This window comes from Aquarana catesbeiana, linkage group LG09 (assembly GCF_042186555.1).
Source record: "Aquarana catesbeiana isolate 2022-GZ linkage group LG09, ASM4218655v1, whole genome shotgun sequence".
NCBI classification, from domain to species: Eukaryota; Metazoa; Chordata; class Amphibia; order Anura; family Ranidae; genus Aquarana; species Aquarana catesbeiana.
Window position 1 is genome coordinate 293749112 of NC_133332.1, and position 270634 is coordinate 294019745.

At 44.5% G+C, this 270634-nt stretch overlaps 1 protein-coding gene across 4 annotated transcripts; it reads right to left on the reverse strand.

The window, feature by feature from the left end:
* Positions 1-55109: 55109 nt before the first annotated feature.
* Positions 55110-231115, reverse strand: AK1 (adenylate kinase 1). 4 transcript variants are annotated; one of them, XM_073600458.1, is made up of 14 exons: positions 230963-231115; positions 219845-220022; positions 208700-208858; positions 203928-204100; positions 190233-190346; positions 178667-178858; positions 175255-175345; positions 175099-175175; positions 101775-101814; positions 77461-77496; positions 74608-74771; positions 67664-67780; positions 64672-64863; positions 55110-55487 (listed from the first exon to the last, which is right to left on the reverse strand). In XM_073600458.1, exons 1-14 carry the CDS (start codon positions 231020-231022, stop codon positions 55419-55421), a joined length of 1662 nt encoding a protein of 553 aa, XP_073456559.1. In that variant the 5' UTR covers positions 231023-231115; the 3' UTR covers positions 55110-55418. The 4 variants fall into 4 exon arrangements, with proteins under 4 accessions (XP_073456559.1, XP_073456561.1, XP_073456562.1 ...); XM_073600460.1 differs by lacking the exons at positions 175099-175175; positions 175255-175345; positions 178667-178858; ... (3 more) ...; positions 219845-220022; positions 230963-231115 and adding an exon at positions 150691-150877; XM_073600461.1 differs by lacking the exons at positions 175099-175175; positions 175255-175345; positions 178667-178858; ... (3 more) ...; positions 219845-220022; positions 230963-231115 and adding an exon at positions 108709-108801.
* Between the last annotated feature and the right edge of the window lie 39519 nt (positions 231116-270634).

The window sequence follows — 270634 nt, forward strand, 5'->3', positions numbered from 1 at the left end:
CTATTTTCTTCAGTTAACTAAAAAGTTTTCTACTAATAAAGCTGAAAGTTTGCAGTAAAGTGGCACTCTAGCTAAAGCATGTTTTACATAGCTCCCGACTGTCCCTCATTCGGAGAGTCTGTCCTTCTGTTAGAACCATATCCCTTTGTGCATCTCTTCTCCTCATTTGTCCCTCTTTTTGGTCTGAGGTAATTTTTTTATTTTATTCAAATATAAAATTTTCCTAGACTGTGTAACTTGGGGTGTGGCAGAAGTGTTTCCTCCACCTACATAATTTGTGCCCCACTTTCTCATCTCAAAAGGTTGGAAGGTATACGTTTTAGGCTGGGTTCACACTGAAGCACGGAGTGGCTCACAGCAGGGGTCTGATGCATCCCCATTCACCGTTTCAGGTCCGATTTCAGCCTGAATTTTGGGCTGAATTCAGTCTTGCAATGGACCAGAAGACACACAGGCTTCCTGTGCAATTCACACTGGAGCTGCTCCGGAGATGTGTGAACCGGCTCCATAGAGAGTCGGTTACAATCTCCTGACATGTCAACTGGATGCAGGGAAACCCACATCCAATTCACACTAGTGGAAACTCAGCCTCATGCCTACCACCAAATAACCCAAAATAAATTCTCCTGCTCCTGACGATCACAGTGATACCACATATGTGCATGTTAGTTGTTTGTACCTGCAGTATAGGACAGTATTTTCTGTCCTATCTAAAACACACTGACACTGACTGATAATTAAAAACAAAAAAATTCTGTCCAAAATATTCTGACTCTGACCCTTATTTGACCCAAACACTAATCCTGACACTGACCTAGATCAAGCCTTGATCTAGGTATTTTCTCTTTATTTTTTATTTATTTTTACAAACACTTGAGAGCATATAAAAGAAAAAGTCGGGGAGTTGGAAAGAGACTTTGCTCAGAAAGGAGCTGTGACCTGGACCAGAGCTGTGTCAGGCCTGGACTGGACCAGGTTGGGCCAGAAAGTGCATAGTAGCTGTAGAAGCAGGACTGAAGAGACTGTTAAGCCAAACACCATGTGCAGATCGCTGCCTTGAGGAGACCTTACAGTTGCAGGAGTGTGTGAGTTGCATGCACCACTGCCAAATCTTCAGTTAAAGGGGGCCCTCCATCACAGAGCTTCTGTCACTCTCCTGAGTTATCGCAGAAGGACTGGTGAGAGGGTCGCTCACCCACACATTATTACTATTGTTTAAGTTTCACCCTTGTTGCCAACTGGACCTGCGGCATTCCTTTAACAGTGGACCCTTATCAGAGGCAAATATAAAACTACCCCCTTATTGCTTAAACTGCCATTTCTTGATTGTCACTGTGGTTACTGCAAGCAGGTCACCACCCTCTGCTCCCTTCTAGGAAAAACTTTGTCTCTGTTGCTGCATCTGTTTCTGTTCAAGCCATTTAAAGAGGAAGTTTTGCCACTTAAGTTCAATTTCATCCTTTCTCACGCCTACCACCCCCCCCCCCCCCCCTCTGAAAATGACCACTACCTACAATTCAACTACTAAAGTGACTCTTGACTACAATTTAATATCTTAAAGTGACCCATCCCACCAACTTCACATATTAGGGAGAACTGTGTCAACCACTTTGTCTCTTAAGAAATCCTCCTATTTCTCTACATCTTAAAGGCCCCAACTAAGCCAGCAGAAGAATAAACCTTCTAGATTGTTTTACTCAGGGCTATCTTTCTTAGAAGCACTGGTGTGCAGGAGGTACGTCAGAATTTCTTGGGCTTAGACTCTCCTGACTGAGGGCCTACAAGTGAGCTAGCCAGCCAAATTCCTTGTTATTCATACTTGTCTCACTTGGGGAGTGATCTCCCAGTCAGAGAGCCATTGTTTATATCCTCAGTCCTGCAGGACAGGTGGCCACACTTTAAAGGGCATAGTTTTTCTTACTGCATTGTTTGTGTTGATTCATTCAGCCTACTGTTTAGCCTCTCTGAACTGTTCAATTGTCTTACCAGTTTTGTTTATTACTTTCAATACAACCTGGTTTATTTTATCAGTGTATGTGTATTTTTCTTGTGTGACTTCATGGAGACCCCCCGGCCAGAAGACCCCCTGGCCAAGCTAATGTGGTGGTGTCAGCAGGAGTGGGGCCCCGTTTAGGGCCAAGTGAAGAACAGAGGACCCAAATATACCAGCAGCTTCTTCAGGGGTAGTGCTACAATCATATAGATTAGGGGGTCACACCACACCTCCAAAAGTTCTGCTGCCCATCACCGTTATTGGCACAGTGAGAACCTTAATAATACAATAATCTTCAGGCCTCAAGGAACTCCTGATAAAAATGGCTCTCTACAGCTCGCAATACATTTAGCTTCATCGATAGGTTGTAGAAAGTTTTAAATGAAAGAATGAAGAAAGTGGCATACCTAGAATATTTGACACCCAGAGAAGATTATTTCACAATACCCCTCTGAAGTATAAGACAATAATAATTCTAACATACAATGAATAATAATAATAATAATCCTAAAGGAAACACAGACTTTGAAAATTGTTGTGTCCATTGGTGGACAGTAGAAAAGTGCCTCCTTTATATTGTTATTGAAAATTTGCATTTGTGGTCACTGTAGACGGGAGAAAAATCTAATCTACCATTGCTCAAGGAACAGATAGCAACCTCTGTAGGAACCCCAGTGATCCATGTAACTCTAGTTGAGAAATGCTGGCCAAAGATGGATCAAAATTTGTTCTGTTCAGCAGGGCAAAGATTGCTGGAAACACCCTGGAATTGTGGGGGATGTGCTCCCTAGAGACAGTTCTCTATCGAGCCATGGACTGGATGGAACTACAAGTCCCAGGAGGACAGGGTGATGAGTAGGATGATAAAGAGAGGCCAGGGGCTCGGGGCAGTCGCATGGGGAACAGTGAGAGGTCAACCATCAAAGTTGGCTGCTACAGTATATTGTGGAGCTGCCTGCTGGAGTGTTCACTTGGAAGTCACAGCTGTGAGAGGTTGCCACTACCAGATAATAGGCCAACACTTGCATCATTGCTTCTGTGTGTAAGCTGGTTAAAATAGCAGTTAGACACTGACCCGGCCAGTAGGGTAGGAGTTAATGCTTTGGTCTTTTTGCACGTTCTTCTCTCGGTCCACCAATCTTGTCATCTATAAATTTAGGACAGTGTTCCAGTAGGATAGGTTTGCCCCCGAGAGCTGGAGCTCAGAAATGTGGAGCCCAAAGCTCTGGAGGAAGCCAGCTAAGTTCATTTCAGGTTCTAGTTATCTCCAACAGCATATTCCCGACCAAGGCCTAGTAGAGAACTAAGACTGTGCTCCTAAGGGAGAGAGATGGTGAATGACACCCACGAGGAGCAGGAGGATGTTGCTCTTCACTGTCAGGATGGAAAAGTCATCAGAACCTGGGGTTCGCACCAAAGATACCAGCCCTGAAGGAATGCCTTTTGATGGACTTTGTGTTTCATGATCATGAACTTTGTAGGTATGCCGGGGCAGCGGACAGCCTGTAGTTAGTTAGGGAATTAAGGAAGAATTATACATTTGCACTTTTCTAGAGTAAAGCATTTGAAATGTCCCTGCCTGGTCTGAAGTTAATAAAGATATGTAACGCAAGTAACCGGCAGACACACAGTCTACCGAAAAGGTCTTATACACATTGGGTAGGAAGACATCTGAGTGGCGTAGTGTGAAGACACAAGTGGTTAGCTAGGGTAACTGAAGTTTTACAGCAGCCTGTCGATGGCGTGCACCTGTTATAAGTGGAATGGCCTTTGGCAGTAAGGGAGATGTTGTCGGCACTCATTCCACCAGTGGTCTGTCTCCCAGAAGTAACAGGAGTGGGTTCGTACGTCAGAGGTTCCCATCCTGTACAGAGGTATGGACGTTCAAGAGTTAAGTACACCTGTAAAGCTTGCACAGGGTGCATGGTGGGGCCCGCTTTGCTACTGAGGAATGGTAATGTAAAACGCTGGACAGATGGATGTGGGCAAGGCTCAGCATGTCCCTCATAAATGCAGGCTACAGAGAAGGAAGGTGTACATAGTCGCGGGGACCTGAGATTTTACTGGTGAACAGTTGCAGTGCAAGTGTACATGGTGTACGTTCATCTCTAAAAGTGGAGACCCTCCTTAAGGTTGAGTACTCCCCTATGGCAGCCTCAGCATTGTCCCAGGGCATTTATGAAAATGGCACAAAGCAAAGATGCCCCATGTGTAGTAATTAAAGTGACCGTGTACAAAGCGCCTAGCATAGCCCAGAAGAACCCACCCTGGGTTAGGCCTCTTGTGTCACCCTTGCTTGGTGCCCAACAAGGAGGGAAACATGAAGGATGTGAAAAACTACCACCTACCCCCTTACATGTGAGAGAGCATCATTTCCGGGTCCTAAGTCACAGCTGACATCACCGGTTCCATGAGAGATGGTCATTGCCAGGTCCAGAGTCACCACCGTCACCAGTTCTAGACGCTAGAGAGTGTAAGGAGGCATAATCACAGATCTATTGGTGGTGAGAAGCTGTTGGCCACAACTTCCTTGCCTAATTGTAAAAGCAACGGAGTCACTTTATTTTAGGATACCATTTGGGTACTTTATGCCCAGTACAGGGGGATTCACCCAAATCTGAGTGCTCCACTGCTGGAAGTTTGGAGAGACTGACAGACCTTTAGCTTCCAGTACCACCCCTTAGGACCGCCCTAGTGTAGGGGTACAAGACAATGCAGAGACATTTGGTCCCCCTGTTTGTGGTGTCATACAAAGTTAGTGTCTGTTGTTTACTGTTATTTTAAACACAGAAAAAATTGTGCGCTTAGTGCAAAAACCTATAATCCAAACACAAGGAAATACAAAAATAATTAATCTAAAAGATGCGTGTAGCACCCTCCTAGGTAGGTGCTAGAAGAGAGTATAGTTTTTGGATCTTTCTGCTTACCAGGAAGGCTGCTAGGTAAATTTAGATGCTCTCTGCCTACTGTGAAGAAAGTCCCTGTCCAAATGTCAACTTAACTTCTTTCCCAGTAATTATTCTTGCAATTATTTCTCCCTTTTCTGTCAAAACAACTTATCAATTTGAAATATTTTGGGTTATGATGACCCCTAAAAGTTAGGCTTTCTAGTCAAATCGTTAGCCAAGCCTGTGTTGAAATACTAAGTGAAATGCGCACTTGTGACGTGTAACTGTGGGCTTTGTGCCCTTCATAGGATGTAATGTAACCACTGTCTATAAATATTGTACCTGTATTATTGTATGGCACTCTGACTCCGAATGTTGAGGAGAAAGGGTCCTTCATATGAAGTCTATTCTTAAGTAAACACACCTGAGAGGATTGGCTGGCGTTGATGTCTTTCATTCAAAAGCTATACCTGACACTACCAGGGAGCAAGGGGGAACTGATCCATTGATAGGGTATGCTCATGGTGCTCGGATGCTGCTCATGTTGTCTGAATGTTTCACACTGGTCCAATAGGATGGGGCATATTGGACAGTGGGATTAAATATGACAAGTGAGAGCATAGGCATAGGCATAGTTCCAGCCCTGGCCATTGGCAGAGGAAAGTGCCTCAATGCATGTTGGGTGACTGTATATATGCCAAGGGCACATGTGCATGGGTGGAGAGCGGGGTGCCTGAGGAAGGGGGTGGCTGCCCCTCCTCTGCACAGGCTGCCATGCAGCTTAAGGTGGTCGACCTGAGGGCCTGAATCAGTAAAGTTGCAACCAAGATGTCCTGCAGAGCTGACTGGAAGGGAGAGACACCAAAAAGGATCTGTTTCTGCCTACTGTGAGTACAGATCTGAGTCATGGGGCCTGTCCTGTGAGGGCCATCCCTTCAGCTAGTAGAGTCAGTGGACGGGTGTCAGCCAAAGGGAATGCATTGTATACAATGTAATACAATGTATTGTATTGATCAGTACAGAGATATTGGTTTTGCACACCTTTTAGATTAGTTGTTTACTGTTACTGCCCTTTTCAGGGTTAGCTTTGGTGCATTTGGAGTGTGTGGTGTTACCCAAAGAGTCAATGGCACTGGGTACAGGGGGCACCCTAGCAACAGAGGCTCTTTCCTGTAAACGCAACAAAAAACTGCATGTCTGATATTTGGTTCATTGTGGTGAGTTGGCAATGTTTTTCTGTTTTCAGTGAATGGCACCGCAGGGCACTGGTGTGAAATGGCCATTAGTCTTTAAACTGCACAGCTACCATTTGTTCCTCATTTTCAAGGATTGCACAAGACTTTGCTGATTTGTGTTTGGAAAGAGCCTTATATGTGCTCAAGGTTCAATGGTATTTTCAGCAAAAACATTTTTTTCTAGGGTTGGGTTAGAAACTTTCATGTTTTCATATTGATGTCTGTGTCTCCAGTGAAGAGATCTACCCTCTCTATTTGTCACGTTTTCCCCAAAACAGAAAGTAAAAGGAAATAATAAAAAAAAATAGGTTTTTATCACCAATAGGGACAACCTGTTCTAATAAAAAAACTGTCTATGAAGTCAAGTCCCCTCACTTTGAGAAGATTTCCTCTAATTTTCTGTTATGACAGAGAGGAAAACTCAGTAGGGGTTCTAACCCTTTCACATTCTTTACAAAATGTAGAAACACATTATGGCTAGAGACACACTTTAATAGCCCAGGTAAAGCCCAACTCTGGGCAAAAAAAAGGTTTCACATGCAACGCAAGACTACTGAAATGCAGGGGTGCCGCACCGGTCTTCTGCTGGGAGGATTGGGTAAGTAAATCTCCTTTCTGCTCTCCCCTAGAAAAAAATGAGCAGTTAACAGCTGCATGGGAAAACTTTTTTTGTTGCTCAGAGATGGGCTTTAAAGGGAAGCGGGGGCAGGTGGGAAGGGGTTATGCCGCGTACACACGGTCGGATTTTCCGACGGGAAATGGATGTGAGCTTGTTGTCGGAAAGTCCGACAGTGTGTATGCTCCATTGAACATTTGCTGTCGAATATTTGCTAGCAGGTTCTCAAATTTTCCGCCAACAAAACTTTGTTGTTGGAAAGTCCAATCGAGTTCGACGCACAAAAGTTCACGCATGCTCGGAATCAAGCAGAAGGAGCCGCATTGGCTATTGAACTTCCTTTTTCTAGGCTCCTCGTACGTCTTGTACATCACCACATTCCCAGGTTCGTAATTGTTGGCCAACATTTGTGTGACCGTGTGTATGCAAGACAAGTTGGAACCAAGAACCTTCGAACAAAAATCCATGGTTTTGTTGTCAGAATGTCCAATCGCATGTACAGGGCATTAGGGACCAGTGTCTTATTGCTAAACCTTTTAAAAACTGGCAACACATTTTGGGGGTTGTAAAAATCCCCCCCAAGGCAAATTTTTGACTGCTCTCTAAAATGCCCCACTTCTCGTATGAGTGTCACAAGACCAGTAAGTGGGGGGGAAAAGCTTCCCAATTCGGTCATAAACCAAACTGGAAAACTGACGCTCTGTAGCTCTTCCTCACTCAATCCAAAACTAAAAACACCCGTGTCTGGAATTTGGCTTTAAACTTTTGCTCTATGCACTTTTTTATTCAATAAGCTGGATAAAATAGTTTACAGACCAGCCGGTTTCCGAGCGCCAATATCGGCAAAGGCAGAAAAATGATGTCATCCTTTAGACGCCGCAATGGTCTATCAGATGAAAGCTTCTGCTATACAAAAACCTAAATTTCCATGCAATGTAAACATTATAAAACAGTACTCTAAACAATATCACACATTGAAAACAATGGCAGGTGACACGCAATGTGCGCCGTACAAGTGGGACAGGGAGGGAACTCAAAATAGCCAAAGATGTAGAGATCGGAGACACACAAATACACAAAAATATATAAATACTTGATGAATGACTTCACAACACGAAAGTATCAGGCCTCGTGCTCCGTCCCTGGGACTAGATGGCGTAAGTCGCAGGCCCTAAGTCTTTTTGAGTGGCTTGGGAGACATTGCTGGTCTGCAAACGTCCCCTACAGGAAATGGAGAGACAGATATATTTTGGGATATAATTGTGCAAGCTTCTTACAATAGGAATAAATGGCAGGGGGCACTTCCCGTCTGTCACCCAGTATATGACTGGCGACAGTTAAGGGTCAGGAAATGCCCTGTCTGCGGCTCATACAACTTGTGCGCTGTGTAATTCTCGTCCTATCCAAATAAGTTAAGAGACATGGTGTCAGAGTGCTGGAGGGGGAAAGGCAGCGTCGTGGGGCCGTGCTGGATATGAGAAAAACATGGAAGACAGGAAGTACGTCACGTACTGGCATGAGACAGCTGACTAATCCTCAGCGTTCCCCTCTACATTGTCAGTAACAATCCACTGTTTGCTTTCTTTTTCTCTCTCATTTGTTTTGAGAAGTTTTCCCTTCTATTTCATTGTTTAACCCTTTAATGGCATTGCCAGCCTTTGCCCTTGTAACAAGATACAGTGTACTTTCAATCGGAATACATTTTGCATTATCCATAAAATATATTGCTGAAACAATTTTCTTTTACATTTACATTATTTTTATATTTACATTTTAGCATCTCATATAAAGATTTGTAGGTGGCCGTTTGTATATTGGGCAGCCCTGTGGCTTTGTCAGGAAAACCCAGTTCATGCCCATGCTCAAAGAAGTGTGCATGCAGAATGGTCCACAAGACTGCACAGAATCATGGGCATGTGCGCATCTACATGTGTTCATTAGCATGCACATGAACGTGAGCATGCACTTTTAAATAGGCTTTGGCGCCCTATTTAAAGCACTGCAAGACTCAAGACCATAGCTGAGTGGTTGTTCGCTCCTGTGACCCGTGACCAGACCCTGCTTATTCCCCAGTGCTCCTTCTGACGATGCCCGATCTCGTACCACTCGGATACCTGACCTATGGCTTGTTTCTTGGCTCTACACAATTTTCTTATCCTTTCATCTTCTTCCAATGTGCTACTGACCTCGGTTTGGCTCCTATTTACGCTCTCATCCTCCGAGTCTGTGCCTCTGCTGCCCGCCTGTTACCAACTTCTACCTGTCTGACCACGTTCCTGCCTCCTGCTGTTGCAAACCCAGTGACAACATCCGGTACGAATTCCTGTTCTTCAACTTCTACTCCATTGCAAGATTTAGTTCTTCTGCTGGTCAGGACTTACTACAGGTGCTTGTGTCACACTGTGTTCTGTTTTACCCAATTATCAATCCTGGGGGACAAACAGAACAGGAGGTGTAAGGGAGAGCTCTCTTATGAGTTCAGCCTGTACCATGTACATGACAGGCATATTGGTTTGCAGTGAGGTCCATGGCGAGAACGTTGGCCAGGATGCTAATTGCATGGAGTTTGCACATTCTGCCTCTGTTTGCGTGGGTTTCCTCCAGGTACTCCAGCTTTCCCCCACACTCCAAAAACATGCTGGGAGGTTAACTGGACCTAGTATGTGTGTAAAAACTGCCTACGCGCATGTGTTATCACATTCTGCATGGCCATCCCAAGCCTGAGTAAATAGGGTTGATTAAGGAAAGACCTGTCTACCTAGTAAAAAAAAAATTTGCAAGGAAATTATTTGGAAAAGATATGTATCGGACGTGGTGCCCAGAGAGCTGGCCAACAGAATTGCTGAGAGTCACATACTGAACACTGTACAAATATACATATATTTGCCATCTGCCAATTGCATAAGTATTTTTGTGGACCCATTTGATCAGTGTTTCTCAACCAGGATGCCACGAGCATGGAACCCAGTTTGCCTTGGATCAGAGTCATCAGTTGCCATGGTGAAGGTGGGCAAGCCACCAGCACCATGGCAACCAGTGGCTCTTGAGGGCGGTATGCACAGCGTTATTTGTTGCTATGGTGTTAGTGGTAAGCCCATCCACACCATGGCAACTCAGGAAGCTGATCCAGATTTTTCAGCAAACACTTTCTCAATGTCAGTTGTGCTGTATCAATATTCTCAGATGACCATGTTTTTCAAACTGACAACCTACACATTACTGAATAAAATGAACTCAAGATTTGTAGATATCAAAAATTATATTAATTTCATGACTATTCTTCTCGGGAGATGTGTGTTTGCCACCTTGCAATATAGGAGTGTTTGGTTTCTAACTGGTTTCCTATACATTTGGGAAGATGAATGTGTAATCACATGTAGAGTTTCAGAGCTGGGAATTTGAGAGAAAGCAATTTCAGGTCAAGTAGAACTAGAGTTCAAATGTGTATTGCTTCTAAATTTTATGACAGCCAATTATGAGTCTTTTGCTAAGTAGAAGTTTACGACTGCCATTAGCCATGGACTGCCATATGGCTCTGGCTTGCTAGACCTGTATACTGGTTATGCATTCCCACAAGCTGGTTGTTTTCAAGTGTGGGGTTATTTAGTATTGTTTATGGCTTTTAAAAGTTGTCATCCCTTGCAGCGTAAAAATCTAATTTAAATGAATTGTCACAGACTTGGAGATTTTGGAGAAATTAGGGTAGCACTGTGCTTAGTACGAATCCTTATTCTCCTCACTCAGTTTGGGGTTCATCAGACCTCATCAATGTCACAATGGTCATCAGGGGAAGCCAGAGTGGAGATTAGGTAAATTCTGTTCATCATTTTCTAGCCTTTGTCCATGTCAGAAACCATGAATCAGACTGAGACAGAAGTACAGTTAAATCACACTAGTTTAATAAGAATAAAAAAAGGTAAACAGAGTAAACATAGTCAAAACATAGCCTGAGTTCAGGAACCATAACGGATAGTCAGACAAGCCAAAACGTCAGGGAGCCAGAGATGAGTGTAGTAGAACAGCAAGCAGGATCTGGAGCCAGAAGGAATGTCAGCCAAGCAAGTCTTTAACATGGACACAGGAGAGCGTCTCTAGAGATGTGACCAAGGTGAAGGCAGAGATCGACTGGATGGCTTAAGTAGGCAGGACTGACGAGCAGCATATCAACAGGTGAGTCACTGTGGAGAGATAGGAGCTTGCAATTAGCCGACAGCTGAGCAGCCAGCTTTGAGAAGGAAGGGCTGAACCCAGCCCTGACATTACCCCCTCCTCAATGGAAATCACGGAGGAGGACAGGGGCATGTATGTCCGAGGATGAGACCCGAGAGCGTTCCTCTGGACCGTACCCTTTCCAATGCACCAGGTACTGTATGTGCCTACGGGAGTCAAAAATGGACTGTACTTCATACTCCTCATGGTTCTCAACCTGTACAGGGTGAGGATGAAGCACCAAGGTGGTAAAGCGGTTGCAGACCAAAGGTTTAATAAGGAGACATGTAATACATTCAAGATATGCATATTAGAAGGAAGGTCTAATGCATAAGCTACTGGGTTAATCCTGCAAAGAATACGGGAAGGCCCAATAAACCGAGGTGCGAACTTCAGAGAGGGAACACAAAGTCGGAGTTTGCGAGATGACAGCCAGACCCTGTCCCCAACCTGGTAGGAAGGTGCGGGCAGGAATCTGCGGTCAGCATGGAGTCTGTACCTATCATTAGCATGTCGCAAAACCTCCTGAACTTGTGCCCAAGTGGAACGAAGACCACTGAGATGCTCCTCTAACGCAGATATTCTCTGCGGAACAAATGAGTCAGGCAAAATGGAAGGTTGAAAACCATAGTTCGCCATAAATGGGGACAATCTGGAAGCGGAATTCAAGGCACCATTGTGAGAAAACTCCGCCCACGTTAAGAGGTCTGACCAGTTGTTATGGTCAGAAATATAGCAAAGTAGGAATTGCTCCAAGGGCTGATTGGCTTGTTCTGCGCCTGCGGCCCCTTTAGACTGCAGGTGATACGCAGAGGAGAAAGCAACCTGAATTCCCAACTGTGCACAAAAGGCTCGCCAGAAAGGGGACACAAACTGACTACCTCTGTCTGAGACAATCACCTTGGGTAGCCCATGTAAGAAAAAGATCTCCCGATCAAAAATGGAAGCCAGTTCCTTAGAAGTGGGCAACTTCTTAAGTGGAATGGGACATTTTCGAGAATCGGTCAAACACCATAAGGATAACTGTGTTGCCCTGGGAGTTAGGTAACTCCACAATGAAATCCATAGACAAGTGGGTCCATGGCCTCTCTCCATTGGGTATGGGTTGTAGGAGGCCCACTGGAAGGTGTCGTGGAGTCTTACTCTGAGCACACACGTAACAGGCAGCTACCAAGGCGGTTACATCAGCACGTAGACTGGGCCACCAGAATTGTTGGGAAATGGCCCAAAAGAGTTCCCAGGGTGACCAGCAGCCTTGGGAGAATGGTAAATCTGGAGCATGGCAGTACGGAGACTCTCTGGGACAAAGCAGCAGTCACAAGGTTTCTCAGGAGGAGCATGGACCTGAGCAGTAAGAATTTTGTCACCCAAAGGAGAAGTGAGACTGGTGTGAACCGTAGCCAGAATATGATCAGGAGGAATCACAGGAACCGGAATCGACTCCATCTTGTAAGTGGAAGAAAATTGACGTGACAGTGTCAGACCTTACATTTTTAGTACTGGTAAGAATGAGACAATGTAATTGAAACTAGACATGAAAAGAGCCCATCGCACCCTTCTGGGAGAGAGGCGTTTAGCCTCAGACAAGAATGTGGTCAGTAAGAATGAGAACCGGCACAGTGGTACCTTTTGAGGAGAATGTATCCATTCTTTCAGGGCTAAAATGATCGCTAACAGCTCTGTCACCAATCTCATAATTGCACTTCGCAGGTGACAGTTTCTTGGCAAAGTGGCCACAAGGATGTATAGTGCTCTGAGGTAGGACGTTGAGACAAAAGGGCACCAACTCCAGTCTCAGAAGCATCAACCTCAAGGATAAAAGGTAACGTAGGTTTAGGATGTGCCAACACAGGAGCAGTAACAAAGGCAGCCTTGAGACTCTCAAAGGCCTTAATGGACTCCGGAGACCAACTCTGTGGGTTATCGTTCTTTCTGGTCATATCAGTCAGGGGCTTGACCAGAGATGAGAAATTACAAATAAACTTCCAATAATAGTTGGCAAAGCCAAGAAAACACTGCAGAGGACTTAAATCCACGGGTCGGGGGGCCACTGTAGGACTGCTGAAAGTTTCTCTGGGTCCATCAAAAAACCAGCAGTGGAAATGACATAACCCAGGAATTTAACCTGTTCACTATGAAATTTGCACTTCTCCAATTTACCATAAAAATTGTTCTCTCTTAGTTTCTGAAGCACACGACAGACATCTGTGTGGTGGCTCTCCACGGACTTGGAAAATATGAGGATATCATCGAGATAAACCACCACACATAACTGCAACAAATCTCGGAGGACATCATTAAGAAATTCCTGGAAAACTGCCAGGGCTTTACAAAGGCCAAAAGGCATTATGAGCTACTCATAATGGCCTGTTCTGGTATTTAAACACAGTTTTCCACTTGTCGCCCTCCTTAATTCTCTCGAGATTGTATGCCCCTCTCAAACCAAGCTTCGTCAAAAAAACGTTGCTTCCTTGAGGCGGTCAAATAACTCTGTAATCAACAGAATCGGATAGGCATTCTTAATCGTGAAATGATTGAGACCCCTATAATCAATACAAGATCTCACTTCACCACTCTTCTTCTTCACAAAGAAGAAACCAGCACCAGCAGGAGACAAGGATTTGTGGATGAAACCTTGAGAAAGTGCGTCTGCAACATACTTCTCCATGGTCTTATCCTTCAAGACCGACAAAGGGTAAACCCAGCCGCGAGGCAGTATGGCACCAGGTTGAAGGTCAATTGCGCGATCATACGACCGGTGTGGAGGCAAACTACTGGCTTGACCTTTGTCAAAGACATCGCTAAAATTGCAGTACTCCTCCAGCAGGGAGGAGAGTGAAGAGGTGCACAGGACCTTGGCTACCTTCTGGAAGCATGTCTTACTGTATTGTGGCGACCAGGAGAGAACCTCAGCACGGAGCCAATCAAAAGAGGGGTTGTGCCTCTGTAACCAAGGATAACCAATAACCAGCGGAAACTTAGGTGAGGAAATAACTTGGAATTGGATTATCTCATGGCAAAGAGCCCCTACAGCCATGGACAACGGAACAGTCTCATGAGTCACATGGGCAGGCTGTAGAGGTGTCCCATCAAGAGCCTCAATGGCAAGTGGAGTGTCACGCAGCTGCAGTGGAATCAAGTGCTTTGATACAAAAGCAGCATCAATGAACAGGCCTGCAACCCCAGAGTCGATTAGAGCCTGTATCTTGACTGACTTCTCAGCCCAAGAAAGGGCAACCGAACCCAGGGGCTTATCCTTCTGGATAACTGGGGACGAAACAAGTACGTGACAGGACCTCAAGGTTCCGGCGTTCCCTGGACGGGTAGGACAAGACTGCAAAAAGTGACCTGCCTGGCCACAATAAAGGCACAATCTCTCCCTCCTCCTAAGGGTTCTCTCATCCGCAGAGAGACGCGTGAAGCCCAAGTGCATGGGCTCATCTTCACAGACCGACTTGGTACCAGGAGGCATGGGAGTTGAGGGAGGCAAGGGTGGGACTGCAAAGCTTGGAGACAAATATACAGGAGGCTTCCGTAAGCGCTCCTTAAAAGGGAGTCTTTCTCTGCGTCTGGAGTCAATGAGGATAGCAAATGTGATCAACCTCTCCAGCTCAGTGGGTATATCTTGGGCTGCTATCTCATCCTTGATGGTATCGGAGATCATGAGAAAGAGCAGCCACGAGGGGCTCATTGTTCCAAGCAACCTCTGCTGCCAGAGTACGGAATTCAATGGTGTAATTGGCAACAGTTCTCGTACTCTGATGGACATGAGGCACTTAGCAGCCGAAGCGGAGCATGCGGGAACGTCAAATACCCTTTTAAAAGAAGCCACAAACTCAGGGTAACTCAAGACAACAGGTTTTTGCGTATCCCATAGAGGGTTAGCCCAGGCCAAGGCTCTCTCAGAAAGCAAAGATATCACAAAACCTACTTTGCTTCTGTCCATGGGAAACGCCTGGGGCAGCATCTCAAAGTATATCTCAACCTGGTTGAGAAACCCTCTGCATTGGCCTGGATTGCCCCCAAATCACTGGGGAAGCAGAACAGAACCAGACATACCTCTTTATACTCAAGGCTGGTGATTGCACAGAGACTGCAGCAGAAGCAGGGACTGCCTGCAACACAGGTTGTACCGGAGCAGCCGCAGTGGGAAATTCCAGGTGAGCCGTGTGAGTTAGGAGCATTTGTGATACTGCTCATTCAATCTGGAAAAAATATTACCAACAAGTTTATTGACTGCATCTTCTGAATTCATGGCCTTTGCTTACTGTCAGAGACCATAAATCAGACTGAGACAGAAGTACAGTTAAATCACACTAGTTTAATAATAACAAAAAAAGGTAAACAGAGTAAACATAGTCAAAACATAGCCAGAGTTCAGGAACCGGAACGGATAGTCAGACAAGCCAAAACGTCAGGAAACCCGACATGAGCGTAGTAGAACAAGCAGGATCTGGAGCCAGAAGGTATGTCAGCCAAGCAAGTCTTTAACAGAAACACAAGAGAGCGTCTCTAGAGATGTAACCAAGGCTAAGGCAGAGATCATCTGGACTGGATGGCTTAAGTAGGCAGGACTGATGAGCAGGATATCATCAACAGGTGAGTCACTGTGGAGAGATATGAGCTGGCAATTAGCCTGACAGCTGAGCGGCCAGCTTTGAGAAGGAAGGGCTGAGCCCAGCCCTGACAGTCCAGATAGGATGAATTGTGTTTTAGTAGCATCTAGTTTTCTAGAAAGGGGGCAGTTTCTGAGTTCTGGATTTGTGTGAAGGGAATAAGAAGCTGATTTTAGAACCGTGTAATCTGCGCAGGAGCAAAGACCAAACAGAAGTATTTTAAAGTAGATATGGCACAGACAGTCTTCATGGTCTGTAACTTGGTTGGAACTTGGTAGAACTTTGGGAGTCACAGAGCTAAAGGCTCCACAACATTCCTTTAGAGCAGGCATGCAAAATAGGGTGGGGTTCAGGGGCATACTATGCACAAAGTGCAGAGTTCAGGGGTGCCCTGTGTACAGAGTGCAGGGCTGAGGAGTGCGCTACATACAGATTGCAGAGTTTAAAAGAGTATTATGCATAGTGTGCAGGGTTCAGCTCTCTTTCACAGTCTGTCCACATTTTACTTCCCCCCCTCTTTGGCTACAACCTCTGCACCACTCTCCGCCACCCCCCACCTCTGCACACATCTCCCACAGCCCTCATCTCTTCTCCCACCCCCAAAAGCTTCCTCGCATCTCACCTACCCGGCCAGGCTCTAGTACTTCCCGGCAGCAAAAGTGGCTCTGCCTCTTTCTTTCACTTGCAATAAGATCGTTGGTTGGCATCTGTGCACCAGGGCACAGATAGGGATCACAGTGCAGCGTACCATGTGATGCCCCATCCCACACTGCACCTGCATCTCCCTTGCCCCCACCATGAGCGCAGGGCAGGCGGGGATTTGCAAAAGTCAAAGAGAGGAAAGCGGTCCTTGTAAACACAGAAGGCGTCTTTGTTTACAAGTGACAATGGGGAGCGGAGGGCAAGAGCTGGCCGTTCCACCATGTTCCAGCTGAAAAAAGCCCTGCATGTGAGGGCCACATTAAAATGACCTGGTGGGCCGTATTCGGCCTGTGGGCCTTGTGTTTGACACGTGCTATAGACCAGCGGTTCTCAACCCAGTCCTCAAGTACCCCCAACAAGTCATGTTTTGGGAATTTCTCTTAGATAAAATAGCTGTCCAAAATACCAAGCCATTGACTCAGATTTAAAACACCTGTGCAAGGTCAGGAAAACCTGCAAACATGGCCTGTTGGGGGTACTTGAGGACAGGGTTGAGAACCACTGCTATAGACTATCCACCACTGGGATGAATAATAGGTGGTCTCTCCATGGGAATGAATGGAGATTTCCATCAGGAGCCAAGGAACTGAGGGTGAAGATCCAGAAGGTCTCTCTTCTACATTGCCTTCGGAATCTTCTCCCTCCATCAGAGTCTTTATTAATGGCTTCTATGCCGAACACTTGCATGCCCGTTGGGTGTCCATTATGGCAATCCTTAAAGTGACGTGGTACTAAGTAGTTGTGTCTCCTCTTGTTTTTCATGTTGGGATTGTTCACATGGCCATTAATGATGTTGCGCTTTTTATTTTTTTATAATCTTTATTTAACAAAACATTTTTACAATTATTATACAACATGTATAAATCCATAGTTTATCTGTAGTGTATTTGGGCTACCCTCTGCTTTCATATTCAGATCATTGATCAAGTCTTATACCCCTACTAACCTCTTATTTCTATAACCGAATATGTTCTCTTATACATACCACTACTTTTGACTAGAACTCCTTAGCGCTCATTCATAATTAACATTACACCAAATCTCCCCAATACAGTTGACTCTTTCACCACTCACACCCATACCAAACCAAAAAAACACCCTATATCTCCCTCAATAACGTCGATGAGGCCCTAAACTCTCCCCAGATTTTATCTGTTTTTTTTAGGCCTTTTTCAAGCACCATCCTCTCTTCCAGAGATCGCATCTTGCCCATCTCACACTCCCATTCATCTATTGGAAGACTCTATCCTACTTTTCCACTTTCTAGCTATAATAGTGCGTGCTGCTGTTAGAAAATGTTTTAAAAAACCCTTTTTTATGTTTTTCACCGATCCTGGGATCATTGATAGTACTGATATAAGTATATCTGGCTGTAGGTTAATTCCTTTCACAGCCATATATACTCTAAATATTTTTCGCCAGAATGTCTGGACCCCCGGGCAAAAGTACCAGATATGTGACATTGTGCCTTTTGCCCCATGACACCTCCAGCAAATATCTTAATTATCTGGATGTATTTTGTGCGTATCTACTGGACATCTGTACCATCTTGCTAATATCTTATGGTTTCTCTCTTGATGTCTATTAGAGATCGATATTTTATGTGTTGTTATAATTGCTTTTTCCCATTTTGCTTTGGGGATAGTTATCCCCAGCTCTTCCTCCCATCTTTTTATATAAGTTACCTCCTGTTCCTTATTTTTAGAGATTAAATATTTATATACATTGGATAGGATATGTGTTGGTTTTTGCTCCTGTAGAAATAATTTTTCCAGTTCCGTCAATGGTCTGTCCAATAAAACCTCTTTCGTCAGAGAGAGGATGTATTTCTGGAGCTATTGCATGCATTTCATTTTATATTCCATACCTAGAGCCTCTAACGGAAGGAGTCTGTTCCCCTCCATTGTCTCTACTATCTTAGTGTCCTCATTTCTCTGCCATTTGAGGAAAGTTCTGGCTTCTAGTGCTGGTGGAAATTCCGGATTACTGAAGAGAGGGGTCATCAACCCGTCCCACATCTTCAGTGTTGGAGCAACCAGGAAGGGCATATCACTCTCGGAGGGTCGATTTTTCCCTTATTATCCATGGTAATGACTTCAGTTTTATAGCTGCGACTTCTTCCTCAAGCTTCACCCATTGCTTACAATCTGCATTGTGAAACCAATCCACAATCCTAGCCATAAATACTGATTTAAGATATACCGATAAATCTGGGAGAGCCAAACCTCCATCCTTTTTTAGTCTAAAACTTCTCTGCTGATTCTGGCGGGTTTACCTGCCCAAATGAAGCTCCCTATGGCCTTGTGTAGTTGATTCAGAATATTTGTTGAGGGGAATATTGGAATGGTCTGAAATATATAGAATATCTTAGGCAATATGTCAATTTTTATAATGTTTATCCTACCCATCCAAGAAAATATTCCCTTATCATATTGCTGAAGTGTCTTTATTATTTTTTGTGTTATCAGAAGGTAATTATATTCCTGGATCTTTTCCAAGTCCCTAGGGATGAAAGTTCCAAGGCACTTAAGCGCATTTGCCTGCCATTTAAAAGAAACATTTCTTTTAAGTAGTTCCACGGTATTACTTGATAATGTGATACTCAGAGCTTCTAATTTGTTAAAATTTACTTTAAAGTTACTCAACTCACCAAAGCGCTTGAATTCCTGTATTAAATTTGGTAACGTCGCTAATGGGTTTGTAATATATAATAGCAGATCATCTTTATACCGACATTTTATACTCGTCATCCCCTATTTTTATTCCCTGTATGTCGCTATTATTCCATATAGCTATCGTTAGATGCTCCATAGCTAATACATACAGCAATGGGGAAGGCGGACATCCCTGTCAGGTTCCGTTAGCTATAGTAACTATATCAGATACATCTCCATTTGCACGTATTCTAGCGGTTGGACTGTGATAGAGAACCATTATTTTTTCCAGAAGCACTGGGCCCATTACTTTAATGTCTCCTCGAAAAAAACACCATCCCACCCTGTCAAGCGCCTTCTCGGCATCTATTGCCAGCAGGTAGGATGGGATGGTGTGTGTCCGGGAATATGCCACCACTGACAGTCTTCAGTGTATTGTCTCTCGCCTCTAGTCCCTTTATAAATCCCACTTGATCTAAGTGTATATATGTTGGTATTATCGGGGTAAGTCTGTGAGCAATAATTTTCGAGTATAATCTAAGCTCAATATTATAGGTCGGTAATTACCGCATATAGTGTGATCCTTCTCGGGTTTAGGTATAAGCGAAATGTATGCCTGCATACCCTGTGGGACAAAGGGCTGAGAGGCAGATACCAAATTAAAGGTCCGTTTCATGATTGGAATTAACGAGTCTCTGAAGATTTTGTAGAATCGCGGGGTGAAGCCATCTGGGCCAGGACTCTTGCCTAGTACAAGCAAGTCAATTACTTTCTGTATTTCGACCACTAGAACAGGAATCTTCAGCTGCTCTACTTCTGTTATCGTTAATGTTGGTATAGCAGTTATCCTTTATATATTGATGTATACTCTGCTGCAATATTTCCGGATCACTTTCTGCTAGTTGGTTTGGAATATTATATAGCCCAGTGTAAAAAGTATGGAATGTTTTCAGGATCCCTTTTGGGTCATATATCATATCACCTGTTTCAGTTTTAACCTTCACGATAGATGTTGTATTTACTCATTGGCGTAATGCCCTAGCTAAAAGTTTACCTGTTTTATTCCCTTGTTGGTAATACAGAGTACGTTTTTTGTCCCTAACCCGTAATGTTTGTTCATTTAACAAGGATCGCAGATCTGATCTCTTTTCTGTTAGTTCTACTAGTTTTTCCGGTAATGGAATTTGCTTGTGTTGCGTTTCCAGTTTAGCTATTTCCTCTAAAAGCTGAGCTATTCTGTTCCCTTTTGCTTTTTTTAACCTAGCTTTATGTTTTATAAATAGGCCCCGTACTATACATTTCAGTGTTTCCCACTGAATAGATAGGGAAGTAGTATCTCGTACATGGTCCTTTGTAAAATTCGTTATTGCTGATCCAATCTCTGATCCACAGGCCTCATCAAATAATAAGTTATCATTTAATTTCCAAGTACCTCTTGTACTATTCCCGTTAGACACAGCCATCACCAAAAATATCGGCATGTGATCCGACCATAACGCGCTACCTATGTCAAAGGAAGAAGTCGCAGCCACCCCCAACTGATTAGTCAGTAAATAATAAAGTCTATGGTATGTGCCATGGATTTTTGAGTGGAATGTATAGTCCCGCTCTAAAGGATGAAAGGCCCTCCATATATCGACCAATTGATGCTTCTCCATCATATTTTTAACGAGTTTTTCTCTTTCTTTTTATCACTGCTCTTTTGTGACATTGAGGATGCCGTGGTGTCCATATCCCGGTCAAGAACAAAATTGAGGTCTCCGCCTATTATTGTTACTATTGTTATTATTGTACCCCCTCTGCTCTTTCCATAAGGTCCATTAGCAGTTTGTTTCTACTTTTGATCTGTTCTTGATAGGGTAAGTATACATTAATAAAAGTGTACTTTTTACCATATATGGCAAGTTTTAGTAGTATTGCTCTTCCATCTCTATTCCTCCAGCTTTCCAATACCTGATGCGGTATTGACTTATGAATTGCTATGGAAACTCCCCTAGATTTTAAGTATGCAACCTGGTACCAGGTTGTGTAGTATCTATTTTGTATGTTAGGTGTATGGTCTGCGCGAAAATGCGTCCCCTGAAAGAAGGCGATGCTGACTTTTTGTTTGTAGAGAGTGTATAGGATCTGTGATCTTTTTATTGCTGAGTTTAAACCTCTAACATTGTAAGAGCATATTATTATCATACCCATAGGGTAACAAAAAAAAAAAACACCCCACCCGCCTAATAACACACACTCAAACACACAACCACCCCACTATCAACCCAATCTCACTAACCTATTTACTCACTACCTACTTGACTCCTTAGAGTCCAAGTTCCCTAATTTGGGGGATAAAAAGGGACCTCCCCTAGAATGGACGTGCCTAGTCCAGGCATAATAATTCATTAAAAACATTAGTTCCCAGGGGGCGTGGCCTGAAGCGGCATGGAATAGGACGCTGAGACGCTGAGCTCCGCCGGACACATATCCTTTCCAGCATATCCTGCCGGCATTACCGCATCCAGACGCTCCAAAATCAACACCCCACATGGGGCAAGCATAAGCAATATGTCGCCACCAAAAAAAACGGCCACCACGACAGCCAAGCTGGATCAGTACCGCCATCAGGAGCGGAGCTCCCCAGGCCAAGATGGCGGCGCCGCGAGGAGAGAGGAGACGGCGGTGAATGCAGACACTAATAAGGTACTAGAAGCAATAACTGTTTGTCAGGAAGCTATCGCTGCATGCCAATCCTCCCTCACAGCCAGAATAGAGGAGGTTAAAGTGGACATCTCCTTAGTGAGACAGGATTTCCAGAAGCTCAGGGAGAGGGTCACAGAAACGGAAACTAGGATTAGCATGATGGAGGACTCCCTCCCCCCTCTTCAGCATTCTAGTGAGGCCATGCAGGCACAAGTGAACCAGCTCCTACAGAAACAAGATGACCTTGAGAATAGAATCAGAAGGTGCAACCTCAGATTCATAGGCCTCCCAGAGGGGGTAGAGGGAAGGGACCCCCCGGAGTTCTTGGAAACTTTATTATGTGACACCTACGGCAGAGCAGCATTTTCCTCTACATTTACCGTCGAACGTGCACACCGCATGTCAGGCAGACCTCCACCAGTGGGCGCTCCACCTCGCACCTTTATTGCCAAATTCCTGAACTACAGGGACAGAGATAGTATACTACGTCTCAGTCGCGAAAAAGGCAATATTCCATATGGCAATAAAACAATAGCTGTCTTCCCAGATTTTTCTGCAGAAGTACAAAGAAAACGTAAGACCTTCATGGAAGTGAAGCGCCGCCTGCGTATTAAAAACATCAAATATGCAATGCTCTTTCCAGCCCGCCTGCGAGTGGAAGGAGAAAACAGAGCCCATTTCTTTGAGGATCCTGAGGAAGCCATTGCCTGGCTAGAACGAAGAGATGCATAGAGGCTCGTTAGTAGGATGACCCGGCTTAATTAATGCCAGCAAGATGGGGCAATAGACTGCATGTGGACATTGCTCTCTGTTACACCTGCCCCGAAACGACAAAAACCTCACACACGGTTCATCAACACTTGATTTCGGTAAGGCCCTCTGTGTATGCGTGCCGCTTGGATGATTCTTGGCGCAACAGAGGCCAGTTAAGTATACATTTTATTCCCCTCCTTGTGAAGATATACCTGGACAAAAAGCTCCCAGAGAGTCAGGATGCACAAACGACATGTCTGGAGTGTTATCCTAATCCCCCTACTTTTTTTTTTTTTTTATATATATAAAATTTTTATTTTCATTTTATTTTATACTTTTTAAGCCATACCTCTCCGGCGGAGGAAGGCAACTGGCTAATGGGCTCACTGCAGTAAGTGGGCCCAGTTCTACGGTATGCTCTGTTATGCAGCGCAGTTTCGCCCTATCATACCCAACCTAAGATGGTTTGCAACATGTGACGTCATACAGTGTGCATTAGCTGCCATTGCGGAGATGAGGATTACTCTCTCTGCCCTGGCAACATTAGCAATCTTTCTTACTCTTTTTACTCACCATACTTTTTCTGCAGGTTGGACGATGTTTATGCCATGTTGGCAGTTAATGGGGAAAGCCCGCACCAGTTGGGGAATGTGTTGGGCAGGGAGGGGGGTTTGCAATATATATCATAATGTAAGACGAAATCCCTACATTTGGCTCGTTATACTTGTATTATGCTTGCTACCAGACGCTAAAAATACAAAACTATACCTCATTTTATATTTGCCCATGTTAATTCTCAAACAATATGTAGTGGTGGACGGAAGTCGTGGAGCTCAATATTTACAATATCTTATCATATGGCTACCCTAACATTTCTCACATGGAATGTACGTGGGGTGAGAGATCCAATTAAAAGATCTGCGGTATTCACTTTACTCAAACAGCAACGAGCCGATGTAATGGTTTTGGTAGAGACACATGCTGAGGGCTCTGTTCAAAGAGCGCTCAAACGCCCTTGGCTGGGATGGATATACCATTCCGTGCACACCTCACACTCTAGAGGAGTCTCCATTCTTATTGCCAAACACACCCAGTTTGAGCTCCACGGCTTGGTGTCGGATCCACAAGGTCGATATGTCTTTTTAAAAGCCAAGTTATATGGTGAAATGATCTTATTAATGGCATTCTATATACCTCCACCATTTCAGACCTCCATTCTTGTAGAAGGGTTTAATTTTATGGCCTTACACCCTAATATACCAACGATGTGGTTGGGGGATTTCAATAATGTTTTGGACCCTACACTAGATAGAATGACTAACTCCTCTATACCTAACGCCCCTCAACATTTAACAAGATTTGCAAGATTATTGCAGGATTTTGGTTTGGTGGACGCGTGGAGATGCAGGAACCCCTCATCCCGGATGTATTCGTGCTTCTCCGCGTCTCACCGCACTATGTCTCCTATTGACTTAATACTGATTTCTAGAACGCTCCTTCCCAAATTGATAGACGCAGGTTTTTCTCCTAGATCATTATCTGACCACTGCCCATGTTGGGTTAAACTCTCCTTTCACCATAACAGACCACCATTCTCTTGGAGACTAAACCCTTTTTGGCTAACTCTTTTTACAGCAGATGATGATCTCTCCTCACACTGGTCACAGTTTTTTGAGACCAATGTAGGCTCAGCATCCCCCCAGATAGTCTGGGAAGCTTTCAAAAAGCACGCTCGCATGACACTTACTACTCACATTAACAAAATAAAGCGCTCCTCTGGGGCAGTTATTACTGCGGCCACAGAGAATCTGCTTTCAGCCGAAAAGGCATTTACAGAAGACCCCACTCCAGATAAGGCAAATAACCTCAAGCTTTGCTCTAGGGTCACTGACCAACTCTTGTACGAAAAATCTAAAAGAAAACTTTTTTTCCAAAAACAAAAGCTATTTGAGCAAGGGGAAAGAGCAGGCAAACTACTAGCCTATCTTGTACACCACGAAGACAGACCCCCAGTCGTAATATCACTTTACTCCCCTGACGGCACTCTTATGACAGAACCGCACCAAGTCACAACAAGGTTTCGAGACTTCTTTACTACACTCTATACTTCCAAGGCCCCTACGGATAATACCTTAATGGAAGCTTTTTTAGATGATATAAGTATCCCCCACCTAACGGAAGCTCAAATAGAGATTTTAGAGGCCCCATTGACAGCAGAAGAAATTACCAAAGCCATTAAGGAATTCCCCAAAGCTAAGGCTCCTGGCTCCGATGGATTACCAGTAGAATTCTACTCCTCTCATTTAGAAATACTTGTTCCCCGACTACTACAACTTTATAACTCTATCTTTAATAGCTCCGACTTGCCAGCGTCTATGCGGGAGGCTATAATAGTACTAATTCCCAAACCCGGCAAGGATCCGCACCTCCCGGAGTCTTACCGCCCTATTTCCCTGCTACAGGTGGATGTAAAAATAATAGCAAAAATACTAGCCATACGCCTAAACACAGTTATATTGTCCCTAATACATGAAGACCAGGCTGGTTTTATGCCAGGGCGAAATACATCTTTTAACCTCCGTAGATTGTTTATCAATTTACAAGCAACACATGACAATCCAGGGTCCAGAGTGGTTGTGGCTCTGGATACAGCCAAAGCATTCGACTCCGTCGAGTGGAACTACCTTTGGACCTGCCTAGCTCGTTTTGGATTCGGCCCCAGATTTATAAAATGGATCCAACTCCTTTACCAAAACCCAGTCGCAAGAGTAGTGGCAAATGGCTGGCCATCTGATCAATTCTCCCTATTTAGAGGCACCCGACAGGGATGTCCTCTGTCACCATTGTTATATGCCCTAGCGGCGGAACCATTGGCAGTTGCGATACGGGCACATCCGGGTATAGTGGGACTCCGGAGGGGTGAGGTAGTGGAAAAAATCAGCACATATGCGGATGATACTCTGCTGTACCTGGATGACTCACAGGAATCTCTCCCAATAGCCTTAGACCTGATAAAATGCTTTGGAATGTTCTCTGGACTAAGGATTAATTGGGATAAATCCCAGATACTCCCTCTAGATAGCTTCCCACTAAGCCGAGACAGGACCACACTTGCTTTACAGACAGTAGACAAAATAAAATACCTAGGAATACAAACAACCCGGGATCCATCAGACTACATCTCCCTTAACATAACGCCACTGATCGATATGATCAAACAGAAAACACAAATATGGCCACGCCTCCCACTTGGAGTGACGGGTCGAATTAACCTAATAAAAATGATCCTACTACCAAAAATCCTGTACATGATTTGGCATTCACCTGTATACCTCATACTCAGACACTTTAAAGTAATGGAAACTCTACTCAAGCCGTTCGTCTGGGGTAATTCTAGGCACAAACTACCCTGGCAAAAGTTAAAGAACCCTACTGACCTAGCTGGACTGGCACTCCCTGACTTCAATATGTACTACCTCGCATCTCAGCTTTCACAAATTTTCCACATCGACAAAATAGACCGAAACAGATTTTTATTTCTTTTATGCCCAAAATGGATACAACAGACTCTAGACCCATTATTATCAATGATGGAGGGGAGAGCTGGTGAGGGCTTGGGAACGGACCGCAGATCTTTACTATACCAATATAAGAAAATCTGGGACATAGCATCAAAAAAACTTTCTATTGAATCACCGAACACTTATACTCCCATATGGCACAATGAGTCCCTCCCAGAGTTTAGACGCATGCAGGACACCGAGATATGGAGCGCTAGAGGAATAATATACCTGACACACATAATAAATAATGGGAGATTGAAAACATTTGAAACTCTAAAGTCGGAATTTGCATTACCCAACTCCATGTTTTTTAGATACATACAATTAAGACACGCCTTTCATACACAATACCCCACAGACGAACTTACCCTAAATGATAATCCATTAATGGCCGCCATAAAATTCCCAGATCCCAAAAAAATGATCTCTCAATTCTACGCCATGTTAACTACTCCACAGGCAACTGTCCAAGCATATGCTCTGAAAACTAAATGGGAAGATGAAATAGGTATTATTGAGGATGATGAGTGGAGCGATGCCCTAGATACATGCAAATTAGTATCCCCTAAAATAGCAGACCGGCTCACTCAGATATTCATCACACACAAATCTTACCTCACGCCACTTAGGATCTCAAGATATAAGAGGAACCAATCCACTAACTGTCCAATGTGTAACCATGCCGCAGGCACCTTCTTTCACCTAATATGGCATTGTCCTAAGATCCAACAGTTTTGGTCTCAGATTATAAAATTCCTACATGATACCATGGGCTCGCCCATCACCCTACAACCAAAACCGTGTTTATTGGGAATTTTTCCTGACCCGGAAATTAACAAATTTACTAAAATATTCTTACAAGAATCTCTCTTCTCAGCTCGTAAGGTAATAGCCAGAGTATGGATGAGACCCACACCACCAGAATTTTCACAATGGATGCTAGAAATAAATAATTCTCTGCCATACAAGAAAATAATTTACTCCCATAGAGGATGCCCTACCAAATATGAAAAAGTGTGGGAGAGGTGGCTCAGCTCCCCAGATACCTGCACCGAAAGGATCTAAGCTACCCTAGTCCACGAGCCTTACATTTACAGTGCTCCTGTTTTCGATCGAGGTCCCTACACCACAATGTATTGCAAAATGAGGTCATGTTAGATAAATGAAGTCAAAATAACATAACAGAATGTATACACTATCAACTTGAATGTCTTACTCATTATGATACTCACATGGGGGAAAAGTTGTTTTGGGGGTTTTTTTCTTTGTATTTAGTGATAATACATTAAGCTATATATACTGAATGTAATCCATGTCAAGATTTCATGTTGTATGTAATCTCCTGTACTTGTTCAATAAACAGAATTTTACAAAGGAAAAAAAAAAAACATTAGTTCCCAAATAGTACAAAGAGAGAGAGGGAAAGGCAAGACGGGAAGAAAGGTTGAGAGAGGAAAAAAAATGTTTTAATTTTATTTTATATCCGCCCCCCCACCACCTCCCTCCCAATCCCCACCTATAGATGACCTGTTGATACTGCAACTAAATTACATTACATTCTTTGTACAACAGATCCTCCTATTATCTCCTCAGTTTAAATTGTTCTATAAAAAAAAGAAAGAATAATTTACAACATTATTGCATACAGTTAGGATTACATCCCTATCTACTTGTAACTTATTTACCTATATTGAAACCATTCTTATTAACAGCCTATATTAAAAAAAAAAAAAGAAAAAAAGAAAAAAGCACATACAGATCCAACTACTTTTAGCTGATTTAGCACTGTTGTTATGGCAACGGCCGAAGCCGGACATAGCGGGGCATGGCTAGGACGTCACACATCATAAACTCAGCCTCACCGTGCCCATAATCGCAGCCTCACCGTGCCCATAATCGCAGCCTCACCGTGCCCATAATCGCAGCCTCACCGTGCCCATAATCGCAGCCTCACCGTGCCCATAATCGCAGCCTCACTGTGCCCATAATCGCAGCCTCACTGTGCCCATAATCGCAGAGAAAAAAAAATTGCAACAGCCACACATTACCATGTCCTTCTACAGGACCCGGTTTTCTCTTAGGTTTATTGTTGTCCCTCTAAGATCACTTCAGATCTATACAGTACCTGGTTGAGCAGTAAAGAGACCTGACGGTCCCTGTGACATTCACTGGGGCTCAGATCCACTCCCGCACACAGCGTCCTCTGCTACATACAGGATACGTTTCTCAGGGCTTAGTTTGAGGAAAACTTTTTACCCCTTTTTCAAGAACTTATTTTTTTAGTACAGACCCTTGTTTCTCGTAATCGCTCATTCTAGTGCAGGTTCTCCTTAACCTACAGAATTGCCCGTATGGGATGTTGTAAATCCATTTTGGGTGATGGTGGCTTTTGGCATGGAGGTAGGAGTTACCTGCACTAGGTTTGAAGTGAGTTTTGGAGAAGATGTTGCCCTCTTTGTCTACCTGTAGTTCAAGTTCTAGAAACACAAGTCACGTTGATCTACAACATGGGTAAAAGATATACCGAAGGGGTTGGAGTTGCAAAAGACAAGGAAGATGTTCAACTCCATCTCTGATGCGTTCCAAATGATCAAGATGTCATCTATGTATCTTGCATATAGGGCAAGCTGCGCCTTAAAGGGATTGTTTGCCCAGATAGAAAGATCCTCCTAAAAACCTTTTGAACAGATTTGCGTAACTGGGAGCAAATCTGGCCCCCATAGCTGTCCCTCTGATTTGTCTGTAAAAAATCTCCCACATAGGAGAAATAATTATGAGTCAGACAGAACTCAATAGAGTCAATGAGGAACCTAGTTTGTAGGGGGTGCAGATTGCTCTTAGATAATGTTCGACTGCCCTGATGCCATATTTGTGCTAAATGGAAGTCTAGTTACATAGTTAGTAAGGTTGAATAAAGACACTAGTCCATCCAGTTCAACCTGAGTGAGTGTCTACAATTGTCCCTATCCCTGAAGTATAAAGTGATGATACATCCGACAGCCACTTGTATTTAGGGCACCAGGAAAAAGTTGAAAGGATCTCAAGCATATGTCCTGAGTCTTTGACATAACATGGAAGTTGTGTTACCTGATCTTGTAAGAAGTGGTCTATATGCCTCCCCAAATTACTTGGCTGTCTATCCCAGCGTTAATGGGTCTACCGAGTGGATTTGTCAGATCTTTGTGAATCTTAGGGATATGGTAAAAATGAGGTGTTAGTGGATGTAGTTTATTTAAAAATAGATGTTCGCTTTTGGTGACAACTCCATTCTCTCTGGCTCAATTGAGTCAATGTTCTAGAGCAGTGATGGTGAACCTTGGCACCCCAGATGTTTTGGAACTACATTTCCCATGATGCTCAACTACATTACAGAATGCATGAGCATCATGGGAAACGTAGTTCCAAAACATCTGGGGTGCCAAGGTTTGCCATCACTGTTCTAGAGTGTTCATATAGCCTGGTAATGGATCAGATGGGAGCTTCTCATATGTGTCCTTATCACCCAGGAGTCTCAAAACCTCCGCCACATAACTCTCTGTCTTGGATGACCAGGCCTCTTGATAATTTCCGTTGGTACCTCACAGTAGTTGCCCAGAGTGTGTTCAGGCTGAGGAGAGCCTGTATTTAGAAGGGGCCTGTGAGGACCTTACTATGGAAACAGAACTTGCTGACCTCATGGAGAAACAAATCATACACACAGACTTCAAGCCAAAGTCCTCCTTCCATCCCCACTGGGCAAAAGGAAAATTCATTCCAATCTTCTATGAAGTAGTGATGGATGAGATATAAAAGATATGCCAGAATGCATGCGTGGTGTGATCCTTCTCGGGTTTAGGTATAAGCGAAATGTATGCCTGTATACCCTGTGGGACGAAGGGCTGAGAGGCAGATACCAAATTAAAGGTCCGTTCCATGATTGGAATTAACGAGTCTTTGAAGATTTTGTAGAATCGCGGGGTGAAGCAATCTGGGCCAGGAGTCTTGCCTAGTACAAGCGAGTCAATTACTTTCTGTATTTCGACCTTTGAAGATTCCTGCCAGAATGCATGCGTGGTTCCCTCCGGGCCCAGTCTATGTCTGGATAATTAAAATCCCCCATTATAATAACACTTCCCATCCTTGCTGCTAATCCAAATTGTGATGGGAGGTCCGTCTCCCCCTCCTTCCTCAGGTTAGGGGGCCTATAGTATACTCCCAGTAATATTTTCCCTTTAGCTTCATCCCTTTGGAGCTCTACCCATAAGGATTCCACCTCCTCCCTAGCTCCCTTATTGATGTAATCTCTCACATTCACTTGTGCATTATTCTTGATATACAGGCATACCCCTCCTCCTTTTTTACCCTCTCTATGCCTGCGATAAAGGGAATACCCTTGAATGGTTGCCAGCCAATCATGAGAGCTGTTGAACCAGGTCTCTGAAATTCCCACAAAATAAAAATCCTCCTCGTTCAAAAGTGTATCTAGTTCACCCTTCTTGTCTGCCAGGCTCCTGGCATTGGTGAACATGTAAAAGAACATGAAAAAAGAGGAAGGAGAAGGCCTTCCAAGGAAGTCACAGTAACTGGACACTACGGTTAATTTCATGTCTGATTGTATGGATGTATGCGCAGCTGCGATCCCCCCCTCTTTTTAATGACATAACGTTGTCTTTTTTTATTATCGTGGAAGGTATTACTCCAATCTTTATTATTTTTGCTATATTTGGTATTATGGTGTGTTTTTTCTATAATAAAATGTAATATTAACCGTAGTGTCCAGTTATTGTGACCTCCTTGGAAGGCCATCTCCTTCCTCTTTTTTCATATGCGTTTTTTGTGGTTGGCATGGACTGTGCCATGCAGTTGATACTGCATGGTGAAAGGTTGAATTAATTACTTTACATTTATTAATCAAGTTAGTTGTATACTAACAGAGCAGTAGATCCGGGCACCACAATACTTTTTCATTGGTGAACATGTAGCTTCAGGTCTTTGTCACAGATTGCACTCTCTGTCCTTCTAAGAATTGAGTCCCCTACCATCAGAATCTTTATATCCTTTCCCTCCCCCCCTCACTGGAGGAGTTCTTCCCCTGGAAGTTAGGAGAGTCCCTCAGCTCCAGCAGTGCTGGTCCCTGACCAGATTCACCAATGTCACTCAATCGAGCGTACTTATTGGGATGCTCCAGCCCAGGATTGGCCTCCCTGCCACTTCCTCCTCTATCCTTCCTGACTGTCACCCATCTACTCGTTTTCTAGTGCCTGCACCTCTTTGTCTCCACCAACCTCTGTGCTGGCCCCTGCCGGCACCTGCCCTGAATGTTCCTGGCTCTCCTTTGGTATGGAGGGTCTTCTCAGTGCTGACAGTTGATTCCCTAGATTCAGAACCTGGGCTTCCAGGGAAACAATGTGCTTACATTTTGCACAACAGTATTTGCCCTTGATCAGATGATCAAGGAACGCATACATGGCGCAAGATGTACACCGAGTCGCATCTCCACACCCGCCGTGCATCATACCTACTAATTTAATGAGGATTGGGGATTATACTCTGTCCAAATTAACTAACAACTAGCCTCCTGACACTAATACTCAATACAATACACTACACAGGTACTCAACAATACACAGGTACTCGCAGACCACGTGCACACGCAATCTACATGCACTTGCAGACCACGTGCACTTGCAGACCACGTGCACTTGCAGACCACGTGCACTTGCAGACCACGTGCACTTGCAGACCACGTGCACTTGCAGACCACGTGCACTTGCAGACCACGTGCACTTGCAGTCCACGTGCACTTGCAGTCCACATACACTCGCAATCCATGTGCACTCGCAGCCTACGTGCACTCGATGCACGTAATGATGCTTACATTTTTTGAAAGAGTTTGAAACCCATGGGCCAGCTATGTTCATATCGATATTTAAGGTTGGTTAATATGCTCAGGTCTCTCCTCCCATTTTATTGTGTCTAGTGAACCTTCCTCCAGAATCCTTCTACTCCCTTTTCTGCTTCTTTCTGTCTTGTTCTTACTTTTCTCTCTCTCTCTTTTTCTTTGTTGCACATTCCTTTTTTTGATGCTCCAGAGGAGCCTTTGCTAAGGTTTATTCTGTAAGAATAAAGTGTGCTGTTTGGCTTCTACGAGGTAATTTTTCCTATTGCATGACGTTAGGCTAGAATGGATGTTCCTCTCTTACTGCTGGATTTCCCTTGTATTATTGTTATGGCTACCCATTGATGCTGAGATTTTGGTGCCTGATCCCAATATGGTAATTTATGTCCTGATCTCATGTCATGATATATCATTTTTATACTTTGCTATGGCTTTTGCCCTTTTTATTTTTGTATGTACTCTTGTACTTGGTTACAACCATAATAGTAAAAATATTGAAAGAGAACTATTTTAAGATAAACACTACAGTGATAACTCTGAACATTCCCACTCTGAAAACACATGATTTTCATCTTAAATAGAAATATAACAGTTTAGGGCAGTGGTTCTCAACCTTACTAGTGCCGTGACCCCTTGATAAAATTTCCCAAGTTGTGGGGACCCCTAACAGTAAAATTATTTTCGTAGCATGGGTTGTCAGCTCCCAAGGCAAGACAAGTAATTTGCGCCCCTAACCCACGGACATTTAGCGCTCCCTGAGTCTCTTCCACTTGTACAGTATTAAAAACCCCTTATGGTACATTTTAAGATGTACCACTCTTTCTCTTTGTTCTCCTTTCTTTCCCTTTTATCCCTCTCTACCCTAATTTCTTGCCCCCCCATCCCTCTCTCTAGTTGTCTTTCTTGTTCTTTCTCTTATTCCTTTCTCTCCCTTTTTCTTTGTTCCTCCCCCTCTTTTCCTCTCCCTTCCATGTATTCTCTATTTTTATTCCTTCTCTTACTCCTTGGTGGGGGAATGGGATGAGTGGCAGTGCTGGGGGGTCTTAATCAAGGTCATCTGCTGATCTGAGAACTGTAGTGGGGACTTTTAATGGCAACTCTAATCACAGGTAGTGTTACTCACTGTGTCTCCGGCTTCACTGTGCCTCCGACTTTGTGGTGTCTCACAGCAGTGACACCTATGCCGAAATCAGGAGATAGGGTCTCCTCCAGCCCCACTCACTTCATTCCTCACCAGTCAGCTGACCTCTAGTCTCTGCCCCCCAGCCATGCTTTGTGAACTGAATGGGCGGCTGCAAAGAGGTTAGTGGAGGGCCGCAGGCTCCAGGAACAGCCCTGCTGGGTGGCCGCGAAAATGCTGGGAGAGCAGCGCGGGCTTCAGGAACAGCCCAGGATTTGGTGACCCCCAGCAAATTGTCATTTGACCCCCGAGGGGGTCCCGACCCCCAGGTTGAGAACCACTGGTTTAGGGTCTTATGCATTGATAATGGTATGAAGAGGACAAGTGTGATAAAGCGATAATTATGAAGAGTTGATAAATAATGTTTGTGGGAACTCGTCAGATTTTGGCTAGAGACTTCAGATAATCGGTTTCATTACTGGCAGTTTCTGGACCACACAAAGTTCTTACCTGCTCATGAGTTTGGCTCATCTACTGGTTTGCTAGCCATTGTAGTGACATCAATGGCACTACTCCAATTACCCAGAGGACAGGAAGGAGAGAGATGGGAGAAGGTTCTCCTCTCTCTGACCACTAAGGATATGTCTTGCTGGAGGGTGCTGAAGACCTCAACCTACTGCTTAGGCCTAGAGTAAAAATGGGAAGGTGTCTGCCTGTAAAGAAAAAATATGAGAAGGTGGAAAGAGCAGACTGAGCTTTCCCAATATTAGTCATAACTGATCAATAACATTGTCCAAATTTGTCCATGTTGCCATATTAGGTTGATGATCCCTGCCCCTTTGTTACGTTTACGTGCGGCTGTGGGGCATGGAATGCCTTGGCTGCAGCTGATTGAGACAACAGCCTGCTGTCGTGTGACAGTTTCCCGTGGGTTTGGGTGACCTCAGTTTAAGTGAAGGGTTAGTGTGTGGGTGTGGTGCTGTCCTAATTCATAGAAATAGTTGGTAAATCGTGTGTAGCCAAATCCCATATGTAAAATCGCATATAAAGTATAGACCAAAATTGTAAATAAAAAATTCAAAGAAAATAAAACCAAACATAAAACAGCAAAGTGACCCCCTTTGGAGTGTGTAGGTGTAACGTTGTCCTAGTTTAAAAAATACTTTGTAAATCGTGTATAGCCAAATCCCACATGTAAAGTCGCATGTAAATTATAAACAAAATATAAACAAAATCGCAAATAGCAAATTTAACGGCTAGGTTGGCCCCCTTTGAATTGGGGGAGGGGGAAGGGGAACAGGGGATGAAATCAAAAAATGACTTTAGCCAAAACTATTCCATCCGCATAAAAACCCCATATAGTGATTGATTCAAAAGTCTTTGACAAACATAACATTGCTGAATAATTTAATAGGTTAAATCGTGACTAGTGCTCAGTGCAACTTAAGTGAAAAATTTGACATCTTTGTAAAACAAGGCAGGTATTTGTATTAATCTTGGTGACCAGGTGCTCGTGTCTTGTGATCATGCGGACACTCACCAGCTTCTTTAACCCCTGCGGGGGTAATGCGCAGTCACAGTGTATGCCTCTGTGCGGCAATCCACAGGCTGTCTCTGGGTCACGGTGACGTTTTAGGCATAAGAGAAGAAAGAGGAGATTCCATAGCGTAAAACCATAAAACACTCTTTATTGAATGCAGATGACAGAATGGTACTCACATTTAAGCAGTTTATAATAGGCATCCAAATGTCATCAAAACAGGAGAGCGACAGATTTAAGTTGGTGATCCTCTGGGAGATGATGCAAAAGCGTCAAAATAGGCCACGCCCTACGCTTTTCGTCATAGGGACGTCAACTGGAGCGTCCTCAGTTTAGCCTGAACCTTAGCTCATCCCTAATCATCACCATAATTCACTGTTCTTGTCATTGCTCGTGTACAGCAATGATGGTCTATTTGTTGCCCATGTATTGAAATGATTGCCCATTTGTTGCCCACATATTGAAATGGTTGCCCATGTATGGTCACAATTTGACCATTGGTTGTTTGCATATTGTAACTGTTGTCTATTTGTTTTGTAATGATTGTTTGTTTTCTTGTCTATGTATTGGCAGGATTGCCAGTACTTGCCTGCATATTGTCAAGGCAGCTGTTTAAGAGGGCCATATTAACATAATCTTTTCTCCTGTCACTATCAAACCACGCCCCTAGTAATTTTTTGGCCCTGCCAATTTCCCCTTACTAATTACTTATTATCTATTCTCCCCCTTTTTTTAGAGTTATTTAGTACATGCCCACCGGATCTAAATTCCTCTTATACCTTAGACGCCCTCCACCCCATGCTCTGAATTTATTAATTTTAAGTGAGTACTCATTTTCTATTCCCAATTTTTTCCTTATTTTTGTTTTATCACCTTGGCACCTCATTATGATTTTGGTGCAAAATTTTTCTGTATGGTAAACTTTATAAATATATATATTTTATACACTTATTTTTCTTCCCCTCTTTCTGACCACCCCACAGCCTGGTCACTGTGTGTCTTCTGTGGCCACGCAGGGCTCCTTTCCTCTGGGTCGGCTGGTCCCCCTTGGCAGTGGTTATTTCCGGGAAGTTTGGCGCGGTAGGTTCTCCTTCCTCAGGGTCGGGCATTGGCAAGTGATGTATACCTTTTATATTTAATGATACATATATGTTCTGTATATTTTCTACTTATTTCATTCCTTTTTGTATTTTTGTACAGTTTTACACATTTTCCTGATTCGTATAAACCCTGATGAAGCTATTAGGCGAAACATGTCGGGCTAATATACGAATATGAAACTTCTGTTAGAGCTGAACATTCGCCATACGACCACCTTCACTATGAAATGTTGATTATTTGTGAACAAAGTGGTGCTGTCTTGTTTTAACTTTATTCTCATTAACATTATATATATTTTTTAAATGTTTTCCATTATTATCTGTAAGCAACAATACCCCTTCTTCCTCTTTACTCCATATAATGTAATGGAATGCAAAGGGCTATTATTGCCACATTTTGCTATATTAATATATCAATAGTATCCCCACTTTTTTTTTTTTTTTTTTACTGTCCCTGTCACCACTAGGTAGAATCACCCTTTTAGGTAGATTCACTGGGACAAAAAGTAATGGGAAATCCAAATTTTGTAGTTTTCCCCCAAGGTTAAATATGAAGGTAAATCTACTAATGGGGACACCTATGGGGACAACTGGCCATACACTGTTATGTACACTGAAAATCTAACCATGGCTATCCCTGCCAACACCTCCTTGCTTGGCAAACATAGACTGAAAAATGAAAGGTGCTGGCCAGAAAATTGTCAGCCAATCAGTGACTGCAGCCAATCAGCTGCAGTCACTGTTTGGTTAATCAGACAGCAAAATATGATAGCCAGCAAGGGAGATTCCTCCATCCACACTGCTTAGCATGGTAGGGGGAATACAGAGATTTGGGCTGGGTTGAATGGGAAAAATCTAGGTGTGTATGGCCAGCCTAAAGCCTCGTACACACGATCAACTTGTTGGCCAACCAAGCGTCAGACTTTTGTCCGAAGGGCGTGTGCCAGGAACTTGTCTTACATACTAATGGCACACAATTGTCGGCCAACAAACACGAACATAGTGACGTACTACATGGAATTTCAGCTCTTGAGCGCCATCCTTTGGGCACCTTCTGCTAATGTCATGTTTGGTGAGCATTGATTCCGAGCATGTGTGGTTGGACTTTGGACTTTTGTGTGACGGAGTTGTGTACAGACGATACGAAAATCTGACGACAGACCGTTGTCCGCCGAAAATTTACTAGACTGACATCCAACGTTTGTTGGCGGAAAGTTGGACAATTGTGTGAAGGAGCGTACTAATGGTCAAATTTTAGGCAAACAGTCTGTCATCACAAAATTCCCTGCAGAAAATCCGTGTGTACGAGGCTTAAGAGGGAATTTCAGTGGAGATTTTCGGTTACTTCCTGTTGTGTCTCAGACAGGAAGTGAAGAAAAATTTCCCCTGAGGTGAAAACCGCAAAAAAGATAAACTAAGGCCTAGTTCATACTTGTGGTGGGGGGTAGTAAAAACATGCAGTTGAGCTGTGTTCTTACCAGTCTCCACCTCCACCCAACCACTTTCTCTTAAAGGGGTTTTAAACCCTCGCCGTTTTTCACCTTAATGCATTCTATGCATTAAGGTGAAAAACCTCCTGTGCTGCAGCAGCGCCCCTGAGCCCCCCTTATACTTACCTGAGCCCCATAATTCCCAAGACGGGAAGGAGCAAACCAGCTCCAGCCTGTGTCTCGGGTCCTGATAGATTGATAGCAGCTCAGCCATTGGCTCCCACTGCTGTCAAATCAAATCGAATGATGCCGGGGGGGAGGAGCAGAGTCCTGCTGTCTCTGTCTATAGACGCAGCAGCAGGACATGGGAATGCGCTCGCAGGGGTGTCCCGTCGGAGATCGCTTCTTCAAGGGGACACTCAAGAAGAGGAGGAGCACCGTGGAGGGACCCCAGAAGAGGAGGATCGGGGCCACTCTGTGCAAAACCAACTGCACAGCGGTGGTAAGCATGACATGTTTGGTTTTTTTTTTTTAAAGAAAAAAAACTGAACCTTTACAACCCCTTTAAGCTGCAAAGGCCACATAGGGAGGGTTTACATATGCCGTGCCAAAAATCATCCCCACGGCCACACTGGGAAGGTAATACCGCCTGTCAACCCACTGAACTGAATGAGGGTGCCCTGCCACTGCTTGCATGACAGCGCACAGGGTTTAGGAGGTTAAAATAGGCGGCGAGAAGGTGATACAATGCCTCCTCCCTGCCTGTCAAATGCCCCCTAAAGAGCAATCCAAACATAGAGGCACTTAAGAAGTTTGGAGCCTTGGAGAAGTTTAAGGGGCCTGTTCACACCAGATGCATTCAGAAATGCATTCCAAATGCAATGACAATAAAAATGAATGTTTCCCAATAAGTGTAGTTCACACCACTGCGTTGAAGTTGCATGCATTTGAAAAAAGTCGAATGGGCTGCATTTTTTACGCAATGTGTGCGTGTAGACACAACACAGTGCGTGTGATTGCAGGTTTTTGAAAAAAAGGTTGTAAATAAAATGTTAAAAAGAAACACACTGGAAAAATACATCTGAATGCATTAGAAACGCATGCAAATGTATTAACGTGATGGCTTTAGCTCTGTGTTTTTCATTGCATTCTGGTGTGGACAGGCCCTAAAACTTTGATATTCCCTAACTAAAAAAATGTGTTGGCTAGATAGTTACATTTTAGCTGAAAAGATGAAATAAAAATAAAAGTGCATTTAGTTAAACCAATAGAAAAAAAAAAGAATAAATAAATGATAGAAAACCTTCATATCAGGGGCGTTGCTAGGTGGCGAAAATACCAGGGGCTTCAGCCCGAAGTCCAAGGCCGGAAACGGGGGGGTGTACACGTGACGCAGGTTATTTTTTTTGGCTGGGCTGTGACCTACATACACTGACAGCAGTGACCTACCTACACTGACCTACATACACTGACAGCAGTGACCTACCTACACTGACCTACATACACTGACGGCAGTGACCTACCTACACTGATGGTGGTGACCTACCTACACTGACCTGCCTGACCTACCTACACTGACATTTACATACACTGACCTATCTACACTGACGGAAGTGACCTACCTACACTGACCTACCTACACTGACGGCAGTGACCTACCTACACTGACATTTACATACACTGAGCTACCTACACTGACCTACATACACTGACAGCAGTGACCTACCTACACTGACCTACATACACTGACGGCAGTGACCTACCTACACTGATGGTGGTGACCTACCTACACTGACCTGCCTGACCTACCTACACTGACATTTACATACACTGACCTATCTACACTGACGGCAGTGACCTACCTACACTGACATTTACATACACTGAGCTACCTACACTGACGGCAGTGACCTACCTACACTGACCTACCTACACTGACCTGCCTGACACACATACACTGACATTTAAATACACTGTCTTGTAGTGATCGAGTATATTGTATTGAATATGTATTGGGTGGATAGATAATTAATATTTAGGTTATTATATAATGATGAAGTAAGTACTCTTCCGCAGCAACCCAGTTCTTCCAGAGAGATGCACTTTATTGACTTCCAACACAGAACAAAGTCCAAAGTCCACAGATGACAAAGAAATCCGACAGAGGAAATAAAATTCAGAACCCCATGTCTTAGGTCCGAGTGTGCATACACAGGCAAGCCTCACTTCATACACAGACAAGCCTCACTTCATACACAGACAAGCCTCACTTCATACACAGACAAGCCTCACTTCCCCAAACCTATAGACTGAATGCCGTGTTATATTCACTAAATATTGAATGGCTGAGCAATTTGATTGGCCGTTCCAATTTAGGACTTGAACAGCCGTGAACCACCCCAATTTGCACTCCCGCATATCAACATCAACAAGTCCCCTTTAGATATATGTAATTAGATTAGATTAACATACCACCTGAATACCCTTTGAGATGTTCAAATAGACTTGCATAAGATTAACACATCAAAGAGTCTTCAGCTGTTCCCTTGCTATGCTAAAATTCAGTTGGACAATGCAACTGAATTTCTGGTCAGCATGGCACTCCAATACAATATTATACATAAATTGGCCAACATATTACAACATGTCTGACCTACCTCAGCCGTGGTGTGCGGTGTCACAGCAGCCAGGCAATCAGTCAGAGGAGGAGCCAAGGAGGAGAGGAGAGCGGCCCGCCCGAGCGCCGAGCGGGGTTGTGGCACGGCAGCCGCCACATTGTAATTCCCGCCTTCTGGAGCCTGCAGCGCCTATGATGGACGTCCCGTGGTCCCAGCATTGGACCAGTGGGACGTCCATCATAGGCGTTGCAGGCTCCAGAAGGCGGGACCTGCTATGGCGCTCGGCCAAACTCGGTGGCGCTCGGGATCAGATCGGTCCCGGCGCTCGCCGCTCGGGGCTTACAATGGAGAGCTGCTTGCCTGAGACTCGGGGCTTTTCGGGGGTCACATTCGGGGCTTTAGCCACCCCTTCCCGACGCCCCTGCTTCATATACAGAACCCTATCCCTTAAAAATACAAAAAACAAACGAACAAAAAAAAAAACCTAAAACTCTGTTAAGTCTGGCTGCAAAGGATTATGGGGATATTTTTACATTTAGAATAGCTATAATCCATTTTGAACTGTTTGCGCGCTCACTTCTTTTTTTTTTTTTTTCTTTTTTGGTTTTGCCTAAAGTTGCTTTCTGACCGAAGGGTGACCCGCTGTAATGTGACACATCCTTTTTCATAAGGAAACGGCTTCTAGTTCTGCTGAGATCACAGGATGGAAGTTTGCAGTTTTAGCTCACTTTGGATTTTCTCTTCTAACTACATACTGTGGATTGGCAGCAAAAAATGTTCTGCTGAATATAAAGTACGTGTATCATTTGTTGGAAACGATTGTGAAATAAAAAAAACCATGTAATGGCAATCATGAAATGAGTTCTCCCTTTACTGCAATGTATGTGCACCATTGGAGACATGTCCTGGTCCTGGACAGTGGACATCACGGCTTCTTCTTCTGATCAAAGGAAGGAGGATCAATCACTGGGCTGGATCAAAGAATGGCTGCCTATTGTCCGGAACCCACAGAAGCAAAACATTTGTGGTTTGGTTGGAGTTCTTCAGGGTCCATTCAGACCTGTTCATTCTGATTCATTACATTAATGCACGCATGCACGTTAAAGCAGTATTAAACCTAAAATCAAACATTTATTATATTGCAGCTTACCAATTGTTAAATGTGATGGCTGCTCTCATTTTCTTTTTTTAGACTTTCTTTTTCAGCTGGTGATCCAGCAAGTAAGTCTGTTGTTTTGCAAAAGCACAAGCTCCCCAGTAGAATGTATCAGTTTACATGGATAACGCAAACCATTTAACGTTGGCAGGAGTATACAGTATAGTTACATAGTCAAGCTGAAAAAAGACACAAGTCCATCTAGTTCAACCAAAAAAAAAAAAAAAAAATCCCAATCCCATATACACAATCCTATACCCACAGTTGATGCAGAGGAAGGCAAAAACCCCAGCAGAGCATGATCCAATTTGCTCCAGCAGGGGAAAAAATTCCTTCCTGATCCCCCGAGAGGTAATCAGATTTTCCCTGGATCAACTTTACCTATAAATGTTAGTATCCAGTTATACCCTGTTTCCCCGAAAATAAGACCTAGCGTGATTGTCGGTGATGGCTGCAATATAAGCCCTACCCCCCAAATAAGCCCTAGTTAAAGTCCTTGTAGGTCTTATTTTCAGGGTAGGGCTTATTTTTGGGGAAACAGGGTAGGGCTTATTTGGGGGGTAGGGCTTATATTGCAGCCATCACTGACAATCACGCTAGGTCTTATTTTCGGGGAAACAGGGTATTTATATACATTTAGGAAAGAATCCAGGTCTTTCCTAAAGCAATCTACTGAGCTGGCCAGAACCCCCTCTGGAGGGAGTCTATTCCACATTTTCACAGCTCTTACTGTGAAGAACCCTTTTTGTATTTGGAGCTGAAATCTCTTTTCCTCTAAACGTAAAGAGTGCCCCCTTGTCCTCTGCGATGACCTTAAAGTGTATAACTCAACTACAGTATATGGACCCCTTATGTATTTGTACATAGTTACATAGTAGGTGAGGTCAAAAAAAGACACAAGTCCATCAAGTCCAACCTATGTGTGTGATTATATGTCAGTATTACATTGTATATCCCTGTATGTTGCGGTTGTTCAGGTGCTTATCTAATAGTTTCTTGAAACTATCGATGCCCCCCGCTGAGACCACCGATTGTGGAGGGGGATTCCACATCCTTGCCGCTCTTACAGTAAAGAACCCTCTACATAGTTTAAGGTTAAACCTCTTTTCCTCTAATTTTAATGAGTGGCCACGTGTCTTGTTAAACTCCCTTCCGCAAAAAAGATTTGTCCCTATTGTGGGGTCACCAGTACGGTATTTATAAATTGAAATCATATCCCCTCTCAAGCGTCTCTTCTCCAGAGAGAATAAGTTCAGTGCTCGCAACCTTTCCTCATAACTAAGATCCTCCAGACCCTTTATTAGCTTTGTTGCCCTTCTTTGTACTCGCTCCATTTCCAGTACATCCTTCCTGAGGACTGGTGCCCAGAACTGGACAGCATACTCTAGGTGCGGCCGGACCAGAGTCTTGTAGAGCACACAGTTGCTGTAACTGGTTATAAAATGTGAGCTGGAGTTGAATCTGCTAGTGCAATTATCACTCTGCCCCCCCCCCCAAACTGACAATGCTGCTATCTGCTGTGCCTCCTGTTCTCCTTCATCCAGAGTTGTGTCTCACTAATACACAAAGTGTGTTAGTGGATAGAACAAGAGGTGAAAACAGGGGGAAAAAGCCAAAGAAAAGAAAACTAATGCAGCCACCACCTCTAAGGATTGGCAAGCTGCAATAAATTGCATTTTTGGTTTTGGATTTAATAATGCTTCAACTTGCATTTTCTTAAAGTGGTACATATACTGCAGCAGGTCAGCTCTATTGCAGGAAACAACGTACCTGTACGCCTTTTCATGAAATAGATACTGTGGGCACGATGAATGCCGGCCACCTGCAATCACTCCACAGAGAGGTAGAACTGGGATCTGCCTATGTAAACAAGATGGATCCCCGTTCTGACAGGGGACAACATGAAGATCTGCTGTTTCTAGTGATCAGGAACAGCGATCTCTGTGTTGTCCCAGTGAGCCCATCCCCCACACATTTAGAACACACCCAGGGAACACATTTAACCCTTTGATCACTCCCTAATGTTAACCCCTTCCCTACCAGTGTCATTTATATATTGATCAGTGCATTTTTTTTTTTTAACACTGATCACTGTATTGATGTCACTGGTCCCCAAAAAGTGTCACTTAGGGTCAGATTTGTCCGCCACAATGTCGCAGTCCCGATAAAAATCGCTGACATTACCAGTAAAAACATAATTTTTTTTTTTAAAGTTCATAAATCTATCCCCTATTTTGTAGATGCTATAACTTTTGCACAAACCAATCAATAAACGCTTATTGTGATTTTTTGATTTTTTTTTTGCCAAAAATATGTAGAAGAATACATATTGGCCTAAATTGATGAATAAATGTTTTTTTTAATATATATATTTTGGATATGTATTATAGCACTACATGCAGAATCAGACCTTGACCCCTTCAACCCTGGCAAACAGATGACACTAAAATTCTCAGAAAATGTAGTCGCGCTCTTGAGCGTCTGTGGCACAAGACTAAGTCTCTCAAAGACTTCAACCAATACAAATCTGCCCTCCAAAAATACTATTCTTTCCTCCACACTGCCAAGCAAACCTATTTTACAACTCTTATTACCACCTTCTCATCCAATCCCCATAAACTCTTCTCTACCTTCAACTCTCTACTTCGTCCTCCACCCACTGACTCACTGCCCAGGAGATCGCTAATCACTTCAAAAACAAGATTGATACAATCCGTGATGAAATCTCCACTCTACAGGTATCTCCCCCCAGCTAAGACCCCATTTCAACAGATACAACTGACACTCCCCCTATTCAAATCTGCTACTACAGACGAAGTTGCTAAACTCCTTTCTATCGCCCACCTAACCACCTGTCCCCTGGACCCTATTCCCTCTCATATGCTACGGTGGCCCTCTGACCCCATCCTACCATCTCTAACCCACATCTTCAATCTCTCCCTCACCTCTGGCATCTTCCCCGATGCTCTAAAACATGCACTGGTCACTCCCATACTTAAAAAGCCATCCTTGGACCCCACCAATCCTAACAACCTACGCCCTATCTCCTTGCTCCCCTTTTCCTCTAAACTCCTTGAACGCCTGGTTTACAACCAACTGAGTGACCACCTCGCTAAAAACAACCTTCTTGATCCCCTTCAATCTGGATTTCAACCTCAACACTCCACAGAAACTGCTCTTTTAAAACTCACAAATGACCTACTAACTGCAAAAACCAACAGACACTATTCTGTACTCCTACTTCTGGATCTTTCAGCTGCCTTTGACACGGTTGACCACCCCCTCCTCCTCAAAAAACGTTACTACCTCGGACTCTGTGACTGTTCTCTTCAGTGGCTCTCATCCTACCTATCCCAACGCACCTTCAGTGTCACTTACAATTCTACTTCCTCCACTCCTCTTCCCTTCTCTGTCGGGGTCCCCCAAGGTTCTGTTCTTGGACCTCTTATTTTCAATCTACACCTCTTCCCTGGGTCAGCTGATAGCCTCTCATGGCTTTCAACATCATTTCTACGCTGACGACACACAAATCTATCTCTCCACCCCCCAACTCACTCCATCAGTCTCCTCACGCATCACTAACTTACTAACCGACATATCTGTATGGATGTCACACCATTTCCTCAAACTCAACTTGTCCAAAACCGAGCTTATAATATTTCCTCCCCCACGTGCCTCTTCCCCTGACTTGTCTGTCAAGAGCAATGGCACAACCATCCACCCGTCCCCACATGTCAGGGTGTTAGGTGTTATCCTGGATTCTGAACTCTCCTTTCGGCCCCACATCCAATCACTTTCCAAAGCTTACCACCTCAACCTCCACAACATCTCTAAACTAAGTCCCTTTCTAACCAATGAAACCACAAAGCTCCTGATTCACTCCCTGGTTATCTCTCGTCTTGACTACTGCAACTCCCTCCTCATTGGCTTACCTTTAAACAGACTATCCCCCTTCAGTCCATCATGAATGCTGCTGCCAGACTCATCCACCTTACAAACCGCTCAGTGTCTGCTACCCCTCTCTGCCAATCCCTCCATTGGCTGCCACTCGCCCAACGAATTAAATTCAAAATACTAACAATAAGTTACAAAGCCATCCACAACTCCGCCCCCAGCTACATCACTAGCCTAGTCTCAAAATACCAACCTAATTGCCCTCCTCGTTCCTCCCAAGACCTCCTCCCATATCCGCCTCCAGGACTTTTCCCAAGCCTCGCCCATCCTCTGGAATTCCCTACCCCAATCTGTCAGACTGTCTCCAAATTTATCCACTTTTAGGCGATCCCTGAAATCTTTCCTCTTCAGAGAAGCCTATCCTGCCTCCATCTAAGAACTGCACTATTTTCTCCATTAGCTCATCCCCCACAGCTATTAGCCTTTTGTATAACTTGACCCTCCCTCCTAGATTGTAAGCTCTAACGAGCAGGGCCCTCTGATTCCTCCTGTATTAAATTGTATTGTACTTGTACTGTTTGCCCTAATGTTGTAAAGTGCTGTGTAAACTGTCAGCGCTATATAAATCCTGTATTATAATAATAATAGCAGAAAGTACAAAGTTATTTTTTTTTCAAAATTGTCGCTTTTTTTTTTTTTTTTTATAGCGCAAAAAATAAAAACTGCAGAAATGATCAAATACCACAAAAAGAAAGCTCTATTTGTGGGAAAAAGGACGTCGATTTTGTTTGGGTGCAATGTCGCACAACCGCACAATTTTTCAGTTAAAGTGACGCAGTGCCGTATTGCAAAAAGTGGCCTAGTCAGGAAGGGGTAAATCCTTCCGGGGCTGAAGTGGTTAATCCTCATGCTGCTAACATTAGTAAATTGATAGGAAAGTAGATTATATTTACTTGTTTTAAACTTTTTTTTTTACATTGCTTCAGTTTCTTCCTGGTTTCCTGCCTAGGCAAATTATGTCATACATCCGATCACTCTTTAGGAGGGGAGGATAGGAGGAGGGGTTTCTTAGCTATGCACACTCTCCTGCATGCATGCCTGAGCTAAGGGCAGATGGATTCTAGGAAGTAAATGCTACTTAAATGATTTGCCCTTACTCAAGATGGCCACAGGCAGAAATGCTAGGGGGTGTTTTTCAAAGTGATTTCGCAAGAAAACAAAGCACAGAGACATGGATGGGTGTGGGAGTTTGCTTTGAATATTAAAAATGAATTAAATAGTATTTTTGGTTTGTGGTGATCAGACGCAGTAAAGATCTGCTTTAAGGCAGCCTATTGAAATGAATAGGCTACCAAAACATACAGTATCTCCCAAAAGTGAGTACACTCCTCACATTTTTGTAAATATTTTGTTATATCTTTTCATGTGACAACACTGAAGAAATTACACTTTACTACAATGTAAAGTAGTGAGTGTACAGCTTGTATAACAGTGTAAATTTGCTGTCCCCTCAAAATAACTCAACACACAGCCATTAATGTCTAAACCACTGGCAACAAAAGTGAGTACACCCCTAAGTGAAAATGTCCAAATTGGGCCCAATTAGCCATTTTCCCTATCCGGTGTCATGTGACTTGTTAGTGTTACAAGGTCTCAGGTGTGAATGGGGAGCAGGTGTGTTAAATTTGGTGTTATCACACTCACTCTCTCATACTGGTCATTGGAAGTTCAACATGGCACCTCATGGCAAAGAACTCTCTGAGGATCTGAAAAAAAAGAATTGTTGCTCTACATAAAGATGGCCTAGGCTATAAGAAGATTGCTAAGACCCTGAAACTGAGCTGCAGCACAGTGGTCAAGACCATACAGCGGTTTAACAGGACCTTTAACAGGGGAGCTACAGTTCATTGAGGGAACCATGAAGGTCAACCTGTACTGTGACATACTGAAGCAGAGCATGATCCGCTCCCTTTGGAGACTGGGCTGCAGGGCAGTATTCCAGCATAACGACCCCAAACACACCTCCAAGACGACCACTGCCTTGCTAAAGAAGCTGAGGATAAAGGTGATGGACTGGCCAAGCATGTCTCCAGACCTAAACCCTATTGAGCATCTGTGGGGCCTCCTCAAACGGAAGGTGGAGGAGTACAAGGCTCTAACAACCACCAGTTCCGTGATGTCATCATGGAGGACAGGAAGAGGACTCCAGTGGCAACCTGTGAAGCTCTGGTGAACTGGTGAGCCCAGGAAGGTTAAGGCAGTGCTGGAAAATAATGGTGGCCATACAAAATATTGACACTTTGGGCCAAATTTGGACATTTTCACTTAGGGGTGTACTGACTTTTGTTGCCAGCGGTTTAGACATTAATGGCTGTGTGTTGAGTTATTTTGAGGGGACAGCAAATTTACACTGTTATACAAGCTGTACACTCACTACTTTACATTGTAGCAAAGTGTCATTTCTTCAGTGTTGTCACATGAAAAGATATAATAAAATATTTCCAAAAATGTGAGGGGTGTACTCACTTTTGTGAGATACTGTATGTACAAAAAAATCATTTTTTTCACTGCGCACTGCAATTCAACATACAGTAGTGCGTAAGTCTTCCTTTGTCGTGTTCTACAATGTATGCATGTCGGAGTGCTGCTTTAGTTCTCCGGGGTGCCATTGAGAAATTGAGATTTGCCGTGCTTTGTAGTAATGTGCATGTTAACTCATATGTTACCGCAGTGCACTGCAATGGAGAAGTGAAAATGGGCCCTAAAGCTGAACTCATTGCAGAAACAAAAGACACAAATGAATACAGCACATAAATCAATAAATGTGTGTTTTTAATGCAAACAAAAACCTGAATTGACTTGGATCGACTTGGATCGAAATTGAGCTGGTTCAGCAGTGACCAACCGAATTTCAATCCATTGGTCATTCACGTTCCAAATAAGTCGCTCTAAGACCCCTTTCACACGGGCTTTCCGATTAGGTCCGCCTGTCAGTTTTCCAGGCAGGCCTGATCAGAGCCTCCATTCACTCTTATGGGGCAGCGGATGTCAGCAGTGACATGTCCACTGCTATCTGATCCGATCCTGTCTGTGAAATCCAGATGGATGGAGGTCCTATTTTTCATCTGTCTGGCAGATCGGATTGGATGAAAAACGGACATGTGGTTCGTTTTCATCCAACCTCCCCATACAGGAAAGCAGGGCTCTGACAGGTCCATGTCTGCACAGTGAGCGGAGACGGACCGGTCATCCTCCTGCTCAGTGGATCGATCCCCCACGTTGAGCAAAGCAAAGTCCACTGGGCGGACCGCTTGTGTGAAAAAGCCCTAATGAACTTCTCTCGAGCTGAATTGCTGGAAAAATTTCTATGATCAGCTCTGCAGCCAATTGGATGCAGCGCTGATAGGTGTAGTCTGACAGAAGAGGAGTCCCCGCTGTCAGAATGCAATGACACAGCAGGGAGGATTCCTCCATCTACCGCACTTGATGAAGAAATCTATTCAATCAGCCTAGTTAAATGGCCAGCCTTAAACCGGGTACACACTGTTTTTTTTTTTTTCTGTTCAAAAAACTGTCAGCTCCGGTCGGAGCCGTTGTACTAACTATCAGAAGTTAGTACAGCGATCTGCCCCGCTGAGATGTTGTGTTCTGACAGGGGGACCCCCCCGCCAAAACACTCTGATCATTGCTCTGAGAGCGCCAATCGCAAGGCGGTTGCTGCTGTTTTTTTCCAGCATGTTCGACCGTCAGAAGTCGGCCAAACGGCTGACCAAGTGCCTTACACATGGGCTGAATGTCGGGCGGTTGTTCTTGAACCTGGCAGGCATTCAACCCATGTGTACGGAGCTTTACAGTCTAATGTATAGCAGAGCTCTTGGGGGGGAACACAAGCCAGTCAATTTTGTTGGCATGTAAAAAGCAGCATGCTGATGGGTAGAGAGAGTGGAGTGCCATAGAGATGAGCAATATGAGTCTGCTCCTTTGACTGTCCAGTCACAGGGTGGATACTGGGGAGGAGAACTGTAAATAAAAGTGAATCTGCAGAAGAGAAAGATCAATTCCCATTAACCACCAGGCAGGACTGTGCCATGTGGGAAACTTGTGTAAATTTCAAGATTGGATGGACATAAATACAAATCTTATACAGTATATGTATTTCATTTGTGTACTTAGCTGTTTACCTGGAGTCAGGGGCGTTACTAGAAATAGCAGGGCCCCATAGCAAAATGTTGTATGGGGCCCCCCTGCAAACAGCCCCCCCCACAGCTGCCCTAGTGTCAATGCAACGTGACCTGTGCCACATATAGCGTGACCTGTGACCAATGCAACGTGACCTGTGCCCCATACAGCATGACCTGTGCCCAATGCAGCGTGACCCGTGCCCCATACAGCGTGACCTGTGCCCAATGCAGCGTGACCTGTGCCCCATACAGCGTGACCTGTGCCCCATACAGCGTGACCTGTGCCCCATACAGCGTGACCTGTGCCCCATACAGCGTGACCTGTGCCCCATACAACGTGATCTGTGCCCAATGCAGTGTGACCTGTGCCCCATACAACGTGACCTGTGCCCCATGCAACGTGACCTGTGCCCCATGCAGCGTGACCTGTGCCCCATGCAGCGTGACCTGTGCCCAATGCAGCGTGACCTGTGCCCAATACAGCCTGGTCTGCCTGTGCCCCATACAGCCTCACCTGTGCAGAGGAAGAGGCAATCCACCCGGATCAGCAGAGAGCGGGATTGCCTGCTGTAATAGCTTTCATTTGAATTTCCCGTCTTCCCGGGGCTCATCGTCACATAGCCCCACCTCTTGGCCTAACGCCTTTGATGACATCACACGTCCCGCATTTGATTGGCGTTCTGTCTATCAAAGGCGCCGGGCCAAGAGGTGGAGCTATGTGACGTGAGCCCTGGGAACACTGGAAGTTCTAATGAAAGTTATTACATCGGGCAATTCAGCTCTCTGCTGATCCGGATGGCTTGCCTCTTCCTCTGCACAGGTGAGGCTGTATGGGGCACAGGCAATGCTGTATTGGGCACAGGTCAAAGCTTGCCTCTTCCTCTCCTCTCTCTTCCCCTGGCTGAGAGACTGTGCCGGCGGTGCTCTCATCCTCACTGGGCCCCACTTGGCTGTGGGCCCCATAGCGCCCGCATGGGTCGCTATGGTGGTAGTTACGCCCCTGCCTGGAGTTAAGCTTTGAGGGCACAATGATACTTGTGTGTTGTGGCTATGTGTGCTAAAACGCACACATTAATGCGATACCAAAACACATGGCAACATACCTGTGGTGGTCAGTGTGAAGGGGCACAAAGACATGGCTAGATGAGTTTGGCGTGGGGGAATTCAAGTTGCCTGTATAGAGCCCTCAATCTTACTGAACATCTTTGGAATGAACTGGAACACCAATTGTGAGTCTGATCTTCTCCATCATCAGTACCTGACCTCGTAAATGCTCTTTTGGCCAAATGGGCACAAGCTCCAAACAATCTAAAATCTTATGAAAAGAGTCACCACCAGAAGAGTGGAGGCAGTTATAGTATGCATTAAAATCAATTTTAGTGTACTATTTAAAATATTGATTTCAGAAAAATAAATATTGTGCTGCGTTAAAAATTGCTAGGGCAATGATGTCACTAGATCAGGGGGTTAAAAATAGATCTCCGGCCCCTCATGACATCATAATAAGCCATTTCGTTGGGTTTCTGCTTCTAGGATACGTCGGTCTAACACACAAACCTATACGTAGTTTGGTATCTCTGGGAGCAATCCTAGGAAGAAACCTCCAGAGTTCAGCACCACTCCTGTACCATCAGCATATCTAACACCAAAACCCTTTTTTGTTTAATTGCATAGAGCAGAGAAAGTTTGAACCCGTCAGAGTTTTATTGCTGTCTTTGTCCCTTATTGGGAGATGCACGCTTTCTATTTGATTTGTCTTGGTGGCCTCCGGTTGCCAGAACAGAGTAAATCTCTCGGTGAGTATATCTGTTCAATAATAATGGTCTATAAGAGGGGATTTATTTCCCTTTGGAGAGATTTTCTTTCACATCCTGTTGTGTCTATTGGGCAGGAAGTAAAGAAAATCCCTCTAATAGTTTAAACATATTTTTTAACGCTGTACTAAACAGAAGCTAGTGTATTGCAAATGAAAATGTTCTGCTCTAGGTCATGCCCAACAGTACAGAATTTAGATACCCCGAACAAGTCTAGCTGTATCATTTAAAGTGTTAGTTCACCGTTACCAAAACCAAAAAAAAACTGCAGAAAAGAGGTATCTGTAGATAAAAACAAACTGTGAAGCCCTGGGTAAAGTTGAATAATGCCCTTGCTATTGGTGTAGGCCATTTACATACTCCTAAAGCCTGACTGGAATACTCCCAGGACCTTGCTAGCACGTTTCTACATGAGACCTAGTCATTACTAACTTTCTCCATCACAGGAGTGAGCTCTCAAACGCTGAGCTCAGATCTACTGCATCAGGGGAGAGAGAGAGTATGTTAGGCCCCTTTCACACTGGGGCGGTTTGCAGGCGGTATTGCGCTAAAAATACCGCCTGCAAACCGCCCCTAAACAGCCTCCGCTGTTTGTTCAGTGTGAAAGCCCGAGGGCTTTCACACTGAAGCGGTGCGCTGGCAGGACGGTGAAAAAAGTCCTGCAAACCGCTTCTTTGGAGCGGTGAAGGAGCGGTGTATTCACCGCTCCTAAACCGCTCCTGCCCATTGAAAGCAATGGGACAGCGCGGCAATACCGCGGCTATAGCCGCGCTGTACGAGGGATTTTAACCCTTTTTCGGCCGCCAGCGGGGGTTAAAACCGCACCGCTAGCGGCCGAATACCGCTGCAAGAACGACGGTACAGCAGCGCTAAAAATAGCGCTGTTGTACCGCCGACGCCCCCACCGCCCCAGTGTGAAAGGGGCCTAAGGGGGTTTACTTTAGTGAAAAAACTCACTCCTTTGATGGAGGAAAAGAGTAACAACTAGGCCTCACTTGGCAACATCCTGGAACTATTCAATCAAGCTTTGAGAGGTAATGGGCTACAGCTATAGCAAGGGTATTATTCAACTGTAGTAAGGGCTGCACAGTTTTTTTTTATCTACAGAAGTCCCTTCTCTGCATAGACATTTTTTTGTAACAGTGAACCAACCCTTTAACTTGGCTAATTTTTAGTTTGAAATCAGTCTTCAGAGCTAGGAACACAGCTGTGCATTCCTAGCTCCCTGTTTCAAGGGTAATTACTATTTTTGTGGCAGGGAGCATTTTGCATGTGGATTTTAGGGGAGGGTTTTAAACCTCTGTAGGTTTTTTTATGCACTCTGTTTATTAAGGAGATTTCAATTAATTTCCTGTTCTGTAGGCTAAACAGGAAGGAGACTGTAGGCTCAACAGGAAGGAGACTGTAGGCTCAACAAGAAAGAGATATCTTTACAAAGTGAGGGATATCCCCTTTTAGACAGTTGTCACAAGAACAAGATCTCTTCTATTCCTGTAATGCCGCGTACACATGGTCAGATTTTTCGACGGGAAATGCTCGATAAGAGCTTTTTGGCGGAAATTCCGACCGTGTGTAGGCTCCATCAGACATGTTTCGTCGGAATTGCCGACAAACAAAATTTGAGATCTGGATCTCAAATTTTCCGACAACAAAAACCGTTGTCGTAAATTCCGATCGTGTGTACACAATTCCGACACACAAAGTTTCACGCATGCTCGGAATCAAGCAGAAGAGCCGCACTGGCTATCGAACTTCATTTTTCTTGGCCCGTTGTACCTGTTGTACATCACCGCGTTCTTGGCGTTTGGAATTTCCGACAAGATTTGTGTGACCGTGTTAATGCAAGAAAAGTTTAAGCCAACATCCATCGGAAAAAAAACATGGATTTTGTTGTCGGAATGTGCGATCGTGTGTACGCGGAATTACGGTGGTAACTCAAATTTTTGGATTTCCCTCACTTTCATTCCTGGAGACATGGGTGATCAAGACGATTTGAGAGAGGGAAGCTTCCTAATGGATTGCAACAGAAATCTGACAATGGTTCTAACCCCTTGCCACTCTATCCAGGCTGGGGAAAGACTAATGGGAGTCAGCACTGCATAGCACAGTATTGGTCTTTGCAGTGATGTCTCTAGTTAAAGGGTTAGTTTACCTTTTTCACAAAACGTGGAATGGTGAACTAACTCAAAGCACCTTCTCCGCACCCCTGGTCCCCACTGCACTTACCTCCTTGAATGATTATCTTTCATTGCCCATGCTAGCTGATGCAGTGGTCTGGGTATTTTAAAGCTGCACTCTTCTGCACCCTTTTTTCTTCTGGGATGCCATCCTGGATCAAAGAGGGCTCAGAGAGATTCATGTCACATGCTGGTGTTGACCAATGCCCATTCATCATTGTAGAGAGTATGATGCCGCCCAGACCACTACACCAGCTGGCAGGGGCAGCAGAAGATAATAATCAAAGGAAGCAAGTGCGGCAGAGACTGGGGATGTGAGGAGGGTGTTGTGAATTAGATGACCTTTCCAAGTTTTGTAAAAGGGTGAACTAAACCTTTAAACATATTCACAACAGAGCATTTGTAAATATTTTAACACCTCTGATAGCTGTTCATTTGTGCCCCATGTTAATTTGGCTGACAAAGCATTTGATAAACGTAAGTTAAAAAAATTAAAACCTGAGAAATACGGAATAGCTTCATTCTGTATGTATTACGTTTCTAATTTGTGGGTTACATAAGCCTATTTTGAGACCATGCAAAAGGTAGGGCTATCTAAAAATGGTGTACTGGTGGGTTGCATCAGCTCCAGGCTTCAGATATGTCTTCTTCAGTGAGATATGCCATAACCCTGACTCTATTCTTTTCTACCTCAGAGTTTTGGGTGTTTTCACCGACCATTGCTCCTCCTGTTACATTCTTCAAAAAAGGGAATAAACCCTCATGATGGTCACAGCAGGTGTACCTATCCAGGAACCCAAGTGTAAAGATCTTACCAATAGAAACCCTAAGACATGCATAACATTGCCAATTGGTTTGACTCTCCAGGTTCTCTCAAGAACTGAAATCTAAGTTTTAGGTGAACTGACCTTTTAAGCCACTTTTAACACAAAGACAACTGAATGGATTACGGCAACCTATTAACAACTGTTTTTGTTTAATGGATTTAATTGAAACTTTTGGAGGTATGTGGTCATATCTGTTTTTGTAGAGCATAAACCCTTAATCTAACACCACTGTTCATATTGAATGGAGCAGGATTGAAGTGCTGTGACCTTAGGCTGGCCATACATAGAGTAAATGTAGGCTGGTTCCACCCAGAGGTGCAATTCGAGCTGTGGGTGGCCCTGTTGGCACACTCCCACCCAACATCCCTAGATCCAAGAATTGAATGAGCCGGGCTAAAAACTGTCAATAGAACAGGGGCTATATATAAAAAGATGGAGCCACTGTTCAGGTATTCTGACAGCCATGGGTGGCACCTATCAGAAAATAATAGCCGGCAAGGGAATTTCCTCCATCCTTGTCGTTTGGAATGGCTGGGGGAACCAAGTGATTTTTTACTGCATGTTTTGCTATTAAATATGAGATATTCTTTTTGGTGTGCTGGGCATATTTTGCCTAAGAAACCAAAAGCCAACAGGAGAGATTTTCCATCCATGCCATTTAGGATGGGAAAAACAAGTGTTACCTTTCTTCTGCCCATGAGGCTGAACAAGTCTTGCAGTGTATGGCCAACTTTAGTGTTTAAATGCCCCCATAGAAAAACAACCCATTCAAGCAACTGGTGTCCACATCAAACTACAATATCAGCTTCTGGGTACACTTATCTATTTTAAACTTTGCCAAATATTAAAAAATAATTTCTAAGTTCAAAATGATTAAGATATGGGTCTAATCACTGACCTGCAACCTAACCAATAACCCAACAATTAATTAACCCATACAGCAAACATAAACAACATTTGATAACATGTGGGAGGCTAGGGGACTTTTCGCGTTCCAACATTCCTTTCAGATGATGCTAAAGATGATGCAGATGATGCTAAAGAAGCTTTGGATCACTTTCTGCTACAAAAATATGCGATAAATTCATATCGCATTGGACACCTGCCAGAAGACAAAGCAGCATCCGGTCTACCGCTCTTCCTTTTCACCGCCACCCACTGCGGCCTGTCCCTTCATATCAAGGTCAGAGGTGACCTTCCAGCTTTCTGCAAGGAGATTGCAGCCTTCCAGAAGGAAACAGGCTGAATGCCAAGTGCAGCTTAACCCTTCAGCCGTATTCTTATGGTCCTGTCACCTTGACCATGCGAGCAGATAAACAGCCACGCTTGGCCCCTGAGGTGATGCATATTTCAAACGATCATTTCCTGCACTGCGAACTGACGTCTCCAGCCGGACAGAATGGAAAAACCAGGGAAGACAATAAAAAAAAACAGCAGGCAAGGCAAGAGACCTCCCGTATTTCCTTAGAATGGTTTACTGTTCAAGAAAACAGGAAGAGAGTGAGGATATCAACATTCTGAGGAGAGACAGAAGGGATCAGGGTTGAAGAACGCACCTTCCTACGGGAAGAAGGGCAAATTCCTTTAAGTCTCTAGACGGGATGGTGTGATTACAGGCAGACAGAATGACACTCGGGCCGCGTTTGTTGTTCAAATTTTTTAAATATGTGCTGTATTATTTTTGGGGGAGGGGTGGGTTGAAGGATAAGGCTGGAGCATGTTGTTTACACAGAAAAATAAGGCATTTTTTTGTTCGGTTTTGCTGTTTATTTCAAGGCGTCAACGGCAGCACTGACTTGTTTGAAGACCTCATCTACTGTTCCCTCTGCGTGGATCTGTGGAGGAGATAAACATATATGAATAGACTGGAACGCTTTGTGTGATTTTCAAAGCCATTTCCTGAACCTTTCCAGCCGGCACCATCCCTTTCTAGTCTTAGCCCCAAGCACTGATTTCAGTCAGTTATTCTATATAATGTCCAACATGAGAAGAAAGCAAATAAGATATTGTATACATCTATTCCTTAAGCCCCCATTGCCACTTGAGAGTTTTTCTGCTTATTTCCCTACGCCTGACGCAGAATCCCATTCTTTCTAATTGTCCTTGTTCACACTTATACACACAGTCGCGCTACGCTCTACACACTACACTCAAAAAAGTACATGAGCTTTTATTTGCGTATTTCAAGCATTTTTGGTCCCATAGACTTCAGTGGGAGTGTCTGAAAATGTGCGATACTCTCATTTCTGAACACATTTTTACTCTTGAAGAACTCTTCTCTTGGAGACCTGCTGTCCTCTCATTGCTGTCCCAAGAAACAATCTCCTGAAGCTTGATATACAAGGAAAAACAACTGTAAAACGGTTGTAATACACCTAATAAAGGCTTCCAAATCACAAGAAATGCGCTCTGATCGGGTGTGACTGCAGGCTTATGGTTTAGCCCCGATTCACACGTGAGCTATTTTCAGCTTGTTTCCCTAAACCTGACTATGCTCAACAAGCAAAAACTCATACTGACTGTCCCTGTTCACACTTGTATGCTGAGTCTCCCTACACAATATAAAAAGTACATGAGGCATCTTCAGGCATTTTTGCCCCCATAGACTTCAAAGCTTGTTAAAAAAGAAAAAAGAAAAGAAAAAAAAAAGCTTCACAATCATTAGGATTACATTCTACTCAGGTGTGTATGCAGGCTTATGCCATCTAGAGGTTGTGTATTAGAAGTGGCTATGGTGTAAAATTAAAGTGTATGTCAAGCCAAAAGCGACTGCACAACCCCCCCCCATTCCCAATTGGCCGCCAGTGCTGATCGGATGCTGATTTTCCAGCATGCCCGTTTGACAAAAGCCATAGAACAGACAGGAATATTCCCGGTTGAGCTATTGTATTCTGACAGCAGGGACACTTCCTTTTATCAGAATACATGGATCAGCGCTGCAGGCTATAGCCAGCAGTTCTGATCGAGCGTGGAAAATCCACAAGGGCAGTTGTGCAGAAGTCAATCAGTAAACCTTTTGTACAACCTCCCCGCCCATACATAGATCGAAACTCGGCTGGTTCCTCCTGAACCGGCTGAATTTTGATCCATGTATGGCTGACTTTAGGCTACATTCATACCTGCGAATGTGCCTGACACCCCAGCGAATGTACCTGACACCCCAGCAGAGGTTCCCAGCATTTAGCTGTGGGAGGCGTCCCCATTGAAAGCTGCAAGGATACAGATATAAAAATAATTCTGACATGAGTTCTAGCCTTTACCTAATAGTATTTTTATTTGTCTGTTTTGCATTTGAAGATTTTCCACTAAAGACGGCCATAGATGGATCAAAATTCACACGGTTCATCAGGGACTGGATCTATGGCTGTTTCCATTCGAAAGCTGTTGATCTAAGGACTGACTGCTCTCAAACAGGCTTGTTGAAAAATTTTGCTTCAATCAGCGCTGCAGCAGAGTGGCTACTGCACCGATCAGTGTATTATGCCGGTGGAGAGTCCTCGCTGTCAGAATATGACAAAGCGAGGAGGCTGATGGCGAAAAACTGACCTGTCTACCTCCTGTCTGGTAAAACATTGTCGGAGGGACTAGAAGTAAGGGTAAATCTCTCTAACGGAGGCCCCGACAGAGTTTTTTTTATAACCTTAACACACCTTTCTATGTATAATTTGGAATTATATGTGTACAGTACATAGCGGAAGCCATATTTGCTTTAACATACTCCGGATCGACTTCCTGCTTGGCAATGCTGAATAATGGTTGTACTTTACTGCTACTTCTCATGGCAAGGCTATAGGCCTGAATTACTAAAGCAAATGAATAGGAATGAACTGTTATGCCGCGTACACACGGTCGGATTTTCCGACGGGAAATGTTGGATGTGAGCTTGTTGGCTGAAAGTCCGACTGTGTATGCTCCATCGGACATTTGTTGTTGGACTTTCCACCAACAAATGTTGGCTAGCAGGTTCTCAAATTTTCCGCCAACAAAACTTTGTTGTCGGAATTTCCGATCGTGTGTAAGCAAGTCCGTCACACAAGTTCACGCATGCTCTGAATCAAGCAGAAGGAGCCGCATTGGCTATTGAACTTCCTTTTTCTCGGCTCGTCGTACGTCTTGTACATCACCGCGTTCCCACGTTCCGAATTGTTGGCCAACATTTGTGTGACCGTGTGTATGCAAGACAAGTTGGAGCCAACAACCTTCGAACAAAAATCCACGGTTTTGTTGTCGGAAAGTACGATCGTGTGTACGGGGCATTAGTGTGCGTGAACCTATCTAGGTTGGATTTTTGCACGGACGTGTGTCTTTCTTCAACCTGACTATGTAACATAAGCCATGGCCTAGGGCAGCATATCTGACGGCATGCAGCAACTAACACATAATATTGTAGACTGTTACGCGGGTACACAGGACCGGACTTTCCGGCAGAAAAGGTCAGACGGAATCATTTCATCGGATATTCCGATCATGTGTGGGCTTCAGCAGACTTCTCCTTTTGAAAATTCTGACGGACCTAGAAATAGAACATGTTTTAAATCTTTCCGACGAAATCAATTCCTATCGGGAAAACCGCTCGTCTGTATGCTATGCCGAAGAACCAAAAATGACGCAAGGGCAGCTATTGGCTACTGGCTATTTAACTTCCTTTTTCTAGTCCCCTCGTACGTGTTGTACGTCACCACATTCTAAACGATCGGACTTTGGTGTGATCGTGTGTACGCAAGTCCGTTTCAGCGGAACTCCGTCAGAAAAACCATCAATTTATTCTGACGGAAAAACCAGTCGTGTGTATGTGGCATAGGTAACACATTCCAATGTATAATAGGACTTGCCAGTGCCATACAGCTGGGTCATTAATGATGTCTCTGCATATTTTATAGATCTAAATCAATCTGGGTCCAAATTGCTGGCGGAAGAGGGTTATAGTTGCCAGTGGCAGCCGCTCCATTATTGGCGCAGGGGAGCCACTCCTCTAATCCATCTGGGTTTTTTTTTTTAAAGCACATAATTAGAGCCTGAGGCTCTAATTGGCTTCAAAAAAGATGAGCCCACCCAGTTGTGTGACAATAGCGAATTAATATTTGCTATTATCTTCCTGCTTCTCCTCCTGGTCAATCAGGAAGCGGGAATTAAGACCCGACTGGCCGAGAGGAGAAACTACTGTATTGACCAGGAGCAGAAGTGGGGGGAAGCAGCCAAGGAGACACGGGGAAGCCGCCAAAGCTGCCCGCGACCTGGATGGGGTAAGTGGAGAGCTGGTGGGTGGACGGGTGAGCAATAGAGGGAGGGGAATTTGTTTGCTGATTTGTTTGCTAGCCGCCACTGATAATTGCCCTACCTTTTCAATTTTGTCAGTTCTAGGTGGAGTGATTTAAAATAGGCAAATGTCTTTTTTACCCCTCTACCACCAGTTACAGTGGATATGATGACCTTTCTGGTTATACTAAGGCTGGGGTAGGAGTGGTTGGAACAAGCCAATTATTCTATGGAGAGCAGACAGTATACATCCAGCCCTGCCTCTGTTCAATGCTTCTGTACACATTGAACTGCCAAATAAGTTCACTGTGGTATCTGTACATTTAGGCCCTGTTCACACAGGTGTACTTAAAGGAGAAGTATAGCCAAAGCTTTTTTTGGCTATACTTCTCTAATGGATCACAGGAGTGCAGTTAGTACATAGTCCATCCAGTTCAACAAATAGAGAAAAAAATATATATACAATCCCATATACAAAATCCTATACTCACAGCTAATTCAGAGGAAGGCAAAAAACCCCAATAGAGCATTAACCAATTTGCTCCAATGGGAAAAAAAAACCCTTCCTGATCCTGAGAGGCAACCGGATATTCCTTGGATCAGCTCTACCAACAAATATTAGTATCCAGTTACATAGTAGGTGAGGTTGAAAAAAGACACAAGTCCATCAAGTCCAACCTATGTGTGTGATTATGTGTCCGTATTACATTACATATCCCTGTATATTGCGGTCATTCAGGTGATTATCTAATAGTTTCTTGAAGCTATCAATGCTCCCCGCTGAGACCACCGCCTGTGGAAGGGAATTCCACATCCTTGCCGCTCTTACAGTAAAGAACCCTCTACGTAGTTTAAGGTTAAACCTCTTTTCTTCTAATTGTAATGAGTGGCCACGAGTCTTATTAAACTCTCTTCTGCGAAAAAGTTTTATCCCTATTGTGGGGTCACCAGTACGGTATTTGTATATAGAAATCATATCCCCTCTCAAGCGTCTCTTCTCCAGAGAGAATAAGTTCAGTGCTCGCAACCTTTCCTCATAACTAAGATCCTCCAGACCCTTTATTAGCTTTGTTGCCCTTCTTTGTACTCGCTCCATTTCCAGTACATCCTTCCTGAGGACTGGTGCCCAGAACTGGACAGCATACTCCAGGTGCGGCCGGACCAAAGTCTTGTAGAGTGGGAGAATTATCGTTTTATCTCTGGAATTAATCCCCTTTTTAATGCCAATATTCTGTTTGCTTTATTAGCAGCAGCTTGGCATTGCATGCCATTGCTGAGCCTATCATCTACTAGGACCCCCAGGTCCTTTTCCATCCTAGATTCCCCCAGAGGTTCTCCCCCCAGTGTATAGATTGCATTCATATTTTTGCCACCCAAATGCATTATTTTACATTTTTCTACATTGAACCTCATTTGCCATGTAGTCGCCCACCCCATTAATTTGTTCAGGTCTTTTTGCAAGATTTCCACATCCTGTGGAGAAGTTATTGCCCTGCTTAGCTTAGTATCGTCTGCAAATACAGAGATTGAACTGTTTATCCCATCCTCCAGGTCGTTTATGAACAAATTAAATAGGATTGGTCCCAGCACAGAACCCTGGGGAACCCCACTACCCCCCCCCTGACCATTCTGAGTACTCCCCATTTATCACCACCCTCTGAACTCGCCCTTGTAGCCAGTTTTCAATCCATGTACTCACCCTATGGTCCATGGCAACGGACCTTATTTTGTACAGTAAACGTTTATGGGGAACTGTGTCAAATGCTTTTGCAAAATCCAGATACACCACGTCTACAGGCCTTCCTTTATCTAGATGGCATTATATTATATGTATCTAGGAAAGAATCCAGGCCTTTTTAAAACAACCCACAGTGCTAGCCAGAATCAGCTTTTGAGGGAATCTATTCCACATTTTCACAGCTCTTACGGTAAAGAAGCCTTTCCGTATTTGGAGATTAAATCTCTTGTCCTCTAAAGGTAAAGAGTGCCCCCTTGTCCACTGTGATGACCTTACAGTGAATAACTCAACACTAAGTTCACTATATGGACCCCTTATGTATTTATACATGTTGATCATATCCCCCTTACTCTCCTCTATGCTGGCAGACTGAGCCAGTCACTCCCGCCCCCTCCACAGCCCAGTGAGCCCTGGAGAGGCAGAGCAGAGAACCGGTGACTGACAGTCACTGTCTCTCTACAGGCTAAAGACTGAGAGCTGAGCAATTAGCAGTGTTTGGTCGCTCAGTTCTCGGTCTTAGAGGTGGCGGGGAACAGATGCAGCTGGGATCAGAGCTGCAGCCATCTAGGTGAGTATGATTTTTATTTTTTTTTAAAGTTATGCTTCTCTTTTAAATAGGAAGTAAACTTCCATCTTTAGATTTTACCTATAGGTAAGCCTATGTTAAGGCCTACCTATAGGTAGTGTAAATATATTGTGAACTTGCACCATTTAGGAGACATTTACTGTCCTAGCAGCCAGTTGCGTCACTGGCGCATGCGCTCTGAAAGAACGGCCACCCATGCCGTTTCTATTAGAGTAGTGAGCCATGACCGGAGCCTCCAGCGCATGCCAGTTCTGTGCATCCATGTGCAGTCAGTCCCATTCATGTCTATTGGAATGCAGTAGCTGCATGGACACAGCTGCTGGTCCCAATCTGACATCCATGCAGGTGTGTGTGTTTGTGTTCTGTTCCTGAACGCAGACAATGCATTTGCGATAGACATGTGCAGGATGAAAAAATGTGTTTTGTTTCCTTTCGATTAGTTATTTAACTAAATTAGTTTAGTTAAATTCGTTTTTGGGATTCGTTTCGTATTCGATGTCGAAAAAATTCGACCGAATTCTAAAAAATTTGATCAAATTCGAAAAAAATTCTACTGCATTCGAAAAAAATTTGTCCGAATTCGAAAAAGTAAACTATATATAGCCATTTTCGCAAATTCGAATTTCGTATAGAATGAAATTTATTCAGAATAGAAAAGAATAGAATAGAAAATAATAGAAAAGAATAGCATAGAAAAACAATAGAACAGATATATGTTATTCTATTCTGTTCTATTGTTTTTCTAGTCTATTTCTTCTATTTTCTATTCTATTCTATTCTAATCTTTTCTATTCGAATTCTAATTCATTCTATACGAAATTCGAATTTCGGAAAAGGGTTATATACCCCCCCCATGATTTTATCGGGCTCTCCTGTCCCAACAGGGAACCAGAGAATGCAGCAGGTGGTTCCGCCAGCTGACCATAGAGATGATCAGAGACCAGAATGGCTCCAAACATCTCTATGGCCTAAGAAACCGGAAGCTACGAGCATTTCGTGACTTCGGTTTCGCCGGATATAAACAGCGCCATTGGGAAATTGGCAAAGCATTTTATCACACTGATCTTGGTGTGGTCAGATGCTTTGAGGGCAGAGGAGAGATCTAGGGTCTATTAGACCCCAAATTTTTCAAAAAAGAGTACCTGTCACTAACTATTGCTATCATAGGGGATATCTACATTCCCTGAGATAACAATAAAAATGATAAAAAAAAGGAAAGGAACAGTTTAAAAAATAAAATAAAAAAGCAAAATAAATAATAAAAAAAAAAAAGCACCCCTGTTCCCCCTGTGCTCACGCACAAAGGTGAATGCAAGCGTCGGTCTGGTGTCATATGTAAACAGCATTTGCACCATGCATGTGAGGTATCACCGCGAGGGCAATAATTTCAGCAGTAGACCTCCTCTGTAAATCTTTTAAAAATGTATGTAGTTTGTCGCCGCTGCACGTTTGTGCGCAATTTTAAAGCATGTCGTGTTTGGTATCCATGTACTCGGCATAAGATCATCTTTTTTATTTCATCAAACATTTGGGCAGTATAGTGTGTTTTAGTGCATTAAAATTAAAAAAAAAAAAAAAAGTTTTTTTTTCCAAAAAAGTTGCGTTTGAAAAATCGCTGCGCAAATACGGTGTGAAAAAAAATTTGCAATACCCATCATTTTAATCTGTAGGGCCTTTGTTTTAAAAAAAATAAATAATATTTGGGGGTTCAAAGTAATTTTCGAGCAAAAAGAAAAAATATTTTTTCATGTAAACAAAAAGTGTCAGAAAGGGCTTTGTCTTCAAGTGGTTAGAAGAGTGGGTGATGTGTGACATAAGCTTCTAAATGTTGTGCATAAAATGCCAGGACAGTTCAAGACCCCCCCAAATGACCCCATTTTGGAAAGTAGACACCCCAAGCTATTTGCTGAGAGGCATGTCGAGTCCATGGAATATTTTATATTTTGCCACAAGTTTTGGGAAATTTACAAACTTTTTTTTTTTTTTTTTTTGCACAAAGTTGTCACTAAAGATATATTGCTTACACATGCCATGGGAATATGTGGAATTGCACCCCAAAATGCATTCTGTTGCTTCTTCTGAGTATGGGGATACTACGTGTGTGGGACTTTTTGGGAGCCTAGCCGCGTACGGGGCCCCGAAAACCAATTGCTGCCTTCAGGATTTCTAAGGGCGTAAAATGGTGATTTCACTTCCTCACTGCCTATCACAGTTTTGGATAACACAAAAAAAAACCAAATGACCCCATTTTGGAAAGTAGACACCCCAAAGTATTTAAGAGGCATGGTGAGTATGTTGCAGCTCTCATTTTGTTTTTGAAAATGAAGAAAGAAAAGAAAACATTTTTTTTTTTAATTTTCAAAACTTTGTGACAAAAAGCAAGATCTGAAAAATACTTAATATGCCTCTCAGCAAATAGCTTGGGGTGTCTACTTTCCAAAATGGGGTCATTTGGGGGGGGTTTGTGCCATCTCGGCATTTCATGGCCTCTGAAACTGTGATAGGTAGTGAGGAGTGAAATCAAAAATTTCCTGTGGTATCCCCGTACTCAGGAGAAGCAGCAGAATTTATTTTGGGGTGCAATTCCACATATAACCATGCCATGTTTGAGCAATATATCATTTTGTGACAGTTTTATGTATTTTTGTTTTTTGTTTTTTGTCATTTTTCAATCACTTGTAACAAAATAATAAAATATTCAATGGGCTTAACATGCCTCTCAGCAATTTCCTTGGGGTGTCTACATTCCAAAATGGGGTCATTTGGGGGGGGGTTGTACTGCCCTGACATTTTAGCACGTCAAGAAATTAGATAGGCAGTCATAAACTAAAAGCTGTGTAAATTCCAGAAAATGTACCCTAGTTTGTAGACGCTATAACTCTTGCGCAAACCAATAAATATACACTTATTGACTTTTTTTTTTTCCAAAGACATGTGGCCGAATACATTTTGGCCTAAATGTATGACTAAAATTGCGTTTATTGGATTTTTTTTATAATAAAAAGTAGAAAATATAATTAAAAAAAAAAAAACTTTTGGTCTTTTTCCGTTTATATCGCAAAAAATATAAATCGCAGAGGCAATCAAATGCCATCAAAAGAAAGCTCTATTTGTGGGAAAAAAGGACACAAATTTAGTTTGGGTACAACATTGCATGACCGCGCAGTTAAAGCAGCACAGTGCCAAATTGTGAAAAGTACTCTGGTCATTGAGCAGCCAAATCTTCCGGGGCTGAAGTGGTTAAACACCGTGCTATTAAAAAAGGTCAGTGTACGTTTGGGTACTTATCCCTGGAATCCCTATTCAGTGCAGTAGCGTATGTAAAATAAACCATACTATTATTTTAAGGAATTGTTTGACAAAAAAATGAAAATAAATGGAGCCCTTCCACATATTGATATCTTCATTTGCCACAACCATGGCTGCTCTTCATCCATACCTTTCGTACAATGCCTCTTCCTTCATACAGAGCAATGACTGGCTCTGTGGCTTTGTAATATGTATCCAGTCTCTTCTTGATGGTCTCTTCGTTGTCATCTACCCGGCCGCTGGTCTCTCCGCGCTTCAATAACCGTTTCACCATTGTGTCTGCACCAGCGTCAATGTACAGAAGCAGTGAAGGTGCAGCAATCTGCAGTGACAGACAATAGACAGATTATGACCAGGATTACAATAATCTATAGTGATAAACAATGGATAGGTGATAGTATTGATTATAATAATCCAAAATGATACACCATTGACAGGTTATTGCTGAGATTATGATAATCTGTGGTGATACATAATGGACGAGTTATGACTGATATAATCTCAGCCATCCTATAATAATTTATAGTGCTAAATTATAGACAGGTTATGGTAGCGATTTTATTATTTTAAAGTGATTCACAATCAGCAGGTTATGGTATTGATTATAGTCTTAAGTAATACGCTATTTACAGGTTACAGCTGAGATTATCATAATCTGGATGAGATATGGCTGATATAAAAAAAAAAAAAAAAAAATTAGAAAATAATCTATAGTGATAATTTTTAGTGATTCACAATAGACAGGTGACGGTGGTGATTATATTAAATCCATAATGATAAACAATGAGCGGGTGATGGTTTATTATAATAATCTGTGATGATACACAATGGACAGGTAATGGTAGTCACTTTAATAAACTTAATATAAAATGATCGGATGATAGCTGTTATTACGTTGTATAATAATCTATAGTTCTGAACAATGAAAAGGTTAGGGTAGTCATTATAACAATCTGTGATTATACACAACAGACAGGCTACGGCTGGTAAACAAATAATCGATGTGATGCATGGTAGTAGTCACATTCCGATTGATCCAAGCAATTTCTTTATTTCTATTGAGTGTGGGTCAAGACAGGTTTTGATTGTCCAAAAACTGTATGGGAGGTGTAAAACTTTGTGGAAACACCCTGTTTTAATTACATATACTGATCCCTTGGTTCCGGATGTCTGCAACAGGTGACATGACTGAGAGTATGAATTCATGTCAAATCGCCAGGGCTGAGATGGTTAAAACTGCATGATTATAACATCTCTATAGGGATGCAGGGTTTGTAAGGGCTCTTAAGAGTAGCTGCAAGATTCTCTGCAGCTCATGTAACCCTAAAATGATTGTAAAGGCACAATTTTTATTCTTTCAAAACAACAAGCATGTTATACTTACCTGCTCTGTGCCATGGTTTTGCACAGGACAACCCCCCCCCCCCCCCCCCCCCGCTGGCACTCCTGGACCCTTCCCCCTGCCAAGTGCCCCTATGGCAAGCTGCTTGCTATGGGGGATTCTTGTGTGTGCTCACTTCTGAGCCGGCTGTGTGTGTTCATAAGACACACGGAGCACAGTTCATTCCTACTCCCTTGTCACTGGCTGTGATTGGCAGTAGTGGGAGGCAATGGCTCCCACTGCTGTGTCTGAGCCAATAAGGTGAGAAGAGGTGCTGGACCAAGCTTGGGCTCAGGTATATATTTGAGGGGGGGGGGGGGGGCCTGCTGCTTGCAGAAGGTTTTTTACCTTCATGTATAGAAAAAAAAAACTTAGCTTTTGAACCACTTAAAGCTAAAAAACTGAACTGGCTCCCCCATTCACACAATTGAGGTGGATGCAGGAATGCTCTCTGCTGTGTCATTGTATTCTGACAATGAGACTCCCCCCGCTGGCAAATCACACTGATCAGAGCTGTAGCCGATTGGCTGCATGCGCTGATCAAAGTAAAATTTAACAACAAGCCGGTTCAGGAGAACTCTTTCAACAGGTGGACTCCTCATGAATGGAAACAGCCATATATGGATCGAAATTTGGCTGGTTCAGCAGAGACCAGTTGAGATTCAAACCATGTATGGGCAGGCTGAATGTACCCAAGTTAATTGATCAACTTGGTTACAACCAGCCTATCAGATTTTACATGAGATTATTGCTAGAGGCTGTTATAGCTGCTTCCCCTGCTGGGAGAACACAATGGTTCAGTCAGTGTTAATACCCCTGAGGAAGTCATGAATTGTCATGTGGCGTAATGCGTAGGGGAGGGACATTTTGACAGCACCACGCTCTGACACAGGACAAAGAGGAGGAAACCAATCTTTAAGAGTGAACCACAAGATCCATCCTTTTAGTCCCCTGGGAGGGACACAAGCGCTGTTTGATCATATTTATATATAAGATCTATTTCTCTAGGTGAGAGCACACCCGGTGGGGAAATTCAGCACTGCATGCAGCACGAGTGAAAAACAGTAATATAATTATTCATGTAGCTGGCAGATTCATCACGAGGAGTCACATCTTTTCTTGTTTGATATCTCCAGGATATCATTGATGGTCTGTATTCACTTATATATTTTTCATTTAATTCTCATTATTTTTTTTTTTTATTTTCATCTCCATTTTTTTTTTTTTTGTATTTTATTTGGGACTAGTGTCAAATTTTGCATAGTTGCAGTCAAGTTGTATTATTCATTTCATGCGCTTTGCTACCCATTTCAGTTTTTCTCTATCTGAGCCTATGGATTTTGCCATCCTATTCACACGTTTCTGGATTTTAGCACATAGATTTGAAAGTTTGACATGTATTTACACGTATTTAAGTTATGAAATAGGAGGCTATATTTATTATAGCGGTGGTCACGTGATAGATTGGAACATTTTTTACCATTTAAGGTGTAATCTATATCATTTAGCCTTTGCACTGGTGAGACGCTGCACTATTACTTATAAATGTAATGGTTCGGTCAGTGTTGAAGTGGAAATCGAACGATTTACTTTCCTGCAAACCATGGTTGCAGGAAAGAAAATCGCTCCATCTATGACCAGCTTTAATGAACTCAGCAGCCACGTCTGTCTACATTTATGATATGTTATGAGACTTATGTGGATATGAAGTTTATAACCCAGGACTGGTGTAGTTCCTCACCTTCTTCTCGAACTCCTCTCCTTGTTTGACCTCGCGAGGGTAGCCATCAATAAGGTATCCTTTAGAGGTGTCTGCTTTGGCGATCATGGCGTCTTTCAACATATCCAGAACGGTGTCCTGGGGAAGGAAGAAGGTACTTCACTACATGATGATATGTTTGCAGTACGTGCATTGTGTTTTCCCCAGAATGGTGTTCAAAATACAGACTAAGCCTTCATATATCAATCAGAATCCGGATGAGCAAAATGCCCTTTATCGCATTCAGTAAGTATAATTCTAATTTACTGAGTTGCAGTGAGTGTTCTTTAAACTTAAATACAACAATCTGCTATTTTATAAGATAACTAAACATATAAAATTAATTTAATATATTTTATGTGTCAAGCAGTGCTGGGACAAGGTCATTTAGAGCTCAGAGCGAACATGCCAAATTGCGCCCCCCCCCCTCCAAGATGATTGAGCATTATATGTCAGCGAAATTCCCCTAAGCATAAATATCCCCCTCCTGTCAATAAAAATCTGCCCCCTGCTGAAATCCTCTTTCCCAGCATGAATTTTTGCCCCCCCCCAGCTCAAATCCCCTCATTCCTCATATTCCCCCAGCATAAATCCACCCCCTCCACGAAAGAAATCCGCCCCTCCTAGTACAAATTTACCCCTCAAATTTGCCCTCTAAGCACAAATTCTCTCCCCCCTCTCCAAATCCCCCCTAGCAAAAATTTTCCCCAATCCCCCATCCTAGCACAAACCCCCCCTCCTATCACAAATACCCCCAATCATCCCTCCTAGCACATATCCCCTCCCCCTACCATATTACATTTAAATTCCCTCTCCTAGCACAAAATTTCTCTCCCAATCCCCGTCCCAACACAAATCCCCTCAATTCGCTACTAATAGCACACCTCCCCAAATTTTCCCTTCTCCCAAAACAAATCCCCTCCCCTCAACCTCCTTGTGGTGCCCCCCCCCCCCACACCTCACATGATACCACAGTGCCCAGGGTAGCCTCCCCTCCTGCCCACCCCTTGTCCTGGCCCTAGTGTCAAGGGTCATCAAGTAACTTTGCAGATATGTCCTACCATGTACCTAGGCCAATGAAGTCATTGCATTGTTTACATTCAGCTTGCCTGCAGACTAGGAATAAGAGCAAGGAAGGTATACGCTTCAATTTATCTTTCACTTCTGAGGCCGTAAAGGATGATTTGTATGCTGCACTGCACCCTGTAATCACTGGAGATCACAAACTGCTAGAAGAGGAAACAGCCCCTGCATAGGTTGGCTACGTCCCATGAAAACCACCCCTCATTGCATGCAATTCCCTTCACCCCATTGTGGATAGCAGAATGCCTGTCCAGAGGAATCCCTTTTTTTTTTTTTTTTTTTACTAAATATGATACAACTTCACTTTTTTTCATTGAATTAGGGGTGTAATGATTGTTTGGTGCACAGAGAGGTATTAGGAACATAAATAGCTAGGGAGGTTGGGGCCCTCAGCTGGGGGGTGTCGGAGCAAATTCAACCTTTATGATATATTGTATGTTAAGAGGGGAAGTGATTTTTGCCTTTTTTTTTTCTCTCCTTTTTTTCTTTTGTTTTTGTTTTTTTCTTTTTGAATAGAATATTTTGATACGTCTATATAGAGTTTTGGATAGTATGTAAATGTTATATATGGACCCATTTCTTTGTCCTTAGTTGGCTGTTAAGCTGAATTATAATAAATAAAAATAAATAAAAAAAGAGGAATCCCTGGGGCCTTCCTTCCTCCTAATCTGGAAATTAATGCTGCATTTACTATAGCTAAACTCAACCCCACCCGTTGGAAGCAAATATGAAATATCCATATATAATATTTCAGTTACCTGAACAATATAATATATAAATAAGTAAACTGTATGGGCTCTCTTTAAACCTCTGACAGCATAGCTGTACACTGCAAGAAAAGTTCTAAATGATGTATTGTGTCTGTACAATGCATATAATTATACACATCAGGGTGACGCCTCTAAATGGCTAGCTAGTGAACTTCTGCATATCCAAGTGTTCTGAGTGACAGATTTCCTGCATGTGTGTCATATATTTTATTAATAACAGACACTATGGGGTTAATTTAATAAAACTGGAGAGTGTCAAATCTGGTGCAGCTGTGCATAGAAACTAATCAGTTTCCATGTTTTTTGGTCAAAACTTTCAGATGGAGCAGAATCCGTCTGCTCAGTGGGGGGGATCTCCCTGCTCACAGGTCCGTGTCTGCTCCACTATGCAGAGCAGACACGGACACAGCTCGCTTTTCTCTACGACTGCCTGTTCGTTTCCATCTGACTGTCATTCGATACGCTAAACAGATGGGGGAAAAAATCCCCATCTGTCTGTATTTATCGGATCGGATGCCAGCAGGTGTCAGAGGACACATGTCCGCTGACATCCGCTGCTCCATAGAGAACAATAGGTAGTCCAACTGAGTCTGCCAGAAAAACAGGCAGGCGGACCAGATCAGTCTGCTGGTGTGAAAGGGGCCTAATTGAACAAGCTGAAGTTAGAAGTGGATTGGCTACCACGCAGAGCTGCACCAGATTTTGCACTCTCCAGCTTCAGTAAATCAACCCCTATTAGTCATATACTGTTAGGTTCAATTCAGAAAACGTTATCACTAAGATAAAGATCGTTATTTTCAGCGATAATTTTAAAATCCTTTGTGAAGCATATTGTACCCCCAGTGTCAAATTCTGCAAAAAAAGTACCGTATTTTATTTCATAATAAACAAATGTAATGTTCTCAGCACCAGTGATATATCGCCACCTGCTGGTAAATGGCTTGCACTAAGACTGGGAAGAAAAAAGGAAGTGATTTAGACCCCTTTCACACTGGGGCCGCGTTAGCGCTATAGCGCTGTTAAAGCAACCCTTTTCGGCTGCTAGCGGGGTCAATGGGCAGGGCGTTTTGGGAGTGCTAAATACAGCGCTCCCAAACCACCCCAAAGATTCTGCTTGCAGGACTTTTTCCTAATGTCCCGCAAGCGCACCGCCCCAGTGTGGAAAGTCACACTGAAATGAATGGTAGGCAGTTTTCAGGCCCTTTACAGGCGCAATTTCTCACGTTAAAACACCTGAAAACCGCCTCAGTGTGAAAGGGCTCCTTATAAAAAATATAGAGGAAAAGAAAGTGATTTTTCCTACAGCAACCAATCAGATGTATTTAAAGTGAACTGGTCCTTATGTGTTATGTGCATATTAAATAAGAGTACTCCACGTGGTGCCTGCTCATGGTTCCGCTCTGGAGCCCTTTCCCAGCTGGAGTGATTCAGTACGATGGGTGCCGCAAGTTCTGACTTGGAGCTAAAGTTGAGTATTTCTGAAGCTTCAAGTTTATAGGCTTTATGGCATAGCTCCCAACTGTCCCTTATTTCGAGGGATTGTCCCTGATTCGGCACAAAGTCCCTCTGTCCCTCTTTCCTCCTCATTTGTCCCTCAATTTGGTCTGATCTATATAGTTGTATATAAAATGCACTTTCTATCCTTAGTGTTTCCCAGTGCTAAACCTTTCATCCAATTTCTAAATCGCTGCGTGTGTAAGTTTCGAAAACCAGAATAAAGGAATAGCAGTGGTAAAAAAAAGCCCTTATGTGTTTAACCAATCATTGTTTTGTATAATTCTGCTTTAAGGGGGCGTGGCAGGGGGTGTGTTCTATGCCTACATACTTTTGCTAACATACAGTATATGAATATATATAATGTGTGTAGTAAGCGGACAGGCTCAACTAGTATTGGCAGCAGTAAACCATGCACAAGACAGGGGCACCCAGAAATGGTTCAAGCAGGTTTGTCTGACTCTTTTACTAAGAAAATGTACAGCAGGTCCATAGAATAAACTAAAACAAAACATCAGCTTGTCTGAGTCTCAGTTCCTAGCTAACACAGTGTCCCCAATAGGTTCCCAAGGTAGCACAGGTAACTTTTTAGTGTTCTACCATCCTTCAGCCTTTTCACCCAGCGGTTCACGTGAGCGGTTGGTGGCGGGATATTCACGTAGTTGGTTTTTCACACTGTAATGTAGGGCACTGTGCTATAAAGGGGACTGCGTTTTAAAGGGGCACCGTCTTCCCTAGCAATCACAGTGCCCCTTGCAGTGCCCCCTTTTACTCTCTGCCTCCTTCCACCTTCGGCAGGGCAGAGGCAGGATTCAGCTTGTGTGTCCTCTCCAGGATTTCCAATGTCAAGGACCATGTCATCCTATCAGCAGGAACTGCAAATCTGGATGATATTAACAAGCAGGTGATTACTGACTTGTTAATATGAAAAGACTCCCGCTCTCTGTGCAGATCTGAGGAGACACAGGCATGGATGCATAGCAGGTGACTGCGATCTTTGTTAGCCCTCTCCGGCACTGCTTACCTTCCGCTGTGCGCCCCGTTCATCAACAGGCTGCTCTTGTTAGGACATGAGGCCCTGGCTCACCAGGCTAATGACCAGTTTGCCCAATGGTCATCCGGGCGTGGTACCCACATATATTTAGTGCCAACGCAAAAACATCAATTATCTTTTTAACTGTCTGTAGGGTTGGTGTTCTGAACACCACTGTACAGGATCCATTTTTCCTACTGACTACCAATGTAAAGGGCATTTTCCCCATTGAGCTCCAATGAACTGGTTTTAATAAGGTTTCCTCAAAATCTGAAAATGATGTAGGGGTTCCTCGGGGGGGGTAAATGGTTTGCTCTACACTATGCCAGTCCACTTTAGGTACCTTTCAGATAACTATAAATACATTATATATATATATATATATATATATATATATATATATATATATATATATATTTATACACAGTATCTCACAAAAGTGAGTACTGCCAACACAAGTGAGTACACTTCTAAGTGAAAAGTCCAAATTCGGCCCAAAGTGTCAATATTTTGTGTGGCCACCATTATTTTCCAGCACTGCCTTAACCCTCTTGGGCATGGAGTTCACCAGAGCTTCACAGGTTGCCACTGGAGTCCTCTTCCACTCCTCCATGATGACACCACAGAGCTGGTGGATGTTAGAGACCTTGCGCTCCTCCACCTTCTGTTTGAGGATTCCCTACAGATGCTCAATAGGGTTTAGGTCTGTAGACATGCTTGGCCAGTCCATCACCTTTAACCTTAGCTTCTTTAGCAAGGCAGTGGTCGTCTTGGAGGTGTGTTTGGGGTGGTTATCATGTTGGAATACTGCCCTGCTGCCCAGTCTCTTAAGGGAGGGGATCATGCTCTGCTTCAGTATGTCACAGTACATGTTGGCATTCATGGTTCCCTCAATGAACTGTAGCTACCCAGTCCCAGCAGCACTCATGCAGCCCTAGACCATGACACTCCCACCACCATGCTTGACTGTAGGCAAGACACACTTGTCTTTGTACTCCTCACCTGGTTACTATCACACACACTTGACACCATCTGAACCAAATAAGTTTATTTTGTTCGCATCAGGTACTTAGTCTGCTTGTCTTCAGCAAATTGTTTGCGGGCTTTCTTGTACATCATCTTTAAAAGAGGCTTCCTTCTGGGACGACAGCCATGCAGACCAATCTGAGCACTGACAGGCTGACCTCCCACCCCTTCAACCTCTGCAGCAACGCTGGCAGCACTCATACGTCTATTTCCAAAAGACAACCTCTGGATCTGATGCTGAGCACGTGCATTCAACTTCTTTGGTCGACCATGGCGAGGCCTGTTCTGAGTGGAAATTGTCCTGTTAAACCGCTGTATGGTCTTAGCCACCATGTTGCAGCTCAGTTTCTGGGTCTTGGCAATCTTCTTATAGCCTGGGCCATCTTTATATAGAGCAACAATTCTTTTTTTTTTTTTTTTTTTAGATCCTCAGAGTTCTTTGCCATGAGGTGCCATGTTGAACTTCCAGTGACCAGTATGAGAGAGAGAGAGAGCGATGACACCAAATTTAATACACCTGCTCCCCATTCACACCTGAGACCTTGTAACACTAACGAGTCACATGACACCAAGGAGGGAAAATGGCTAATTGGGCCCAAGTTGGACATTTTCACTTAGGGGTGTACACACTTTTGTTGCCGGTGGTTTAGACATTAATGGCTGTGTGTTGAGTTATTTTGAGGGGACAGCAAATTTACACTGTTATACAAGCTGTACACTCACTACTTTACATTGTAGCAAAGTGTTATTTCTTCAGTGTTGTCTCATGAAAAGATATAATAAAATATTTACAAAAATGTGGGGGGGGGTGTACTCACTTTTGTGAGATACTGTATATACAGAAAATTATACTTAAGGTTGAGAAAAAAAAAAAAACAACAAAGCTTTCTGTAGCCCAGCAGGAAAAATACTGCATGTTTAATTACATACAGAGGTTCCTCTTGATATAGAAGTTCCTCTTTGTATATGATAATACACGTTTTCTTGCTGTGTTCAATTGACTCTTATTTCTTGACAATGACCTGGTTGACAATTAAATTTTTTTTGCAAATCATCTGTTCCTGTTTTCCCTAAACCATCTAATCGTTTGCTATGTAAAAACTTTTTTTTGTACTACTCACTGTTTTGTATACAGTCACATGGACCTTGCTTGGTACATTAGCAGCAGGCAGAGAGTTTGACACTGGTAGCTTTTAGTGCAGAGCCCTGAGGAATGAGGATAAGTGCAGAGCTCAGATGTTGGACATACATCGGGCATACTCCAGGCAGCCACCTTTTGATCATGAACAAAAGTGAATTTATTAGGGCGACCCATCCCCAACAATCTGCACAGCTTTCTTTTTCTGCGGTTTTTGACAGATTGCATTGAGCCATTTGGTCATTTTTGTGATTTATCACAGACTGAAAGTGGTTAAAAGTGCTTGAAACTGCCTACAAATGTGTAAACTGCATAGTTGTAAATCTAAAGGGGATTGCACAGATCAGGTAATGTGTGTGTCCAGATTCAGTGGTGATCTTACCAAAGGCACGAGTTCTCCTCTCTCCATGATGGCAGAGAGAGTCTTCCCTCGCTCAGATCCAGAGGCCACCTCCGCCCTCAGCAGGTCTCCAGAAGATAGATGGGTGTAGCCATATTTCTGTACAATCTTCTCACACTGGGTGCCTTTACCGGAGCCTGGTCCTCCTGAAAGAGCCAGAGGCAGAAAGGTTCAGGATGAGTATATAGGAAAGTAGTTATTATATTATAGATATTATAGCTGCTCTACCCAACCAAATGTCTCTGGCAGCCACACAGAGGGCATGCACAGAATTTTCAGAAGATAATTACCAAATTTGCCGTTTTGCAAATTTGCTAATTCAAAACCATTCATAAACATTACATTACCCACCTCAATTGTTTTAACCGTACAAGACACAAGTTAGAAAAGTTATTTTCATGTTTTACAAACAGTCCTGCTTTTGGTCAGATAAGAGGGGGACTAATATTAATCATACTGTTTAGACAAGGTGGAGATCATGACTTACTCTGCCCCTAATTTCCATGTAGTCCAATGAGAGAGCACCTTGTATTCATTTAGAAAAATACAAGGCATCCTCTGGCAATGGTGCAGAGCGAGCCCTCCTGTGTTCATCGTGTAGAGGGGAAGGTGCCGGAGCAGCACTTTGAAGACGATCACAGGTATCATCGTACATATCCCAGACCACTACAGCAATTTTCAGCATCCTTAATGTTCCTCTAGATATCCGATATGGGTACTTAGATCAAACCAAGTTGAACCAATGTAACTGTGGAAAAAAAGATCATTCCTGGAGTTCCAGCTTTAAAGTGAACCTGTTGCTTTGCCCTGCATGGGAAAAGTGCTGGTTCACTTTAAGGTTAATATATCTCCTCCTATTATTTGCTGTTGCCAGGTGAAGACTGGTTATCTTTGGCTTGGAAGGCGAACACAACCAGCTAACCCAATTATGGTAGGGACAGAGTTCTGCGAGCTTGTAGGCTGGTGCAGGCTGGACTCCCCACTGTAGATGGCGCTCAACCAAAGTGGCAATGCAGAAGGGGAAAAAATCCATGGAGAACTGGGTTCCACTATGATTTCCTGTGGTCAACAGGGGAACATCTGTATGATTGGACACTGGTGCCCTCATGACCTCAGCGGCCATCGGACCATGCTGCACCTTGCTTACAAGCTAAAGACAGTGTACCATGCAATGTGTGTGCCCATGACTGTTGGACATAGGGAAATGTTGGTGTTCATAAAGGACAAGGTTTATCATGACACATCTTTTTAGACCTTCTAGCATCATTCCTTTGCAGCTCTCGCCATTTGTCATATGACATTGCAGAACCACAAAGGAAGTTGGTGATGGAAGACTTCTCTCTTATTGGCACTATAAACATACTGAAGGTCTAAATAATAGGGAGCAGCTAGTTATAAAACGCTTTCCCGTTATAAAACGAGTCCCGTTCTGATCATTGTGTAAATAGGGAAGTATCTCCTCTTAGGGCTATACATTAGAAGTACCGAATGCCCCTCAGTCCTTGCATGCTTGTGGCACTCTTTTTTTTCTCTAAATAATCGCTTGAGTATACAAATTTAAATAAATGAGCATTGGTGTATCTCAAAGGAATTAACAGCGATCGAATAAGGCTTTGTAAAGTGTCCAACCAACTTTTAATGCTGTCTGGGTTCTCTGGAGCACACGTTCAAAAAGTTTTGGAACCCATGGATCTATTCTCTTTCAGGAAATGTGTAATGTTATCGTTACCGTTTTTCCAGAACAGGTGGTTTATTGACTTTACTTTTTTTCTTTGTCCTTTTATCACCTTCCTTTTTCCCCATTTTCTGGAGGGGCTGCCTTTAATTCCAGTGCGGCATCCCATGCAACATAGAGCCTGAGAATTGAACTGGGACAAGGCGATGGAGGGGGACCTCCTCTAGAGATGTCTTTCCGGTTAACCCAACTCAGGCATGTTTGCTCTATCTTGAATTGACACATTGGATTGGAAATAACATTTCATGCATACTGACAGGAGACGGTAACTCACTTGTAGTTATTTTGCTTGCCTGCACATTTTGATTCTAATATTTGAAGTTCCATGGGCTCATTTCTATGTTATTGCACACAACCAAAGTTGGAAAATTTGACTTACACTTGCTCTTTCTTTCTGTCTTGATATAATGTATTCCTTTTTTTTTTTCTTTTTTTCTGTGCAAGGGAGACAATTGTACTCGCGTATCAAACCCATTACGTTTTGTATACTTCTTTTGTTTTTTTATTGGAAAATTAAGAAAAAGGGTTGAAAAAAGGAGATTCACCCTTTCTGATGACCAATGTATAGGGTGCGTTGGACATCTGTTCTGGTGATATCCCTTCACTTTTTAGAGATTTCCTCTGGGTGGTGTACTAAGTCGTATTAACGTTTAGGGCAGTATCTGACTTGGGACGAATACTCGGAATACAGACTTCTTGCATTCTGAGCATTCATCCCTGGGTGTATACTGCCCTAAATGTTAGTACCCCTGGTTGCACCGTCCAACTGCAGCAGCTTTTAGTCTCTCATAGAGTTTAACATTCTCCTGGCAGCGGGCCTGGGCGGTGCGCCTGTGCCTTCTGCCCGCACCTAAATGCCAAACTCTCATGCACCAAGGCTAAACGCCCACTGAGCATGAGTCCTTAAGTATTTTATCCAAAACAACAAGCTTTCTCTTTACATACAAGTGTGTCTATTAAAATGCAGTGGAGCATCCTTTTAATGTGTGCTGTTTGCAGATTATTCCAAACCCTAGTGGCATTAGGGTGACCTTAATCACATTCATGATTGAATAAAAAAAAAATTCTTTAAAATTCTGTTTGTATTTTTTCATACTCACCAACCACAAAGATGATCTTGCTGTTCTTAAGTTTATCTGGTGGAAGGAAAAAGAAACCAGTTAATGGATCAAAGTCCTACATAATTCAGATCTACAGCCCACTGAATTATACTTTCCCTTAGGACTGAATGAGAGGTAGAATATGGAGAGAATATCACATATTAAAAGTGTTTTCTAGTTGGAAAGGATAATTTCATGTAATTAAAAACCTAAATGCCACAACGTCCAAACTATTAGAGCGGAAAAAGCAGAGGGATTGCCCATAGCAACACCAATCAAAATACGTTTTCTATCGCAGATATGAAAACAAACACCTGATTGGTTGATTTGGATCAATCTACTATGTTTCAGTAGGGCTGGGTTCACATCTAACCTGCATGCGGCTCACAGCAGAAGTCCGGTGCGTCCCCATTCACCGTTTAAGGTCCAATTTCAGCCCGAATTTTGGGCTATATTCAGACCTGAAATGGACCAAAAGACACACAGGGCTCCTGTGTAATTCGCACCAGAGCCGCTACGAACCGGCTTCATAGAAAGCTGGTCACAATCTCCTGCTATGCGAATTGGATGCGGGGAAATTCGCATAGGTGTGAACCCAGCCTTAGGGAAACCTTTAGTAAAGAGGTGTGTAGGCCGTTATTCTTCACCTCTTTGGAGAATGCTATTTGTCTGGCAATCATGCCCATCCTAAATCTCACCTGGAACAAATATGGAGATGAGGAGTTCTGACTTAGAAAAGATTGAAACCAGAACCAGCCAGGCACCTAGCCTATTCAGAAAGAGGTCAGCAATGGCAGCCACCACTTTTCTCTTAAGCTGGCCATACATGGCTCAAATTTTGCCTAAATCCTGCTGAACTGGCTGCTATTCGAGGAATTGGTGGTCCTGTCAGCACCATCTAGCTCAACAAGAAAAATTGAAGAAAACTTGTGGGTCAATCAGTGAGTCCATCCGATCAGATGTATTCACTGTTTGGGTACTCAGACAGCCACCGGCGCTGAGGCTATCAGAATACAAAAGCCAATGGGGGGATTCATTCATTCAAGCTGTTTTGCATAGATGGAGGAAATTGATGTGTGTATGGCTATATTTATTATAAACCTCCTTTTAAATTCAGTTTAAGTGTCATTCACAGTAAAATATTAACAAGTTCCACATTATTGCTGTTAGGGAATTCTGTGTCCTCTTCTTCTGAATGACTGAGCTAAGTTATGTTTACAGCATGAATGTAGCCTAGTTAAGCTTTTTAGGGCACCAATATGCATAGAAGTATATACAGCTATATAAAGCACCTACAGTATCTCACAAAAGTGAGTACACCCCTCACATTTTTGTAAATATTTTATTATAACTTTTCATGTAACAACACTGAAGAAATGACACTTTGCTACAATGTAAAGTAGTGAGTGTACAGCTTGTATAACAGTGTAAATTTGCCGTCCCTTCAAAATAACTCAACACACAGTCATCAATGTCCAAACCGCTGGCAACAAAAGTGAGTACACCCCTAAGTGAAAATGTCCAAATTGGGTCCAAAGTGTCAATATTTTGTGTGGCCACCATTATTTTCCAGCACTGCCTTAACCCTCTTGGGCATGGAGTTCACCAGAGCTTCACAGGTTGCCACTGGAGTCCTCTTCCACTCTTCCATGATGACATCACGGATGCTCAATAGGGTTTAGATCTGGAGACATGCTTGGCCAGTCAATCAGCTGTACCCTCAGCTTCTTTAGCAAGACAGTGGTCGTCTTGGAGGTGTTTTTGGGGTCATTATCATGTTGGAATACTGCCCTGCGGCCCAGTCTCCGAAGGGAGGGGATCATGCTCTGCTTCAGTATGTCACAGGACATGTTGGATTCGTGGTTCCCTCAATGAACTGTAGCTCCCCAGTGCCGGCAGCACTCATGCAGCCCCAGACCATGACACTGCCACTACCATGCTTGACTGTAGGCAAGACACACTTGTCTTTGTACTCCTCACCTGGTTGCCACCACACACGCTTGACACCATTTGAACAAATACGTTTATTTTCTCATCAGACCACAGGACATGGTTCAAGTAATCCATGTCCTTAGTCTGCTTGTCTTCAGCAAACTGTTTGCAGGCTTTCTTGTGCATCCTCTTTAGAAGAGGCTTCCTTCTGGGATGACAGCCATGCAGACCAATTTGATGCAGTGTGCAGCGTATGGTCTGAGCACTGACAGGCTGACCCCCCCACCCCTTCAACCTCTGCAGCAATGCTGGCAGCACTCATATGTCTATTTCTCAAAGACAACCTCTGGATATGAGGCTGAGCATGTGCACTCAACTTCTTTGGTCAACCATGGAGAAGCCTGTTCTGAGTGGAACCTGTCCTGTTAAACCGCTGTATGGTCTTGGCCACCATGTTGCAGCTCAGTTTCAGGGTCTTGGCAATCTCCTTATAGCCTGGGCCATCTTTATATAGAGCAACAATTCTTTTTTTTTTTTTTAGATCCTCAGAGTTCTTTGCCATGAGGTGCCATGTTGAACTTCCAGTGACCAGTATGAGTGAGTGAGAGCGATGACACCAAATTTAACACATCTGCTCCCCATTCACACCTGAGACCTTCTAACACTAACGAGTCACATGACACCGGGGAGGGAAAATGGCTATTTTGAGGGGACAGCAAATTTACACTGTTATACAAGCTGTACAATCACTACTTTACAATGTAGCAAAGTATCATTTCTTCAGTGTTGTCACATGAAAAGATATAATAAAATATGAACAAAAATGTGAGGGGTGTACTCACTTTTGTGAGATACTGTATATGCAGCTGTACTGAGTGGCCCTATGCGTTCATGCACTAATGCCTGGAAAATGGAAGACCTTCATTCCAGGCAATCGGCCCTAAAAACATAGGGCCCTAAACGCAAATGCCATTTGGTACAGTGTTCAGCCAGGTCCAGCCGCAGCTTGCAGTAGACTTTGACAGGCTAAGGGTAGTTGTTCTGGATGCTGCACTGGTCCCTCCTGGATGCACTAAAATGATGGAAAGGACAAATAGCAGCTAGACAGCCCTCTGTACAAAGGGCCTTTATCATACCTGTGCTTTGGAAATGTAGGCAAAGCAACAGTCCCACTTCAGTGGCCGGCCCCACCAGCAGCACTGGGGTTACCACCTCATCCCTTTAAAACCAAACACATATTAATTACACAGGTTCTGAGGCTAATATAATGCAGATAAGGTACTAGGTGAGCTTAATTACCTCCTTCCACAGAACCTGTGTAATTCATATGTGTTTGGTTTTAAAGGGATGAGGTGGCCACCCTACCTGCAGCACATACTCCTCTTTGCTCCCTGGCAGAAAAAAGAGGGGGAAGCATGTGATTCTAACTACCCCCATTTTTTTGGGCGGGTGATTGATGACTTGCAGCTCAGGCACCCAGGGCAGTCGCATGGAGGTGGGGAGAGACCCCCTTGGCACTGCAAAAGCTCCAAGTCACAACTCAGTGCTTACATGGGGCTTCCTGCCTTCGCTCCAGTAACAGAAGTATATGCAGCTGCTGAAGTAGCCACTAAAGTTTTCCTGTTACTCAGATTTGCATGGACAAAACACAGGTTTGCTTTAAAGAGGAACTGCAGTCTGCTCACATAATTTGTAATTAAAACATCTCTGCTATTCTGAAGCTTCCCTCCAACCACTTTGCATATTACTTTATATATATTACGATTGTGTACTTGCAAAATATGTTGCAGAAATCTCCCTCCACTGAGTCTGGCTGCAACCATTTTAACTGTGGGCAGCTGAAGCTGCTGCCTGTTCACTTCCTGGATTTACACAGACACACCCCTTCAGCTCTGCAGCTCTCATTGGCCCTCTTATGACTCTTCACCCCTCCCTTCCTGGCAAACTCTCAGGAGAGTGAGAGAGAGCTGTACACGATGTCATAAGCCTAGGCTAATGACCAGACAAGAAACAGGAAGTGGGCTGTATAAGGTATTTACTGGCAGAAAAAAAAATGTATTGTCCAAAGTTAAAACAACAAGGGCAGACGAGTTAATAGATGGAAAGATGAAAAAATGACTGAAGTTCCTCTTTAAGCTCCTTGTACAACACTCATTCAGCGTACGCTCTACCATGACCACAATATACGTCAATAGATCAAGTACCTTCCATTCAGAGCCGAGTCTGGATGCTCCACCAGCTAAAAAAAAACATGGGTCAGCCACTTGTTCATTGACCGCATAGATGTACCACCAACCTACAAGTGACGTCCTGATCATCATCCAGACAATTGATAGCTCCCAAGTTCTCTACTCAACTGCTGTAGCTATCTACAATCCTTTAACTACGTGACTGTGTTATTATAGACCAGACTTATTATAGACCATGCTTTCTCAACCTTTGTACTCCAAAGGAACCCTTAAGATAGTTTTCAGGTCTCAAGGAACACCCACTAATACCAATTCATCAGAGATCAGTGGGAAAAAATCTTCTGTTGGTGGCTAGTGGGAGGAATCCAACCCTTACAATTATGGTCAGAATGCCACACTTACACATAGATAAAAAGGTCATTGGTGTCATGCTGCTGGCTCTACTAGGGCATTGGCCCCAGAACTATGGAGACACCATCAAATGGGAGGTTAATCAGCCACAGCTCAAGGAATCTCTAGATGCCTATGGATGAACCCTAGGGTTCCACAAAACTCTGAGAATGACTGTTATAGACTGTTGTGCGCACTTAGTAGCTCAGAGACAGCTTGGGAGGTTAGACACTTGGAAAAGTAGCAAATTTCACACTTCAGGTGACTTCTGACTCATAAGCAAAGGTGTCAGATAAATACAAAACAACACTAAAGAGGGGCACATATAAATAATTCATAATTAAACCTAAATAATAATTTAAACCTTCCTCATTCAGTGACAGCTTCTATGCAAAAGGGCCTCCCTGACCCGATGATACTAATTTGGCTAGTGCTTTCTCATCATTGCCTCCTCTGTTGTAGCCAGCACTAAGATCTTCAGTGCTGGACCCAGAGGGAATTATGACATCACTACCTTGATGTTGCATGAATGGAGGCTAGATCGATCACATTGGAAGAAGCCCCGTGCTCCTCCATACCTGAAAACACCAGGTATTACCACCAGCTGTGAGGGAGGTAGGAGTGGTGGGGGAGTGTTGGTGAGGTGAGTATCAGTGGCAGTAAAGTATTTAGGTTTTGTGCTGCCCTAGGCCTGATTAAACATGTGTACCCCCTAATTTAAATATGACCCATCCCTTCCTGTCAAGGCCACACCCCCCGCCCTGAAATTTTCGTGTGGGGACACTAGTTCTGTTTGCCGGGGGGGGGGGGGCAATGAATGGATTCCCTTAATTTGCATAAATTTCCTTTCACTTCCTGATTGGCTATGGGGCAGGAAGTGAAGGGAAATCTCTGCAATGGGACAGGGCTGGTAAAAAATAAACTGACAGGGGCTATAACCCTCCTTTATTCTATCCAAAATGAAAAAAAAGTGTTGCCTATAGTTCTACTTTAACCACTTGAGCCCCGGACCATTATGCTGCCTAAGGACCAGAGGTCTTTTTCCAATTTGGCACTGCGTTGCTTTAACTGCTAATTGCGCGGTCATGCAATGCTGTACCTAAAGGAAATTTGCCTTTTTCTTCCCACAAATAGAGCTTTCTTTTGATGGTATTTGATCACCTCTGCAGTTTTTATTTTTTGCGCTATAAACGGAAAAAGACCGAAAATTTTGAAAAAAAATGATATTTTCTACTTTTTGTTATAAAAAAATCCAATAAACTAAATTTTAGTCATACATTTAGGCCAAAATGTATTTGGCCACATGTCTTTGGTAAAAAAAATGTCAATAAGCATATATTTATTGGTTTGCGCAAAAGTTATAGCGTCTACAAACTAGGGTACATTTTCTGTAATTTACACAGCTTTTAGTTTATGACTGCCTATGTCATTTCTTGAGGTGCTAAAATGGCAGGGCAGTACAAACCCCCCCCAAATGACCCCATTTTGGAAAGTAGACACCCCAAGGAAATTGCTGAGAGGCATGATGAGCCCATTGAATATTTATTTTTTTTGTCCCAAGTGATTGAATAATGACAAAAAAAAAAAAAAATATTTACAAAAAGTTGTCACTAAATGATATATTGCTCACACAGGCCATGGGCCTATGTGGAATTGCACCCCAAAATACATTCAGCTGCTTCTCCTGAGTACGGGGATACCACATGTGTGGCACTTTTTGGGAGCCTAGCCGCGTAAGGGGCCCCGAAAACCAATCACCGCCTTCAGGATTTCTAAGGGTGTAAATTTTTGATTTCACTCTTCACTGCCTATCACAGTTTCAGAGGCCATGGAATGCCCAGGTGGCACAAACCCCCCCCAAATGACCCCATTTTGGAAAGTAGACACCCCAAGCTATTTGCTGAGAGGCATATTGAGTCCATGGAATATTTTATATTTTGACACAAGTTGCGGGAAAGTGACACTTTTTTTTTTTTTTTTTTTGCACAAAGTTGTCACTAAATGATATATTGCTCACACAGGCCATGGGCATATGTGGAATTGCACCCCAAAATACATTTAGCTGCTTCTCCTGAGTATGGGGATACCACATGTGTGGGACTTTTTGGGAGCCGTCGCGTACGGGGCCCCGAAAACCAAGCACCGCCTTCAGGATTTCCAAGGGTGAAAATTTTTGATTTCACTCTTCACTGCCTATCACAGTTTCGGAGGCCATGGAATGCCCAGGTGGCACAAACCCCCCCCCCAAATGACCCCATTTTGGAAAGTAGACACCCCAAGCTATTTGCTGAGAGGCATGGTGAGTATTTTGCAGCTCTCATTTGTTTTTGAAAATGAAGAAAGACAAGAAAAAACTTTTTTTTTTTTCTTTTTTCAATTTTCAAAACTTTGTGACAAAAAGTGAGGTCTGCAAAATACTCACTATACCTCTCAGCAAATAGCTTTGGGTGTCTACTTTCCAAAATGGGGTCATTTGGGGGGGTTTTGTGCCACCTGGGCTTTCCATGGCCTCCGAAACTGTGATAGGCAGTGAAGAGTGAAATCAAAAATTCACGCCCTTAGAAAGCCTGAAGGCGTTGCTTGGTTTTCGGGGTCCCGTACGCGGCTAGGCTCCCAAAAAGTCTCACACATGTGGTATCCCCATACTCAGGAGAAGCAGCAGAATGTATTTTGGGGTGTAATTTCACATATTCCCATGGCATGTTTGAGCAATATATCATTTAGTGACAACTTTGTGCAAAAAAAAAAAAAAAAAATTTGTCTCTTTCCCGCAACTTGTGTCGCAATATAAAATATTCCATGGACTCGACATGACTCTCAGCAAATAGCTTGGGGTGTCTACTTTCCAAAATGGGGTCATTTGGGGGGGTTTTGAACTGTCCTGGCATTTTATGCACAACATTTAGAAGCTTATGTCACACATCACCAACTCTTCTAACCACTTGAAGACAAAGCCCTTTCTGACACTCATTGTTTACATGAAAAAGTTATTTTTTTTTGCAAAAAAATTACTTTGAACCCCCAAACATTATATATTTTTTTTAAAGCAAATGCCCTACAGATTAAAATGGTGGGTGTTTCATTTTTTTTTTCACACAGTATTTGCGCAGCGATTTTTCAAACGCATTTTTTGGGGAAAAAACACACTTTTTTAAATTTTAATGCACTAAAACACACTATATTGCCCAATATGAAATAAAAAAGATGATCTTAGGCCGAGTACATGGATACCAAACGTGACATGCTTTAAAATTGCGCACAAACGTGCAGTGGCAACAAAATAAATGCATTTTTAAAAGCCTTTAAAAGCCTTTACAGGTTACCACTTTAGATTTACAGAGGAGGTCTACTGCAAAAATTACTGCCCTCGATCTGACCTTCGCGGCGATACCTCACATGCATGGTGCAATTGCTGTTTACGTTTGACGACAGACCGCCGTTTGCGTTCGCCTTAGCGCGAGAGCAGGGGGCGACAGGGGTGCTTTTTTTCTTTTTTTTTTTTTTTTTTCTTTATTATTTTTTTGCTTTTTTATCTTATTTTTAAACTGTTCCTTTCATTTTTTTTTTTTTTAATCATTTTTATTGTTATCTCGGGGAATGCAAATATCCCCTATGATAGCAATAGGTAGTGACAGGTACTCTTTTTTGAAAAAATTGGGGTCTATTAGACCCTAGATCTCTCCTCTGCCCTCAAAGCATCTGATGACACCAAGATCGGTGTGATAAAATGCTTCCCCAATTTCCCAATGGCGCTATTTACATCCGGCGAAATCTAAGTCATAAAATGCTCGTAGCTTCCGGTTTCTTAGGCCATAGAGATGTTTGGAGCCACTCTGGTCTCTGATCAGCTCTATGGTCAGCTGGCTGAATCACCGGCTGCATTCTCAGGTTCCCTGTTGAGACAGGAGAGCCAGAGAAAAACACGGAAGACGGTGTGGGGGGGGGGGCATTCCCTCCCACGGCTTGTAAAAGCAGTCTAGAGGCTAATTAGCCACTAGGATTGCTTTTACATGAAAGCCGACCGCTGGCTGAAAAGAATGATACCAAGATGATACCTAAACCTGCAGGCATCATTCTGGTATAACCATTCAAAGTCGTGAATGGCGTACCTGAAGACAAAAAAATGGTTAACAATGGTTAACAATAAAGCACAGTAAACAGTAAAGTATAAATAATTACATACCTGAAAAACAAACATGATAATAACAATAACAATAAAACACTGCAGAATAGAATACAGTAAAAAAAGAGCAGAACAATAGAGAGAGAGAATAGAGAGAGAGAACATTAAAACGACAACTATTTTTTTTTATTTTATATATATATATTTTTTTTTACACTTTTTTTGTAACTAACTTTTATAACTGTAACCGGTTCCAGGTTCGGGTCTCTCAAAATGCGATGGCATCTTGGGAGACCCTGTGAAAGTGTGCCTAGTCTGTGCAATGCTGTACCCTACGCTAATAACTAGTGCATGGTAGCGTTCAAAACATTCACCAATGCAAAGACCAGGATTGTCAGGACAGGAGGGACAATAATAGCGGGTGTCACGTCTATATCCGCGCTTGCTGCAGACACGACATCTTTTTGGGGGGGTTCGTTGGGTAGGGGTACTCGGGAGGACATAAAAATGCCTCTCATGCAGCCGACTGCATTTGGTTGGGGATGTGAATGGGCGCTGCAGAAGCGGTGTGTTCCCAATTAGGATTGGCGAATGCAGCAGGAAGGGCACTATGGGCATGACGGGCCTGTGTTTGTCTTTTTGGTGGCAGCGGGACACTACATGTGCTTGTCACCTCACCAGCTTGAACTGCACTTATGGGACTCGCCACGTCACCAAGTGTTACTGCAGTGCTGGTTTGACTACGACCGGGGTGTACTAGGCCGCTGGCGCTTGCCAGTTCAATAAAAAGCTTCCAAAAAAACTGTTAGCGATCGCAGGGATCAGGCCTGACTCTGCAAATGCTGCAGTTATGCGTTTAGTGTTTTGTAAGTGACAGTGATCGATCGATACTGCACTTGGGTGGGCTGGGCTGGGCCGGGCGGAGGGGCACAACGCAGGTGCTAGCAGGTATCTGGGCTGATCCCGCTAACACTGCGTTTTTGGGAACCCTAAACTGCTGGGGACGCTAGTATAGATCTGATTGGACCAGATATTGATCCGTTCAGATACTATACCACTAAGGGAGGTGTATGGTACGTGTGTGGGTGTCAGTGGTACTGGCGCTAATCTGGCGCAGCCTGGGGCTGGTGCTTGCCAGCTCACCAAAATGCTACCAAAAAAACTGTTAGCGATCGCAGGGATCAGGCCTGACTCTGCGAACGCTGCAGTTATGCGTTTAGTGTTTTGTAAGTGACAGTGATCGATCGATACTGCACTTGGGTGGGCCGGGCGGAGGGACAAAACGCAGGTGCTAGCAGGTATCTGGGCTGATCCCACTAACACTGCGTTTTTGGGAACCCTAAACTGCTGGGGACGCTAGTATAGATCTGATCGGATCAGATATTGATCCGTTCAGATACTATACCACTAAGGGAGGTGTACGGTGCGTGCGTGGGTGTTAGCGGTACTGGCGCTAACCTGACGCTGCCTGGGGCCGGTGCTTGCTAGTTCACCAAAATGCTACCAAAAAAACTGTTAGCGATCGCAGGGATCAGGCCTGACTCTGCGAACGCTGCAGTTATGCGTTTAGTGCCTTGTAAGTGACAGTGATCGATCGATACTGCACTTGGGTGGACTGGGCTGGGCTGGGCCGGGCGGAGGGGCACAATGCAGGTGCTAGCAGGTATCTGGGCTGATCCCGCTAACACTGCGTTTTTGGGAACCCTAAACTGCTGGGGACGCTAGTATAGATCTGATCGGATCAGATATTGATCCGTTCAGATACTATACCACTAAGGGAGGCGTATGCTGCGTGCGTGGGTGTTAACGGTACTGGCGCTAATCTGACGCTGCCTGGGGCGACGCATATCACCGCCGGGCGACCGGGGGGCTAAACCTTTATTCGGTAATAAACGGCGGGTGCCCTGACACTATAAAAAATAAACAAACTAACCAGCGTCACCCGTAACAGTTATACGGTGATCAGTGGTGAAAGGGTTAACTAGGGGGCAATCAAGGGGTTAAAACATTTATTAGATAGTATATGGGGGTCCCTGTCGCTATAAAACGCTGACGGCGAACCTAAATATTTACCTCACTAACTAGCGTCACCAGCGACACTAATACAGCGATCAGAAAAATGATCGCTTAGTGACACTGGTGACAGGGGGTGATCAAGGGGTTAAAACTTTATTAGGGGGGGTTAGGGGGGTATCCTAGACCTAAAGGGGGGTAATACTCACTGTCCCAACACTGTAACTGTCACAAACTGACACCAATACAGTAATCAGAAAAAAAAAAAAACTGCTGGTGTCAGTTTGTGACGGGGGGGGGGGGGGGGGGCGATCGGGGTGTTTTGTGTGCCTGGCATGTTCTACTGTGTGTGTGTGTGTTGTGCACTCACTCACTTGTCTTCTCTCCTCGGGCCGGAATGGAAATTACCGAGCCGAGGAGAGATGACATCATTTCCTTTGCTGCTGTTTAGCATACAGCAGCAAAGGAATGTTCTCATTGGCCGGCGGCGATCGCGAGGGGGGGGCCACGAACGGATGGCCTCCCCCTCATCTCCGATCGCCGTGGGAGAAAAGACGACCGCCTCGGGCACCGGGGGGGGGGTCCGATCGGACCCCCCACCCGCGGAAGGCAAATCACGTACATGTACGTGATTTTGCCTGTCCGTGCCACCTTGCCGACGTAAATCGGCGTGAGGCGGTCGTCAAGTGGTTAAGCACAAATCTCTAAAAAATTTTATGTAGAGGACTAAGAAGATATAACCATGCCAATGGTGTAGCAGAAAACATATAGCACAGTGAGGAAGGTTTGTGGTCCAGGATGAGAGGACAGTCAAAATTAGAAGCGGCGCCCCCCCCCCCCCGGTTGCGGAATGCCGGCCGCCGCAGTGCGGCGGCTTTATGGGGGCGCTAAACTAATTTGCCTCTCAGCCCAGTCCGCCCCATAAGACTGGCGCTACAATAACAGTATGGTGCAAGCCGGCGGGGACTCTTTCTGTGCTGCCCCCCTGCAAAGTGCTGCCCTAAGCCTGGGCCTTGTTGGCTTAAGCCAGGATACAGCTTTGATCAGTGGGTTAGTGGGGCCCAAGACACTCCCTTTTGAAGGATAACAGGGTCTCCTTAAAGGGTTAGTTCACATTTACCAAAAAAACTGCCTGTGCAGATAAGTGGCATCTGTACATAAAAACCAAACTGTGCAGTCCTGACTAAAGTAGAATAATACCCTGGCTGAAGGCATAGACAATTTACGTAAATCAAAAGAACAGTCTACTGCGCTGACAGTTTCAGCCGCTGGAGCCCCAAAAGACATGCAAATCAAAAGAACAAAGGCCGGGGGGGGGGAGGGGGGCGGGGGCGCAAGGCTGGTGTGCCCTCTTTTCTTATTTTTCAGTGTAGACATTTTACGTACCTCATGAAGCCTGTTGCTAAGTGAGGCCTAGTTGTTACTGCTCACCACCTCCATCATAGAAGTGAGCTCTTAAATGCTGAACCCATAGCTATTACATTAGGGGGGAGAGAGCGAACAAGTGAGGGGGTTTGAATCGGAGAAAAAGCTCACTCCTGTGATAGTGGAGGTAGAGCAGTTATGACTAGGCATTACTTCAGATCAGGCCTTCACTTATAGCAAGAGCAATATTTAACTTTAATAAGAGCTGCACAGTTCATTTTTATCTACAAACGCTCCTTGGCTGCATAGCATACTTGCCAACAGTCCCTAATTTACCGGGAAAGTCCCGGAAATCCATCCCATGTCCCTGCTTTTTTATTGTCCCAGCAGAAGTCGTGAAAATTGGCTTCTGTCCCAGCCCCCGGGCCGCTCTGTCCACCCCCCAAGATAGTAAGAAAGAAGGTAGGTGCAAGGGGAAACAAGATGGGGCATCTTGTTTCCCCTTGCCCCTATCTTCTTTCTTACTATCTGGGCAAAACATTATGTAGCGGGCACCTACTTTTAAGTAGGTGACCTTTCTTGTTAGTTTTCTATGACAGGTAAATTTAGATAGGCTGATGCTATTGCGGCAGGCCTGTTTTGTTGATTTCCATATTTGAGTGACAGGTAGTTTGTGTTGGTCTCAGCCAATCATTAATTTGCTTGGTAATCCCGGGACTCTCATATAAAAAGGGGGGTCACATGGTGCCCGGGAGTTCGAGTCCAGTACTGCTCCGAGGAGCGAGAGAGCCAGCCTGGTTCCCAGAGGGGGAGGTGGAGGTTTTCCCCTCCGGGGAGCCAACGGAGCTTCACCTTAACGAGAAGGGTGGAGATCCGGTCCTCATGGAGGAACAGATGACATCTTGCCGCGTGTAGTCGTGGATGTCGTAGGCCACCCCTGCGGGGAGGGGAACGGGCCACAAAGAGATAGAGAAACTGAGAATCATTGCGGATGAAGTAGCAACAAAGTGGAAGGAAACTGGGCGATTGATCGTTTATGAGTGGCACATGGACTATCGATCATGTGAGTGAAAGCCCAAGGGAAAGGTACTGCCAGAGACTGAGGGTTGTTGGTGCACAAGTCAGTGAGATGGGCAGTGATGGCCTATGACTTTGAGTTCAGCATTGCTCCGGGATTCCAATCAGTCAAGCGGGAGGAATTGTTCAAAGTGGCTCGCCTTTAGCGTAATCTGGAAGTACCATGTCGGTGGGAAGTAGTGGTTAAGAGGTAGCGGTGAAGCTGCAAGTATACATATAGAGATATGGATCGTTCCTTTTAAAGTTATCCAGATGAAGAAGTTATTCAGAGTGACTCTTTATCAACTCATTCTCTATAAAATCTACTTCCATCGTCCCTGATTGAAGAGATCGTTTAAAAATGATTTCTTGACTACCTGCAATTGTACCCATATTTTCCTGTATGAATCATTGAAAGGTGACAATGTAACAAAAGAGCAAAGGAAGTCCTTCTCCCATCCCAGTTTATGTTGATGAATAAAGCATTAAGAAAAAGCATTAAGGGCTGTGATTTTTAAATCTATGGGCTGCGAGGGTTGAGTAGTAAATGTGAATTACGGATATAGCAAATATTAAGCAGCTCCTTCAGGGGTAAGCGCTACAATTAGATCCCATTTGGTGCCTTTTTTCAGATATGCTATGCGTTATCTCCTGATGAGTGGCAACTGGCCATGAAACGCGTTGAGAATATCAATGTCATCATGTCCCAACACATAGCTTAACCTCCACTATGATTCATTTGTATCTTATAGCTCATTTGTATCCATTACTCAATAAGCATTTGGCTTTTTATACTAATTACTTCCATGGGATACTATGCGATTTCAGATGTGTGCATGTACGTGTATATACACATATATATGTATTCGTTTTCGTATGCCATTGCCTTGTATATAGATAAAAATACTCATGTTCAACCATGTATCATATGTTTGAGGTATGCTTTGTTCATATGCCAATTAAACAATTTTATAATTTCTCCTACCACGTGTCTTGTGCCTCACTCAGTCCCAAAACCCCTTTCTTATTTCTGATTTAGGGATGGAGGTGCATGTGATCATGCACCTCATTAAAGTAACAAAACCCCTTTTGCTTTCTATGTACTTTTTTGAGAGTAGGGCATGGAGCACAGGGTGACTAAGCGTACAAGTGTGAACAGGAACAGTTAGAAAACAAAAGCATTCTGTGTTGTCTGACATAGAGAGCAGAAAAGCAATCAAGTGTGAATGGGGGGCTTAGTATTTACATTGGTAGGGGGGGGGGGGGGGGCAGGCAGGTGCTGCCTATACCCAGGGTTGTCATCTGGCTGGTAAAAATGTCAGTATTATTAATGGGATCATAAGGTCTCCTTTACATTAATGGTAATACTTGTTGCCCTCTGAAAAGCGATCTGTGGTGGATCTCTTTTCAGAGGGTGGTATAACAACGGCTGACTGGCATTCAGGTGATGCTTTGGATGCTTCATGACACCATTTTATTTTAACTTCCTTTTTTTAAATTGTTGAATCACAATTTTATATTGCAGGACCATGTTTTAAGTGCAATCCAAGTGCTTGGCTCACAGTAGTGCAGTGACCCTATTAGACTCAATGGGGCAAGTTTGACAGCTAGCCAAACTCTACAGCCTGAGTTAAAAATGCCAAGCAATGTGGCCATGGCATGTGTTTTAGCTCATTTGGCTGTATTGTTAAGATTTGGGTTGGTGTCTAGAGGGGCGGTAAAACCACAGCTCAGCTGCCTGTATTTACTACTGCCTATGTGATAGAGCATTAAAGCAGAATTCCACCCAAAATTGGAACTTCCGCTTATCTGTGTCCCCCCCCCCCGCCGCCGTTGCCACATTTGGCACCTTTCGGGGGGAAGCGGGTACCTGTTTTTTTACAGGTACCCTGTCTCCACTTCCATCGGACCTGGCTGCGACGAGGTACATCAGAAGTTCGGCCCCCATCCTCCTCCTTCCCCTACTGCCAAGCCAGTAAGAGAGCCAGACTTCACTGCTGGGTTCGGCTGGGCTGCCGACATCGCTGGACTCCAGGACAGATAAGTCTCCTTATATAAAAAGTCAGCAGCTACAGTATGTGCAGCTGCTGACTTAAAATTTTTGGAGGGGGGCGGAACTCTCCTTTCACATGGGCCCAATCTGGTTTTGCTCAGCAAGGGGATCCATTTGCTGTAAACAGACACCTGACTGCCCTTCGATCTGATCTGGCCAGTCGGAGGGGAAAGACGCGTCCCCTTTACCTTCCAAATCCGTTTACATCCAACTACCCATCGAGGAGAGCGGAGGGTCCGATCAGGCCTACCTGAAAAAACGGACAGGCGGACCCCTTGTGTGAAAGGGACCTTAGGCTGCTATTTTTCCCAGAAGAGGAGACTACCTATATTTCTTATCCAAAGAAAGGATCTATTCCAGTGGGCGCACTGGCGCCGCCTCATTCATCCATGCGCCCGGCCCCTTTCAGGACGCCGGACGCATGGATTCCTATGGCAGGGTGGGAGGAGGTGGTACTTTTTGAAGCACCTGATTAGAGCCAGAGGCTCTAATAGGCTTCAAAATAGGGTGGGCTCAGGCTGCAGAGGGTGCGCCCTGATATCACCCAATTGTGTGACAATAGCGAATTAATTTTCCCTATTTTCACACTGACCTTCTTCCCCGCCAATCAGGAGGCAGGGCGCCAGACCTGTTTCCTGATTGGCCAAAGCGCCAGGCCACCCTATTGGATGCCTGGCGCTTAGGAAGAGGAGGCCGAGGTGACATTCTGGAGTGGAGGTCACCGCCGCTCTGGTGCATTGGAGAGGAGCTGCTGCGGTTAGAGTCCCCTCTGTCAGAGCGGGGGGGGGGGGGTTGGGTTGGGGGTGCTGCCAGAGCCACGAGCCTCACCAGTGGGGGGTTCGATGGGCACAAGTGGCTGCATTTGATGGGCACACGTGGCTGCATATGATGGGCACACGTGGCTGCAAATGATGGGCACAGTGGCTGCATTTGATGGGCACACGTGGCTGCATATGATGGGCACACGTGGCTGCATATGATGGGCACAGTGGCTGCATTTGATGGGCACACGTGGCTGCAAATGATGGGCACAGTGGCTGCATTTGATGGGCACAGTGGCTGCATTTGATGGGCACACGTGGCTGCATATGATGGGCACACGTGGCTGCATTTGATGGGCACACGTGGCTGCATATGATGGGCACACGTGGCTGCAAATGATGGGCACAGTGGCTGCATTTGATGGGCACAGTGAGGCTGCAATTGATTGGGGTGGGGGTTCAGTATTTTTCAGTTTGTTTGCGCCCCCCCAAAAATTTTGAGCACCAGCCACCACTGATCTATTCCTCCCAGCAGCTCATAACCAGGAGAACGATGCCCGATCCCACTAAAAAGCCGTACTTAGTGCGGTCATCTCATGTCTATGGGTGGTTGGGACAGTAACACAATATACTGTACAGACAAAATCTACACATGTGAGTGAGGCTGGAAGGGCCTGGCAAAGGGAAGGACTGCAAATGAAGGAAAGGAAGGAAATAAACCAGGAAAGGGAGAAAACGCAGAAGGCGTGTATTACAGATTTTACAGATGTGATCTGATTGAGCATTGCCGGGGGGGGGGGGGGGGAATCTGTATGATCCGCTCTATGGTTATTTACCCGTTTCTAGTCCCTCTGGAGCAGTTTTGGATCCTCTTGCACAGCACGCTCCCATCTTCACCACGATGCGTCCGTCTACTGTGTATGCGCAGATTGTACACAATCTAGTGTCTTCTCATAGCAGACTGTGCGATCCAGACTCATAGAAGACTACAGAAAAAAGTTTGATCCTTTTCTGCTGTTCTGGCAACCGTTCTCCTCCTCCTCCTCCTCCCCTGGAGGCCGGTCGTTGTGGTCAATGGCAGGCAGCCCGTCGTCCTGGCGATGTGTGCTAACAGTCTAGTTACCCAGGACAGCTGTACACAGTGACAACAGACAGCCAAGCCTGTCACTGCAGACGTCACACCAAACACACAATCATGGGGCTTCTGCAGCCATTTATTTTAGGGCCCCAGTTTTTTTATCCCGTCGTTTTTGAGTTGGAAAACGAAGGATACAGGCTCATTAAATCCTATGGAACTCTTCAAACCAGTCAGTTGCGGGTGCAGTGCGTTTTTTTTAAAAGTCCTGCTTGCTGCATTTTTTGTGCGGTTAAAAAAAAACCGCACCTCCCTATAAGGCTGCATTCACACCTGAGCATCTTGTTTTTTGAGCATTTTTTTTCAGGCGTTTGTTTGAGCATTTGTATGCACATTTGTTGCAATGTTTTTCAGCTTTTTCATCTGATTTTATTTATTATTTATTCATTTTTAAATTTTTTTTTCTAAGGGATTTAGGCTTCATGTATACAGGACGTTGTTCAACCTCTCTTGAACTATTTAACTGGACAGCTAGAAACCGGCGTCTAAAAACGTCTAGAAGCGTTTGAAAAGAATATATTTTTATTTTCAAAATAGCCAAAAATGAAAGACGCCTGTAAACGAAACGCGGCTAAACGCTAGTTACCGCGTTTAGCCACGTTTGGCGTTTGAAATTGCCTCTAAACACAGCTTCTGAACGCATTTTTTTGGGGTTCCAAAAAAAAGCCTCTAAACGCAACTGCCTAAAAACAACTATAAACGACCCTGTGTACATGTACTGATAAAAAAAAAAAAAGCCCAATGGTTCCTAAACGTCTGTTTACCAGCAGCAGTGTACACGAGGCCTAAGGGTTTGAAGGTTAGGGGTTCATTTATTTATTTTTTAGGTTTGGGGTTAAGGTTAGTTAGGGGTTAGTGTTAGGGTTTAGGATTAGGGGTAATATTAGTATTAAGGTTAGAGGTTAGGGTTTTTCATTGTTTTTTTATTCTTTATTTTTTTCCTTTATTTTATCAATTATTTATTTTCATTTAATTATTGCATTTGAGCACAAAAAAACTCAAAAACGCATGACAAAATGCACCAATCTGCCTGACTTTTTAGAGTTTCCGGCGTCTTGGAGTGGAGATCTGAACCATCTCCGTAGAGAATAGTTGATTTTTTTCTCCTTCAGCGTTTTGGAGCTTCGAGCTACAAAATGCTGAGGTGTAAACGGGGCCTTCAAATTAATGGAAAATGCATCAAAAAAAGTGGCTAAAACGCACCTGTGTTTCAGTTTTTGTTGTGTTTTTTTGATTTGCATGTCCTTTTCTCACAGGTGTAAAATGCACCAGAAACACGCAGGAATGCACATTTGTTTTACCGCGTTGGAAAACAGACTTAGGGCTGGTTCACCTTCTCCTGCGATTCCTGTGTGGTGTGACTTCGCAGCCCATTCTGAACGGGCTGCAAATCGCACCAGAACACAGAAAAAGTAGTGCATGCGACAAATCACACAGTACATGCGACTTGGCGCTCACAAACGCACTGCGTTTGAGATCTGCGTTTGGGGGGGGGGGTGCTGTTACAATTAAATTGGCACAAAGGCATTGCATTCATTCACAGGCACGGAACGTGACTTTCCCACACTGCATTCTGTTGTAAAGCGGACTTTAGTTTACATTTACGCACTTACGTAGTGTATTTAATTGACTTTAAAGCAGAACTGAAGTCAAACAGGCCAGGTCTTCATTGCAGAAGAGACATTCAAGATGTCCTCTTCAATAAAATCCACCCACCTGCCTGATCACAGTGACCCCTTGTAGAAGGTACATTGAGCTGTGCATGCGCAGCTCAGTTTACATTCCAGCACACTGCCTGTGTGCCGGGATCACCGCGCTCCTGATGTCATCGCACACCAGCAAATTAAGATGGCTGAATACCAGCACCCAGAAGAAGCTGGCGTCAACGATTCCTAAGGGCTTGTTTACAGTAGTGGCAAGGACCACCACGCCTCTGAAAAGCGATCCATGCTCGTATCGCTTTTCAGAGATGTTTGATGGGTGGGGAGGAGATATGTCGCCGCCTCGCTGCCTGTTTTAATCCCCTAAATCAGGGTTCTCAAACTGGTGGTCCTCCAGCTGTTGCAGAACTACAAATCCCATGAGGCATCACAAGGCTGACAGTTACAAGCATGACTCGTTCAGGCATCATCCCTCAGCCTGTGGCAGTCATGCTTGTAACTGTCAGCCTTGCAATGCCTCATGGGACTTGTAGTTCTGCAACAGCTGGAGGACCACCAGTTTGAGACCCCTGCTCTAAATGCCACACCACTGTGTCGCAACTGTGATTTGGGGGGGGGGGGGCGCAGTTGTGGCGCATTCACTTGAACATGACAGGGGATATCGTTTCCTCCGTGCCCCCGTGGCATATCTACACCCCCAGACACTGCCTTTAAAGCTAAAGAGGAATCAGTTGGAGGTGGTAAAATGATGGTTTTACTGAACCCCCTCCCCCACAACCGCTAGTGTAAAAGAGCTCTTAGATAGCCGTCATTAGGACAGGTATTCCCATTGGACGGTTCCCCCTCACTTTCTGTCTCAGGCCCCTTTCACACTGGGGCGACAGTAAAGTGCCGCTATTTTTAGCGGCGCTTTACCGTCGTATTTGCGGGGGTATTCGCCCACTAGCGGGACGCTTGTAACCCCTGCTAGCAGACGAAAAAGGGTTAAAACCACCCGCAAAGCGCTGCTGTGGCAGCGCTATGCTGGCGGTATAGCCGCAGTGCCCCATTGATTTCAATAGGCAGGAGCGGTGGGGGAGTGGTATACACACCTCTCCTTCACCGCTCCAAAGATGCTCTTAGCAGGACTTTTTTTTACCATCCTGCCAGCGCACCCTCGGGGCTCTCACATTGGAGGCACAGCAGCGGCTCTTTCAGGGCGCTTTGCAGGCGCTATTTTTAGCGCTGGAACGCCTGCAAAGCGCCCCAATGTGAAAGGGGTCTTAGGGGTCACCAGTACAAATAGGGAAAGGAATCTGCACAATGGGGACACAGTCAAGAATAAAAACTTGTCAGAGGGTCCAACCCTTCCTCCACTCCAAGTTTTTCCCTAGAGATACCTTTTAATGTGGGGGTTGGGTTGCTTCTTCTTCAGTCTTTCACACTGTTCTCTCCATCCACACACATCTATGAGACGTATACTTAGATCTCTATAAATAGTGTTTGCTCTCTGCCTGGGAGAAGACATTGCTATTAACATTCCCCTCTGGTTCAAAGAGCAGCGATCGCACAGAGCGACATTCCGGGTGTGAGAGGAGAGGGCGGACTCCACTGCTGTACACGCCAATCCTGCAGTTATGTAAAGTAATCCTGACGCCGCTTTTGTAGATTCAAATGAGTATTACCGGGTGAAGGCGTCCCGACCGGGACATGAGCCACAAAACCTGGAGCGTAATGAAAGCGGGTAAGCTGGCCATACACTATACAATCTGGTTGTACAATCTCCAATGGTGGCCACACGCTATTCTCCCAATAATGTGCAATTCGATCAAAACCACTGAATCTGCAAACAATTGAATTACTTTCCTTTTTTTTTTGTTCCAATAGATTTAGAGCCAGTTCACACCATAGAAACAGTCCGGATGTGTTCCAGATGCTTTTCTGCATGCGCATTTTTGGTACGTTTTTGATGGAGTCCAGTACATTGTCCCCCCTCCTTTTTTTCTTAACCTTAAGGGCCAGTTCACACCACATGCAGTCCTGTGTGTTTTTTTTTTTTCTGCATCAAAAACGCATAGAAAGTAGGTTATATGGTTTTCTATGGCATAGTTCACACCAGTGCTTGCAGTTCCAGTGCATTCCAGTTCCAGAAAAAAAAAGTAGAGCATGCTGCATTTTTCCTGCACTAGACTGTACTGGAACGCTGTAAAAACCATCAAAAACGCACCAAAAACGCACTGGAACACCCATGTTCTTATTTAAGGTTAAGGGAAAAAAAAGGGGGGGAAATGCTCTGGACTGCACCAAAAAATGCACTGGAACGCATCAAAAACGCGCATGCAGAAAAGCATCTGGAACGCATCTGGACTGCGGCCATAAGGACATATTTATTCCAGTACGTTTAGGTGCGTTCTGGTGCGTTTTTGGTGCGTTTTACAGCATTACAGTACAGTCCAGTGCAGGAAAAATGCAGCGTGTTCTACTTTTTTTTTTCTGGAACTTCAAGCACTGGTGTGAACTAGGCCATTGAAAACCATATAACCGACTTCCCATGTGTTTTTGATACAGAAAAAAAAATGAACAGGACTGCATGTGGTGTGAACTGGCCCTTAGACTTTCACATTCAAGCAGACTGAGCCGATTGGCCTGGGCGGAAAATGGTACATTGTTTTGCAGTGCTGTGATACTTGGTTCCTAAATATGATCGTAATTTATTCAATCGGATTATGAGATTACACGGTGGAACTGCAGATGCGATCATTAATTTACGATCGTAAAGCGGAGTTCCACAAAGACCTAAGACTTCCTGGCCAATAGGGGCTTCCTGATTGGCCGGGAGGAGATCAATATTACCTAGTTACATAGTAGGTGAGGTCAAGTCCAACCTATGTGTGTGATTATATGTCAGTATTACATTGTATATCCCTGTATGTTGTATTCATTCGCTATTACCACACAAGTGGGTGTGATTGGGGTGCACCGCTCTGCGCCCCGAGCCCACCCTTTTTTGAAGCCTATTAGAGCCTCTGGCTCCAATCACGTGCTTCAAAATCCCCCCCTCCCCCAATTGGGATCCACAGTCTGGTGCCCTGTATGTAGATGATCCATTATGAACATTTTGGTAGATCTAAAGAACACTGTACAATCGGATTGTAATGTGTATGGTGAGCTTTAGAGTTCCCAAACCTATGTAACGTCAGGACAAACCAACACAGTTTATGAAATTTTTGTAAAATCAAATTAAAAATTTGTATCAAATCATGTGGGCAATTTCATTATATACCGGTAGTAGATGGTAGATCAATAGGAGGACATACAACCAGATTGTATAGTGTATGGCTAGATTTACTTTGCTTCATTTGAAACCGTGACCTGGCTATTTACTATGGGAAGCTATTTCTATGGTTAAAGCAAACCTTCACCCAAAAAAAAAAAAAAAACACTTCCCATCTTCTGGATCTGCCCCTCCACCCCCAGCCCCAATTAGCAAGCTAAAAAATAATAGCATTTTATTTATTTTTAGTCCCGCCATGCTCACCTAGGCGAGGATGACGTATGCTGTGTGATATCTGTGTAGACCTGGGAGAGTTCCATGGCGGGTCTGCGCATGCGCGGCATCGTGCTACACACCGCAAGTCTTGTAAGTCACAGAGCTTTGGGGTGTTATCGTGATTTCACACATAAGTAGACATGCCAGTGTCTCTTCCAGGTCCTATAGACTTCTGGCATGTCTATGCATGCGTGGGATATCAATCCAATATGGCGGCATGGGAGCAGTCCAAGGGCCGATAGAGGACAAGACTGGACTCTATGGACTAGTATCTGTTTTCATTTACATACAGGAACGATTATCAAGGAAAAAAAAAAAGTATTTTCTTAAAGAGGAACTTCACCCAAGAGGGGAAGTTCCGCTTTTCTGCCCCCCCCCCCCCCCCCCCTCCTCTAACACTTTTGGGGACGCACATTTTTTTGGGGGGGTGGGGGAGTGGGTACCTAGTTTTAAGAGTACCCGCTCCCACTTCCACTCAGATTGCCTATCTGAGCAGAAGTAAAGCACCCCCTCTCTTTCCCCACAGCTTTCTGGGACACATCACGGGTCCTAGAAAGCTGCAGGACCATTCACAAAGCGTGGCAGGTCTACCGCATGCGCAGTAGGAAGCCTTCTGTGAAGTTGCTAGGGATCACAGCTGACCTACCATAGCAAAAATGCCAGGGGGACCCAAAGACTGGTGAAGAACCGGTTCGGGTGAGGACAGCGCTGGATCCCTGGACAGGTAAGAATCCTTATATTAAAAGTCAGCAGCTACAGTATTTGTCGCTGACGACTTTTCTTTTTTTGGGGGCCACTGAAGATCCTCTTTAAATTATATGGAAAGTGAAGCATTAATAGCCTTTTCCAGCAAGGACCTGTTTTTTTAAGCAGGCTCTTGTACTACCCAGTTGTTGGTAGATCTATAGGAGATTATTCATTGTCACTTTTTAAAAAAGATCATTCACAAGCAAAAAACAGTCCTTCACAGCCGCATTTGCAGTAACACGCGCTAAAATGTATGCCTTATCGCAATGCACGCCAATGTACCACCCATGCCATGGCTTTTGAATGGCACCTAAATGCCTTTCTGGGACAGACAGCTGCATTGCTGCACTTATATGCACTTATATATATGCAACAGAATCAATTTTTTCCACGTGTTGAGAAATGTTGATAGCCTGTTAAATTTGATTGCATTCTGTTGTGAATAGATCCCAAGAAGGAGATCAGTTGATTCCACCAGACAATATAGGATACGTTTCACCTTTTTCAAGAGACAACAAAGCTGAATGCTTGGAACTTGGGGCAAAAAATTTCCCTTTTAAACAGATTTAGTTTTTATCCAAGGTCCTCATTTATATAAGAAATGTAATAGTAGAACATTCACCTAGACTTTGGGACTGATTTACCATAGCTCCCAACTGTCCCTGATTTGGGGCGATGTCCCTCTGTCCATGTTTCCTCCTCATTTGTCCCTCATTTTGGTCTGATCTATATAGATGTTTTTAAAATGCAATATTTATCTATTAAAAATGTTTTTCAGTGCTAAACCTTTCATCTGATTTCTAAATTGCTGCATTTGTAAATTCCAAAAGCCAATATAAAGGAATAGTAGTGGTAAAAAAAAGCACTTGTGGGTTTATAAATCTTGTTTTTTTTGTACAATTCTACTTTAAGGGGGCGTGGCAGGGGGTGTGTCCTATACCTGCATGCTTTTTCTGATAGGTGTCCCTCATTTCCATCTCAAAAAGTTGGAACTTGGAGAGTGCAAAATCTGATACAGCTCTTCACAGAAACCAATCAGCTTCCAGGATTTTTTGTCAAAGCTTAATTGAACAAGCTGAAGCTAGAAGCTGATTGACTATCATGTAGAGCTGTACCAGATTTTGCACTCTCCAGTTCTAGTAAATCAACCCCATGTATTCTGAATATACCATTCTACATGGCAATGATTCCATAGGAACACATTTTTACCATCTACATGAATGTTCACCTTCGAGTATAAGGTTACTCCGCTTCTCGTGTACAGTAGAACATATTGTGGCATACAGAGGCTGCTAAAAACTCAAACTGGTAAAGATAGCTAGTTAGAGGGAAAGAGTGCTGTGGAGATGTGGGGTCTTACCTGCCATTTCTGTAGGATCTGGGCTGAAGGGGACTTCTGCCTGAAAAGAGAAAAGAGATTTGTGAGATTTATTTTTTTAAGCACAAAAAAAGAGGAAAGTGCACCAAAAATAAGCTACGTCCATAAATCATTGAGGATACAAAATAAGGTAGTACTGAGTATTACCAGGGAGGCGGACTTTTTAGGCTAAGAAACAGTGGAGAAGATATAGCAGTATAAAAAATATAAATTTATTGAAAAATACAATATCTAAAAAACAATGACAATTGTAACATATAGCATCTATGATTATTGTGCAGTGAGCCCTTGTATGTCTACGCGTTTCACCGTTAGGCTTCCTCAGGACACGGCCAAGGTTCACAGATGAGATAGAGAAGGGAATATATCTCTATCTTTAATTGGAATGCAAAATCATGCAAGTCACGGTAGCATGAGAAAGTTCAATCAGCAGTAAGAAAGTATATTAGATATAGCTAAATATCTCAGCAGGGGCATGTAAACAATATTCCTAATTAAGGGAGCAGCCATTAGAGGGAGGAGGGCCAACACCGGATGCACCACTTAGATCCTGGATTTGGTATCAGCAATGCTGAAGGCTCAATACAATCCCATCACTGCATATTCAGGATACAAATAATCCCGCGTGCCCCTGGGAGACAGCAATACCCTGCACGGCGTATTGCATTTATTTTTTTAATTACCAGTAAGTGAAATCCTCCAACTGCCAATGTCATCGGTTCTCCCACTCATTCCTGTACTTGAGTCCATGAAGTCTCTTGCATCCCCAAAAGTAGCCTTTCTGGTTTCAGTATGCAGAGAATCACGGAGCTAAGGGGGACACTAGGCGCAGGGACGGCATGACAGTGCTGGACAGCACAGTTGCCGATTTAAGAAAGAGGAAGATTTCCCCTTTTAGAGAAGGGGAGGTGTTGGGCTGTGAAGAGCAGGAGATGTGTGAGAGGGGGAAGTGACGTCATTCGGAGAGCGGTGGAGGACGAGATTCCCACCCACCCTCCCGAGTATTGGCAGTTTTTGGTTTCCTTTAATAGGATAAAGTTATGTTACAAGTGATAACATGTGTTACCCATCCAGGGGATGGGGGGTTGTTTGATGGTACCCGTCCATATGATGGGGGGTTTTGCTGTTACCCATACATGGAAGGATGGGGATTGAAGTGGTACCTTCAGGCCTTAAGAATTAACCTGGAGGAGTTTAGAAGGTTAGGTCACTGGGTAGGTTGTGATCATGCCTCCGAGTCAGGGGTTGCCAACTGGTAGGTTTAAAATAAAGAAGTTGCCCCCAGTGACCAGGGTTATAGTTGTTGTTCTTACAGTAAATTTACCCTCATAAGTTATTTAAGAAAGTTACAGTTATATATTTATGTTATTTTATAAGTTTTTAATAAATAGGCCGTAAGGCCATTTTACTCCAAGAACTAGTCTGAGTCATCCATGATGTTTTTGGAGGGAGGGTATGAGTGGAAAGGTTGGTCTTAGGTATCTGGGCTTAAGTCCTACAATGTCAAGTATGTCTACGCTAAAAAATTATATTTTGTTTTGGATAGAAGAGAAAACAGTTTTACCAAAACTATGTAATGTGAGTTCCAACCCAAACAATTGTTCAATTTGCATTCAAATAGGCAGGCCGTTGTACTACATGTGAGATCTAAAGGACATTGTCCATTCAGGTTGTAATGGGCTAGGTGAGCTTTAAGGAAATTGTACACTGTAACGTTTATGGCCATAATTTGTTTTAAGTTTATGGTCAGCTTAAAACAAATTTTGGCTTTGCTGGGCAAAGCAACTGGTTCACTTTAAATTTCCTCTAGGAACACCCACCATACCCACCCTGGCACGTTTTGCATGGTACACCGTCTTTAGTCCACAGAAATCTGTCCCTACCATGACAAGGTGAGTTGGTTATATTTGTCCCCCAGGCCAAAGGTATCCAGTCCTCCTCTGGCCACAAGTAATTAATCGATATAATCTTAACGTGAGCCAGTACTTTCCCCATGCTTGGGCAAAGCAGCAGGTTCACTTTGATGGTGGCCCCACCAGCTAAACCTTTTCTCCTCTTCAAAGACAAATACCTTGTACTTCCAGATCATGTGACTTTCTCCCCTTACTCCCATGTGACATGGCTGGTGCTTGGCAATTGGCCACTCAGGCACCAAGAGTTGTTATATGGGGGGGCAGAAGAGAGTCTTCAACTTTGCGTAAGCTCCAAACTACTGGTCACAATCACTTTTTGGGTGTAATGCTCTCCATGTCAAAGCCTGAAGATAATCACCTTTAAGAGTACCTGACACCATACACAGTGCAAGAAGCCACTGTGCAGACCAAATACTCAGACTGTTCAATGGGAACCTGTAAGCAGCATTAACAGTTAAGACGTAGAATCAGCATACAGTAATTAGCATTACAGTGGCTCGGGAAATACATTTCATTTCCTCCCTAGTGCTTTAGGCAAGATATGACATCTCTCTGGAGGCAACCTTTTCATCAGTCACCTCATTTCCCTGATGTCTTCTTGTAATGAATGCTTGCAAGACAGAAGGCCAACCTGCAGAAGTACCGCTTCTTTAAGCTCCAGGCACTAAGTTTGTTTGCAGGCTTCATTCATTCCTGATATAAAGATCAGGCACATGCAATCTTTCTACTTCCTCACTGAAATTAAAATTTTTGGTAAATATAGCATTGTCTACCTCAGTAATTTTACTGGAACTTCAATTCTTGCGTTCTCTGTAAATCATTTTCGAGAATATGGGAACACCCAAAACTCCAAACTGCGCAAGAAGCAAGCCTGAATTGTAGCAAAGATACTTAAATGGGGTGAGAGGAGCACAGGGAAACTTTGGGGGTAAACTGATCCTTGTGTGGGAAAAATTATTATAAGGGTACAGTTTTTTTGGTATAACGGACTTTTTATATCTCTTCTGACCCCCCCCCCACCATTTTTTTTTTTTTCTAGAGATTTTATGTTGTACATTGCCTGTGGCATAAGTAGGGTTTACTTTATCCAATGGCCGACAAAGAAAGAAGATGCTGGTCCAGAAAAAGAATAAAAGAATATGGATTTGGCATTAATCGAGCCGTGTGGTGAACCCCAGGCCCAAGGTACGAAATCAGGGAGAGACTACACACAGTCCTTGATTGTATTGTTTATCGGATATATTACATATGTAGGTTAACAGTATTGAATGGTGACAGTTCTTGTAGGCACTGATATGAGTCAATGCAACAATGAGTGATCTGACAATATTACCAGGATTGGGTCTTGTAGCAGTAGGCTGCCACTGGTACACTGGGTGGTGCTATACAGCTGGTAAGGAGAACCCCAATGTGGCTATTCTGGATACCATGATGATTCCTCTCTGCAGGCAAAGTCCCTGCTTTCACCATGCTTGCCAGAAACCTTTCTCTGAGCTATTCACTTTCCCTAGCCAGCAGGGTCTCTATCCCCGACCTACCACTTGCTAAAAGCATGCCCGAATGATGCAGGAGGTCCAGTTTATAAGGTTCCTGGTCAAGATGGCTGCCTGAGGTCCCCAAAGTTTGCAGCATCCAATCTCTGAGTCCCTGACTGAGTCCACAAGGGGACAATTCACCTAACAGACTCCACTCCATCTGCAATAATGGCAGAGTGCCACCTAAAGGACAGAGGGGGAGCCTTCACCTGTCTACAAGCATGTACCTGTTAGCACTAAACGATGGCAAAATATGGGGTAAGCCTGCCATAATGTTCAAGCATACTGTGCCTTATGTACATTATAGTAAGAGCTCCTGCCGTTATTCCCCGGCACAATTCTGCAAAGTATCAATATGTAGTGCTGGTAGATTTGCGATCTACCATATGTTAGGTAAATTTAGTAACTTGTTCGTTAAATAGGTTAGGTTTGCCTCTGTTCCAGCTTGGCTGACGTTGTGTGTGTTTCCATACTGACCGGTGGGTGTCGCTGTTATCACTGGTCAGTGTTGGAAAGGCAACGTGTCGAAGCGTATGGATGCTCTTCTGTCCCGGAGACAACTCGGTGGAGGTGGTCCTCCGAGATGCATTCTGGGCGAGGGTAATTATGGGACAGACGCCATATTGTGGGGTTCGTTTTACAGCCACCTGCTGGCCCGCCAGGCAGTCAGGTATGCGTTAGAGGGCAATCTCGTGGTCCTCCGTTCCGGAGGCCCACGTCGCTGCGGCGCAGGGGTGGGCCCAGAAGCTTGTCTGGGGCCTACCACAGCAGCCGAGGAATGGTCCTGAGCTGTCTATCCAAAGGGAGGAAGCTGGACAACCGAGGAGATCCCAGGGGAGGACCTGTCATGGAAGGATCACGCAGCGTGCTGGTCTGGAGAGGGGCCTGGTGACTCTGTTGGAGGATGTATCCTCAAAGTAACTATACAGCATAGTGTTGCCGGGTTGGCTTAAAGGTTCAAGCACTGTGACTGACGTTCATTGCAGAAAACCAATACATCCTGTGGCAGAGGTTCGTACAGGTTTATCCCAAACAAGTCTGTGGCAGAGACTTTTGTTCGTGCTACGTACTGGCTGCTAGGCAAGTGAGAGAGGCCTATCCAGGCGAGCAAAGAGTGTGTCCCACGAGGGGAGCGCATTCTATTATAATATCCAAATTCTACCAGGACATTTGTCAAGAACCCTACAAGAAGATATTTGAGTTTCTTCTGCAGTTTCCCTTCTGCCTCTTTCCTTCTACTTCCTTAGTAAATCGTTTAATAAAGCATTGAAAACGTACTCAAGTGTTGGTGCGTGTATCGTCCAGAGTTAAACTCAACGGAACCCTATACCCGGTGGCGGTAAACAGAGGGAAGGAGAGTGAAGGTAACAAGCCCGCTTAAACCAGCAGCTCCGCCGAGAGTTATTGCTACAAATATATAAAATGACCCGCCAAAAATAGCATTGCAGTCACAATGCAGACAGTCCAAATGGCAGTGTGCCTCTACTAGTCTGGCCACACACAATGCAATTTTTAGGGATCTTTAATGAGTTTATAACCATAAAACCAACCAAACAGATGATGGTAACCCACCAACAATTTACCGATCAAAGGTGTAAAATCTAAAGTGTTGGTTGATCTATTTGTTGTTTGGTTTTGCTAAAAATTGGTAGAGAGTGGCCGAAAGTGCCAAAAAATTACCATATGAAGTAACCAGCAATATAGGGTCACCTCTAATTGGCGGGGTGATTTACGATCAGCATCAAACAAGTAGACTCCTCCTCATAAAACCTACCAGATTCAGACTTTCTCCCCCCCCAGGCAATCAGTCTTGTGCCCTCCCTCTAATACCCCACTAGACATGACAGCTTTAGTATCAAACAAGACAACATAGTCACAAATGGCGCATTGAGAGGTAAAAATCCAGTTTCCCATTCTGCACCGGTACACGCAAAGCCAACTACTACAAGAGCAGGACAAACTATGCTACTCAGCGAACAATTTGGTGCTAGGTTTATCGAGCTGAAATGGACGACTTCTAATGCCGCGTACACACAAGCGGACTTTTCGACCGGACTGGTCCGGCGGACAATTCGACCATGTGTGGGCTTCATCGGACCTGCAGTGGATTTTTTCAGTCGAAAATCTGACGGACTTTAGATTTGGAACATGTTTCAAATCTTTACGATGGACTCGAGTCCGGTCAAAAAGGCCGCTCGTCTGTATGCTAGTCCGACGGACGAAAACCGACACTAGGGCAGCTACTGGCTATCAACTTCCTCATTTTAGTCCGGTCATACGTCCTCACATATGAATCCATCGGACTTTGGTGTGATCATGTATAGGCAAGTCGTTTGTTCGGAAAGTCCGTTGGAAGTCCGCCGAAAGTTCGCCGGATAGACCGTCGGACCAGTCCGGTCGAAAAGTCCGCTCGTGTGTACGCGGCATAACGCATACTACACTTCTCTACTAACACAAAGGCACAAACCACGACAATGAAGAACCAAACAGACTACGCACTGGTGTAACTCGCTCATCGATTTCTTTATGCACCTTGCTTTGTGCACTGATCATTTGGTGGAGGGGGGATTATGGTGTGGGGTTGTTTTTCAGGGGTTGGGTTTGGCTCCTTAGTTCCAGTGAAGGGAACTCTTAAGGTGTCAGTATACCAAGACAATTTCCTGCTCCCAATTTTGTAGGAACAATTTGGGGATGGCCCCTTCCTGTTCCAACATGACTGCGCACCAGTACACAAAGCAAGGTCCATAAAGACATGGATGAGGGAGTTTGGGGTGGAGGAACTTGATTGGCCTACACAGAGTCCTGATCTCAACCCGATAGAACACCTTTGGGATGAATTAGAGTGGAGCAAGCCAGGCCATTTGTGAGGTCAGTGCCTGACCTCACAAATGCATTTCTGGAAGAATGGTCAAACGTTCCCATAGACACATTCCTAAACCTTGTGGACAGCTTTCCCAGAAGAGTTGAAGCTATTATAGCTGCAAAGGGTGGGCCAACTCAATATTGAACCCTACGGACTAAGACTGGCATGCCATTAAAGTTCCAGTTCATGTGTGTGCAAAGGCAGGCGTCCCAATACATTCAATTGCATTAGCACTAATGCACATGTAATGGGCCTTAAACCTATCACTATGTAGAAAAGAATGCATAGACTGATGTATAGCTACACCACACACAACTAAAGACACTACTGACAAGTACAGCTATTACCTCCTCTAAACTACACACAAACACACATCAGGCTGTGCAGAAGATGATGCTGACAAGCAAGACACCTGTTAGCACCATATCACTGCTATAACTTACACAAACTAATCCAATATTGCCTTTCATTTCTCCAAGCTTTGGAAGATAGCCATTGGCGGGTGATCTGGTTTACTGCTCTTTGCTTCTTAAATAAGACTGACAATGTTCAATGCAATAAATTAACTTGTCTGCATGCAAATGTAAAATTGAATCACTAGTGACCTTGGCTGCAGCAGTTTCCAGGGGCCACCTCCTCAGCAGATAGATGAGCAGTGTGAGGATGGCAGGCTGGTAGGCTTCACCATGACAGATCGATGATGGTTTGCTTGGTAAACCGCATGCAGAGGAGTAGAAGGAAGCAAAAGGGAGATGGGAGGCAGAGTGACGCAGGAGGAGATGGTGAGAAAGGATTAACCAGTGAACTTCCAAGCCAAAATGAATGCAGGCTTTCCAGACAGAAAACTATTCTCTCTGTAAATGTAAAGGGGATTTTCAAGCACAGTGGAAATTCCCTTTGAGAATAATTCTACACAAATGTCAGGGTGTAGGAGCAGAAGCAGGAGAACCTTGAAAATGACAGGTACAAATTCAGGAGGAACTGACTACTGGTAGGTCTATCATATCATGCCGTACGCTGAGCTCCTTACATTGGGTGGCCCCCTCTGGTCCAGAGAGTTAAGCTATATCAATAACATAGTAGAATGATATCTCAAGGAGATTGTGCAATTATGTTGTAAAGTGTATGATCAGCTTTATTCAATGGTGATAAGTCACTACTCTGTCTCGTTCACTTGCATATGTGAAGAAAGGCAGGGGGTAGGGAACGGCCGCAGTTAGCTGCTTCTGTCGGCCAGTATCTCGATACCCCATGCAGGGAAGGAAACCCAAAAAGGGGGGGGGGGGGGGGGGGGACTATTGCGGTACTAGGTATAGCCAAATATTTAGTAAGAAAAGGTAAAGAGGAAGGTAATCATATAATAAAATTCCATTTTAATTGAAAACATAGTTAAAAAGTTATAACAGTGTCACATACAGTTGTAATTAAAAGCAGAAGCAGTAAATACAACCAAGAGGATTACACCCCATAGTGATGGTGGGCACAAATAAAGCTTGGGTTCTCGACCGGTTTCGCGGTTTTCACCGCTTCCTCAGGAGAGCAATATCTGTGATACAACATATAATAATTATAATAACTATACAATTCAAATCGTACGATCCCCTATCATTCAGCAAGATTTCTGGTTCAGAGATGACTTCTATACAGGTAACAAGCTGAGATTAGGAGCACTCTCTTAAAGGCAGTGCTCCTAATCTCAGCTTGTCACCTGTATAAAAGACACCTCAGCTTGTCACCTGTATAAAAGACACCTGTCCACAGAAGCAATCAATCAATCAGATTCCAATCTCTCTACCATGGCCAAGACCAAAGAGCTGTCCAAGGATGTCAGGGACAAGATTGTAGACCTACACAAGGTTGGAATGGGCTACAAGACCATCGCCAAACAGCTTGATGAGAGGGTGACAACAGTTGGTGCGATTATTCGCAAATGGAAGAAACGCAAAATAACACTCAGTCTCCCTCGGTCTGGGGCTCCATGCAAGGTCTCACCTCGTGGAGTTTCAATGGTCATGAGAACGGTGAGGAATCGGCCCAGAACTATACGGGAGAATCTTGTCAATGATCTCAAGGCAGTTGGGACCATAGTCCCCAAGAAAACAATTGGTAACACTACGCTGTGAAGGACTGAAATCCTGCAGTGCCCGCAAGGTCCCCCTGCTCAAGAAAGCACATGTACAGGCCCATCTGAAGTTTGCTAATGAACATCTGAATGATTCAATGGAGAACTGGGTGGAAGTGTTGTGGTCAGATGAGACCAAAATTGAGCTCTTTTGGCATCAACTCAACTCGCCGTGTTTGGAGGAGGAGGAATGCTGACTATAACCCCAAGAACACCATCCCCACTGTCAAACATGAAGGTGGAAACATTATGCTTTGGCAGTGTTAGTCTGCTAAGGGGACAGGACAACTTCACTGCATCAAAAGGACGATGGCCGGGGCCATATATCGTCAAATCCTGGGCAAGACCCTCCTTCCCTCAGCCAGGGCATTGAAAATGGGTCGTGAATGGATGTTCAAGCACGACAATGATCCAAAACACATGGCCAAAGCAACAAAGGAGTGGCTCAAGAAGAAGCACATTAACCACCTCAATACTGGGCACTTTCACCCCCTTTCTGCCCAGGCCATTTTTTAACTTTCAGCGCTTTGAATGACAATTGCGCGGTCATGCAACACTGTAGCCAAATGATTTTTTGTTATCTTTTTCTTCACACAAATAGAGCTTTCTTTTGGTGGTATTTAATCACTGCTGGGATTTTTATTTTTTACCAAAGGTTGGACTTGATGGACTTGTATTTTTTTAAACTCACCTACTATGTAACTATGAACATTTTGAATAAGTTTTTCTTACTTTGTCAGTAAATTTTGTGAATAAATAATTTTCCTCCTTCATTCGATCCAAAACAAGGCTGCACTGATGGGCACTGATAGGCTGCACTAATGGGCACTGATAGGCTGCACTGATAGGCTGCACTGATGGGCAGGCACTCATGGGCACTGATAGGCTGCACTGATGGGCAGGCACTTATGGGCACTGATAGGCTGCACTAATGAGGCGGCATTTATGGGCACTGATTAGGTGGCACTAATATGCCGCACAGATTGGCACTGACAGGCGACACTGATATGCAGCACTGATAGGCGGCAGAGGTGGGCACTGATGGGCAGCACTGGTGGGCACTGATAGGCGGCATGGATAGGCAGCACTGATGGGTGGCACTGATGGGCAGCACTGAGCAGGCACTGAATCACTTATGGGCACAGATTGGTGGCACTGATGGGGCTTTCCTGTAATCAGGGCACTGATGATCAGTGCCCTGATTACCTGCCCAGGTCTCCTCTGCGAGGAGATGCCGCTGATCGGCACTCCTCACCACACTCTCAGTGTGAGGCGAGGAGAGCCAATTCATGGCACTTCCATATCTACATGTGACCGGCTGTCATTGGGCAAAGCTGATCACATGGTTAAAAAGCCTCGGCTCTTTACAGAGATCGGGGTCAAGCTGTGTTTTAGTGGGTGCGCCATAGCAGCCTTCTGGGGTGCCGTCATATGACATCCTCCCAGAATGAGAGCCGCACCGTCCCTCCGTCATTTGACGGTGGGAAGGTGGCAAACAGTTAAGGTCCTGGAGTTACCTAGCCAGTCTCCAGACCTTAATCCCATAGAAAATATGTGGAGGGAGCTGAAAGTTTGAGTTGCCAAACATCAGCCTTAAAACTTTAATGACTTGGAGAGGATCTGCAAAGAGAGGGGGACAAAATTCCTCCTGAGATGTGTGCAAACCTGGTCACCAACTACAAGAAACGTCTGACCTCTGTGATTGCCAACAAGGGTTTTGCTTAAGTCATGTTCTGTGAAGGGGTCAAATACTTTTTTCACTCATTAAAATGAGAATCAATTTATAACTTTTTTGAAATACATTTTTCTGGATATTTTTGTTGTTATTCTGTCTCTCACTGTTAAAATAAACCTACCATTAAAATTATAAACTGATCATTTCTTTGTCAGTGGGCAAACGTACAAAATCAGCAGGGGATCAAATACTTTTTTCCCCTCACTGTATATTTGCCCTTCGTCTGGATCAATTGTGGGTCTAGGGATCTGCATATGGATGTTTTCTATTTATTTATGCTATTGTTTTATTTTTATATTGGTTGAACTAGATGGACCTGACTATATGTACCTATATTATAGCTACACCTTAATTCACACTCCAGTACATCTGCCCCTATTCTATAGGTTGGCTGTTGAACTACACAGGAAGAGAGATAGACGGAGACATTGCTAATCAATTGTAAGCCCTGAATGTGAGGACAATACTGCCAAAACAAACAATTGAGAAGAGTCACTCCATAGAAAACAATAGGCGCATTGTTACTATCTCTATGGATACACATGGGAACCAGTACTAGGGAAAGTGGACTTCCATGTTGTTGTAACAGATAAAAGACTCACATTACCAGTCTATCTCTTCTTATATTCCATTGTGACTGTAATTGAAGCAGTGAGAGCCAGAGTTCTGAAAATCACAGTCACACGGCTGAAAATACCAATGCTTATGGCAAATAACCATGAAGGATGGAAGGGAGATGAAGTGAATTGAGCCTAAAGTTCATGCACATGGACAGTTAGGCATTTTCTTTTATGCCATACTTTGTCCTGTGCACGGCGGAGCAGGGGGACTCTGATTGAAGGGAGGGCTTCCGATGTGATAGGGGGGCTTCTGATGTAAAAGGGAGACTCAGATGGAAGAGAAGGCTCTGATGTGATGGGGGGGGGGGGGGTCTGATGTAAAAGGGGGACTATGGAAGGAAAGGCTCTGATGTGATGGGGGGGTCTGATGTAAAAGGGGGACTATGATGGAAGGGAAGGCTCTGATGTGATGGGGGGATATGTGATGTAGAAGAGGGACTCTGATGGAAGGGAGGCCTCTGGTGTGATGGGAGTGGGGGGGATAAAGGAGCTTATGATGTAAAAGGGGGACTCCACAAGACATGCTCTCTTCTTTACCTTTTCTTACATCTCATTTATTGAGCATTTGGTATAAAATGATTTTGCGGTTAGGGTTTTCTTCGCAAGTAGGACCTATGACACCCTTATTTGGCAATCCTCAATTTCCACCTGCAGTAGATTGGTTACAGTTTTTAATATGGAATAAGGAGTCTCACCGAAAAGTGAGCCAGATTCTCTGTCAGGGCAAACGTCCATCCATAATGAATTTAAAGCGGAGGTTCACACAAAAATTGAACCCCTGTTTTTGGAACCCTCCCCCCCCCCGGTGTCACATTTGGCACCTTTCAGGGGGGAGGGGTGTGCAGATACCTGCATCCACTTCCTGGCATAGACTCCCACGGGAGTCTATGCCACTTCCTGCCCCCCCGCGCTGTCTGCTGGGACACACACGGGTCCCAGAGACAGCAGGGACCGCTCTGATTGCGCAGCGCGACTCGCGCATGCGCAGTAGGGAACCGGGAAGTGAAGCCGTAAGGCTTCATTTCCTGATTCCCTTACAGAAGATGGCGGCGGCAGCACCCGAGAGCCGAGCGACAGTTCGGCCTCGGGTGCCAACATCGCTGGACCCTGAGACAGGTAAGTGTCTTTATTTCAAAAGTCAGCAGCTGCAGTATTTGTAGCTGCTGACGTTTACATTTTTTTTTTCATGGGACCCCCTCTTTAAAGTGGTTGTAAACTCTCCCCCACAACTTTGTCCCATGTGAATCAGCATAAAAAACCCTAATGAACACTGATTGTAGATATCTCCTTACTTGCATAGTATTGTTGTAATCCTTTTTGTTCTTTAGAATGACGTCAATGAGCATGCACATATCTCCCATGATTAACGGCACACTCTGTGTGCTTGTCTATCTATTATCAGGACTTCCTACGGCACAACACTGAAATCCCACGAGACTGCATAATGACTTAGAGCTTCCTACTACACCCCATGTGACCATGTGACATCACATGGAGTGGAAAAAAAGGCATTGGACAGCATTACTGCAGTCTTATCAGCTGAAGCTGATAAGACTGACATAGGCAAACACTAGATAATACTAACACAAGTTAGCACAAGTAAATACTATGAAATAAAACAAGTCAGCTATGAGCAGGGAAGCAGGGTTTCCATAAAAACGTTGGATTGAGAAGGAGGCTTGGTTAACAGTACAGGAAGTGCTCAATGTAAGGGCGGAAATACACTCTACTGTGGACTCAGAAAACAATAATTAAGATGGCGCTGCCTTACCCCTGGAAACAAGTTTTTTAAAGTTTCTTTAAATAGCAAGTAATTTGCGATTTGGGCTGGATTACAGTGGCTATAGTTTGATAATTACTTATTATAATGGACTAAATGAAAAGAAGCATCAGAGTGGGAGAGTTTACTTCCTCTTTAATTTCTACACAGCAGTCCTCACTTATGCAATGGTTGGAATACCAGCAAGTAATGTCATTCCTGTCCTCTACTCCCTTAAACCAATCTTTTGATAGAGATCTAAATTTGTTTGAGTCTATTTTGTTACAAAGTACTAAACCAAAACATGTTCTATCAGCAATATATAAGATTCTTATTACAAGAAACCATCCTGAGCCCCCAGAATTTACAAATAAAAGGGCATTAATGTTCAAATTGGAGCAGAAGAGTGGGAGAAATCATTTATTCTCACACATTGCTTGTCACCGACAACTAAAGCCCAAGAAGCATGCTATAAGCTTGTTTCTCGTTGGTATCGGTGTCCAGCATCCCTGCAGTGTATATACCCAGATGTATCTGACGTATGTTGGCGGTGTCATTCTGCTAAGGGTTCGTTGGTACACATTTGGTGGGAATGCCCCCAAATTCATCATTTTTGGGACAGGATCATGCAGCTGCATACAACAGTTACAGGAGACCGACCTAGTCCCCAATACACCACAAATTACTCTATCAATTCTCCCAGGCTACTATAAAAATATTAAGAGGTCTACATAGACACTGGTTAACAGTGGCAAGATTGGTTATCCCGTGACATTGGTGATCAATACAATCGCCATCGGTGAAGGAATGGATAATGGAAATGGATTACATTGCGAGAATGGCGACCCTCCTGGCACATGAATTGGATACATATAAAAAATGCTGTCAGGTATGGGCCCCCTGGAGGACCTGTAGGGAGTCATCAGGAAATTAGAATGATTTATGGGAATTTAAGTAGAATCTAAATAAGACATAATAATCTTTCAAAACATGATCTTAATGTGTCGCCATCATTTTCCCCCATGTTTTGTTGTTTTTTTGGTTATGTAAGCTTGTATAATGTATTTGTAAATTGACTGGTATGATTATGCCATTAATGTATGCAAATTTGTCTATTTGTATAATAATTTTCTGATGTGATGGGGGGCTTCTGATGTAAAAGTGGAACTCTGATAGAAGGGAGGCCTCTGGTGTGATGGGGGTGGGGGATAGAGTGGACTTCTGATGTAAATGGGGGACTCTGGTGGAAGGAAAGGCTCTGATATGATGGGGGCTTCTGATGTAAAAGGGGGGACTCGAATGGAAGTAAAAGGTGCTGATGTGATGGGGGGGGGGGGCTTCTGATGTAAAAGGGGGACTATGATGGAAGGTAAGGCTCTGATATGATGGGGGCTTCTGATGTAAAAGGGGGGACTCGAATGGAAGGTAAGGCTCTGATGTGATGGGGGGCTTCTGATGTAAAAGGGGGGGACTCTGATAAAAGGGAAGGCTCTGATGTGATGGGGGGCTTCTGATGTAAAAGGAGAACTATGATGGAAGGAAAGGCTCTGATTTGATTGGGGTGCTTTTGATGTAAAAGGGGGACCTATGATGAAAGGAAAGGCTCTGATGTGATGGGGGGCCCTGGATGTAAAGGGGGGACTCTGATGGAAGGGAAGGCTCTTATGTGATGTGGGGCTTCTGATGTAAAAGGGGAATTCTGATGGAAGGGATGGATCTTGATTTAAAAGGGGGGGGGGGTGTTCTGATGTGATGAGGGACCTCTGATGTGAAAGGGGGGGCTCAAATGCCAAAGGGGCAACTCTGATGTAAAGTTATTTCTTGGAGTGTGTTTTTTCATTTATTTAAAGTGCTATGTAACCCAAAAGCAAACATTTATTAAATTGCAGCTTACTGATTCTTAGATGTGATGGCTGCATTAGTATGCTCTTTCTTACCCCTTTTCACCTGGTGATGTAGCAAGTAAGTCTGTTGTTTTCTTCAAAAGAACATGCTTTCCTGGAGAAGTAGCAGTTAGAGGGTTGATACAAACTATTTACCACTGAAAGGGGTTCTTACAATGACCAAATCTTATTTATCCTAAAAGGTAAAAGAAAATGGGTCTGTAACTGGTTATAAAGTGTGAGCAACTGATTATAAAATGTGAGCTGACAGGGGTTTTAATCCCTCTCCACTCCATCTAAAACTTTAAAAAAGTGTTTTGGCTTTAGGTATACTTTAAGGACCCATTGACACGTCTACATGTACATGAATGCCCATTAACACACATTTTTGTGCATTAAAGCGCGTTGTTTTAACTACTGATCGCAAACTGCCCTTGTACATTGTACGTCGGTACTTTCAATTTTCTTCTTCAGCGGGCGGTCCTCTTTCAGATAAAAGTGGTCTCTGTGGCGGATTTGCCGTGGGATCACTTTTATCATCAGTGGAGACGATCCGATTCTATCCCCTCTGTAGCATTGAGCCGAGTGAGGGGAAGATGACCCCCACTCAGCTCCATAACATTGGCTGACGGAAGCGATGGTCTTAAAGGGGAATTTTTTTTTTTTTGTTTCTTTTTTTTTTATTGCATTTAAGTGTAAATGTGAGATCTGAGATCTTTTTGACCCCAGATCTAAAGAGGTTCTGTCATGCTTCATGTGACCACTGATCATGTGACCACGGTTGCAGCCAATCAAAATGGTCACATAATCAGCCAGTCTTTTTCACCCCCCACATGTAGACCCTGTTAAAAGGAGGCTGGGCAGGAAGGGGTTAAGTAGTTCCTAATTGTGACGCTTTCACTGCACGGCATTATTGTTGCAACAAGTTTATAAAGAAATCCCGTCATATTGGAAATCATTGATGATTGCGTCACACGTGAGATCATTTGTTCTGCATCTTTTAGACAATTCTATAACAAAATGTGTCTTTGAATTACTCTGGAGCTGATCTTTGATAAGTTTTTATGAATTTCAAGTCGTAAGTTCCGCCACTTGTCACACTGCCATAAGACAGGTTATTGTAGGGCATCTAAAACACTCTGGATGAAATTCAGGCAGTGCGTTTACATATGTGCGTTAGTGGTGGGCTGAAGGGAAGGTGCGTTGGGTCATACTGTATAAGTGTGTTGAAGTACTATATAGAATGAATGGCAACTCACATATATAGATGTATTGTACCCCAACTCATATATATATATATATATATATATATATATATATATATATATATATATATATATATATATATATTGTACCCCAACACACAGCTATAGATGTATTGTACCCCAACACACATATATAGATGTATTGTACTCCAACACACAGCTATAGATGTATTGTACCCCAACACACAGCTATAGATGTACCCCAACTCACATATATAGATGTATTGTACCCCAACACACATATATATATATATTGTACCCCAACACACAGCTATAGATGTATTGTACCCCAACACACATATATATATATATATATATATTGTACCCCAATACACAGCTATAGATGTACCCCAACTCACATATAAATATATTGTACCCCAACACACAGCTATAGATGTATTGTACCCCAACACACAGCTAGTGATGTATTGTACCCCAACACACAGCTAAAGATGTATTGTACCCCAACACACATCTATAGATGTATTGTACCCCAACTCGCATATACAGCCTGATGCAATGCACCACAATTGGCAACATTCAGTGCACTGCAATGCACAGAGCATTTACGGCTGTTTTTTTTTTTTGATGTGTTGAGATCAGTATGTTGTCAGCCCTTTTAAAAATTGATCTCAAATTCATTTATATTCAAGGCCCACAAAATGCACTTTGATGTATAAAAATGCATGTGCTGCATTCACATGGGCAGAAAAATCAATCCCATATCTTGGAATTCATTTAACAGCATCTCATTCTGACTTATTTTCAACCAATTATCCTCCTGTATTAAGACAGATCACAAATCTAATAAAACAATGGTCGCAACTTCCTTTATCCTGGATAGGGAAGATTAATGCAATCAAAATGACTATTCTACCCAAATTGCTTTATCTATTCAGAGTCCTCCCTATTCCAATTCCTTCCTATTTTTTGAGAATAGTACAAAAAAGAGCAACTTCGTTTATATGGGGCTCTTCTAAACCACGTATACCTATACACACACTACATCTTCCCAAAAATAAAGGAGGCCTGGGATACCCTAATTTTACTAACTACTACAGAGCAGCACATTTGGCCAGTCTGTCCAAATACCATGCAAAACAGGAAATCCCATTATGGGTATTTATAGAGGCTTCAGAAAATGACCCTCTATTAATATCAAATTTATTATGGCTTGATCCTAAAGACCGCTTTAAAATTCATAATCCCATAACTAAACACTTCTTATCTCTCTGGGATAAACTAAAAACCAAATATCAGTTACAATCTCCACACAATCCTCTCCTTTCTTTTATCAGAAATCCGGCCTTTTATCCGGCATGGATCTACCCAAATTCTTTTAAAGCTTGGACAACATCAGGCATTCAGACACTAAATGACTTCATAGCATCTAAATCATTCCTTTCATTCCCATCGCTTAGAGAAAAATATGATCTACCAAACTCTGAGATATTTAGATATCTCCAAATCAAAAATTTCTATACACCATTCCTAAAGGGGGATACACCATTATCCCAATTATCCATTTTTGAATCAATCTGTACAAAAGATCCATTTGCTAAAGGTACAATTTCATCACTTTATAATCAATTATATGGAGTAGCAAATCTTAATAGACCCTCTTACGTTCAGAGGTGGGAGGAGGACCTGGGACGAACTTTAGAAGACACGGACTGGTCTAACATATGGCTCACATCTAAGTCATCTTCACCCAACATCTTAGCACTGGAGACAAATTATAAAGTCCTAACTCGCTGGTACCTTGTACCCGCTAGAGTGGCAAAATATTCACCTAATACCTCAACTCTTTGTTTTCGAGGATGCCCAGAAATAGGCACATATTTACACATATGGTGGACATGCCCAGTAATCCAAACCTTCTGGAAGGAAGTCTTCGTGATTGCATCTAAAATATTTAAAAAAATAATACAACCAGATCCATATTTAACTTTACTTAATCTAAAACCGGAATGGTTAACACTCTCTCAATTCAAACTTATGATCCAACTAATAACGGCTGCAAAACAAACAGTGGCCAAGGCATGGAAATCTCCTACATTGGTACTAGCAGAAACAATTCATAGAATGAATAATACAATGTCCCATGCTAAGATGGTAGCCATCGATCAAAATCAAATTCCAAAATTTGAAAAACTTTGGCACCCTTGGATAAAACAACAGTTCCTGTCAAACTTCAATGACTCTGTCCTGTTGCCATGGTAACAGATTAAATGACTTACAGAGACACCCATTCTAAGGCTTCAAAGAGAACTAAAAAGAATAATAAACTGACGAGCGGGACAACCTTGTGGACCATACCTCTACCTTTCAACCCTTTTTCTTCTTTCTCTTTCCTTTTCTCCACCTTATGATTAAAGCTCATTATCAGAATTTATTTGACCTATATACACTCTACTTGTAAACAATATGTATAGTAGGTATAAATCATTTAAATACCTACAAAAGTAACTAAGGAAATGATATATATCTTTAATTTAGGTTTACGTGAACCCAATGTTTAATATTTGAAATTTCATGATATTTACCTATATAAACCCTACTGTAAAACAATGAGCTTACTTTATAGATCCTTGTAAACTTACTTTATGTATCTTTATAACATTGTATACTCAATAAACTTCTTTTGACAAGGAAAAAATGCATGTGCTGAAGTGGAGGGTGTCACGGTGTGAGTGGACCAAAGGTTCAAGTATGTAAAACATTGTGCTGTCTGCAGTGACACCTAGTGGATGTTACTTCAATCTGCAGATAGTATTGTGAATTAGCTTTAACATAAAGGGACACTAAATGATATCCTTATTAAGTGTTCTTGCATAGCAAGACCACTTACTGTTATCTCACATATATATTATTCTTATTATTATAGCCAAATTTACCACCCTAACTCCTCCCACAGTTTTTACACTACATAGACAAGTAATATACCGAAACGTGTGGATTGTTCCCGAATGGTGTGCTATTACTTTGTGGAACGTTTCGCCGAATGGTTCACGAAATATCGTCGTTTTTGCGGCGAAATTGGTCCCATAGGAATGAATGGGGAAACTAGAGTGGGAGATGACAAAAGCTGGAAAATCAGAACATGATTTCTAAACTGCCGCCACTCCCTCATTTTCAAGCCCACCTACACAAATCTTATATCAAAACGTTCAGCTATCCCTGCTGCCACTAAACATGTCCACGGCTAAGCCATAGTCCTGATAGTTTTCACAATATGACCATTTGTTTGTAACTCACGCCGTCCATTGACATTCATTGAAACTACACTCTAGCCCCCTCCAAATTTGAAGGGCAATTTCTAAACTGCGACCGTGCCTTCATTTTTAATATTTCACAGACATACTATACATCAAAATCTAGGTCTGGGTCTTGTGATTCTCGCAATATAAAGATCTTCGCTGTAGGATGTATAGTTTTTAAAATACGACCATTTGTTTAGAGGTCATTTCAGGAAATTTTAGCCATTAATCAGAGTGTACTGTTAGTGTTTGTTTTGTTGCCATGGTTACCAAAGCTTCTGTTATACACAGGGGGGAAGGTGGCTGGAGCATCTCAGCTCTGATTACAGAGCCCGGGGGAGGGGACAGACACACCATGTACTGATTTATAATAGAGGAATATGATGGGGTAGTTTTGATGGGGTAATTCTGATGGGGCAGTTTTGATGAAGTAGTATTTGGGAAGCATAAACAGGGCATGAGCGTTGCTAGGAAACAGTGGTTGTAAACACAAGATGCTGAGACACCCCAAATGCATGTGACTTTATCTGCTAGACTTGATAATGCTTGTAGACTCCTCCCACAGTTTTTACACTACAGAGACAAGTAATATACCGAAACGAGCGGATTGTTCCCGATTGGTGTGCTATTACTTTGTGGAATGTTTCACCGAATGGTTCACGAAATATCGTAGTTTTTGCGGCGAAATTGGTCCCATAGGAATGAATGGCGAAATGTTCAAAACTAGAGTGGAAGGTGACAAAAGCTGAGAACCCCCTGATTAGCCAAAACATTATGACCACCCCATGATCAGCCAAAACATTATGACCGCCCCATGAAAAAAAAAATATTTTTGAAAAAAAAAAAAAATTCATTTTTGAAAAAAAAAATATTATTGAGAAAAAAAAATATTTTTGAAAAAAGAAAAAATTATTTTTGAAAAAAAAAAATTATTTTGAAGAAAAAAAAAATTTTTGAGAAAAAAAAATTTTGAACAAAAAAAATTTATTTTTGAAAAAAAAATATATATTTTTTTTAAAAAAAATTATTTTTGAAAAAAAAATTTTTTGAAAAAAAAAAAGAAAAAAAAATTATTTTTGAAAAAAAAAATATTTTTGAAAAAATAAAAAAAAAATAATTTTTGAAAAAAAAAAATCATTAAAAAAAAATCATTAAAAAAAAATCATTTTTGAAAAAAAAGTTCAGCTCTTTCAGCTAATGATGGGACTTCAACTGTTTTACTACTATTTATACTTTTTAAAATATTAAGCTTTTTAACACTTTTCACAGTTACTCCGCCCACTCCACCCAGTTACTCCGCCCACTCCAGTTGTAGAGGCAAGAACACTTTCACAATTTCCCCAGAAATTGTACCTTTTCTAGTTCCATATATAATCCAAACACATTCACTACTTAACCAATTCAGCCCCGGAAGGTTTCACCCCCTTCCTGACCAGACATATTTTGCAAAATGGCACTGCGTTGGTTTAACCGACAATTGCGCGGTCGTGCAACGTTGTACTCAAATAAAATTTATGTCCATTTTTTCCCACAACTAGAGCTTTCTTTTGGTGGTATTTGATTACCTCTGCATTTTTAATTTTTTGCGCTATAAACAAAAAAAAACCCAATATTTTTTACTTTCTGCTAAAAAACATTCCCAATAAAATAATGTAAAAAATCTAATTTCTTCATTAATTTAGGCCAAAATGGATTCTGCTACATATTTTTGGTAAAAAAAAATACCAATAAGCGTATATTTATTGGTTTGCGCAAAACGTATCCAGTCTACAAAAATGGGATAGATTTATGGACATTTTTTTTTTTTTTTTACTAGTAATGGCGATCAGCGATTTTTAGCCAGGCGGCGACATTGCAGCGGACAAAACTGACATGAAGTGACAATTTTTGGGGACCAGTGACACAAATACAGTGATCAGTGCTAAAAAAATGCACTGTCACTGTATAAATGACACCGTCAGGGAAGGCGTTAACGTCAGGGGTGATCAAACGTTAAGTGTGTGCCTAGGGGGGTTGCTTGCTAACTGTGTGGGGGATCGTTTAACTGGAGGAAGAGAGAGATCCGTGTTCCTGCTTAGCAGAAACACAAGATCTCCCTCTTCTCCACTGACAGAACGGTGATCTGCCTTGTTCCCGGCGGACATCGCATGTGTCAGACCCGCTGATTGGCCCCCACTGTGTCCAATCACAGCGGGAGCGTGTCACAGGCGGCGCGCGTGCGCCCCAGACTTGGAAGAAGCGAACAGGGTACAGGTACTTTGTTTCGTGCAGCCGGGCCGCCCTGCCGCAGTATAGGTGTGGTGGGAGGTCCAGAAGCGGTTAAAGTTTATATCATCCCCTCTGTCAGATAAAAAGCTGCATCCTAGTTGCCTGTGCTCTATTAAAAAAAAGCCAATTTCTACCTGTTTCCACAGCATCTCCCAGGGATCATGTGACTCCAGGCTCTCTGCTCTCCCCGTGTGATATCTCCAGTGGGTGGGGCCAAGATTCCCCTGCTGACGTCAGCTGGGGAGGAGAGGAGCAGAGAGCCTGGAGTCACGTGATCGCTGGTAGATGCTCTTAAAACAGGTAGAAACCTGCTTTTTTTTTAATAAAGCACAGGCACTAGGATACAGCTTTTTATTTAAAAGAGGGGATGATATAAAGGTGAGAGAGTTTTGAAGCAGCAGGGAGAGGAGCAGAGCAGCGCTAGTGAGAGCTGACAGGCGGGAGGTGGGGGGGGGGGGGGGGGGGGGGGGGGGGGGGGGGGGGTGGACAGAGGGAGACAGAGGAGAGCTGCAGATAGCTGCGGATGACGGAGGCACGTACTCTGACCACGGTGTCAGGGCTCAGCAGCCATTATAACCCGTGGTCAGAGTACAGTGGGGATGGCATAGCCAGTCAGGATCAGCCAGGTATTTCAGGTAATACAGGGGGCCAAATGACAGCATAAGCACTGTGCTGCATAACATGCTTTAAGGGAACAGGATCCATTTTTTTGGGGGGGGGTTAAGTTGTCCTCTACCTAATTTGGGGTGGAAGGTGGAGTGAGTACCTGGTTTTGACAGGTACCCGCTCCAATTTCCACTTGGATCACTTAGTTCTCTTCTTCCCCTCCCTTCCCACAATCTTCAGGGACACGTCACAGGTCCCAGAAGACTGCGGGACCATTCACAAAGCGCAGTGTGGCTCGAGCATGAGCAGTTGGTCAGCTGGCTGTGGAGCCCAGGTGAGGACTGCGCTGGATTCATGGACAGGTAAGTGTCCTATTAAAGGTCAGCAGCTACAGGATCTGTAACTTGCTTACTTTTAACTTTTCATATGACGGCCTCCCCTGTGCACGCGCCCCGCGCGCGCGCGGAGCGCACTGTGATCACCGAGTCACTGAGACTCGGGTGATCACCGATCCAAGTAAGTGACAGCTGATCACATGATCAAAACAAAAGCTCTGTGATCATTTTTTTTTTCTCCTCGCGCTGACAGTGCGAGGAAAAAAAAAAGCCGATCACCGGCTCACCAGCAAGGGACATCGGTCCCGAAGAGGAAGAGGCAATAATGCCTCAATTGTGCCACCAGTACCCCCTGCCAGTGCCACCTGACATTGCCACATCACAGTGCCCACAGTGCCACGTATCAATGCCCATGAGTGCCACCTATCAATGCCTACAAGTGCCACCTAACAATGCCCACCAGTGGTGCCAATCAGTGCCACCTAGCAGTGATGCAGATCAATGTACCAGATCAGTGCCCATTATTGCCACCAATCAGTGCCACCTAGCAGTGTTGCAGATCAATGTACCAGATCAGTGCCCAACACTGCCACCCATCAGTGCCCATCACTGCCACCTATCAGTGCCCATTTGTGCCGCCTCATCAGCGTACATCAATGAAGGAGAAAAATTAGCCTTTTTAAAATTTTATAACAAAAAAAAAAAAGTTTTTTTTTTTAAATTCTGTCTTTTTAAATTTTTTAAAGAAAAAATAAAAAACGGCAGAGGTGATCAAATACCACCAAAAGAAAGCTCTATTTGTGGGGGAAAAAATGATAAAAAAATTTCATTTGGGTACAGCGTTGTATGACCACGCAATTGTCATTCAAAGTGCGAAAGCACTGAAAATTGGTCTGGATAGGAGCGGGGTTTAAGTGCCCTGTAAGCAAGTGGTTAAAGCGGAACTAAACTGTACCTGAGCACCACAAACAGAAAAAGCTATGTAATGAATTTTTAATATTCAAAGCAAATTCACCCATCCATCCATGTCTCCATGCTTTATTTTGCCGATAAATCACTTTGAAAAACACCCCCTAGCATTTCTGGATGTAGCCATCTTGAGTAAGGGCAAATGATTTATGTAGCATTCAGGTTCGGTTCACTTATGAGCCACATGCGGCTCACAGCAGGGGTCCGGTGCGCGCCGGTTCGCCGTTTCGGGCCCGATTTCAGCCCGAATCTTGGGCTGAATTCAGACCTGAAACGGACCAAAAGACGCACAGCCTTTTTTTTTTTTTTGTGCAAAAGGCACCGGACCCGCTGCGGAGATGTGTGAACCGGCTCCATGGAGAGCCGGTCAAAATCTCCTACTTTTGCAAATTGAATCCCAATTCGCAATGGTGTGAACCCAGCCTTACTTCTTGGAATCCGTCTGCCCTTAGCCCAGGCAGGCAAGCAGGAGAGTGTGTTTAGCTACAAATGAAAGAAAAAAAAATGCCTATGAAGACTCCTGGAATGAATGACATAATTTTGGCCTAGGCCCAGAATTGGGAAGCAACAAAGGAATGTTAAAAAAAAAAAAAGAGGTTAAATCAAGAAAATATAATATCTCTTCCTATATATTTACTAAGGCTAAAAGCATAATTTCTGTATTTTTCTCTTTTGCTCCTTTTCCACCCTTACATCTATATGTTTGGAATGAGGAGTGCCCATTAGTTGCGGTGATGGGCACTCCTCTATGGACACTACACCTACCATGGTCGCTAGTTCATAGTCCATCTCTGGATTGTTTGTAATAACTATTGTACAACACAAAATGAATCCTACCTTACAGTCTGCCTATGTCTTCTCTGTCTTGCCGCTTTCTATGAGCTGTCTGATAATCCTACCAGGAACGAATGCACTCTCTATGAATATTTAATGCAACGAGCAAGAATAAACCCCATACAGTGTCTGTCTGCTGACTGACATGACCGCTTTCCAGCATCTGCTGTATTCAATCCAGAGTATAAGAGCTCATTATAATAATTAGCCAATCAGGATGCATCATGTGCTGATCTATTGTAAAGAAGACCTAATGCACGGTTTAAAGCGGTATTAAATTCTATGCACTTTTTTTTATAAAACGGGCCCCTGCGATTCTGCCATAATGTGCTAGTATGCGCTGCATATGGCAGACTTCCCCTTAAAATGGAGTCCTCCAGCTGTCACTGCTGCCGGGAACTCCCATCTTCACCTGGTTTTCTATAAGGGTTTGCTCTGTTTGGCTATTTTGATGACGTCACTCCCGTGAGCTTCGCGGCCTGGCGCTCTGCAGAGCATCACTATGCATGCGCAGTGACTTCATTAGCTAGAGCCAATGTGATTATCTCCTAAACAGTGCAAGTTTAGGAGGTATTCCCCATCACAATGCAGTATGCATTATTTTTTTTAAAAACTCAGCAGGTTTCCAAGGACAGAACACAGACACTATATTACCAAAAGTATTGGGACACCTGCCTTTACACGCACATGAACTTTAATGGCGTCTTAGTCCGTAGGGTTCAATATTGAGTTGGTCCAGCCTTTACAGCTATAACAGCTTCAACTCTTCTGGGAAGGCTGTCCACAAGGTTTAGGAGTGTGTCTATGGGAATGTCTGACCATTGTTCCAGAAGTGCATTTGTGAGGTCAGGCACTGATGTTGGATGAGAAGGCCTGGCTCGCAGTCTCTGCTCTAATTCATCCCAAAGGTGTTCTATCAGATTGAGGTCAGGACTCTGTGCAGGCCAGTCAAGTGTCTTTATGGACCTTGCTTTGTGCACTGGTGTGCAGTCATGTTGGAACAGGAAGGGGCCATCCTCAAACTGTTCCCACAAAGTTGGGAGCATGAAATTGTCCAAATGTCTTGGTATGCTGATGCCTTAAGAGTTCCCTTCACTGGAACTAGGGGGCCAAGCACAATCCCTGAAAAGCAACCCTACACCATAATCCCCCCTCCACCAAATGATTTGGACCAGTGCACAAAGCAAGGTCTATAAAGACATGGATGAGCGAGTTTGGGGTGGAGGAACTTGGCTGGCCTGCACAGACTCCTGACCTCAACCCAATAGAACACCTTCCAGGTCCTGTGCCGAGTAACTGCCCTGCTGCATTCTGAACACAGGAGGTCGGCTGCTCAGCATAGGCATGCCATTAAAGTTCATGTGCGTGTAAAGGCAGGCGTTCATATACCTTTGGTAATATAGTGTATATATGGACACTGGTAGCTGAACTCCTAGCAAGTGATCACTGGCATTTGACAAAACAACACTGCAAAGCAGCTTCCTTTTCATATGAGTTGGTCTCAATCTGTCGCTTGCTGTCAAGTGGCACAGACGGTGACAACCTCTAAATCCTTGGTGCTCACCTTGTAGCCCAGGGGCCACATGCAGCCCTTTGGTGCTTTTTATGCGGATCCCAGGGCCCTTGCAGACACTGATCTGTGTTTACCTATTGCCCCATTATAGCAGTAATTTAGCAATCTCGTGTAAATTGTCTCCAATCTATGTGTCTCTTGAAGCATGTACCCAGTCTCAAACAACTTGTATATCACGTTCACAGTCTCTGACAGTCTCATGCCATCTTATGCATCATGCCCATAGCTTCTGAACATCTTTTTGATCATGCCCATAGTCTCTGACCATCTCTTGTATCATGCCCACAGTCTCTGACCATCTCTTGTATCATGCCCACAGTCTCTCACCATCTCTTGTATCATGCCCATAGTCCGTGACCATCTCTTGTATCATGCCCATAGTCTTTGACCATCTCTTGTATCATGTCCATAGTCTCTGACCATCTCTTGTATCATGTCCATAGTCTCTGACCATCTCTTGTATCATGCCTACAGTGTCTGACCATTTCTTGTATCATGCCCGTAGTCACTGACCATCTCTTGTATCATGCCCATAGTCCGTGACCATCTCTTGTATCATGCCCATAGTCCATGACCATCTCTTGTATCATGCCCATAGTCTTTGACCATCTCTTGTATCATGCCTACAGTCTCTGACCATCTCTTGTATCATGTCCATAGTCTCTGACCATCTCTTGTATCATGTCCATAGTCTTTGACCATCTCTTGTATCATGCCTACAGTCTCTGACCATCTCTTGTATCATGTCCATAGTCTCTGACCATCTCTTGTATCATGTCCATAGTCTTTGACCATCTCTTGTATCATGCCTACAGTCTCTGACCATCTCTTGTATCATGTCCATAGTCTCTGACCATCTCTTGTATCATGCCCATAGTCTTTGACCATCTCTTGTATCATGTCCATAGTCTCTGACCATCTCTTGTATCATGCCCATAGTCCGTGACCATCTCTTGTATCATGCCCATAGTCTTTGACCATCTCTTGTATCATGCCCACAGTCTCTGACCATCTCTTGTATCATGCCTACAGTGTCTGACCATTTCTTGTATCATGCCCGTAGTCACTGACCATCTCTTGTATCATGCCCATAGTCCGTGACCATCTCTTGTATCATGCCCATAGTCCGTGACCATCTCTTGTATCATGCCCATAGTCTTTGACCATCTCTTGTATCATGCCCATAGTCTTTGACCATCTCTTGTATCATGCCTACAGTCCCTGACCATCTCTTGTATCATGTCCATAGTCTCTGACCATCTCTTGTATCATGTCCATAGTCTTTGACCATCTCTTGTATCATGCCTACAGTCTCTGACCATCTCTTGTATCATGCCCATAGTCTTTGACCATCTCTTGTATCATGCCTACAGTCTCTGACCATCTCTTGTATCATGCCCATAGTCTTTGACCATCTCTTGCATCATGCCTACAGTCTCTGACCATCTCTTGTATCATGTCCATAGTCTCTGACCATCTCTTGTATCATGTCCATAGTCTCTGACCATCTCTTGTATGATGTCAACAGTCTCTCTGACCATCTTTTATATCATCTCCACAGTCTTTGACTATTAAATGTTGCGTGTTGGCTGCCTTAATTTTATGTGTGGTCCTTTGGTGATGTTGGGGGCTGCACTTGAGCCCCCCCCCCCATATCAAGAATGTTGACCCCCGCTACTCTAAAGCATCTGAGAAAAAAAAAGCTCTTAAAAAAAAAAAAAAAAAAAAGGATCAGACCAGAATGTCTCCAGCCAAAGGTACCACCAACCCTATTGGTAGTTCTGGAAAAGATTCAGGTGAGCCTGCTATAGCTGGTAATGGCTGATATTGTAAAAGAGAATGCCTGCTGTGTGCACTAGTTATATGGTAAAATGTAAAAATAATAGTGACTATATCACATTCTATACAGATATAGCAACTTATACATACTGTACCTATGTAGTTTATTGGCAGTGCTTATAGAAGAATTCCAGGTATGGATATTTTATACATAGTTACACTGTTCCAGCTTGTAACTATGCATAGCTGGCCGATGTCCCTGGAAGCTGAAATCTCTGAAGAAGACACAGCTACTCTAATGATCTTGGCACTTGGCATGGGCGCCATTCAAAGAATGCTTTGCATTTTCGGAACAAATGCAAAGTGTTCTTTAATTGGATGAGGTGGAGAGGCGGGGAGGTGATGTCACGGTCGCCACCTCAACCAATGAGAAAATGCTTTGCGTTCAATCAGAAAATGCAAGGCCTTCTCTGAATTACGCCTATGCTGAGTGGACCTCCTGTGTTCAGAATGCAGCAGGGCAGTCATTTGGCACAGGATCTGGAAGCAAGTGGGCATCACTGGAGGAACCGTGTCTACTTTGGTGATTTTCAGCCTCCAGGGATATCAGCAAGGTACGGTATATACATAGTTAGATTGGTTCAAGCTGGTTCAGTGTAGCTATGTATAAAATAGCCATACCTGGAATTTGTCTTTTAAAGTGCATCTACAGCCATTTTTCTTCTTTTGCTAGAGTAGAGAAGGATTATCACCCCTGTCAGGTTTAATTTCTGTCTGGATTCCTGTTAAGGAGAATCACCTCTTTATTCATCTCTTTCATTGTATTAGGACTGAACATGAGGGAAAGTTCAACATTTTGCGTTGTCACAGGGACAGGAATAGAATAGAAATCTTTGAACGGGGGACACTTGTTCTATTTCTGTTGTGTCTACAGGACAGGAAGTGAAGGGAAATCTTCCTAACAGGGCAGGGACGGCCAAAAAAGAAAAGGGAAAAAAAAAAAAAGAGTATTGACGCTTTTAGATGTACTTTAACCCGAGAAATGGATCAGCACCTCTGTCTCCTGCACTCAACATTGGGATATATGAGAACAGTGCTGAGCAGTACTTAGTTTGTGGTAAGATGACATTTAGAATTATGTCTGCCCTTTTCCAACACATGTACTGTGCCCATATACATGGGATGGTGATATTCTATCCTGTACAGACGCCCCATCCTACTATCAATCACTCAGGGGTTAGCAACTACTGTACACTGGAGGATCAGCCCATGTTAAACTCACATTACCATAGTAGAATAATTCAAATACTACGAGACCATTTTCTTGTTTTATACCATATCCTGTTTTTTTTTTTTTTTTTTGCACTTTAAACTATTCATCATATTATCTGGTGATACAGCTTGTATGGCTCACCTTTCTAATGTTTATTGATTAATACAACATAGGCTTTACTCAGACAGGAGCCTGCACCCACCCTGCGTGCAAATTGCCTTGTTTTGGCATCTGCATCAGCCCCAAGCTGTGTACAGGCAACCTACAGAGGTGTATATAGAAGCAGCCACATGTTAAATTTGAAAGCAGACCTTGAATGCATTCAGGCCCATGCAGCTGCTCTTCGCATTCTCATCTATGTTTTTTTTTTTGTGCGTTTTTTTTTTTTTTTTTTTTTTTTTTTTTTTTTTAGCATCATAGGGCAGCAAATTCACTTGAATGGACTGTCCTATGCACAGCAACCGCCCCAAAGAAGCTCCAAAACCTTTTTGTGTGGCCCCTTTTTTTTTTCTCCATCCACCGCTTCCATGGTGCCTTCTTAAAAACTCTAGCATGCGTACATATGCACAGCCAATGTCTTGCAGGTATCCAGGACATGAAATTTACCTGTCTGCTCACAATTCTCTTTAGGCCCCTTTCACACGGGGCTGTCCATTTTTTACTACTCCGCTTGCTCGGTGGGGATCGCTCCGTTGATCCCCGCTGAAGCGGCGGATGACAAGTCCGTCTAGTGCAGGGACGGATCTGTCGGTGAGACCTCTCTCCTCTATTGGGGGATCGGATGATTACGGACTGCCTGTCCGTTTTCATCCGATCCGATCTGCCAGATGGATGGAAAATAGGACATCCATCCGTCTGGATTTTGCGGATCGGATCGGGGCGGATCGGCTGTCAGCGGACATGTCGCCGCTGACATCCAACGCTCCATAGAGCTTGTATGGAGTGACCGTTCAGATCTGCCTGAAAAACCTGAGAGGCGGATCTGAACAGCCCGCATGTGTGAAAGGGGCCTTAGAGTGTACACTGAGCTGCACATGCTGGAATGAATTCATTTCTGTGCGCATGCACAGTTACGTCATCCCGGCCTGGCCGATCTTGATCCTGAATCCAGGAGACTAGATAGTACTCACACAGGACATATACTGTAAATGTATACCCCTGTGCGAGGGCCGTGTTTACCCACACAAGGTGTTCCGTGCATCCCTGTTAGGGTTGCCACCTTTTCTTCAAGTCAAACCCGAACACTTTAGCGGCGCACATCAATTTTTTTTGATAGTATAAACTATACATATATTTTGCAATTAAATAACATTTCTAATCATATGAAGTTAATCACAAGAGTCCCCTTTTACATCAGAGTCCACAGAGTTCCCCTTTTACATCTAAACTCGCAGAGTTCCCTTTCACTGTAAGGGGGGACTCTGCAGACTCTGATGCAAGGGAGAACTCTGGGGACTCTGACATAAGGGATGCTCTGGGAACCCTGATTTAAGGAGGAACACTGGGAACTCTGTTGTATGGAGAAGACTCTGATGTAAGGGGGAACACTGTGGCCTCTGGTGTAAAGGGGAACTGTGATATTAGGGGTGCTCTGAGAACCCTGATTTACCTTAGTGTACTCACTCAGAGGCAGGAGGGAGAAGGGGGAGACTTCAGTCACAGACAGGGATGGATGGTGAGCTCACTCACCCCTTGGCAGTCAGCACCTCTCATTCAGATGTATCTGAGGCTGCTGGACTTCAAATTTCCAGCCCCAACTTTCCTTTTCTGAGGCACAATGCCAGGTATTGAAGTGTGAGCAGACACAGAGGGGTAGGGGTGGGAGAAAGAGGAGCAGATCGAGCTCTCTCTCCTCTCCCATCTGTATGTGGGGAGGATTGTTAGTGCTGGCTTTGGGCAGTATGAAAGAGAGTGTAACAGACACTCTCTGCTTAGAAAGCTGGAGCCAGCAACACTGCTAGGAGGTCATAGTCCAGTCTGAATAATGTGTCCAGGTTTCAGGCAGTTGAAAACCCAGACACATGATTCCAAAGCCGAACTGTCCGGGTGACAACCCTAATCCCCGTGCAGGCAGTCCCAATACTGTCAATTGGGATGTAGCAGCTGCATGGACATAGTCACTGCTCCCAATTTAACAGCTGTGTGGGTGCATGGGCCCTGAACAGAGTGTGCACTCAGGGCTGTACACCTGCAAATGCATGGACGGGATGTCAAGTTGAAGCCAGTGAGTGTGTTCATACAGCCAATGTATCCATGAATGGGAGTGCCTGCACAGGGATGTATGGAACACCTGTGCATCCCCATGCGTTTAAATGTGGCCATCGCATGGGGTAAGCATTGATACTGTGAATGAGGCCTTATATTCCTTTATTTTTCTTATCAAAGGTCATTTATTGCTCATATTCTCTTTATTTATTCTAAATAAATATATATATATATATATATATATATATATATATATATATATATATATATATATATATACACTAGTTTAATGTAGTAGTATACTTGGATTTTGCAAAAGCATTTGACACAGTTCTCCACACATGGCACATGGCTAATGTGTAAGGTAAAGTCTACAGGCTTGGAAAGATCAGCTTGTAAACGGATAGAAAACTGGCTGAGGCTGGGTTCCCTGCATCCAATTCGCAATAGCAGGAGATTTTGACCGGCTCTCTATGGAGCCGGTTCACATATCTCCGTGTGTCTTTCAGTCAGTTTCAGGTCCGAATTCAGCCAACAATTCTGGCTGAAATCGGACCTGAAATGGTGAACCAGGACGCATCGGACCCCTGCTGTGAGCTGAATGCGGCTCATATGTGAACCCAGCCTAAAAGACAGAATTAAGAAAGTAGTGGTTAATGATTCTTACTCTGGTCTAAGGTTATCAGTGGTGTACCCCAAGGTTCAGGGCTGGAACCCTTACTTTTTAATACCTTTATAAATGATATTGGGTCTGGGATTAAAAGTAACATTTCTGTCTTTGCAGATGACATTAAGCTATGCAGTGGAATAACGTCCTTGTAGGATGTCTCCAATTTACAAGATGATCTCAATGCACTGTTTAATTGGACGACTATGTGGCAGATGAGGTTTAATGTTGATAAATGTAAACTTATGCACTTGGGGGCTAAGAATATGCATGCATCATACATACTAGGGGGAGTACAACTGGGGGAATCAATGGTGGAGAAGGATCTGGGGGTTTTGGTAGATCATAAGCTTAATAATAGCATGCAATGCCAAGCTGCGGTTTCCAAAGCGAGCAAAGTCCTTTCTTGTATTAAGAGAGGTATGGACTGCAGAGGGAGATATAATTTTGCACCTGTACAAATCATTAGTAAGACTTGATCTGGAATATGCAGTTCAGTTTTGGGCACCAGTTCTCAAAAAGGATATCGGGGAACTGGAGAAAGTGCAGAGAAGGGCAACCAAACTGATAAGAGGCATGGGGGAGCTCAGCTATGAGGAAAGATTAGAGGAACTGAATTTATTCTCTTGAGAAGAGGAGATTAAAGGGGAATATGATCAACATGTTCAAATATATAAAGAGTCCATATAGTGAACTCAGTGTAGGATTATTCACCTTAAAGTGGTTGTAAAGGGAGAAGGTTTTTTACCTTCATGCATTAAGATAAAATACCTTCTGTGTGCAGCAACCCCCCCCCCCCCAATGCTTACCTGAGGTCCCTCTAGATCCAGAGATGTTGCAGGAGAGTCTCAGCTGCCCGGGACTCCCCTCCTCATTGGCTGAGACAGCAGCACGGCACCATTGGCTTCCGCTCCTGTCAATCAAAGTCAGTCAGGCAATGAGGAGATATAGGGGGTGGGGCTGGGCCGCAGCTCTGTGTCTGAATGGACACAGGGAGCTGTGGCCTGGCTCGGGTGCCCCCATAGCAAGCTGCTTGCTGTGGGGGCACTAAACAAGAGGGAGGGGCCAGAAGCACAAACGAGGGATCCGAGAAGAGGAGGATCTGGGCTGCTCTGCGCAAAACCACTGCACAGGGCAGGTAAGTATAACATGTTTGTTATTTTTAACTAAAAAAACCCCAAGACTTTACAATCACTATAGAGAAGCACCTGAACGACCGCAACACACAGGGATATACAATGTAATACTGACACATAATCACACACATAGGTTGGACTGGATGGACTTGTGTCTTTTTTCGACCTCACCTACTATGAAACTATGTAACATGTACAAATACATAAGGGGTCCATATACTGTAGTATACTTGATGTTGAGTTATTCACGTTAAGGTCATCACAAAGGAGAAGGGGGCACTCTTTACGTCTAGAGGAAAGAGATTTCATCTCCAAATACGGAAAGGTTTCTTCACAGTAAGAGCTGTGAAAATGTGGAATAGACTCCCTCCAGAGGTAGTTCTGGCCAGCTCAGTAGATTTCTTTAAAAAGACCTGGATTCTTTCCCAAATGTACATAATATAACTGGATACTAACATTTATAGGTAAAGTTGATCCAGGGAATATCTGATTGCCTCTCGGGGGATCAGGAAGGAATTTTATCCCCTGCTGTAGAAAATTAAATCATGCTTTGCTGGGGTTTTTCACCTTCCTCTGGATCAACTGTGGGTATAGGATTGTGTATATGGAATTGTATGATTTTTTTTTTTTTTTTTTATTGGTTGAACTAGGTGGACTTGTCTTTTTTCAACCTGACTAACTATGTAATATATATATATAAATACAGTGCCTTGAAAAAGTATTCATACCACTTGAAATGTTCCACATTTTGTCATGTTACAACCAATAACTTAAAATTATTTTATTGGGATTTAATGTGATAGAACAACACAAATTTGTACATAATTGTGAAGTGGAAGGAAAATGATAAATGGTTTTCAAACTTTTTTTACATATAAATATGTGAAAAGTGTGGTGTGCATTTGTATTCAGCCCCCTTTACTCTGATACCCCTAACTAAAATCTAGTGGAACCAATTGCCTTTAGAAGTCACCTAATTAGTAAATAGAGTCCACCTGTGTGTAATTTAATCTCAGTGTAAATACAGCTGTTCTGTGAAGCCCTCAGAGGTTTTTTTAAAGAATTTAGTGAACAAACAGCACCGTGAAGGCCAAGGAACACACCAGGTCAGGGATAAAGTTGTTGAGAAGTATAAAGCAGGGTTAGGTTATAAAAAAGTATCCCAAGCTTTGAACATCTCATGGAGCTCTGTTCAATCCATCATCCGAAAATGAAAAGAGTATGGCACAACCGCAAACCTACCAAGACATGGCCGTCCACCTAAACTGACAGGCCGGGCAAGGAGAGCATTAATCAGAGAAGCAGCCAAGAGGCCCCATGGTAACTCTGGAGGAGCTGCAGAGATCCACAGATCAGGTGGGAGAATCTGTCCACAGGACAATTATTAGTCGTGTTCTCCACAAATCTGGTCTTTATAGAAGAGTGGCAAGAAGAAAGCCTTTGTTAAAACAAAGATTGCATTCTTCTTTGGGGGGGGGCCGCAAACATCCCCCCTGGAAGCATGGCACTGAAACAGAACCCCCCCCCCCTTACGGGCAGTCCAGTCCGGCACTTACCCGCTTGTGTGGCGGGGTTGTGGTGTCTTCTCTTGGAGTGCAGGCTGCGGTGACTCCGGTCTCCGCTCCTCCAGCTTCCTCTGCCGTGTGTTTTCCGCCAAAGCGCTAGGCATCCAAAAGGATTGACTGATGCTTTGGCCAATCAGGAAACAAGTCTCACAGACCTGCCTCCTGATTGGCGGGGAGTAACTTTAGTGTGATAATAGCGAAAATTCATTCGCTATGGTCACACAACTCGATGGGCTCGGAGCGCAATGCTCTGTGCTCCGAGCTCACCCCTTTTTGAAGCCTATTAGAGCCTCTGGCTTTAATCAGGTGCTTCAAAAAAACACATCTCGCATTGGAGTCCATGGTCCAGTGCCACAAATATGTAGATCAGGGGGCCAGATGTATGGATAGGGGAGGCGGTGCCCGTGTGCCCTCTATAGATGGGCTGCCACTGAAACAAAGCCATAAGAAGTCCCGTTTGCAGTTTGTGAGAAGCCATGTGGGGGACACAGTAAACATGTGGAAGAAGATGCTCTGGTCAGATGAGACCAAAATGGAACTTTTTAACCTAAAAGCAAGACGCTATGTTTGGCAGAAAACTAGCACTGCACATCACCCTGAACACACCATCCCCACCGTGAAACATGGTGGTGGCAGCATCATTTATGTGGATGCTTTTCTTCAGCAGGGACAGGAAAGCTGGTCAGAGTTGATGGGGAGATGGATGGAGCCAAATACAGGGCAATTCTAAGAAGAAAACCTGTTAAGAGTTTGCAAAAGACTTGAGACTGGGGCGGAGGTTCATCTTCCAGCAGGACAACGACCCTAAACATACAGCCAGAGCTACAATGAAATAGTTTAGATCAAAGTATATGTGTTAGAATGGCCAAATTAAAGTCCAGACCTAAGTCCAACTGAGAATCTGTGGCAAGACTTGAAAATTGCTGTTCAAAGACGCTCTTCATTCAATCTGAAAGAGCTTGACCTATTTTGCAACAAATGGGCAAAAATGTCCCTCTCTAGATGTGCAAAGCTGGTAGAGACATCCCCAAAAAGACTTGCAGCTGTAATTGCAGTGAAAGGTGGTTCTACAAAGTATTGACTCAGGGGGGCTGAATACAAATGTACGCCACACATTTCACATATTTTTTTGTAAAACATTTTGAAAACCATTTATCATTTTCCTTCGACTTCACAATTATGTGCAACTTTGTGTTGATCTATCACATAAAATCCCAATAAAATACATTTACGTTTTTGGAGGTAACGTGACAAAATGTGGAAAATGTCAAGGGGTATGAATACTTTTTCAAGGCACTGTACCTCCAGCTATTCTTCTAGTTTCAGCTTTGATAAATGATAAATGCAGGGGGTATGAATACTTTTTCAAGGCACTATAAATATACAGTATACTCTGAATTTACAACACTAATGCTAGCCATACACTGATGGAAATTCACCCAATTCAGCAGGGACCAGACAAATTCAACAAGTGTGTAGGCACCTCTGTTCATCAAAAGTCAATTGTTTAATTGACTGCCGTCAAAGGGATGTGTTGGAAAAATTTCCATTGATCGGAGTCTGCAGTTTGAGGTCCCTTGTTTTCCAAAAGTGATTTTCAGAGATCTGAGATCATGAGATCTGAAAATGGAGGTAGCATGGCCAAATACTTATCCTCATCCTTATTCTAAATGTAGTAAGCCTATAGTGTTTTGCAGCCTCTTCCTTACCTGCACACTAATGGTGGCAGCTCAGGCACCATCCAACCTGGCGAGCCTATACCCCTGATGCCATCATAGGTATATTTGTCTACTCTCAGAGCAATCCCTGGGCACTGTATAAATACAGTTCTACAAACCTACAGACTTCAGTTATTTTTTATCATGTTTTCTACACTGGCACATTTGATCCTTTTGATATATTTGGGCTCTTTCAAATTAGTAACCCTTTACCACACTGTATGACTTGAGAAAGTCAGACCATGGGCATTTAAAATGATTCACTACCTATGGGTATTATTTATTGATGCTGGATGTGACTAATTAGAAAGTAGACAGATCCAGATAAATAGCCAATTAAATAAATAGGCTTAGTTTATTCAGGCACTTTCCATCCAGGCTTTGTTGAGTGTAGCGGTACAAACAGCCGAGCTACTGTACATGGTGCAATAAGTCAAGCCAACCACATTGAGAACAGCCTGGTGTAAGAAAGGTGATTCTGGTTGGTTAATGCAGTTTGTGCATTGATCTGTATATTTCCAGTATATGTTGAATCTCTCTGTAGGGCCAGGTGGTATGTCTTCTCAGTAACCGTGATGGCAGAATGAATAGGGGCTTGAACAGCTGCAATGCCACATGGACCCCACGCTCTGTCCAAGCTTGGAGTCTCAGGTCACATTACAGGCTGGCCCCGAGCCCTTACCTAATAAGGTAATAGTGACTACCTTCAGCCTTCTTACAGGTTCTAAGTATGGATCAGTGTCTGCCGGGGTCACCCGGCCTCCCACACACTCTGTGCATTCCTTCAGCAGTCATTAAATTGGAAGGGAGGTCGTATTTATCTCATCCGATGTTCACCAAAATGAATGGGACTTCATTGTTGCATTAAATGACAGCATTCAAATAAATCCTATATCAGGGATATGCAATTAATGGACCTCCAGCTGTTGCAAAACTACAAGTCTCATCATGCCTCTGCCTCTGGGTGTCATGCATGTGGCTGTCAGAGTCTTGCTATGCCTCATGGGACTTGTAGTTCTGCAAAAGCTGGAGGTCCGCTAATTGCATAACCCTGTCCTATATGATACGTTTGGAATTTACTAACTTTATACATGAACATCTTCTGCTGTCGGACCATCACCCATTAAAAAGAAGGTTCTCTAACTGGCTTCTTCCCCATAAAGTGTTCAAACTAGCAGATAGTTTGGACATTTTTGGAAAAGTGTAATACCTTTTTTTTGTTGTGCGGCCTTCCACTTCCTGACCTCACGCCTAGGCAAGGAGGATGTAGAGATCACCCCTGCTGCCTCCATGTCCATGTCATACATCCCAGGAGGAAGTTATGGTATGGGGCGCACTGTGCCGCAAGAACCTGTGCATGCACAGGCATGAACCTTTCTCTGTCAGATACTTGGAAACTGGCAGAGAACTGTGGCATGTGCTCAAAAGCAGGATGTGCAGACATGCCGAAGTTCTCCTTCAGATTCCAGAAATCAGAAGCATGTCTGTGCACGTGCGGGGGAATCCCTACACGTGCAGGCAGACTGCAGGTCTCTTCTAGGACCCACATACCACAAATCAGCCTGTATGTGCACACTCAGAGGGATGCTTCATGTGTGATGACAAGTCACTGGTTTCATATAAGCATTTGAGGCCTGGTAGAGACCTGTGGCATGTCTGCCCATGAACAGGAACGCCCATACATATGCAAACATGCGGCTGGTGGTTTCAAAATATATGGGACTTGGCAGAGTCTGTGCAGAAGCAGGATCCCCCACACATGTGCAGACATGCTGCGGGTCTCTGCCAGATCACACATACATGGTAAAGCAGTTCGTCAATCCCCATAGTAAGGGAAATGCCCTCTTAGGCCTCCTTTACATTTGCAGTTGGGGCTTAAAACTGTCCTGACTGCTCCCCCTTGAGCTGCAAAGGCAGCAGATGGGGGTGTACACATGCCGTGGCTGTAATGTTGTCCATTACAGCACAGAAAAAAAAAACATTCCTCGTGCTTGCTGGGCAGTAGTACCGTCCGCCTACATGACCCATTTACCTGCAATACACGGCTGGTACAGTGTCGCCTCCTCACACCTGATTTAAAGTGGTTGTTAACTCTGTTACACCACTTGTACCTATAGGTAAGGCTTACCTGTACGTACTGTAAATATCTCCTAAACTTTCATAGTTTAGGAGATATTCATCAAATGCACTGCTGCCGACATTATCGGTGCATGCGCACTGAAGAAACGGCTCGCTTGTGACGTTTCTTCAGAACCCATGCATGCGCAGGAGTGACATCATTGCGGCTCTGGCCAATCACAGCCGGAGCCTGCAAACTTGGAAGTAACTCTGGTGAAAGATGTAGGCCGTGGGAGTGGAGTGCGGGCGGCACTGCAGGGCATCATTCTAAGGTAAGAACTTCATAATGAGCTAGTATGTGATGCATACCAGCTCGTTATGCCTTTGTCTTGCAGTTTTTTTTTTCCCAGAGGTTTACAACCTCTTTAAACCTCTAATTGTTGTACTACCGTGTCGCAACCATGTGCATTGCATGGCAATCATGGGTTTAAATCAGGTGGTGAGGAGGCAACATATCGCCACCTTACCACCTGTCAAAACACACTTGGATGGCTTTTCAGAGGCACCCCTAGGGCTCGTTCACACGTAAAGTTGGGGGAGGGGGTATGACCCCCAATCCCCACCCCCCTTTAGCTGCTGAGGCAGCAGCCAAAGGTGTACGCATGCCGCAGCAGGAATTAAGTCCCCTATTGATGGGTGCTACCGCCTGCCAATCGCTGCCCATTCAAGTAAATGTGGCCACTCTGCATGCGCCCCACAACTGAATGCTTCTGCGGGGTCCAAGGGGTTAAAGCAGGTGGTGATAAAGCAACACTGGTATTATGCCCAGTGTATTGCGGGGAGGCATCGGAGGCATCGGCTTATGCGGCTTTTGCTCCTTACTACAGCTCCAGCTTTACAAGTAGTCCCTCAACAGTGCACCCTGTTTGATGCTCTGGAATATCGGGTCAGCAAGCCCAGACCGCGATCTACCCTACCGGTCACCTGTCCGCGATCTACAGGTTGCTGACCCCCGCTATAGTAGGACAAAGTGAACCTCTCCTTTAAGTGGAGGCAATTTTGACTAAACAAGACTTGCTAGAGGCCATTTGCAAGGTTCCTTAATGAGATTGTTTGATACAAAGTCATTTGTATTTAGGAAAATATCCATTTTCAAAACTGCAACTTTATCCCAGATACAGTCCATGTTAAAAAAATGCTCGAACTTGTACACTGTACTGGTCCTTTAAAACACCCGCACCCAGGAGATGGACACCACAACAACTTTGTAGCACACTAATTGCTTTCACTATAATCTGGCACAGATGACTGAACATTTGCTTGGCCCTCTTTATTCCCCAAATGCTTTCGCTGTCTGGATAAATCATTGTGAAGCCTGGCAGATGGCAAGTTGATGTATTTGTATGGCCTCCTTGTGAGCCTGCACTCCATTCTGCTTCATCAGGATGTTACAAATATGGAGAGTCACTTTTATTGGAGTTATCTTGGAGCACATAGACAGCAAACCATTAAAAACATGGGGGTCAATTCACTAATGTTTACCGCATGCGATAAAGGTATTATGTTACTCGTTTGCATAAATTATCGCATGCGGTAAACTAAGTTAAATTCACTAAAAAAATGATTATGCAGTATTTACCGAAAAAAAAAAAAATGTGTCGGTAAATACTCTTAAAGCGGGGTTCCACCCAAATTTTGAACAATATCTGTATGTATTCTCTTCCTTGCCTAGATGCTGACATGCCGTTTAAAAAAATTTAAAGCGCCGTAATTACCTTTTATTTTTCTATTCTTCTTTGCACTTCCTGGTTCTCCTCCCGTGGGAGTAGGCGTGTTTCTAGCCTCTCCCAGACTCCTGGGAGCTAGTCTCAGGCTTCCCAGGATGCCAGTGAGCATGTGCGGTGAATGCTGGGAGCACAGCATTCACCACATCCAGGAAATAAATGCTTGTGGGCTTCAAATGCCCACAATGAAGATGGAAACCGCCTACAGTGAATAATATAAGTTATTCTTTCCGACGAAATCTGACACAGGCAGACATATTACACACAATATGTGAGTATGTAATGCTGAGAAGAAAAGTTTGTGAATGAACTCAAAAAAAAAAAAAAAAACGATAGATAGGTGGACCCCCGCTTTAAAGTGATTGTATACCCTTTTTTTTATATTTTTACCTACAGGTAAGCCTATAATAAGGTTAGCGGCGCATGCGCTGTGAAGGTCTGGCAGACGCTGCCGAACCCTGCCGGAAAGAAGTCTCCCGTGCGCAGGAGTGACAACATCGTGGCTCCGGCCACTCTCAGCGCCGGAGCCGCGAACCCAGAAGACAGGCCGAGGGGAAATGTCAGCTCCCTCGGCGGTGACCGGGATCAGCTGCCAACGCCTCGTCGTTCTAAGATAAGTATTTCATAATGAGCTAGTATGCAGTGCTTCATGTTTAGAGAAGGAATGACTATAACTCATACCAGAGGCTGGTCAGATCATACTTGTTCTACCTGCTTCCTATGTCTATAGCCAATCTTAGCGACTTACTGAAATCTTATCTAAAAGCTTAAGAACTAGCAGCACTGAATACTGACCTTGGGTAAACGTAGTTATCAAGCATTACTATAGTAACTCATCATAAGGAACTCTACATAACATGGGCCCGGAAGTTAAATTGGAGCACACTTGGTAAGGTGACACTATCTGGGATCTGCAGATATCAGATCATTTCACCTTCCAGGGTGACATTTCAGCTCTTTCTAAAAAACAACACCCCTCTGCCTGTTACATAACCCAGACCAAGGGCTCCTAAGTAAACTGTGCTCCAGGAGTATAAACATAGTCCTTAGGGCCACGCTAACCGTCAGAATAGGGCTGCGACCGGCTCGGAAAGCAGATCTGTCACTAATGTGCAGCCATGTCCAAGTCTTCATTTGTGGTCCTCTCTCTCCCTCCTTCTGATCTCCTCTCTATCTAATTCCTACAGGTCAGAACGGTGTTTTTGTAACTCTTGCTACTTCATCTTTATGGCCCCTTATGAAAAAATCTAATGAATGGGGCCCCAGCTGTTCTACAGTTGACAAATGCAACACAGATCTATTTTTAAAATATTGCCAAAATTTTGATTAAAGTTTAGCCAAAACAATTTTTTTTGCAAATTTTGGTGAATGGTTAGCGTCCGCATTGGGATTTTTTTGTCTGCGTCCCTTTGGGGAGATTTATGCTGCATACACACGAGTGGATTTCTCGTCGGAAAATGATATGATGGCTTTTCCAATGGGATTCCGCTCAAGTTTGCCTTGCATACACACGGTCACACAAAAGTTCGCTGAAATTACGACCGTCAAGAACGCGGTGACGTACAACACTACGACAAGCCGAGAAAATGAAGTTCAATGCTTCCGAACATGTGTCGAATTGTTTCCGAGCATGCGTAGGAATTTTGCACATCGTAATTGCCACAGACGATCGCATTTTCGGATAGGAACTTTTCCCGACTGAAAAATTAAGAACATGCTCTCAGTCTTTTGCTGGCTGGAATTCCGCCAGCAAAAGACTGATGGAGCATACACACGGTCGCATTTTCCAACAAAAAGCTCTCATCGGAGTTTTGGGGGCCGAAATTCCGATCGTATGTTCGCGGCATTTCTCTGACTTTCCTTCCTGGAGTTACAATGGGAAGTGTGATGAGACCTCTGCAAAGTGAAGGGAATTCCCTTCTGGCTGTACAATAGAATTTTGCTTGAAATTGATTGCTTAAATAAAAAAAAAAAAAATTATCTAATGTTTGTGGGGTCAGATCGACATTTGTTTCCAACCACAGTGATGGGAAAAGCCAATGGAGTATGAACAAGGAAGAGCTGGAAGAACATTTTGCAGCTAATTAGATTCATTGGCAACAGGTCAGTTACATGATTGGGTATAAAATGAGTATCTTAGAGAGTCAGAGGGGGTTATTTACGAAAGGAAATCCACTTTGCACTACAATTGCACTTGGAAATGCAGTCGCTGTAGATCTGAGGGGGACATACAAGGAAAATAAAAAACAACATTTTAGCTTGCACATGATTGGATGATAAAATCAGCAGAGCTTCCCCTCATTTCAGATCTACCCATCAGATCTACAGCGACTGCACTTCCAAGTGCACTTGTAGTGCAAAGTGGATTATCCTCTTTAGTAAATAACCCCCAGAGTGTCTAATGCTGCGTACACACAATCGGACATTCCGCCAAAAAAACTTGGATTTTTTTTCCGAAGGATGTTGGCTCAAACTTGTCTTGCATACACACGGTCACACAACTGTTGTCAGAAATTCCGAACGTCAAGAACGCGGTGACGTACAACACGTACGACGAGCCGAGAAAAATTTAGTTCAATAGCCAGTGCGGCTCTTCTGCTTGATTCCGAGCATGCGTGGAGTTTTGTGCGTTGGACTTGTGTACACACGCTCGGAATTTATGACAAGTTTTGTTGTCGGAAAATTTGAGAACCTGCTCTCAAACATTTGTTGGCGGAAATTCCGCCAACAAATGTTCTATGGAGCATACACATGGTTGGACTTTCTGACAACAAGCTCACATCCAACAGAAAATCCTATCATGTGTACAGGGCATTACTACTCCTGGATGGCTACACTCACTCCTTCATTGTATCTATGGAGGGAGCCATGGCTGCCATACAGACAGAATTTCAAACATGTGTGCCCTTTTCCTTTCCATTACAATGAGGATGATTGCAAGTTTACACAAAGAAGATAAACTTATTTTATGCTTCCAGGTCAGCTCACAGGAAGTGACAAGGACACAGCGTTCATGGTAGGAACAGGGGAACAGGTATTTTATGTACTTGGCTAAGTGGTTGGCACTTCTGCCTCGTAGTACTGGGGTTGTTTGTTCAAATCCCAACCATGACACTACCTGCCTGGCGTTTGCATGTTCTTTGTGCGCGTGTGTGGGGTTTCTCCCGGTACGCTGGGATCCTCCCACACTCCAAAGACATGCTGGTAGGATAATTGGCTCCTGTCTAAATTGGCCCTAGTATATGAATGTGAGTTAGGGACCTTAGATTGTAAGCTCCCTGAGGGCAGGGACTGAGGTGAATGTACAATGTATATGTAAAGCGCTGCGTAAATTGACGGCTCTATATAAGCACCTGTAATAAATAAATACTTAAAGCGGAGTTCCACCCAAAAATGGAACTTCAACTGTCTAATCCAGGTATTTGCTCCCACTTCCAGGGCTTAGATCGGCGCAGGCTCTGCAGCGATCTACACCATGTCTGGCCTCTCTTCCATCACCCCCCCCCCCCCCCCCGCTGTCTTCTGGGAGACACACAGGTCCCAGAAGACAGCAGGGAACAATCAATCCGCGCAGCGTGACTCGCACATGAGCAGTAGGGAACCAGGCTGTGAAGCCGCAAAGGCTTCACTTCCTGATTCCCTTACCGAAGATGGCGGTGCCTCCACCCGAGAGCCGAGGGACAGATCGGCTTCGGGTGCTGACATTGCGGGCACCCTGGACAGGTAAGAGTCCATAATTTAAAAGTGAGCAGCTGCAGTATTTGTAGCTGCTGACTTAAAAAAAAAAAACAAAAAACGGTGGAACTCCGCTTTCACATGGACCTATCAGTAACTTTAAAGCGCTAAACCCAAAGCTAATTGTACTGTATTGCAGCTTATCAATCATTAGATGTGGTGTCTGCAATAGTTTTTATTTCTTAGGCTTTTTTCCCCTCTGTTTTTACCTGGTGATCTGGCCAGTAACTCACCTCCTGTATTAGAGCGCCCCCTACTGTGGATGAAAAAGCACAGAGGGCATAGCAGACAGTAGCATTGTCAGTCTGGAGGAGGGTAGTATTAAATGTATTAGCAGATTTAGATCAACTAACAATTTAAAGCCAAACTCCAGCTAAAACTTTATAATCGGTCACAGCAACAGTTTTTTTTTTTTTTGGGATAATAATTTTACATGAACAAATAAAAGCTGATCATTGTAAGCACCTCTGTCAGTAGTTGGTGGATTGATCTCTGTATCTGATACATTCTGCTGGAATGCTTGTTCTTTGAAGAAAAATCAGCCTTACTGGCTGGGTTACCAGGTGAAAATAGAAGAAAGAAAGACTAATGCCCTGTACACACGGCCGGACATTGATCGGACATTCTGACAACAAAATCCAGGGATTTTTTCCGACAGATGTTGGCTCAAACTTGTCTTGCATACACACGGTCACACAAAGTTGTCGGAAAATCCGATCGTTCTGAACGCGGTGACGTAAAACACGTACGTCGGGACTATAAACAGGGCAGTAGCCAATAGCTTTCATCTCTTTATTTATTCTGAGCATGCGTGGCACTTTGTGCGTCGGATTTGTGTACACACGATCGGAATTTCCGACAACGGATTTTGTTGTCGGGAAATTTTATAGCCTGCTCTCCAACTTTGTGTGTCGGAAAATCCGATGGAAAATGTCTGATGGAGCCCACACACGATCGGAATTTCCGACAACAAGGTCCTATCACACATTTTCCGTCGGAAAATCCGACCGTGTGTACGGGGCATGATAAAAAAAAGAAAACAAATGCAGCCATCACATCTAAGAAATGGCAAGCTGCAATATAATGTTTGATTTTGGGTTTAATACCACTTTAATAAATTACTAAGGATGCAAATATATAACAAACAAATTCTGGATCCACTTTAAGCCCTCATGCACACAGGATGTTAAAAAAACGTTATGAAAACGCCAGTATCTTTGCAGTGATTTTTTTTTTTAACTTTTTTCAGCTTTTTTCAGCGTTTTTGCAATAGCGTTTTTGAGCGTTTTTCCGCGTTACCGTTTTTGAGCGTTTTTTTTTTTCAAATTTTTTTTTTTTTTTTCATGGATCAAAAACGCTAAAAAACGTTGGTGAATGACGTTTTTGAGCGTTTTTGAGCGTTTTTCAGCGTTAGAGCGTTTTTACAGCTGGAAAACGTCTTTCAGAACCCACTGGTCCTGGGTTTTTTTTTACAGCTTAAAAACGCCTATGCCACTTGCAGCTCAAAAACGCCTAGGTGGGCATGAAGCCATAGACTAACATAGACAGGCCTTTTTAAGCTGCAAAAAAAGCTCAAAAAAGCAGCTGTAAAAACGTCCGTGTGCATGAGGACTAAGTGTCCAATGCCTGAAGACTAATTATTCTGGATGGATGCCATGAAAGGTCTTTTTTTTTTTTTTTTTGTCCTCTTCCCCAATTCTTTCTTTACCCTCTAAGTCTACTTGACTTTGCTCCAAGCTGAACCACATTGAATATTTATATAACAAAGAGCAATCATAATTAGAACATACGACATTGTTCCGCCAAGAAAAACAACGCTTTAATATAAACGACTGAATTAAACCCGAGCTGGAAAAATCCAAACTCAGAACAAAGTTACAGCAGATTAAACTAGAACTCCTTACCCTCCTTTCCCTGTACTTGGCATCCATTAAATCCAAAGCATGGAGCCCTCAGGCCCTGTTCACACTAATGATGTAAAATTGCAGGCGGAACACACATTTGGGTGCCATTCATCTTTAATAGCGCCGCAAACGCAGTGCGATTTTGCTGTGATTGTTGTGTGACAAAACGCAAGTGTAAAAACACACCTGGCTCAGAGCCAAGCTGCTTTGCCATGACATACGTGCATAGGGCAGCCTATTCGAGTGAACAGGCTGCCCTATGCGCGACATGCAGAATCGCGTGTAAATCGCGCAAACAATTTTGCGAACGTGTGTTTCCGATACATGATGTAAATGGGCCTCATCAATCTTGTGTCTGTCCCCACTCCTTTCATCATGGTAACTGACAATTAGACCCCTTTCACACTGGAGGCGTTTTTCAAGCGTTTTTACGCTAAAAAGATCGCCTGTAAAGCGCCTGAAAAAAGCCTCATCTGCAATCCCAGTGTGAAAGCCCGAGTGCTTTGTACACTGGGGCGCTGCGCTGGCGGGACGTCAAAAAAAGTCCTGCAAGCAGCTTCTTTGAGGCGCTTTAGGAACGGTGTATACGCCACTCCTAAAGCGCCCCTGCCCAATGAAATCAATGGGCAGAGCCGCCGAAGAGCCTGCAAAGAGCCGCAGCACTTTGCGGGCGCTTCTAACCCTTTATTCGGCCGCTAGCGGGGGTTAAAAGCACCTCGCTAGCGCCCAAAAAACGCTGCAAACGGTAAAGCGCCACTAAAACTAGCTGAGCTTTACCGCCGACGCCCGGGTGCCTGCAGTGTAAAAGGGCTCTTAAGGTCTCATGCACACTGGGCATCAAAAATGCCACTTTCAGGCTGGGTTCACACTGGTGCGATCACAGACATTGCATGTAATTCCCACCCCATTGCTGTACACATCACATGCAATGTCTGTGTGATGTGAATTCCGCCATACAGTTTGTATGGCGGAATTCACATCGCATTTGGACCAAAAGGGTGCAGGACCCCTTTTTTTTTTTGGGTCCTCACTGGAATCGGATCGCATGGATGTGATCCTATTTCTGTCTGATTTCACAGTTCGCACTGTGATCTGCGAACCGATTTGGGGGTGTCATTAGCGGTTCGCAGAGGGCGGTGTGAACTGCCTGCGAGGGAAATTCGATGCAGGAAACCCCCGCGCTGGAATCATGCTGGTTCCTGCATCACAGAAGTGTGAACCAAACCTTAAAGGCCTTTCATATTACTCTATTTTTTTATTTTTGCCTCTAAACGCCCCTCTATGTAAGGCCGGATTCACATCTATGCAGGTTACAGTTTGCATATTCCGGGTGCATTTTGCGTTTTTCAATACACATTTTTGATCGATTGAAGTCTGTGGAACCAGAAACCAGAAAAAAGTCCCTTTCCATAAAATGCATAATAGATGCAAACGTGACCCATAGGAAACCGTGTGTTTCTGCTAAACTGAAAACGCACTAAAAAATGCATAGGTATGGACCAGGCCTAAGCCTATGGGGTTGATTTACTAAAGGCAAATAGACTGTGCACTTTGCAAAGTGCAGTTGCACTCTTCAAGAGCAGTTGCTCCAGAGCTTGGTAAATGAGCAGAAGCTCTGCTGACTTCTATCATCCAATCATGTGCAAGCGAAAATGCTGTCTTTAACAGGTATCCTGTTCCCACTTACGGGAGTCTGCGCCGCGGCCCATGACATCACCGGGGTCCCTCCTCCTCCCCCTGCTGCCGGACCAGTAGGAGAGAGGAGCGGGGGCCTCACTCATGCGCAATAGGGTTCCCGGCTTGAAGCCGTAAGGCTACACTACCGGGTTCCCTTACCGGCAATGGCGGGGGCTGCACCCGACAGCTAATGGAAACATCAGCTGCGGTGCCGACATCGCTGGACTCCAGGACAGGTAAGTGTCCGATTATTAAAACCCAGCCGCTGCAGTATGTGTAGCTGCTGGCTTTTAATTTTTTTTTTATGGGCGGACCTCCGCTTTAACCGCACATGCATAGATATGAACCTAACATAACGTAACATAAAAGTAGCATAAAATCACAAGACTGAGGTCCCATTCATACCTGAGCGTTTTCAAAGCTACAAAACACTCAACATTAAAAATCTGTTTGTTTTAATGGTCGCAGCTTACACCAGAGTACTCATTGGTCTGTCACTGGATGCTCATCACTTAAAAAAATACAAGAGCATCTTTTCAAGCGGATGTGGGCATTTTTGACCCATAGAGGTTGATTAACTAAAGGCAAATAGACTGTGCACTTTGCAACGTGCAGTCGCACTCTCCAAGAGCAGTTGCTCCAGAGCTTAGTAAATGAACTTACTTCCATCATCCAATCACGTGCAAGCAAAAATGATGTTTTTTTTTTATTTTCTTTGCACATGATTGGGTATTCTTTGCAAAGTAAAGCTTTAGAGCCCTTTCACACTGGGGCGGTTTGCAGGGGCTATTGCGCTAATAATAGCGCCTGCAAACCGACCCGAAAGTGCCGCTACTTTCATTCCAGTGTGAAACCCCCGAGGGCTTTCACACTGGAGCGATGCGCTGGCAGGACGGTAAAAAAAGTCCTGCTAGCATCTTCAGGGCGGTGAAGCAGTGGAGTGTATACCGCTTCTTCACTGCTCCTGCCCATTGAAATCAATGGGACAGCGCGGCTATACCGCCGGCAAAGCGCCTCTGTAGAGGCGCTTTGCGGTGGTGTTTAACCATTTCTCGGCCGCTAGCGGGGGGTAAAACCGCCCTGTTAGTGGCCGTATACCGACGGTAAAGCGCCGCTTACAATAGCGGCGCTTTACCTCTGACGCCGCAGCCCGCCCCAGTGTGAAAGGGCTCTTAAAGAATTACTAAGCTCTGGAGTAACTGCACTTGCGGAGTGCAACTGCACTTTACAAAGTGTACAGTCTATTTGTCTTTAGAAAATCAACACCATAGACTTCAAAGGGAGTTCCTGGAAAAAAAAAACAGGAAAACGTGTATTATATGTTTTTCAGGCGCTCCTATTGTAAACGTCTATAGGACCAAAAACGGCTGATCCTGCCCAAGTGGATGTCCTGTGTGGTTTATCACTCCCCAAACACCCAAAAAAGCACAAAAAAAGTCTGTAAAATCGCCCGAATACACTACATTCAGATATATATATATATATATATATATATATATATATATATATATATATATTATTTAAATATAGCCTAAAACATAACAATGTAATATAACACAACATAAAATCACAACACTGAAAGCAATGTTCTACTACTATATATATAATTTTTTTTTCTACGTTAGCCACACAAGATCTGCATAGCAAAACTTTGCTACTGAGTATATTGCTGAGAGCAACAGGTGGGACAAGTCACCCAATGCTCAGACTCATAAGCTTCTATCCATCCCACTGAACATTGGATGGAAATTGGACCTACAAAGCTGTCTACAATAGTGAAATGTCCAATGCCTCCAGGAAACAAGATGTTAAATTGCAGACATCTCAGGCTGGCACTGCTGCCGCCTGGGTACTGACCTGTTCGTGCCAAGGGAGAAGGCAAAGAGAGACCAAGGGGCAGGGATGACTTGGTGTCTTGAAGCAGCTGCACTGGCTATCCCTGCCTCTATATATAGCTGTCTGGTGCAGTGCATGCTGGGAGAGGGATCTCTCTGCATATCACAATCCGTAAAGGACAGCAATCTCTCAAGATGTGACCTGCATATCGATGTGAGGCTGGCGTAGGACGGGAGGGGGAAGAGGAGGGGAGGACTGGAAGGCTGGCCACTGCCTGAATGATCCATTCATTCCGTTAGAAGGCATGGCATATCACTGTTCACTATCAAGACATCAATGTTATGGCATGTAGGCTTGTCATGTAAATAGCAGCGCTGCAAAGGATTCTGGGAGTCACGTCTTATCAAATAATGAACCTGTTTATGTCAGGAGGACAGGGATCATGTTTACCTGTACTGATATACATGAATGAGTGTGAGATGAGTAATGTCTCATAGTCTGTACAAATAGTATTCAAAAAGGATCTTGCAAAAATGGTACCTGTTGCATGAAAGCAGGGAAGGGAGCTGAGATACTGTATGTGTTGGTCTGATATTACAGAGAATAAAATCTAGGATTTACAAGAGACTAATGACATCACATTAACCCAAGACTCAAACTTACTCTTGACACAGGGAAGTACATAAAATGGGGGTTGTACTTAAGATGGGGTTGTACGTAAGATTGAGGTTTGTACGTAAGACGAGGGTTGTACGTAAGACGAGGGTTGTACGTAAGACGAGGGTTGTACGTAAGACGGGGGTTGTACGTAAGATTGAGGGTTGTACGTAAGAATGAGGGTTGTACGTAAGACGGGGGTTGTACGTAAGAATGAGGGTTGTACGTAAGACGGGGGTTGTACGTAAGACGGGGGTTGTACGTAAGAATGAGGGTTGTACGTAAGACGGGGGTTGTACGTAAGACGGGGGTTGTACGTAAGAATGAGGGTTGTACGTAAGACGGGGGTTGTACGTAAGACGGGGGTTGTACGTAAGACGGGGGTTGTACGTAAGACGGGGGTTGTACGTAAGAATGAGGGTTGTACGTAAGAATGAGGGTTGTACGTAAGAATGAGGGTTGTACGTAAGAATGAGGGTTGTACGTAAGATTGAGGGTTGTACGTAAGATTGAGGGTTGTACGTAAGATGGGGGTTGTACATAATATGGGAAGTATATAAGATTGGGTGTGTATATGGGAAGTACATAAGAGACCTGCATACTCTTACCTTACACAACACAAAGAGCAACACAATTTATTTCTTAGAGCCCTTTCACACTGGGGCGGTTTGCAGGCGCTATTGCGCTAATAGCGCCTGCAAACCGACCCAAAAGTGCCGCTACTTTCATTCCAGTGTGAAAGCCCCGAGGGCTTTCACACTGGAACGATGCGCTGGCAGGACGGTGAAAAAAGTCCTGCTAGCAGCATCTTCGGAGCAGTGAAGGAGTGGAGCGTATACCGCTCCTTCACCGCTCCTGCCCATTGAAATCAATGGGACGGCGCGGCTAAACCGCCGGCAAAGCGCCTCTGCAGAGGCGCTTTGCGGTGGTTTTTAACCATTTTTCGGCCGGTAGCGGGGGGTGAAACCGTCCCGCTAGCGGCCGCATACCGACGGTAAAGCGCTGCTTACAATAGCGGCGTTTTACCGCCAACGCCCGCCCCAGTGTGAAAGGGCTCTTACAGAGTGACAGTTGTGTACTGGATGTGGAGAAACAAAACTTTCAACAAAATACAGAGTAACATAAGAGTATTCAAAATACCATGAAAGTGAATAAAGGAAAGGAATACAGCGTATTAGAAGGGCGTGTGGAATATGGAGTAATAGAAGTGTGTATGGAATATGGAGTAATAGAAGTGTGTATGGAATACAGAGTGTTAGAAGGGCGTGTGGAATACAAAAGTAATAGAAGTGTGTAGGGAATACAAAAGTAATAGAAGTGTGTATGGAATACAGAGTATTAGAGAAGGGCAAAGAACACACCAGACAGGTCAGGGATAAAGTTGTGGAGAAGTTTAAAGCAGGGTTAGGTTATAAAAAAAATATTCCAAGCTTTGAACACTTCGCAGAGCACTGTTCAATCCATCATCCGAAAATGGAAAGAGTATGGCACAATGCAAACCTACCAAGACATGGCCGTCCACCTAAACTGACAGACCGTGCAAGGAGAGCATTCATCAGAGAAGCAGCCAAGAGGCCCATGGTGACTCTGGAGGAGCTGCAGAGATCCACAGCTCAGGAGGGAGAATCTGTCCACTGGACAACTACAGTACCTGACCGCGAGATTGTGTTTCCAGCGCGATGCCATGGTGCTGGTTCTCGGCGACAGGATACTGTGCATGTCGCGCTGGCTCGCTCATCGGGAAAGGAAAACTTTTTTCCTTTCCCGATGAGTGACAGGCAGTGCTGACAGCTGTCTGGTATGATAATAAGGGGGCCCCCAGATCCCGGCCCCCCACCCTATGTGAATGAGTATGGGGTACATGGTACCCCTACCCATTCACCTAGGGAAAAAAAGTGTCAATAAAAAAAAACACAGTACACAGATTTTAAGAGTAATTTATTAGGCTGCTCCGGGTTCTTCTTCCGACTTCGGGGGGTCTCCTTCCGACTTCTCCCAGTGTTCGGCCTCTTCTCCCGGGCCCCTCCGCTATCTTCGTCCAGCTCTTTTGCCAGCGAGGGGCCCGGTCTGCGTCCGCTGTCTTATCGCTTCTTCTCCCGGGCCCCTCCGCTATCTTCTTCCAGCTCTTTTGCCAGCGAGGGGCCCGGTCTGCTGACGCTGTCTTGTCGCCGCTGTCTCGTCGCTTCTTCTCTTCTTCTCTTCTTCCGATGTTGACACAACGCTTTCTCCGGCTGGAATGCTGTGTGCGAGCTGCGGAGCCATTTATATAGGTGGTGACCCTGCCCCCTTGTGACGTCACGGTCCCAGCATGTGCAGGGACTCTGGGGTCACGCCCCCTTATGATGCCAGAGTCCCTGCGCATGCTGGGACTGTGACGTCACAAGGGGACGGGGTCACCCCTATATAGATGGCTCCGCAGCTCGCACACAGCATTCTAGCCGGAGAGACCGTCATGTCAACATCGGAAGAAGAGAAGAAGCGGCGAGACAACGGCGACAAGACAGCGGCAGCAGACCGGGCCCCTCGCTGGCAAAAGAGCTGGAAGAAGATAGCGGAGGGGCCCGGGAGAAGAAGCGACAAGACAGCGGCAGCAGACCGGACCCCTCGCTGGCAAAAGAGCTGGAAGAAGATAGCCGAGGGGCCCGGGAGAAGAGGCCGAACACCAGGAGAAGTCGGAAGGAGACCCCCCGAAGTCGGAAGAAGACCCCGGAGCTGCCTAATAAATTACTCTTAAAATCTGTGTACTGTGTTTTTTTTTTTATTGACACTTTTTTTTCCCCTAGGTGAATGGGTAGGGGTACCATGTACCCCGTACTCATTCACATAGGGTGGGGGGCCGGGATATGGGGGATTCTCCCGGATTCCGATAAGCCCCCCACCCGCAGACCCCGACAACCAACGGCCAGGGTTGTCGGGAAGAGGCCCTTGTCCTCATCAACATGGGGACAAGGTGCTTTGGGGTGGGGGGGGCCGCAGGGCGCCCCCTCCCCCAAGGCACTCACCCCCCATGTTGAGGGCATGTGGCCTGGTACGGCTCAGGAGGGGACGCTCGCTCGTCCCCACCCCCTTTCCTGGCCGGCCGGGCTGCGTGCTCGGATAAGGGTCTGGTATGGATTTTGGGGGGACCTCCACGCTGATTTTTCAGCGTAGGGGGTTCCCCTTACAATCCATACCAGACCTAAGGGCCTGGTATGCCCCTGGGGGGGGGGGAACCCACGCCGTTTTTTTATTTAAAATTTGGCGCGGCGTTCCGCCCCCTCAGGATTCATACCAGACAGCTGTCAGCACTGCCTGTCACTCATCGCGAAAGGAAAAAAAGTTTTCCTTTCCCGATGATAGAGCCATCTCGGCGCTGGCTCCCGAGACGGGGCTCGCAGGTGTCAAATCTCGCCAAGAAATGCAGCGAGATTGACACAATATCGCGGTCACCTACTGTATTAGTCCTGCTCTCCACAAATCTGGTCTTTATGGAAGAGTGGCAAGAAGAAAGCCCAGTTTGTAGTTTGCGAGATGCCATGTGGGGGACACAGCAAACACGTGGAAGAAGGTGCTCTGGTCAGATGAGACCAAAATGTTACTTTTTGGCCTAAGATCAAAACGCCATGTGTGGCAGAAAACTAACACTGCACCTCACCCTGAATACACCATCCCCACCGTTAAACATGGTGGTGGCAGCATCATGTTGTGGGGAGGCTTTTCTTCAGCAAGGACAGGGAAGCTGGTCAGAGTTGATGGGAAGATGGATGGAGCCAAATACAGGGCAATTTTAGAAGAAAACCTGTTAGTCTGCAAAAGACTTGAGACTGGGGCGGAGGTTCACCTTCCAGCAGGACAACGACCCTAAACATACAGCCAGAGCTACAATCGAATGGTTTAGATCAAAGTATGTGAAAAAGAGGGGATAGGTATGGCGCTGGTCCTATTAAGAGGTGACCTACAACCTCTAAATACTGGAGGGGTGTGTGTCACGGGTGCATTTAGTGCAAAAAGTGACAATAAAAGTGCGGAAAATAAATATTTGTATATTCACAAAAATCCACAAAAAAATCCTACTGTGTAAACTTCCTAACCGCTTATATAATGCATATTTTTATGTTCAAACGAAAATAAAATAAACACAATCCTGTGCAAAACCTGCAATTCAAAGTGACATTCCTGTGCAAAAAAATCCAACATATATGACTGGTGTATATTGTTGCTGTGAAACTGGGTTCAGAAATATGCATATACCGTCCTTAAACCCTGGTGTATAAAAAAGTCCAATAAAGTGACAATGTGCTCCTTCAAATTGTTCTGTGCTTCTTGGAAAACAGTGCTACATAAGAAACGCACTCACCGCTATTATTCACCTTCACAGTATGAGCCTGTGGAGTGGGAGGAAACTTCCTGTCCTGTGTTCTCCAAGTGCCTCCTTGTCTGCGATGTAAGTGGTCTCCTCATTGTTAACCTATTTATTAGAAATCATTAAAAGCGAAAACAGGAAACTGGAGCGATCTGCGCTCCATGGCTCAAAACCAGAAGTGATGCAATGACGCTGTATAGTCCTGCACAGGATTGTTTATTTTTGGGGGGTGTGACACACACCCCTCAAGTATTTAGAGGTTGTAGGTCACCTCTTAATAAGAGCAGCGCCATACCTATCCCCTCTTTTTCACATTTCTTCTAAATTCACCTTAGGGTGAATTTATTGATAGTGTATGCAGCTCCTCATTTTTCATTTTCACCATAAGCACGGGGATCTAATAATTTTTTCATTAGATCAAAGTATATTCATTTGTTAGAATTGCCCAAAGTCCAGACTTAAATAAAATTGAGAATCTGTGGTGAGACTTAAAAAATTGCTGTTCACAGACGCTCTCCATCCAATCTGACAGAGCTTGAGCTATTTTGCAAAGAAGAATGGGCAAAAATGTCCCTCTCTAGATGTGCAAAGCTGGTAGAGACATCCCCAAAAAGACTTGTGGCTGTAATTGCAGTGAAAGGAGGTTCTACAAAGTATTGACTCAGGGGGGGCTGCTGAATACAAATGCACACCGCACTTTTATTTGTAAAAAATTCTGAAAACCATTTATCATTTTCCTTCCACTTCACAATTATGTGCCACTTTGTGTTGGTCCACATAAAATCTCAAAAATAAACATTTACGTTTTTGGTTGTAACATGACAAATTGTGGAAAATTTCAAGGGGTATGAATACATTTTCAAAGCACTGTAATAGGAATGGGGGGGGGGTATACACTACATAATAATTAGAAGGGGGGGTATATGCTACATAATAGGAATGGGGGGGTATACACTACATAATAGGAATGGGGGGTATACGCTACATAATAGGAATGGGGGGTATACGCTACATAATAGGAATGGGGGTACAGTATACACAATGCATAATAGGAATAGGGGGTATACACTACATAATAAGAATGTAGGTTTATGCTGCATAATAGGAATGGGGGGTATACTCTAATAGGAATAGGGGGTATACGCTACCTAATAATTGGAATGTGGTGTATACGTGTCAGGATCTTGGTAGGAGACCGAGTTGCTGAGAGGGCTCCCCTTGCGGCCGAGTGCAGCACAACCCTGAAGGTGATGCAGATGCGGTGCTCACAGAAGCACGGGTTGCCTGGAAGTAGGAGCCGGTGTTGGTGGCTTGATAGAGCAAAGTCACTGGAGGCAACGTGCTTAAGGTCCAAGGAGGGGACCAATGGAAGTCAAATAGGAAATCAGAAGCCAGGCCAGGGGGTCAAACACCGTAAGGCAGTCCGAGAATCTAAGCAACAAGTCCAGGTACAGGAGACAGAGGAATGCGGAGTCCGTTTAGCCAAGCCGGGGTCAGATGCAGGAAGCAGGCAGGAAGAGTCAGAAGCAAGCCGGTGGGTAAGCCAGGAGGTCCAGAGGAGTAGATAACAAGCCGGGTCGGTACACAGGAGGTCCAGAGGAGTAGATAACAAGCCGGGTCCGTACACAGGAGGTCAGGACAACAGGAACACAGGAAGAGCTGATGATCCAGCAATGTGGCACTGCCAGTGGAATGTTTAAATAAACAAGGCGCAGTATCACGTCATACGCGCACCTGTTCCATTCGTGCGTTCGTACCATCGCAACGTTGTCACGCACGCGCATTAGTCCGAATGTGGCGCCAGGCGTCCGCCTAGTAGAAACATTGCACATCTGTGTGCGTTGATGCGCGTTAGCGTGACCTTGCCTGTGCTGGTTTGCTAGCCTAGCAAGACTATGCATAAGGATGAGCCCATTTCCCTGACAATACGCTACATGATAGAAATGGGGGGTATAGGCTACATAATAATTGGAATGTGGCGTATATGCTACATAATAGGAATGGGGGGTATAGGCTACATAATAATTGGAATGGGGGGGGAGTATACGCTACATAATAGGAATGGGGGGTATACACTACATAATAGGAATGGGGGTATATGCTGCATAATAGGAATAGGGGGGTATAGGCTACATAATAATAGGAATAGGGGGTATACGCTACATAACAATTGTAATGGGGTATACGCTACATAATAGGAATGGGGGGTATACGCTACATCATAATTTGAATAGGGGTATACGCTACATAATAGGAATTGGGGGTATACGCTACATAATAAAGGAATCTAGTGGTCCTCCTCACCCTGTGTAAGAATACTGTACACTTTCAGTACTTCTCATAGGTGGTGTTTACTCCTGGCTTAATGACCTCCACACACATCAGGTTTGTTATTTCAGCTGTTTAAGTCCAGAATTACAAAGAACAGAATTTCTAAGTTAGACACAAAAATAACTTACATAAATCAAATATAGAACACCTCTAGGTATCACACACACGGCCATGCAGGGGCCACACAGTGTGCACGGGACCCACTACCACTACATATAATATATAATGAGATACATTAAAAGAGACATACGCACTGACATATGATGGTGTGTGTTTAGGGAAGACGTCACTGCACATGTAGGTGCTTTGCATACCCCCCAGTGGATGGCTGTACGCAGCAACAGTGGGTTCTGGGAATGTCATTACGCAGGCTCTACATGCTGCATGGCACCTGTACAGCATGATCCATGAGGCCCTGTTCTGCCCTTCCTCACAGCAAGGCACTATAAGAAGGCCTCATTCATATAAGAAGCATATCTATTATTTCTGTTACTCGAAGGACTTCTGTATGTGATCTAAACAAGTACCAAATCCAGATACTATGTACAAGTCCCTTAGAGTAAACAAGAAATGTCCTTTACTTTCCCTGGAGTCACACCACTTGCTTTGTGTGTTACGTACACTTCAGTTGCCATGCGTTGGCATGCTTTTTTATGCATCGTGGTGTTGTTTACATTCCTTAACGCGAGTTACAACATGTTGTAGTTAGTTTTGTCACATTTAAATGCAGAAGGTTTTTGATATTCACCCAGCATACCTCATGGCAGAGGGTTGGAGTGAACTAGGCCTACTGGAAACCAAGGATTTCAGCTTGTCATTGTATTGGGCCTACGTTGAGCAACGCAATAGAATGAACTTGGTCCAACAAGCTCTGATTGAGCTAGGTCCTCCTTCAATCGTCCCACCACATGATTCCAGACAATACAGCGTATAGTGTGAGGACTTCAGAAACAGAGACTGTACAGTCAATCCTCTAGCAGTGGGCAGGACTAGGTGTGGATAGGTGCTGAATGACAAGCAGTGGCGTCGCTAGGGGGGGCGGGAGGTGCGGTCTGCACTCAGGTGACACCCGCCAGAGGGTGACACCAGGCTGAGACTGGCACTGGCCCCCCTGGCTCCCTCCTTCCCTTCCAGATCTCCTCAGTTGCATGTGATGTGCGGGGAAAGTGGGGGAGGAGGGAGTAAGGCAGACACAGAGGTGTCTGGAGTCTGACACTTATTGTCCCACACGCCGCAATCATCTCTTTCCCCGCTGGCTGCACTCACTGCAGACCAGACTATAAGCGCCTCCTCCTCGGGTCTGACGTTTCTTGTACACAGATGAGGAAGAGCAGAGGAAGAGGAAGAGGGACAGCACGCCACAGCACCTGCCTGGAGCCGAGGTATTGCAGAAGAGGGGGACATCTATGCTGCTAGGAGTCATTTTAGGGAGGGGGAGGGGAGGTTGAGGGTAACTATGTACTAGGGGGTGCTTTTTTGAGTTAGAAATTACTTGTGCTAAAAGGAGGGGGGGCAGATTTGACGTTTAACCCCCTCAGCACAATTCCTCTCCCCTCCCAAAGCACCCCCTAGCACATATCCTCTAAACCACACCCCCCAAAATCAAAGATCCCACCCCAGTTCCATCCATCCCCGCCTGATCCCATCCCTGCTCCATCCACCCCCCATCCCATCCCAGCTCCATCCGCCCCCCCATCCCATCCCAGCTCCATACAACCCCCGATCCCATCCCTGCTCCATCCACCCCCCCATTCCATCTCCACCTATCCCTGCTCCATCCACCCCTTCCCATCCCTGCTCTATCCGCCCCATCCCAGCTCCATCCATCCCCCCAATCCCATCCTTGCTCCATCCACTCCTATCTCAGCTCCATCCATCCCCCCGATCCCATCCCTTCTCCATCCCAGCTCCATTCACAACACAGATGGAATCCCGGCTCCATCCACCACCCAACCCCATCCCGGCTCCATCCATTCCCCTGATCCCATCCTGGCTCCATCTACCCCCCCAATCCAATTCCAGCTCCATCCACCCCCCATTCACATCCTGTCTCCATCCACCACCCCATCCCAGCTCCATTCACAACCCAGATCCCATCTTGTCTCCATCCACCACACGATCCCATCCTGGCTCCATCCATCCCCACAATCCTTTTCCAGCTCCATCCACCCCCCCAATCACATCCTGGCTCCATCCACCACCCCATCCCAGGTCCATCCATTCCCCAGATTCCATCCTGGCTCCATCCATTCCCCAGATTTCATCCCGGCTCCATCCATTCCCCTAAATCCATCCCGCCTCCATCCACTCCCCTGATTTCATCCTGGCTCCATCCATTCCCCTGATTCCATCCCGGCTCCATCCATTCCCCTGATTCCATCCTGGCTCCATCCATTCCCCTGATTCCATCCCGGCTCCATCCATTCCCCTGATTCCATCCCGGCTCCATCCATTCCCCTGATTCCATCCCGGCTCTATCCATTCCCCTGATTCCATCCCGGCTCTATCCATTCCCCTGATTCCATCCCGGCTCCATCCATTCCCCTGATTCCATCCCGGCTCCATCCATTCCCCTGATTCCATCCCGGCTCCATCCATTCCCCTGATTCCATCCCGGCTCTATCCATTCCCCTGATTCCATCCCGGCTCTATCCATTCCCCTGATTCCATCCCGGCTCTATCCATTCCCCTGATTCCATTCCCGCTCCATCCATTCCCCTGATTCCATCCCGGCTGCATCCATTCCCCCGATCCTATTCCAGCTCCATCCACCCCTCCCAATAACATCCCGGCTCCATCCACCATGCATTCCCCTGATTCCATCCTGGCTCCATCCATTCCCTGGGGGGTGACACCATGTTTTACCACACCAGGTGACACCAAACCTAGTGATGCCACTGTTGATGAGCTACAGGGCTGTAAATCAGCAGTAACAAGGTTGACAACCAAACCCCCTGTAACATATTCTCCTACCAGTGCAGGCAGGGACAGCCTATAGAGCAAGAACAGTGCTGATTTTAATTCAGGAGCAGTGCAGCATTGTTGCCACCCCATCACAGGAAGCTGTTTTAGGTGGTCTTCACTGGCAGGATCAATGGGTATTTGTGTGGACTTTATAGGATTAATGATAAAAAAAGTTACAGTCACAATTATAATTAACTGCTGCAGCACATCATATTTTTTACAATAGGAAGCCATAGTGGTCACTGAAAGTTCAACTTTTTTCTCTACATAAAGATGGCCTAGGCTATAAGAAGATTGCCAAGACCCTAAAACTGAGCTGCAGCACGGTGGCCAACCTGTAAAACCAGCGGTTTAACAGGACAAGTTCCACTCAGAACAGGCCTCGCCATGGTTGACCAAAGAAGCTGAGTGCACGTGCTCAGCGTCATACCCAGAGCTTGTCTTTGGGAAATAGACGTATAAGTGCTGCCAGTATTGCTGCACAGGTTAAAGGGGTCAGCCTGTCAGTGCTCAGACCATACGCCACACACTGCATCAAATTGGTCTGCATGGCTGTTGTCCCAAAAGGAAGCCTCTTCTAAAGCTGATGCACAAGAAAGCCGCAAACAGTTTGCTGAAGACAAGCGGACTAAGGACATGAATTACTGGAACCATGTCCTGTGGTCTGATGAGACCAAGATAAACTTATTTGGTTCAGATGGTGTCAAGCGTGTGTGGCGGCAACCAGGTGAAGAGTACAAAGACAAGTGTGTCTTGCCTAGAGTCAAGCATGGTGGTGGGAGTGTCATGGTCTGGGGCTGCATGAGTGCTGCCGGCACTGGGGAGCTACAGGTCATTGAGGGAGCCATGAATGCCAACATGTACTGTGATATACTGAAGCAGAGCATGATCCCCTCCCTTCGGAGACTGGGCCGCAGGGCAGTATTCCAACATAATAATGACCCCAAACACACATCCAAGATGACCGCTGCCTACTAAAGAAGTTGAGGGTAAAGGTAATGGACTGGCCAAGCATGTCTCCAGACCTAAACCCTATTGAGCATCTGTGAGACATCCTCAAACAGAAGGTGGAGGAGCACAAGATCTCTAACATCCACCAGTTCCGTGATGTCGTCATGGAGGAGTGGAAGAGGACTCCAGTGGCAACTTGTGAAACGCTGGTGAACTCCATGCCCAAGAGTAACCCTCTTGGGCATGGAGTTCACCAGAGTTTCACAAGTTGCCACTGGAGTCCTCTTCAGTGCTGGAAAATAATAGTGGCCACAGAAAATATTGACACTTTGGGCCCAATTTGGACATTTTCACTTAGGGGTGTACTCACTTTTGTTGCCAGTGGTTTAGACATTAATGGCTGTGTGTCGAGTTATTTTCAGGGGACAGAAAATTTACACAAGCTGTACACTCACTGCTTTACATTGTAGCAAAGTGTCATTTGTTCAGTGTTGTCACATAAAAAGACATAATAAAATATTTACAAAAATGTGACGGGTGTACTCACTTTTTTGCGCTACTGTATACTGCTAACAAGCAGTAAGGGGGTGTGTAACACTACCCCCGAAGGAGCCGCGTGGTAATTTGGGTTCTACTCCTTAACTCCAAGAACAACACCACCTTCTCTGACACACCTGATTGAATAAAAGTCACTGAAAAAAATGAGTATAGATATCTTTTAACTCAGCCTTGAATTAGCACCAGGAAATAGGACACAAGACTGTTTAGTGCTAAATTAACTCAATGTATTCGTTTGGGTTAGAATAAATGGTAGTAGTTCATGAAGGCAGAGGAGTGTATAGCGACCTGCAGGGGAACATCAGAATGATTTTGTACAACCTGGGATGCCTGGCGGGAGCATACCAAGGGCTCAGACTTTGTTCCATCCAGCCTTGATGTTGCCCTCCTGAAGGTAGCAGACCCACCTGATCTCTGAGTAGAGACTGTTCATTCATTTCTTCATGCAAGGTATTGCATAACATTTTCTGTCTGTATAACTGTGCATGCCAGTGTGAGTGGTCTCGAGCTTTTAATCAGGTATAAATAGGCGTTCAATCCTATCCTACCCCCATGTTTTTCCTATTTATTTTTTTGGTTTGTCTACTACTTATGTTTTACTCATGGGATAATAGGTGCTAGGTGAATAATGCTCAGTTGATGAAGACAACTCAATACTAGTGTCTTGGTGACACCTGGCACCCAATGGACCGTACTATGGATGCCAGGGTAAACCTCCCATGTGGTGTTTCCATTCTGGGGTTCGTCGACTGTCTTTATGACTATTATGATCGTCAAGATAGCCTTCCTATCCTGCTGGGTTGGCCCTTGACAACACCATTACTTGCAACGTCGCCTATTCCTGGTTAGGGATGAGCTTCGAGTTCGAGTCGAACTCATGTGGGACTCGAACATCGGCTGTTCGCCAGTTCGCCGAACAGCAAACAATTTGGGGTGTTCGTGGCAAATTCGAAAGCCGCGGAACACCCTTTAAAAGTCTATGGGAGAAATCAAAAGTGCTAATTTTAAAGGCTTATATGCATGGTATTGTCATAAAAAGTGTTTGGGGACCTGGGTCCTGCCCCAGGGGACATGTATCAATGCAAAAAGGATTTTTAAAAACTGCTGTTTTTTTGGGAGCAGTGATTTTAATAAAGCTTAAACAATAAAAGTGTAATATTCCTTTAAATTTCGTACCTGGGGGGTGTCTATAGTATGCCTGTAAAGGGGCGCATGTTTCCCGTGTTTAGAACAGTCTGACAGCAAAATGAAAGGAAAAAGTAATTTAAAACTACTCACGGCTATAATGAATTGTCGGTCTGACAATACACATAAGAGTTCATTGATAAAAACGTCATGGGATTTCCCCACAGGTGAACCCCGAACCAAAATTAAAAAAAAAAATGGCGTGGGGATCCCCCTAAATTCTATACCAGGCCCTTCAGGTCTGGTGTGGATATTAAGGGGAACCCTGCGCCAAAATAAAAAAAAATGGCGTGGGGGTCCCCCTCAAAATCCATACCAGACCCTTCAGGTCTGGTATGGATTTTAACGGGAACCCTGCACCAAAATTTTTTTTTAAAAATGGCGTGGGGTCCCCCCAAAAATCCATACCAGACCCTTATCCGAGCATGCAACCTGGCAGGCCGCAGGAAAAGAGGGGCGGACGATAAAGCGCCCCCCCGAACCGTACCAGGCCACATGCTCTCAACATTGGGAGGGTGCTTTGAGGTAGCCCCCCAAAGTACCTTGTCCCCATGCTGATGAGGACAAGGGCCTCATCCCCACAACCCTTGGCCGGTGGTTGTGGGGGTCTGCGGGGGGCTTATCGGAATCTGGAAGCCCCCTTTAACAAGGGGACCCCAAGATCCCACCCCCCCTGTGTGAATTGGTAATGGGGTACAAATTTGTACCCCTACCATTTCACAAAAAAAGTGTCAAAACACAAGACGGTTTTTGACAAGTCCTTTATTAATTCTTCTTTCCGCTTCTTCTTCCATCTTCTTTCTTCTGGTCTTCCTTCGGTGTTCTTCTTCCTCCATCTTCTTCTTCATCATCTTCTTCCTCCGCTCTTCTCGTCCCGCATTTTCCTCCAGGCTTCTTCTCTGCTCCGTCAGCATGATCCGCCTCAGTGGGAGTCTTCAGCCGTGTGACACTTCGCTTCTTCAGACACTTCTTTTATAACGGAGGTCGGGGCCACCCAGTGACCTCGTCCCCCTCTGACAACACAGGGAAAGCCACAGGGAAGTCCTGTGAATTCCCTGTGCGTCAGAGGAGGGCCCCACCCTCCGTTATATAAGAAATGTCAGAAGAAGCGAAGCGTCACACGGCTGAAGACTCCCACTGAGGCGGATCATGCGTATGGAGCGGAGAAGAAGCCTGGAGGAAGATGCGGGACGAGAAGAGCGGAGGAAGAAGATGATGAAGAAGAAGAAGAACACCAGAAGAAAGAAGATGGAAGAAGAAGCAGAAAGAAGAAGAAATTAATAAAGGACTCGTCAAAAACCGTCTCTTGTGTTTTTTAACCATTTTGACACTTTTTTGGTGAAATGGTAGGGGTACATTAGTACCCCATTACCAATTCACACGGGGGGGGGGTCGGGATCTGGGGGTCCCCTTGTTAAAGGGGGCTTCCAGATTCCGAGAAGCCCCCCATCCACAGACCCCCACAACCACCGGCCAAGGGTTGTGAGGATGAGGCCCTTGTCCTCATCAACATGGGGACAAGGTGCTTTGGGGGGCTACCTCAAAGCACCCTCCCAATGGTGAGGGCATGTGGCCTGGTACGGTTCAGGAGGGGGGGCGCTCTCTCGTCCCCCCTCTTTTCCTGCAGCCTGCCAGGTTGCATGCTCAGATAAGGGTCTGGAATGGATTTTTGGGGGGACCCCACGCCATTTTTTTTTAAAATTTTGGCGTGGGGTTCCCCTTAAAATCCATACCAGACCTGAAGGGTCTGGTATGGATTTTGAGGGGGACCCCCCCTACATTTTTTTTTAAAAATTTTGGTGCGGGGTTCCCCTTAATAGCCATACCAGACCTGAAGGGCCTGGTATGGAATTTAGGGGGACCCCCACGCCATTTTGTTTTTTAAATTATGGTTCGGGGTTCCCCTGTGGGGAAATCCCATGCAGTTTTTATCAATGAACTTTTATGTGCATTGTCGGACCGACAATTCATTAATAGCCGCGAGTAGGTTTAAATGAGACTGTTTTAAACACGGGAAACATGCGCCCCTTTACAGGCATACCATAGACCCCCCCCCCCCCCCCCGGTACGAAATTTAAAGGAATATTACATTTTTATTGTTTCACTTTAAGCATTATTAAAATCCCGGACGTTTTTAAAAATTCTTTTTTGCATTGATACATGTCCCCTGGGGCAGGACCCAGGTCCCCAAACACTTTTTATGACAATAACTTGCACATAAGCCTTTAAAATGAGCACTTTTGATTATTCATGTTCGTGTCGCATAGACTTTAACGGTGTTCGCGTGTTCGTACAAATTTTTTGCCTGTTCGCAAGTTCTGCTGCGAACCGAACCGGGGGGTGTTCGGCTCATCCCTATTCCTGGTCCCTATCCCAGGCCAGGGTAGGGGATACTTTAACGTTTATATCGCTCTTTTACATCTTTTCATGTTACGTTGTTTATTTTATTTTTTTCTGTTGTTTTTTCATATTCAATGTAACCTCAAGGTAATTTGCTATATATTTTTTAATCATATGCCTGGCTTTGGTGCAAATGGTTGATGCTCATGATCACCCTGATCTTGTTTGTATACCTTGTATAAATTTTGAAATAAAGATTATATTAACAAAACAAAAAAGAATAAATGGTGGTTTGAGTGTAAATGAACACACAGAAAGTAGGTTCGGACACAGTCCGCTAGACAGTATCTATCAGTATGCCAAGGTATCATAGAATAGAGATCTGTATCACTACATTTGGATGAACTCATGAGTCAGCAATAAACAGTGCATATAAGCATTAACTGCAATAATGAATAATACTATAATTCATCTACAGTGCACTCTAGGAGATTGGCTAGGATATGGTGCAATGTCCCCTGAGAGGTATGTCTTAAAATAAGTGATAGGGAACTATCTCTGTGTAACAGCTATAAAGGAACAGTCTTTAGTCCTAACTCTTCAGCTGGCTAGTGTTGGGGCCCAGTTATACCACTGGTGCACATGAGAATAGTCCCAGTCAAGCCTGTAGGCAGCAATAAGGCTACTGGATGACTGGTCAGTTCCTAAAGGGCTCAGTCTCTCTAGACACAGATAGTAAATCCCCACAGCAGCAGCTCACCAGTCCCAGCGATATTGCAGCTCACCATCCAGTCACACACAGCAATTAGTCCCTTCTCTCTGCTCTGCACCCATGAGACTTTCAGTTGGCACCCCGAACTCAGCACTCCGGATCCCGCTCAGGCTGCCAGTATGCAGCAGTGGTGGTGCACACTGAACAGCAATGTGCACTCGCTGGGCTACCTCATGGCAAGAGGAAGCTGTGCCCTGTACAATCCTGGAAAATGCAGCTCTTTCCCCTCCTCCTGGCAATATCCCTCTGGGAAATGTAGTTGAGAAGCTCTTGATTACACAATAGAGTCTCTCATCTCTGGACTACAGTTCCCATAGTGCAATGCTTCCTGAACTCTTCCTGCACAGCAGCACCCTCCTCTTGCTGATATAGCTGTTAACCAGTTCAGCACTGCAGGGCAGTAGCTACAGAGAGTAGCTGCAGCCAGTGTTTCTCTCTCTCTCTCTCTCTCTCATTCTTAGCCAAGCACCTGGCTACATGTCAAAGGGACATGTTGGAAAACTTTTCTTGATCAGCAACTGCAGAGCAGTGTTAACTAGCTACCAACCGCCTGCCGCATTTGCACTGCAGCAAGTTGGCTCCCCTGTGCGAATCGCCATCACTGTATGTCGGGCGCATACACGGCGATTTGTGGGTATGCGCGCACCCATTTGTGAGCAGGGGGCCACCCGCCATCGCTCCAGAGACAGGTAGAACAGGGATCTGTCAGTGTAAACAAACAGATCCCTGTTCTGTCAGGGGAAGAGAGACAGATCGTCTGTTCCTAGTGATTAGGAACAGCGATCTGTCTCCTCCTCCAGTCAGCGGAGCCCCCATACAGTTAGCAACACCTCCCAGGGAACACACTTAACCCCTTGCTCGCCCCCTAGTGTTAACCCCTTCCCTGCCAGTGACATTTTTACAGTAATCGGTGGCTATTTTTAGCTCTGATCGCTGTATAAATGTCAATAGTCCCAAAAGTGTCTGATCTGTTCACAGCAAGGTCGTAGTTCCGCTAAAAATCGCAGATCACCGCCATTACTAGTAAAAAAAAAAATAATAATAATGCCATAAATCTATCCCATAGTTTGTAGACGCTATAACTTTTGCGCAAACCAATCAATATACGCTTATTGCGACTTTTTTTAACCAAAAATATGTAGCAGAATACATATTGGCCTAAACTGAGGAAGAAATTTGTTTTTTTTAATGGGATATTTATTAGCGCAAAAAGGAAAAATATTGTTTTGTTTTTTTTCAAAATTGGCGCTCTTTGTTTATAGCGCAAAAAATAAAAACCGCAGAGGTGATCAAATACCACCAAAAGAAGGCTCTATTTGTGGGAAAAAAAGGACATACATTTGGTTTGGGTACAACATCGCACGACCGCGCAATTGTCAGTTAAAGCGACACAGTGCCGTATCGCAAAAAATTGCCTGGTCGTTAATGGGGCAAATCCTTCTGGTCCTTAAGTGGGTAAAATACAGCGGATGCAGCTGTCAGAATACAATGTCCAGGCAGTGGGGGGGAGTGGATGGAGGAATCTGGCTGAATTAAATAAATTAGCAGTGGAAGGCCAGCTTTATCCACCAATTGGATTTCATTGTTTATTGGCAGCAGTCAGAGCAATAGTACATGTTTAAAGTGGTTGTATACCCTAATTTGTCATTTTTACCTACAGGTAAGCCTATAATAAGGCTTACCTGTAGGTGGAATGAATATCTCCTAAACCTGTACGGTTTAGGAGATATTCTCTTTGCATGCAGCCACTGACGTCAGCGGTGCATGCGCTGTGAGTGCACGGCTGAAGGTTCAGCAGATGCTGCCAGACCTTGGCGGGAAGAAGACTCGCACGCGCGTGCATGGGAGTGATGTCATCGCGGCTCTGGCCACTCACAGAGCCGGAGCCGCGAACCCGGAAGAAACGCCAAGGGCAAGATGTCAGCTCCCTCGCCGTAGACCGGGCTGCGATACGGGGGCTTTGATCGAAGGCAAGTATTTCATAATGAGCTAGTATGCGGTGCATTCTAGCTCATTATGCCTTTGCCCTGCAGGGTTTATTTTAATTTATTTTGATGTGCGGGTATATAACTGCTTTAAGAATAGTAGCTGTACTTCTCATTGAACAGACCTGTGTTTCTAGAATAAGTGGGACTGTAGCTGAACCTTTTTTTTATCACATATTCCACAGCTGAGAAGACAGTTGATTCCCTGAAGTGTACAATGAAAGTGCCACATAATCAGCAAGCCTTGCAGCCAGCATGGTGTTTGGAAGGTCAAGCAGAGACATAGATGTGAAGACAGAAGACACACATGCAGTTACACACTAGGGAGTGCCTACATCTTACTTGTACGTACAATAAAAGCACCAGGGGCCATGTCACACAATCTGATTTCAGATGTCTGGAAACACACAGCTATCCCTCTAATAGGAGGTCATTTGATTATCATAGTGTGCAGTGACAGGAGACCTTGCATAAACACATTAGCAAACATTCATGGCAATGATCATCAAAAATAAGTGGCAGATGACCCAGGAAAAACCTCTGCATTTAAGCAGGCTGCATTTATCATTTTATGATTTTACAGCAAACTAAAACTAGAATAGCTGGAGGTACAGTGCCTTGAAAAAGTATTCATACCCCTTGAAATTTTCTACATTTTGTCATGGTACAACCAAAAACGTAAATGTATTTTTTGGGGGATTTAATGTGATAGACCAACTCAAAGTGGCACATAATTGTAAAGTGGAAGGAAAATGATAAATGGTTTTCAACATTTTTTACAAATAAATATGTGAAAAGTGTGGTGTGCATTTGTATTCAGCCCCCTTTACTCTGAAACTCCTAACGAAAATCTAATGGAACCAATTGCCTTCAGAAGTCACCTAATTAGTAAATAGAGTCCACCTGTGTGTAATTTAATCTCAGTATAAATACAGCTGTTCTGTGAAGCCCTCAGAGCTTTGTTGGAGAACCTTAGTGAACAAACGGCATTATGAAGGCCAAGGAACACACCAGACAGGTCAGGGATAAAGTTGTGGAGACGTATAAAGCAGGGTTAGGTTATAAAAAAATATGCCAAGCTTTGAACATCTCACAGAGCTCTGTTCAATCCATCATCCGAAAATGGAAAGAGTATGGCACAACTGCAAACATACCAAGACATGGCCGTCCACCTAAACTGACAGGCCCGGCAAGGAGAGCATTAATCAGAGAAGCAGCCAAGAGGCCCATGGTAACTCTGGAGGAGCCGCAGAGATCCACAGCTCAGGTGGGAGAATCTGTCCACAGGACAACTATTAGTAGTGCTCTCCACAAATCTGGCCTTTATGGAAGAGTGGCAAGAAGAAAGACATTGTTGAAAGAAGGCCAAAAGAAGTCTTGTTTGCAGTTTGTGAGAAGCCATGTGGGGGACACAGCAAACATGTGGAAGAAGGTGCTCTGGTCAGATGAGACCATAATTTAACTTTTTGGCCTAAAAGCAAAACGCTATGTGCGGTGGAAAATTAACACTGCACATCACCCTGAACACACTATCCCCACCATGAAACATGGTGGTGGCAGCATTATGTTGTGGGGATGCTTTGCTCAGAGTTGATGGGAAGATGGATGGAGCCAAATACAGGGCAATCTTAAAAGAAAACCTGGGGGGGTTCACTTTCCAGAAGGACAACCACCCTAAACATACAACCAGAGCTACAATGGAATGGTTTAGATCAAAGCATATTCATGTGTTAGTCGAATGGCCCAGTCAAAGTCCAGACCTAAATCCAATTGAGAATCTGTGGCAAGACTTGAAAATTGCTGTTCACAGACGCTCTCCATTCAATCTGACAGAGCTTGAGCTATTTTGCAAAGAAGAATGGGCAAAAATGTCACTCTCTAGATGTGCAAAGCTGGTAGAGACATCCCCAAAAAGACTTGTGTCTGTAATTTGCAGCGAAAGGAGGTTCTACAAAGTATTGACTAAGAGGAGCTGAATATAAATGCACTTTTCACATATTTATTTGTAAAAAAAAAAATTGAAAACCATTTTTCATTTTCCTTCCACTTCACAATTATGTGCCACTCTGTGTTGATCTATCACATAAAATCCCAATAAAATACATTTACCTTTTTGGTTGTAACATGACAAAATGTGGAAAATTTCAAGGCGTGTGAATACTTTTTCAAGGCACTGTATACATTGACAGTGATCAACCAATGAGAACCAGTGTTAAAGCTACATTTTAATTAAACTTTTTTTCTAAAATTTAAATCAGCACCTGGGACAGTACTTAAAGCGGAGTTCCACCCAAAAGTGGAACTTCCGCTTTAAGCACTCCTCACCCCCTGACATGCCACATTTGGCATGTAATTTTTTTTTGGGGGGGGGGGTACTTAGTTTAGAGTGGGACTTCCTGTCCCACTTCCTTATTTCTGCTCTTGGCCGCCTAGGCAACTCCTCCTCTCCCCCTAGGCGGCCCCTCCCTGCCAGCAATCTTCTGGGACACGTGATAAGTCACAGAAGATTGCCTGGCCACTAGCAGAGCGCAGCGCGACTCGTGCATGTGCAGTACGCGCCCAGATCGGCTATGATGGCGCTGGCGGAGAGGAGGGGGAGAGGAGCGAGGCTTCAGCAGCCGCATCGCTGGACCGTGGGACAGGCGAGTGGGTGTTTATTTAAAGTCAGCAGCTACACTTTTTGTAGCTGCTGACTTTTAATAAACTAAAAAATGTGTGGAACTCCGCTTTAAGTTGAATGAGAAGCAACATGTTTGTCCCTTCAGTGTCATTATTGCAAATTATGCAAGAACTGTTGCAGTCCTTCGAGGTAGCCGAAACGTGTGCCACCAAAACTTCTATGCCAAGAACACCCAAACCAACTTTTAAAAGCATCAGTTTCTCAGTTCTACTTACTACTTTCAGGTCTGACTTTTACATTATCATTCCTCAATACATTATATATATATATATATATATATATATATATATATATATATATATATAATGTGTGTGTGTGTATATATATATATATATATATATACTATATTACCAAAAGTATTGGGACACCTGCCTTTACACACACATGAACTTTAATGGCATTCCAGTCTTAGTCCGTAGGGTTCAATATTGAGTTGGCCCACCCTTTGCAGCTATAACAGCTTCAACTCTTCTGGGAAGGCTGTCCACAAGGTTTAGGAGTGTGTCTATAGGAATGTTTGACCATTCTTCCAGAAGCGCATTTGTGAGGTCAGGCACTGATGTTGGATGAGAAGGCCTGGCTCGCAGTCTCTGCTCTAATTCATCCCAAAGGTGTTCTATTGGGTTGAGGTCAGGACTCTATGCAGGCCAGTCAAGTTCCTCCACCCCAAACTCACTCATCCATGTCTTTATGGACCTTGCTTTGTGCACTGGTCCAAATCATTTGGTGGAGGGGGGATTATGATGTGGGGTTGTTTCTCAGGGGTTGGGCTTGGCCCCCAACCTCCTCCTTGCACATATCCCCCCATTCTTCCTCCTAGCACAAATCCTCCTCAACCCCCATTAACCTTTCCAGCACAAATAGCCCCCTCTCATCCTCGAACATAAATGATTATTTCCTCACCCAAGGGCCACCCCAGGTGGATGGGAGCTACCCCAGCAGGGGGAATTGCATGTGTTTTGAGTGTGTGATCAGTGCGGCGGATAGGGGAAATAGCTGGAATCAATCTATTGTGGGTCTCACTGCAGCAGATGAATGCGGTACGCATGGTATATCCTCCTCCCACCGGCATTCAGCTGCTGCAGGGTGAGCCACAAAAGATGGATTCCAGCTATTTTCCCCACCTGCCACACTGATCAGTATCAGATCCCCCACCCTCTCTTCTGCATGGGCCCTTCTGTGTGCCCCCCTATAACTGCTGGCTTCCATTCTCTCCTCTCCTGCTGGCAGCAGCTGTGGGCACTGATCACTCATTGTGTCCATTCATAACTGAAGCACCGTAAACTGTTTACTGTGCTTCAGTTTATTGATGACCAGGAGCCTCTGTCTCTTGTACATTCATCTGCAGTGCAGCTGACAGTGCTGAAAGGAAATGGGGAATGTGTTTCCTCAGTCCCTTTCTCTGTCTCAAAAGTTACACTTTAGGGGTTGATTTAGACCCCTGACATCTCTTCAAAGACCCCACAACAGCGTTATAATAAAAAATTTAAAAACAATTATTGAAATAAAATTAAATATTAAAATAAAAACATAATTGTAAAAAATTATTAAAAACGTGTAAAAAAATCAGACTGGGATTTCTAATCAGACTAAAAAGCCACGCCCAAGATGTAGCATCATTAAGCCACACTGTTTGCTGCAGCCCACTATGCCTGCCGCAGGTCAACATCTCCCTGGTAGGGGCCCCAGTATATACTTGCCCAGGGGCCCACGATGCTGTTAAGGTGGCAAACCCCCCCCCCCCCCAAATTGTGTACAATTCCCTTAATTACGTACAATTTGCCTGTAAGCTGCCCCCCCCCAACTTACAGCCAGGAGACAGCACCACTACAGAGCCAGGAGCAGGTGCCGGCTGTGCTATGCTCTCCCCTCTCCTGTCAGAACTGCGCTCCTCTATAGAGCAGATGACACCGGGTCAATCCTATACCGGGGACAGCACACAGCTTGATTATCTGCCCCTATCTCCTGCAAGGGCTGCTCATCTCCCAGCAGCAGGAAATATGTGTAGAGGCAGGTAATAAGACTGCGTACAGTCGGATCTAGCGATCCTTTGCCATCTGCTGCATGGAGTAGCTCTGTTCTGACAGATGGGAGAGAGCACAGCACAGCGCACCTCCTCCCGGCTCTCTCCTCTCTGTCACTTTCCAGACTTCACTCCTCCAGCAGGCTGCCCTCCCCTTCTCTCGGTCCTGAGTGCAGGGATAGGGGGGAAGGAGTTCAGTGGTCAGGCACAAAGTTCACAGGAGGGCCGGCCTGGAGGGGGGAGGGGGGGGGGGCACTACTGAAATCTGGGGGAGGGGGGGGGCAGCTTACCCCTGTACCCGCCTAGATCTGATCATGATCCAGCCAGCTGTATACAATTCTGACACACAGCACAGGGAAGGAGACCTAATTTTGTGTCATAGTTCAGTTACACTTACATGTCTTTTCTCTCCCCCAGCCTGTGATTGGACAGTGAAAGGAGAAGCAGCAGATTGATGAGTTCCTCTCTCTGTCAGTCTGTGCTCTCCACCTATAAGCATGATTCTTGCACTGGAGCACAACTGATTGGCTCCTTGTGCTGCTTCTCCCTCCCACACTTTAACCACTTGCCGACCGCTGCACGCCGATATACGACGGCACAATGGCAGCGGTGGGAAAATGGGCGTACCTGTATGTCCCCTTTAAGAGCCGGGGATAGCAGGCACGTGCAGCGTGACCGTGCCCATGGGACCAGCGGACTCCATGTCTCCCGGCGATCGTATCACGGAGCCTCAGAACGGGGAAGTGCCTATGTAAACAAGGCACTTCTCTGTTCTGGCTTGTGTCATGACAGAGATCACCGCTCCCTGTCATCGGGAGCAGTGATCGCGGTCACATGACTTGAAGCCCATCCCCCCCACTCCCTAAGACACACTTAACCCCTTCATCGCCCCCTAGTGGTTAACCCCTTCACTGCCAGTGTCATTTACACAGTAATCAATGCATTTTTATAGCACTGATCGCTGTATAAATGACAATGATCCCAAAATAGTGTCAAAATTGTCTGATGTGTCCGCCATAATGTCGCAGTCACGATAAAAATTGCAGATCGCCGCCATTACTAATGAAAAAAAAATGCCATAAAACTATCCCCTATTTTGTAGACGCTATAACTTTTGCGCAAACTAATCAATATATACGCTTATTGAGATTTTTTTTTTAACCAAAAATATGTATAAGAATATATATCGGCCTAAACTGAGGAAAAAAATATATTTTTTTACATATTTTTGAGGGATATTTATTATAGCAAAAAGTAAAAAATAGTGCGTTTTTTTTTTTTCAAAATGTACGTTTTGTTTTTTTTATCTATAGCGCAAAAAATAAAAACTGCAGAAGTGATCAAATACCATCAAAAGAAAGCTCAAAAAGGATGTCATTTTTATTTGGGTGCAACGTCGCACGATTGTCAGTTAAAGCGACGCCGTGCCGAATTGCAAAAAATGCTCTGGTCAGGAAGGGGGTAAAATCTTCCGGGGCTGAAGCGGTTAAGCTCTGTTGTACAGGGAATGTAAGATGCTTATATCAGGTCAAATATGGGTACTTACACTGCTTGCATTAACAATATGGATATATCTATCTGTTATATCTTCCTTGAATTCAGCTTTAATTGGGTAAGAAAAGAAGTTGGAATGACAATTACCTGTTCCTTAGGTTCCAACTCCTTTGGTGTTATGGGCTCATCTGAGAAAGAGGCGCGGAAATTCTGGGGGTTGAATTCTAGAGCAAAGGGGATAAAAAGGTATTACCATTGAAGGTAGGGCAATCACATAGTAGAATACATAAGTAGTGTACTCACCTTCTACTCCAAGACCTTCGGGGAAAAGAAGTCCTTGTACAGCACAACAAATGTCCTCAAAGATACAGTCCTCCTCTCTGTCTGCATCAAACTGGAAGTTGGGAACCAAAAACAGAACTATTTACTAACCTGACATGAGAGAATTACCATTGCTGATCTCCTTATGAAATTGCTATTTGCCTGTTATGCTGATCCACTGATCTCACATCACCACTGACAGTATGCAGATCAAGAAAGTCACAGAAAAGTCAGCAGACTTTATTATCTGTGTACTTGTTTTGGGTTAGTGACTCTGACTAATGAAGCCATGGGATCAGCATGATAGCCAGGCAACTAGCACTTTCAGAAGCAGAAGTCAGGGGTTTACTTTAAAGGGTACCTCTACTTTTGTGGGGAAAAAAATAGCAAGTAAAGAAAATTAATATGGCATATTTATAATCGCTGAGTTTATTAAAGTCATATTGTAAATTAATATTCTTAAAAACGACCTTTCATTTTCCATCTGCAGTGCTATCATTTTCTGTTAAATGCAATATGGCAACCTCGAGGCGTTCAGTACACAGATGGTCTACAGAACGCCCCCTCGGATATGTAATTTCCTGCTTGTGTGATTGTCTCACTGATTTTCCCAGAAGTCTGCACTAAGATACACGTCAGATTTTGGGCATCCCTTGCAATAACATTTTCATTTTTGATGAGATACTCCCAAAGGGAAATGACTTCTAAGGGGGTGGAGACCTTGCCACTTTCCTCATTAGAACCCCAGCAAGTTCAGCAGCTGATTGATAATTGTGAAATCAGTCCCATTAGATTTACTTACCACATAGACACAGACAAACTAACTGCTATTTCTGCAGAATAACAGAAGGACGGAATCTGCAACAAAGTTTGTTAAAATCCCTGCAATGTACATAGATCACCCAGAGGGGAATGATTTTGTTCTTCCAGATGCTGTTGAGGGTTCCTTGAGCTGTGGCTGAGTGATTTCCCATCTGATGGTGCCACTGGACAGAGCCAGCAACATGACACCAATTAACTTTTTAGCTGTTTGTAAGGGTGGCATTTTGGCTCCCGCTGTAAGGGAGGCATTCTTCCCTGATCACCAATGTAAGGGGGATTGGGGGGGGGGGGGCATTTTTTCTTTTGACCACCAATGTAAGGGGAGCAGTCTTCCCATTGATTACTAATGTAAGGGGGGAATTCTTCCCTGATCACCAATGTAGGGAGGATAATCTTCCCTGATCACCATAGTAAGGGAGTATTCTTCCCACTAACCACTAATGTAAGGGAGGCAGTGTTTCCACTGATCCTCAATGTAAGGGGGGTAATCTTCCCGATCACCAATGTGAAAGGGGTAAGCTTTCCTGATCACCAATGTAAGGGGGGTAATCTTTCCTGATCACCAATGTAAGGGGGGTAATCTTTCCTGATCACCAATGTAAGGGGGTATTCTTCTCTGTTCACCAATGTAAGGGGGGTAATCTTTCCTGATCACCAATGTAAGAGGGGGCATTCTTCCCTGATCACAATATGAAGGCATTCTTCCTACTAATCACCAAAATAAGGGAAACAGTCTTCCCACTGATCCTCAATGTAAGGGGAGCAATCTTCCCCACTGACCACCAATGTAAGGGGAGCAATCTTCCCCACTGATCCTCAATGTAAGGGGAGCAGTCTTCCCACTGATCCTCAATGTAAGGGGAGCAATCTTCCCCACTGACCACCAATGTAAGGGGAGCAGTCTTCCCACTGATCCTCAATGTAAGGGGGTTATTCTTCCCTGATCACCAATTTAAGGGGCATTCTTCCCACTGACCCCTAAAAGAAAAGATTTTAGTAGAGATTTGAAAATTCTTTAAAGGGTTCCTCTGGAGAAAAAAGGTTGAGCAAGGCTGGTCTAGAGAGTACAAACTGAATAAATCCAATGAATATTTGGATTAAAATAACAAAACAGCAAACGTGATGGTATCACTGAAAGAAAATACTCCCAAGTACTATAAAACGTTTCAATCAATTCAAAAATGAAACGCAAAGATGATGTTTCTGTGGCCAGCAAAGGAAACCATCAGATGACTCAACCCAACAGGCTCCAAGAATTTTGTTTAGTTTTTGCTCTTATCGAAAATACACTCTTCAGAGTTATCTCATGCTATTTTATCAGTAATGTTACCTCGTGAACTACAGAACACCTCCGCCTTATGCAGGGGCGTAACTAGAAATAGCAGGGCCCCATAGCAAAATGTTGTATGGGGCCCCCCTGCAAACAGCCCCCCCCCACAGCTGCCCTAGTGTCAATGCAGCGTGACCTGTGTCCAATGCAGCGTGACCTGTGCCACATACAGCGTGACCTGTGCAGCGTGACCCATACAGCGTGACCTGTGCCCCATACAGCGTGACCTGTGCCCCATACAGCGTGACCTGTGCCACATACAGCGTGACCTGTGCCCCATACAGCGTGACCTGTGCCCCATACAGCCTGGTCTGCCTGTGCCCCATACAGCCCCACCTATGCAGAGGAAGAGGCAAGCCACCCAGATCAGCAGAGAGCGGGATTGCCTGCTGTAATAGCTTTCATTTGAATTTCCCGTCTTCCCGGGGCTCATCGTCACATAGCCCCACCTCTTGGACCGACGCCTTTGATGACGTCACATGTCCTGCATTGGATCGGCGTTCTGTCTATCAAAGGCGCCGGGCCAAGAGGTGGAGCTATGTGACGTGAGCCCCGGGAACACTGGAAGTTATAATGAAAGCTCTTACATCGGGCAATTCAGCTCTCTGCTGATACGGACAGCTCGCCTCTTCCTTTCCTCTCTCTTCCCCTGGCTGGGAGACTGTGCCAGCGGTGCCCTTATCCTCACTGGGCCCCACTCGGCTGCGGGCCCCATAGCACCCGCATGGGTCGCTATGGTGGTAGTTCCGCCCCTGGCCTTATGCTATGGAGATAAGGGGAGAAGGAGATATTCTGCAGAACTAACACACTTCTTGTTCTAGGGTGACAACAGTGAGTGAGGGTTGTCACCCTAGGACAGGAAATGTGAAAAAAAGCCAGATAAAAGAAAATGAATGCAGCCACAGTTGACATCTAAGAACTGGAAAGCTGCAATACATTTGTGTTCTTGGGTTTAGATATGCTTTAAGATAGTCCAACATGTGCAATTTGATTATACAATCTACTTTGGATTTACTTACTCTTACGTAGTACAAGAGGCCTACCTGATTAGATGTAAGTCAAATAAATTTGTTCAAGTAGGTCTTTGCATTATTGGTTGATAAATCTACAGAAGACCAAGCTGATGTTGTACATTTATATTGTAACATGTATGACCAGCTTTATATGGATCCTGTTGGCGTTCTAAGTCTGGGACACCGTTTGAACATACAAATGATATCTGCAGGAACTGATTTCACTTACCCTGGCTATCAGCCCTTTATCCTGGTAATATTTGACAATCAGTGGGAGATTCTGCTTAAAATTCTCCAATCGTCTGTCTATGGCGTGAGCGTTATCGTCCGGTCGCCCCTGCTGTGCAGAACGCTTCTCTAAACGCTGTCGTAGTCGCTGGCTGGAACATGCCAAGAATATCACCAGGTCTGGAATCCCAATCTGCAGGGAGTGAAATGTTTGCTCAGGCTGTTCCTGATCACAGGGACCTTAAATCTTTGGTTTGGTATAAATGACAATGTTATGCAAGCAACAAAAAGAACCATACATGTTCACCTTTAAAGTGGTTGTAAACCTCTGAAATGAAACGTGAACAAAGCAAATTCTTCTATAGTGTCTACCTGCCTCTATCCAAAATGACTACTGTGATTTCTGTCCGCTGCCTCGCTTCCTCTGCTATCTATGATAGTCACTTTTGACATGTTATGCTGACTCCGAGGTATCCAGATGGATGGGGAGGGGAGCTCCAGCACACAGCCTGTGATTGACAGCCTCAGCTGTATCCATTCCTTCCTCTCAGATCTCAGACTACACTCAACTCCTTGATCTATGCTGTGCAGTGTGTTATCAGATCCCCACCCCCTGCCTTCTGACAATCACAAATACTGTGTAAACTGTAGATATTGAATGGATGTAGCGAAGGGATGGCTACAGATAAACAGGTACAACTTATGTACAGTGGGTAAAATAATTATTTGATCCCCTGCAGATTTTGTAAGTTTGCTCACTTACAAAGAAATGAAGGGTCTATAATTTTTTTATCATAGGTGTATTTTAAATGATAGAGACAGAATATCAACCAAAAATCCACAAAAAAACACATTATACAAATGTTATAAATTGAGTTGCAGTTCAGTGAGTAAAATAAGGATTTGATCCCCAAGCAAAACATGACTTAGTACTTGGTGGTGAAACCCTTGTTGGCAAGTACAGAGGTAACCCATTTCTTGTAGTTAGTGACCAGGTTTGCACACATCTCAGGAGGAATTTTTTTACAGATTTTTTTTTTTTTTTTGCAGATCTTCTCTAAATCCTTAAGCCCCGGTTCACACAGAGGCGGCACGACTTGCAGGTCGCCTCACCGAGGCGACCTGCACACGACTTCCACGGCGACTTGCAAAACGACTTCTGTATAGAAGTCTATGCAAGTCGCCCCAAGTCGCCCCCAAAGTAGTACAGGAACCTTTTTCTAAGTCGGAGCGACTTGCGTCGCTCCTATTAGAACGGTTTCATTGTACAGAATGGGAGGCGACTTGTCAGGGGGCTAGTTTGCCTGACAAGTCGCCCCTGTGTGAACCGGCACTAAAGCAGGGATCTCCAAACTATGGCCCTCCAGCTGTTGCTGAACTTCATGTGCCATGAGGCATTGTAAAACTTTGACATTCACAGACATGGCTAGGCATGATGGGAATTGTAGTTCCTGAACAACTGGAGGACCGTAGTTTGGAGACCCCTGCCTTAAGGTTTCTTAGCTGTCTTTTAGCAACTCAAAGTTTCAGGGTCTGGAGACTGGCTAGGCCACTACATGACCTTAAGGTTTCTTAGCTGTCCTTTAGCAACTCAAAGTTTCAGGGTCTGGAGACTGGCTAGGCCACTACATGACCTTAATGTGCTTCTTCTTGAGCCACTCCTTTGTTGCCTTGGCGATACAGTATGTTTTGGGTCAATGTCATGCTGGAAGACCCATCTTCAGTGTTCTGGCAGAGGGAAGAAGGTTCTCATCCAGGATTTTACAATACATGGCCCCATCTATTGGACCCTCAATGTGGCAAAGTCGGTCTGTACCCTTAGCAGAGAAACGGCCCCAAAGCATAATGTTTCCACCTCCGTGCTTGACTGTAGGGATGGTGTTCTTAGGGTCATAGTTAGCATTTTTCTTCCTTCAAACACGGCGAGTCCCCTTGCTCATGAAGACACATGTACAGTCGTGCCAATGAACATCTAAATGATTCAGAGAAGGATTGGGAGAAAGTACTGTGTGGAGGAAGAGAAATGCTCACTATGACCCTAACACCACAATCTCTACAGTCAAGCACAGAAGTGGAAACCTGATGCTTTGGGGCTATTTCTCTGTTAAAGGAACAGGCTGACTTTGCCGCATTAAGGGGCCAATGGACAGGGCCATGTATTATAAAATCTTGGATGAGAACCTTCTTTCCTCAGCCAGAACACTGAAGATGGGTTGTGGATAAGTCTTCCAGCATGATAATGACCCAAAACATACCACCAAGACAACAAAGGAGTGGCTCAAGAAAGGTCTAACACTTGTCAGCTAATAAAACATGTATGATGGCCCAGCTGCTGGGAGAAATACGGGGGGTTTCCAAAATGATGTCAACCCCGAGGTCTGAGGCGAGGGCATGCAAACCCAGCCCTGGGAACGGCCGATATTGCAGGACAAGAGACCACTTTGAATGATGATGAAGGTGACAAATAGGAATCTGCACCACTCTGAAAATAGTAATAATGTGTGTCATTTTATATATATATATATATATATATATATATATATATATATATATATATAAATATATATATATATATATATATATATATATATATAAATAATATCAATCCACATATGCAAGAAGAGGGTGCGGAAATGTAAAAAAAAGTTGTTTTTTTTGCTAACCAGTCGGCCGTTGGCCCAGCGGTGGGTGTGGTTGTCCATTTGTTATCTTTTCCCGGGGTTGCGATGCGCGGCAGCACCTCCCCATTCCTGTCTGGAGTGTGGGCGGGCAGTGTGCTCGTACGCCCTGCTCGTGACGTAATTTGACGCCGCAATAGAGGGGGTTTTTGGGACTTTGAATGAGATGCATGATAACATGCATCTCCATCACTAATCAGGTACATAAAGAAAGAGGGTTGGGGCTTTAAATGAGGTATGTATATTGTAGCTAATAAAAGGGGTCAAAGTGAAAACATGAACAAGTGTTTATTTGTTTGCCATGATTGAGTAGGTACATAGCAGACAATACATGCAATAGTGGCACATAATATAACAAATCACGTATCCAAGTAATTTAAATGTTAAAAGCATGAATAGCATATACAATAATATTTTCCTCCATAATAAAAAAGCACTACAATATAACAGTTATGATCCACAGTTTTGCCTGGATCCAAAGATCATGTAAGTATATGTGTGTTACAGCTAGGTTAAGGCTGACGCGTTTCATGGGATCTATCCATTCATCAGGGGCGGATGCATGATACAACTATAAGGAGAGGTAAGTATATCAAAAATCAACCATTCATGGACAACAATTGGAAAAGAAAGAATATACATACAGGGACGATAAAGTAGTCATCCCTGTAAGACTTACATATCTGCTTAGTGTGAAACAAACACACCGCCAGGGTGCTAGGGCCGCAATGAATACCTAGTCTGGAAGCTGTGGTAATAGGGTCCAACAGGAACACAGGGAGCATGAATGTAGGTGTAACCCAGAGTATCTGGAACAATAGGACAAATGGGCTCCATTCTGTGGATCAATGAAAATCTGAAATACCAAATGGTACTGAAAATATAAAAATGCAAACTAATCAAAGAGAGGAGCCCAAATTAAAATGAGTATAAACTGATATCAAAACAGCACAAGTCCCCAGAAATTGTCCTGGGATTAAAACTCCACATATGAAATGAATGTCATTTGATAATGATATATGATATGTGATATGAAATGATATAATTTGACGCCACGATCTGAGGATGTGCGGTTTTCTCCATCTGGCGTGGAGGGCGGGACTGATGCGGGCTCATTTCCGGCGTTCGCGTTGGATGGATCATCCGTCACTCCTGCTCCCTCCCTTCCTATTGCGTCCAGCATGACGTTGGTGGGGGCACGCCCTCAGCCTTGGGTATATACAGCCGAGGCCGGCCAGCTTATCACTCCATTTGTTTTGGTCACCAGATTATTCCTTACCAGGTCATTTTTTCACAATATATACGTAAGTTTGGCTACTTCAACACACTTTTTTCTGCTCACCATTTCACCTTGGTTTTCATGAGCACCCATTTATTCCTGTCCTTATTGGTTTTCTTATCGTTTGGTCACTATACTGACATTCACTGACATTTGAGTCACTATGTTTTCACTTCCACCGCTGCGGTGGGCTGTGTGTTTACTTTTTCCCCTTCTTCCTTTTTTTTCTTTCCCGTTTTTTACATCATGGTCACTTTTTTCCAAAAAATGGACACTTTTTATACATTTCCGCACCCTCTCCTTGCATATGTGCCATGATATTAATTACATATATACATTTATATATATATTTGATGACACACATTATTACTATTTTCAGAGTGGTGCGGATTCCTATTTGTTTCTCATTTTTCACCTCCATCATCATTCAAAGTGGTCTCTTGTCCTGCTTATCGGCTGTTCCCAGGGCTGGGTTCGCATGCCCTCGCCTCAGCCCCTGGGGCTGACATCATTTTGGACACACTCCGTCTTTCACCCAGCAACTGGGCCATCATACATGTTTTATTAGCTGGCATTTAAGTGTCAGCTTTTGCTTTTTATTCTTTATTTTTTTTCCCCCATTAACATTCATTATGTACTATCCATATTTATAGATACTATTGACATCATACTCCTGATGAGAGGATGGATCCTCGAAACGCGTAGAGTTCTTTTATGTCACTACAGCTTGTTTTTTTACTCAGGTTTACCATGTACCTGCTTATCTATGCCATCATGTATCTAATGAATATGTAAATATCGTATTTATCAATTCTATGTATGTCAGCTTTCTATGGAATTTGTTTTTATGATCACATTATGTACGCTGAGAATATTTTTTATTTATTTGTATAATAAATCAATTTTTATGTTATATACTGTCTGTACCTTTACCTGATTTAGTGACCGGCCTCACTCAAAGTCCCATGACCATAGCTCTTTGTATATTCGCTTATTTTACACTTATTATTAAACTGAACTGCAAGTCGATTTATAACATTTGTATCATATGTTTTTTCTGGATTTTTGGTTGATATTCTGTCTCTATCATTTAAAATACACCTATGATAAAAAAATATAGTCCCTTAATTTCTTTGTAAGTGGGCAAACTTACAAAATCTGCAGGGGGATCAAATAATTATTTTCCCCGCTGTAGGAGGATATCATAGCTGCCAACTGTCCCGAATTTCCCGGGACATTCCCGGGACTTGGACTTCATTCCCGGATTTGTGGTGCCCCGGGAAATGTCCCGAAAAATTCGGTTCCGGTTTTTGAAACCGCCGCCGCCGCCGCCGCCGCCGCCGCCGCCGCTAGAGGTCGGCGGCCGGCGGAGACATTGTCTCCGCCGGCCGCCATTTTGTTGAAGTTCAGGAAGACGGCTGGGGGGAGGCTAGACGAAGCTTCTGCGTCGCCGCCCACCCCCTGCCCCGCTCCGCCTCGGCCCGCCTCGGCCCGCCCCGCTCCGCCTCGGCCCGCCTACCCCCCGCCCCGCTGCCAGTCTGATATGGAAAGGGGCGGGGGTTCTAGGTGGGGGGTGAGCGCGCGCACCGCTGTGGGACACGATGTGAGTGGGGGGGGCACTGGGGAAACCTGATGTGAGTGGGGGGGGGCACTGGGGACACCTGATGTGAGTGTGGGGGGGCACTGGGGACACCTGATGTGAGTGTGGGGGGGCACTGGGGACACCTGATGTGAGTGGGGGGGGGCACTGGCGACACCTGATGTGAGGGGGGGGCACTGGGGACACCTGATGTGAGGGGGGGGGCACTGGGGACACCTGATGTGAGGGGGGGGGCACTGGGGACACCTGATGTGAGTGGGGGGGGGCACTGGGGACACCTGATGTGAGTGGGGGGGGCACTGGGGACACCTGATGTGAGTGGGGGGGGCACTGGGGACACCTGATGTGAGTGTGGGGGGGCACTGGGGACACCTGATGTGAGTGGGGGGGGCACTGGGGACACCTGATGTGAGGGAGGGGGCACTGGGGACACCTGATGTGAGGGGGGGCACTGGGGACACCTGATGTGAGGGGGGGCTCCGCCGGGGACTCCTGGTGTGAGGGGTGCTCCCTTGGGGACTCCTGATGTGAGGGGGGCTCCACCGGGGACACCTGATGTGAGGGGGAGCTCCGCCGGGGACTCCTGGTGTGAGGGGGGCTCCCTTGGGGACTCCTGATGTGAGGGGGAGCTCCGCCGGGGACTCCTGGTGTGAGGGGGGCTCCCTTGGGGACTCCTGATGTGAGGGGGAGCTCCGCCGGGGACTCCTGATGTGAGGGGGGGCTCCCTTGGGGACTCCTGATGTGAGGGGGAGCTCCGCCGGGGACTCCTGATGTGAGGGGGGGCTCCCTTGGGGACTCCTGATGTGAGGGGGGCTCCGCCGGGGACACCTGATGTGAGGGGGAGCTCCGCCGGGGACTCCTGGTGTGAGGGGGGCTCCCTTGGGGACTCCTGATGTGAGGGGGGCTCCGCCGGGGACACCTGATGTGAGGGGGGCTCCGCCGGGGACACCTGATGTGAGTGGGGCTCCCTTGGGGACTCCTGATGTGAGGGGGAGCTCCGCCGGGGACTCCTGATGTGAGGGGGGGCTCCCTTGGGGACTCCTGATGTGAGGGGGGCTCCGCCGGGGACACCTGATGTGAGGGGGAGCTCCGCCGGGGACTCCTGATGTGAGGGGGGCTCCCTTGGGGACTCCTGATGTGAGGGGGGCTCCGCCGGGGACACCTGATGTGAGGGGGAGCTCCGCCGGGGACACCTGATGTGAGGGGGAGCTCCGCCGGGGACTCCTGATGTGAGGGGGGGCTCCCTTGGGGACTCCTGATGTGAGGGGGGCTCCGCCGGGGACACCTGATGTGAGGGGGAGCTCCGCCGGGGACTCCTGGTGTGAGGGGGGCTCCCTTGGGGACTCCTGATGTGAGGGGGGCTCCGCCGGGGACACCTGATGTGAGGGGGGCTCCGCCGGGGACACCTGATGTGAGTGGGGCTCCCTTGGGGACTCCTGATGTGAGGGGGGCTCCGCCGGGGACACCTGATGTGAGGGGGAGCTCCGCCGGGGACTCCTGGTGTGAGTGGGGCTCCCTTGGGGACTCCTGATGTGAGGGGGAGCTCCGCCGGGGAGTCCTGGTGTGAGGGGGGCTCCCTTGGGGACTCCTGATGTGAGGGGGAGCTCCGCCGGGGACTCCTGGTGTGAGGGGGGGCTCCGCCGGGGACACCTGATGTGAGGGGGGGCTCTGCCGGGGACTCCTGGTGTGAGGGGGAGCTCCGCCGGGGACTCCTGATGTGAGGGGGGGCTCCGCCGGGGACTCCTGATGTGAGGGGGGCTCCGCTGGGGGCACCTGATGCAAGGACGGACTCTGCTCGGACATCTGAAGCAAGGACGGACGGCTGGTGGCAGGCGACGTGGCTGGTGACACGCTCAGGGATCCCACTGATTCTGCATTATGGTGAGTTGAATGATTTCATTTTATATTACAATATAATAATAGAAATAATGCGCTTCAATCATCCTGACACTATAACAACCATGGTGCCGGGATGATTGAAGCATTAACACCAGGTGTTTGGAGTATCTTTATCTGCTGATTGTTAAACTTTCTAGAATACACATATTTCTATTGTGTAGGATCTGGGGCTGCTGTCCCGTCATTTCCCTCTCTCTCCCCCTCTCTCCCCCTCTCTCCCTCTCTCCCCCTCTCTCCCCCTCTCTCCCCCTCATTCATTTCAGACTCTAACCACACCCTCTAGAGCCACGCCCATTTAAGCCACGCCCACAATTTCGCGTAAACCACGCCCATTTTTCGGCGCGCCGCGCTTTGCGCGCCGCACTTGTCTGTTTTTGCCAGGCCACGCCTGCTGACGAATGCCCCGCCCCCTAATTATTGGACAGCTCCGCCTACAGCCACAAAAGTGTCCCACATTTTTTTTTTACAATGTTGGCAACTATGGGATATGTGTTCCTCTCTGTGTATCACCTGAGGAGAGTCTCTTCACTGAGTACAATGTGAGGGTTTACAACCACTTACATTTTCATGAATTCCAAGTTTTTTCCAGCCAGGGCATGCCAGTACTCTGTACCAGTACATAAAAAAAAAAACCTGTGCCTTTTTTAACCACTTCAGCCCCGGAAGATTTTACCCCCTTTCTGACCAGAGCACTTTATGCGATTCAGCACTGCGTCGCTTTAACTGGCAATTGCGCGGTCGTGCGACATTGCACCCAAACAAAATGTTTTTTTTCCCCCACAAATAGAGGTTTATTTTGGTGGTATTTGATCACCTCTGCGGTTTTTATTTTTTGCGCTATAAACAAAAAAAGAGCGACAATTTTGAAAAAAATGCAATATTTCTACATCTACTTTCTACTACTATTTTTTTCCTCAGTTTAGGCCGATATATATTCTTCTACATATTTTTGGTAAAAAAAATTGCAATAAGCGTATATTGATTGGTTTGCGCAAAAGTTATAGCGTCTACAAATTAGGGGATAATTTTATGGCATTTTTTTTTTACTAGTAATGGTGGCGATCTGCGATTTTTTTTTTTTTTATCGGGACTGCGACGTAATGGCGCACACATCGGACTCTTTTGACACATTTTTAGGACCATTGGCATCTATACAGCAATCAGTGCTATAAAAATGCACTGATTACTGTAAAAATGTCACTGGCAGGGAAGGGGTTAACACTAGGGGGCGATCAAGGGGTTAATTGTGTTCCCTAGTGTGTGTTCTAACTGAAGGGGGGAGAGGACTGTGTAGGGGAGATGACAGATCGCTGTTCATACTCTGTATGAACAGACGATTTGTCTCTTCTCCCTCAGAGAACCGGAAACTGTGTGTTTCCACACACAGATCCCGATTCTCCATGTGTCAGTGGTGATCGCGGGTGCCCGGCGGTGATCGTGACCACCGGGCACTCGCATTGGTTCCGGGGGAGAGCAGCGGGCTAGTGGCCAAGGGGCGAAGTGACGTCACATAACGTAGTTTTGCCCAGCCGTGCAATGCTGCCACAGTAAAACTGCGGCGGCTGGTCGTCAAGTAGTTAAAAAAAAATGTTGGCATGGGGTTCCCCTCAAAATCCATACCAGACCTAATGGTCTGGTATGGATTTGGAGGGGGGGCCCACACAGTTTTTTGTTTCTCAATTTTTATTGATGGCAATTGCTTTGATTACATTTAGCTGTCAGCAGGGAACCCAGCTGACAGCTGATGAGTCTTAATCTGAATGGACACACAGAGCTAGAGCTCCAGCTCGGCTTGGGTGCCCCAATAGCAAGCTGCTCCAGGGCCCGGAGCACAGAAGAGGCACCCGAGAAGAGGAGGATTCGGGCTGCTCTTTGAAAATCCACTGCAAAAGAGCAGGTAAGTATAACATGTTTCTTAGTTTTACACTTTCACTTCAAAGTAGGGCTGAAACAACTAATCGATTATGAAATTAATCGATTACCATTTTCATAATCGATTATTCGGCCAGTAACTTAATGGGGTTAAAAAAACTAAAATGAGCCCTTTATAGTACCAAAAGAGCAAATAATCGCTACTGTAAATGTTACTTTCACAGTTCTACAGTAAAAAAAAAAATGAACCCCTTACAGTAGTGATTAGCTGCTTTATTTTGTACTAAAAAGGGCTAATTTTATTTTTTTTAACCCCATTATGTTACTAAACTTCTTAGACCTGGTTCACATCTATGTTTTCTTCAGCCGCTGCGTATTTGGAAAGGGCCAGGGACTTTTTTTAACGCAAAACGGTGCTTTTTTGGTTTAATATACTTCAATGGAGAAGCTGCAGAACAGCATATAATGCGTTTTTGCAGCAATTTGTGTTTTTTAATCTGCCCAACAACAAATTGGCCAAAACAAAAATGCAAAAACACCAATTGGCATGCGGATGTACGTCGGCAGAATGGCACGGCTGGGCAAATAGGTGTACCCGTACGTCCCTTTGTATTTGCCGCCTTGCCATTGCGTGGGAGCGCCAGCTGGGAGCTCCGTGAGTCAGGTCGCGGTTCCCGCGGACTCGATCGCCGCGGGGATACCTGCGATCGCCTCACAGAGAGGACGAACGGGGAGATGCTAATGTAAACAAGCATCTCCCCATTCTGCCTAGTGACAGTGTCACTGATCTCTGCTCCCTGTGATCGGGAGCAGAGATCAGTGACGTGTCACATGTAGCCACGCCCCCCCCCCCCCCCCCACAGTTAGTAACACATCCCTAGGACACACTTAATCCCTCCCTAGCCCCCTAGTGGTTAACCCCTTCACTGCCAGTGTCATTTACACAGGAATCAGTGCATTTGTATAGCACTGATTGCTGTATAAATGACAATGGTCCCAAAAATGTGTCAAAAATGTCCGATGTGTCCACCATAATGTCACGATAAAAATCGCTGATCGCCGACATTACAAAATTAATAATAAAAATGCAATAAAACTATCCCCTATTTTGTAAACTCTATAACTTTTGTGCAAACCAATCAAACGCGATTTTTTTTTTTTTTTTACCAAAAATGTGTAGAAGAATACGTATTGGCCTAAACTGAGGAAAAAAAAATGTTTTTTTAAATATTTTTTGGGGATATTTATTATAGCAAAAAGTAAAAAATAATGCTTTTTTTTCAAAATTGTCACTATTTTTTTGTTTATAGCGCAAAAAATAAAAACCGCAGAGGTGATCAAATACCACCAAAAGAAAGCTCTATTTGTGGGGAAAAAAAGGACCTCAATTTTGTTTGGGAGCCACGTCACACGACCGCGCAGTTGTCAGTTAAAGCGACGCCGTGCCGAATCGCAAAAAACGCACTGGTCAGGAAGGGGGTAAATTCTTCCGGGGCTGAATCGGTGAATTACTTTTTTTTTTTTTTACCATAGTATAACTACTTGCAACAATGTTTCCCTTTTTATCTTTGTACCTGATTATGGTAGAAAGGAAAAGACATTGAAGTGGTAGTAAACCGCCACTGAAATAAAAATCGTTCGGGCCCCCTGCAGGGTTAAGTCATAATGTACTAGTATGCACCGCATACCAGCACATTATGACAGACTTACCTGTAAAGCAGATCCCTCCCGCGCAGTGTTGCCACCAATCCCGGACGCTGCCATCTTTACCCGGTCTTCCTTCCAGGTTTGGGGGTCCTGGCACAGTATGCCGTCCCTTTAAAGCGTATGGGCTGGTGACGTCACCAGCAGCCCTGCTTGTGAATATCTCCTTAACAGTGCAAGTTTAGGAGATATTCACTGTATCTACAGGTATGCCTTATTATAGGCTTACCTGTAGGTACAAGTTAAAAAGTAGAGTTTACCTCCACTTTAAACACAGTGTGAATATTTGTATTCCAAAAGGACTCTGCCTGACATCTGCCTGACATCACGACAACCAAAGGATCTCTGTGATCATATGACCAGGAAAAATAGTCACTGCCAATGATCATCAAGACCAAAGGATCAAAGAGAACACATGATTAGGAACAATACCGGCTGCCAGTGATCACCACGACCAAAAGATCACCTGACCAGAAACAACTCATGATGGCCAGACTTGGTTCAACAGACTAGGACTCAGATGTGTTAAGAGTACCTGTTCCTCAAATGTGAAGGCCTGCCCAATGTCCCTGGGAAACCCATCAACTACAAATCCACAGGAATCCCGCTGATTGATAAATTGCTGTTTCAGCTCCTCAATTGTTGTTTCCTGTATAAAATAAGACAAAAGACAAACAATTGTGTTAGGAGGTAATGAGACTACATGAAACTCATTATTATTGAGCTACCAAAACCCCCAGATCCTTCTTCACCATTGATTCCCTCAGTTTTGTACTCCCCCTAGTATGTATGATGCATGCATATTCTTAGCCCCAAAGTGCATAACTTTACATTTATCAACATTAAACCTCATTTGCCACATAGTTGCCCAATTAAACAGTGCATTGAGGCCGGCTTCTAAGCTGCAGACATCCCGTAAGGACGTTATTCCACTGCATAGATTGGTGTCATCTGCAAACACTGAAATGGTACTTTTAATCCCAGACCCAATATCATTTATAAAGATATTAAAAAGTAAGGGTCCCAACACTGAACCTTGGGGTACACCACTGATAACCTTAGACCATTCAGAGTACGAGTCATTAACCACTACTCTCTGAATTCTGTCTTTTAGCCAGTTTTCTATCCATTTACAGACTGATTTTCTCAAGCTTGTAGACTTTACCTTACACATGAGCCGTGTGTGGGGAACGGTGTCAAACGCTTTTGAAAAATCCAAGTATACCACGTCCACAGCCACCCCTCTGTCCAAGGTTTTATTTACCTCTTCTTAAAAAGAAATCAGGTTAGTCTAACAACTTCTGTCTTTCATGAATCCATGCTGTCTGTTGCTGAAAATATCTTTTTTCAGCAAGAACCTGTCTATGTGGTCTTTTATTAAACTCTCCAATATCTTCCCGACTATAGAAGTTAAACTAAGAGCCCTTGCACACTGGGGCGGTTTGCAGGCGCTATTGCGCTAATAATAGCGCCTGCAAACCGCCCCGAAAGTGCCGCTGCTTTCATTCCAGTGTGCAAGCCCCGAGGGCTTGCACACTGGAGCGATGCGCTGGCAGGACGGTAAAAAAAGTCCTGCCAGCAGCATCTTCGGAGCGGTGAAGGAGCGGTGTGTATACCGCTCCTTTACCGCTCCTGCCCATTGAAATCAATGGGACGGCGCGGCTATACCGCCGGCAAAGCGCCTCTGCAGAGGCGCTTTGCGGTGGTATTTAACCCTTTCTCGGCCGCTAGCGGGGGTAAAACCGCCCCGCTAGCGGCCGCATACCGACGGTAAAACGCCGCTAATAATAGCGGCGTTTTACCGCCAACGCCGCCCCCCGCCCCAGTGTGCAAGGGCTCTAACAGGTCTATAGTTACTTGGTAAAGAATTTGATCCCTTTTTTAAATATAGGCACCACATTGGCCCTGCACCAATCCAGTGGTACTATTCCTGTCATTAAAGAGTCTCTAAAAATTAGAAGCAATGGCCTTGAAATGACATGAAATTAAATTAAAATGAAATCAGTGTATGCCATCTGGTCCAGGTGCTTTATCCACCTTTCTGTTGTCTAAAATGTTTTGGACCATATCACTTTTGAGTTATTGTGGATCATTTGGGGCAGTGTCAATACCATCCCCATTATGGACGTCCCCCATGCTCCTTTGTATACACAGAGTTGAAGAAAGTATTTAAAGCGGAGTTCCACATTCTTTCGCAAATCAAGCTGATTCACGAGCAGGCATTATAGACAGTGACAAATGGAAAGAATTTTTTTTTCCTAAGGGTTACCTTGTTATTGATTGTTGAAGTGGCGCTTCCTGTCCTAGCCACCTGCGGGTATTGGTGTCAGATCTGGCGGCGCAATGTCTGCTGGGGCGGCGCACTGACTCCTGGGAGCTATGAATCAATCTTCCCAGGAGTCAGTGTGGCTAGCCGCCGCTAATCATTGCGAGATCCCGAAACCGGAAGTTTACATTAGTTGCCAACACAACGGGGCAGGCACTTCCGATGACGACGCCCGTTTTGATGGCAACGTCGGAAGCTTACGGCGCTGCAACGTGGACTCAATGCGCGGGAACGGGCGATGCATACTGGTAGCTCAGCATCATCGTATCCTGGAAGTGTCTGTCTGTGGGCTTCACATGCCCAAAGGCAGGATGAGAACTTCCACGAAGAAATTATATAAGTTGCTTTTAGAGACGAAAATGGACATGAGGGGATATTATGCACCAAAAAAGTTAGTGGTACATTTTGATTACATGAACTTAGGAATTTAGAAAAAAAAAAAAAAAAAAGATTATACGTTGAAACTCCGCTTTAATAAATTTGCCTTCTCTTTGTCCCCAGTCAACCACTTCACATTATTTTGTAAAGGGCCTACATGCTCAGACCTGACCTTTTTACTATTAATACATTTCAATCATTTTTGGGGGTTTGTCCTGCTATCTTTTGCAACCTTTCATTTGTTTGGAATTTTTGCGACTTTAATTTCCCTTTTACAAATTCTTTGTAACATTTAAACGATGATAGTGTTTGTCAGGGATTGACCCGGCGCATGAATGTGCACATGCACGCAGGAAGTGAGACTGGCGCCAATCCACCATATTTAAACTCCTCAGCTGCACAGAGACCTTGCTGTCTGATCTGCAGCTTGTACCTGTGAAACCTGTTCCTAAGATCATCCTGATTCCTGTGTTTGACCCGGCTCACTCTGATTACGCTTGTTCTCTGTTACCCTGACCCCGGCTTGCCTCGTTGACAACGTTTACCTCTCTACTGCTTGATATCCTGTTGCTAAACTCTACTTGCATCCTGACCATTCTCTGCCTGTTGTCTATATCTGCATCTGATCGCCTGTTACCAAACCTGGCTTGTCTGACTATGCATTCAGTGTCTCCTCAGCTCTGCACCTACCAGCCTGCTTCCTGTTTCCTGCTGCATCATCTGAACTGACAACACCTGCCGTTCAACCTGCTGGTCTATTCTAGTGACACATCTACTACACCGAAGACGATCCAGGCACCCATATACCGCCAGGCTCTTGCAGCCACTGTTGCAACATCAGTGGCCCTTGAACCGGGGTTGTACGAGAAAGCCTTCCCATTACATGTCAGGCTCATCCGTCGGGTATGTGACAGTATCAGACAGCCATGTCTGAGCCTGCAAGTGAGTAGTCTGCCATGGATGAGATCTGTCAGCACCTTGCAGCCCTTACCCAAGCTGTCAAATCTCTGCAGGAGGGTTATACGCAATTGGAACAACGTGTACAGAATCTAGCTGCACCAGCAGTCCCTCTGCCACAGGGACTGCCACTACAGCACCCTCAGTGGTGATGCTGCCTCCTGAACCCAGAGTTCCAGCACCAGAGAATTTTTCAGGTGACCGGAGAAAATTTTGATCCTTCCGCAACGCATGTGAGCTGTACTTCGCCCTGCAACCTCAAACCTTCTCCCTCGAATTCACCAAAGTAGGATTTATCATCTCACTGCTCCCGGGTGAGCCCCAGTCCTGGGCCCATCAGATGTTGGAAAATAACGATTTATTGCTGCAATCCATGTCCACCTTCTTCTGTGCGATGGCCCAATTGTATAATGACCCGCAACGAACCACCACAGCAGAGGCTGCCTTCATGCACTCCAGCAAGGCCACAGAACGGCCGAAGACTATGTTACAGACTTTAGATGCTGGAGTGCAGACACGCAGTGGAATGACGCAGCCCTGTGACACCAGTTCCGCTTGGGGCTATCAAAAAGTCTCGCTCATCCAAGTCAAAAAGACATGGATGAGTGAGTTTGGGGTGGAGGAACTTGCTTGGCCTGCACAGACTCCAGACCTCAACCCTATAGAACACCTTTGAGATGAAACAAAGCAGAGGATTCTCGTCCAGCATCAGTATGGATATGAGTCTATATCAGCATGGCACATCTTGACTTGGCAATATTTGCCCACTCTTCTTAGCAAAAACACTCCAAGTCTGTCAGATTGCGAGGGCATCTCCTGCGCACAGCCCTTTTCAGATCCCTCCCACAGATTTTCAATCGGATTCAGGTCTGGACTCTGGCTGGGCCATTCCAAAACTTTAATCTTCTTCTGGTGAAGCCATTCCTTTGTTGATTTGGATGTATGCTTTGGGTCGTTATGCTGAAAGATGAAGTTCCTCTTCATGTTCAGCTTTCTAGCAGAAGCATGAAGGTTTTGTGCCAATATTGACTGGTATTTGGAACTGTTCATAATTCTTGACTAAGACCCCTATTCCAGCTGAAGAAAAACAACCCCAAAGCATGATGCTGCAACCACCATGCTTCACAGCGGGTATGGTTTTCTTTTGGTGACGTGCAGTGTTGTTTTTGTGCCAAACATATCTTTCGGAATTATGGCCAAAAAGTTCCTCCTTGGTTTCATCAGACCATAACACAATTTGCCACATGCTTTTGGGAGACTTCAGATGTGTTTTTGCGAAATGTAGCCAGGCTTGGATGTTTACCTTTGTAAGAAAAGGCTTCTCACTTGCCACTCTACCCCATAGCCCAGACATATGAAGAATACAGGAGATTGTTGTCACATGTACCACACAGCCAGTACTTGCCAGATATATCTGCAGCTCCTTTAATGTTGCTGTAAGCCTCTTGGCAGCCTACCAGTTTTCTTTTCATCCTTTTATCAATTTTGGAGGGACGTCCAGTTCTTGGTAATGTCACTGTTGTGCCGTATTTTCTCAACTTGATGACTGTCTTCACTGTGTTCCATTATATATCTAATGCCTTGTTAATTTTTTGTACCCTTCTCCTGACTGATACCTTTTAACAGTGACATCCCTCTGATGCTTTGGAAGCTCTGAGTACCATGGCTTTTGCTGTAGGATGCAACTAAGAAAATGTCAGGAAAGACCTACTAGAACAGCTGAACTTTATTTGGGGTTAATCAGAGGCACTTTAAAAGATGGCCGGTGTGTACTGACTCACTCCTATTTAACATGAGTTTGAATGTGATTGTTTAATTCTGAACACAGCTACATACCCAGTTATAAGAGGGTGTGCACACTTATGTAGCCACCTTTTGTTTCATAAATGTTGCCCCCTAAAAGATTTCAGTTTGTTTTTCAATTGAGTTGTACAATTATAGGTCACATTAAAGGTGGAAAAAGTTATGAAATTATTTATCATTGTCTAATTTTTTTACATTGAAGAAACCTGACATTTTAACAGGTGTGTGTAGACTTTTTATATCCACTGTAGTTGGTAAGGTTGAATAAGGACATCGGTCCATCCAGTTCAAGTTGAGTGTGTGTGTGTGACTACCATTTCCCATATACCTGTACACTCTGTTCGCTAAGAAAGTTTGTTGATATTCTCTACACTCACCACAGACACCACCAACTGTAGAAGGGAGTGCCACATTCTTATCACTCTAACAGTAAAGAACCTCTTACGCAGTTTAAAGACTGAAACATTCCTCACAACTTTATTGTTGGCTTCGTCTTCTTTAGAGACCTTGGGTTAAATAGTTTCCTCCCAATACTACAGTCACCATCAAGATTTATTTATTGTGATCGTATCCCCTTTTAAGTGCCCTTCTCCAGGAAGAATATGTTTAATGTCTGCAGTCATTACTGAGGCCCTACAGCCTCAATAAAGCCTTATTAGCTTATTTGCCCTTCTCTGGACTATCTCCTTTTCCAGAAATTCCTTCCTGAGGACTGACCAGAACTGGACGGCATATTTAAGATGTGGCCAAACCAGAGTTTTGTAAGGTGGTAGAATTATAATTTTATCTCTTGAAGTAAATATCCTTTATTAATGCATGATAATAGTCTGCTGGCTTTGCTTGCTGCAGCTTGGCACTGCATGCCATTGCTGAGCCTGTCATCTACTAGGACCCCCAGGTCATTTTCTTTACTCGATTTCCCGAGAAGTTCTCTCCCTAGCGTGTAACACCCATTAGTGTGCAGTAGAGGTGGGATAGGGGAAGGCTCACCGTGAGCGATGTTTCACTCTCCCTTTGTAACCTGGGGGAGGAATTATTCCACAGTACGCGCAGCTACAAAGGCTTGTTCATACTAGAAACTGCATGTGAATCACACAGACACCACACTGTGTGTGTGAATTACATGCAGTTCTATGCAGTGCGATTTCAGCCCATTAATTTTCAATGACCTGAAATCGCACTGCACGAAAAGTAATGCATGCGTTACTTTTGGAAATGCACTGCAACCAGATTGCATGGTACTTTTGTACCATGCGATCCGGTGTGGGCAAACGCATGTATTTGGGCCGTTATTTGGGGTGTCATTAACTTTGCCCTGACACTCGCTGCAAATCGTGAGGGCAGTGCACGCTGAACGCTGTGCTAGAAAACAGCATGGAACGCGGGTTTCCAGCACGGCTTTCTAGTTTAAAAGGGCCCTTCATGGCCGGTTCACACAAGATGCAGTCCAGTGCGTTTTTTTTTCTGCATCAAAAATGCATAGCGAGTAGATTATAAGGCTTCCAATGGCCAAGTTCACACCAGTGTGGTCAGTTCCAGTGCAGAAAAAAAAAAGTAGAACATGCTGCATTTTTTCTGCCCAGAACTTTACTGGAACGTGGCAAAACGAACGGTGGAAAAAAAAAACGGTGACCGTGGAGGGCTGAGTGCGGGGGGTGACCGTGGAGGGCTGAATGTGGGGGACCATGGAAAGCTGAGTGCGGGGGGACCGTGGAGGGCTGAGTGCGGGGGGGGCTGCAGAGGGCTGAGTGTGGGGGACTATGGAAGGCTGAGTGTGGGGGACTATGGAAGGCTGAGTGCGGGGGGACCGTGGAGGGCTGAGTGCGGGGGGACCGTGGAGGGCTGAGTGCAGGGGGACCGTGGAGGGCTGAGTGCGGGAGGACCGTGGAGGGCTGAGTGCGGGGGGACCGTGGAGGGCTGAGTGCGGGGGGACCGTGGAGGGCTGAGTGCGGGGGGACCGTGGAGGGCTGAGTACGGGAGGACCGTGGAGGGCTGAGTGCGGGGGGTGACCGTGGAGGGCTGAGTGCGGGGGGGGGACCACAGAGGGCTGAGGGCGGGGGACCATGGAAGGCTGAGTGTGGGGGGGGACCGTGGAGAGCTGAGTGTGGGGGGTGACCGTGGAGGGCTGAGTGCCAGGGTGACCGTGGAGGGCTGAGTGCCGGGGGTTGACCGTGGAGGGCTGAGTGCGGGGGAGACCACGAATGGGAGAATGCGGACCTGGGGGGTTTGTTTGCCCCCCCCAACAAAAAGTTTAGCACCAGCCGCCACTGATAGAGAAAAAAAAACATTTTTAGCATCCAATTGGATGAAAAATGTATGCATGCAAGAACAGTTTATGACCAACCTAATTACAATTTATATTTATTTCCTCTTTATCAGATTTGTATGGACAACAGAAAGGTTTTCCTATGTATTGATTTTCATTATGCTTCCCCCAGTTTTTACTCATTCTGAAGCTGAGAGGCTGTAATATTCCCTGTATGCCTGCAGGGGGAGTGACGATTCTTTCTCCGCACTGCCAGTTATACATTACTTCCACTACACTGACTAACTGACAGACATTAAGTATGTATTAGGGCGCAGGTGTTGAATAAGCTTTCTGCGGTGTGAGGGGGCCCCTTGAGTGAATGGAATGAAGACTACAGTTTTCTTTTTTTTTTTTTTAAGGAGATTTTCTTTTTTTCTTTTTTTATTTAAGGAGAAAGAGATTTTCAAATTTAATGCTGAACTCTAGACAGAAATTCAAAGTTTCAGCCCTGAACCCAGATGAGTATTTTGTATAAAATCATGAAAACTTTTATTATACTGTAAGTAGCCAGTATAAATACCAATATCAGTCTTTACACCAGCCACAGCAAAGCTGGCAGGGAAAGGGCCAGCAATGGGAGCCACTCAGAATCAACTTTATTGCCATAGTTTTGTCAATCTATCACTGGGCGCTTGCTTAAAGAATAGGAGAGCAGAGTGATGACCTCTTCATGTGTTGCTGCTCCTCCACTGTCCAGTCAGCGAGTCCGGAGCATGTCCACTGTCCAAGCTTTGTTTCTCAGCTGCAGTAAATTGAGGTCACCAAGCTGGCTCTGCTGTCTGGCAGGAAAGACTGGATCATATGATTGGCTGACCAGCTTATGTATTTCAATTCTGTATTTGCTTGGAGCAGGGCCGTCTTTAATATTGATTGGACCCTGGGCAAAAATTTTCTTGCCCCCCCCATGCAGTTTTGCTCTCCACCTGCTCTGAAACATACAATAAATAGCAGCTACACTCAAAATCAGTTTACTGAATCAGATCAGACAGTGATTGGAATTGGTTGCCAGAGGTTACAGTGTATCATTACCGCTCACTGACTGGTTACTAGAGGTTACAGCAAACATTTCGGCTCACTGATTAGTTGCTAGAGGTTACAGCACATGATTTCTGCTTGTTGATTGCTTGCTAGAGATTACTGTACATCAATACTGCTCACTGATTGGTTACTGCACATCATTACTGCTTACTGATTGGTTGCAAGAGGTTACAGCACATCATCTCCTCGCTGGCTGCACACCATGGACTGGACCTTGCTCACCTGTGCACCCCAAACTATAATTCCTTCTCTGCCTACCTCTGCACACCACACACTACCCTCCCCCCACTAATTTGCTTACCTTTGCAGAACAGGCTGATGGTAGGCTTAATGACCACAGTTGTAGACAGGACTTTCAAGCATGCCCCTTTATCTCCCCAGTGGGTAGCATTCAGTATAGGTGATGGTGGATACGACCTCAGGGGGGCATGATATACATATGAATACCACCTCTGTTTACATAGAATGCTGCCGGTCTGCCTCTATTTACACTATTTATATATGCTATTTACATATCAATGCAGGTATCTACATGTAAACACATTGTCTGCAGGTGAGTCATCTGTACACAACAACAAGACAGAGCTGGGCAGCATTAATAACAGAACTTCACACTGAGATATTAGGACACAGCATGAGACTAAAACCTCAAGGGACGAGGGAATTTAAACTGGGAATGTTGGCACGTATGAGGCAGCTGCTTTGGGCCCCACAACAATGACAGGGCCCAGGGCAGCTGCCCCTTTTTCCCTGCCTTAAAGAAGGCCCTGGGTGGGTAGGAAAACGCCAAGAAAGGGTTTGGGGGGAAGAGCAGTGCGGTGGGTGGGGGGAACCCCGAAATAGGGTTCAGCAAGAGTGGGGGGAGAAGAGGAGGTAGTTGGGGGAACACAGATAAGGGGTTCAGAAATGGGGAGGTGAAGCCTGGGTGGGTATGGCAACACCAAAAACGGGTTGGAGGGGGGTAGAGATGTGTCCCTTTTCATCTCATAGGACCTATTAGTCTACTAAATTTTACCTAGACCATCTGGCAGCACTTTTACATCCAGACTTGATCAACAAAGGGGCAGGAACTTAGACGCTGCCATACCGAGGTCTCTGGGGCCAAACCTGGGATGGTGCCAATGACCATGCAGGGGTAGAGAGGGAGCTGGTTGAGAGATTTGAAAATGGGAGAAACTAATACGCCAGCGTAAAATTGCTTTAAAGCATCTCTGTCCTCCTTCTGTAGTGTCAAATTTGACACTGGACAGAAACCCTTTAGACTTGGTGTTTTGAGCGGGCTCGCCAGAAGATTAATTTCTAGACCAATAAGGCCCCTCCTAAAAGACCATTTAAAGGACTTGAGTTAAGCATAGCTCGTGTAGTGTATGTTGAAAATGAAAACTCATTTCCCCGTCGGCGATTCGAACCTCGGTCTCCCATGTGACAGGCAGGGATACTCACCACTATACTAATGAGGAGCACATGATGGCCTGGCCACTGTTGCCGTCTTCCTGCAGCAGAGCATATGGCTGTGGCTCTTCTCTTCTTTATGGAGAGATCTAGGGTGTATTAAAATCCCTTGGTATAGAGTAGACAGTATGTCTGATATGGCCCTGTTTTTTATAGACCTTTGCAAACACTTCCAGTGGTGGTGCAAAGGGTAAAGCGCCTGATGTGTTATCGTAAGGGTCTGAGTTCAAATCCCTGCTGTGGCATGCTGAATTGCAGGTGGGGGGACAAGGTATTGACTTGATTGGGTGCCAAGGATCGCCTATCTAGCCCAGTGTGGGCTAGGTAAAATGGGTGGTATGAGTTGGGTAAGGGGAGGTGAAGTATAGATAGGGGAAGTGACTGATAAAAAGGGGAGATGGAGTTAGAATTGTTGGGGAGTCTTGAAAAGGGGGAGAACAAGGGAAGGATTGGGAAGAAGAAACATCACGGGTGGGTGTGGGAGCACCAAAAAGGGCAGGAGGAAGGGCAAAGTGGTTGTGTGAACACAGAAAAAGGATAAGTACGTGCACCCTGAGAGAAAGAAATTGGGAGTTGGGAGGTGCTTTGTAAAACACCAAAACAGGGTTAAGGAGAGGAGGGGGCAGAAGAGGAGGTTGGTGTTGGACCATGGGTAGGGGGGAGAAGTGCATTGGGGAACACCAAACGAGTGTTCCAGAGAGGGGAGGTGGGTCAGATGAGGAGGTCGATGTTGGACCATGGGTAGGGGAAGTGTATAGGGGAACACCAAAACAGGATTCAGAAGAGGAGGTTGGTGCTAGTTACTGGGTTCAGAAAAGTGGACTGGTGAGTAGGGGTTTAGTAGGCTTATTTAGTAGTACTCCTTTTCACCAAAACCCAGGGCCTCTTGGCCCCAACAACCAGCTCCACCCCTTAAGGGATACTGTGGATACTTTCCTCCCTCAGGGTCTCCTTTGATCGCCACACATACTAGCCAGTTCCCTTGCTCATTTTTTGGAGCCTGAACTCCAGCAAATCCAAATTACATTCTTCCAGATTCTTAGCACACACCGGTCCAGGGATTCAAACTAGTGACTTTTTGGTTACAAGCCCGGTGCTCTAACACTTGCACCACCATCCGAGGTGCTTGTGATGCTTCTGAAAATGCTGGGGCCTTATGTGTTTTTGAGGCAGCCTATCTAACCTTAACCACCTGCTGAATTTGAAGTTGGGAAAAGGTATTGAATTGCTTGGACTCAGTAATATGGGGGGATTGGGTGCAGAGGATCGCCTATCTAGCCCAGTGTGGGCAGATGAAGAAAGCAAAAATTAGCATTTGCATAAAAATTACTTAGAACCGCCAAACACCATATCTTTTTTTATCAAAGGCCCTGAAGAAAAAAAATGGTGTTTTTAAATTATCCATAGGTAAAACTTTAGAGGCTACCAGTTTAAAGTTACACAGGAGGTCCAGTGGCAGAATTATTATTGCAATACACGTTAATGCATTTCATTCATCAAACCCAATCTAATCCCGAATTTCTGGCTAAAATATAAAAGATGATATTGCGCCGATTAAATAGATACCTACCATGTCATGCGTTAACATTCGCATGCTTCTTTACAGGCTGCCAGTTTAACGTTACACTGGAGGTCTGGTGCTAGAATTATTACTGGATTATTAGTGCCCTCGGTCTGACGTTTGCGGCGATACCTCAGATGTGTGGTGCGATTACTGTTAACATATGCGTGCTGGACCTACGTGTGTGTTTGCACTACAATGTTTTTTTTAAATTAGATACGCTGCTTCTTTGTCTTTATTTATGTAATTTGAATCAACTTTTTTGCTATCACAAGGGATGAACAGCAAAACTGGAGATAGGTGGGCGAGCACTTAAAAGGGCTTCAGGAAGGGTGGGGGGAAGTGGAGCATAGGTGGGTGGGTAGGAAAACATCAAGAAAGGGTTTGGGGAGAAGAGCAGTGTGGTGGAACACCGAAATAGGGTTCAGCAAGAGTGGGGGGAGAGGAGGAGGTAGTTGGGGGAACACAGATAAGGGGTTCAGAAAGGGGGGGGGTGAAGCCTGGGTGGGTACAGCAACAACAAAAAGGGGTTGGGGGGGGTAGGGATGTCTCTTTTCATCTCATAGGGTCTACTAAATTTTCCCTAGACCATCTGGCAGCACTTTTACATCCAGACTTGACCAACAAAGGGGCAGGAACTTAGACGCTGCCATACCGAGGTCTCTGGGGCCAAACCTGGGATGGTGCCAATGACCGTGCAGAGGTAGAGAGGGAGCTGGATGAGAGGAAATGGGAGAAATGAATACGCCAACGTAAAATTGCGTACATGCTTTAAAAAACATCTCTGTCCTCCTTCTGTAGTGTCAAATTTGACACTGGACAGAAACCCTTTAGACTTGGTGTTTTGAGCAGGGTCGCCAGAAGATTAATTTCCAGACCAATAAGGCCCCACCTAAAAGACCATTTAAAGGACTTGAGTTAAGCATAGCTTGTGTAGTGTGTGTTGAAAATGAAAACTCATCTCCCCGTCGGGGAATAAAATTCCGGTCTCCCGCGTGACAGGCGGGGATACTCACCACTATACTAACAAGGACCACATGGTGGACTGGCCACTGTCGCCGTCTTCCTGCAGTAGAGCATATGGCTGTGGCACTTCTCTTCTTTATGGCGAGATCTAGGGTGTATTAAAATCCCTTGGTATAGAGTAGACAGTTACTATGTCTGATATGGCGCTGTTTTTTATAGGCCTTTGCAAACATGTCCAGTGGTGGTGCAATGGGTAAAGTGCCTGACCTGTTATCATGAGGTTGTGAGTTCAAATCCCTGCTGTGGCATGCTGAATTTCAGGTGGGGGGAGAAAGTACTGACTTGATTGGGTGCCAAGGATAGCCTATCTAGCCCAGTGCAGGCCAGTTAAAATGGGTGGTATGAGTTGGGTAAGGGGAGGTGGAGTATAGATAGGGAAAGTGACTGATAAAAAGGGGAGATGGAGTTAGAATTGTTGGGGAGCCTTGAAAAGGGGGAGAACAGGGGAGGGATTGGGAAGAAGAAACATCGTGGGTGTGGGAGCACCAAAAAGGGGAGAAGGTAGGGCAAAGTGGTTGGGGGAACACAGAAAAAGGATAAGTATGTGCACCCTGAGAGAAAGAAATTGGGAGTCAGGAGGTGCTTTGGTAAAACACCAAAACAGGGTTCAGGAGAGGAGGGGGCAGAAGAGGAGGTTGGTGTTGGACCATGGGTAGGGGCAGAAGTGTATCGGGGAACACCAAAAGAGGGTTCACGAGAGGGGAGGTGGGTCAGACTAGGAGGTCGATGTTGGACCATGGGTAGGGGGAGAAGTGTATAGGGGAACACCAAAACAGGATTCAGAAGAGGAGGTTGGTGTTAGTTACTGGGTTCAGAAAAGTGGACTGGTGAGTAGGGGTTTAGTAGGCTTATTATTTAGTATTACCCCTTTTCACCAAAACCCAGTGCCTCTTGGCTCCGACAACCCGCTCCACCCCTTAAGGGATACTGTGGATACTTTCCTTCCTCAGGGTCTCTTTTGATCACCACACGTACCAGCCAGAAATGGAGTTGGAGGTGGCAGCAAGAAACAAAGAGGCTTCTGGTGATGAGCAGCAGAGGGGAGCTAAGAAGTAATCCACCAAATAACGGGCCGTCACTGGTCAGATGTGACTCATGATTATAGCAGAGGAACAGAGCAACAGACCGAAATGACTTACTGTAGTGCTCTGGAGTAAGACAATTACTCACTATAGAGGGCTATGCTTTGTTCATATTTCATGTTTGAGGTTTACAACCACTTTAAGCACCATAGGCAGCTAATTTAAATGACTGGGCAGCCGTGCTGCAACACTCAGTAACGTGCGGCAACGTATGTGCACTGCCACCTTGCACAAATGTGAAACTTGCATTACATACAAATAATATTTTAGAAGTTATATCCCAAACAGCAGACACCTACCTGAGGGGCAAGCTCCCCCTTAGAAATAATCTGAGCTATCAGCTCCCACTTGCGGTCACTGCTGGCGTGGTGAATAAGCTGCTTGCGTAGAATATCGCCCACGGATATGCAGACAAAGCCAAAATGAGACGCCATCTTTGTACTCTGAGTCCCTTTACCGCTGCCTGGACCACCTGTGATACCAGAAGACACATGCAAATCAGGAGGGAGGGAAGGGTACAGGATAGGAATAACTTGCTACAACCAATCACATTTCATCCTGTCATCAGTTTATGGCAAAAGGAAAAAGTGTTGCTTGCGATATTGTCTCCATGTATTTTTTAGCAGTTTGCATCCTTTCTACACGTTGAATACGGGCAACAGTATAACTAGACGTACAACCCCAGATCATACAGCTCATAGGATATTTCATTGATGCTGTTCTACACTCTGGAAGATGGTCTTCACTGACCCTTCAATGGATATTTTTCATGTCAACACTCCCAAAAATCAATATTGTAATTGCATCACTCAAGGGTTACCTTACAATTTTTCAACTGTTACAGCCAAGGCTGTAAAGGACAGTTTTTTTTTAATCCCATTCTATTAAAGAATATGGAAAGGCTATCTACTAACCAAGCTTTCAATGTTGTCAGCCCATTTCCTTTAGTAATGCTGCGCACCGTGTGTAATATTTAGATTTGTAATCTGTTTCTTATTGGTCAATGCTGGAATGATGTGGAAAGCACAGGGCCTATAGATCTGTTCCTTTGATTTTTATTGATAGCATGGACTGAGAGCTCCTGTTACTATTAGGACACACAAGTCTTGATTACCATCCTGACATATTGGCCTTTAATTATTGACGCTGAATCACTCTTATATTGCTTGATTTTGGGCACCAATTGAAAGATTGTGCTCGTTGGATCATCTTCTGACCCTTGGCTATATGCAGGTGTCTTTACCTGAGAGATAGTGGCCTCCACCTTAGTGTATCAGGATATACCTCCATGGGAAATGTTTACATGATGAGAATTCCAGCAGATTTCATTGTTTTTTTACCCCTATTTAAAGACCAACTGTGGGTTCCAGTGTATTGACTCTTTCACATGTGCTCCTGAAGACGACTTCCCAAAACGTGTCGAGTCTACATGTGAATTATGTTGGAATCTGTACATGATGTGAACCTCTAAGCAAAGAGTATTTTAACACGTGCTGTATTGTTTTAATGAGATGTAATAAAGAACTGTTTTTATGATACTCAGTTTGTCTCTATATAGTCCACAAAAAGTCCATGACTACCAATAGAGTCTTGTTATTATACTGTTTCCTATTGGTCACGTGACCACAGAGCAGCATCTGGTGGGAGGAGACTCTGACAAACCCCAGCGTACTGACACCAGTGGGGTGAAGTTACTGCTCTCATCAAGCCAATCAGGAACCAGAGATGTGAGGTCATGTGACCCCCCCCCTCTAGGAAAAAAAGATTAAGAAGTATTTCCAATTCTATATCTATTACAGATGGTATACAGCATTGGTAAAGGCAGTGGGAAGGCAACATGTAAAGCTTATAAAATATCTATAAACCCAAACTAGAGTCAAATCTGCGCTCAGATCTAAAGAAACAAAAAACAAATGTGGGAGGAAAAAGCTGCCAGCACCTAAAAAAGTCCAGTATCTGACTCCTAAAGTATGGTAAACAAGCAAAGTGCCTACGACGGTGATGTCATCACGTTCTCGGACGGGCTTTGCAGTACAGGAAGTGAATCGCGGTACACGGAGACATCGCTGCTGTGTCTAAATACCTCTCATGCTACATTTTTTCTACCAAATTGTAAGTGCAATTCCTTTAATCTAATAAAACCTTTTATCATACGTTATTGCGCTATGGATGTGTTTTGCTTTCTATTTCCGGTTATGATCGATTGCTAAAGCTACTGGTCCCGCTCTGCACCTGTGGTTTTGGGAGACCATAATCCCTATGCTGGGCGAGACTGCCGTAATAGCAGTCATCGCCGTCAGGTAAGCAGACTCTACTCACACACTCCTTGGTGGATTATCTATTAACACTCCATATCACATCTCTCCTCTCCTTAATGGTTATGTTTTTTTTTGGATTTTTTCTCATATACTTTTTCACATGCATCTGTGATCTAAGTTCCTTGTTTATCATTGATTGATCTTATTTATATCTACTGATTGATGTTATGTCACTTGGTGGGACCATATATTTTTTTATGTCACATTTATACTTATAGCGCTGCACTTTGCTTGTTTATCAACATGTAAAGCTTGGTTAGTAGATAGCTCTTCCTTATTCTTTAATGTTATTGACTGGTCAGGAAACAGGCCAGACCTAAACCCCAATGAAAACCTCTGGGCAAAGCTAAAACGTGGTTTTGGAAAAGAGAGACCAAAAAAACAAACAAGTACCCATAGAATCTATAATGAAGTTCTGGTATAATATTACACCAGAACAACCTAAAAATGTAGTACATTCTATACCAGAATATTGAGGTTTTTGTAAATAAAAGCATGTATAATTTCCGTTAGAATAGATTTCATTTTAAATAGTATTAAATCGTTTCAAATAATATTAAATGGCATATTAACCTCTTAAGGACTGAGCCTCTTTCTGAGATTTGTTGTTTACAAATTAAAAACAGTTTTTTTTTTGCTAGAAAATTACTTAAAACTCCCAAACATTATACATTTTTTTCCTAACACCCTGGAGAATAAAATGGCGGTTGTTACAATACTTTCTGTGACACCGTATTTGCGCAGCGGTCTTACAAGCGTTCTTTTCTTGTAAAAAATACACTTTTTTTAATTAAAAAATAAGACAACAGTTAAGTTAGCCCAATTTTTTTTTATATTGTAAAAGATAATGTTATGCCAAGTAAATTGATAAAAGAAAAGGATCCTGGACGGCAGCACACCATAGAAGGCATCTTTATTGATCTGAAAAAGTAAAATCCAAATGCAGTCTTCATGTACAGGAAAAATAACTAACGCGTTTCACGCCCTATTGTGGCTGTCCAGGATCCTTTTCTTTTCTCAAGCTTGTGCAGAAGCCAGCACCTGTGAGTTCTACTAGGGTGGGTGTCTTGTTACAGATTTGAGAGATTGGAGCAGCAATCTTTTGCTTCATGAGTAAATTGATACCCAACATGTCACGCTTCAAAATTGTGCCCTTCAAAAATGGCAACAAACTTTTACCCTTAAAAATCTCCATGGGCGACGTTTAAAAAAATTCTACAGGTTGCATGTTTTGAGTTAGAGGAGGTCTAGGGCTAGAATTATTGCTCTCACTCTACCGATCGAGGCGATACCACACATGTGTGGTTTGAACACCATTTTCAGATGCGGGCGCTACTCACATATGCATTCGCTTCTGCGCGCAAGCTCGTCGGGATGGGGCGCTTTTAAAAATTTTTTTTTTTTCTTATTTTTTACCTTTTATTTTTTATTTTTAACATTGTTCTTTAAGAAAAAAATTGCCACTTTTATTCCTATTACAAGGAATTTAAACATCCCTTGTAATAGAAAAATAAGCATGACAGGACCTCTTAAATATGAGATCTGGGGCCCAGTGTTAATTTTAGTCTTTAGGACTAAAATGGCATTTTAGTTTTAGTTCCATTTTAGTCTTCTGCAATTGTTTTAGTTTTAGTCGTATTTAGTCGACTAAATCTCCAGTACATTTTAGTCGACTAAAATGTCCCACGTTTTAGTCGACTAAAATCGCCAGTACATTTCAGTAATTGCAATTTAGTTTTAGTCATAGTCTTTTGACTCAAATGGCTTTTAGTTTTAGTAATATTTTAGTCATCTCAATTGTTTTAGTCGACTAAAATAGTATTCATTTAGTCGACTAAAATTTTTTAGTTGTTTTAGTCGACTAAATTAACACTGCTGGGGTCAAAAAGACCTCAGATCTCATATTTACACAAAAATGCATTAAAAAAAAAAAAGGCCCTTTAAGAGCTAAGGGCGGAAGTGAGGTTTTGACGTCGCTTCCGCCCTGCAATGATATGGAGACGGGTGGGGGCCATCTTCCCCTCACTCGTCTCCATGTCACACAAGAGAGAAGATCCAATTGCCTCCGCCGCTGCCGATGGCTCCGATAAGCAGCGGAGGGAGGGGGGGGGCCCTCTCCCGCCACCGATAAAAGTGATCTTGCGGCGAATCCGGCACAGAGACCAATTTTATCTGAAAGCGGACCACCCGCTGAAGAAGAGGATACTAGAGTTATGGCAGCTAGCTGCTGCCATAACGATACCGCTCTTCAAAGTACCGACGTATAACGACGGCGGGCGGTCCGGAAGTGGTTAAATAGTACATATACATAGAAATAAATATAAATAAAATGAAATAGTATTCAGCATTAAATTCAGGATAAAATGATGTATGTCATGATGAGTTTCTGCACTTTTTAGAGTCAATATATAACTCCAAATTAGACAAATCCTACAGAAGCGTCCCAAATTTTGGCCACTGGTATATAGCATGTAATGTTTTATTACACTAGAAGACCCCGGAGTGTAACATGGATCTGTACAGACATTGTCAACCATCTGTTGTATGCATTTGAAATCCATCTTTGCTCCTAGCCTGTAGCTTTGTATAAATAAGGGAACGTACTGTATATAGGGTGTTAGAGGGGCTGGGACAAACACAGACGCTGTATGAGGCATACAAAATAAAAGAGGAATCCCTATAATGAACACAGCATCACTTAAACTGAGTCAATCAGGCCAGTACCAAAATGGCCGCCGAAAAGAACAACTCACCAATGACAAAAATGATTTTGGGCCTCTCCCTGTTTGGATCAAACACGTCATATTCCTGAATAAGCCCAGAAGATTCTGTCATATCCGAATCACTGTCGATGGAGAACTGAGATTGGATGGGGGGAAGACGCTCATAGCGGCGCATATGTTGGGATCCCTCTGGAAAGATAGACATGAAAAATAGTAATTATTCCAAAATGAATGATATGTATTGCTAGCTATAGTAAAAAACAGTAAATTCGTGACAATATACAGACAACTGTGGCCACATACCTATACTCTCTCACAAAGCTTTATTGTGATGTGTGCTGCAGACAGAGAGCTCTCTTATGCCGCGTACACAGGAGCGGAATTCCTCTCAAGCTTGTCTTGCACACAGTCAGACAAAAGTTCTCTGAACTTTCGACTGTCGAGAACACGGTGATGTACAACACTACGACAAGCCGAGAAAATGAAGTTCAGTGCTTCCGAGCATGCGTCGAATTGTTTCCGAGCATGCGTAGGAATTTTGCGCGTCGGAATTTGTACAGACGATCGCATTTTCGGATAGGAACTTTTTCCGAACGAAAAATTGAGAACCTGCTCTCAATCTTTTGCTTGCAGGAATTCCGCCGGCAAAAGTCCGATAGAGCATACACACGGTCGCATTTTCTGACCAAAAGCTCTCATCGTTTTTTGCTGGCCGAATTTCCGATTGTGTGTTCAAATGTGCTCACATTCTGGCTGCGCTATGTGTTACTTTATCTGTGCACTGTGCTGGATGTGACAAACGCTGGGGCAACCTTTTCCTAAAATTATTTTAGTGGGTCATTGGAGAATGCCTCTTATATTGGTGGCCAGTGGGAAGAATTCCCAGCATACAGTGGCAGTCAGAATGCCATCCTTATGCCGCGTACACACGAGCGGAAATTCCGCCAGCAAAAGTCTGATGAGAGCTTTTAGACGGAAATTGCGACCGTGTGTATGCTCCATCGGACTTTTGCTGGCAGAATTTCAGCCAGCAAAAGATTGAGAGCAGGTTTTTTATTTTTCGGTCGGAAAACGTTCCTATCCGAAAATGCGTTAGTCTGTATGCAATTCGGATGCGCAAAAAATCACGCATGCTCGGAAACAATTCGATGCATGCTCGGAAGCATTGAACTTCATTTTCTTGGCTCGTCGTAGTGTTGTACATCACCGCGTTCTTGACGGTCGAAAGTTCAGAGAACTTGTGTGACCGTGTGTATGCAAGCCAAGCTTGAGCGGAATTCCGTCGGAAAAACCATCCAAGATTTAAATTCCGCTTGTGTGTACGGGGCATAAGAGACCGCTAAAAAGATCATTGGTGGCATGAAGCTGGCTCTATCATGTGGAACTATGGAGGTACCATCAGATGGGAGATCAATCAGCTGCAGCTCACAGAACCCCTAACAACCTCTGCAGGAACCCTGGTTGAGAATGTCTCCATGCGACCCCATTTTGCATGTCTTCAGTACATTCCATATGGGTCCAGTCTAATTGTTATGCTGTACTTTAAACTTCATACTGCTAATCAACATGGTATTGTTAAACAGATGTTTTTCCTATTCCTACCATAGGTTAGTTCTACATTCGGACTTCTGATGGTTTACTTTTTTTAATGAGTGTAGGTAAACTTTTTCTAGTCCCTGTTTAAAACCAAGACTCAGATGGTGGAGTTTTTTTTAATCCCATCCCATAACATTTTAAAGGAGAAAACCAGAAAGAGAATAAAGCCAGCAACATGTGGATCAAAATTTAGCCGGTTCAATAGGGACCAGCTGAGATTCGATCCATCTATGGGCAGGCTAATGCCATTTACACACGGGTCGGATTTTCCGACAACAAATGTTCGATGTGAGGTGAGCTTGTTGTCGGAAATTCCGACCGTGTGTAGGCTCTATCGGACATTTGTTGTCGGAAATTTCCAACAACAAAAATTTGAGAGCTGGTTCTCCAATTTTCCAACAACAAAATCCGTTGTTGGAAATTCCGACCCTGTGTACTCAATTCCGATGCACAAAAATCCACGCATGCTCGGAATCGAGCAGAAGAGCCGCACTGGCTATTGAACTTCATTTTTCTCGGCTCGTCATATGTGTTGTACGTCACCGCGTTCTTGACGTTCGGAAATTCCGACAACATTTGTGCGACCGTGTGTATGCAAGACAAGTATCAGCCAGCATCTGTCGGAAATAAATCCACAGTTTTGTTGTCGGAAAATCCTATTGTGTGTACATAGCATTATTGTACCAAAGCTGATCCATCAATCAACTTAAGTGCAACTAGCCTGTGAGATTTTTTTTTTACATGCGATTACAGCTGGTGGCTATAGCCACTAGCAGTAATCATTGTGCTCTGCTGGCTGGGAAGGCTCCCCACATCCCCCCAGAACACAATAGCACTGTGGGAGGTATTTCAACATAAACACTGACCCATGGTGAAAGGTAAAAAATTGAATCATCTATGGGCCGCTTAAGTGGTCCCTCCACCCATACACTCTCATTAGACAGAGTTTAGTGTGATGTGTGCTGCAGACAGAGAGCTCAATGTCTACTATGATGCTAGAAAAAGTATGCCCATTCAGGCTGTGCTGGGTGTGACATAAGTCCAGACAGCTACATTCTGTATGCTATGTAGTTCTTTGCATACTGCACACCTGTCCAGGCTGTGCTAGACATTATGTACCTAGAAATATAAAAAAATATATATTAATAATATTTTGTTATATAATTATATACTTTATGTAGCCAAGCCCCAGGCCTCTCCAGGCCTAAAGGTTGATCTCCAGAGCCAGGGACAGCTGACACCCTTCTGTGTAGAGTGGGTTACGAGGCATGGTGGGTGTGATGAAAGATAGATTCATGGGCACCAGACACTTCTTGAATGCAAAGAGATGTATTATCTCTTAAACAGAACTGTGGGAGAGATGATTAGGGTCAGGACACCCTTTAGTAGTTGCAATGTTAATTTATCCCTTTCATGACTAAGCCTATTTTTGAAATTTGGTGTTTACAAGTTAAATCCGTATTTTTTGCTAGAAAATTACTTAGAACCCCCAAACATTATATATATTTTTTAGAAGAGAATCTAGAGAATAAAATGGCGATTGTTGCAATATTTTTTATCACACGGTATTTGTGCAGCGGTGTTTTAAACGTAAATTTTTGGAAAAGTGACACTTTCATGAATTTTAAAAAATCCAAACAGTAAAGTTACCCCAATTTTTTTGTATAATGTGAAAGATGATGTTACGCCGAGTAAATAGATACCAAACATGTCACCCTTTATAATTGCACGCACTCGTGGAATGGCGACGAACTACGGTACCTATGAATTTCCATAGGCAACGCTTTAAAAAATTTTTACGGTTACCAGGTTTGAGCTACAGAGGAGGTCTAGGGCTAGAATTATTGCTCTCGCTGTGACGATCGCTGCGATACCTCACATGTGTGGTTTGAGCACCGTTTACATATGCGGGCGCGACTTCCGTATGCGTTTTCTTCGCTGCGCGAGCTCGCGGGGACAGGGGCACTTTAAAAATTTTTTTTTTTTTTTTTTTTATTTATTTTATTTATTTTTGTACTTTTATAAATTGTGTTTAAAAATTTTTTTTTTTTTTTTACTTTTATTGCTGTCACAAGCAATGTAAACATCCCTTGTGACAGTAATAGGTGGTGACAGGTACTCTTTATGGAGGGATGGGGGGTCTAAAAGACCCCCCATCCCTCCTTTACACTTCAAAGTATTCAGATCGCCGAAAACGGCGATTCTGAATACTGTGTATTTTTTTAAATTCGGCGCCATTGGCAGCCGAGTAAACGGGAAGTGACGTCACAACAAGAAGGCTGGAACGAAGCCGCTCACAGCTTCGTTCCAGCCCGCCCCCAGCCGGGCCTCCCGATCGCACGGGAGGCCCGGTAACAGCGGCGGGAGGCGGCGGGAGGGGGGGATGTCCCCTCCCGCTCCTCCGGTATAACAACCGAGCGGCTTTTAGCCGCATCGTTTGTTATACTCGGGTAGCCGATCGCCCGCTGAAAACAACGGTACCGGGATGATGCCTGCAGCTGCGGGCATCATCCCGGTATAACCCCGGAAAGCCGAGTACGCATATGTGCGTACGGTCGGCGGGAAGGGGTTATCAGACTTCTATAGGTAGACAGCCATGCAGGGAAAGGCATCCAGCTAGACACCACATCGGCATGAGTAGGACCGCTGTCTCCTATGGCAACAATCTTGAAACAGTTTCTAACAAAGGTTGTAATGAACTTCTTCACTTCTACAATTTCCTATTGTAGATCTTCACTCAACTGAGCTCCCAGTCTTTCACTAAACTTGCTGATCCACTGCCACTGGATCCCCTGAGCTCTTCCACTCTTCTCATTCAGTATTCTCCTCAAGTGTCACCCCCACGTCCCCGCTGGGTCTCTAGCTTGGCACTCACTGATATTCCTCAAGCGCCACCCCACTAGCCTGCTTGGTCCCTGGCTTGGCACACAATATTGCTCTGCAAGCGTCACCTCCGCTGGCTGGGTCCCTAGCTTGACATATGCTGAAGTTTCCCAATTCTTCACCGTCCCCGGTTGGTGAGAATATTGCTCTGGTACTTGCTTCAGCTACTCACTGTGGTTCCTGGTAGTAAGGTGGATGGTCCCTTATTGGCGACAGCTTCCCCCCTACCTCCGACCACGACAGGTTCTCCAGCCGGCAGAATCGTCACTTCTGGTTGGGCTGCAAACCGCAATCCCAATCCTGCGCTGCTCTCTTGCTTCTGGATAGGCCCTCAGACAACCTAGCAGCCAGATGTCCCCAGGATAAGCCTCAGGCTCTGGCCTAGTAGCCTGGGGCAGCACAACACATGTCCACCCAGACAGCTGTCCAGGTGGCACAGAACCCTGATCACCTGACCTCACCCAAATAAATTGGCTCTCCCAGCAGGCCAAGGGACCTAAGAAAAATCCCTGCCCTTTGGTTGAGACACCCCATTCATTCCTAATCTGTCCTTGCAATGCACTTGTCTTATCGAAAGCTATCAGATACCTGGCCATCTAGTGACAGAAGAGAGAAGTGCAGCAATTCCAGAATTAGGGTGGAATCAATTGACCTCCTACCAATTGGCCAAGGCAACTATCACTTGGCAAATACATTTACTAGCAACCCTGCCTAAACATCAGGGTGCTACATTTATATACTAATTATCACAGTATTAACATCAGGTATACTCCACAAATAAACCCTCTGGAGAAATGGTGAGCTTATCAACAAAATGTTACTAAAGGAGGGTGCCCAACTGGATGACCCTGATGATATACTTACCCTCACTCTTTTTACCACACCAATACCAACATGAGTGCCAAGCTATCGTAGGGATTGAAACATCAAATCCTATTAGCTCTACTGTCTGTCTCTTTCGTGCCACAAGTGAGAGCCACTGCCATGGGGTGCAAGCCGCAGGACTCCATCTCAAACCATCGGGAGCTATGGTAAAGACCAGACACTATCAGATGTTGGTGAATCTTTGCCTACCCACTCATGACGCAACTTGTAAAGTGTAACTAAACTTTTTTTTTTTTTGGATAGAGTGGAGAGGGATTAGATTCCCTGTCAGTTTTTCTTGCTGTCTGTGCTCCCATTAGGGAGATTCATCCTCTGGATTTGTCCTGCTTACCATTATCATTGAAAGCGAAATGAAAAGAAAATCCCACATTTTGTGTTGTCCCCAAAAAAGAATAGAGCAAAAATATTTCATTGGGGACACTAGTTCTGGTGATCTGAAGGACCCTGATGGAATTGCCATAATTTGCAGGGATTTCTTCTCACTTCCTGTTTGACTATGGGACAGAAAGGGAATTCTCCCCAATGGGACACAGATGGCAAAATAAAACTGACAGGGGTTATAACCCTCCCTTACTCTATCCAAAATGAAAGATAAAGTTTTGCCTTTAGTTCTACTTTAAAGTGGTTGTAAACCTAGTTACACCACTTTTACCTACAGGTAAGCCTATAATAAGGCTTACCTGTAGGTACTGGAAATATCTCCTAAACCTCCACGGTTTAGGAGATATTTACCATATACGCTTGTGCCGACGTCATCGGCGCATGCGCACTGAAGAAAGGGAACGATTGTTCCGTTTCTAAAGGGCCCGTGCCGTGACTGCCAGCTCCCGCATGCACGCGCGGGAGTGACGAAACGCGACTCCAGCCAGTCACAGAGCCGGAGTCCACGGCCCCGGAAGAAAAAGGGGTGGAGATGGATGTGGCCACCAGCAGGGACATTGTGGGCTTCGTTTGTAGGTAAGTGCAACATATTGCGCTAGAATGCGATGCATACTAGCCCATTGTGCTTTTACTTTGCAGGGGAAAAAGAGGAAGTAAAACCCATCAGGGTTTACTTCCTCTTTAAGCTGGCCATATTCTTGGCATTCCGGTAATCTTCCCTACCACTAGAATACACTGATCAGTGCTGCTAGCTATAGCCTGCGGTGCTGATCCGAGTGGGGAAATCCGACAGTCTGGTTGTACAGAAGACGATCGCAAGTATAACCACAGTGCCCATACATGGATCAAAATTTGGCCAGTCCGCGCTTAACCAGCTATCTTTCAATCAATGTATGGCCAGCTTTACAATGTTTTATTTTGGATGGATCACATAGTAGGTGAGGTTGAAAAAAGACACAAGTCCATCAAGTCCAACCTATGTGTGTGATTATATGTCAGTATTACATTGTATATCCCTGTATGTTGCGGTCATTCAGGTGCTTATCTAATAGTTTCTTGAAGCTATCAATGCTCCCCGCTGAGACCACCGCCTGTGGAAGGGAATTCCACATCCTTGCCACTCTTACAGTAAAGAACCCTCTACGTAGTTTAAGGTTAAACCTCTTTTCTTCTAATTTAAATGAGTGGTTTAACGAGTCTTGTTAAACTCTCTTCTGCGAAAAAGTTTTATCCCTATTGTGGGGTCACCAGTACGGTATTTGTATATTGAAATCATATCCCCTCTCAAGCATCTCTTCTCCAGAGAGAATAAGTTCAGTGCTCACAACCTTTCCTCATAACTAATATCCTCCAGACCCTTTATTAGCTTTGTTGCCCTTCTTTGTACTCGCTCCATTTCCAGTACATCCTTCCTGAGGACTGGTGCCCAGAACTGGACAGCATACTCCAGGTGCGGCCAGACCAGAGTCTTGTAGAGTGGGAGAATTATTGTTTTATCTCTGGAGTTGATCCCCTTTTTAATGCATGCCAATATTCTGTTTGCTTTGTTAGCAGCAGCTTGGCACTGCATGCCATTGCTGAGCTTATCATCTACTAGGACCCCTAGGTCCTTTTCCATCCTAGATTCCCCCAGAGGTTCTCCCCCCAGTGTATAGATTGCATTATTATTTTTGCCACCTGAATGCATTAGTTTACATTTTTCTACATTGAACCTCATTTGCCATGTAGTTTCCCACCCCATTAATTTGTTCAGGCCTTTTTGCAAGGTTTCCACGTCCTGCGGAGAAGTTATTGCCCTGCTTAGCTTAGCATCGTCTGCAAATACAGAGATTGAACTGTTTATCCCATCCTCCAGGTCGTTTATGAACAAATTAAATAGGACTGGTCCCAGCACAGAACCCTGGGGAACCCCACTACCCACCCCTGACCATTCTGAGTACTCACCATTTATCACCACCCTCTGAACTCACCCTTGTAGCCAGTTTTCAATCCATGTACTCACCCTATGGTCCATGCCAACGGACCTTATTTTGTACAGTAAACTGTTGTGGGGAACTGTGTCAAATGCTTTTGCAAAATCCAGATACACCACGTCTACGGGCCTTCCTTTATCTAGATGGCAACTCACCTCCTCATAGAAGGTTAATAGATTGGTTTGGCAAGAATGATTCTTCATGAATCCATGCTGATTAATGATACTGTTCTTATTACTAAAATCTTGTATATAGTCCCTTATCATCCCCTCCAAGAGTTTACATACTATTGATGTTAGGCTAACTGGTCTGAAATTCCCAGGGATGTATTTTGGGCCCTTTTCAAATATTGGTGCTACATTGGCTTTTCTCCAATCAGCTGGTACCATTCCAGTCAGTAGACTATCTGTAAAAATTAGGAACAACGGTCTGGCAATCACTTGACTAAGTTCCCTAAGTACCCTCGGATGCAAGCCTTCTGTTCCCAGTGGTTTATTAATGTTAAGTTTCCCAAGTCTAATTTTAATTCTGTCCTCTGTTTACCATGGAGGTGCTTCCTGTGTTGTGTCATGAGGATAAACACTTCAGTTTTGGTTACTGAAGCCCCCCGATTCGCTCGTGAAGACTGAGGAGAAGAATAAATTCAATACCTTCGCCATCTCCCCATCCTTTGTAACCAGCTGTCCTTCCTCATTCTTTATGGGGCCAATATGGTCTGTCCTCCCTTTTTTACTGTTTACATACTTAAAGAATTTCTTGGGATTTTTTTTGCTCCCTTACATTTCTTGTTGCATTCTTTATAAAGTCTGACATATCTTTGACATACAAGTCTTCACATATCTTTGACGTGTACTGTTTGACAACCTAGTACCTCTTCTGGCATTTGACCCTCAGCCATGCTTTTGACTTTGGTATTTTCTGTATTTTCACTTGAACCAAAACCGGGAATATCTGTTGGTCTGCAGGTTCTGTGGGCTTATTCACAAAATGCCAAAGAATTATGACTCTGACGTACAGTGCCTTGAAAAAGTTTTCATACCCCTTGAAATTTTCCACATTTTGACATGTTACAACCAAAAACGTGAATGTATTTTATGTGACAGACGGACACAAAGTGGCACATAACTGTGAAGTGGAAGGAAAATGATAAATGGTTTTCAATTTTTTTTCACAAGTCCACCTGTGTAATTTAATCTCAGTATAAATACAGCTTTTCTGTGAAGCCCTCAGAGGTCTGTTAGAAAACCTTAGTGAACAAACGGCATCAGGAAGGCCAAGGAGCGCACCAGACAGGTCAGGGATAAGGTTGTGGAGAAGTTTAAAGCAGGGTTAGGTTATAGAAAATATATCCCAAGTTTTGAACATCTCCAAGAGCACTGTTCAATCCATCATCCAAAAAGGAGTATGGCACAACTGCAAACCCACCAAGATATGGCCGTCCACCTAAACGGACAGGCCGGGCAGGGAGAGCATTAATTAGAGAAGCAGCCAAGAGGCCCATGGTAACTCTGGAGGTGGTGCAGAGAGCCCCAGCTCAGGTGGGAGAATCTGTCCACACGACAACTGTTAGTCGTACACTCCACAAATCTGGCCTTTATCGAAGATCGGCAAGAAGAAAGCCATTGGTGAAAGAAATCCATAAGAAGTCCCGTTTGCACTTTGTGAGAAGCCATGTGAGGGACACAGCCAACATGCGGAAGAATGTGCTCTGGTCAGATGAGACCAAAATTGAACACTTTGGCCTAAAAGCAAAATGCTATGTGTGGCAGAAAATTAAAACTGCACATCACCCTGAACACACTATCCCCACCGTGAAACTTGGTGGCAGCATCATGTTGTGGCAATGTTTTTCTTCAGCAGGGACAGGGAAGCTGCTCAGAGTTGATGGGAAGTTGGATGGAGCCAGATACAGGGCAATCTTAGAAGAAACAACAAAAGCCTGGGGAATGCCCAGGAAAAAACCAAAGCCTACTTACCACCAGCTCGTAGACAAGCGAATAAACCTGTCTAACAGTATGCGTTAAAAACAGGGGTTTAGTCCGCACGCATTTGCAAACGCATGTCTGAGCCACAGAGCCACGTCACAGCACCCTGGTATCTGTGGTCCTAACACTAAAATATGAGTGTCCCCACAGTGGAGGCACATGCATTCTGATGGATAAATGAGGGCAGGTGGACTGAAGGGGAGCCCATCCCTTCTTAAAGGTACAGGAGCACACCAAACGCCCAGCAAATAGCATAATGGCTGCAAAGGTGTTGGTGCGTTGCTGGACCAATACAAACACCATCATGATATAAAAAACTTGCCACCACCCTCATCTATAGCTTGCTATTGCAGTAAGCGGCATTGGAGGGCTAAAACAGGTATCAACTAAAGCCTGGGGAATGCCCAGGAAAAAACCAAAGCCTACTTACCACCAGCTCGCAGACAAGCGAATAAACCTGTCTAACAGTATGCGTTAAAAAATCTTAGAAGAAAACCTGTTAGAGTCTGCAAAAGACTTGAGGCTGGGGCGGAGGTTCACCTTCCAGCAGGACAACGACCCTAAACATACAGCCAGAGCTATAATGGAATGGTTTAGATCAAAGCATAGTCATGTGTTAGAATGGCCCAGTCAAAGTCCAGACCTAAAATAAGTTGAGATTCTGTGGCAAGACTTAAAAATATCTGTTCAGACGCCCTCCATCCAATCTGACAGAGCTTGAGCTATTTTGCAAAGAAGAATGGGCAAAAATGTCACTCTCTAGATGTGCAAAGCTGGTAGAGACATCCCCAAAAAGACTTGCAGCTTCCACTTCACAATTATGTGCCACTTTGCGTTGGTCTATCACATAAAATCCCAATAAAAGACATTTACTTTTTTTGTTGTAACACGACAAAATGTGAAAATTTCAAAGGGTATGAATATTTTTTCAAGGCACTGTACCTACCCTTCCCCTTTCCTTATCACACCACTCACAGCATTTCGATTTCCAATTTTGACTGAAACATCAAGTCTGAGCTTTACTAACAGATTTTACTCCTATCAAAACTGATTCATACCTATTGGACTAAACACCATTTCATGAACGCGTACACTTTTGCTAGTTCCTTTACAAACTATGACCAGGCAATCCTACCCTATCATTGCAGCTGAAGATGTCTACATCATTCTTTATACCAATTGAGATCTTACAAACCTGGAGTTCCTCATTAGAATTTCCATCATTTACACACATTATTCACACAATAACCTTGTTACATAGTCTGGTTGAAAAAAGACACAAGTCCACCCAGTTCAGCTCCTTGTGAGTGTGAAAACCTCTTCTAGCACATAAACACATTGGGCACAGGGACGGGTATTCTTGAATCACGATTGCAGGTGCACCATGGAGGTCATAGGTTCAGCAGAAGTTGTCACCTCCTCTACCTCATTAGCTACATCAGTGAATCCTTTGCCATGTTGCCAATACTCACCGGATTTGTGTGTGTTCTTCTTTCCCTGGCCTCCATTGATCGGAGGTAATGTGCGACTCAGGAATGTGTCCCACTGCACCTTTTCGGGTCCTCCTAAATCTCGAACCTTTTGCAGACACAACTCTAGGTAATTAATGGGGTCTTCAGGTCGATAGTACATAAGGCCTGTAAGCAGGCTCTGAGGAGAAGATATAAAATACATTACAGATATATCAGAAATGATTTTACAGTTTGATGTTATCATTGCAGTGGAAAATCTATGAGCTTTTTATTTTTAGCTCCAAACACCTTTGCTGTATCGAAACTGCTTGACTTTGCCAGCCATTACATTGTTCTGTGTCTATATATGGCTGACAAAGCCCAGGGCAAATCTAATATGTTGCAACAGTCGCACTTGCACGCTCTACCGAAATGCGTTAATTTGTGACCTCTTTTATGTCCACATGCTTTTGTTGGTGACAGGTTCCCTTTAAAGACTGAAATCCTACAGCTGAACTCCAGGCAAATGGCTAATGATGAATGATGGCACAGATGAAACACATAAATGGGAACTGTTTTGCCCTTTAGGTCTAGGTTTCAGGTACATTTTGCATTTTTAAACCCGCATTTTTGTTGCGTTTTTGCATGCAGTTTTCATGCATTTTGCGTTGTTTTTTTTTTCTTTCTTTTTCTGTATATAGCTGGTTGCTAAGGAGCGGGCCGGGGAGCCAGCCACTGTGTCCTCAACCTCTTCCCGTCCGCGCTGCAGCCGTTTCCAACCTACTTTGCCGGGAGGGCGTCCATAGACATTCTCCCATGCTTGAGCGGCCTGCAGGGCGCGCAGCATGCTCTGTGATCAGCGAGTCTGAGACTCGGCTGATCACAGATCAGAGTAAGGGGTTGATCCCGACCCCTTACCATGTGATCAGCTGTCAGCCAATGACAGCTGATCATGTGTTGTAAACAGAGCCGGTAATCGACTATTTTTTCTCCTCACGCTGGTAGCGTGAGGAGAAAAAAAAAAAACCGATCACCGGCGGCTGTGAGAGGGACATCAGTCCCGATCGTGGGGAGCCTCTGCAGGGGCTTCTGTGCCACCTACCAGTACACAACAGTACCACCCATCAGTGCCCACAGTGTCACCTACCAGTGCCACCTATAAATGTCACCAATCAGTGCCTCATCACCAGTGCTGTCTATCAATACCACCTACCAGTGCCCATCAGTGCCACCCATCAGGGTCCATCAGTGCCGTCTTATCAGTGCCTATCAGTGTCGCCTTATCTGTGCCTATCAGTGCAGCCCATCATTGCCCATCAGTGCAGCCTTATCAGCGAATATCAATGAAGGAGAAAAATTACCTGTTTGCAAAATTTTATAACAAACTATTTATTTATTTTTTTCAAAAATTTCTGTCTTTTTTTATTTAGCAAAAAATAAAAACCCAAATGGTGATTAAATACCACCAAAAGAAAGCTTCATTTGTGTGAAACAAAATGATAAAAATTTCATTTAAGTACAGTGTAGCATGATCGCGCAATTGTCATTCAAAGTGTGACAGCGCTGAAAGCTAAAAATTAGTCTGGGCAGGAGGGGGGATTAAGTGCCCAGTAAGTAAGGGTTAACAAAATTTCCGCCAAAAAAATATGGGGATATAAAATATTGGCTCCCCCCCCCAAATCCATGCCAGGCCCTTATCCGAGCATGCAGCCGGCAGGTTAGGGAAGGAACGAGGGAGCACGCACCCCTCCCACCCTAAAGCACCTTGTCCACATGTTGATAAAGACAAGGGACTTTTCCCCACAACCCAGGGCTGTGGTTGTGGGGGTCTGCGGGCGGGGGGCTTATTGGAATCTGAAAGCCCCCCAGATCCCGCCCCCCCCCCATGTGAATGGGTATGGGGTACATAGTACCCATTCACCAAAAAAAAGTGTAAAAGTGAATAGAGAAAGTACAAGAGTTTTTGACAAGTCCTTTATTAAAAAATAAAAAAACAATGTCCCCCAATGTAGATCCATCGTCAATCATGACACCCGCTGCCTGCTTCGCCGTGTGACGTTTCTTAAAACGTCACCTGGTGGCACCGCCCCCTTGTGACGTCAGCGGCCCAGCATGCATTGGTCAATGATGTCACAGGGGGCAGGGCCACTACGTGCTGTCGTCCAAGTGGCCATGCTCCTTAGCTATTTAACAAATGTCACACGGCAGAGCAGGCAGAACTCGGGAGCGTTCGATCGCAAGCGCAGCTTTTTTTTTTTTTTTCCGGGTCCTGTGGTGGCAGCAGCGAACATCATGATTGACGATAGATCTACATCAGGGGACATTGTTTTTGAATAAAGGACTTGTTTTTCACTTTTACACTTTTTTGGTAAATGGGTAGGGGTATTATGTACCCCATACTCATTCACATGGGAGGGGCAGGATATGGGAGCTTTCAGATTCCGATAAGCCCCCCCCCCCTGCAGACCCCCACAACTACTTCCCAGCCAGTATCTTTAGTGCAGTGACAGTGTATAGTATTATCACTGTATTAGCTTCACTAGTGATGTCAGTGGCAGTTAGTTCCCCCCCAGGATCAGTGTCAGATTGTCCACAAAACTATCGCAGTCACATTATATGTCGTTGATCACCGCCATTAGTAGTACACAAAAAAAATACAATATACACTCACCGGCCACTTTATTAGATACACCTGTACAATTGCTTGGTAACACAAATTGCTAATCACCAGCCAATCACATGGCAGCAACTCAATGCATTTAGGCATCTAGATGTGGTGAAGACGACTTGCTGAAGTTCAAACAGAGCATCAGAATGGGGAAGAAAGGGGATTTAAGTGACTGAACATGGCATGGGTTCTTGGTGCCAGATGGGCTGGTCTGAGTATTTCAAAAACTGCGATCTACTGGGATTTTCACACACAACCATCTCTAGGGTTTACAGAGAATTGTCCGAAAAAGAGAAAATATCCAGTGAGTGGCTGTTGTGTGGAAGAAAATGCCTTGTTGATGTCAGAGGAGAATGGGCAGACTGGTTCAAGATGAAAGGCAACAGTAACTCAAATAACCACTCGTTACAACCAATATATGCAGAATTCCCAACACATCGAACCTTGAAGCATATGGGCTACAGCAGCAGAAGACCACACCGGGTGCCACTCCTGTCAGCTAAGAACAGGAAACTGAGGCTACAATTTGCACAGGCTCACCAAACATGGACAATAGAAGATTGGAAAAACATTGCCTGGTCTGATGAGTCTCAATTTCAGCTGAGACATTCAGATGGTGGGGTCAGAATTTGGTGTAAACAACATGAAATCATGGATCCCTCTTGCCTTGTATCTCCGGTTCAGGCTGGTGATGGTGTAATGGTGTGGGGGATATTTTCTTGGCACACTTTGGGCTCCTTAGTACCAATTGAGCATCGTTTAAATGACACAACCCAACCTGAGTGTTGTCGCTGACCATGTCCATCCCTTTATGACTACAGTGTCCCCATGTTCTGATGGCTCCTTCCAGCAGGATAATACACCATGTCACAAATCTCCAATCATCTCACCACTGGACAATGAGGTCACTGTACTCCAATGGCCTCCACACTCACCACATCTCAATCCAATAGAGCACCTTTGGGATGTGGTGGAATTGGAGATTTGCATCATTTATGTGCAGCCAACAAATCTGCAGCAACTGCGTGATGTTATCATTGTCAATATGGACCAAAATGTCTGAGGAATGTTTCCAACACCCTTGTTGAATCCATGTCATGAAGAATGAAGGCAGTTCTGAAGGCAAAAGGGGGTCTAACCCCTTACTAACAAGGTGTTTGTAGGCACTATAGCTTTCACACAAAAATATCAATATACCCTTATTGTGATTTTTTTTTTTTTTTTTTTTTTTTACCAAAGACATGTAGCAGAATACATTTTGGCTGAATTTTATTCAGAAAGTTTTATATATATATATATATATATATATATATATATATATATATATATATATATATAATATAACATTTTTTTTTTACTGTCCAGCCTTTTTTCGTTTATATCACAAAAATTAAAAAAAATCCAGCAGTGATCAATACCACCACCATCAAATACGACCAAAAGAAAGCTCTATTTGTGTGAAAAAAAAATTGAATTGGTTTCGTTTGGGTACAGCGTTGCATGACTGCACAGTAAAAGTTAAAGTAGCGCAGTGCTAAATGGCAAAAAATGGCCTAGTCATGAAGGGCGTAAAACCTTCCAGCGCTGAAGTGGTTAAGGAGGTTAGCATTCGGATTACAGGATAATTGTGTTCTACCAATTATGGTCATTTTTGCTTCTCTTGTTTTATTTTTAATCTTATGGACTACTATGCCATCTTTTTTTAGTAATTGTTTGCTATGGCAATGGAAGGGGCGGGAGGACCCGGGATTTAATGAATGAGATGCTGATAAAGACTGGTGGGCTATTTAGGACATAATGGTTAGCTGGAAAATGAAATGTAAAAAGTTAATTCCATGGAGTGTTGCCCCTCCTTTCTCCTGTCCACAGATCTGATCCCCAGTAATGTAATGACTGTGCTGACATCCCTCCAGCTTCCTCCCTATGATATACAGTAGATATATTTTACATTAAGGCAAGCCGTAAATTTGATTTTCTTTCCTTCCACCACGGGTACAAGGAAAAACAATGTCTCCAATCCCCCATCAGCAGAGTGTTGATGGGGGATTCTCTCCCTCAAGGGCTTTTGTGTTCTGCCGGAAGGAAGTCTTCCCAGCCAGCAGAACACAATGATTACTGCTAGTGGCTTTAGCCGCTGGCAGTAATCTCATGTAAAAAGAATCAGACAGCCGGGTGTACCCAAGTCGATCGATGAATCAACTTGCCTGCCCATAGATGGATTGAATCTCGGTTGGTTCCTGCTGAACCAGCCGAGATTCAATCCATTGATGGCCAGCTTAAAGTGATTGTAAAGGTTTTTTTTTTTTTTAAATAACAAACATGTTATACTTGGGTTTTTCACAGAGTGGCCCCGATCCTCCTCTTCTGGGGTCCTCCTCGTCGGCGCTCCTGGCTCCTCCTCTTCTTGCATGCCCCCACGGAGAGCCGCATTTCATGGCACTCATGCGGGCGTGCTCCCGAGTCCTGCTTCTGCATCCATTGACACAGACAGCAGGGCTCAGCCCTGCCCCCTGGCTCGCGCATCACTGGATTTGACTGACAGCAGCGGGTGCCAATGGCTCCTGCTGCTATCAATTTATCCAATGAAGACCGGAGACAGCGGCTGGAGCTGCTGTCGCTGGAACGATCGGGCTCAGGTAAGAAAGGGGGGGGTGCTGCAGCACAAAAGGCTTTTCACCTTAATGCATTAAGGTGAAAAACTGTGTTCACAACCCCTTTAAGATCAATGACAGTAGAAATGATCTGTGATTTTTAATATCAGCCCAGGGCCACTGATAAGGCAGTACAGCCAGCCCTCCTGTACTGGGCCCGGGCCCCATCAGTTCAAAAGGGAGGCCCGAGCCCCATCAGTTCAAAAGGGAGGCCCGAGCCCCATCAGTTCAAAAGGGAGGCCCGGGCCCCATCAGTTCAAAAGGGAGGCCCGAGCCCCATCAGTTCAAAAGGGAGGCCCGAGCCCCATCAGTTCAAAAGGGAGGCCCGGGCCCCATCAGTTCAAAAGGGAGGCCCGGGCCCCATCAGTTCAAAAGGGAGGCCCGGGCCCCATCAGTTCAAAAGGGAGGCCCGGGCCCCATCAGTTCAAAAAGGAGGCCCGGGCCCCATCAGTTCAAAAGGGAGGCCCGGGCCCCATCAGTTCAAAAGGGGGGGCCGGGCAGCTGCTGAGCTGTACCGTCTTATTGCAGAGACTGATCCTCTTCTTATGACTAAGGCCTTATAGGCTGAAACGCGTCAAATGACTTAATCTGCATTTGTTCACTGTGGCTATTCAATAAAATGAAGAAATTTTAAGAACAACCGGAGTGCGGATCATTTTTTCTACACTGATCCTCTTCTGCCTCCCCTGCAGCGGTGCCAGCTTCTCCTCCTCTTTCTCCCTCTGGCTGCACTGCACGGGGATTGGTTCTAGCACGTGCCCCTTCCATTTTCTGTTCAGACCCACCATGTGCCCCTTTCCCCCACAACGCTGTTGGCTTCCCTCCTCTCCCGCCTCCAGCTGCTATGGGCACACAGGAGATGTTTCAGGATGGTGAGCGGGGGAAGGGGCTGGTAAATATGTTATTTACTGGCCCTTTCTTTTCCTGAATGAACACAGTGAGAAATCAGTAACAATCACTCATGTGTTCATTCATCACTGAAGCATAGCAAACTGTTTACTATGCTTCAATTAGTAAATGAGCAGGAAGCCTCAGAGTACTTCCTATTCATCTGTGTAGCTGAGGCTGCAAAGAAATGGACTGGGGGGGCAGTCTGGTAGGCTGTCTGGGGACCCCCTGATTTAAGACAGCAGCCCTGTATCAGCCAATTGTTTTTTTTTTTCTAACTACAAAAATATGTGAGTCTTACAACACAATAAACGAGGAGGAGGATGTGACTCCTATCTGTGTTATGTGACAACGAGCCTAAACAAATGTGTCTCATCATCTGTGTGTGTGTGCTGATCTGTCTTCTCACGTGTCCCACAGCCTGAGAAATGCGTGATGCGGCTTCGACTCCTCCGATCGCTGTTGTACGTTAGACCCACGGCCATTAATCACTAATGACTCAGGGAGATAAAAATGACTGTTTTCTTTATCAAACGACAGGTTCAATTTATCAACAGCCAATACGAGTCTAGAGGTTCTGTCATGCCATCATTCCCTTCCCTTCTTCCAGTGTCGCCCTTCTTGTGACAACCAACCACTTTTCTATAATAAAGTGAATGTATACCCAACATTTCTTTACAGCTGAACCCTAAAGCCCCGTACACACGATCGGACATTCCGACAACAAAATCCATGGATTTTTTTCCGGCGGATGTTGGCTCTAACTTGTCTTGCATACACACGGTCACACAAATCTTGTCGGAAATTCCGATCGCCAAGAACGCGGTGACGTACAACACGTACGCCGAGCCCAGAAAAATGAAGTAGCCAGTGCGGCTCTTCTGCTTGATTCCGAGCATGCGTGGAACTTTGCGCGTCGGAATTGTTTACACATGATCGGAATTTACAACAACGGATTTTGTTGTCGGAAAATTTGAGATCCAGATCTTAAATTTTGTGTGATGGAAATTCTGATGGAAAATGTCCGATGGAGCCTACACACGGTCGGAATTTCCAACAACAAGCTCCCATCGCACATTTTCTGGCGGAAAATCCGACCGTGTATACAGAGCATAACAGGTATAGAGGGGAACTCTTCCAAAGTGAAAACAATATCTGTTTACAACGGTTTCTCTAACTTCCTGCTGTGTCTCTGGGACAGGAAGTAAAAACAGATCTCCCTGATGAGACACTGACAGCTAGAAAACCTGACAGGGGTCCCAACTATTCCCCAAGAAGAAAGGGAATGTATCTGTGATGAGTGTTGCAACCCATCACTACCCAGATGTCAATTCCCCCCTGCACAGTGGAAATCAATGAAGAGATCTGATTGGCTCCTGTGGTCCACACAGACATGTTACTGTATTTACTAAAGGAGTCTTTTTTTTTTTTTTTTTTTTTACCCAGGCACACCAAAAATGCAGACAGGATCAGGGGGATGTTTATTTGTCAACTGTCACATTGGAAAACCATTCAAGCAGCGGGGAAGGAAGGGGCCTAGAACATACCTCTGCTTATCTTCCCAATTGCTCATTCTAAATACATTCCCAATTGCTGGAGAACTATACACTGTATGTGATCACTGTTTTACTCAAGGATTTGTATTTCTGTCCACCCGATTCTGACAGTTGCAGTCCTTTTTACAATTTGTATTACCAGACTGATGACCTGACTTTTCTCTGATGCTGGAAAGCGTTAGGTCACCACCCTGCCCCCGACCTATGACTGGGCAGGAGGAAGCTGCAGAAGTTCATCCCCTGCTCACACTGCTCCTTCCTCCTGTCATCATTTTCATTGTAGACAGCACCTGATTGGTTCCCCCTGCCTATCCTCCTTCTAGTTTGGGTGCTGCAGTAGCAGGAAATACAGGAGGGTAATACCAAGTACTTGCACTCGCTGCATTAAAAGTTTATGGCACAATTGTCTGTTAAAGCGGAGTTCCACCCTAAAAAATGTTTTTCCTTGAAAAGACTCCTTTTTACCTATAAACAAACATTTGCAGGAAAAAAAAATGTATACTTACCCTAAACTCCCTGTTGCTATTTAGTCCTAGTAATCAGCCACTTCCTGGTCCGCAAAGCTCCTCGAGACTTCTTCCCTCGCCTATGCTCCTGGGCAATGATGCGTCCTCATTTCCCAGGAGTCTGTGGGCAGTACTGTGATGTTGCCATAACACCGCGGCAGGACCTTCCTCCATCGCCACCCGTTGTTATGGCAATTTTAGAAACAATCGGCGCTACGGCCAGTGAATCGCACATGCGCAAGATCAAGAGGTGCATGATGGTTACCCAGCATGCACCTCTCCAAAGATATTCCAGGAAACGATATCGATTGGGCTCCACATGCCCACATTAACGATGGAAACGGCTACAAACAGAGGAATTAAATATTACACTCAGGAATTTATATCTTTGAACAATATATCAAGATCACTGTATACTCTTATTTTAATTACATTAGCAACAATACTAGGATCAAAAAAAATAATAATTTGCCGTTTTTATGTCTACCTGGAGTTCAGCTTTAAAGTGCACCTGTGATAAGAAGCAAGTTATTATTTCCTTGGGGGCATAGGACATTTGTGTGATTGGTTGCACACCCTTCCTCCAGCAAGGACAGGGTGCCCCGCTCTTGGTTGTTTAGGTCATGTGCTTCTAGGTATGGCTGCTTCATAAAGTGTCCACCATCGCACATTGTTTCTCAGCATCTAAGTGTGTAATGTCTGAAGTCTCTTGACAGGACAGCAGCTCCCAGGTTTCAGATGACCTCTGATAGGAGCACCAACTTGCTTAAATAAGGCCCGTGCTTTGTTGTGAAGGGCGGTGCAGTAGGTTCATTTAACCTGCTTCCTCCCCAACACATGCTTGCCTACCTTTTGCTCCATTTGGTCACTGGGAGATAAGAGAAATACATCACTGGTTCTCCTCAAACACATCTCAGTACAAGTGATTTTTCTTTTTAAAATATGCTACATTTGTTTCTGAGTCTGTCTTTGTCAGCCTTTCTCAACCTTTTTAAAATGGAGGAATCCTTGAAATAACTTTCAGGTTTTTATGGAACCCTTGCCAAAAAATTACTATATCTGCCACTCATGGAACATTAGCCTGGTTGTCAATGGGAAGAATGCTTCCCCATTGGTGGTGAGCGGGAAGAATGCTCCTTTAATTGATGGTCATTGGGAAGAGTAGTTGTCCTATTAGTGGTCAGTGGGAAGAATGCTTCCTCCATTGGTGGTCAGTGGGAAGAATGCTTCCTCCATTGGTGGTCAGTAGAAAGAGTGCTTCTTCCATTGGATACTGAGAAGAATGCTTCTCCTGTTGGTGGTCAGTGAGAAGAATGCTCTTTCCCTTTGTTGGTCGGTGGAAAAATTGCTCCTTATTGATGGTCATTGGGAAAAGTAGTTCTTCCATTGGTGGTCAGTAGGATGAAATGCTCTCTCCATTGGTGGTTAGTAGAAAGAATACTTCTTCCATTGGTGGATAATGAGAAGAATCTTTCTCCTGTTGGTGGTCAGTGGGAAGAACATTCTTTCCCTTGGTGGTCAGTGAGAAAAAATGCTCCTTATTGATAGTCATTGGGTAGTGCATAGTTCTTCTTCCATTGGTGGCAAGTGGGAAGAATGCTCTTTTTCGCTTGGTGGCCAGTGGGAAAAAATTCTCCTTCAATTGATGATCATTGGGAAGAGTAATTTTTCTATTGGTGATCAGTAGAAAGAATGCTTCTTCCATTGGTGGAAAGTCAGAAGAATGCTTCTTCAAACAGTGGTAAGTGCAGAGAATGCTCCTTCCATTGGTAGTCAGGGGGAAGAATAGTTCTTCAATTGGTGGTCAGTGTAAATAATGCTCCTTACATTGGTGGTCTATGGGAATAATAGATCATCTTCCATCGGTGGTCAGTAGGAAGAATATCCCTTACATTGGTGGTCTGGTCAGTGGGAAGAATGCTCATTATATTAGTGGCCTATTGTAAGAATAGTAATTCTTCCATTGGTGGTCAGTAGGAAGAATACTCCTTACATTGGTGGCCTAAAGGAAGAATAGTAGTTCTTCCATTGGTGGTCAGTAGGAAGAACGCTCCTTACATTGGTCGTCAGTGATCAGAATGCTCTGTACATTGGAGGTCAGTGGGAAGAATGCTCCTTTCATGGGTAGTCAGTAGGAAGAATATCCCTTACATTGGTGATAGGTGGGAAGAATGCTCCTTCCATAGGGTTAGTGGGAAGAATGCCGCCTTACAAAGCACTAAAAGTATAATTGGTGACATATCTGAGAGGAAGAAATTGCTCCATTGATCAAGGAACCCCTAGCAACATTTGGAGGAACCCTAGGGTTCCATGGAACTGTGGTTGAGAAGGGCTGGTCTATGCTAACCCTTGAGGTATTTCTGCCCCAGTAAATCTTGATCCATTTGGGTTGCTATTGCTGAGTGAGCAGCTGAAACCCTATATTTTATTGTTTGTTTTCATCCCAAGTGTGCAGAGCAGGACCTCTGACTTCACTTGCTGCACACTTGTAGTGGTGCGGTGACTGGAAAGCCAGAAGCAGACAGTAAACTAGCATTTTCAAAAGCAGATCAGGCATGGAAGCCCCTTACCAAGTTTATGAAGCAAGGGATAGCAATGACAGGGGTACAATAGTCTCCTTTAACTTTTCTAATCAAATATAATTCACTAAATACAAGTAAAAATCACCCCATACTCTGCAACCGAGCCCCCAGATAAAGAGGAAATACAACGACTCCCCGGCAATACATTGCCATAGTGTATACAGCATAACAGAATAAGACATCATAGAGGGATCTCCGCATACATCTGCAGCAAAACATCGGACTGCACAACACTGAGCACACCGATCACATCACCCAGACAGCGGGCACACACTGCGGGGGACACACCTCGAACAGCCGGGGGATGTGCCGCTCCGACAGGTAATCCTTCGCCTGAGATGTGTTCATCCTGCGGCTCCTCTCCGATCTCCGCACCCGGATCACTGTGATCTCTGTACCGCCTCCCCTTCACTGCTACCCGGTGTCTCCTCCTGTCTGTGCCGCCTCCTCCGGAGCGATCCCGATCCTTAGCTACACCTCCAACCCCACCAATGAGCGACCACCACTATCACCTCCACCCCCACCAATGAGCGACCACCAGTATCAACATCACCCACCAGTATCACTTCCACCCCCACCAAAGAGCGACCACCACTATCACCTCCACCCCCACCAATGAGCGACCACCAGTATCAACATCACCCACCAGTATCACTTCCACCCCCACCAATGAGCGACCACCAGTATCAACATCACCCACCAGTATCACTTCCACCCCCACCAAAGAGCGACCACCACTATCACCTCCACCCCCACCAATGAGCGACCACCAGTATCAACATCACCCACCAGTATCACTTCCACCCCCACCAATGAGCGACCACCAGTATCAACATCACCCACCAGTATCACTTCCACCCCCACCAATGAGCAACCACCAGTATCACTTCCACCCCCACCAATGAGCAACCACCAGTATCACCATCACAGACCAGTATCACCTCCACCCCCACCCCCAGCAATGAGCGACCACCAGTATCAACATCACCCACCAGTATCACTTCCACCCCCACCAATGAGCGACCACCAGTATCAACATCACCCACCAGTATCACTTCCACCCCCACCAATGAGCGACCACCAGTATCACCATCACAGACCAGTATCACCTCCACCCCCACCCCCAGCAATGAGCGACCACCAGTATCAACATCACCCACCAGTATCACTTCCACCCCCACCAAAGAGCGACCACCACTATCACCTCCACCCCCACCAATGAGCGACCACCAGTATCAACATCACCCACCAGTATCACTTCCACCCCCACCAATGAGCGACCACCAGTATCAACATCACCCACCAGTATCACTTCCACCCCCACCAATGAGCAACCACCAGTATCACTTCCACCCCCACCAATGAGCGACCACCAGTATCACCATCACAGACCAGTATCACCTCCACCCCCACCCCCAGCAATGAGCGACCACCAGTATCAACATCACCCACCAGTATCACTTCCACCCCCACCAATGAGCGACCACCAGTATCAACATCACCCACCAGTATCACTTCCACCCCCACCAATGAGCGACCACCAGTATCACCATCACAGACCAGTATCACCTCCACCCCCAGCAATGAGCGACCACCAGTATCAACATCACCCACCAGTATCACTTCCACCCCCACCAATGAGCGACCACCAGTATCAACATCACCCACCAGTATCACTTCCACCCCCACCAATGAGCGACCACCAGTATCAACATCACCCACCAGTATCACTTCCACCCCCACCAATGAGCGACCACCAGTATCACCTCCACCCCCACCAATGAGCGACCACCAGTATCACCTCCACCCCCACCAATGAGCAACCACCAGTATCACCTCCACCCCCACCAATGAGCAACCACCAGTATCACTTCCACCCCCACCAATGAGCGACCACCAGTATCACCATCACAGACCAGTATCACCTCCACCCCCACCCCCAGCAATGAGCGACCACCAGTATCAACATCACCCACCAGTATCACTTCCACCCCCACCAATGAGCGACCACCAGTATCAACATCACCCACCAGTATCACTTCCACCCCCACCAATGAGCGACCACCAGTATCACCATCACCCACCATTATCACCTCCACCCCCACCAATGAGCGACCACCACTATCACTTCCACCCCCACCAATGAGGGACCACCAGTATCACCATCACCCACCACTATTGCTTCCACCCCCACCAATGAGAGACCACCAGTATCACCATCACCCACCAGTATCACCTCCAACCCCACCAATGAGCAACCACCAGTATCACCATCACCCACCAGTATCACCTCCACCCCCACCAATGAGCGACCACCAGTATCACTTCCACCCCACTAATGAGCGACCACCAGTATCACCATCACCCACCAGTATCACCTCCACCCCCCACCAATGAGCGACCACCAGTATCACCTCCACCCCCACCAATGAGCGTATCACTTCCACCCCACCAATGAGCGACCACCACTATCACCTTCAGAGTGAGCAACCACCAGTATCACCATCACCCCCACCAATGAGCAACCACCAGTATCACCATCACCCCCACCAGTGAGCAACCACCAGTATCACCTCCACCCCCACCAATGAGCGACCACCACTATCACCTCCACCCCCACCAATGAGCGACCACCACTATCACTTCCACCCCCACCAATGAGCGGCCACCACTATCACTTCCACCCCCACCAATGAGCGACCATCAGTATCGCCATCACCCACCAGTATCACCTCCACCCCCACCAATGAGCGACCACCAGTATCACCTCCACCCCCACCAATGAGCGACCACCACTATCACCCCCACCCCTCTGCTCCGGTGTGGTTCCTGTCCCCTAAACACACCAGCTGAAGCACTGCATGGCACCTTTTAGCTTGACTCTGGGAATAGCCCTTTGAACGCTTAGGGGGTACCTGATGTTCATAGGACAATTCTGCAGAGGAGGGCATGGAGGGGCGGAGGAGCAGGAGGGGGTAGAGCTCATAGGTATGGCATCATCACCACCAGCTGTATGGAGACGTGGGGGCATAACAAGCTGCAACAACTAAATATATCGTCCCTGCCCATGCTTGCTGAACCACGTGTCAGCAGTAAGGTGGATTTTACGGTTTTATTTTGGTAGTACACAAGATGTATGTGTGAAATGCATCTACGTGACCACAGTTTGGTTTCTTTGGTGTTATCTTTGTGAAAAAAAATAAAAGGCAATCAGTAGTTCTGGATGTACAGCCATTTCTTTCTTCTTTCTTTGGATTTTACGGCTGACTACCTTGCCCAAAGATTCCAGAACATTCCCTTCCACGTGATGGTAGAGAAATGGAACGGCCTTACATGAAAAGTAGTAGCGACTGGGAACCTGCCATTGTGGTACAGCACATTGTGCTAATTCACTGAAGGGGACAGAATCCACCAGGCTGAAAGGCAGAAGTTGGAGAGCCAACAGCTTTGACAAGCTTGCATTCAGACGCTGGGCATGTGGGTGGCAGGGACTGTATTTTTTTTTTTCTGCTGCAGCAGATGGGGCAGAGAAATTTGCCGGCTACAGTCTACAGCTGGTGGTGTGCTGCTGGCAGATGTGCTGCCAGGACCTGGGACACCCTGTGCTATACCATCATCCCTGTCAGCGGAGGCTGCTGAAAGGTAATGACTCGGTATCGCAGGGGCAGACTGAAGTGGGTAAGGAGGGGGGACAGATTTGTGCCCCTTTTTGTGTGGCTTTTTAGGTGCGTTTGCCAATGGGTTGAGTGGTTGGACGTTAAATGCCTTGTTAAGCATGTGGTACCCAAATGGTTGGTGTTTTGGCCACGTTTGATGTGCCTGAGACACAGTTTGCAGATAGCAACAATGCGATCTGCTGCAGATGTGCTGAAAACGGCCCAGACAGCTGAGCTTTGGGGAGTGGGCTGGGAGATAACAGCTGCAGAATGTGATGGAATAGAGTGGCTGCTCTCTACTCTTTCTTTCTGCGGCTTGGGGAACATGAATGTCAATTTGTCCACCAGTGTCCCTCCCTCTCTCTAGGCATGTTCCTGTCATCCTCAACCTCAAAACCAACATCTGAATCCAGTAATGGCTGGGCATCATCAAGGAGCAAGTGGCTGACGCTGTGGTCAAATAACTCAGCTGACTCTTCAATGGCTGATGTTGGGGCTATGGCAGAAATAGATGTGGATAGGGAGACAGTTTTATCCACTCTGGCAACTGCAGGGGACTGCACACTTGTCTCTGCTTGTGTGATGGAGGAGGAGGAGGAGGATGAGGAAGGTTTAGTAAGCCAATCCACCACCTCCTCTGCATGCTGTGGCTGGATAGCACGCGCGAACTCACTAAACCCCCTTTACTGCCAAGAGAACGTCTGCCTCTCCTTGTTGTCCTCCCAGACATTATTGGGAGGGAGAGGGCAGTGCTTATAAGCAAATGTAAAGAAGAAGTTGAAATCTGTACGTAGATGCACTTTAATCAATGTAAAGAGGTGCTTGGTGTACTTTAATTTGAGTACTCACACTGCACAGACACACTCCACGGTTACACTATATTGCAATATAATGCGCCAAACGTACAGTGACACACAGAACTATATGGCATTACACTGGCAGTAACTCATACAAAACTATATGGCATTAAACTGGCAGTAACACACACAGAAGTAAATGGCGTTAAACTGGCAGTAACGCACAAAACTATATGGCGTTGAACTGGCAGTAACGCACACAGAACTATATGGCGTTGAACTGGCAGTAACGCACACAGAACTATATGGTGTTAAACTGGCAGTAACGCACACAAAACAATATGGCGTTAAACTGGCAGTAACGCACACAAATGTAAATGACATTTAACTGGCAGTAACGCAATCAAATAGACGGTGTTCAACCGTTCCTACACTGACGCCATCTGAACTGTCCCTACTGTAGCTATACACTAATGTCAAGATTACTGACACGGTCTCACTACACTACACTGAAACTATATGAGCTGTCCCTGCTCTACACTAATGTATGTATGAATGGCACAGTCTCACTACACTACAGTGAAACTATCTGATCTGTCCCTACTCTAGCTGCACACTATGCAAAGCTGAATGATGGTCCTCCTCACTACACTCACACTATCCCTAGACTGACACTAAACTAATATTCTACACTAACAATTGACGCAAAATAGCATATTATAGCACACTATAGCCCTGTTCTATCTCTCTCCATGCCGAAATCACACTGAAAATGGCTGCCATTGAAAGAATACTTTTATACTGTTCAGCGCTGCAATGCATTGTGGTCAGTTCGGGGGGCCGAACAAATGTCCGAACGTTCAGCCCAAACTTATGCTCGGGCCGAACTGTTCGCCCATCCCTACTCCTTACCAGCATTCCATATACCCATAACCAACCGTCGCCATCATCATCCTCCACCAACAGCATAACCTATCACCGTCATTGCACCACCACCCATCAACATTATCATCTAGCATCATCACACCACCCTTTACCAACACCACCATCAAATAAACTCCCATCCATGGCACTATTACTCACAACCAGCACCACCACCAACCATCACCATCTTCACCCACTGACATCATACAGCACCACTATTATCAACCACCACCAGCATCACCACCCAACACTTCCATCATCATATCATTGTCTTGCCTGTTATCCTTGCTTTACAGTTCTAAGGTCCTAGGTTCCCTATCCACACAAGTCTTATGTGCATAGATTTTGTGTCATCTCCCTATTGTTTTCTATAATCCAATAAAATATGGCTTAACTACATGTGTGATTTTTTTTTTTTTAGTAGCTCAGCTATGCTGCTAACATCTTGCACAATCTCCTTCTTTGTACCATATTCCTTTCAATGGAAGTAAATAAAATAAATGAGTAGTAAGGAGAATCAATGATTGCTTTCCTACAGCCCACACCTTGCTGTCATTATACAAATAGCAGAAATTTAGAGCAATTCATCTCATTCTTATCGATAAACTCAAACAGACGTTGATGATTATTTTCTCAACAATCAATCATATTTAGTAGACTCTTGTGATTTTTTTTTTTTTTTTTTTAATTCTGAATTTGTGCAGCGTCAGCATATTGTTGAGCAATTGATAAAATGAACAGGAGCTTCCTTTGATGATTTCCTTCTAAAGATGCTAGGTGTCTGGCCATTATGCCATTCCAATATGTCTCTGCGTGGAGGCAGCCATCTTGGCGGAGGAGCAGGGCTTTGTTTCCACATGTCAGAGCTGCCTCCCCACCACAATGACAGATGATCTGCTGACTGGTGTGGTAATATTAAGGAAACGGCTGGGACTTGTGAAGGAAGCCCAGATCCACAGAATGAGAAGAGCAGATTCAGGAAGATTCTTGTACTGCAGGTGGTCAGGAACATGTGTGCTACTTAAAGTGGTAACGTGGTAGTAAACCCTGCTTAGTCATTTCTACCTACAGGTAGGCCCAGGGCTGTCTTAATGAGTGGGCACACCTGGACACTGCCCAGGGGCCCCATCTGCATGGGGGGCTCCTGCATTTTCCCCAAAGCAGCTGGTCCCTGAGGGTATGCTGCTCCAAAATTGGGGGCCCCATGGTGGCACTGAGAGTGATAGATACAAAGGGAAAGCAGGTTGGCAGCAGTGCGCCGTGCTGTGCAGAACGATACTTATTATTTTACAGCCAGCAGGGAGGGGCGACGCTGGAGTGCCAGTGATACTCTGACCCTGCCCTATGCAGCTTGAATGCTCGGGACTCAGAGGCCGCGGGGTAGGAGCTGGAGTGGGAGCTGCTGAATTGGCAGCACTGAAAGCCCACCTGCAGAAGTAGCATTGTGGATGGTGTCATGGTGAGCCCAGCTGTCCAGCACTGTTTGTAGAGCTTGGAATGCCCAGAGGGATGCTCCCTCCTCCACCCCTCCTTCTGCCTGCTTGATTGGTATAGGTGAGTCCAGTGCTGGAGGTGAGCACATAGCCAAAAGTTTACATGCACTGTATCTCCACTGAAAAAGGGGGTACTACATGGATGGAATAATGGTGGGGGATATCAAGGGTGTATGGGGGAAAACAATGCTGAGGGGGAGTGTCTGGGGTGTATAGGGGGTAGCAATGCTTGGGGTAGCTTGGGTGGCTATAGTGCTAGAGGTATCAGGGATGTAGAGAGGCCACAGTGTAGGGGGTATCAGGGATGTAGTGGGGTCACAATACAAGGGGTATCTTATGGTATATGGTAACAGTGCTATCTGGGATGTAGAGGAGTCAGAGTGCTGGGGGGATATCTAGGGTGTAGAGGGATCAGAGTGCTGGTTGGATATCTGGGGTGTAGAGGGGACAGAGTGCTGGGGCATATCTGTGGCATAGAGGGTTCAGAGTGCTGTGGGGATATCTGGGATCTAGAGGGGTCAGAGTGCTGGGGGGATATCTGGGATCTAGAGGGGTCAGAGTGCTGGGGGGATATCTGGGATGTAGAGGGGTCAGAGTACTGGGGGGATATCTGGGATGTAGAGGGGTCAGAGTACTGGGGGGATATCTGGTGTGTAGAGGGGCCATAGTGCTGGGGAGGCGTCAGTTTAGCAGATATATTATATGCACATGACAGCTTTGTTACTTTATGTATGTAGAATTTCTTTATTTTACATCATAAGACACAGAGCCTCAAGTAATTACTTGGTGGGTTATGGGCCTACCTTCAGGTGTTGACACTGGTATAACCAATACAGGAAGTTGACTCCCCTATATAACCCCTCCTCCTTCCAGGAGTCCTCAGTTTTTTCGCCAGTGTCTAAGGTGTTGGTTGCTGGATTTAAAAAACCTCCACAACCGGATCCATCCTCGCCACTGAGGCCATAGGATGGTACCTGGGCCTCGCATTGAAGAACGAGGTTTTGCCTGTAAGCTTCTCTTTGAGAGCTGGACCCTAGGAACCAGGACTCTCTTTGGTTTTTCATATTACCTAAAGTTGTTCCTGAGGGGTGCTATACGGGTCCAAAGGAACGGAACCCTTATTAAAAAGGGCCCCAGTCTTTGAAGGTTTAACTACGCTGCCCGCCGTGATGGGTGAAAGTTGGATCTGTCTGTTAAATCAGCGTCCTGCAGCGAGGATAAGGTAAGGGGAGAAGCCTAGGAACTGTAAATAGTCCACCTATGCCCTTTTCTCCAAAAAATACATGTATAAAATGTATAACTGTATGCCTTAAAATGTCTCCTCTAGAGGGAGTATATTACACTTACCTAGTACGATGCTTTTTTCAGCAGCTCTGTGTCTGGCTATAGCAGCGGGTGTGGTCCCTGCAGCCAGAGGGGAGTTCTTAATTGAACAGATGGTGTTCCTCTTCTGAGGGATCTAAAGGAGTTACAGCAGTAGTTTATGAACATACAAAACCATCCATTTGCATTTTTATGTGTAAAGTGAAGTCTTCCTTTAAAACTAGGAGCTTTACAAACACTGCTGATAAAAATTCCCCTCCCCTCCCCTCTCCTCCTGGAGAGGTGCGGGTAATAGCTGACACTTAGGTGTAATTAGGTTCTCACCTGAGGCTTAACACAGACGCTCTCAGTTCATATGCTGAAGACGGAAGTCTGTTACACTAAGAGAGGCAGGAGCGCTGGGCATGTAAAGGTGTGTAAACAGGCATTTCCAGCACAGGAAATATTATGGTACTCAGCATCAAAGGCTGATCCTTATGGTGACATTGTTTTATTTTGCTAAAACTATTGTTCAGCAAATACCATAATTTGTTAAAGTGCCTCTGCTGTTGTGCTTAGCACATTTTATTTCCAGTGTACCACAAAGGTACCAAGGTTTCCACCCCCAGGCGCTGGGAACTCCAGTCATGCCTCCACACTGTCATCCTCTCCGGTGATACCTGACATGGCAAGCCAGGGTGAGTCATTGGAAGCAATTGGTGGTGCAACCGCTTCTGCCCTGTTGGGCTTAGAAGGAAGATTATCAGCTTTAATCGCATTCTCCATCCAAGAGGATAGGAAGCATGCTAGATCCCCCTCCCCCACCTCAAACCCCCTTTTTGAGGATGAGGTGTTATCCTCAGGTGATCACGGGGAAAACCAAGCCAAATTTTCCTCTGCGGAGGAAACCGTTGATGAACCTTATGCAACCTCACAATCTGACAGATTGATGGTACAAACTCTTACAGAGATGGTTCATTCCACTTTTTATACAGAGTAAGCTGAAAGTCCAGGTCCCTTCTTTGGTTTAAAAAAAAAAAAAAAAAAAAACCTTTTTACAGCGCTTATTTATGCTGAATGGGATCATCTGGATAAGCATTTTTTCCCTCCAAAGAATTTCTCAGTTCTCTATCATGGAGGAAAAATTCACAAAGGTTGGAAAGTACCAGCAGTAGATGCTGTGATTTCCAGCATCAATAAAGATGCATAATTGCTTAACCACTTGATGACCGCCTCACGCCGATTTACGTCGGCAAGGTGGCACGGACAGGCAAAATCACGTACATATATGTGATTTGCCTTCCGCGGGTGGGGGGTCCTATCGGACCCCCCCCGGTGCCCGAGGCGGTCGTCTTTTGTCCAGCGGCGATCAGAGGTGAGGGGGAGGCCATCCGTTCGTGGCCCCCCCCTCGCGATCGCCGCCGGCCAATCAGATCACTTCCTTTGCTGCTGTATGCTAAACAGCAGCAAAGGAAATGATGTCATCTCTCCTCGGCTCGGTATTCCGTTGCAGCGCCGAGGAGAGAAGACTTCACTGTGAGTGCACAACACTACACAACACAGTAGAACATGCCAGGCACACAAAACACCCCGATCCCCCCCCCAATCACCCCCCCCCCCCTCCCTGTCACAAACTGACACCAGCAGTTTTTTTTTTTGTTTGTTTTTTTTTCTGATTACTGCATTGGTGTCAGTTTGTGACAGTTACAGTGTTGGGACAGTGAATATTAGCCCCCTTTAGGTCTAGGGTACCCCCCTAACCCCCCCTAATAAAGTTTTATTGATCACCCCCCGTCACCAGTGTCGCTAAGCAATCATTTTTCTGATCGCTGTTTTAGTGTCGCTGGTGACGCTAGTTAGGGACCTAAATATTTAGGTTCGCCGTCAGCGTTTTATAGCGACAGGGACCCCCATATACTACCTAATAAATGTTTTAACCCCTTGATGGCCCCCTAGTTAACCCTTTCACCACTGATCACCGTATAAGTGTTACGGGTGACGCTGGTTAGTTTGTTTATTTTTTTTAGTGTCAGGGCACCCGCCGTTTATTACCGAATAAAGGTTTAGCCCCCCGGTCGCCCGGCGGTGATATGCGTCGCCCCAGGCAGCGTCAGGTTAGCACCAGTACCGCTAACACCCACGCACGCAGCATACGCCTTCCTTAGTGGTATAGTATCTGTACAGATCAATATCTGATCCGATCAGATCTATACTAGCGTCCCCAGCAGTTTAGGGTTCCCAAAAACGCAGTGTTAGCGGGATCAGCCCAGATACCTGCTAGCACCAGCGTTTTGCCCCTCCGCCCGGCCCACCCAAGTGCAGTATCGATCGATCACTGTCACTTACAAAACACTAAATGCATAACTGCAGCGTTCGCAGAGTCAGACCTGATCCCTGCGATCGCTAACATTTTTTTGGTAGCATTTTGGTGAACTGGCAAGCACCATCCCCAGGCAGCGTCAGGTTAGCGCCAGTAGCGCTAACACCCACGCACCCACCGTACACCTCTCTTAGTGGTATAGTATCTGAACGGATCAATATCTGATCCGATCAGATCTATACTAGCGTCCCCAGCAGTTTAGGGTTCCCAAAAACACAGTGTTAGCGGGATCAGCCCAGATACCTGCTAGCACCTGCATTTTGCCCCTCCGCCCGGCCCAGCCCACCCAAGTGCAGTATCGATCGATCACTGTCACTTACAAAACACTAAACGCATAACTGCAGAGTTCGCAGAGTCAGGCCTGATCCCTGCGATCGCTAACAGTTTTTTTGGTAGCTTTTTATTGAACTGGCAAGCGCCAGCGGCCTAGTACACCCCGGTCGTAGTCAAACCAGCACTGCAGTAACACTTGGTGACGTGGCGAGTCCCATAAGTGCAGTTCAAGCTGGTGAGGTGACAAGCACAAGTAGTGTCCCGCTGCCACCAAGAAGACAAACACAGGCCCGTCGTGCCCATAGTGCCCTTCCTGCTGCATTCGCCAATCCTAATTGGGAACCCACCGCTTCTGCAGCGCCCGTACTTCCCCCATTCACATCCCCAACCAAATGCAGTCGGCTGCATGAGAGGCATTTTCTTTATGTCCTCCCGAGTACCCCTACCCAACGAACCCCCAAAAAAGATGTTGTGTCTGCAGCAAGCGCGGATATAGGCGTGACACCCGCTATTATTGTCCCTCCTGTCCTGACAATCCTGGTCTTTGCATTGGTGAATGTTTTGAACGCTACCATTCATTAGTTGAGTATTAGCGTAGGGTACAGCATTGCACAAACTAGGCACACTTTCACAGGGTCTCCCAAGATGCCATCGCATTTTGAGAGACCCGAACCTGGAACCGGTTACAGTTATAAAAGTTAGTTACAAAAAAAGTGTAAAAAAAAAAAAAAAATATATAAAATAAAAAAAAATAATTGTCGTTTTATTGTTCTCTCTCTCTCTATTCTCTCTCTCTTGTTCTGCTCTTTTTTTACTGTATTCTATTCTGCAATGTTTTATTGTTATTATGTTTTATCATGTTTGCTTTTCAGGTATGCAATTTTTTATACTTTACCGTTTACTGTGCTTTATTGTTAACCATTTTTTTGTCTTCAGGTACGCCATTCACGACTTTGAATGGTTATACCAGAATGATGCCTGCAGGTTTAGGTATCATCTTGGTATCATTCTTTTCAGCCAGCGGTCGGCTTTCATGTAAAAGCAATCCTAGCGGCTAATTAGCCTCTAGACTGCTTTTACAAGCCGTGGGAGGGAATGCCCCCCCCCACCGTCTTCCGTGTTTTTCTCTGGCTCTCCTGTCTCAACAGGGAACCTGAGAATGCAGCCGGTGATTCAGCCAGCTGACCATAGAGCTGATCAGAGACCAGAGTGGCTCCAAACATCTCTATGGCCTAAGAAACCGGAAGCTACGAGCATTTTATGACTTAGATTTCGCCAGATGTAAATAGCGCCATTGGGAAATTGGGGAAGCATTTTATCACACCGATCTTGGTGTCATCAGATGCTTTGAGGGCAGAGGAGAGATCTAGGGTCTAATAGACCACAATTTTTTCAAAAAAGAGTACCTGTCACTACCTATTGCTATCATAGGGGATATTTACATTCCCTGAGATAACAATAAAAATGATTAAGAAAAAAAAATGAAAGGAACAGTTTAAAAATAAGATAAAAAAGCAAAAAAATAATAAAGAAAAAAAAAAAAAAAGCACCCCTGTCGCCCCCTGCTCTCGTGCTAAGGCGAACGCAAGCGGCGGTCTGTCGTCAAACGTAAACAGCAATTGCACCATGCATGTGAGGTATCGCCGCGAAGGTCAGATCGAGGGCGGTAATTTTTGCAGTAGACCTCCTCTGTAAATCTAAAGTGGTAACCTGTAAAGGCTTTTAAAAATGTATTTATTTTGTTGCCACTGCACGTTTGTGCGCAATTTTAAAGCATGTCATGTTTGGTATCCATGTACTCAGCCTAAGATCATCTTTTTTATTTCATCAAACATTTGGGCAATATAGTGTATTTTAGTGCATTAAAATTTAAAAAAGTGTGTTTTTTCCCCAAAAAATGCATTTGAAAAATCTCTGCGCAAATACTGTGTGAAAAAAAAAATGAAACACCCACCATTTTAATCTGTAGGGCATTTGCTTTAAAAAAATATATAATGTTTGGGGGTTCAAAGTAATTTTTTTGCAAAAAAAAATAACTTTTTCATGTAAACAAAAAGTGTCAGAAAGGGCTTTGTCTTCAAGTGGTTAGAAGAGTTGGTGATGTGTGACATAAGCTTCTAAATGTTGTGCATAAAATGCCAGGACAGTTAAAAACCCCCCCAAATGACCCCATTTTGGAAAGTAGACACCCCAAGCTATTTGCTGAGAGGCATGTCGAGTCCATGGAATATTTTATATTGCGACACAAGTTGCGGGAAAGAGACAAATTTTTTTTTTTTTTTTTTGCACAAAGTTGTCACTAAATGATATATTGCTCAAACATGCCATGGGAATATGTGAAATTACACCCCAAAATACATTCTGCTGCTTCTCCTGAGTACGGGGATACCACATGTGTGAGACTTTTTGGGAGCCTAGCCGCGTACGGGACCCCGAAAACCAAGCAACGCCTTCAGGCTTTCTAAGGGCGTGAATTTTTGATTTCACTCTTCACTGCCTATCACAGTTTCGGAGGCCATGGAATGCCCAGGTGGCACAAAACCCCCCCAAATGACCCCATTTTGGAAAGTAGACACCCCAAGCTATTTGCTGAGAGGTATAGTGAGTATTTTGCAGACCTCACTTTTTGTCACAAAGTTTTGAAAATTGAAAAAAGAAAAAAAAAAAAGTTTTTTCTTGTCTTTCTTCATTTTCAAAAACAAATGAGAGCTGCAAAATACTCACCATGCCTCTCAGCAAATAGCTTGGGGTGTCTACTTTCCAAAATGGGGTCATTTGGGGGGGTTTTGTGCCACCTGGGCATTCCATGGCCTCCGAAACTGTGATAGGCAGTGAAGAGTGAAATCAAAAATTTACACCCTTAGAAATCCTGAAGGCGGTGCTTGGTTTTCGGGGCCCCGTACGCGGCTAAGCTCCCAAAAAGTCCCACACATGTGGTATCCCCATACTCAGGAGAAGCAGCTGAATATATTTTGGGGTGCAATTCCACATAGGCCCATGGCCTGTGTGAGCAATATATCATTTAGTGACAACTTTTTGTAAATCTTTTTTTTTTGTCAATTTTCAATCACTTGGGACAAAAAAATAAATATTCAATGGGTTCAACATGCCTCTCAGCAATTTCCTTGGGGTGTCTACTTTCCAAAATGGGGTCATTTGGGGGGGTTTTGTACTGCCCTGCCATTTTAGCACCTCAAGAAATGACATAGGCAGTCATAAACTAAAAGCTGTGTAAATTACAGAAAATGTACCCTAGTTTGTAGACGCTATAACTTTTGCGCAAACCAATAAATATACGCTTATTGACATTTTTTTTTACCAAAGACATGTGGCCGAATACATTTTGGCCTAAATGTATGACTAAAATTTAGTTTATTGGATTTTTTTTATAACAAAAAGTAGAAAATATCATTTTTTTTCAAAATTTTCGGTCTTTTTCTGTTTATAGCGCAAAAAATAAAAACTGCAGAGGTGATCAAATACCATCAAAAGAAAGCTCTATTTGTGGGAAGAAAAGGACGCAAATTTCGTTTGGGTACAGCATTGCATGACCGCGCAATTAGCAGTTAAAGCGACGCAGTGCCAAATTGGAAAAAGACCTCTGGTCCTTAGGCAGCATAATGGTCCATAGACCTCTAGAATACACAGGCATTGTTTCCTGTCGCATCAAAATCGCGCCCCAACATATTCTCGGTGGCAAAAGATCACGGAAAAATCACGCAACTTTGGGGTTGCAATAGTGGAAACTGAGCCTAAGAGGAGAAAATATTCAGCCCCTGTATACATGATTGAAAATGCGTTTTTCCTCCGCCCTGCAGGGCCTAGAAGGAAAATTAGCGACTTTAATCGCATCCACTATCCAAGGATGGGAAGCATGTTAGATCCCCCCCCCACCTGAGATCCTTTATCAAGGGAACAGTGGGTAGAGGATGAAGGATTACCCTCAGGTAATAGGGAACAAAGGCAAACCGAGTACTCCTCTGCAGAGGAGACAACTAGAGTTGAACTTTTTTTCAGCTTCGCAATCTGAGAAATTACTGGTACAAACCTCTTACAGAGATGATTTGTGCCTCTTTCAAGCTACCTCTAGTAAAGTCAGCTGATAGTTCTGTTTTTTCTTAGGTTCCTTGGAACCTTCACTGCCTTTTTCATGCGTTTCCTGTACATGTACAGAGCCATGCAGAAATTCAACAAATCCATTCTAGATCTAAAAGAATCTAAATCAGTTCCTGAAGATCCGCTCTTTTCTATGAAGTTGATCAAGTCAGTAGTTTCTATCCTGCAAGGAGGAAAACTTCTGGCGCCTATCGGCATCAGGGATGCATATCTGCATGTCCATATATTTCCAGCTCACCAAAAGTTTCTGCGGTTCGAAGTAGAACAGCAGCATTTCAGTTTATAGCCTTGCTCTTCGCGCTAGCTACAGCACCTCGAGTGTTCACAAAAGTGCTAGCCCCACCTGTAGCCAGGTCAAGGGCACAGGGCTTAAACAGTCTTGGCATACCTAGACGATCTATTTGCTAATAGACCAATCGCTGTTCGGAGTAAGGTGTACGCATTACAACCAGTTACCTGGAAAGGGCTGGGTTGCGTTCTCAACATAGTAAAGTCTCCATTAAAATTGCTAAAAAAGGGCTGCAGTATTTGGGTCTGATAATAGATACAGCCCAGAAAAAGGGTCTTCTTGCCCAGAAAAAAAAACACAACTCCATAAATGAGTTGGTGCGGATGGTCAGGTCAAAAGGAGGTCCCTCCATTCGCCTTTGCGTGAGGTTGTTAGAAAGGATGGTGGCTTCATTCAAAGCAGTTCCCTTTGCCCAGTTCCATTCGAGACTGTTGCAAAACAGTATTCTATTTGCTTGGAACAAAACGATCCAAGCTTTGGACTTGCCAATGCGGCTGTCCCCAAGGGTGTCCCAAAGCCTCAATTGGTGGTTACTAAAGAATGTCCTAAAGGGTAAATCCTTCAGACCACTTATCTGGAAAGTGGTAATGACAGAGAAGAAAACTGTCCAAGGACAGTGTTCAAGAACCGAAAGAGCCTTGCCCATCAACATCCTAGAGATTAGGGCAGTACGTCTGGCTCTAAAAGCCTGGACTTCCAGGTTAAGGGATTGTCCCGACAGGATCCAATCCGTCAATGCCACAGCTGTGGCATATATCAATCACCAAAAGGGGCACCAAGAATCTCTCAGTGCAGAGAGAAGTGAACCATATTCTAACTTTGGCAGAAAGAAATATTCCGTGCCCATCAGCAGTCTTCATTCCGGGAATAGAGAATTGGCACGCGCACTACATGTACCGCCAGCAGATTATTCCCAAGGGAATGGTCTATTCATCCCGACATGTTTCAGGCTGTTTGTCAAGGATGGGGGACTCCGGATGTAGGTTTTCTAGCATCCAGTGCAACATAAAGTTAGTCAACTTTGTGTCCACAACAAAGGATCCATTCGCATGCAGAACAGATGCGTTGGTGATACTGTGGCTTTTACTGATCTATGCATTTCCCCCTATTCAGTTACTGCCTCGCCTTCTTTGCAGGATCAAGCTGGAAAGAAAACCGGTAATTCTGGCAGCACCAGCATGGCCCAGAAGGTCATGGTATGCAGCGGTCGCAAAGATGGCAGTGGAGGATCTGTGGTCCCTTCCCCAAAGGCCAGACCTGCTCTCACAGGGACCAATATTCCATCCTACTTTACGAATGCTAAATTTAACGGCCTGGCTATTGAGACCCACATTCTGAAAAGACGTGGGCTTTCCAGGGCAGTTATTTCTACTTTAATGCTAGGAAGCCAGCTTCTAGAGCTATATATTATAGAATCTGGAAAGCTTATGTTTCCTGGTGTGAATCCAAGGGTTGGCACCCTCGGAGATATATTAGAGGCAGAATTCTTGCCTTTTGTACAAGTAGGAGTAGAGATGACGTTGGCCCTGAGTACTATTAAGGGCCAAGTCTCAGCCTTATCAATTTTATTTCAAAGACCACTTGCTACGCATTCTTTAGTCCGGGGTTTCATGCAAGGAGTGATGCGGATTAATCCGCCAGTTAAATCACCCTTAAGCCCTTGGAACTTGAATTTAGTTTTGTCAGTGTTACAAAAACCGCCATTCGAACCATTACAGCGTATTCCCTTAGTTCTTCTGACTAGGAAGCTGATATTTTTGGTTGCTATATCCTCAGCAAGGAGGGTTTCAGAATTGGCTGCTCTTTCCTGTAAAGAGCCATATTTGATTATTCATGAGGACAGAGTGGTGTTACGCCCTCGTCCAGGCTTTTTGCCAAAAGTGGTTTCAGGCTTTCATCTGAATGAAGATATTGTCCTGCCATCATTTTTTCCAAAACCATCTTCCAAGGAAGAAAAGTCACTACATTGTCTTGATGTGGTGAGAGCAGTGAAGATCTATTTAAAGAAAACTGCTCAGATTCGTAAGACTCTTATTTATTCTGCCAGAGGGTCCTAAGAAAGGACAGGCAGCGTCAAAATCCACTGTGGCTAAGTGGATTCGGCAGGTTATAATTCAAACTTATGATTTAAGGGGAAAGATTCCCCCTTTTCAAGTTAAGGCGCACTCTGCCAGAGCGGTTGGTGCTTCTTGGGCAGTGCGTCACCAGGCCTCCATGTCTCAGATCTGCAAGGCCGCAACTTGGTCTTCAGTACATACATTTACAAAGTTTTATCAAGTAGATGTAAGATGGAATGAGGATATCTTCTTTGGGCGCAGTGTGCTGCAGGCAGCAGTATAATTCCTCAAGGCCTGGGGGTGCTTTACAGGTTTTGTCTCCCTCCCCTCAAGTAGCATTGCTATGGGACATCCCACCAAGTAATTACTTGAGGCTCTGTGTCCTATGATGTACGATAAAGAAAATAGGATTTTTAAAACGGCTTACCTGTGAAATCCTTTTCTTGGAGTACATCATATGACACAGAGCTCCCGCCCCTCTGTTTTATGGGGTGAGAGTATATTACTTATATTGCTTGGCTACAAAAACTGAGGACTCCTGGAAGGAGGAGGGGTTATATAGGGGAGTCAACTTCCTGTATTTGTTATACCAGTGTCAACACCTGAAGGTAGGCCCATAACCCACCAAGTAATTACTTGAGGCTCTGTGTCCTATGATGTACTCCAAGAAAAGGATTTTACAGGTAAGCTGTTTTAAAAATCCTATTTTTCCCACTGTTTCTTTGCTGTACAGAATGATTGTTCATGTAGTTAATGCGGAGCTGCACCCAAAAGGGGAAGCTACGCTTGTCTGCCTCCTACCTACTTGATGTGTGCTTACCTGCGCTGTCTCCATTGTAGGGGCCCCAGAGCATTACTTTGCCCAGGGGCCCATGATTCTATTAAGACGGCCCTGGGTAGGCCTATAATAAGGCTTGTCTGTAGGTAAAATAAATATCTCCTAAACATGCACCGTTTAGGAGATAGTCACCCTGCATGTAGCCAGTGAGTCTAGGGTTGCCACCTATCCGGGATTCACCCAGACAGTCCGGTTTTTACATCCTCTGCCCGGGTTTTTCACTGCCGGACACTAGTCACCAGGGCACCCCCAAAAACTCTTCCAACACCCCCATAAAAGCTTAATTAGAATCTTGCGTCCATAACATGTATCAGATGTTCACCTATCTTCACATATTTGTAATTGTCAGGATGGAAATAGCCCTAATTACAAGGGACTTGTTTCTCTCTGTGGAGGGATACAGAATCTCCTGGCCGCACTTTCCGATGCATTGCTTCTAGTTCCGGCTACTGGAGCCCTCTCAGGACTGTTCACTCTGACAGACCGATGTATTGGAGAGGAGCTGTGAGTGTGTATGGGCGGGCAGAGGGAGGAGCTGCACGGAATGTGAGGGGAGGAGAGAAGCTGGCTGCCCTTACCAGGCTACATATGTAAGTATTCATCTCACAGTATGTTGGGTTGCGTTTAGTCTATTTATACCTGTGTGTATCTGAGTGCAGTCAGGTCCATAAATATTGGGACATCGACACAATTCTAATCTTTTTGGCTCTATACACCACCACAATGGATTTAAAATGAAACAAACAAGATGTGCTTTAACTGCAGACTTTCAGCTTTAATTTGAGGGTATTTACATCCAAATCTGGTGAATGGTGTAGGAATTACAACAGTTTGTATATGTGCCTCCCACTTTTTAAGGGACCAAAAGTAATGGGACAGATTAACAATCATCCATCAAACTTTCACTTTTTAATAACTTGGTTGCAAATCCTTTGCAGTCAATTACAGCCTGAAGTCTGGAACACATAGACATCCCCAGACACTGGGTTTTATCCCTGGTGATGCTCTGCCAGGCCTCTACTGCACCTGTCTTCAGTTCCTGCTTGTTCTTGTGGCATTTTCCCTTCAGTTTTATCTTCAGCAAGTCAAATGCATGCTCAATCAGATTCAGGTCAGGTGATTGACTTGGCCATTGCTTAACATTCCACTTCTATCCCTTAAAAAACTCTTTGGTTGCTTTCGCAGTATGCTTCGTGTCATTGTCCATCTGCACCGTGAAGCGCCAATGAGTTCTGAAGCATTTTGCTGAATATGAGCAGATAATATTGCCCAAAACACTTCAGAATTTTTCCTGCTGCTTTTGTCAGCAGTAACATCATCAATAAATACAAGAGAACCAGTTCCACTGGCAGCCATACATGCTACGCAATGACACTACCACCACAATGCTTCACTGATGAGGTGGTATGCTTTGGATCATGAGCAGTTCGTTTCCTTCTCCATACTCTTCTCTTCCCATCACTCTGGTACAAGTTGATCTTGGTCTCATCTGTCCATAGGATGTTGTTCCAGAACTGTGAAGGCTTTTTTAGATGTTGTTTGGCAAACTCTAATCTGGCCTTCCTGTTTTTTAGGCTCACCAATGGTTTACATCTTGTGGTGAACCCTCTGTATTCATTAATTCATATTAATTGTTGACTTTGACACACATACACCTACCTCCTGGAGAGTGTTCTTGATCTGGCCAACACCACAGTTGTTTTCCGTAGTCTTCCGGGTCTTTTGGTGTTGCTGAGCTCCGAGTGATGGGAAGAGAAGAGTATGGAGAAGGAAAGGAACTGCTCATGATCCAAAGCATACCACCTCATCAGTGAATCATGGTGGTAGTGTCATGGCGTGGGCATGTATGGCTGCCAATGGAACTGGTTCTCTTGTATTTATTGATGATGTGACTGCTGACAAAAGCAGCAGGATGAATTCTGAAGTGTTTCGGGCAATATTATCTGCTCATATTCAGCAAAATGCTTCAGAACTCATTGGACGGCGCTTCACAGTGCAGATGGACAATGACCCGAAGCATACTGCGAAAGCAACCAAAGAGTTTTTTTAAGGGATAGAAGTGGAATGTTATGCAATGGCCAAGTCAATCACTGAACCTGAATCTGATTGAGCATGCATTTAACTTGCTGAAAACAAAACTGAAGGGAAAATGCCCCAAGAACAAGCAGGAACTGAAGACAGTTGCATTAGAGGCCTGGCAGAGCATCACCAGGGATGAAACCCAGCGTCTGGTGATGTCTATGCGTTCCAGACTTCAGGCTGTAATTGACTGCAAAGGATTTGCAACCAAGTTATTAAAAAGTGAAAGTTTGATGGATGATTGTTAATCTGTCCCATTTACTTTTGGTCCCTTAAAAAGTGGGAGGCACATATACAAACTTTTGTAATTCCTACACCGTTCACCTGATTTGGATGTAAATACCCTCAAATTAAAGCCGAATATCTGCAGTTAAAGCAAATCCTGATTGTTTCATTTCAAATCCATTGTTGTGTATAGAGCCAAAAAGACTGGAATTGTGTCGATGTCCCAATATTTATGGACCTGACTGTATATGTGTGTATGCACATATCTGAGTGTGTGTATATATGTGTGTATGCACATATCTGAGTGTGTGTATATATGTGTGTGTGTGTTCATGTACTGTATGTGATTGAGCATATGTATATATCTCGGTATCTGTATGCATTTAAGTATGTGTGTGTTTATTATGCATGTGATAAACTCAACATTTTATATATCCTGGCAGTATGTAATTTATTATCCTCCATTGATGTGAACATCTAATAATTCATACAATTACTAATAATTTCCCTATATACAGGCCCCATACTACACCAGGAGACCCCCAAAATTACACTGGGAGGCTCTCCACCAAACATTACACACACCTGCACTATATACACTATATTGTACATTACACACACCTGCACTATATACACTATATTGTACATTACACACACCTGCACTATATACACTATATTGTACATTACACCTGCACTATATACAATTGGCTACAAAAAAAATTCCAAGCCCCGCTGAAGTGTTCGGGTTTGGCTCAAAAAAAAGGTGGCAACCTCACCAGTGACGTCACTTCGCTCTGAAGGTCTGGCATAGCTTGCCGGAAGTTCAGAGCTTTGTGCCGGAACCGAGGGCTCTTGCGTGCATGCTCTGGCCAATCACATAGCCAATCACATAGCCAGAGCGAACCCAGAAGAAAGACAAGGGCCTTTTCAGCGGGGATCAGTACAGCGCTAGAACATTATGCCATTGCCTTGCAGGTGTGTGTTTTTTTTTTTTTTTTTTCAACCGCTTTAAAGTGGTTGTAAACCCTCAATATACCCAGTGAAGTGACTGTTCTCAGGGGATACACAGAGCTTAAACAAATCCTCCTACATACTGTAATGGTTTATATGCAGCCTTCTAATCTCTACATTCGTTCAAAGTCCAGAATTTATAAAGCTTGTCTGAGCTGTCAGAAAAAAGGGGGCGGAGAGCTGAAGTTACACTGCATAGCTCGGTGAGGAGAGGTCCATGAGCTGATTGGAGGGAAGGGACACACCCCTCCTCACACAGCTCACAGGAACAGAGCTGAAGCTGTCAATCAGCTGGAGCTCCCTCCCCTGTCACCATTTTTCTATTGGTGTCATTAAGACTTGTCAGAATTAATTCATGTTGATAGCAGAGGTACGAGACAGCAGACAGAAATGCCACTTAGTGTTCTTAATTGAGACAAGTACACACTATAGAGGGATATGCCTTGTTCATATTTTATGTCTGAGGTTTCCAATTACTTTAAAATGACACTAAACTCCAGTTTAAAAAGACAAATAATCTATTCAAGTAGTGCTCAATTGCTTTCAGCCTCCTCCAGATATCCAAATGACTTTGTTTTTGCTGTTAGGATCTGACTTCCAGTTAGAAAGTGGCTACTACTATATGTAGGAAAGTAGCCACCCTCTCTTGCTTACTCCCAACTGTTAAGGTGGCAAAAGAACACAGTAAGAAATGATTGGATGAAAAATAGATTACAAGGCCAATAAGTAGTGGATGTGTGTGGGTGTTTTTTTTTTTTTTAAAGAAGCATATCATTTTGTGTCACTTTAATGGAATGTTAAAGGAATCTTATCAGTAAGCAACATAGGCGTGCGCACAGGGTGTGCCAGGTGTGCTTGGGCACACCCTAATCACCCTGTGCTGCGCAGATTCCCCTTACTGCTTGGCTGCAGAGAAAGGGACTGGGAAATTTCTGTCCTCAGTCCCTTTCTCTGTCTCAAAAGTGAGGCTGTTCAGACCCCTGATATTTCACCAAAGTCCCCCAATGGGGCTCCTAATAAATTATAAAAAAAAAAAAATACTAATAATAATAACTATATATAACTATATATATATATATATATATATAGTTATATGTGTGTGTTTTAGCTTTGGGGTGCACACCCTAATGCACTAGGCTGCGCACACCTATGGTAAGCAATTATTGAGTCATTAACCACTTAAGCCCCGGACCATTTGGCTGGCCAAAAACTAGAGCACTTTTTGCGATTCGGCACTGCGTCGCTTTAACTGACATTTGCATGGTCGTGCGACGTGGCTCCCAAACAAAACTGACATCCTTTTTTTTTTCCCCACAAATAGAGCTTTCTTTTGGTGTTATTTGATCACCTCTGAAAAATAAAAAATGTGGCGCTTGCTAAAACCTCAAAATAAGGCAAATCCTGAATAATTAAAATGACTAAATCAATAATCCATAAACATTTTAAAAAAATATATACAAATAAATATCTGTGCAAACAGTGCAACAATAGCAGCTATATAATACAGTGCATGAAATAAACCAGCTGATAATAATAATACCAGTATTGAAGTAAATGTGTGATGATAACCAAATAAAGTGCAAAGTGACAATAATTCCAAAAAGTGCAAATAAATAAGTAATTATGCAAATATAATCAATAAGTGACAACACAGTCTTTATAATTGCAAAAATCCAAAAAAGCGGTGCTGAATCCCACTCTAATCAAGGTATTCCATCCAATGTGAGTGATACCGTTTCCACCAGCCTCTAAACTTGTATAGAAATGAATCAAGCTTGAGTATTTCACACTAGCCGATCGATTTCTGGTAGATCGATTCCTCAGTTGGGGGAAACTGTATCACTCACATTGGATGGAATACCTTAAATAGAGTGGGATGATCTTGCCTGTACGTGCCCTTCTGCCGCAGTATATCTGCGTGAGGCAGTCGGGAAGCGGTTAAAGGATATGTAAAGTTTTTTTTATTTTTAAACAAACATGTCATACCTAACGCCTCTGTGCAGTTGATTTTGCACAGAGTGGTCCCAATCCTCCTCTTCTTGGGTCCCTCAGTGGCACTCCTCCTCTTCTCGAGTGCCCCATTGGAGAGCAGCGCTCTCACTTGGGGCACTCCTTCAGGTGCGCTCCGGTGTCCTGTGGCTGCATCCATTGACACAGACAGCAGGACTCGGCCCCGCCCCCCTGCGTCATTGGATTTGAGTGACAGCAGTGGAGCCAATGGCTGCGCTGCTATCAATCTATCCAATTTGGACCCGAAACACTGGCTGGAGCTGGTGTGCTCGTCCCCGTCGCTGGAAAGACCGGGTTCAGGTAAGTGAAAGGGGGCTCTGGGGGGGAGCCGCAGCACAGGAGGTTTTTCACCTTAATGCATAGAATGCAGAAAAACCTTGAGGATTTACAATTACAAACCCTTTAACCACTTCAGCCCCAGAAGACTTTACCCCCTTCCTGACCAGTCATTTTTTGCGATACGGTACTGCGTCGCTTCAACTGACATTGTGACATTGTACCCAAACAAAATTGACGTCCTTTTTTTCCCACAAATAGAGCTATTTGATCACCTCTCGGTTTTTATTTTTTGCGCTATAAAGAGCGACAATTTTGAAAAAAAAAAAGCAATATTTTTTACATTTTGCTATAATAAATATCCCCAAAAAATATATAAAAAAAACTTTCTTCCTCAGTTTAGGCCGATATGTATTCTTCTACATGTTTTTGATTAAAAAAAACGCGATAAGCGTGTATTGATTGGTTTGCGCAAAAGTTATAGCGTCTACAAAATAGGGGATAGATTTATGGCATTTTTATTATAATTTTTTTTTTTTTTTTTTTTTTCACTAGTAATGGCGGTGATCTGTGATTTTTATCAGGACTGCGACGTTGCGGGGGACAGATCGGACACTTTTGACACTATTTTGGGACCAGTGACATTTATACAGTGATCAGTGCTATAAATTGCAATTGATTACTGTATAAATGTCATGGGCAGGGAAGGGGTTTAAAACTAGAGGGCGATCAAGGGATTAGGTGTGTCCTAGGGAGTGATTCTAACTGGGGGGGATGGGACTGCCTGGGGGAGGAGACAGATTGTTGTTCCTAAGCATTAGGAACAACAGATCGCTCTCCTCACCCCTGACAGAAGGAGATCTGTCTGTTTACATTGACAGATCTCTGTTCTGTCCTTCTCCGGAGCAATCATGGGTAGCATGATTGCACGCATTGGCTCCTACGTCACGGGCGCCCACTATACTCCTTAAAGCACCAGCCGTACAGCTACAGCGATTTGCGCAGGGGTGCCATTGTGCCGCCGTCAATCGATTAAGCGGTTAATCTCCATCTCTGTCCAAGTCTATTGAGGAAACTAAATTGCAACATTGCAGTGCTTTGTTGCCAGAGCAGCCAATTATCAGACTTCAGTGTTGTGATAGTGGAACCAAAAACTATAATATTGTAATAAAAAAAAGCCTATAATCAGCCCTCGGGTTCTTGTATGCCTTGCAGCAGCGGCCTGTCCATACGGGGTGCAGGGGTGATGCCCGGTCCCTAATTTACGTGCAGGGTGCCGGACGCATGGATTCCAGTGGGAGTTTTTTTTTTTTTTCGAAAAACACATGAATAGAGCCGGGGGCTCTAATTGGCTTCAAAAAAGGGTGGGCTCAGGGCGCAGAGCACACCCAGTTGTGTGACAATAGCAAATTAATATTCGTTATTGTCTTGCTGCTTCTCCTCCTGGCCAATCCCAGATCAGGAAGCGGGTCCTAAAACCCGATTGGCCGAGAGGAGAAGCGATCCTATTGGCTGCCGAGAAAGATAGAGGAGACACAGGGGAAGCCACGCCACCGTGAAGCCGAGGAAGGAGGAGACGCAGAGGCCCGCTGCCCGGAGGAAGCCCGCGATCTAGATGGGGTAAGTGCGGGGACCAGTCGACCGGGGGTTTGCCTCGGATAGATTGCGGCCCCCACAAAAATATACCACCAGCTGCCACTGATGCCTTGTACAGTATACTCCAGCAGTGAGACATCCCTGCCACAATTCCTGACTCCCTTCCTGACCATCTTTGTGTGTTCCAGCTCCTTCTTTTACATTCTCTATAACAGCCATTCATTCTCAACCAAGGTTCCTCCTGGGGTTGTAGGGATTCTTTAAGCTGTGGCTTACTGGCTTTCCAATTAAAGTGATACTAAACACACAGTATTTAATTTACATTGCCCCTTCTATTTCTGTATATGGATGATGGCACTGTAATTACCGTATTTATCGGCGTATAACACGCACTTTTTTTCCCTTAAAATCAGGGGAAATTCTCGGGTGCGTGTTATACGCCGATCCCCTGCGATCCCCCGCTGTCAGATCTAAAAAAATCGCCGACCGCGATTTGAAAATGGCGCCGCCGGCGCCGAAATACACAGTGCCGGTCCTCAGCTCTTCTCGGCCACTTTCGGCTTCACTCGAACGCCGCCCGAACCTAGCCGAGTGTACTCGGCTAGGTTCGGATAGCTCCACTCACCGTCACGCCCATCCCGAGTGGAGCCGAAAGTGACCGAGAGCCGCCGAGAAGAGCCGAGGTCCGGCGCCGGCGCCATTTTCAAATCGCGGTCGCCGATTTTGAAGCTCAGCGAGCTGCAACGCTGCACTGGGGCAAGGCTGCAATGGACACTGGGGAAGGCTGCACTGACAAGGCTGCACTGACATGGCTGCACTGGGGCAAGGCTGCACTGACATGGCTGCACTGGGGCAAGGCTGCACTGATGAGGCTGCAATGATGGGCATTTAAATGTAAGTTTTTTTTTCCCTTCAACTTCCCTCCTAAAAGTTTTTTTTTTTCCTTAAAATTCCCTCCTAAATTGGGGTGCGTGTTATACGCCGGTGTGTGTTATACGCCGATAAATACGGTACTTTAATTAAAAAAATACAAAAATCTAAAAAGGTACCTTTTTCCTAATCGATTATACAGCTGTCACATGACCAGATCTTGCCCAGCCTGTCTGCAGGGAAACATAACCAGGAGGAGCTTCTAGTCCTCTACTGCTGGTCACATGTTTAAAATAATAAAGAGATCCGTGTTGTGCCACTTGGTAAATGCCGCCAAGGCCTGTGTCACTTTGTGTTGGAGAGACTCTAAGCCACCCTCTATCGCAAGGCGGCTTAATAGGGTCAGAGAGATTGGAGCTATGGATGATTTGGTCCATTCAGCTCAAAACAGAAAAGAGCGGTACGCCCAAATATGGTCAGCATGGGACCTATTTGTATACTCAGTGGAAGGGAAGAGAATGATGGAAGATAATATGGGGGAGTGAGGTCCGCCTGTCGGGGAGTCTATAACCCCTTCATCTCGCTGGGGTTTTTTTTTTGGGGGGGGGGGGGTTTAAGTTTGCTGCTGAATGCTGGGTATTTTGTAAGGTAGGAGATGAGGATTTGAGATTAAGCATTTTAGTGCTTAGTCCTCGGTTTAGATAAATTATAAAGGTATAAAATGCGCATACTCCTGTAAAGACCGAGGAATACTAAGTTAACATAAAATGCATTGAAGCTTAAAAAGAATGTAATTGTTGGAATGGATGTAATAATGTATTCTCTACCACCCTTTATATATAAATAAAGAGTTTAAATAAATGAATAAATAAAACAGCCTTTGGAATACGGAGTAAAAATAATTAATATCAACAAACTGTTTAAATTGTCATTCAAATATAAATTTGAATTCAAATCATTATTTTTTATTGGTTATAACATGGTGTAGCCAGATTTCTGCCAGTCGCAGGCTGTGTCACGTCCCTCCAGCCTGTGTCTTGGAATAAGAGGGAGGTGAAGCCTCTATCAATTCACATGTAATATCCCACCCCCATTGTGTTTAGCTGCATAGAGGGCATATAGGAGGGAGGGAGTTGGCTGTCAGTTACCACTGTGTATACGCCCACATGTGTGACTCTATAGTCAGATGGACTGCTTGGATGTGATAGGTAGGAAATACTCACTGAAACTGAGCATGTACAGAGTTGCCAACACTCGCCACAATCCCTAGCTGAATTGGGGACTTGGACAGAAAGGAGAGGTAAACAGCAGGACCATTCAGTTTTTTTTGCAGAATGCAGAAAACAAATCTCATAGTGACTGAGTGAGTATGAACAGCATGTAATACACCATTTATTAATAGTTTTTTTTAAATGACTTTTTTTATAATAAGTTTAGTGACACTTTAACCCACTTGCCGACCACCTTCCGCATATATACTCCGGTTCTGCTGCGCAAACCAACATACCTGTACGCTGGTCTGTGGATGTGGTACTGCGGGTGCATGCACAGACCAACGATGGCCGCCGGCTATCCGTGATTGCTCCGGAGAAGGACAGAACAGAGATCTGTCAATGTAAACAGACAGATCTCCGTTCTGTCAGAGGTGAAGAGAGCGATCTGTTGTTCCTAATGCTTAGGAACAACAGATCGCTCTCCTTCCCCAGGCAGTCCCATCACTCCCTAGAACACACCTAACCCCTTGATCGCCCTCTAGTGTTAACCCCTTCCCTGCCAATGACATTTATACTGCCACCCCCGATCGCGGTAAAGAGGCAGAACGGGGATCTGCCTATGTAAACAAGGCAAGTCCCCGTTCTGACAGGTGAGAAGAGAGAGATCAGCTGTTCTTAGTGATCAGGAAAGTGATCTCTCTCTACGCCCAGTCAGTCCGCCCCCCTAACAGTTAGAAACACCTCACTAGGGAACACTTAACCCTTTGATCACCCCCTAGTGTTAACACCTTCTCTGCCAGTGCCATTTATACAGTGATCAGTGCATTTTTATAGCAGTGATCACTGTATTGGTGTCCCTGGTCACGAAAAAGTGTCACTTGGGGTCAGATTTGTCCGCCGCAATGTCGCAGTCCCGGTAAAAATCACTGATCCCTGCCATTTCTAGGAAAAAAAAAAGCCACTAAATCTTTTCCCTATTTTGTATACGCTATCAATTTTGCACAAACGAATCAATATATATGCTTATTGCGATTTTTTTTTTTTTTTTTTTTTTTTTTTTTTTTATTACCAAAAAATATGTAGCAGAATATATATTGGCCTAAACTGATGAATACATTTTTATATATATATATATATATATATATATTTTTTTTTTTTTTGGATATGTATTATAGTAGAAAGTAAAAAATACTGTTTTTTTTTCAAAATTGTCGCTCTTTTTTTGTTTATAGTGCAAAAAATAAAAACCACAGATGTGAACAAATACCACCAAAAGAAAGCTCTATTTGTGGGGAAAAAAAGGACATCAATGTTGTTTTGGTATAACGTCACACGACCACGCAGTTGTCAGTTAAAGCAACGCAGTGCCGTATCACAAAAAAATGGTCTGGCCATTAAGGGGACAAATCCTTCCGGGCTGAAGTGGTTAATGGTGTCTGCATAGTTCCAGGGCCAACACCACTTGGTAATGTAGTGCTAAGCCCCGAAGGGGCTGCTGGATTTGCCCAAGTTCTTATACAGTGCAGAGGCAGCCAGGCACACAGCAACAGTAAACACAACCGGCTCAGTTCTCCGTCTAGGGCAGTGATGGTGAACCTTGGTGTGACAGACCTAGTCGGGAGAGAGACTTTTGGATCGATCGTGGGCCCTCGCATTTGGGGGAACGGTGCTCTTTGTGAGCTGTATGCCTGGGGAACCTTGAGGTGGTATTACTGTGGATTCGGGTCCTGGTCCCCCAGGACACACAGACTCTGGGGACCCTGGATTTGCCATATTAGAAATAGTGGCTGATTCATAATGCTGGGACAAATACTGTTAGGAGATGCTGATGTCAATTCCAGACACCTGTCTGTCTGTTGCCTGCTAGAATGTGTATTGTAAATAAGTCTCTAGTATGGGATCTAAGAGTCATTAGATCCCCATTGTTTTTGTTAATTAACTCTGCTATTGTGATAATGTTGATTGGGTTTTCTGAGCTACAAGACGGCCAGTCTGGCCTAAAGGTCATGTCTGGGTCATCTAGGCTGTCTAAAGGGATTAGTTAATTAGCTCATGTTAATTAGGTTAGTTAGGTTACAGCTGTATTGTTAGAGTAATATGAGCAGGTCTGTACCTCCTCTTTTACTGTATAAAAGAGACTGTATTCCTGAATAAACAGAGATTCCTGGTTGAACTTACATACAGCCTGCCTGGTGTTTGTTCTGAGATACACGACTGGATTAGAACGGCACATAGCTGTAGTTCTAGTCCCGGAGCATCGGATGACCGAACCATCAGATGTTGCGATCTGCAGAGGAGTGTCGGGAGAGTGGAACCGAGCAAGGTTCGCCATCACTGGTCTAGGGGATTTCTTTCCTTTTTTAGAGGTTTATTGCTGTAAACTTGACCTGAAGGAGGACAATGAGGAATGGGATACTCCAGATTGCTTCAGCGCAAATGCAGTCTGAGGACGCTCCTTTCTAGAGCGGTAGCGCAGTAACAACATTCACAACTGAAGACCATCACTGAAGCAGTTTTAGCACAGCTTAATTAACCATTTGCCTACAGGGCACTTTTACCCCCTCCTGCTCAGGCCAATTTTCAGCGCTGTCCCACATTGAATGACAATTGCGTGGTCATGCAACACTGTACCCAAACAAAATTTTTATCATTTTTTTGAGACAGAGGGTTTTTTATTTTTTTGCTAACTAAATGAAAAGCCTGGAAATTTTGAAAAAAAAAAACATTTTTCTTAGTTTCTGTTATAAAATTTTGTAAATAAGTAATTTTTCTCCTTCACTGATGTGTGCTGATGAGGCTGCACTGATAGGTTGCACTGGTGGGCACTGATGAAGAGGCACTGATGAGGCTGTACTGATAGGCGGCACTGATGGGCACTGATAGGCAGCACTGATAGGCAGCACTGATGGGCACTGATAGGCAGCACTGATAGGCAGCACTGATGGGCACTGATAGGCATCACTGATAGGCAGCACTGATGGGCACTGATAGGCAGCACTGATGGGCACTGATAGGCAGCACTGATGGGCACTGATAGCCGGCACTGATAGATGGATCTGATGGGCATCACTGATAGCTAGCCACTGGATGGCGGTACTGATTGATAGCACTGGTGGGCACTGTTAGGGCTGTACTGATGATCAGTGTAGATGTCCCCTGTGTGATTTTGCAAATTAACTGGCAAATTCTATTTACACTGTGATTAGCTGTGATTGGACTCAGCTGATCACGTGGTAAAGAGCTGTTGTGATTGGCTCGTTAACATGATCTGTGATTAGCTGTGTCTCAAGGACAAATTGATCACAGATGCCTGCGGATGCGTGTGATCACGGGAGGACATCATATGATGCCCTCCCAGCATGGTAAGAGCACGCTGTAGCTTTCATTCAGCTATAGCATGGTCATGAAGAGGTTAAAGTACAACGGAGCAGCCTAAAGCCCTTGCAGCTGAGAACCACATTGAACAAGTTCAGGGTTACCTGGAACATTCTCTATCCATAGCTGGGGACCATGGGGACTGCAGCTCAGTAATCAAGTTCTACTCCTAGACCTGTTTAAAGAGTTCCAGAATTAGAGGGTTCTGTGCATAACAATGAGAAGTCCAGCAGCTGGTCCTGGATGGCTCCAGGGGCAAGCAGCCCTCTGAAGCACCAGCAATCCATCCTCAGTTAGGTAGGACAAGGCACCAACCAACTCCACTGCCCAGGCTTCAGCCTATTTACCCCCTTCCCTGACCACCTACTAGGCACACCCTCAGGGTTGGTCAAATGGTAGTAAATATTCAAACTGAGGATTTGAATCTCCCTGTCCCAGGCTTTAGAAGTTTCTCAACAGAGCTAGGGGGAAGCAATCCATCTCACAGCCTGTGGAGCCACAGTTGACCAAAACAGAGAATCCCACTCCTCTGACTGCAGAGTAAGCCAAGAAAACTAAATTCCCCTAGCATCTAACTAGGGGGATGCTACAGTGGCATCAGTGCAATGACAGCAAAGATTTTTTAGTTGTCTTAAAAAGTGGCATTCTGACTACAGTATAAGTGTGTGTGTATTCAACACCTAATATTTTTCAATTTTACAGCAGCCACAATAACGATTGCAAGATCTTGGAAACAAATTGTCCTGGATAATGTTAAAAGAAAGCCTCTCCAGTACGTCCCTGAAATATATCTAGCATGGCCAAAGCCCTCGGTTGGCTCTTCGCACCCTACAGAGACCCAAGAGGCTGGGAGGCCTGGGCATCCAAGATATAGGCAAAAATTATGAGGCGATCGCTCAGCAGTGGATATTGGACTGATGCCATGGGGTATCCACTAAGGTGTGGGTATCTTTAGAAATGTTTCTGGCTGTCCGCAACTTATCCCATGCCCCATGACTGCCCCCGGTCACATAGAGGTTTGCCAACATTTGTCTCTCCAGCTACTGTTCATGCTTTTCAGCAATGGGATGCCCTACACAAGTCAGGACAGCTTGCTCCTCGGTTCTCACCCCTGGCTCCCCTGGGAGGCTTCCCCTGGTTTGCCCCAGGGGTACACCCGTCTTCCGTACTTGGAAGGAAGATGGCGAGGTGAGGTGCGGTAGGTTCATCCAAGACCAGGGATTACTCCCGTTGGAGGAACTTAGACCTCAATATGATAGATTCCCCCTGGACGATTGGAGATATAGACAACTTCAACATTTTACACGTGGTTTACCTCAAGCCATACGCTTCCCTACCTCCTACACTCCTTTTGAGAAGCTGTGCATGTCTGCCATTCCAATCCCGCACTCCATATCTGTCCTGTATGAGATGCTATATTAAGGCTGGGACCCAAGGGGAAAGCCAATAAACATTCGAGAATGGGAAACAGACCTGCAACATGAGTTCACTGAGCGGCAACTTGACCACCTGTACCACCTTACTCATTCTAGTTCTGTTGACACGAAAATGCAGGAGAATGGGTTCAAGGTTATGGCTAGATGGTATAGGGTTCCCACCAAACTTGCTAAAATATACCCAGCTTCCTCAGATGCTTGCTGGCGGGACTGCGGGCATACGGGTTCATTTTTACACATTTGGTGGGATTGTCTTAAGTTACAGCCGTATTGGCAAGACATTAGAACCCAAATAAACCTCATCTTGAACATAGACCTCCTTGACTCTCCAATGGTTTTCCTCTTTCATGTCCCCACCATTCCTCTCAGCCTCTACCGAAAGTCGGAATTGCCTTACCTCCTGAATGCGGCTAGGAGATTGATCCCCATTACTAACTGGAAGAGAAGCCAAGTTCCAAGCCGCTCGGAATGGATTCGTCTTGTGAACGATATTAGGGCTGCTGAGGAGTGGATGGCGACATGTAAGGATAGACACGATAATTGGTATGGGATCTGGGCCACTTGGATTCATTATGCAGACGAGCCCCGCATAAACATACAACAAAATGGTACCGTCTCAGGGAAAGTTTAACTGTCAGAAATGTTATTGACATGAACCTCTGAGATATTTGATATATGATTGCTCATACATTTTAATAGAGTGCTTATTTTATTTAATTCTTTTTGTTTGGTTTTTAAGTTTTATGGTCTCTTCATATGCTCATTAATACCGCTAAGTTTGATAGCAGGGCCAGAGACAAACTAATGGTGATATAGTTCATATGTTTTCATGATAACTAAGTGATGCCTCCATCTCTAACATCCTCTATTAGACATGTGCAATTAGTTCGTAACAATTTGAAATTTAGCCGAATTTTGCATCTTTTGGACATTCGGATTCATCCAAATGTCCAAATAAAAAAAATAATGAATTTCAAATACAAAAGAAATTATAGCGAATATAACAAATTAATTCGACATGATTCGGTAGTTCGTTAAAGATCTAATGAAACAAAAGGTCAACTCAAAGTAAATCTTACAGTCCAATCAGCTGATTAATTTTATGCTGGAGGTTGGATTACTGACAAAGTGCTTTACTGAGAACTGAGCGAGAAGGGTGTTGTATTGTATTTGAGCAGAGGAGAAGAGATATTGTCATTGTGTGTGTTAATGGAGTCAATAAACAAACGACTTTCCAAACTACGAATCATTATCATACAGTAAATATATATACATACATAAATATCGAATTTCAACTAATACGAATGAATTCGACATGATTTGAGATTCAGTATAACGAATTGACACTTTACAGAAATAACGACGAATTATCCGAAAACGAATTAACGTGACATAACGAATATAACCAAACTAAATTATGTATTTTACGAATTACAACAAACCCAAAGTCTACCCTCTATGTTCGATGGCCAGTGGGGCCTCATGTTATGTTCCTTGATCAATTACCCACTTGGGTTGCTTTGCTTTCTCTTTTTGTTTTTATTTTTTTTTATTGTCTGTTACCTGATTACTATCGTTTTATTTTGACTGTTTTGTCAGAATTGTGAACATAAATAAAGATTATATGAAAAAAAAAAGCCTCTCTGCCATCCTGCAGAACAAGCTTCCCCGATTTGAAAAAACCTGGGACTCCTGGATAATCTACCTGATCTAACTAACAAGTATCACATTTCCAGCTCCAGTAGAGAAAGTAAAACTCATCGCATTTCTATTAAATCACCAGTAGAAAGCAGCATAGAGTTTAAAGCCTGAATGACAAAGAGCACATTTTAATGAATACTGCTAATAGCAGGGGGAACCAAAAAGACTGACCTTTTGTTTCTGATGGGAACAGAATAACAGTTGCTATCTTGTCTATCAGACTGAAGGTCATGTGTTTTTGTCATTGCAGGTAAGAGGGAGCATATTTAGGGCTATAAACAGGGCGGAATTGATTTAATTTACATCCCTGTGATCAGTAAAGGCTGCTGTGTGATGAAATAACATATTAGCACATGTGCAATTGTTTATTATTTTCTATGAGGACATTATTTCTGTTATGAGAATGTTATTATTATAGATATAGATGTGTATTATTATGTATGAACAGAAAAACAGTTGCTAGCTTGTCTATCAGACTGAAGATCACGTGTTTTTGTCATTGTAGAAACTTTTCAAAAAAACACTTCTGGTTTCACCCGGCCCGCTACCTTCGCACATTGGAATTAATGACCATACTTTCAGCATATGTCTAACACTTGTCAGATCTGAGGCTAGCTTCTTAGTGCCCTAGAAGAGGCTTGCTGTCTCTCTTCGCTTTCTTTTTTTTTACCCTTTGCTTCTTTCTTTTCTTGCCTTTTTCTCTACTTCCTACTTATGAAATTTTTTGGTAGTTTGGGGAGCGATGTAGGATGCTGGTCAGTCGCCATTGGTCCCACTCCCCGTTTGAGGGCTGTGTATGCAAACACAAAGACCAGCTACCGGGATCAATTCATGGCTGAGATGACCCCTCGTCTTAGATGAGTGTTCCCTGGTCATGCAGTTCCTCTTCAGAAGATGTATCTTCTGTTCTTAAAGCGGAGGTCCGCTGGAAAAAAAAATGAAAAGCCAGCAGCTACAAATACTGCAGCTGCTGACTTTTAATATATAGACACTTACCTGTACAGGGAGCCCGCGATGTCGGCAGCTGAAGCCGATCCGTCCTTCGGCTCTCGGCTCCTGCCGCCGCCATCCTCGGTAAGGGAGTAAGGAAGTGAAGCCGTGTGGCATCACTTCTTGGTTCCCTACTGCACATGCGCGAGTCGCGCTGTGCATCCTCTCAGGTCCCTGCTGTGTTCTGTGTCTCACAGAATACAGCGGGGGAGGACGGGGTAGGCGCCGGAAGTGGCATAGGTCACCGCAAGCGCCGCGATGATCTATGCCAGGAAGTGGGAGCAAATACCTGTATTAGACAGGTATCTGCTCCCTCCTCCCCCCTGAAAGGTGCCAAATGTGACACCGGAGGGGGGGGAGGAATCCAAAAAGTGGAAGTTCCGTTTTTGGGTGGAACTCCACTTTAACCACCTCAATACAGTGCAATTACACCCCCTTCCTGCCCAGACCCATTTTCAGCTTTCAGCGCTTTCACACTTTGAATGACAATTACTCAGTCATGCAACACTGTACCCATATGAGATTTGCATCCTTTTTTCACACAAATAGAGCTTTCTTTTGGTGGTATTTAATCACTAGTGGGTTTTTTATTTTTTGTGCTATAAATAAAAAAGTCCGTAAATTTTGTGAAAAAAAAATGCCTTTTTCTTTGTTTCTGTCATAAAATTTTGCAAATTAGTAATCTTTCTTCATAAATTTTGGCCAAAATTTTATACTGCTACATATCTTCGGTAAAAATAACCCAAATAAGTGTAAATTATTTGGTCTTTGTGAAAGTTATAGAGTCTACAAACTATGGTGCCAATCACTGAAAATTGATCACTTCTGATCACACCTGATGTACTGAAGGCCTATTTCATTTTTTGAGAAACTAACAAGTCAGGAAAGTACAAATACCCCCCAAATGACCCCTTTTTAGAAAGTAGACATTTCAAGGTATTAAGTAGCATGGTGAGTTTTTTCAAGTTGTAATTTTTTCCCACAATTCTTTGCAAAATTAAGATTTTTTTTTTTTTTTACTAAATTTTCATATTAACAGGTTATTTCTCTCACAGAGCATATGCATACAACAAATTTCACCCCAAAATATATTCTGCTACTCCTCCCGAGTATGGTGATACCACATGTGTGAGACTTTTACACAGCCTGGCCATATACAAAGGCCCAACATTGAAGTAGCACCTTCAGGTGTTCTATGAGCATAAATTACACATCTCATTTCTCAACCACCTATTACACTTTTGAAGGCCCTGGAGCACCAGGACAATGGAATTGCCCCCAAAATGACCCCTTTTTGGAAAGCAAACACCCCAGCGTATAATCTATGAGGCATAATGAGTCTTTTGAACGGTTCATTTTTTTCCAGAAGTTTTTTGAAAAATGTGGAAAAAAATGAAAATGCATTTTTTTTACACAAAGTTGTCCATTTATCAGATATTTCCAACACATAGCATGTACATAGCAAATATGACACCCCAAAATACATTCTGCTACTCCTCCTGAGTATGGTGATACCACATGTGTGAGCCTTTTACACAGCCTGGCCACATAGAGAAGCCCAACATCCAAGTAGCACCATCAGGCTTTCTAGGAGCGTAAATGACATATATAATTTCCTGGCAACCTATCATTTTTGAAGGCCCTTCATATTTCTAACACATAGTATGTACATACCAAGAATTACAATCCAAAATAAATTCTATTGCGGAAAGGGTAAAAAAAAAGCATTATCTGTGCTTTTAGTAGTATCCACGGAGGAGAGCACTGGTCCAGGCAGCAGGCAGGGATGTGCTTAGTGACAGCAATAGTAATTATCCAGGCAGCAGGCAGGAATATTGTCTATAGTCAGCACAAGGATATTGTCAGCACAGCACAGTCCATAGAAATTGTCCAGGCAGAGACAGCCAGCACAGCCATAATATTGGTCCTGGTACACTGTTACCTGCAGACACTCATTGTACCGCTCTCCAGCCCTTCATAAACATACTGCCTCTTGCTACAGCTAATTATTTGCATAGTCCAGGTAGCGGTGTGGTCCGTTCATGCGGCAGGCAGAGGCATGATGGCAGTAAGTCAGCAGCAGGCTGAGGGCCGCAATCAGGTAAGATCTGTGCCCAGGGGTACAGGGGTAGAGGCTTCGACCCACCCAAATCTCTATGAAGCCTCCGGACTCCAGACCCTAATCCGGAAATTCCGAAACCCGGAAAAAACAAAAAAATTTTCTCCATGCGGAAAAACAATTCTGGAGCCCCTCACATATGTGACACCCCTGTGTACTACAGTAGCAGGGCAACAGATCAGTCCAAGCGGTAGGCAAAAGCATAGTCCATAAAACAGGCCAGGGTCAGTTCACGTGCAAGCAGTACAAGCGGTAGGCAGTAGCGTAGTTGATAAAACAGGCCAGGGTCAGTTCACGTGGAGGCAGTCCAAACGGTAGGCAGAGGCATAGTCACAAAACAGGCCAGGGTCAGTTCACGTGGAGGCAGTCCAAACGGTGTTCAGAGGCATAGTCACAAAAACAGGCCAGGGTCAGTTCACCTGGAAGCAGTCCAAACGGTAGGCAGAGGCATAGTCAAAAAAACAGGTCAGGGTCAGTTCACATGGAAGGCAGTGGCATGGTTATTTGGGGAAGCATGGAAAATGGTCAGCACAGATGATGAAAATGGGGAAATGGTTAAAAATATGGGCTAAGGTTGGGAGGGACACTGGGGACAATGGTAACTGGTATCTTTTCGAAATCCTCTTTTGGTGCATTTTCTGCCCGCTTCAGATGGTGGAATGTTGAAGGGGAAGTCGCGCTCATGAAGTCAGCAAACAGCCTCAGAGCGAAGGTCTTCTGGGGGGGGGGGTCTTTGGTGATAGATGAGGGATGTAACAACTTCTTCTATGAATTGAAGGAAGGGGCGGGGCTTTCTGTGGATTTGGTGTAGACTAAGTAGGAATTAGGGATGAGCCGAACACCCCCCTGTTCGGTTCGCACCAGAACATGCGAACAGGAAAAAAGTTCGTTCGAACACGCGAACACCATTAAAGTCTATGGGACACGAACATGAATAAACAAAAGTACTAATTTTAAAGGCTTATATGCAAGTTATTGTCATAAAAAGTGTTTGGGGACCTGGGTCCTGCCCCAGGGGACATGGATCAATGCAAAAAAAAGTTTTAAAAACGGCCGTTTTTTCAGGAGCAGTGATTTTAATAATGCTTAAAGTCAAACAATAAAAGTGTAATATCCCTTTAAATTTCGTACCTGGGGGGTGTCTATAGTATGCCTGTAAAGGGGCGCATGTTTCCTGTGTTTAGAACAGTCTGACAGCAAAATGACATTTTGAAGGAAAAAACTCATTTAAAACTACCCGCGGCTATTGCATTGCCGACAATACACATAGAAGTTCATTGATAAAAACGGCATGGGAATTCCCCAAAGGGGAACCCCGAACCAAAATTTAAAAAAAAAATGACGTGGGAGTCCTCCTAAATTCCATACCAGGCCCTTCAGGTCTGGTATGGATATTAAGGGGAACCCCGGCCAAAATTAAAAAAAAAAAAATGACGTGGGGTTCCCCCTAAATTCCATACCAGACCCTTCAGGTCTGGTATGGATTTTAAGGGGAACCCCGCGCCAAAAAAAAAAAAAAAACGGCGTGGGGTCCCCCCAAGAATCCATACCAGACCCTTATCCGAGCACGCAACCTGGCAGGCCGCAGGAAAAGAGGGGGGGACGAGAGTGCGGCCCCCCCTCCCTCCTGAACCGTACCAGGCCACATGCCCTCAACATTGGGAGGATGCTTTGGGGTAGCCCCCCAAAACACCTTGTCCCCATGTTGATGAGGACAAGGGCCTCATCCCCACAACCCTGGCCGGTGGTTGTGGGGGTCTGCGGGCGGGGGGCTTATCGGAATCTGGAAGCCCCCTTTAACAAGGTGACCCCCAGATCCCGGCCCCCCCCTGTGTGAAATGGTAAGGGGGTACATAAGTACCCCTACCATTTCACGAAAAAAGTGTCAAAAATGTTAAAAATGACAAGAGACAGTTTTTGACTAGGGATGAGCCGAACACCCCCCGGTTCGGTTCGCACCAGAACCTGCGAACGGACCGAATGTTCGCACGAACTTTAGCACCCCATTGACGTCTATGGGACTCGAACGTTTGAAATCAAAAGTGCTCATTTTAAAGGCTAATTTGCATGGTATTGTCCTAAAAAGGGTTTGGGGACCCGGGTCCTACCCCAGGGGACATGTATCAATGCAAAAAAAACTTTTAAAAACGGCCGTTTTTTCGGGAGCAGTGATTTTAATGATGCTTAAAGTAAAAAAAAAAAAAGTGAAATATTCCTTTAAATATCGTACCTGAGGGGTGTCTATAGTATGCCTGTAAAGTGACGCGTGTTTCCCGTGTTTAGAACAGTCCCTGCACCAAATGTCATTTTTAAAGGAAAAAATCTCATTTAAAACTGCTTGCGGGTTTAATGTAATGTCGGGTCCTGGCAATATGGATGAAAATCAGTGAGACAAACGGCATGGGTACCCCCCAGTCCATTACCAGGCCCTTTGGGTCTTGTATGGATATTAAGGGGAACCCCGTACCCAAATTAAAATAAGGAAAGGTGTGGGGCCACCAGGCCCTATATACTCTGAACAGCAGTATACAGGCGGTGCAAACAAGACAGGGACTGTAGGTTTGTTGTTAAGTAGAATCTCTTTGTAATTTTGAACGGGTACATTTTTATCGTGTTTAGCTCCAGCCAAAAAATCTTTTTTAAGCTTTTTGGAAAACATAGGGAAGGGTTATCACCCCTGTGACATTTGTTTTGCTGTCTTTCCTCCTCTTCAGAAGATTTCACCTCACTTTTTGTCCCAATGACAAATGTTTTTTGAAAATTTGGGTTTTTTTGTGGAACAAGGATTGGAAAGCATCAGTGGAAAGGAGAAATGTTTTTCCCATATTAACTCTTACAGGAGAGAATTTCCCTTCCTAGGGGTAGATTTATTCTCACTTCCTGTTGTCTCCTTCCGTTTGCAAGTAGGAGTCGTTTGTAAGTTAGTTGTTTGA

Bases quoted from the DNA above. Each gene is read 5' to 3' on its own strand.
- AK1 (XM_073600458.1), bottom strand. From the start codon at position 231,022: ATGAACACATCTCAGGCGAAGGATTACCTGTCGGAGCGGCACATCCCC. The intron at 175,176-175,254 runs GTGAGTACACTA...CCTTTGCTCTAG, and splicing joins CGAAGGTCTTGGAGTAGAAG to AATTCAACCCCCAGAATTTC. The intron at 74,772-77,460 runs GTGAGTATGAAA...TGGCTCTTTCAG, and splicing joins CAAGATCATCTTTGTGGTTG to GAGGACCAGGCTCCGGTAAA.